Source organism: Hakea prostrata, chromosome 5 (assembly GCF_041222555.1).
Source record: "Hakea prostrata isolate BN-2017 chromosome 5, UWA_Hpros_2, whole genome shotgun sequence".
NCBI classification, from domain to species: domain Eukaryota; kingdom Viridiplantae; phylum Streptophyta; class Magnoliopsida; order Proteales; family Proteaceae; genus Hakea; species Hakea prostrata.
The window spans coordinates 8,429,919-8,712,401 of record NC_142604.1 but is presented as its reverse complement, the minus strand read 5'-3'; the positions used below and the strand labels follow the sequence as shown (position 1 = coordinate 8,712,401).

The following is a 282,483-nucleotide window of genomic DNA, read 5'->3' as shown; positions in this document are numbered from 1 at the left end:
CTAATGTGAGTTAGGGTTTTGGATTTCACAAGAGAGATATGGCGGACGGAATCTTATTAGGTGCCGTTGCCGGAGAGGTGCTGCGAATGGTACTAGAGTGGAAGGATCAGGCTGTTAATTTCAAGGAAGACTTTCAACGACTCCATGCTACTCTCCAACATGTTGTTCCTCTGTTTGAAGAAGCGAGAATAATGGATTTAGAGTTGAATGATCATAAGCGGAAGTCGGTCGAGAAATTGAAGGGTAGGTTGGTTAAAGGACGAGATCTCGTCGTCAGGTGCTCCAGAGTCCGGTCTTGGGATATTTACAGCAAGATCCGTCTCTCCAGTAAGATAATCAAACTGGATGAAGCGATTCTCAGTTTCTGTCAGCGAGAGTTGCAGGTTGAAATCTGGCGTGACAACAAACAGCTTCTTCGTGATGTTCAACAGCTGGGGAAGAAGATGGACGGGTTGAGTCTTCTAAACGGACAAACTAATAGCAGCAAGGGCTTCGATTCGGGTTTGTGTGCTGTTCCCCAGCTCCCAGATCGTGTTGTTGGATTCGGTATAGCTCTGAGAGAATTAAAGACTGAACTGTTCAAAGAAAGCGTATCTGTGCTTGGGCTATGTGCTCCTGGAGGATGTGGGAAGTCGACACTAGCTGCCATGCTTTGCCGAGACAAAGAGGTTATAGGTAAGAAACGAACTCCATTATACTCTTCCCCCTTCTCCCCCTTCCTTTTTCTTTCCCGTCCTCTCTTTCTTCTTCTTCTTCTGATTGACTTGTTTGTTGCCTAATTTCTTCACTTCTGTTTGTTCATAAAAATGGAATGGGTTTAATGCCATCTCACAGGGTTAGAACACCTTTCCTACTTGCCCAGAGCAAACTCTGTTTTTTTTCATCTTAGCTATTGTCACAGACCACAAAAACTAGTCCTGTAAACTTGCAACACATTAAAATTCAAATGATGCTTTTCCTAACCTCCATAGTTAGCAATATTTTTTCCCTTGAGAACCAAACCCATCTTAGAAGTAGGAAACTCATGTACCTGGACTTTAAGTTAAAATTATCCATAGATCCCATCTCTATTTCCAATCCTTAAAAAGAAAATTTTGTTTTCTCAAACTGAACGTGACTGTCGAAACTGAATTGTCTCAGGACTCTCTTGTCTACCTTTTTCTCTGATTTAATTAATAGATTTGGCTAAATCTTTTGAACCTTCTTATGTTGTGTTTGCTACAGGCGAATTCAATGGTAATATATTCTTCCTGACTGTTTCAAGGACGGCGATGTCCACACCCACCTATGCCTTGGACATACTACTGAGATTACTGGAAGAGATTAGTGGTGGGGTGCCTCCGTCCGGCCTTAGTGAAGAAAATGCAATAAAGCAGTTTCATCACATTCTGGAGGAGAGAAGGCCAAAGCCACTCTTATTGGTTCTAGATGATGTCTGGGAAGAATCTATTATTGAAAAGTTTTTCTCCAGAACAGAAGGATATAAGTTGCTGGTCACGTCAAGAACAGCATTCAATGTATATAATTCTGAATATCATTCCAAATATCTTTTGAAGACGTTAAGCCAAGAAGATTCCGTGACACTCTTTAAGCAAACGGTATTTTCTCAATACAAGCAGTATGAGCCAGATGAGGATCTTCAGAACGAGGTGCTTTGTCTATCACCCAACATTGCAACCACATGCTTATATAATGCATCCTTATTTAGATTAATATCACCATATGCACACATAATTATACCTTTTCTAAAACTATAACAGACCAAATTCAAAATCTATACTTGACTTTCTGGTATTATTTAGAGTGTATTCTCACATGAAGTTATAAAAAGTAATTGACATTAGGCAATTTATGATCCTATTGTAGGAAATTAAAGAAGTAGATAAAAGTGATAAAGGAATAACTCACATATCCTTTGATGGTCAAATGAGATCCATCTCTTAGCCTTATGGAGAAGGATCCTTAAGAAGCTGAAAAGTTTTGATCACATATACTTCTATTAGTGTAGGCTAATTGGTCGGCAGCTTGTCTTATGGAATATAAAAAACATCAAGAACATTGATTTTAATGTTTATATGTCAAACCCCCAATAATTGGAAGAGCTACAGGTCGGACAAGGTTGGTCATTTAAAAGTACGCACAAATCAAACATTTGTGTGATAATACAAGTCTTTGCTAATATGAGTATGAATCTATGTCTACCATTGGAAAAAAGCTAAATGTTTAAGGTTAGGATTTCAATGGATTTGGAAATTTTGGAAACCTAGTTCAATTTTATCTTATAGATGCAGATTAGTTAAGGAAATTGAGCATTTCAACTCATTCAGCTAAATTATTATGCTATCGTTCTTCTAGTCTCTCCTAAACTATAACTAGTTCTACTTGTTGATATTAATATGCAGATAGTAAGGTGCTGCGATGGTTTCCCACTTGCTATAACGGTGATTGCCAAATCATTGTCCCAACAGCCTGCAGTGAGATGGAGGATCATGGCTAAGAAACTGTCAAATGGTTTCTCCATTCTTGATTATGATGAGAAATTAAGGAAATGTCTTTCAATGAGTTTGGATTCTTTGGATGATATAGTTCGAGAGTGCTTTCTGGACTTGGGTTCTTTTCCTGAGGACAAAAGGATCCCTGCCTCTGCTTTGCTTGATATTTGGTGTGAGCATGACGGACTAGAAGATGAAGATGAGGCCTTTGTCATTCTTCTTGAACTTGAATCTCGAAATCTTGTTAATTTGGTTGGAAGCAGGTATATGTATTTCTTTGATCTTTCTTATAAAAAATTAATTCCATTGCATGTATTTGTTGTAGTTGAGAAAGAAATAGTGAAGGATGAAATGGTATGTCAAAAGAGATAGAGGTTCTTTATTACTTATAAAAATGGGATATGGTTTACAAGTATGATATGCTTAGCTAGGGCAGGGTCACAGTATGGCGAGTATCCTTCGTCTCTACATCCACTGAATGTAGAAAGGTAACCCGTATCCTTGACACTCTCCCTAAAGTTGGTTTATAGATTTATGGCACAACTTGGATATGATAGGATGTAATGACTTAGATGTCAATCCCTTAGTCAAATTCATCAGCAAATTGGTCCTCTGAAGTTATGAGTGCAATACAGGTCGTGTCTTCTTCAGGTTTTTCTTTGGTGGAGTATCTGTTATCTCAATTTGGTTGGTTCTATGCTGATTTGGATTGTATTATATACTGACTGCATCCTCTTGTCATTGCTTTGTACTTGGCTTGTGCATTTGATGTGGATACTATGGATGGTTTCTTACTTTGCCATGTAACCAGATAACCTCATACATGGTAAAAAGTTTGAGGAAAACTCAAGTTTCGACCGGGTGAAAATGGGAAACTTAGGTGGAAACTTGGGAAATTTCGAGAAAATTGAGGACTTTTCCGTACAAGTTTCGACATCAAGTTTCGACAATTTCTAGAGAGTATTTGGGGTGGGATCATGTATTTAAGCTAATTAGAGTATAAAGAATACATTTGTTGTATTTTGCTAAAAAATCAATGTAGAGTATGTCATTCAATGTACATAACATCAATGTAGAGTTGTCGAAAAAGTACATTATAAACTTAACTATTTAAGCATATAACATTCAATATATAATTTCTAACTTCAAAATAGTTGACAATAAAAAGGAAAATACATCTTAGTGTTAAGAGAAGTGCCAAGAGTGGATTCATCTTGTGATCTGAGTAGTACTACGCCTGTAACATCCTCTCCTACAACCAACGAACATAGACATCCCATGACATTTTATGCCTATGGTTGTCAAGTTAATCGACAACTGTAACTTTATGAGTCTGGTCATCAATATGCTTAAGATAACCAACCTGAGGGAATACTCACTTTGGATAGGGAAGTCCTGATGAAGGGGGTATTTGTCGTGGTATTTGGGGAAACATGAAATAAACAAAAAAATTGAAAATTTGGGAAAGCTACAAAATTTACAAGAAAAAGTCCCAAGTTTTCACGAAATTTCTCAGGTTTCCACGAAATTTCCCAAGTTTCCACGAAATTTGAGAATTTTTTTTCCACATGAACCAGCTAGTCCAACTGGGTTGAACTAAGTTTTGATAGGTTTCGAGGTTTCGCGACGAAATTTCGACAGTTTCGATCAAACTGAGGACTTTTTTTCGGTCCTTATGAGTTTCATTTCGCATTTTCCAAAATGGGAAATTTCGGTGGAAATTTCGCAAGTTTTGATGGAATTTTGTTCTATGACCTCAGATAACCTCAACGGAATATGCAATATTTTTAGGTTGAATGTTGGTTATTAGCAGAGCTTGCCGAAGATTCCAACTTTAGATTAAGATTTTTTGAGAATAGGCTGCTTATTGTTAGGGTTGACTTTAAATGCCTCTGAATCCGGTTTGCATCCCCAAGATGAGCTATTTTAGTGTCATCTAGAGCTCAGCTTACGGCTCTCGTAGCATAGACTAACATCTGGTTATGGAGATATATCAGTCTTCCTACAATACATTGATATTGTTTCTTATCCTTGGATGAACTCCCTGACCCCTCAGTTGATTACTGGCTTCGATAGGTGGATCCACAAGCTTTGACCCAAGCATCACTGTCTCTTCAAGAAGGTTTAGGACGTACTTTCTTTGGAAAATAAAAATGCTAGATCAGGCAAACTCAATTCCGAGGAAATATCTGAGAGATCTTAAGTCCTTGGTTTCTAATTCTGCTGGTAAGTTGGTCTTTGGTAAGTGATCTTTGTATCATCATTGCTGGTTATAATTATTTTGACAACATTAGCTATTGGAGTAGCAATCTGACCCACCTTTTGTTTAGTAAACACGGTGTAATTAGCATGACTTTGTTTGTACTCAAACTTCTGTGTGGCTTTTGGAACCTGCCAAACCAAGCCTGAGAAGAGTGCTTGAGGCCATAGATGGAGTTTCACTGTCACTATACATTCCCAGTAATTGATGATGACTCAAAGCTAGGAGGAATGGTATGCTTAGTTAGGGTAGAGTCATGATAGGTTTGCATCCTTGTCCTCTACACACAATGGATCTAAACAGGTTATCCATTAACAGTTCTAATTGAAGCTGCTTCTTTCTTCTTCCGGGGGGGGGGGTGTCTACGTCTAAGTTGATGACCATGATGGCGTGCTGTTTCCAATTTTCTATTCTTATTTCTAATCCTATTCTCCGTAGCAAAGTTTTATTGGGTACACTGAGGTATTACCAGACTTAATAGAAACGAAAACAAATATCTTTGGATGATCCTGGTTTAGCTTGAGGGCATAGTCAAGCACTGCTTACTCTATTGAGTGTTTGTATTGACACTTAACTTCTTTTCCTGGTCAACAATGAAATTTCAATTCACCAGTGAATCATTTGTCTTTGTTAACAGTCTGCAATTAATTAAATCTCAACCCCAATAAATGATTTGAGCCCCATAAATGAACAGTTTTTCTTTACTAGTTAGGTACATTTGTAATCTACTAGTAATAATGCATGTGCACAAGCACGTGTGATGTGTTTCGAATATAATTTTTTATTTTTATATAATTTATTTTTTAATTTGTATGTTTTTTTAGTTTATTTTTAGATCAATTAATGATAATTATTATACTATTATATTATTATATTAATTAATATTGTGTTTAGGAGTTATAATTACAATTTTGGACATTAATCTTAAATGATTTAAAAATCAAATGAATTGAATAAGCATGGGTATATTGGGAAAGAGAAATGTAACCATGTAATTTGAGTTCATACTCAACTATTGATGATTATTATATTATTCTATTAATTAAAATGATGTTTATAAATTATAGTTGCAATTTTGGACATCTTTCTTAAATAATTTTAAGATATAATGAATTGAATAGGCAAGGGTATTTTGGAAAAGAGAAATATAACCATGTCCTTTGAGTTCATGCTCATTTAATGATAATTATTGTATTATTTTATTAATTAATATTGTGTTTATGAATGATAATTACAATTTTGGACATCTTTCTTAAATTACTTAAAGATCTAATGAATTGAATAGGCAAGGGTATTTTGGGAAAGAAAAATGTAGCCATGTCTTTTCAGTTTGTGTTTTTATAATATTAGTAATTAGTAATAGTAATGATAATGATAGTATGATAGTATTTCTTCATACAACGGATTCAACAGTGTTTGCAAGACCTGCTGTCTACTTGTGTTTTAATATCTATCTGTAAGCGGTGCATTCATTTTCACCAGGAAAATTGCGACAGAGATTGATGCTAGCTACAATGAGCTGTTCGTTACCCAGCATGATCTACTCAGAGACCTGGCTATTTATGAGAACCGGCAACAGCAGGGTAAAAGACTTGTCATAAACACAAGAGAAAGAGGCCTTCCTGAGAGCTGGAGAAATGAGGAGAATCTCTGTCTCAATGCCCATCTTGTTTCTCTGTGCACAGGTTTCCTTATATTCATTTGAACATGCTAATAAACTGTTGAATTGTTTCTTAAGTTCTTTTTGGTTTTTCTCTGCATCACAAGTGATAGCCTGAATCTTGTAGGTGAAATGTGTCCAGAAAGCTTGTCGCACTTATCTCACTTACAATTTCCCAAAGCTGAGGTGATGATTCTGAATTCCGCCATGAAAAACTATGAATTACCCCCATTTATGGAGAAGATGAGGAATCTGAAAGCTCTTATCATTGTAAAACGAGGACGTACTCATGCCAACCTAAGCAGTTTGATGACAATTCATGGGTTGGCTAATCTAAAGACGATCAGGTTAGAGAAAGTTTCGATTCCTTCCCTTCATGAATTCATAATGCCATTTACGAATTTGCAGAAGATATCTTTAGTTATGTGTGATTTTGGCCAAACTTTTTTTGGCCAAACTTTGATGAAGTGCACCGTCGACCCATCTCACGTGTTACCTAATCTTGTTGAGATCAACATTGATTACTGCCATTATCTGGTAGAATTGCCTCCATGGATCTGTGATATCATCAGTTTACAGACACTTAGCATTACTAACTGTGATAGCTTATCTGCATTACCTGAGAGAATTGGATGTATAACGGATTTAGAGTTGTTAAGGCTACATGCATGTACTGCATTACTTAAGTTACCAGACTCAATTAAAGAACTCCAGAAGCTGAGATTCCTTGATATATCGGATTGCTGCAACTTAAGAATGCTGCCTTACGTGCTGGGAGAGTTACGTTGTTTGAAGAAGCTTGACATGAGAGGCTGCATAGATCTGAGTGAACTACCCCCTTCAGCCATGAATCTTGTTCATTTGAAGGAGGTGATATGTGATGAAGACACAGCTAGGCTCTGGGGACCTCTATCATCTGGTCTGAAAATAACTGTACTTAAAAAGGACAACAACTTGGATTGGCTTGGGGTTGATGTTTGATTACTAACTTGACTGAGTTCTGTTGGGGGGAGCTGTAAATGCTTGCATGGAACATCTCAACCAAGAAGAGGGACAAATATGGCCTTGTACTGTATTTTTTTTGGATATTTTAGATTTTTATCTATTGTCTTTTGAATTCTGTCTATGTTCTGTAATTTGTTTTCATATACTTGGTTTGCTAAACAGAATATAAACTCTGTGACTATCTTCAGTTGTGTGAAAAAAAGGGTTTGATTCCCAACCACAGGTTAAAAGGCTGTATGCTTCCCTACTTAAAATGATCTGTGGAGGGTTTGATGTATGAGTTGGGATTTTCTACCCTAACAGGTAGAGTTTTTGTTCTCCTCACACTCATTTATTATACATTAAGAGAAAGGTTTACTTCTGAATTCTAGCAAGAAAAATTAGGGGTGAGTTTCCAATGAAAATGGCATGTTTTTAAGTTACCCAAAAAAAGAGAAACCAAAGTAGAGGTGAGTTTCCTGTGAAAATGATTTGTTTTTAAGTTACCCAAAAAAAAAGGAACCAAATTGGCTCATTTTTTTGGAAAATTTGTAGCTTTTATTATGGGTGTGGACTATTATATATTTCATCGACTGGTGACCAAGATATGTTGGTCACAACAAACTTAGCAATTCTTTTTATGGGGATAAATGGATTCATTTTCCTCCTGCTGCAATCGTTCTATAAAAATCTGCTTGCTAGTTACCACAAATAATAAAACAAATTATAAAATGTTAGGGTTTAAGAACATCATTTTAGGTGGCTTGGCTAATAGGGAAGGAGGCCTAGGAGATGCTCTATTTTAAGGGTGTATTTTATTTAAATTGTGTCCCTGGAAAGACTTTTAAACGCCATACGAAAAGTGGTAAGAAATTATATACAAAAAGGTAAGGAAATATGGAGTTGCTATTCCCCAAATGGAGAAGAGATTTTTCAACTTATATTTAATCTAAAAACAAAACTTTCTTTGGAAAATTTAAAAAATGCAAGAGCCCATATCTTCTCTCTCCTTCATCAAGCAGAATTTTGTTTTTAGATTGACCACAGTATCATCAGTAGATTGAAAATTTTTCTCCCAATCTAGGTAGAGAATCAATACTCAGAATCCCCCTCCTTCATTCAAGCAGAATTTTATTTTTAGATTGACCACGGTGTCCCAAAGATTGATTTTCTCCCAAATTTTCTCCCGCTTTTGTTGTGCCACATGCCTTAGCCATAATCGTTGGTTGTTTGTTTTTTTTTTTCTTTTTGGGTTGCCAACCCCGGTTTATAAACCGGTGTTCGACTCACGTCGCCACACCTGGCTGTGAGGGGTGAATCTCCCAGCGGGATTTTTTGCATCCACAAGGATTCGATACTGAAACCTTGCTTAAGCGGACCAAGCTGCTTACCACTTGGACCAACCCCCGTTGGTAAAGTTTGATTTTAAATTTTAAAAGATCAAAATAGCTTTATAATATTTTTATTTTCTCAACCAATTATTTGGCATATATGTGCATTGCTTTGGACAGCAAATGATGTTTTTTATGTGGGAGATGTATTGTGGATTTAAGACTAAAATTTGGGAATGTTTAGTGATCTAATCCTGATCATTGTTTATCATGGATCTACCAGAGTTACCAAATCTCCCTTTGTATGAGACAATTTAAATGAAACTCCTTAGGCTCTTGCTGAATTCGAATATACCCAAAAGAATTTCAAATATTCCCCATTTGCATCTGACCTTCTTGCCAATAGAGAGTTTTTTATTAGTTTTTTGTAATTGATTTATAATATTGCTTCTTGTTTTTCATGGAGACAATATATCAAACAGCTTACAGGTTAATTGCCAAGAATGAGAACTCAAACCCCTCATCATCTTTGGTTCAATCTATGGCATCTTTCCATTCTACTGAGACTTGATTGATCAAATCTCAAGGTGGATCACATTTCATCTAAGAAAATCCAAAAGAGATTTGTTTTCTTTCCTTGCACCTGCTTACCTAGTGGATTATTCAGTCTTCCTTCAACAAAGCTACACATAGAAAATCATATAAAAAGACCTCTCAGGTCTGGTGGTTAGCTCAAACTTTGAACACAGAACGCCATAAATCATATTCTCCTCAAAAGAACAGAGAAGTCAAGATGACATCCATTGGTTGACCCTCCTCATTTTGTTATTAAGATTAATGTTTATGGGTCTGCAATTAAGAAATACCACAATATTAATCAAGCTAGATATGGAGAACTTGGAAGAGCTCTCCAACTTGCTGTATATTCTTGGAAGAGCTCATAAACAAAAAAGAGAGATTATTCTTGGAAGATCAAACATTTGATGGAAGACACACAAACACTGCTTCAAGAGTTTGATTACATTGAATTCAAGACACACAGCACACTCTAAGAGAAGGAAACAGTGTTGCTGATCTACTTTCTTCACATGCACCATCATATCAAACTTGTATCCTTTGATCACTTTATTTTGATGTTGTAGGTTGTAAATACCCTCGTGGTTTTTCTTTTAAATAAATTCACCTTTCTACCAAGAAAAATATGGAACCAAAATTGTGGTATAACCATATAAATAGGAAATTTTTCGGGTGTTGAGCAATTAATGCACAACACTTGCAGCAAACAGTCGAGATCGAGAACTTGATTGTTCGTTTTTTAAAAGTGTGTTCCCACACTATTGAGAAACGGACAGTTGAGATCGAAATCTCAGTTGATATCGACCGTTCGGAGCACAGTGCAGTGCATTAATTGCACAACACTGAAGTTGAGTTCATATAAGTAGGTGAGTTGTGATGATGTGCTTTTAGACTTTCAAATTCTTTTACATTGTTTATTTTTTTAATGTCGCAACCTACCAAATAAAATGATAGAGGAGGGCTCTTGGCTCTTTCTCTCCACACCCCCGGGCCCACACTCTAGGTTTTCCTTTTCCATGAAATAGTTTATTTTTATTTTTTTAATGGAAATGGTTTACTATAAAAGTAAAGGCAAATTACATATAGGTCATATGTGTTTGCAATCAATTACATCTACTACTTCTAAAAAAATTAATTACAAATGCTACTCTATTATTAAGAATTGAAAAGCTTTGCTGAAGCATTAAGGAAGTATTTGTAATTGATTTTTTTTTTTAAGAACAGTAGATATAATTGATTGCAAACATAGAGTATCTATATATAATTTGTCATAAAACAAACTTAATGTCCAAAGCCCAACATATATAATTTTTTTCTTTTTAGTACAAATAATATTTTAATAAAAAAATCAGTTCATTCCACATAAAAGATCCTTATCTTTTATTAAAAAAATATTGCTTGTTGTGTTCACATCTTTTGAATGAATCAAGATGGAACCTTGACTGATCAAATCAAAATCTGTCTACAATAAGAGATCTCTGAAAGGGGGTCAACTTGAGTGGTTGGACACCTATCTTTAAAGAGTAAGTCGATAATAAACAACAATTCTAACCCAAAATTAGAGTGCAAGAAGTTCTAAAGAAAGTTGTCAATAGAGTAGGAGAGGCCGAGAAGGGTTTATATATATTAATCTAATTGTTACGAGGCATCAAATGGTGGGTTGAACTTCAATGTAGTACTGAGTAGCGTATGACCATAATCTCCCCGAGTGGTTGAGGTCAAAATCTCTACCACTCATTTTACATTTTTTTTTTTATTACAAGTAAATATTACTTTCGACCATCCGTTCTATTCGGACCAAATGCAGCTCAGTGTTGCGCATTAAGTGCATGGCACAGACTTCCACTCACATTGATAAATTGGTTTCTTCCTATAGAAGTTTCAATTCAAACATATTGACTCCTAATATCATGTGACGAATTACAAATATAAATGATACATGGCTAGAGAACGATGTCTTACACATAATAAATATTTAATTAAATTTATAAATATATAAAATGTTACAAAAGAAATGTAAGACTTGTAATGAACAAATTGACTGTTTGTTATTTTTTATAACCCTCAAAATCTTATACATAATTTTTACCCAAAAAAATATTTATATATGAAAATATAAGTCTTCTTTTTCTGGTATGAAAATGATATAATCTTTAACTAACTTTCCTTGAAGCTTCCTTCTTTTACCAATCAATATTTTTTGGTGTATCCATTTGTTTCCAAAAGAAAACAAAAAGCAAAGATTCTGCTTTATATTATTAAAGTGAAGGATAGTGATGTGGATAAGGACTACGAACCACTTAGTCTGAAGACCCATGAAGTCCTTTGTTTTTCTTATTCAACAATTCTTTTCCTGCAAGAGAACTTATCATGTTGTGCAGCAATTTGCTAGTGGGTGTATAAAATGCATGTATGTAGGTTGAATGGCTGAGGTCTTTCAGTTCATTAGGGGTTCAATGGTAATTTTTTGTGATCATGTAATCGAATGCAAAAACTATAGCGTGTGGATCATTTTCTACGACGGCTTTACAACCACAAACTATGTGGGGTCTACAAGTAAAAAGTAATAAAAAATATATATTTTTTTAAATCATCACCACAATCTTGTGCGTCTCCCTGTAATTTGTGTTCAATAGCCATTGGAAAGCACAAAGTGTTCCCCGATGGCTATTGAGGGAAATGATCCAAACTCAGAATTGTATACCTAGTTAGCATTCTTTTATGGAGCCTTTGCTATTGAAAATATAATATCATTGGCAACCCATATAAAGCAAATAAAACAAAACAAGAAATACTAAGAACATGAACTTATCTGTTTGAAATGGCATCGAATGGTCTCTTTGTCGAAAAACATAATACACACATCCTTATAATAATAATGGACAGAGCTGAGATGTGATGTGGGCATTTTCTTTAAGATGTTTAAAAGTCCCAATTGAATCTGGGTGATGGTGAATTTTCACCTCTAAAATCAAGCAACTCTTTCATCGTTGTTGTGCACTCTAAAATGTAATGTAGCTAAATATCCAAAAGTTATATCGACCAATTTGGTTTTAACGATATGGTCAAAAGAAAAACAACGTTTTCAAACACATAAGAAAAACAATGTTTTCTTCCCTTAAGACTTGTTTGTTTGCAATTCAAATTAATCTTATAAAATACACTTATTGGCTATTTAGGTGTCTATTCATTGATGTTGTTTTATTTGCCATTAGCTAATTAAGGAGGTCTACATATCATTCTAAGGGAGTTTGTTTGATTACTTAATTCCATTGATAGCTTGATTAAGTTTGATTTTGAATGTAAATTTATAGAATCAACATATATAGAATCCTAGTTTATTTGGTATCCTAGTGTTGGCTAGTTAAGGTTGCCCAAGAGGTTATCTTCTTTCCTTTTCATACATTTCAAGAGATTTTGCTTGAAGAAGTAACATCGTTTTTCATCTTAAAGACAAAACGTTTGTCATCAAACATGGCCATACTTTTTTTTCCTCTTCACACGCAGTGGAGAATGACACAAGAAATCACTAATTAAAGTCAATAATTGTGTTCGGCAAGGTTTTTTTTGTCTCATGTATTGTTGTTTTATTTAAAGAAAAATCAGTTTTTCTTTCTTTCATGATGTGTAGTGTAGTAGTACGGCAACATAGATTTTTCCAACACCACCATGACCGTTGCCTTTGGTCCTTGCCTCTAACATGATATTTAATATAATGCCTTTGTTACCACTCAACTCATGTAAATTATTTCTAAAAACCCATCTTTTTCTCTCTCTTTCTTTTTATTCCCTTTTTGTTTTCCCTTTTTGTGAATTTCCCTATTTTTGGTCACACTACAATAGGATAATTCATTTGATTGTATTCAAGAATACCAAATTCTGGTGGTTACTTCTTTACTGATTTTTATAAATGGAGTTTCGTCTTTTGATTTTTAATTTAATGAAGGCAAAGTGGGCATTACATATTCAAAGGGGGCAATAAAAAATTGGAGGAGGTAGGGTTTTATAGTACTAAAATCAAAGTACAAGGTGCCCTATTTAATATAATGCCTTTGTTACCACTCAACTCATGTAAATTATTTCTACAATCTTTTCTCTTTTCTTTTTTGACACTACAATAGGATAATTCATTTGATTGTATTCAAGAATACCAAATTCTGGTGTTACTTCTTTACTTTAATGGAGTTTTCTCTTCTCAGAAAAAAAAAAATGGAGGAGGTAGGGTATACCCAAGGTGCGACATCTCGGCGAGATTTTGCCTTTTGCCGATTGTAAAAACCAGTGAATCGGCAAAATTTCGGTGAGATTTCACCGACATATCCAGTGAATTTTGTGCAAAATGTTTTGAAAAAAAAATGAAGATAATAAGACAAATATTATCACTCATTTATTATTTTGCCATGTGTGCGGCCAGAAAGGCTAAATGTCAAGTCAGTTTTTTTTCATTCCTCATTCCATAAATTTCAAGAAAATTTGAAGGCTAGAGCGTTGGTATTCCTCTACTTCGATCATGCAGTAGGAAACCCATGTCCCAAATTCTTCTTCTTCTTCAACTTGTTTTGCTATCGGGAAGACTTTAGCTCTCAATTCCCTGTCTTCAAGGCTTGTTTTTCATTTTGCCTTTGATGGTTCTCAATCCTTTGGGGTACTCAGGCTGCAGCATTAGACAACACTTCGCCGACTATTTGCAACGGTTTCTGAGTTTATTGGAGGTTGTTAAAGACTTGGGAGACAAGTGACTTCTACACCTTCTTCTTCATCTGCGACGGCTTCCTATAGTTGCAGGCACCTGTTGTCTTTCTGAGACATCTCCAATAGTGCAAAGATGGAGCCGTCACAAAGGATCGAGTAGAGGACTAGAGGCAGAGGAGAACTGAATTCGAAGATTCCGGCAAGTCTCCGACTAGTTTTAAGATTCAGTGAAGTTTTGCTTGAATCTCGCCTACAATTTGCTAGTTCTTCAAAAAATCACGTATTTTCAGATGACATATGGCACATATCGGTTTCGGTTATAAAAAAAAAAAAAAAATTCCAAATGCCGAAACGACCAAAATTCACCTAGATGCATTTGTTTTCCCATGGGTATTAGTCTGAAAATAATATCTTATATAAACACAAATAAACGAATAACAAATAAGTCGTTGTAGTATAGTGGTAAGTATTCCCGCCTGTCACGCGGGTGACCCGGGTTCGATCCCCGGCAACGGCGTAATGTTTTTGGTTTTACCTAAATATAAGCACTCAAACTCGTAATGCTTTTGGGTTTATTTAAATACGCACTCAAACGCCAGTGGGGCCCAGGCATTGACTTTAAAAGTGGACTCTTCGTTGACGACTGAAATGACCGTCTTACCCCAGGCTTTCCCCATCCACAGAATATAGTCTGTAAGCATTGCTAGTTCACTCTTGGCTTCCTCTCGTCCACACGGCCCACGGCGATGGCTGTAAATGATTTTTTCGCCGGAGAGATCGCAACAGAGCTTCTGAAACAACTGATAAGCATATGTAAGAAGGGTATTTACTGCAAAAACAGCGCAGAAAACTTGAGGAAGGACATCGAAGAAGTGCTTCCCATCATCGAAGAGATCAAGTATTCCGGAGTTGAATTGCCCCAGTTACGTCAGGCCCAACTCGACCGATTCTCTGCATTTCTTCGCCAGGGCTTGGAACTTACCACCAAGGTCTTGGCATCTAGCCGATGGAACGTCTACAAGAACCTACAACTAGCGAGGAAGATGGAGAAGCTCGAGAAGAACGTGTCCAGGTTTTTGGCTGGGCCAATTCAAGCTCATATATTGGCTGATGTTCATCATTCTAGGTTCGAATCCATCGAGAGGTTTGATCGCCTCGAGAAGCGGATTGAGAACCTCAGGTTGGGAACTATTGATGACGGCTGGTTGAAGGAGGAGGTGGAGTGGGTTGGAAGAGACCAGGAGATATTTGGGTTACCTGGTGTAGATTTGGGGATTGGAATGGCTATGGGGAAGAAGAAAGTTAAGGAGATGATTATGGGCGTGCAGGATTCCAGGGTCGTTGGGATTTGTGGGATTGGCGGAAGTGGTAAGACAACTTTAGCCAGAGAAATTTGCTGTGACAACCAAGTTCGGAGTAAGTGATTCTTTTCTTTGTGCTTTCTCTCAGTGATTGTTTCTAGGATTCTGATTCTGTTTTTTAATCAGCTTTACTGAATTACATATCTAAGACTGATCAATTCTATACAAGGAGCTCAAATTCTACTACCTTGCAATTTTTGACTCTGGTCATCGTCTTCTCTAGGTTATTTCAAGGACAGGGTATTTTTCGAAACAGTCTCCCAATCTCCAAACGTTGAGCTTTTGAAGCTAAAACTGTTGAAGCAGATAACGGGTAACGAGAACTATGGCACTAATATGACGATTCCCCAGTGGGATCTTCAATTCAGCTCGAGGTTCAGTGTTAAAGCCCTTATTGTTCTTGATGATGTGTGGTCACTCTCGGTTCTGGATCAACTAATTTTCAAAATACCGGGGTGTAAAACCATCGTAGTTTCAAGATTCAAGTACCCTACCGTGGTCGAGAGCACCTACGATCTGGAATTGCTCACAGAACATGAAGCTATGTCGCTCTTCTGTCACTCTGCTTTCAGACAAAAGACCATACCTTATACCGCTGACAAGAAAATGGTGGAGCAGGTATTCGTTCAAATGCACTAGTCACTTCTTCCTTTCATTTTCTACTTCTTTTTTTCCTGGTAAAACCTTTCATTTTCTACTTGAAAGTTAAGATGAAGTGTAAAATTCAAAGCTCATAGCTTTAATGGAAAACAGATTGTGGAGGAGTGTGGACGACTCCCGTTGGCCTTGAAAGTTATAGGAGCTTCATTAAGAGACCAGCCTCAACTGCTTTGGACAAGTGCCAAGAACAGACTATCACGAGGGGAACCCCTCTGCGAGTCCCATGAGGTTCATTTGCTTAATCGGATGGCATTGACCGTTGAGCACCTGTCAGAAAAGGTCAGGGAATGCTTCCTGGACTTGGGTTCCTTCCCAGAGGATAAGAGGATTCCTCTTGACCTGCTCATCAATATGTGGGTTGAGATTCATGATCTTGATGAACAAGAAGCCTTTGCTATAGTCATTGAGCTTTCCAATAAGAGTCTCCTCACCTTAGTCAAAGAGGCAAGGTATGAAATTTGAGTTTACTGTAAATCTAATTGGAGAATAGTTGCAGACTGACAGGCCACCTTCCTTTGAATTGGTTTTGTAACAATCCTGTGTGTTGCCTCTGTTGTTATTCACTTGGTAACAGAGCTGGAGATATTTGTAGCAGTTACCATGAGATCTCTGTTACCCAGCATGATGTATTGAGAGACTTGGCACTTCATTTCAGCAATCGTGGGAATGTGAACAGTAGAAGACGGTTACTCATGCCAAGAAGAGAGGACAGACTCCCCAAGGAATGGGAGAGGAATATGAACAAACCATTTGATGCTCAACTTGTTTCGGTACATACAGGTATTGCCCCTTTTGCTGCATTACTATTTGAAATGAAGCCCAAATTAGAATAACAAAAAAAGGAGACCAAGTAATCTATCTCTTAAATCCACACAATAATTGTTTTTCCTTGTTTCCACAATAGGCGAGATGAGGGAATCAGATTGGTTCTATATGGACTTCCCTAAGACGGAAGTTCTCATTCTGAATTTCTCCTCAGATGAGTACTTCTTACCTCCATTCATAGAGAGAATGCCAAATCTCAGGGCCTTGATACTGATTAACAATGGTACGATGAACACAGTCCTGTGCAATTTGTCAGTGTTTATCTCTATGAAGAACTTGAGGAGCCTCTGGATGGAAAAAGTTACTGTTCCTCCTCTGCTCAAGTCGAACTTTCCCCTTTATAATTTGCGTAAAGTTTCCGTGATCCTCTGCAAGATTAATGATGGGTTCAATGGATCTGCAAAAGATCTTTCATACGTGTTCCCTCAACTATCTGAACTCACAATGGACCATTGTGTTGATCTGATGGAGTTCCCTTCGAGCATCTGCAGAATTCGTTCGCTGAAAAGCCTCAGTATCACTAACTGTCATGGACTTCAGCAGTTGCCTGACGAGCTGGGAATGCTGAATTCCCTACTAGTACTGAGGCTTTATGCATGTCCGGCTCTAAAGAAGCTTCCTGCCGGCGTCTGTGAGTTAGATAGGTTAATTTATCTTGACATCTCTCAGTGTGTGAACCTGAGAAGCCTCCCTGATGGAATTGGAAGGTTGACTCGGTTGGAGAAGATCGATATGAGGGAATGCTTGCAGATCAGGAATTTGCCCAAGTCTCTGGTATCATTGCGGTCTCTGTGTCGTGTAATCTGCGATGAGGACTCTGCTTGGTTATGGAAAGAGATGATAAAAATGCCAGATGTTCAGGTGCAGGTACCGAAGGAATCCTTCAGTCTTGAATGGCTTGCAGAGTAGGAACAACCACATTACTGTAAGTGATTATGTAACTGAAATGAAGGGGAGTGCTGTGATTCTGCTCCCCTCATTTCAGTTCTCTGGCTTCAATGTGCTATTTGGAAACTGTTTAAAACCCAGTTTATGTACAATGTTCTTGTGTCTATGCTTTTGATATATCATTGTTTCTGGTTGCTGTTCTCCGCTTTTGATGTCTCATCTTTGATTATCTATATCTGACCATGACCAGGAACAATCCAAACATGCTTTGGAAATAAATCCCAGGCAGGTCAAGATAGAAAACTGTGTCACCTTCAATTTATAGAGCACTTTCGGCATTTTATAATCTTTCATTCTTATGTTATTCCATACAAGATAAGAAAAAACCATGCCCCCATGGGAATGGCAAACGAAAGCGTTTTCCAGGTCATATTTACCCAGTTCACAATTACAGCTTGAAATGATACCAGTAGTGCATGTTTCTTAATCATATACTTGGACCCATTACTCTAATTAAACTACAATGGTGAAGACCATGCTTTACTCCTGAAGAAGAACAACTACTCGATCTTCTTCTCTTTATCTTCAGCAATCTTGTTCTCCTCTTTATCTTCAGCAATCTTGTTCTTCGCTTTATCTTCAGCAATCTTGTTCTTCGCTTTATCTTCAGCAAACTTGTGTTCTGACTCTGTCTTTCTGTGGAGCTTGTCTCCTACTGTTCTGTACAATCTTCTCCCACGCATCTTCATGCTATTGCTGAATTCCCTTAGATTTTCCTCGTATGTCGAAAGAAGGTAAGGAACAGTCAAGCCTATCAATACACCTGCAATTCGGAAAATATTTCAAGATCTATTAAACCCTAGTCCAATTCAGAATTTTAAGAGGATTTCGAAATTAATAAGCATCTTAGGTGTTACCACAATATAAGAAAGAAAGGAAGCTTAAAGCGCCAGCGACCCTGGAGAGCAACCACAGGCCTGCAACTGTTCCAACTAGGACCAACCAGTTATCCTCTGCACCAACCCGTAACATCCACCTAGTCGCTTCTTCTGCAGATACCCGTATGGTGTTCTGGGAAGCCATCGCAGATTCCTCTGAAACTTCGCACGTAGACAACGCCGGCATCTCTCTGAGATAGAGCAAAGGTGGGCTTAGAATGATTTGAAAATGAAAAAAGGAACAAAAGGTGAAGAATACAAATTGGAACACTAAATTCTTCGTTGATTAATTACTTGTGGAAGAGTCTGGCCAGGTTTCCCCATAGAAATCCAAAAGTAACAAAGAACATGGCGGCCCAACATACTACTGGAATGAAGTTGAATCCATAGACTTCCAGCATTACCCAAGCAGCTGTTGAAATAACGAGGACTAATGCGCTCAGCTTCTTTTTCTCCCATAGGCATATATCTTTTATTAAATCTGCAATCAACCAAGAACACAACAAAGAATCACTAGCTGAAGGAAGGTGAAACTGCCCATATAATGGAATATGATTATATACTAGTAGAGCTTACTGAGGGATTCTTGACGTGGGGTTGAAGCAGTGTTAGCAGAATCATCATCAGTGAGCTGTGGAGCTGTGCTCATCTCAGTTTCAGTTTCAGCAAAAGCCATTGAATTGATTGCAAGAAGAAGAGATACTGAAGCTTTAAGCAGAAAAGGAAAGAAGGATCTTATATCTGCGATGCTTCATTGAAGAGCAACCGGTGCTGGTATGGTTTCTCTGTTTGCTGACACAACCAAAAACAGGAGACGTGTCAGTGAGGTAGTATACATGGCACAATTCTGAGCTTGAAGCTACAGAGTTGGCTCTTGTCCTCTTGACATGTATCTTACAATCATGGATAAATCTTAAGTCTATCGTTTTTAATGTGTTTCTAGAGTTCCAAGAGGATAGTTGACTCCTTATCTTACCTTGTCCTGTCGGTTTTGTTTTTCTTTCCTTGTTAACCAATTGGTCCTCTTGGTTGAGTTTTCAAAATTTTGATCGTCATCGGGTTCTTAAAAAAAAAAACCAATACATTCTAACCAGGTCCGAACCAAAAATCATCTAATCCAACAATTTATCTGTATTTTCTTTTTAATCCGTTATGTGTTATTAAGTGTGTTTTTATTTTTTATGCCAAAAAGGTGGTATGTTAAAGCGGTTAATTGGGTTCGCACCCACTTGGCGGCGTTAATATAAAAGCTCGCAAGCTAGGCCGGATGAACCTCAGTTCCAAAAGAAAAGAAAAAAAAAATTTATTACAGACCACCATGATTAAAATTAAGTGAAATTACAGAAGTGACCAAAACAGTGTTCGATTTTCTTTTTAATTATTTGAAGATTTTTGCATTTATTCTTTTCGACTTTTTTTTCAATCATCACACACGACTTTCTTGGTAAATCGGACCAAAACTGAAAATCCAGTATTACCCTGTTTTTCTCCTTAATTTGCATGTATTTTTCCTATTGCAATACCTTCGTCTTTATTTTCAATCCACCTTCTGTTTCTTCCTTTTTTTTTCCATGTATACAGCCTCTTGTAAGTCGGTCTTTTTCTCCGCAGACTATCATATTTCAAACAATATTAAATTTTGGTTTACAGGAATAGCAATTTGCAATGTCTATTCTTCCTTAGTTTTGACCAAATCAAATATTGAATTAATGTAATTGTTCACCTAACAAATCAAGAAATGGAGAATAAAAGAGAAATAAACATAGAGGAGGTCCCAAATTTTATCTAACTTCTCTGAAAGTTGGGCAAAGGCAATGACATCATGCTTAATGCCACCACTATAGCGATTGGACGATGTTGAAGGGGGAGGTAAAATAACCTTTATGATTGAAGTTAGTGGAATGGAAAGTAAAGAAACTCAATCGAATGAATGATCTAAATTTCTAATGCATTCCTAAAATTGATTCAAAGATAATTTTTCCCATGTTATTGTTTTCATTGTGGAATTTATGAAAAAATAACAGGGGACGGAGTCTCAGATCATGGTAAGAAAAACAATGAAATAGAAGGGAGCAGTTGGGGTTTATTTGTTGGGGGTGGGAACAAAAAAATGAAATGATCTTCATTTGAAAAGACAAGAATAAGGGACAACAATAATGGTCTCCAGCTAGTGGTGGTGGTGGTCTCCGATCAATGGAGATGCAAGAGGATTACCGAGACAAATCGTTGCTTGATGGAAGTAGGATTAGTCTTAGGGGTAACATTGTCCAAAAGGAGAAAATGATATTTTTTTGGCTAATTTTGAAAACCTAAAGCTGAATTTACTCACTTTTGTTCATTGAAACGATGGGTAGCTAGTTTTGTAAGAGAGAATCTAAAAGTGGCTGATGATCATGTAATTTTTCTATTTTTGTTCGTGAGGTGCTATAATAAATAAATTAGGGGTAGTCTGATAATTACTCCGTCGAGTTGAAAAGAAAAAGTTTTTAAATTTTAAAAATACCCCTAGTAACAATCGAATTCACAAAATGAAACCCTAAAACGTAACCAGAGATTTTGTAAATCAGAACACTCTAGCGACTGTCCAGATCGCCGGTTGCCCGATGTACCTTGAACGTCTAGGTTGCAGCAGTTACATCTAGTTCGAAAGGTATTCAAATCGTCTGATTTGTTCTCTTTGCCCCACCGTCCGCGCCATGTCTCAAGAGCTGAAGGACCAAGGTCAACCACTAATGCCTGTAGCTTACTTTGTTGCTACGATTTCTGCACTTGATCGATTTTCAAACGAATCCGGAGCTTCTGAGATCCTGTAATCACAGCTCTACTCGCCCTTCTATCAGTGATTCTTCCGAGCGTGTCAGGTGGGATTTTAAGAGAAAAGAGAAATCTTGCCCTAATGTAACTGATATCTTCTCGCTAACGGATCGCTGCCTCTTGAGAACGAAAGGTTCATCGTTGCAGGATTCACGTTCGGAGAAATCGGAGAGATCCTGTTGTACTGAAATGCCGGAGTTCCGGAGGTGTGAAATGACCGAAACAGCAAGGGAAGAGAAAGAATCAAGACCAGTTCGAATGCCCTCCGATCTAGATGTAACCGCTGCAACCTAGACGTTTAAGGTGGATTCGGTCACCGGCGATGAGGACAGTAGGCTAGCGTGTTCTGATTCACCAAATCTCTTGGTCAGGTTTTAAGGTTTCATTTTGTGAATTTGATTGCTATTGGGGGTGTCTTGTATAAATTTTAAAAACATTTTATTAAATATTAATAGCTAGACAGACTTAATTACCAAACTACCCCTTATTTGTTACCTTGGATTAGAATCTGAACAAAAAGCCCGTTGACGAGTTTTCTTCTATGTCTTCCCCGTTGCTTTGCTCTGTGAAAATTTAAAAATACAATCGGTGGACAAGAACAGAACCCTAATTTAACGCAAGAAATCTTTTCCCTCCAACTTCTTGCTGCCTTCATGTATATATTTTTTTCGATTTTTCCATCCTATCTGTTGATCAATCAGTTAGATTTTTGTTGTTTGATCAAGTTCATGTACTCTGGTTGTTGTTGAGGTTAAAGGGCGAATTTCTAGGGTTTCGTTACGGTGAAGAAGAGGCAGGAAACTCCATCGCACGGGTGGAGAAGTAAAGATGGAGACCCAATCCGATAGTAAAGATGACATTGCATCCCTTAAAGAGATGCGCCAACAACTCGAAGCTCGTATTGCAACCCGACGCCTCGCTCAGCGAGAACTCATTGCTTCTTTACAAACTATCGCTCCCGACATAGTTTCTTCTCTTGATCTCTCGCTGAAGGTTGTCCATGCCTTCAATGGCCGCCAGTACACTCCAACCCCAATTCCTAGACCCAGCAACGAGAAATCGAGGGTCTTGGTTCAGGATATTGACCGAAGCCGTCCTGTCAAGGAGTTGCCAGAAAGTTCTCAGCAACTGCAGCAACTGGAACTGAGTTCCAGTGATGGGAATCAAATTCAACCGCCGGTGACAGGTGGAGCTGATAGGAATGGTTCAGTTTTGGGGATGGGAGGAGCAATGCCTAGGCCAATGCCGGATATGTGGGTTGGACCTGCCGAACCCCATCTAACCGGAGTATCGCCTGTTTTTCCGGCTGCCGGACCTCCGTTTATGGGCCCCAGGGGCGGTCCTAGATTGGGGATGATGGGATTCCATAGAGGGATGGGTGTTCCTCCTCTTCACAGACCACCAATGGGGAGCCCAAATTCTGCTGCCCCTGTGAGGCCTAGAACCGAAGAGGAAGAAATGAAAGATCTTGAAGCGTTGTTGAATAGAAAGTCCTTCAAGGAGTTACAAAAGTCGAAGACGGGGGAGGAGCTTTTGGACCTCATTCACCGTCCCACTGCCAAGGAAACTGCAGTAGCCGCCAAGGTTTGGAATTCTGGCTTTCATGTTGTACTTCTCAATTGTTCAAGTTAATTCTCTACTAAAGTATTTAGCTAGTTCAATACTGGGCAGTCTGTGATGATGTTTTTTTTTTTTTTTTTTGATAAAATAAAATATTATATTATAGGAATTAAGAAAAACAGCTGCAAGTACTAACTATTGTTCTATTACAGTCATCTTGAGAAGTGGCTGCCATAGTGGCATACCCCTCAAAAAAGTTCTGGAGCACTGGGTTTTGGAAAGTTTTATATTCCATAAGTTTTGTTGATCTTGTTAATTCCATTAGCATAGATAATCCCTGAAGAGACCATTTTTGTCTAGATGGCCATGGTAGGATATATGCAATCTTTTGGCTATTTGTCCATATTTCATGTATCTTTAGCCCTTCTTCCTCCGCTTTTGCAATCCCCAGTTGTAGAATTCCGCAGTATGGCCTCTAGTGTTTCAACTTTATTTTCTCTTCCAAAATTGATAGATCTCAGATGTCCATCTGTGTACGCTCCAGTGCTCCATCCAGTAGCTCCTAGGTCCTGGTTTAATACTCCTGCACACATAAAAATATTTTTGTTAAGTTGAGATATTATTGTGCACAAAGTCATACTTATATTAGTATGATTTGCATTATTAATTTGTGTTGGTGGGGCTTTGTTATCTTCCCCTTTTTGAAGTTGTAAATCTTTTACCCATTTCTGAGTATTCCGTAGCACCGTTACGGGGTTGGGAGTTCTTTGGTTAAACACATTTTCATTCCTTTCTTTCCATATGAAATAGCAAGATATAATGAAAATAGACATAAACCATCTTAAATTATCCTTTGTTAATTGTAGACACATATTATGGCACCTCTTCCTTGCTGACTCATATAAAATAGAACAAAAATGGACTCCAACTCCTTGGCCATCCCAACTCGCCCAGCACACGCGCACACACAATAAGAAGAAGAAAAATTAATTGATTAAATAAAACCGCCCTCCCCCGTCCCCTTTTTATATCATTTTCACTTTCTTCTCCATCTCTTGTAAAATGACGGATTGGTGGTTGCTCCTTATATCCTTCTTTCAAAAGCTCAGGTCAATAAGGATTATCTTGATTAACTGGTGTTGGTGGAACAATGCACCATTCATTTAAAGCCATAGCAGTTATTAAGTTGCAATTGCCAATGTCCTTCCTTGCCACTACAACACGAGTCATCTTGGCTTTCTTTTACACTCTTTTCATGTTCAGCTTGCATCGTATCAGTCTTTTTCAGTGCTGCACCAGGAAGGAAATCGTCATGGAATTGCTTAATTCACTGATAAGAGCATCACTAGGTTATATTTTATTGTCCATCGTGATGTTTCTTTCTATGGTAACAGTAAAATCTATTATGTGAATTCTTTAGCTTCCATGTCCTTAATCTGGAAGAAGTCAATAATGTCATTTGTCATCTGTGAAAGTTTTGGTTATGTTGGTGCCATTTAAATCATTATGGAAGATTACATTTCATCACTCAATTTTCATCCATGCCTTAACATTTTTTTCTTCCTTCTCCATAGGATTATCTAATATTGTTGTTGTGCACTCTTGTTTAGTTCAAAACCAAAGGTGGTTCTCAACTGAAGGAGTACTGCTCTGCTTTGACCAAAGAAGATTGCCGGCGTCAGTCTGCATCTTACATGGCATGCGAGAAGGTTGGTGAGAGTAATCTTGCTAGTGTAGTTCATTGCACAGATCATTTGGTGGCATATATGTTTGCATTGCTATTACTAAAACTCCTTTTTTGTTATTGATATTCACACACACTCTCTCACTCAGAAAGAGGGGGGGGGGGAGCCTAATTATTCGTCCTAAGTTGGAACCTTTGCATTGTATGACCTAAATTTGATGTATCTTATGGTGTTTAGTTCACTCTAGGGTACCTTGCTGATTTAATTGGCTTAAAACAACTGTATTAGTAGGGACAACAGAATTGGGCGTGATGGCTTGGCATGCCCTGAAGTTTCTCCTGTCTTGTTTATGGATAATTTCATTTATCTTTGGATGTGATTATAGTTCTTTTCAACTCTTATGGTTTATGGGTGAGATTGTATTATATACAGATCATTTAATTTCTTGGATGTCATCTCTGTTTCAGTATTCCTTCTTACAGTATGATGTTTTTATTGAATTATTTGATTGTTCAGGTTCATTTCCGACGCATTATTGCTCTACATACTGATACCAATTTAGGGGATTGCTCATTTCTGGACACTTGCCGGCACATGAAGGTAGTGTACCAACACCATCAACTTTAACCTCCTTCCCCTGCAGAACAGGCGCTGCTCTTGCTTGTATTTCTGTTTATCAGGGGAAATGTGCTGATTTTTTATTCTGTGGACAGACATGTAAATATGTTCACTATGAGCTTGACCCAACACCAGATATGCCAGCTGTGATGATGGGTTCTGCTGCTCTCCCACCCTCCAAACAATTAAAACCTCAACGGGCTGAATATTGTTCAGAGGTAGAGCTTGGTGAGCCACAATGGATTAACTGTGATATCCGTACATTTAGAATGGACATTTTGGGGCAGTTTGGAGTTATCATGGCAGATCCCCCATGGGATATTCATATGGAGTTGCCCTATGGTACAATGGCTGATGATGAAATGCGCAATCTCAATGTTCCTGCCCTGCAGACAGATGGTTTAATTTTTCTCTGGGTAACCGGTCGTGCAATGGAGCTTGGACGAGATTGGTATTTGCTTAACTTTGACTGCCTCAGTATCTTGCAAGTAGCATATGAAATTATGGTTTGTTTCTATAGTTTTAATCAAACAATAAATTGTGTGTGCTTGGAGATTTAATTGTTCTACCAAAAAAGGTGCAATAAACCAATTGCTAATGTCATGTCAAGTTCGAATTACTTGCTTTTGCTATGTAAATAGGTCTGAAATTGGGTATGCTCATTACTTAGCTAAAGATTCTAAGAAGTTTGATATATCCAAGGTCTGGTGGCAGTCTCTACCCCATTTTATTGTACACACTTCTCTGTGACTCTAGGCGTAATTTTTTATTGACCAAAATTTTTTTTGCAAGTTCACTTGAAACACCCGCTCCTCCTTTCTCCACGCCCCCTCTTTTTTTCTGCGATTATAGTTTAAGCTGCTATACGTGTATTTTTTCGCTAATAAGGTCTGATTGAATTGTTTCATGCTCCTATTGGTCATACCACTTGATGATATTCCAGTGCTCATGAAAGGATCCTTTGGAATGTCTGTTCTGTCCTTTTCTCTCTCTTACTGCACCCCTCAAAGTTCTCTCTTCTCCTTTTCTTTTGCCAGTATAAGCTGTCATTGCAGATCCATCCACCTGTTTGCATCAAGGCTCTTCATAAACTAATCATCACAAAGCTGTCCCCAACCCAAAAAGAAGGAATGGTATTTGGTAGGATGGCCAGCAAGCAGAATGTTATATACAGTGTGATTTTTAAATGGCATTTTGATTATATAATATTTTACCATGGTCATAAAGTTCATCTAAGCTGATCCACATCTGATAGCCTTCTATCAGTTTGGAGCTTTGGGGATACAAGCGGGTGGAGGAGATCATTTGGGTGAAAACCAATCAACTTCAGCGCATTATCAGAACAGGGCGTACAGGACATTGGCTCAACCACAGTAAGGAACATTGCCTTGTCGGCATTAAGGGAGATCCAGAGGTAAACCGGAATATTGACACAGATGTCATTGTTGCAGAGGTTCGAGAGACCAGTCGTAAACCAGATGAGGTAGCTGGGTTTCTCATACCTTGTGGTTTCAATCATTACTTTCTTCCCTGCTGCCTTCAAGGCTTCAAGTGGTTCTCCACTCGTTTTCTACTGCTGCTAATGCAAATGTTAAAGCCATTACCTAATTATCATTGTTATCTGTTGATGGTTGTCCTTATTATGAACTTGCTTGACCCATTTGATGCAACTTACAAGCTGAAAATATATGCTTGGCGTATATGCAGATGTACCCTCTTCTTGAGAGGATAAGCCCAAGAACAAGAAAGCTGGAATTGTTTGCACGAATGCACAACACACATGCCGGGTATGTTAATGGTTTATGATTACTATTTTTAGAATTTCAGGTTTCTCAGTGTTCAGGATTACCCAGAATGAGTAGAACTGGCATGTGATTTCGTCAAATTGTAATGTTAAATCTGATTGAAACAGGTGGATGTCTCTTGGTAATCAGTTGAGTGGAGTTCGGTTGGTTGATGAAGGGCTCCGAGCAAGATTCAAGGCTGCTTACCCAGATATTGAGGTGCAACCAGCATCCCCTCCTAGGAGTTCCGCAATGGAACTAGACTTGAGCACTAGTCAATCAAGGAGCCCATTTACTGGAATGGAATCAAAGACCACGCTGCAGTATGTGGAGCCCCCTGGTCCAGAATCCTTTGCCTCCGGAGAGAAGCCAATATCCACGGATGTTAACATGGTTGATTTGTCTTAGTGGCTGGTGTTATGGTTGTGACAAGAAAATGTATCATTCCCCTGTGGTCTTTTTTCTTCACGGAATTGTAAATTAACGCTTTAGTTAGATCCTTTTTATTTAGGGGCTTTTTGGTATCAATTCTCGTTTTCAATTTTTTCATAATTTTTCATCTTTTTGTGTGGTTGGTATCTATTTTAGGACTTAATTTTGTTTTTGTTTCATTTCCGCAATCCTTGATTTATTCTTCCAAGTCTGCACTTGTATCCTCTTCTGCTTGCGGTACACCTCAGTTTGACAGATCTCTACAAGTTTCTTCAGGTACTTCTTTCCTTCTCTCAATCTCACGATTTTTTCCTTTTTCCTTCTTGAAGTTTCTCAAAATCTGCTCATGTTCCTCTTTTTCTAAACTATACCACAAAAGTCGATATAATGTATTGTTTTCTACTTTACTCAATCAATGCTGCTCTCTGGTTCTGTATCTGATTTTGATGTCAACACCATGTTATAGATAGATTTTGGCGATTTATTTTTCTTTATGTCCCCCAACATCTTTTTGATCGTTTGTTTGGTCATCGCTTTCTGGTTGTCTAGACATCTTACATTTCCGGTACTTCAATTGGGATTCAGTGAACCGTTCTTTCCTGTGGATACAACTTGGAGTTCTTCCTCTTAATGTCACTGGTCCTGCAGTCAAGCCTATTGCTGTATGGGTGACTTAGTTGGGAACTTCCACTTTATGCACTAGTGCAAAGGACCATCGGACATTTCCATTATTAAAAAAAAGAAGAAAAAAAATTCTATAAAACTATATCCTTGCATCTTAATATTATTAACTAAGAAGTTGTATCTACATTCTGGAATTTGGTAATGTTTCATTGTTGTGGAAGACTATTTCGAACTTAACTTGTAGTCATTGCTTCCCGCTCTTGTTATGTAATGCTATTGGCTGCTTTCTTCTCTGGTATTTATTTTACTTTTTCCTAATAATGATAAATCTGAGTTTCTTTGTAATGCAAAATATCTTGAATGCCTTCCTCACCAGTGCTGTTCTTATATCTACACTCTTCTATTGAGAAATGACTATTCACTGCTATAGGATATAGTAGAGTTTCTTCTTAAATATACCGTGTATGGTAATTGCTAACTGTCTCAACTGTCTGTGTACACCCACATATAGTTGCTGCCCAACCCCAGCCAGATGCCCTTGTTCGTTTTTTTTTTTAACACTTTTCTTATGCCAAACAGGTTTTGTGTTTTTCACTTTGATTGTTCTAAATATTGGGTTTTATTTGGACAACTTGAAAATGTGAATAGCTACAGGGTAGAGGAGATGAGGCTTATAAAATGACGGTGTTAGCCATGAGGCAGAATCAAGTCTCTCCATACATATATAATCACATTGTGCGTGTATTTGTTTGTGTGCTTACACTGATTAATGCTAATATATTTAGCTGTGATTGCTGTACATTCAGGCTGCAGTAAAAGAGGAGCAACGAGAGGCTCAGAGAGCAAAGAAAGGACTAAAGGAGCTTCACCAGTGTGGTGTGTGGAGCCCAATGTGCAGAGAGGGTTGCTGACTTGCTGTTTGTGACTTTGTGTTTGAGGCATCTTTCGGCCATGTTATGTAAGCATGGCTGAATTTCTGGAGGGGTTTGTTTTGGGTTAGCCATTCCAAAATAGGATTTTAGTATCTTCAATTTTTAAAATAATCTACGCATACAAAAGAAAATTTATCTGCATTTTCATTTGGGATGTGAAATTGCCTCTAATTATTTTTTCCCCTCAAAATCTATAACAGATCAATAGGCCTGAACTCCAAGCTCTGATCAAATGACCCTCTTGGGTGTTGCTTGAATGGCCTTTGTCGATGGGATAAATCTTGGAGCTGAGCCCCCAAGAAAAAAGATTACTTCATCTATTTTTCCTAATTTTTCTCTTCTAATGTGTGAAATATTGCCTTCAGTCCCTCCGAAAAGAAAAGAAAAGAAGAAAAAAAAAACCTATTGGAAAAAAAATTTAAAGGTAAAGATGATGGATATAAACGTCATCCTCAATAATTATTGATGGTTACGGTTGAACCCCTATTTTGAAGAATAAAAAGTTGTATAAATCTCTCCCTATTCATTCTCTCTAAAGGTAAAAATAAAAAACTAACTCATAATGTCAGGCCCTGTATATTTCCTCTTTTCATATTCATGTGGACCAATCGTACATATTGTTTGTGCTATTTATTTTCTGAAAAGCATGTTGGGAGTTGTTGGTTAGCTGGGATGTATTCATCAGACCAAACTACCCTGGGAATGCTGAGTTCCATTCTACACTTCTGACTTTACATCCCAAATGGTGTGTTTTCAACATTCACTGTGTGATGTAACGCAATAGAACGTCTGTTGTTTTTCATTCAAAACAAAGATTTCTGAAGATCTATTGCTGATTTGATAAACCCCAACCTGGATGACCATTAAGCAGAAGCTAACCTTGGCAATACTTAAAGCTGAAGTAAACAAAAGCAACACAAATTTGTATCTTGAGTAATAGAGACTACGATTTCAATCGAAACAAGATCTCCAAGGATGTGTCGGCACAAAGACAAATCTGGTGGGCAGGTACCCATGCGCTCTAAGAGGAAGACTGTAAAACTCTTCATTTCTGGGATCTCCCTTCTTGTACTGGAAGGGTACCCACCAAGGTAGTCCTCTGTCTCCAGCCGCACGCCTAGCATCAAGTGTATTATCGAGCAGTGTCCCGATGATCATTGCCACAGTTGGGGGGGAGGAAAAGATTGAATTCAGTATGTCATTGAACTGCAAAACACACAAATTAAACTGTATCAACTAAAGAGATCATGTTTTAATGGACTTCCTGAGTAGAGAAAGACTGGTTTGTGATTATGAAACATGATGAAACTCCTGTTGCTAGACATTTCTGCATTTTGGGTAGTTTAAAAATTAGTATAAGCCACCCTATCACTCACCCATCCACCACCAGACTTGACTGGTCCATGGCCACGCGAATTAGTGTACTGGTCGAAATAGTAAGGAATGGATATTCCCAGGAAGAGAGAGAGACCCAAGATATAGAGATTTCTCAATGAGTTATTGTTGGTGAACTGAATAAATGAGATTCCAACAGCAGCTACAAGCAAAACAACAGAATGTGCCATTAGAATGACAATAACAAGGATGAGAATTACAAATGGAAGAAGAAGAAAATGAGGTTGATGATCATGAGAGAACCAGAGCTTTTGTAATCTGAACTTACCAACAAGTCCAAATAAAACACAGTATGCAGCAGCAAATATTGCTAGTGGAATTGATGCAAACAAGGCCCCAAACTTCCCTGGGGAAAAAAACGAAAAGAAAAGAACAACCAAAATTGATAAGCCAGAGTAGAAAGTACATTTTACATTTTTTTTGGGCGTGGGAGTGCAGGAACTAACCAAATATTGAAAAGAAAAACATGAATGCAGATGATATCTGAATTACTCTTCGGCTCCCTACATGTGTCAATCCAAGAAGGCCAACATTTTCACTGCAAGAGAAAATGGACTTATTAGTACAATCAGAATCTCAGAGAGCATTCCACACAGAAGTTTGGAAGACAGAAACATTATCATATCTGCATATTAGTGGAATTTTACTCTTTTTAAAATAGGAAGTTCACTGCTTTAAAATGAAAAACTGATTGAATTTGTTTTGTGCCAGACTCCCTAAACAATATATCCATACAATAAATATATTACTAGTTAGCATTCATCCACAACTAGTTAAAATGTGCTTCACACAAGTTATGGAACTATAGCAGAATCCTCACAAACTACTAGTACTCCTTACTCCCAACTTCTCCTCTAGAATGTAAACTTAGTATTGTCCATAGATGGGGTAGAGAGAAGAGAGAGAGAGAGAGAGAGGGGGGGGGGGAAAGAAAGAAAGAAAGAGGGAACCGGATGCAGCATTGATAAAGTTAAACATCTCTGCCCCCAGACGAAGATGATGTATATAGTAGGACTATTCAGTTCCTAGATATCAAAAAATGTAGGAGCACAGCAGATGGATGGTAGAATTTCAGTAACAAAATAGGTTGTTTATTTACACAAAGGAACCAATAACAAATATATGCTCATCGGTGCCTTACACAGATGCAGTAGTTCCGGCAATTGAACCAAAGAACCCCTCAAGCAGTGTACCAATACCCTGCAGGGACAGATATACAGATTTAGCTAGGGAAATTCAGTGTGCGTAATTATTTGCAGTTAATGACAAATAAAATTTTACAGGACCAACTCCCATCCTGGAGAAATAAGACAGAGAAGTTGGAAAAAAATAAAATAAAGATGAAATGCAGGGGATTGCTCTGGAAAGTGACACAGAGGTAATACAAGAATTGAGAAATAAGGCAACCTGGCCCTTGTCTTGGTATTAATTGTTGATACAAGAATTGCAACCACGAAATGATTAAAAAGCAAAGGTGTCTCATTGGCATCCCCCCCCCCCCCCCCCAAAAAAAAAAAAAGAAAAAGGGTGCTTCATTGTATTCTAAGAATCAACTTAAAATTTATCTATGAATTGGTTGTCATGTTACACAGTTCCATAAGTAGATCTCATTTTTGACAAATGAAGGAAAAGAGATTCAAATAGGAAAAACCAAGTTATTGGACGAGTTACTATCTAAACGAACCTGCAGACCTATGCTTCGACTAAGAACATGTGCTGGAGGTGGTGTGGCTCCTGCAAAACGTGCAGCTGCAAAATATGTTCCAGTTGACTGCATTGAAGATCTGTTAGTGAACAAAAATGGACAGGAAATGGTCGATACTGTATACGACTAAGACCCCTCTTCTCAAGGGGGTAAACCAATCCCCCCCACCCCCCCCCCCCACCAACCAAAAAAAAAAAAAAAGAAAAAGAAAATTGACGACTGTGACCACACACCTCAGCTGTTGAAACAAGTACAGCACCCATCATGCCAAAGACATGACTGGCACGGAAGATAGGTGCACCCCACTGAAAAGGATATGGAATTCTAATCCTACAATCAAAGGAATGCAAACAAAGGCGTCAAGAGAAATTCCTTGATATATCTTAAACATAAATTATTATTTTAAATGGAAATTTGTAACTTGAACTATATACCAAGGAGCTGATGATATTAGGTGTGAATGGTCAGTGCGGCAGTTGGTCTTGGTCTGGTTACTGGAGCCGTTGTAAGCCCCACTAACAGTAAGGATAGCAGCAAAAGTCCAGATAATTGCAATGCAGATAAGCAAGCCAAACTTCTCAAGTAGGGTATGTGATAATTCATGAAGATGCTTCAAATACTGCAGGAATCAAAATTAGGGTTGAAACTTCTAATTTTTACTTTCTAAAGAAGAACACCATCGACAAATCTTAGCTCAATTAAGATACATTACTTGTTGGAGAATAATCAGTAGAATTAGCATGGGGAGACCAATCTCAATGCAGTTGGCTACCTGAAAATGCCACATTATAAGATGGTTTTCCTGAGGTCTATTATGATCCAACAGTCATGCATAAGGGTTAAGTGAAATGCCAATACCTCGGGAAAGCCCCTCTCAAACAGACCAAGACCCACAACACAGACCATTGGAACAATAACAACAGGACTGAAGAACCTGGAGGGGAGATCAAAGAGCATAATGTTAGTAAGCATCATAGGAGTCCCCTGAATAATTTTAACCAACTCTTCTATTCACCTTGTTAGAATATCTAGACGGTGAAAGGAAGACTGCTTTTACCTTGTAAACTTCCCCCATGCCCGACTGTACCCGATTATGATATTAAACAAGGAAGAGACAATCAGGGCCCCTTGAATAGCTCTCAGTGTATGGAGAAATCTCTGCAAAGACCCCATGGAAAGATGAATATTGAATTCCCTTACTGTTATTACAAGAAAATGCAGCATTGAAGGAATAAGCGAGCTACCTTAACCCCAAACTTAGAGCTGTTAATCATTCATAAATTAGTAATCTGGATTTTTTTTCCACCCCCCCCCCCCTCTCTTTCTTATCCACATTGTTGTAGCTGAGACCTACAGCAAGAACAAAGCTGCTCTGGCAAACTAGCAACAACGTGGAGTTGCTAATCTTTTGGAACAATAATTACCTTCTCATAAAAATTGTTCGAAAATGAAGTCTTCAGTTTTTTAAGAACCTGAAGAAATGGATGGAGGTTGAGAGGGTTAACCAACCCATTCTCATGCCAATTTAAAGCAAGGAAAATGATCAGTCAGACAACTAAATAGTGCTATGTCTAGAATCACCATGTAGTAACTTTTGAGAGACTTCCCCTACATGGATGGATTGTGAGATCCTCTTTCATATGGATCCACTCTTATGGACCCTAGTGGCAACGGTGAACTTCAACATAGCCCCACTTTAGGTGAAATTATTAAGTACATAACCATTCAATTTCGTTGAGTTTCCTGACTGTTGTTCTGCATACCTCATGCTCACTTTTGAAGATGCTATCAGAGATATCATCAATGATTGACATAACTGGTATCACATATGCATAAGATGGCCTCATCACTGTAGGAAGTCGACTCCCGATAAGTGTTTGAAGCAGTGTATTGATTGCCCCCATAAAGAGCAATGTCTGAATCATACGGGCTTTATCATTCTGTTTCATATCCACCAAACATGACCATCAAATGTTTGGAACAGAAATCTATAAAATTATCCAATTGTTTGTGTTTCAATGAGATGTAAGATGAAAAATAACTCACATTGTCTCCACCCATTTGGGGAACTACAAGGGAAGAAATCATGACAGTAGTTCCTAGCATCACGATAAAATGTTCAAAACCAAGTGCAACTGCTACCACTGCAAAAGTTTAGTTCACCATCACAATTAGTTACAGAATCAAAATTTTGTATTCAGCCCCATGAGCTGGACAAGCAAACCCAACATGAAAGATAATGTTTTACAGATAACTAAAAGAGGATGGATGAAGTGGAGAGGTCAATTCCCGACTTCTAGAGTAACATATGATCAACATATTCCTTTAGAAGTTAAAATCAAATTTTATTGGATCAGCATGCTATGATGTCTGATGTGGAATGTTGAGCGGTTAAGAAGCATCATATAGATAAACTTAACAACAAAGATGAGAATGTTGAGATGGATGAGTAGCAAAACTATGAAGAATAAAATAATGAATGATCATACTAGAACTTATTTGGAAGTCTTTGACATAAAACTACAAAAAAAGTTGATTGAAGTTGCATGACTATGGTCAAGGAGAGGCTTTTGGATGCTCTAGTCTGGATAAGTGATAATATTCAGATTGAAGGAACTTAAAAATCCAGAGGCAAACCTGAACGGAGCTAAGGACAAGTCTTGAGGAAAGACATGTATAAAAACCCTGTATCAAGAATTAAACCCAATAGAACTGAGTCGAGAGCAACCACCATGTAACAAGCTGACCTAGTTAGTTGGAATCAAGTAAAGTACTTGTATGGAAGTTGATTTGGAACAGGAAGAATTAAAAGCGGGGGGGTGTTGGGGAGGGAGAGGTGTGTGAAGGGGTTCGTTGTGGCAACTGAACTAAACTGAGACAACAAGGTAGAGATTGCCTCGGTTGAGCAGCGAAATCCATACCCTACCTTCTCCTTCACACACTCCACACACTCTACACACTCAAGTAGGGATCCGAGTTAACCAGAAGAGATAGAAATCAAGGTTCTCGAAGTTCCAGTTGTAGCCTTACAGAAAACGATAACACTAAAAAAACCTTCAATTCCTGCTACTCAGTATTTTTCATTTGAAATCCCAAAGTACAACAATAGTTTGACGAAATCTTGATGAACCCAGAAAAGCTCAAATCCAAAATAAATAAGTGGAGGGTAAGAAAGAAAAACTAAGCCAAAAATAAAGAAAGAAAGGAAATACTCACCCCATGAAGGATTGGAATGGATACAGAAGTTGAGCTGACGAAGCTGCTCTGTGGGATTAAACACAGCACCTCCTGGCACAGCAAGTGGAGGTGGCGCCCCCGGCTGTGGATGAGGATGAGGATGAGGATGATAATGATTATGATTCTGATGCTCAGTCTTTTCCATTGTTTGACACACTTCCTCTCCTTAGATTGAGAAACGAATGGTTTCCTTTCTTCTTCGCCTCTTACTATTTCTTTTCAGCTCTCACAGATTACGCAAAACAGAGACAAAATTATCAAGAGTCTTAATACTGGGTTTTAGTGGACAGAGGTGTTCTTCTCATTTGATCAAGATATGCAGATATTTAAGAAGTGGATTTTTCTTTTATCATTACAGCAAAGAAAAAAAATTAGCAAAAGACATACAGAGATTTAGTGGAGTCTTCTCACTTGATCAGGACATGCAGATAACTATTATTGGGTTTTCCTTTATTATTAGAACCAAATTAGTTTCAGGAAAAGTGAGAGAGAGAAAACCCATGTTATGGTTTTGTCAGTAACGATAAGCCCAAGCATAGATTATTCCAACCATGCCATTTGGGTCCTCTCTCAGCTGCGTTTATCCTTCATTCTCAGCCGCTGATAAGTTTGAAAATGCTTGTAAGGTGTGGAATTTCCAACCTTGAAGTTCCGGTCATGCCACCATTTCCCACTGGTAACTGGCAAATATCTTTCATGTTGTTCATGTCAATAAAACGTAATAACCTTCCCAATCAATTACCTACTCAACAGATAAAGTATTGCTTAAAGAGATGACTATTTGGAGTATTATTTTTCTTTTTCTGTGGGCCTGTCACGTCACTCTCCTAGAGGCACTCAGGCACCAACCGACCACACAAGAAACAAGAAAATGAAAGCTTTCGACGTTATCTCTAAACTGTAGAAGTTTGGTGGAAGAATCGTAGAAGATGGCACAAGAAGATTTCTTGCGATTCCAGCGTCGACATCATTCAGCTTCACTTCTACCATTCCATCCTCAAGAAATTTCCTTCTGACCAGAAACGAACCATCAAGATATTTCCTTGTAGTTCTTTCCCCCACCAGTGATTCTATAAAATCGGTCATAAATCAAATCAGTGTGAAAATTATGACTTTCTTTCTTGACTAACACGTCTACAGGTATCAGGTATGAGATGACCCTTAACATACCGTCGGTGGGGCTAGATTCATTGGATTTCAAATCTTGATTGATCCAGTTTTTCAATCCTTTTAAAATCTGAATTGTATTTAATTTCGAGTTAACCTGATTCTATGATTCTATCCAAGACAGACTCACATTGGCCAAAACTACACAATAAAGAAAAAAATGAAAAGAAGGCTCATAAGTTCCTTTCCTTGTCTTTCATGATGTTCAATTCAATTGCAAAACACAAACTGAAGTTTAGCTGGACAGGATTACTGATCCTGTTCCAGCCATTAATTAAAATCCATCCAAAGTCACAACTAGAAGAAAGGAATCGAATATTTAAAATCCTCCATTTGATTAGTAGCACTGAGGCAAATGGGGAAGTGAGGCATATCTAATTAGGCATTACATGATAACATCTTACAAGGCAATGGAACCATCTCTCACTAAGGCAGCAACCAGAAGTCAACTGTATTACATTTAGTCATACACATTCTACAGCTTGTTTGGCTGGCCTTAAGCAGCCTCCAGGGGATTCAAGACATGTCCCATGAATAGCACAACTCCAGTCATGTCTTCTCTGATCAGGTACATGAATGGGTGGTCAGCCACAAAGTCGATCTCATCAGGTAGAAACTGCATGGATCTTAGAGTTATCACACCAGCAGAAGCAGCAGCAGCTTCAGTACCTTCCTCGTTGACTTCAATAAAGGACTTGTGGAAGATACTGGACACATAAAGGCTCTTTCCCAGAGGTGAATCCACCATTTCAGTGAGACCCCCTTCACCAGAGAAAGGTAACACCAGACCTAAACCTTTTAAAACTTTGGATGCTTCAAATCCAAATGATATCTTGAACTTTGGAATCCTGAATTCACCCAGCTTAACTGCTTCAGATGGGAGGTAGCGATCTAAGAAGCCAGGTTCTGAGCCCACCTTCTCTACCAAAGCTGGAAGTCCATCCTTTGCATCAGGTAGAAAAAAGTACATGGAGAAACGCCTCTTATCGTCACCCCGTTTATAAGGAAGCCCGAGGACTTTGAAACCACCATGAGCACTGACGAGTTGCTTTTTCTTGCTGGTCATGAAAGGGACTGATACCGATTTTCCATCCATAAGGTAGAAGTCATTGTCTTTAGTTTTGGATGCATCAAATTTCTCATTCCAGGCTCCCTTAAAATAGAGTGCATTTGCAAAGACTAGTCGGGTTGTACTGTCAACTGATTCTGGAGGAAGAACCTCTTTGATAAGCCCACTTGTCTCTTTTTCAGCCCATGAATTTACTTCATTCACCACTTCAACAGCCTTCTCACCATCAGAAAGCACAATAAGCATCAGTTACAAAACAACAAAATAAAATGTAAACAATTCTTATTAGGGTAATTTTCATTTGGTATCCAAGCCATTTTTAGTCCAAAGAAAATGACATTTTACATTTGCCTCCCATGTCGTATCCCAAAAAAACAATTAAGGCCATATCGTCATTTTCATGACCAAAATACCTTTATAATTTTTGGGTTTCCTTTCTATAACTGGTAGCATATTCAGTTAGAAGCATACTCCAATACCAAATTATTGGTACGTCATACATGTGTTCATGAGTTGGGTAAGTTGAAGAACATAAGTCAAAAGGATGTAAAGGCATTTTGATCATAAAAATGATGGTGTCCTTAATTGACTTTTTTGGCTGCCAAGGGGGGGCACACGCAAAATGTCATTTTGTTTGGATTGGAAATGACTTGGATCAAACTTGAAGGGGTCCAAATGAAAATTACCCTTCTTATTAAGAGCAATAAATGAATGTAAAACCCGATACTCTTGTCATAAGATCGTCATCAAAGACAAGATGAATCAAGATAAGAGATCTAAATTTGGCAATAGCGGAGATGAGATACTGGTCCATTTTGTTTTAAGAGGTTTCTCAAGAGGACTTCCAAAGCAAGGGAGAAGAGAAAGGGGGAGACTTGACAGATGTCAACTTTGGAAGGGAAGAAACCAGCAAGGGAGCCATCAGAGAAGGCAAGGAAGTAGGTGCACACATCAATCCAGTGGACATTTGGGTAGGGACATCATAGATTAAGTCCCATCGCTGCAAGGGAGTGCGATTTGCGATCAAATCCCCAAACAATTTAAAGCACAAAGAAGAATTTTCCTAACTATGCTCCTATCAAGATATGAAAGCATACTGGCTTTGACCAGTGAGAGAATGATTGGCTTGAGGTGGTCGGCTAGAATTTATGTCAATTTAAGTTGTAATTGACTTTAATTCATGTTATATTAGTTTCCTAATCAGTTTTAAGTTCCCTAACAGGTTAAGGATAACGCCGGCTTTTTTTGCCCCCCCCCCCCCCCCCCCCCCCCCCCCCCCCCCCCCCCCCCCCCCCCCCCCCCCCCTCTCTTTTTTTTCCCCTCCCTTCCCCCCCCCCCCCCCCCCCCCCCGCCCCCCGGGGGGGGGGGGGGTTGGCTTTTCAAACAGTAGCCAAATAGGACCTTTCACTGGGATCAACTTTAGTTTGATAAGACTTAAGATAAATAAAATTCAGATATAAAGATAGGCTGAAAACCGGAGTGGTAGAACAAGGATATTGGTTTAAGAACAAGGACTAAATAGGTCTTCAAAACAGCAGTAGACTATAAAGAAGAAAAGGATGGAACAATATAAGAGAATTAAGAGAACAATAAGGACAACAAAGTAACACCCGGGCTTCACACCGCAAGGTGGATCGATTGGATCAAACACCAACCTACCTTGATCAAACACAAGGAGTCTCCATAGAGAAGGAATGCTAACAAAGCAATTTGATTTCAATAGATGAGTTGTGTCTTCACCACTTACATAAGTCTCTTTATATAGCATTCTAAAGAGACATAAACATTAATGGCAACATCCAACCACTAGTTAACACCACCTACCTATTAATGACTCAACTACTACCTAACTCTTGACAAAGGAGAACTCCTTTGACAATGAGTTCTCTTATTTTCAAACTAAAGCCCCTTTTATTGACTTTCTAAAAACTAGACTTAGGCTTAGGTCTAGACTATGAAGTTCAACAAATGTGGGCTAACTTTAACCCACTAAAACAGCCCTAGCCCATGAAAGCCATGGGCTGATTCAGGTGACAACTTTAGGCCTTTGATGGGCCTAACCCAATGGGCTTCTTCTTTCGTAAATATGTCTTCAATTCTGCATCAACTCTCCCCGGCTTGAAAACATTCGTCTCCGACGAATGAACGAAGGACATGTAACGCTCATACAAATCAGGATCGAGTTTCTTGAAATCATCAGCATGAATCCAAGTACTATCATGTCGTGGACGATTCTTCCATTTGACGAGGAAAGCATGGTATCCAGTGCCACGACGAGTGGTTTTGTAAGAGTCATCCAAAACCTCTTCAATGATGTCGTGATTGGTGGCTTGAGTTGGGGCAGCCTCAACATTTGTTCAGGTGTCTCCATCATCGAGTGGTGTCCTACATAAAGATGTAAGTCAGCCACGTTGAAGACATTGCTTATGTTCATTTCTTCCGGTAGCTCGAGTACATAGCATTTGGTCCAATGCGTTTCAGCACCTTGTATGGACCCATCTTCTTTGGATGGAGTTTGTTGTTGACCCCATGTTGGAACCTTTCGGGTTGACACGAACCATCACCATGTCTCCCGGTTGAAACTCCACATATCGTCGATGATGATCTCGTGTAGCCTTGTAGACATCATTGTTGAGAGCTATTCTTCGGCGAACATCAGCATGTACCTCTGTGATATGGCGCAAACTCGTCAGCCTCAATACTCACACGTGCTTGTGGTGGTAATGGAATGAGGTCTATAGGCCGTCGGGGTTGAACTCCAAGTAGAATCTCAAAAGGAGTACGACTGTGTACGATTAACCGAGCTGTTGTAAGCAAACTCAGCTATGTCGAGTATGGACGGCCATGTCTTCTCATAGTCACGAACCAAACACCTCGCAAGTTTCCCAAGCTTCTATTCACCACTTCGTCGTCCGCCGGTTGTGGATGGAATGCGGTTGAAAATCGGAACTTTGTGTTACTTTTCAGCCACAATGTCTTCCAAAAGTAGCTCGTGAACTTGACGTCACGATCTGAGACAATGCTACTTGGTAGTCCATGTAGTCGTACAACCTCCTTAAAGAATATCTTTGCAATATGAGATGCATCAAAGGTCTTTCGACATGGTATAAAATGAGCCATCTTTGAGAATCGGTCAACCACAACCATGATGGAGTCGGATCGCTCTTTTGTGGAGGGTAGCCCAAGTACGAAATCCATACTAATATCAATCCAAGGTGCATGAGGAACTGGTAATGGTGAGTACAAACCTGTATTTTGCTTGGTTCCCTTGGCTAGCTGACAGACTCTGCATCTTTTGATTACATGATCAACATCCTTTGCAATATGGGGCCAATAATACCGATCGGTAACTTGTATGATAGTCTTATCCTTGCCAAAGTGACCTCCCAAACCTCCGCCATGCAGCTCCCGTATGATGTGATGTCGTAGGGAAGAATTTGGAATGCATAACCGAGTTCCCAAAAACAAATACCCATCGTGAAGTGAGTATTTATGATGTTGCTTGCCTTGCTGTAACTCCTTGTATGGCATGTTGAAATCTTCATCAGATGCATACTCATCACGTATCTGATCAATGCTAATTGCATGTGCTGAGAATGTGCTAAGAGTAAGTACTTTTCGACTCAATGCATCAGCCACCGTATTCTCCTTTCCTGCCTTGTACTTCATTGCGAACACAAACTCTTGGAGATAAGCAACCCATTTAGCGTGCTTGTTGCTTATCGACTTTTGTGAATGTAGATACTTCAGCGCCTCATGATCGGTATAGAGAATGAACTCTTTGCCGATGAGATAATGTCTCCAATGGCGTAATACCTGGACAACAGCATAGAGCTCTAGATCATATGTCGAATAGCGTCGCTTGGCATCATTGAGTTTCTCGCTGTAGAAAGCGATAGGGTGCCCTCCTTGCATCAATACACCTCCTAGACCAATATGTGAGGCATCGCTTGCTACCTCAAATATACAACCAAAATCTGGCGGCGAAGTATTGAGCCTCTGTCATCTTTTGCTTGATAAGATGAAAGGCTTTGGTTGCCGCTGCTGTCCACTTGAACTCACCTTTGCCTTGCTTCAAACACTCGGTAATAGGTGCCATGACTGCACTAAAGTTCCGAATGAATCTCCTGTAAAACGATGCAAGTCCATGAAAACTACGAACCTCAGTGATTGTCTTTGGTGTAGCCCAATCTATTATACTTGTTATCTTCTCTGGATCAGCTTCAACCCCCTGTGATGAGACAATAAAACCAAGGAACACAACCTTTGGCAGCATAAAGGAGCATTTCTTGAGATTGATGTATAGCTTCTCATGGCGAAGCACTCTCAAGACTTGCTGTAGATGATCGATGTGATCATCTGGATGCTTGCTGTAGATCAATATATCATCAAAGTATACGACCAAAAATCGACCAATAAAAGGACGGAGTACCTGTGTCATCACCCTCATGAATGTACTAGGTGCATTCGTCAGACCAAAAGGCATGACTTTCCATTCGAATAGTCCATCCTTGGTCTTGAAGGCAGTCTTCCACTCATCTCCGTGCCGAATACGAATCGATGATAGCCACTTCTAAGATCCAATTTAGAAAAGATCTTAGCCCCGGATAGCATGTCCAACATGTCATCAAGCCGCGGTATAGGAAACCTATACTTAACTGTAATCTTGTTGATTGCTCTACTGTCCACACACATGCGCCATGAGCCATCCTTCTTTGGAGTCAGTAATGCTGGTACAGCACATGGACTTAAGCTCTCCTGAATGAATCCTTTATGTAGCAACTCATTCACCTGTCTTTTGAGTTCATTGTGCTCTGTTGGGCTAAGGCGATAAGCCGGTAGGTTTGGTAACACCGAACCCGGTACCAAATCAATGGCATGTTGAATATCGCGCATAGGCGGTAGCTCATTAGGCAACTCATCAGGAACCACATCAGAAAAATCAGAAAGTAACTCTTTGATGGGTGGAGGGAATGTCGCCTCAGGTGGAGGCGTGACTACCCTTGTAACAAGAGCCAATACCAGCCCTGTATCATGGCTAGTGTGAATGAACTCCTTGTGAGGAACAACCAGCAGCTTCTTTTGCGGTATGGACAACAACTTTTGTGCTTCATTGGTCCCCTTTTGGTTGGTCCTCAAGGACCTCCGTTGACGCATTTCAGCTGGGACATTAACTGGGTGGAGGACAGTGTGAAGTCCTTTGAACTTGAATACACATTGGTTTTTCTTCCCCCCGACCATAACATCATTATCATACATCCATGGTCGACCAAACAGAACATCAGTAAGATGCATAGGGATTACATCACACCATACCTCTTCCTCATATCGATGGAGCTTCAGTGGTACGGAACACCGCTGATTTACCTCCAAAGTATTCCCATTCAGCAAAGATACCCGATATGGTTGAGGGTGCTTCTCCACCTTCAAGTTTGCTTTCTTCGCAAAGGTGTCTGAAGTAACGTTGACACAACTCCCACTGTCAACTATCACCAAAGCGGTATTATCCCCGGACTTCATACGGCTGTAGAAGATACAATTGCCCCCGTCCTCTCCTTTGGTTTCAGCCACCAAGATGCGGCTTACTATATGAATGCCATAAGCATCACCTCTATTAGCATCATCCTCATCATATGCAGCTCCGTCATAGTCGCCATCATCGAGCGGGTATGGGAATAGATCAGATCTTCTTCCTCTCGCTGACTTTTCTATCTCAAAGAACAGCATTAATCTTTTGACGGTGTGGGCAATATTTAGCATAATGTCCAACCTCTTGACAGGAAAACATTGTGCTTGGCTGCCACTAGTCATAGGAGCCTTGCCCTTATCCCGTCGGGTAGGAAATGTGGTTGAGTAGGGTTGTTGTTGTGTTTTGGTGCTGGAAATTTCCCTAGCCTCCCGGCTTGGTATCCAAACCTTTTGTTGTTGGATGCCAATAATTCTTCCGCACGTAGGGCCTTTTCAAAACAATCCCGCACGTTCTCTACATCCACAACGCCAATGGCCCTATTGATTTCAGGCCGTAACCCAATCTGAAACGTGACAAGATTTGGATCTCCCTCTCTTGAATTCCCGTCGAGAAGAAAGAGAGTCAAATTGTTCCATATATTCTCAACCGACAAGTTCCCTTGGCGAAGAGAATTTAACTTGTCTTGTAGTCGCAATCGAAAGTAGATGACAAGTACTTTTCTCTCGCTTCTTCCTTCATTTCCTCCCACGTAGTAGAGCTCTACCACGATCTTCCAATTCATATTCCGAGTTCTCCACCATTCACGTCGCTCCAACTAGCTTGGTACGTGCTAGCTTCATCTTTCGTACCTCCGAGAGTTCATACCAATCAAAATAGTCATCCAACGCTGCCAACCAATCATAAAAGACTTGAGGATCATGCTTACCCAGTATTCTTTGAGTTCGCTTAACCCCGTGAGAGTCACCAACATGCTTATTGAATGTGGTTGTTCTCCAACAAAATAACTTCCGTGCTCCTCAAAAGTTGGTTGCCCCGAATCCTTTGGGGTCCTCTCCCCATATTTCTTCGAGCGAAAATTGGCTCATGGCGATGGATTCTTCACCAAGTGAGGGTGAGGAACATGAGTAGACACAACTCCCTCCATTTCTAAGAACCTCTCGTCCATTTGCTTCGTTCTGATTTGGTTGCTCCTTGTTACCATCTCCATCATTGCTGCCATAGGATTAGTTGCTATGTCCATTTTCACTCCCTGTCTGCTCGATCCAAATATGTGTCGTATTTAATGATCAAACTCCAATACCTTTCCAATCAACTTTAGATTTGATAAGACTTAGATAAATAAAATTCGATATAAAGATAGCTAACCTTAGACGATATTGGTTTAGAACAAGACTAAATAGGTCTTCAAAACAGCAGAGACTATAAAGAAGAAAAGGATGGAACAATATAAGAGAATTAAGAGAACAATAAGACAACAAAGTAACACCCCTTACCCCAGGTGGATCATTGGATCAAACACCAACCTACCTTGATCAAACACAGGAGTCTCCATGAGAGGAATGCTAACAAAGCAATTTGATTTCAATAGATGAGTTGTGTCTTCACCACTTACATAAGTCTCTTTATATAGCATTCTAAAGAGACATAAACATTAATGGCAACATCCAACCACTAGTTAACACCACCTACCTATTAATGACTCAACTACTACCTAACTCTTGACAAAGGAGAACTCCTTTGACAATGAGTTCTCTTATTTTCAAACTAAAGCCCCTTTTATTGACTTTCTAAAAACTAGACTTAGGCTTAGGTCTAGACTATGAAGTTCAACAAATGTGGCTAACTTTAACCCACTAACGCCCTAGCCCATGAAGCCTGGGCTGATTCGTGACAACTTTAGCCTTTGATGGGCCTAACCCAATGGGCTTCTTTTGAAAAAGTGTCTTCATTTCCGCGCCGGAAACCTCCCCTTTGGAGCAAACCCCCCCCACTTCCGTAAAATTCATTCGTAGTTGCAGCCTGTCTCCCACTTGAACCTGAATCCCATCTTTGGTTCTCCTTATGAAACCCTAAACTCATCAGCCATCAGTTTTGGTCCTCATTCATGCACTCCCCAAAAAGATGGAAACTAGAAATTTTGATGTCGGTCACCACACCACACCACCACACGAAGAGTCCCAAGGCCCAAAAGAAGAACCAAGCTTGCTGCCCTCCAGCATAGAAGTAAGATTCAGTAACAGGGTTATTTGGTAATTTTGGCAATCCTACTCAAAGCCAGCTGGCCTTCATTGTAATTAGGAGTTTGTAAGGAGTCCAAATCTGTTTTTAAATTGTTATCTAAGTTAATCTAAGATGAGAGAAGTAGAGGTCCTATTTGAGTTAGAGTCCTACTTAAATTCTGCTTTTGATGTTAAGTACTCTTAGGCATGAGTAATAAGGCTAAAAATAGACAGCCCATGCTTGTAACAACACAGATGTGATAAATAAAATTGTTGAAGAGAGTTGTTACAGCATAAATCAAGGATCCAGTGAGCTCCTAGGGTTTCAAGAAGAAGGAACTCTCCTTCGCAAGTACTCTTCTTCTGCCTACACTTACACCATACCTATCGCAAGCTATAGACTTGCTAAGTAACAAGCCTAGACTTATTCCCCTCTCTTTTCGCTACCCTAACCTACTGTTTCTTCTTCCCCTACGTTGCAGCAGCCTTCCTTTTCTTTCCCCTTAAAACCCTGATTTCCATATTTCCCTAACCCTCCACAAAAATTCCCCACCTTTCTAGATCCGTATTTCGCCCCGTTCCCCTCACCACTCTATCCCAACCCCAGTCCTGTTCCCCCCTCCAAACCCTTAAAATCTCGACCTCCTAGAATCACCAAATCATGACCCTAATCTGAAATCTGAAAATAAGAACAGAACAGTTCAGACTTCTTAAACCCTAGACCTAAACCCTAAATCAGACCTGAAACTTTATCCGAGAAGCCCTACAAACATTTGAAGGACAATAAAAACAATTGACGGACTGGCTAGCACTATAATGGACAATAAAGAGTCCAAAGATGTATTAACTCTAACAATGAACAATTGAGGGACTATCTAGCAGCGTCTGAACGATAAAGACCAACTTGGGCAAATAACTCTAGAACATTCTAGATTAATCATGATTCTTTCTAGATTTTTTTGGGATAAAGCACTGTTTTTGAAACGTTGGCCGAAATGAGAAATAATGAAAGTGAATAAGCAGGGTATGAATAGAGCAAATGGAAAAGTAAGCCAAACCTTCGTCTGGAAATCAACTTGCGACGATGGTGCCTTGTAAACGTTATCAACGATCTCTTTAAAAGAGGCTTTCATAGGGAGAGACTTGTCGATCCAGACGCCATTCGCAAAGCACAAACGCGGCCCGCCGCTCTGGCTACCGTCGGCAAAGACTAAACTGACGATCTCAGAAGCAAACGAGTTGAGATCGCCATTGCTTTTCGACTTGAGAAACGAGAGCGTCTGTTCTAGTGTTGGACCTTTGGAACCCGCAGCAATCAAACTCAAAACGACATGGATCGACAGAGGAGAGTATACAAGATTGGAGCCTTTCCCTTCCGTCAGCAATAGAGTCTTCGATAGTTCTAAAGAGAGATCGGTTTGGCTAGTAATCATCTTTCGGAGATCCATTTCGGAAGCACAACGCAAGCTCGAATCGAAAGTGTAAAAACCACTAGAGTTTCTAGCAAAACTGAAGGAACGCGGCTTCCGAGGGAAGAGAAAGAAAGTTAAAGAACGCGGTTTTGGAAGAATCCGAATCATCATCCCCGTCAGCAACACAGAGTGCTATTGACGGTTTTACCATCACAAAATCGATGGTCCTACAACTAAAAATATAAAATAAAAAAAAAAAAAAAAACCATGACTCACCCCTCCCCTGGCCCTCATAAGGGAACAGTCCTTAGATTTGCCACGTGGAATTGAGTCTGACACGTGTAGATCCGGAAACCAGTGCTTATTTGTCATTTTAATCACTGCGTTCAGCATTACCCACGTGGTAACACAAACCCGTTGGGTTTTTGGTGTTTTTCTTGTTTCTTATCTAGGCTTCTCAATCGTCTTGGAGTTGTTCTTCTCTGTTTCAGAGCCCTAGCAGATTTTCTGAATTTCTTCCAGGTACGCTTTCTTTCCATCTCTCTCTGTCTCTCTTTTTCTTAATAGGCGCGGTGAAACCGTGAAAGGAATCGAAAATTTCAGGTTCTGGATCCAATAAGGTAACGGGTATTTTATTTAATTACGCGGTTAGGGTTTAAGGAACTGCAAAATAGATTGGAGAAGGCTAAACATCTGATTTGGCCAAATAATAGTTGAAAATCTGATTCAAACAGGTGATTGTTCCCGCATATTCTGATGGTACTTGATTCTAGTTCAGGAAACGGTTCTAGATTTCGAAGGCATGATCTTTAGGATAATAGCCGAAGTTGAGATAGGAAATATACTTGAATCGAGTTAACGTAAAAGAGATGTTAAATTGTGAACTGAAATCCTTAAACCGGAAATCTAGGAAGTGTATTTGATGTAGGTTTTCTGAAACCAACAAGAAAAGTTAGGGTTTTAAACAGAAATCAAATCTGGAGCTTCATATAAGTATTCTAATGTAAAACCCGAAATCACAACAGCCTTCTGGATCCCTCCTGAACCATAGGCTGAAAGCAAATTTCATTCAGCAAAATCGTGCGGAGGCTGTAAGCTTGTAAATGCTTTTATAGACAACTATAAGGTTGACCCGGACTGGTTAAGAAAGCTAAATAAAATAAGAGTCTTTCACGGATATAATGGAAAACAAGCAAAGCGGACCAAAAAATAGTCTAAAAGGTCCTCCCAGTCACAGGCTCATAGGAGGATTTCTAGAAAGGGTTGTTATGAGAAGCAGTTACATATTGCTTAGGCTGATCGTATCTTATTCCTTTTGGATGATGTGCTCTATTTGAGGCTTATGAACCATTCGTCAAAGGGATATAATGCTACTTTAGAGGCACATTGGTTCTTTGCTCATTTTCAGTTGGACCATGTCTCTTTCATGACCATTTTTTGTGCCTTCTTTAGTGGAAGAAAATGAATATATGATTAGAAACTTTAGTCATATGCATGTGTTCTTTACTTCAAGGAGCCTGGTTTAGGTGTTTTAGTATAGAATGCAGTATTCCTTTTTACAGACCCTGCCTTGCAAACAGAGATGGTCTCTTAGAGATGAAACTTCTTTATTACCATCGTCCTGTCCTATTGTACTGTACTAAGTTTTCTAGCATAAAACTAGTTTCAAGTAGCTTGATATTCAAAGCGCTCTTTAACCAGAAAAATATGGTGACAGAAAGGGCTAGTGAGTAATGACTTCTTGATAAAGTCTAGTGAGAGGCATACGAATTAAGAAGTGAAGGATTCTCCCTATTGCTTGTCACATATGGAAAAATGGTCTTAGGGGCCACCTGCTTGTTCATTTTTGGCAGTGCCTATCAATTTTTGTTTTTAGCGGGCTTATTCAGGTGATATGATTCAACATTGTTTAGATTTTTATCTCTTCTTTTGGTGGAATATGTATGTAATCTTCTGCTGATGTTAATATTGGTTTTCCTGTGCACTTTTGGATGAAAGAAATGCAAAAGGTTTTAAGGGCCATTAATCCGATATCTTTCTTTCTCTTTTTTTTTCTTTTCCCTCTCTCTCTCTCTCTCTCTCTCTCCCCCAGACTTTTTGGGGCACCCCTTCCAGAATCAATTTGCTAATTCTGATCCTTAAGTCTTGATATTGTTCGTATTTATCATTTCAACAAGTCAAATTCAGTGTAACTCCATTTTGGAAGCTTCTGCTAACCTGGACTGTTGGAAGAGTAACAAAGGCTCCATTCTAGTTTCTTCGATGTCCAGAAGAGAAAGATTGCTGAAATCTTTGATTGTAAATGAAAGTAGTGCCCAACCAAAGCTTATATCTGAGCTTGTTTTAAGTGGGTTTGATTATGTGTGGGATACACTATGTTTAAGGACATGTTGTTTCATCAGTTTGGCGTACCACTTCTATTTCATTTACATGCAGGGAATAGATGTTGCTGGATGTGAACAACGAAGAAAACTTGTAGTGAAAGGTTTTTGGCTGACTACGATAGCTTGCATTTTTATCCTGTTGGATGACGGTGAAGATTATCGAAGACGAAGGTGAAGAATCAACACCTAGAAGTACTTAACTCAATGGACTTTTTTTAATGAGCAAAATACAACATGTTTTCACTCACTTCAGATGATCCTAGATTGCTTTAGTAGGTTTTCATGCGAAATTTTAAACAAGATAAAAGATCCTTGAAAAACGACTCTCTTCTAGTAAACCAGGGTTTCATGATAAACTAAGATCCTTGAAACTACTACTCGTAAAGTAGATATTGGTTATGCACTTAATCCAATATGAAATGTCATGGCACTTGGTCCCTTATGAACTATGAAGTTCTGGATTGATGCACAAGCTAATAACAATATTTTTCATTTCCCATGTCGAAAGAACAAAAACCAGCATCAACATGGTAATGATAATATAATTGTGTAAAAAATTAGCAAGTATGAAAGGTTAGTACTTAAAGGGGGGGGGGGCTTCCTGTGCACAAAGTATAGTTTCTCTCTCTTTTTATAGTTCTATTTGCCTTCTATGCTTTGATCTCTGTTGTATCTTCTTGATTCCATTGTTTGATTTGGGATTATGGTATCATTGGATCTACATTTAGGGTTTTGTTGTTTAAATTATGTTTCTCTCCATTTTAAGGTCCATCCAGTCTCTTAATTCAAGATCTCTGATGACTTTTTTTGTTCATGTCTATATCTAATGCGCTTTCTCTTTTTTCCCATTTCAGGTTGCTGAATCCTGATCTTTCAACAGGTTCTCTCTTTCTCCTTTCTTTTTGGTCATGGCAGCTTTGAAGGACCTGCTTCCTCCTGCGAAATCCTCAGCTGCATCATTTTATGATCACTCAAATGACCCTTGGTTCAAGCAACGATTCAATACCAGCGAGGCTGAGCGTTCAGCTGCTGCCAAAGACATTCCTGTTCCTCCTTACTTGAAGCGTCAGGGCTTTGTGCCCCGGAAGCCTGAAGATTTTGGGGATGGCGGTGCTTTTCCTGAGATTCATGTGGCTCAGTATCCTCTCGGCATGGGCAGAAAAGATGCAAAGCCTGGGTCAAAAACGCTCGCACTAACTGTGGACTCCCAGGGTAGTGTTGCCTTTGATGCAATTGTAAAACAAAAGGAGAATGCTTCAAAGATTGTATACTCGCAACATAAGGACCTTATCCCGAAGATTATAACGGCAGATGGAAAAGAGGAGGAGAAATCAGAGGAGATGGAAAAGGAGATTCAGGAAACAGCAGAACGCACAAAAGCTGCCCTTGAGAAAATTGTCAATGTTAGACTGAGTGCAGCACAGCCAAAAAATGTTCCACAGCAGTCCTCTGACTCCAAGTTCATCAAGTATAAACCGTCACAGCAGGCGGCAGCGTTCAACTCAGGGGCCAAGGAGAGGATTATACGGATGGTAGAGATGCCAGTGGACCCACTTGAGCCACCCAAGTTCAAGCACAAGCGTATCCCAAAGGCTTCTGGTTCGCCTCCTGTACCAGTTATGCATTCTCCCCCACGCCCTGTAACAGTGAAAGATCAACAAGATTGGAAAATACCTCCTTGTATCTCAAATTGGAAGAATCCAAAAGGGTATACAATCCCTCTTGATAAGCGTTTGGCAGCAGATGGAAGAGGTCTGCAAGAGGTTCAAATCAATGACAATTTTGCCAAGCTTTCAGAGTCATTGTATGTTGCAGAACAGAAAGCAAGAGAAGCTGTTGCAATGAGATCAAAGGTTCAAAAAGAAATGTTGCTGAAAGAGAAGGAAAGAAAGGAGCAAGAGCTGCGTGCATTAGCTCAGAAAGCTCGTTCTGAGAGGACTGGTGGTGCAGCTCCTGCTGCTGTTCCTATCCCTGCTGACAAGGGTATGATGGACAGTGAAATGAGGGTTGATTTTGAGCGAGTGAAGGAGAGAGATAGGGAGGCTCCGAGGGAGAGGGAGGAGGAGAGAGAGGAGCGCCTGCAACGAGAGAAGATACGTGAAGAACGTCGTCGGGAGAGGGAGCGCGAGAGACGGTTGGAGGCAAAAGATGCTGCAATGGGGAAGAAGAGTAAGATTACTAGGGATAGAGATCGTGATATCAGTGAGAAGGTTGCACTTGGTATGGCTAATACTGGAGCTGCACGTGGTGAGGTGATGTATGACCAAAGGCTGTTCAACCAGGAGAAAGGAATGGATTCTGGATTTGCTACAGATGATCAATACAACATATATGATAAAGGCCTCTTTACTGCTCAATCTACTCTGTCCAGCTTGTACAAACCCAAGAAGGATGGAGACGCTGATATGTATGGAGGTGCAGACGAGCAGCTGGAGAAGATTATGAAGACGGATCGATTTAAGGCTGACAAAGGATTTACTGGGGCCCCTGAGAAGGCAGGTCCGAGAACTGGGCCTGTTGATTTTGAGAAGGCTGCTGAGGAGCAAGATCCATTTGGATTGGATATGTTCTTAACTGAGGTGAAGAAGGGTAAGAAGGCAATGGAAAAAGTTGGTGCTGGGGGGACCATGAGTGCAAGTGCTGGGTCTTCAATGCGTGATGGCCATGATAAGGGATCTGGCAGAACTCGAATTGGATTCGAAAGGGGACACTAGAAATGGCAAAGTTTTAGTTCATTCTAGTGTTTGTAATGTATAGATGAGTTCCTGAAATACGTATTGCAAATGCGTCACATGTAGCCTAGATTCTGGGACAAGGATGCTTTGTTTATCAAAATATTTGGCATTTTCCACTAGGTACGGCTCTGTGAGCTTGATAGAATTTTCTGATACAACAACCACTTTGTTTAGATTGTATTATGGAAAGATATGCCTGTACAATATGCTTCCTACCCCCTAGTTTCAGTTGGATAAGCATGTGTTGCATGTATTACACAGCCTTGATTTGCATTCTCATTCGCCTTAGTGCCTACCTGTGCAGTAGTGTCTAAGATCCCTTGCAGGGGCTTATTCAGATAGTGGTGATGTGGTATGTAACAGCTAAACCTGAATGGGGTGATAAAATGGTGAACAGGTTCATTAGGGCGGAGGACATCCATAGAACAAATCTGACGAGCCAATGCTTATGACAAGATTGACATATAGAAGCTATACAGGGAAACGTCTTCTGAGTAATATACCATGTTTGGAAGTGGCACAGGTCCACTAAGACTTCGTATCAATATTCAAATCGAGTGCTTGCACAGAATTAAGTTGGCTTGCTCTAATCTGGGTGCTGGCTTTATGCCTAAGCCACTTTGGATTGTTCTTGGTTTCCCAGGCTGTGCTGTTTGCTTAGTCTTTGAGTTAACAAGCCTCCTGGGGTTGGGTGGCGTCAAGTTCAAAAGATAGTTCACCCTGAGGAGGCCAGCAAGGGAGCTTAAGGAAGAATAGAGATGGGGTTTGTGTTCCACATGTCTACTCGATCAGAGTCACTATGCCTTTCTTTTCGAAGTGCCTGATTGGTCTGATTCTGTATATTTTTGGTTGGGTTTTTTGAACAAATTGTCTGAACAGGTTGAAAAAACAATACTGCAATCTTCTGAAGCTTCGATTCCTTTAGTAAGTGCACCGTTAGTTGAGAATTAGTCCAGATCTTATATTTGTATTGAGTTCTCTCTCTCTTGCTTTCCAGCTTCTCCCTTGATGGGTTTCCCTTTTGCGTCACACGCCTTCACTGGAGCTGCTTGTTTATCCATTTAAAAAAAACAGGGTAAGTTCCATACTTGTGATTGTTTATTCACTAATGTCAGTGATGCAAATGGGATAAGAATCTCTGGCAGTTAATGGAATGGATTGAAGAACCACCTGCACTGGGAAAAGATTTTGATTTGGAATCTGATTGCAGCTAAGTTTAGGGTTGTTGGTCTTCTTTCAATAAGAAATCTTACCTGGTTTTGGTCCCCATCTAGAGATGCCTCTCACTAGACAGCTCATATGTTTGGGCCATAAGGATGATTACTTATGCTAGTTAATTTATTTTAAGGTTTCAAACTTGAAATCCTATCTTTACCCAAAAAAAAAGTTGAAGTCCTATGTGTCAAACAGCTATCTTGATTTCAACCCAAAAAAAAATACAGTTTATCTTGTCTTTTGTAATTCCAGCCACTGGAGAGGATAGAACTTTTTTTTTTTCCAACTATTCTGAAAAACAAGGATGATATATATCGAAAGAATTTGATGGATGAAAATGAAATTACATCATATCATAGAGGTGTATGTAAATTTTTTTAGAAGAAATAATGTAAGATGTCCAATAGGACAAGTAAAATACAATGTAGAACCCCCCATATGTCAAGTTTGTAGGTGTTATCGCCGTATTCCCGTTGGCTTAAAGAACCAGTTTCTGGGCCAGTCCAGGGCCTTTTGCAGGGCCTGGGCTCCCCCATTTTTTCAAGCGTCACCGCAAAAAGTCCCCTGCCAAGAAATGATCTGAGGGACCAAACCAGATCCATGTAGGACAAGAGTGTTCTACGTGATAAGGGTCATCTTATGTGGGCTCAATTATCCTGCAGCCAGCTATCTGTGATTGGAGCCTTACACGTTTGGAGATCTTCTCGAGCCCTAGGACGACAACATACCTGGCTCCTTTCTTGGGACCCTGACACATCAGACAGAAGAATGCAACTGAGATTCAACCTTCTGATGGGACCCTACTGACGGTTGAGGCGACTCTTTCAACCACGCCTGGAGCCCTTAAATCGCAGAGGCCATCTCCACCTTCTATCTCATCGAATCAACATCCAAAGGCTATGAAGCATATTATCTTTTAAGGTATGGCTGAATTATATAATCATTCACCATGCTTGAACGGGGTAAGTTCTACACACTCCAGCCATCCTTCATTATCTTTTTGATCCTTCAAGAGTATGATCTTCATCATCTCTCGGAGCTCTTTACTCCTTAATGGAGTCTCTAATTATTTGGTCTGGACTAACTCGATTGTCGGAGGTGGCTTCTCGTCCTCACAGGCAGCCCAGCCTTCACTTTCTTTTGGTCTCAATAATAGGGGCTGGATCAGGAGCAACCATGTGGTCAAGAACATATTTCTTGCACCAACAATAGGCGACATCAATCATTTGAAAATGCATTTTTTTGGGGTAAAATTTATCGCTTTCTTGATTACAGAGAAAAAAATATATCATTGTTTAACAATCCAACAGTTAGTGGTGTCATTTAACGTAGAAATGTGATTTCATTTAAAGTAGGACATGGGTCGATAAGTTTTGTGCTATTTTGATGGAAAATAAACTAATGAAAGTGAAGGAATGCTGTTCACATGGTCTTTATATTTTATCATACAACCAAAGACAATTGGTTCTCATCATGTATATGCATTAACATAATCATGTATTGAGTTATGCTCCTCCCTTTCTTTCCTAACATGGCTCTCACCATTAAAACAATCTCTCTTAAAATGATTTGAGAAGTATTTTAAAGACCTGTGAAGTCATTTGGCTTACAATTAGACACGTTACTAAGTGATGATAGAACCATTATAGAACCATTTTCATTAACACAAATCTGTTGTACATGTAATGTATGTTTTGTTATCAAATTAGACTACCTTAATGACCTGTTAATGATCCTTATAAATCAACCAACAGCCCCATGTGCCTAGAATCTAATACCTCATAAACCCAGAAAGGATTAGAAGATCTGCAATTACACAAGTTGATTAGTGCTGTTATTGCTTTGCAACTAAGGCACTAATCTCCCACATGACATCATTAACTGTATATAGGATTCTGGGTAGTGACACCCTTCCAAAGAATTTTAAAAGACAGAGAGAGAGAAGGTAGAGACACAGTCACACAGGTCAATGTTTCAACGTGTCAAAAGCTTCATAAGACATGAAAAAACAAGCTCTACTTTTCTATTTCCCATGTTTATGTTTCTGTGCACAACAAACCAGCAGAGAAGTAAACTATATGGTACTGTTCAGATGGCCTCTTATTCCATCTTCTTCAACTTGATTACTCAATTTTCTCAGGTTGGTACTTGGGCACGTCTGTATTTTATAAATAATCATCTTGGCCAATGGCCTTCACCTGTTGGTTTCTCTATTCTACAAGAATGATTAGACCTTTAAGCTTCCAGTTTCGTGCTAAATTAACTCACCAACAGAAATATACTCTACTCTGAAGTCTGGACAGATCAAGATCAAGAAGGCAACCTTACAATCGTGCGAGTGTTGGGTAGTGTTTTTACTTTAAACTTAAAAACCCAGTTGATTTGGTTAATTAATCTTATCCATTTTCCTGATTACTGGTTCAGTTTCAATCTTCAACCCAAACTGGGTTTGGGGTTTGTAACAATCAGTGGATTCCACTCGCCATTTCATGATAGAAGTTAGTATTGAAAACCATTACTTCATATATCTTATATAGAGGTTGTTAAGGCATCATTAGATTAAGAGTTTCTTGCATCAGAAACCCATTTGATTTATGAGTCCAAGTGATCTGCATTTGCTCCTGATTGAAACAAGCATATGGTCCATCTTCATAGAAGTACAATCATACCGTCAATCATTGAGATAACTACTACCAAAGTTTGAATATACATCGCACATACAAGAGAGAGAGCATATTTTTAAAATCATAGTTCAACCAAACTGAAAATTGATTCTAATTTCTAGCTTTTGAAATCAGCTCTAACTAATCTATCTTGGTTCAAGTGGGTTTGATTCTGGACGGCGAAGTTCAATTACAAATTGAATCCCTGACTGAAAAGAGAAAAGAAAAACATATAAGGACGGCGGAGTTCAATTACAAATTGAATCCCTGACTTAAAGAGAAAAGAAAACGATATTAAATGTTGATTTTTATTTTAAATCATTTTTTTCTATGTTAATGTCGGTTTACAATAAACATAAAAATAAATGTCTTTTCTGTTTCAATTCTCTCAATACATGAGAGAGGGAGAGAATCTCTATATAAGCTAAGACACCTGTAATGACTTTATCCTGAAAAGCTCCCACTTCTCTTCCTTCCAAGATCCAAGTCAGGATAGTTTCCAAACAATGGTAACCTCTCAATCCTTTGAACATGCTTCTTTTCTTCAAAAACTTCATTTCCATCTAGCTTTCTTAACACCACTCTTCTTGTTTGATCAGGGTATTTGCAGAGATGTCAAAACAGGGTCTCCTCTACAGACAAGGACAGGAGGAAGAAGGGCAGCGCTCTTCGTATATGGTGATCAATCTCTCTTCCTGTCTCTGTTTCTCTTGAGTTCTTGAATTGGGTTTCAGAGCATAACATAACATAGCTTCTTATTTGATATTCCATTAGCAATGGAAGGACTGGAGAACATGGCGTTTGTATCAAATGCTGTTAGCTTGGTGACTTATTTCTACAGCTACATGAACTACAGTCTAACCAAATCAGCTACAACACTTACCAACTTCATGGGCACTTCTTATATCTTGGCATTGTTTGGAGGATTGATCTCTGATACCTATTTGTCAAGATTCAAAACTTGTATTCTCTTTGCCTCAATAGAATTGCTGGTATTTCTCTCTCTTTCATTAACAGTTAGATTAAGAACTGGATGATTTGTGTTTCCATGACTAGGAACATAAGAACGTGCAATTGATTAAGCAAACCTGAATCATACAATTTTTTAACCGAAATTTTCATTTTCTCTTTGTTAGTGTCCTTGAGGAACACATGGTAGATAAAATATGCAGAAGTCAACGTTCTAACACCTATCGTTTACAACTTGTAGGGATATGTCATTCTAACAGTACAAGCACACTTTGATGTATTGAGACCTAGCCCTTGTAATTCTTTGTCAACAAGTGAGATGAATCAGTGTAAGGCTCCTGATGGTGACCAAGCAGCAATGCTTTTCTCTGGTTTGTATCTAATTGCATTGGGAACCAGTGGGGTTAAAGCAACACTGCCATCACTTGGAGCAGACCAATTTGATGAGAAGAACCCCAAAGAGGCAACCCTTCTTTCAAGTTTCTTCAACTGGTTCTTGTTCAGTCTTACAGTTGGAGGAATGGTTGGAGTAACTATTGTGGTGTGGATTAGCCAAAACCGAGGCTGGGATTGGGGGTTTGGTGTCTGTACAGTGGCTGTCCTCTCTGCAATCATGTTTCTGTTCATGGGCAAATCAATTTATCGAAATAATGTGCCTAGGGAAAGCTCCATTCTTCGCATTCTACAGGTATGTTTGATCTCATTTCTAATCAAAATCCTTCACAAGAATATATTTCTTTTGTTGTTTGGTTGATTTTTATTGTATCCTTATAACCAGGTGTTCGTGGTGGCAATCCGAAATCGAAAGCTTCCAGTACCGGGTAAGGAGGAGACATTACATGAGTTACATGATAAGGAAGCAGGGATGGACATTGAAATTCTTCAGAGAACTGATCAATTCAGGTATGAAATTTAATATGATTGGAGTTGTGTTTATCCCTCATTAATTATTACATTGCATGAACTCCCACAGATTCTTGGATCGAGCAGCAAATATGACTAGCACCCACTTCTCATCCACATCAAATCTACCAGGATCATGGAGATTATGTACAGTAACACAAGTTGAAGAAGCCAAGATCATCCTAAGAATGCTTCCAATCATACTTAGCACTGTGTTCATGAACACTTGCATGGCTCAACTGCAAACATTCTCAATCCAACAGAGCATTACCATGGACACAAACCTCCTTGGTTTCCATGTTCCAGGGCCATCACTTCCTGTCATCCCCCTTGTCTTCATGACCTTCCTTGTCCCAATGTATGATCGCATCTTTGTCCCTCTTGCCAGAAAGTTGACAGGAATTCCGACCGGAATCCGGCACCTCCAACGAATAGGAGTAGGGCTGGTACTTTCTGTAATCTCCATGGGAGTTGCAGGGATCATTGAAACTCGCCGGAAATCAGTAGCAATGGAGCACAACATGGTGGACTCAACAGACCCATTACCAATAAGTGTGTTTTGGCTGAGCTTCCAATATGCAATTTTTGGGTCAGCTGATGTGTTTACATTTGTGGGACTGTTGGAATTCTTCTATGCAGAGAGCCCTGTAGGGATGAAATCTTTGGGTACATCAATCTCATGGTGTTCTCTTGCATTTGGTTACTTTTTGAGTTCATTGGTTGTGGATCTTGTGAACAGTGTTAGTGATGGATGGCTGGCCAACAACAACTTGAACAGAGATCATCTGAATTACTTCTACTGGGTTTTATCAGGTTTGAGTGTAGTGAATTTTGGATTTTTTCTGGTTTGTGCATCTTGGTATAAATACAAGGAAGTGGATGTGAAGCCAGTGAAAAATGGTGGAGGAGGTAACAGTGATTGTCAAACTTTATAACTAGGCAAATTTGTACCTGGGGTGTCTTCTGTATCTTACTATAAAAGTATAGGATCCGGACTCATACATGCAGTGTATTTCTTCTTCTTTTATTTTTGGTTCACATATTATGTTCATTGCTTACAAATTTTTTTTTTCCTTGTGAGATTTGTGTTGAAATTATACCTACTCTTAATATGGTCATTGATGGCATTATTTTTTTTTTTTAATTGATGACAAATAACTTACTTATTTTTTATTGGGTAATTTTTATCTGAACCTCCTGAGGTTTGATCTATGTCATTTTTAGTTCAAATAAATGAACACTTTGCATCTACCTCCTTGAAGTATCCAATAAGATAAATTAAGGACAAATTATGATTTTTATGACTAAAATACCCTCATATCTATATCTACCTTAAGATTTTTGCATCTATGTCTTCACTATTAAATCCAACGGTGAAAATCAAAATAGTGGGGCATTTGCATCTTGTAAATTATGAATTATTAAACTTTTGAATATAAAATCAAATGGTGTGGATTCACTTGTAAAAGTTATTTTTTATTTCTACGTTTTAAGAATTTAAAGTTTCTTAATTTACAAAACCAACCCGTTATTCACCAGAACTCTCAAATCCCTCTTGTTTTAGGGTTTTTCCCATGTTTTGAAAAAGGGAAAAGATAAGACTCTGGGATTTTATTTGCTTAGAATGTAACCAAACTCAAATGGTTTTTCTAGAAGGGTAAGGGGAGTAATCGATCAGAATTAATATGACCATTAGTTTGGCTGGGTGAATTTGGATCATCCAATGAAGAGCCAAAGGTTGGCTTTTAGGGTTTGAGAAGGCATTAGTTGCAGGTCGCATCAAGTCCAGCCGTCCATGGCAGGGGCTGGGGATTATGTGTTCAAAACATGGAAGTTGTTTCATGGCAAGATTCAAAGTAGTTGCAGCATTATGGGTTTAGAAGATTAGCGATGAATTTGAGATTTCAGGGATTTTAGAAGATTAGAAGAATGGGGAGCCGTGGATTGCCAATGTCTTATTGTAGTTGCAGTAGATCCTTGGAGCATCTTGTTACTCTCCCTCAGATTAACCGGCTGTTATATTCATCAAATTTCTACCTGAAAACAAAGTTAGCTCCTTATATCTTTGAACGATTTGAACGACTGCCAAAACGAACTCAATTGAGCCAATTCTAGTTCAGGTTCTTCTTTGATTTGTCATTGGAAAAACAAACTCTTGAATTTATTATTTTATCAAGTTAAAAAAATTGCAGTTGAAGATTAGATAGAAAGCAATGCTGATTAGAGAAGATGGAAGGGAAACGAAATATTCCTAGGTTATCATGAAAGCAAACAAGGATCTGGGCAAGATTTGCCTCCCCAGTGCTCTGCAAGGACCTTTACTAGTATTTGGCAGGTCTCCCAGTGAATATCGTCAATTCCATCACTCTTAAAATCAAGAGGGATTCAAAGAAAACAAGAGGGATTTGAGAGTCCGATAAATAAGGGGTTGATTTTGTAATTAAGAAGCTTTAAATCCTTAAACTTAATTCATAAATTTACAAGATGCAAATATCCCCGTTCTTTTGATTTCACCGTTAGATTTAATTGTGAAGACATGATGCAAATCTTTCGGTAGAATAAATATTAGGGTGTTTTGGTCATAAAAATCATAATTTGTCCTTAATTGATCTTATTAAATACCTCAGGGGAGGCAAATGCAAAGTGTCTATTTATTTGGACTGAAAATGACATAGATCAACCTCAATGGGTCTAGATGAAAATTACCCTTTTTATTTTATTTCTCTTCTTTTCTAATTAAATTTTTTTTCTTTTTCTAGTCATCTCTTACCAACCAAATACAACATTATAGAACCCTTTTAATAACTCACCAATTGTTTCTACATGGAGAAATGCCAAAAACAATTTTGAGTGTTTCTGAAAACAGAAATACTTTTTGTAGGTGTTTGATAAAACTTGCTTTTGGAAATAGAAACAATACCTGTAGGTGTTTGTAAAATATTTTTTTTGAAGCAAATTTAGAAATTATAATCAAATTTACAAGAATTATCAATGTTATATTTAGAGTGTAAAATTTTTTATAAATTGTTTTACTTAAACCCAATCTACGCCTAATTTTTCCTTCGAGAAACAGACGCAACAACTATTTATTGTTGCATCGAAATTGTTTCTCGAAGCAAAAAATTTCATGAATTTCAATTTATGTTGCAAAATCATGCAATACAAAATAGTGTTTTCAACTAGCTTTTGGCCAATTTGTTATTTTCTCGAAACAAGAAACACCAGAAACTATTTTTCGGTGAGTTATCAAATGGGAGTGAGGAAATAGACAGATTCAAGATGACCACCCATCCCTATGACGATGAAGAATAGAAATGTTTGGAAAATATAGGAGAAAAAGAGAAAACAAGGTAAGCTGCACAAAATTTTTGAATATTTGATAACCCACCGAAAAATAGTTTTTGGTGTTTCTAGCTTCAAGAAGCAAAAAAAAAAATTGGCCAAAAATGGTTTTGTTTCTCATGATTTGTTGTTGTGTACATTCCATGAACCAAAAATTGCGTGCATGTGGGTTGGATTTCAAACAATTTTAGATTAGTGTATTTATTATAATTTTCAACAACTATTCCGTAAATTATATTATAATTTTCAAATTTGTTTCAAGAAATAGATTTATTAAATGCCTAGGGGTATTGTTTCTACTTCCAAAACAAATTTTATCAAACACCTAAAAAAATGTTTCCACTTCCAAAAACACTAAGAAATATTTCTAGTGTTCCTTGAGGCAAAAATACTCAGTGAGTGGGCCTCATATGTTTCTTATCTTTATGTAAAAAGACATTTATACCCCCTTCGTTATAAGGAGGAGACATAAATACATGGGAATAAATATATATTATGTACCTAAATTTGATGTATGGGCATTAAATATTGAACCAACTTAATATGAAATAGGTTAAAGGGTTTGATTCATTATATTTCATCGACTTCAAAACTTTTGACGCGTTAATCAATTATTTAACATTTTTCAACCAAACTAGTACCACGTTAAGGGTTTGAATCTTTTATAGGACAATGGATCATATAATTCTAGATTGCACAATGGCAAGAATGGTTTGGTTTGTTCCTCACTCTCCTTTATACCTCCTCAATCACCATCGATGATTGATTGGATTCAGAGTTGGTCACAGCAAACACACCTAGGGAAGCAAGAAAAATCAAGAATGATTTCATTATGCAGTTTTATGGCTTGGAACCTGTGGATGGCCAAAAACTACAATCAAAATTCTGCTAAAAATTTGTCCCCTGTTGAAGTTATTGCAGCAGCTGAGCACGAGTTTCATGAATACAACAATGTTGCCCAGAAAGGACACAATGCTTTCCCACAACGATCAATACCTCAAGGAAACAGTCAGTGGAAGCCTCCACCTATGGGACATTATAAACTAAACACTGACGCATCTCTCCACACCCATTCGCAGAAAAGTGGAATTGGTTTCATCATTCGCGACAGCTCTGGCAACCCACTAGCAGCAGCCTCTGATCCTCTCTTCTCTTCTGCTGAAATTGGAGAACCAATGGCAGTTTGTAACGGCATCATCCATGCGATTGGTGAAGGTTAAGAGCATCTACAGGTGGAAAGTGACTGCAATTCTGTAATTCAATACATTTTAGATCCTGAGAAGATGATCCCTTCTGACCTGATAGTGTTGATATCAGATATTAGAAGGCTAAAGAACTCGTTGGTCAATGTTTCTTTCTCTTACATTCCAAGAGGCATCAATTGTGTAGCTGATGCTCTTGCTCGAAGTGCCACGTCTATCCCGTGTAGGACGTTTTGGCCTTGCTCCTCTCCTTGGATTCAAGGAATTATGTTTCCCTGTTTCCTCGACTTTTTCACAGCCCCATTCTTCTATTTGAATGAAATTATTCTCGTACCAAAAAATATATATATCCTTTATAGGACCATAGCTACCTATTCAAGTGAAAGCAAAATTTATGTGTATCTCAAATTCTAAAAGCCTAACTTAAAAATCAAAGATCAAACAAAACCTGCCTCAGCTGTTCACCAAACGACCCCCAAGAAAAAGGAACTTGAAGAAATGGAGAAAAGAGAAGATGGTGTTCTCCTTATGGGAACTATGGGCCTAGGCAATGGACTTCCCTGAGAAAGATACTGATGTTCTTCTGAAACATTCCTAATATTTATAGTTTTATTTTCTTCTTAGAAGTGGTTTTTTGCAAGGTAGTGTTGATACCTGTTAGTCTGTTCCAACTAATAATTGAGCTTTAAATAATCAAATGGCTAATTGGGCTACTAAATTTTCTTTTTTAAGTGAGGGATTTTTTTGTGAAATTATTAACACAAAATCAACTTGCAAAGAGGTTGATTAAGAATCCTCGTTAGTATGTTTTTCTTTTTTGGCTAAAGGATAAGCTTGTTAAGGTGTTTAATCTTGGGTTATTTTGTACAAAAATAATTAATATTACTTTTACTTTTCAATGTAAGGTGTCGTGGTGTAGTTGGTTATCACGTCAGTCTAACACACTGAAGGTCTCCGGTTCAAGTCCGGGCGACGCCAATAATTTTTAATTTTGTGAGGTTTTTCTGATTCCCGTAATTTTAACTTTGAGAGGTTTTTCTGATTCCCGTTGTGTTTGATTCTATTTTAATTTGATATCAATAAACACCGACTGTTTATTCAAAACATCCCTATTGTGTTTTACGTCTCCCGAACGTTCTGCTTTTTCTTATCAATTTCCCTTGTTCCTTTTTTCTCCTGTTTCTTCCCCTTGGCTCCTCCTCCTGTGGCCGGATCTCTCTCTCTGCGGCTTGTTTCTCTTCCTTTTTTTCCTCCTTCGTTGTCCGCTGTGTTGGGTTCTTTTATTCGTTCCATCGGTCCGGCAACCCCCCATTTTGGGGTTAATTTAGGTTATTCTAAGTCCAAATTTGATGTCTATTTTATTTGTTCTTGCCTGTGTCTCGTGGTGCTCGTCTTTGTGTTTTGTTCCTTCCTTTTTGTCTTTCTTCGTTTTTTGCGCGGCTGTCCCTTTTCCCGGCCCCCCATTTTGGGGTTAATTTAGGTTATTCTAAGCCCAAATTTGATGTCTATTTTAATTTGATATCAATAAACACACTGAAATTACTGGTTTTATTCAAAACATCACCTAAATTAGTGTTTTTTATCAGTACATACTCGACTATATATAGGAAAAACTAGAATTCTAGAACATTATTTTAAACAATTAAATCAAAATAAATATGCACAAGCAAAATAAATATTATTATAACATATTTATATACAAATACAACTATGTATAATATACATGTGTTTCCACCACTTGTATCATGTCAATACCAAGTACCATTGCCTTGGTGGATCTATTTGCTGTGAGTATTGTGACTCATGTCTCATGCTAGATGGTCTGAAGGCTATAATTATGAGTTTCTCCTCCATAATATTTTTAAAGTCACTCTATGACATTTCATGTTAATGGTTATTGAGGCACAAAGAAACTAGAGCTATGTAATTGGCATCATCTATTTATGCAAAACTACTCTCATCAAAAGAGTAAAGAAAATAAATATATGGAAGAGAGTTAAGAGACCCTGTTGGATGTGTGGTGTTGGTGTTGGTTCATATAATGGAAAGTTTGGTCGCATACCATATTAGTATACCGCCTTCAACATACTAGTTGTCCCCGAGTTACTCGGAGGGATAATTGGGATACTCAATGTCCCACCCGGGCGCGCCTTTATTTTCCTCTCCCCTTATTTCTTTTTTCACCAGATGAATGCCAATAATAGCTTTGGTGTGATGTGTGGTGCTATACAGGTCCTTGGTATATCTCATATGTGAGAGTTACAAGTATATTTGTTGACCATACATTGGTTCACATGCTACAAACTCAGTGGTTGAGTCCCCGAGTTACTAGGAGGGATAATTGGGATACTCTAAAGATGATGACCTCAACCACTGAGTTTGTAGATTAACGTTGTGGTGGGTTGGTTCATTATAGGTATTAATTGTGTATTTTTATATTTCCCGCTTTATATACCGATCCTAACAACATTATTGGCATTCATTTTGAAAAAAAAAATTAAAAAAAATTGAAGAACAATGGTTACCTCTCAGATAAAAAAATAAACTTCCAGATCTATATGTAATTATGTTTGATCGTCGCAAACAATGTTATACCCTTCAAGAATGAAACAGGATTACTGCTATATGTCAAAAATCGAAAGAAAATATAGCAAAAATGCAATAAGTAAAAGAGAGAAGATTTGAAGAGAAGTAGGATTACTGCTTATATGTCACAAATTGAAAGAAAATATGGCAAAAATGCAATAAGTAAGAGAGAGAAGATTTGAAGAGAAATTTAGGAAAAATCGTGAAAATTGGACAAAATATTGGTTTTTGCTATTTTCAGCGATTTTTTTGTACGTTTCGGTTTTACTTTGAAAAAAAATCGGTAAACAGAATCGGCCGAAATTTGGCGAGTTTTGGCGGATATTCTACGAAATGTTTCTTTTATGAGCACAGGCCTACCAGCTGGAAATGACAAAATTTTCCTTCGGCCAGCCGCGGTGAGCTTTTGCTTACTCTCTCAGTCTTCCTCGATGGAAACTTGAAATAAGCCGTGTGAACACATAAAAGGAGATCAAATCACAAAACACCTTTTCTGCTGCACATAAACCAAAATGATAAAATCGAATATTAAATTAAAAAAAAGGAGAAAGATTTGAAAATTCGTGATTGACTCTACCAGCTCTTGCATGTGAAAGCCAGACATTCCAGTTGAGTAGGATCACAAGCAACTTCCTTTTTCCCCGCTGTCAATGCTCTTCACTCATTCCTCTCTCCTCTACCCAGTAATAAAAAAAGAAGAAAATCAATTATTCTCAAGCAGCTCAGCAGTTTACCATTTTTTTAATTCTCTTCATTGAGAAATGGCGTGATCAGTGGGTGCATATTGCAGCCAAGTTATTCGTTAAATTTTCTGATTGAACCTCTAATCTTGCCTAGATTACTGGGTTCCTTTCCCTTTCGTTCGTTAACGTAGACCCACTTCAATCATTACACGGAAACGCGTCTACCAATAATTCCTAGAGCCCAGTAACACAACAGCTGGAGAGAGAACGCGGGCATTCTGCGGCTAGTTATAAACCCAAGTGAACAACTAACTCCATTCATAGAGTTCTGAGAGTTCTAATCAGAGCTTGTCTTCTTCTCTTGTGAGTCACAATCTTCTTGAATTTAGAGTTTCTTCTGCTGCTCTGAAGAATTTTTGAAGATCACAGAGGCTTCTGGTGGTAAAATGAGGCAAGCCCTTTTGCTGTATTTGATTTGTGGTGTCGTTGCTTGTTTTAGCCTTTCACCAGTGAAAGCTGAAGACCCTTACAGATACTATACATGGACTGTAACTTATGGGACTATTTATCCTCTTGGTGTCCCTCAACAGGTAAGTAAACCAGTATATTAGTACATTTCTTGTTTATACATTTATCCTTTTCCATCATTCTATTCTAAGATTAATTGTTTGCTTTTGAAGGGTATTCTCATTAATGGACAATTTCCTGGTCCTAGACTTGATGTTGTGACCAACGATAACATAATTCTCAACCTCATTAATAAGCTGGACCAGCCTTTCTTATTGACATGGTATCACTTCCAGATCTTTCTATCTATTCTGTTTCTGAAATGTAACTGTAATGAAGTTTTAGACTTCTGTCATCAATTGTGTCCTTTTTTCAATGTCTTGAACATTCATGAACTGATTAGAGTATATGGATTCTGATGAACAGGAATGGTATAAAGCAGAGGAAGAACTCCTGGCAAGATGGAGTAATTGGGACCAACTGTCCCATTCCTGCAAACTCCAACTACACATACAAGTTCCAAACCAAGGATCAAATTGGATCCTACAATTATTTCCCATCAACTCTAATGCACAGAGCTGCAGGTGGCTTCGGAGGCTTAAATGTCTATGCAAGGCCACGGATTCCAGTTCCATACCCTTCCCCTGCTGGTGATTTCACTTTGCTTATTGGTGATTGGCACAAGACCAACCACAAGGTAACTAGCTTGTGTATCCAGATTCATAATATAGACCTTCCTCCTTTCATGTTACACATTAGCTTCTGCCTATCTCACCTTCCTTTTAATTCCATTTTGCAGGACTTACAAAAGTTGCTGGATACAGGGAAAACTCTTCCTTTCCCTGATGGCATTCTTATAAATGGCCAAGCTAAGTCTAGCTTCACTGGTGATCAAGGTACATAAACTATTTCATCCCATCTCTTTCTGAAGTTTCTAAATTAATCTTACATCCCCATATATCTGATCTAGGTTACTTTGGTGCTGCTTTCAGGTAAAACCTACATGTTCAGGATCTCCAATGTGGGCTTATCAACCTCCTTCAACTTTAGGATTCAGGGACACACAATGAAGCTGGTTGAGGTTGAAGGATCTCACACCTTGCAAAGCATTTATGATTCTCTTGATGTACACGTTGGCCAATCTCTATCTGTTCTAGTCACCTTGGATCAGGCTCCCAAGGATTATTACATTGTTGCCTCTACTCGATTCACAAAGCAAGTTCTCACTTCAGTTTCGGTGTTGCACTATTCAAACTCTCAAACTGCGGTTTCCGGTCCCCTACCTGTTGGCCCAACTTACCAAATTCACTGGTCTATGAAGCAAGCCAGAACCTTCAGGTATTGTTCTTCTAAAGACTGAAGCAATGGTCTGAAAAAACTTTGCATTAATATACATAGAATCAACTTATAATGCCTATGTTTTGATTCTGATCTTTCTTTTGTCTTTTATCCAAAAAGATGGAATTTGACAGCAAATGCAGCAAGACCTAATCCTCAAGGTTCATACCATTATGGTAAGATTACAACATCAAGGACAATCATGTTGGCCAATTCAGCACCTCTGATGGATGGGAAGCAGCGTTATGCTGTTAATAGTGTCTCCTACACTCCCCCTGACACCCCTCTAAAGCTCGCCGACTATTTCAATATTGCTGGTGTCTACAGTACAGAGACCATCCAAACAAATCCCACAGAGGGTTCTGCATACTATGGTACCTCTGTTATGAAAGCTAATCTTCATGAATTCGTTGAGGTTGTGTTTCAAAACAACGAGAACACAATTCAATCTTGGCATCTTGATGGTTATGATTTCTGGGTTGTTGGGTAAGCCTTTATACTTCAGTTGTATATGAATACTAAGCAACATCTTATAAGATCTTTTGAGAATGCTAATTTGAATGAAAATAACAGATTTGGACGTGGAACATGGACACAAGCCATTAGGAAGAAATACAATCTAGTGGATGCACACACCAGACATACTGTTCAGGTATTCAAGCCATACCAGGATGCATTAATTTGGTCATCAATGATTCTTCTTGAACAGGCTGAGTCTTGTGTTTGGTTCTTACCATACATGTATTTTGTTGCAGGTATATCCAAATTCATGGACGTCTATATTGGTTTCATTGGACAACCAAGGCATGTGGAATGTGAGGTCTGCAATGTGGGCAAGGCAGTATTTGGGTCAGCAATTCTATCTCAGGGTTTGGACCGCAACCAAAAGCTTTTCTGATGAGTATGACATCCCTGCTAATGCCCTCCTTTGTGGCAAAGCTGTTGGAAGGCATGCTTAGATTTTTTTTTCACCATCAATGTGTATGTCTTTTTCTGTCCCAAGGGTGTAAGAGAAGAGGGATTTGAAGAAAGGAGAAAGAATTGTATTGAACTAATTTCATTCATTATCTTTATATTTACAGTTACAGATGTAAATTTTTTGTAATTTTTTTTTTCCAAATTCAATCGAAGGATGTGCAGCCATATTGGTTACTTCAGTACAGCTAACTCTCCCTTATAATCTAATTTAAGGCCAAACAAACCCAGTCTGTGCCAGCAGGTGTAGTTGATGAGTCCACAAACTTACAAAAGAGAAGCGATTCTGATCCTTCAATCACACCATTATCTTCACCACTGCAATGAATGCTTCATGGCAAAGCACTCAATGGCTTCTGGGCATTCAAAAATTTAGGAAGATATCTTGCTCGTCCAGACGAATTGAACCATTTTGGTACTTAGTCTTGCCATCCATTTTTCTTTAACAAAGCAATTAATATTCACAACCCATGGTATAGGGTTTAGGGTTTTGGAGAATTACTAATAGACCTCTCTAGTTTACAAATGCTCAATGTACTTTTATTTTATTTTATCAGTAGTATGTGCAGTGATGAGCATGTTTTAACACAAATTGTTCAGCCAGGATTGTGTTGTGTCACATTTAAAAGGTTTAATATTGATATTTTCTAAGAGTGCTCCCAATTGTAAGAGTTCAATTGCTGTAATTATGGGCCATATTGTCTTGGTTATTGAGAATCAGTTCTCCAATTGCTGGTAGTTGCTCTAAATGGTTGTGAATTGTATTCCCTTTGTTTGTGCTGTCCTTATACCCTCTAATAATCCGACAACGATTCCTCTGGTTGCTTCCTCCTCATGGTTGAAGATTGTGGTTGCCCTTTCCTAGTGGATATCTATATTAATTAGGCCCAGAAACGTATCATGTCTGATTCTCAAGTTTTTTGCAATCCTACAAATATTATCCGAATGAGTATGAGTAAAAATGTACATCTTTATTGTTAGCCTACCTCTTAAGTAATGGTGTGGTTTGGAAGAATTTCTTAGGGCTTGTTTGGTTACTTGAATCCATAGATTTTGAAATCTTTGAATTCATAAATACGAGAATTATATTGTTTGGTGAAAATTCATGGATTTATTAAATCTAAATATTTATCTTTTTACACTAAAATGTGAATATATAGATTTATGGATATACGGCGAAACCCATAGATTTCACCCCTACAATAAAAACATTACACATTTACGCATTCACAAAAATCACGTCGACCAAACAATTTTTCATAATAAAATTTTCACAATCAGGTTAACTAAACAGTTAATTTTATAAATTATGACCTCATAGATTTGAAATGTCTGAACTCATGTAACCAAACATGCCCTTAAATCCTGAAGTTAAACCTATTTGTTTTGTATAAATATATCCTATAACCCTCAAAATTATTAGGAATTCTCGTATTATGGTGTATCAGTTTTCTGGTCCGATTTACACCTCTCAGTCCTGGACCCATTCAAGTCGTCTTGGCTTCTTTGGTTTTGGTTCCTACTCGAAGGTTTCTGTTTCTTCATTTTTGAGTTTCGTTTCTAGGGTTCGGTTTCCTTTTTTTTTTTTGCTTTCTTTGTTGAAACTCTTTTTCTTGTTCGCGAGTAAGGTTTCTTGCTTTTGAGTTTTTCCTCTGCGATCTGTGATTAGCAATCTGCAAGTTCCGAACCTTGATTCTGGTTTTAACTGTAAGTTTCTTGAATCTCTTCTGCAGTTTTTCATTCTGCAATTTCGATTAACTCTGCGATCTGCGATTTTGAGTTTTCAATGGCGTCTCCTTCAGCTTCTCCTCCTGTTTCAGTTCTTGTTACTCTCAATGTTCATCCATATCTTCCTGTGAAGTTGAACTCTTCAAACTACTTGATTTGGCGTACGCAATTTGTTCCTCTGTTGGCAGGACACGATCTGCTAGGTTTTGTTGATGGAATGATTCCAAGGCCGGATGGATCGTCTGATGTCCATTGTTCTGATGGATCGATTTCTTCTTCAACTTCTGTTTTTACTACCGATATGTGGGATAGACAGGATCAACTAATCCTCGGTTGGATCGTGTCTTCCCTGTCTGAGAGCTCTCTGCCTCATGTGGTTTCTGCTCGCACTTCCAAAGAAGCGTGGGAAACCTTAGCCAATGTTTATGCCCCTGCAACACGATCTCGCATACTTGATCTCAAGGATAAACTCTTCCACATTCAGCAAGGAAGCTCTTCAATTTTAGAATATTTGCGTGACATCCGTACAATTGCATATGCCTTGGATGCAATCAATAATCCAGTAACTGATGAGGACTTGATTCTTGCCACATTGCGAGGTTTAGGAGACCATTTTCGGGACTTTTCTAATTCAATTCGTCTTAGAGCTGATTCGTTAACCTTTGGATCTCTTTCTGGTTTGTTGTTTAATCATGAAATGCATATTCGGTCCTCTGCTTCTTTCTCTGCTTCCTCCATCATTACAGAAAATGTTGCTGAATACCGTAGATCTCGTCGAAGAGGAGGAAATTTTCGGGGGGATCGCAATGGACGACAGAATTATCGTGGTCGTTCTGATAATTTTGTGTCTTCTTCTGATAACGACAGAAATGGAGCTTTAGGACAGAATTTCAATTCAGGTTCCACTAATAATCATGGAACTACTGGTTCTACTCCTTCCTTCTTAAACGAGCCAAGCATATTGTGTCAAATCTGTGATCAGGAGGGACACTCTGCTGTAATTTGCCCTCAGAGGTTTAACCATGCCTATTAGGGTAAGATTCTTTGTTCTACTGCTGTCATTGGCTCTTCTCTCCTTGATTCTACAGTTTGGATTTTAGAATTTTTTTTTTTGGTAAAACAGTTTGAATTTTATACACTGGGTCTAATTCTCATCTTTCTACCGATCTCAGCAACTTAGCATTGTGTGAACCATAGAGTGGCACTGAAAATATTATTGTAGGTAATGGTACTAGAGTTCTGTTTGTTCCTGGACTACATTTTAATCTCTTATCCGTGTCCAGATTCTCTGATGATATTCATCTTTATTTTGTTTTTGATGGTAGCTGTTTTGTGGTTGAGGATGTTCAGATATTTCAGGTGCTGTTCCACGGCCAGAGTAATCATGGCCTTTGTAACTTCATCCGATCTATCTCTCTTCACATTGCTGCTGCCATATTTCTCATTGGCGTCATCGCTTAGGCCACCCTGCTGTTGTAAGAACAAAGCAGACATTAAAATGGGGAAATATTTTGTTTCTATAGTTTCTTCTGCTTGTGATTCGTGTAATAAATCACATAGTCATCATCTACAGTTTTTCCCTTCTGTTTCACATAGTTGTGGGCTTCTAGATCTCATTCATAGTGACCTTTGGGGCCCCTCCCCTGTACCCTCTTTTGATGGATTTTTTTGTACTATGTGATTTGTATAAGAGTTCACGAAATATTGCTGGTTATACCCTTAAAAAACACAAATCCAATATGCTGGCTGTTTTTACTCAGTTTAAGAAGTTAGTTGAAGTGTGTGTGTGTGTGTGTGTGTTTTTTTTTTATTTATTGCTTCTTTTCAATCTGATTTTTTTTTGGGGTGGGGGGGAGTATCAGATGTCGGATTCTATGCTGCATGATTCTGGAATTTCTCATCGGCATTCTTGTCCATACACAGGTTCAATATGGTATGGCTGAACGTAAACATTGCCACATCATTGAATCAAGATTGTCATTATTGTTTCAAGCTGACGTGCCTAAGATTTTTTGGACTAACTTTTCAAACGACTGTATACTTATCCAAACGATTATCCTTGGATGTTCTACATGGCATTTCCTCTCTTCAAGTACTGTTTCGTACACCACCAGAATTGTCATCATTATGAGTTTTTGGTTGTTTATGTTATCCTTGGCTCTAGCCATACTCCAAACACAAGCTTGAGCCTTGGTCTCACTTGTGTGTATTTCTTGGCTATCCTTTGGCTTCCAAATGGTATAATTGCTAATGTCCATCTACTGGCAAAACTTTTGTTTCTCGGCATGTGGTTTTTGATGAGAATATATTTCAAATACTCTAAAGCATCATGTATTAGTCAACCCTAGTATTCTGTCTACCCATCCCTCCCCCCACTGCACCTTGATATTCCCTCTATCATTGCATTCGGCTCTGATAACATTCTGGTTATCATGCAATTATTGAATTTAAACATGGAATCTGGCCCCATTTCTACCTTCCAGGTCCATGACCATCTTAGATCCAACGTATGCATATGCTTGCTTTTGATCCCTTCGAATAGGACTTGGAAGAACCATCGTAAATCGGGGGGGGGGGGTGATTGGTGCTCTGTGCAGTTATGTGACCTATATGATAGTGACTTCATCTTTGATAAATTCAAGTGCTAAGTGGAGATGGTCTCATGTTTCCTCAGGTTCTTACAGGTTTGCTTTTGCTCTGTATTCCATCACTTTTCCACTTTGATCACCTGATCATTGGACTTGTTTATGAAAATAATTTACCACTGCAGCGATCTTTTTCTGGCTTTTGGCTGTATTTCTGTCGGTAATGAGGCAACAACACTGGAAGGCAGCAAAAATTCTGTGAGGTACTAAATATTTAGAATATGTTTAGTTCAGTGCTATTTCCTAAGGCTGCATGTCACATTGACATTGTCACAGACTTGTCCTCTTTTTGCTCAAAGTCAGTGGAGTTTTGGGGCCATCTGGTGATGCAAAGTTGGTCAAATGGAAACAGAATTTGGAAAAAGCATTTGTTGCATTAACTGGGATTTGGTGGGCCGAAATCCTCCACTGGCTGTGGCAACTTTCAAACCCATATGCTTATTAACATTTCAAGCAGCAATTGAAATTTGTTTGATGCCCCCCCACCCCCCCCCCCCAAAAAAAAAAAATCTAGAAGCACTATATTGGTCCGTGAATGCAAACTCACCCCCAATCTTGCATGATGAAAATTTATTGTCCTATTTGCTGATCTTCGTCACTCGTTTCTTCTTCTGTTACAGCAGTCAGACCAAACACCTTTGAAACCGGTAAGTCACTTACCCGTCTATCTCAATCTCATAGGCGAGGATAGTGTTGGCAATCATTGGGTTGCTTCCCTAATAGTTAGGCTCATTAATTCTCATGTGTATTAGAGTGCATCACTATTTGGCCCTAGTTTGACTGGTGAGCTCAATACAATTTGGCTCTATGACCTCTGATGTTTCAAAGTTGCACTTCTTCTCTGTAAATTGAATAGACATCCACATGGCATTTGCAGTTGGTCATAAGTTCATCAACCACTTACTTATTCACCTGCATTAAAGTAGAGAGTATTGTATATCTGCAACTAGGATGTCATTGACCTTTGAAGTCCGACTTTTCCATCACCTTTTTATCTTTTTAAAAAATTATTAGAAGTAGAGCAAAAAGGTGGGTACAATACACCATAGAATACAACGGCAATAACAAGAAGGCCTACATGCCAAGCATCCTTGAGTAATCAAATTGTCAGATAAGCACTGAAAGCAAAGATTTTCTATCCAGACCATCCCTTGCTAATCGATCTTCCAAAGAGTTAGCAGACTTCATCTTCCAAAATTTTTGCAGCAAATGACAGTTGATATAATCCAATTCAGTCATGGATAACCAGATTACAACTGGGTTGAAGTTGGTTTTTGAACAGGGGTACTGGCTGTGCCAAGAGGTGAGAAGTGAGTATATATTTTTCTGGAATTCACCCCCACTTGAGCTAAACAATTTTCTATGATAGCTGGGCGAAGGTCGGATTTGAGTTGATGATGGAAGTCTTCTGGTTTGTTACAGTATAAATTTTCTTGGGAGGATGCCCATTTTCAGGTATTCCAAGTTCAGAGAGAATTCAAATGCTTATTCACGTATATGTGTATCAGTGTATGCTTTTATAGATAATTTGGTTTGTTTATGTGATTCATTTCTGTTGCCTATAACTTGTGACCCTTAATTAACCCTGGGTGTGACTTTGGGCAAAGCAAAATGATGAGCTGAAATGTTCTGAATGTTAATGTGGAAGAGCATAAAACAATGGTCTTCAAAGTTCTCTGATTGCTTTGCATGCTGGTGTCGAGATTGTCTTGATAACACAATTAGATTTTCATAATGAGAGGATGTGTCACAGGTTCTTGTGACCCTTAATTAACCCTGGGTGTGACTTTGGGCAAAGCAAAATGATGAGCTGAAATGTTCTGAATTTTAATGTGGAAGAACATAAAACAATGGTCTTCAAAGTTCTCTGATTGCTTTGCATGCTGGTGTCGAGATTGTCTTGATAACACAAGTAGATTTTCATAATGAGAGGATGTGTCACAGGTTCTTGTGACCCTTAATTAACCCTGGGTGTGACTTTGGGCAAAGCAAAATGATGAGCTGAAATGTTCTGAATTTTAATGTGGAAGAACATAAAACAATGGTCTTCAAAGTTCTCTGATTGCTTTGCATGCTGGTGTCGAGATTGTCTTGATAACACAAGTAGATTTTCATAATGAGAGGATGTGTCACAGGTTCTTGTGACCCTTAATTAACCCTGGGTGTGACTTTGGGCAAAGCAAAATGATGAGCTGAAATGTTCTGAATTTTAATGTGGAAGAACATAAAACAATGGTCTTCAAAGTTCTCTGATTGCTTTGCATGCTGGTGTCGAGGTTGTCTTGATAACACAATTAGATTTTCATAATGAGAGGATGTGTCACAGGTTCTTGTGACCCTTAATTAACCCTGGGTGTGACTTTGGGCAAAGCAAAATGATGAGCTGAAATGTTCTGAATTTTAATGTGGAATTACATAAAACAATGGTCTTCAAAGTTCTCTGATTGCTTTGCATGCACACAATTAGATTTTCATGAATAGAGGATGTGTCAGGTTCTTGTGACCAGATAGATGGCACCAATACAGTCTTATCCGCATCTGGGACTTTTAACACCTTTGTTTTTTCCTATCCTAACTTGGAATGTCAGATGACTGCAGGGGTGATGTGCAACAGAATTATCATTCCTATATTCCACTATGCAAAATTGATAATTTATTATTCTTATATGATTTTCAAAAAAGGTTATTTTGTGATGGTAAAGTAAAATGCTGAGTCTGGATCCAAATTTTATTTGGATGCACGCTTTCTAATTGACTCTAATTTGTGGTTGCTCTGGTATGGAGAATGCCCAATTTCAGGTCTTTTGAGAAAAATTTCAAATGCTTTTTATCATTTGTATTTGCTTTCACGAATAGTTTGCTTGTGAGAAGGACCTCAGCACAGTGGTAAATTTGCTCCATTACAACCTATTGGTCACACTCTCAAGTGGAGAAACACCCTCTCCGCAAAGCAGGGCAAGGGTAAAGCTACATACATTATGACCTTTACTCATAACCTTGCTGTGGCAGGATCATTGTGCAATGGTACATGTGTAATGCATCAGACAGACTTCTCCAATGGGAGGTCACATACAATTCAGAACATGGATCTCTACTACTGAAGACTAAGGTGTCAGTTTACCAAGTTATAAACACAAGGATTTAATATTAACAGTTTTTGGTATTGAGTCTTGGCATAATGATTGTTTGTGGGATTGCAACCTGTTAGTTGCAGGTTTGAAACTTGGAAACTGCCTCTCTAGTGAAGCAGGGGTGTAAACCTGTGTACATTTTCCCCTCTTGGACCCTGGCAGCAGCAAGAGCGACGTGCAATGGTGATGGCATGGAGCTCTGGGGGACGAGGAGCTTGCCACAATGTGGCCCCCTCCAAGGCTACCACATACGTTAGAATTAATCTCCTTTGGTTGTGATTCACAGGTGCGAGTCTCTTTTAGGCTGTTAAATTGTGTTGCTGACTCTCATTTAAACCATATAGGGATCTTTTAGCACTGGTAGCATAAACACTGCAGAGGATGCCTTCCCAAACTGATGATGCTCCTATTCCAACCATGAGAAGGTGTGTTTAATTTCTACGGGAAAAAGAAAGAGCTGTTTTTAATGTTGGCCATAGTGCTACAAATGAGACCAAGTTCCATTGGCACATTCAACCTGTATTATGTTATGCAGAAGGCCAGTTTAATTCTAGAAAAGGATGGAATTCTTTGCCTATTTTCTTTTATCATTTCTAGGAGAGAGTGAGGAATTGGGTTAGAATTTTTAAGGGAAAATTGGCACAAGCATTGTTTCTTCTGTGGAGGACACTGGAGAGCATGTTGTGGAAATAGAGACTTCTCAAGGAATCAAAACCTGGAACTAACTCTTTTTTTTGGGTTTTTTACATGGTGTTTAGGGTTATGAGGGTGAAACTAGTGATTACTCACTATTATGTTTACATAGTTTTCACTTGAAACATTACGAGTTATCTAAAGTTATTTTTTCCTTTTTCTTGTTAAGTGGGGTAAAATGGCATAATGCTCGTATCCCCATTAATTCGTTTAACATTTAAAATATAAATTACCTAATGTCCTTTAATACTTTACCTTACCCAATCCTTAGGTGTCTCTTTTAACCCGTTGTCTACTTAAAACATTGCCGTAAACTGCCTAACTTGCTGGAAACATTTCTCTGGCGCCATTTTTGAAGTTCCATTAGACTCAGTGATTCCAACCAGTAAACTTTGCAATGTACTCGAATGGTACTGATTCCGTGAAGGAAGCATGATAGCCTATGAATACCCTGCACAACCACTATTCAACACTAAGAGAAATAAAAATATCTTGCAAAAGGTGTTCACTGAGAAAATTATGGCAACCCATTAAGCACCAAGAAGATCCATTGTTTGAAAAAAAAAAATTGGAAGGTGTTCGCTTTATTATTATTATTATTTTTTTTTTGATAATACACTTTATTATTCTAAATGATGGAATGTTAACGTTCAGATCCTCTACACTCTGGTGCATGGTGTGCTGGATTTTTTTCTCAGCCCACCTGACAAACGTAGACCTGAGGTGGCCTTTGTCAGATGGGTTGTAAAACGAGAAAGTTGGTTGCACCATGCACATTGGTAAAGGAAATCCAAATTCAGAATTTTCACTTTAAATGCGTAGCTAATAAGAAAACTAAAGTATATATTTAATTGAGATCTTTTACATGCATGAAGGACTATACTTCTCTCCCATCTCTTTATCAAATATTTAAGTGGGTCTCACCTTTGGTCCTTAGATCTAGAGGATAAGCAAGTTCAACGATGGAGGGAGAGATCTCGTACCATTCAAATTTTATTGGGTGCTTAAGAAGGTGAAATAACTTGTGACCTACACTGCGTTTGGAAGTCAAGGAAAAGATAAAGTTCTTACTCTGAAAGAATTTTAGACATTGAAATGAAAAGAAAGAATACAAATTGGTGATTTTCGCAATAGAAAAATCTTGATATTTAGTTGAACTGGAAATAACAAGAAATTGAGTTTTGTTTTCAAGATGCCCATTGAGTGAGAGAACAATTTAGTTATTAATATGTACAAGAGTATTTTAGTCACTTGACTAACAAATTTAATAGTTAAACCTTTGGGAATAATTTGAAATTATGTAAAAACTAAAATATGAATACTATAGAATTTTATCCACTTAAGTCAAAAATTATGACTTAGTAAGGTGGGAACACCAAAAAAATTTCTGAAAAATTAGATTTTTCAAACTTCAAGTCAAACAGTCAAAAGGTACGAAGGTAAGCTAGTTTGACTTTTCAATAGAAAATAAAAGTGTAATGATGATATATATGTATAGGTTTTTTGTTTTTCTTCTTCTTAATCTTAGAATGTAATGATGATTTGGGAGCTAGATTGAAGGCCACTTTGCTTGTAGTGAAGGGATTTCCATTGCTGAAGAAAAAGCTTTCTACTTTTTTTTTCTTCTTAAATTTTATTTTGAATATGCTTTTTTCCTTGCATTTTTCTACTTTCATTCTAGAGGAATACTCTAAAATCTTAAAGTTTAAAATTAGTAAGTGAAAAAATGGAGGGAGCGTTGGATTGGCACACCATCATTTGGATTGCAAATGGACAAAACAAAGCATATATAGAAGGAAATTAGGGATTATTGCTGGATGTTTTGAATATGAATTTTTTTAACCTGATTTATGTATAAAATCGGTTTAAAAAAATTGATGTTTTACAATCAATTACATTATTTCTTAACTAATTAAATGCCAATTTTTTGTGGGTAAAAAATTACAAATCCTGATGATTTATGCATTAAGATGAGGAGAGAAGTTTTCCTTCCGTTACGTAATTGAGATTCACTGAACTTGCATAGTTTGTACGTTTTACAAACTATGTTAAATTATAGTGTAAAATCAAAGTAACCTCGTGAAACACTCTTGGCCTCTTGCTTCCTTTTCTTCAATGAACAATTGGTGTTTTCTCATATTATCATGACTGAAGAAAAACTGCAATTGAAGTCTTCTTATTTACAATGACTAAAGGAGAACTTAGTCCCAAGAAAACAGACAAGGAAAAATAAAGTTTGGCTTTTCATTTTGGAGATTGAATGATTTTCTTAGCCATGGGAGAAGATCAATAACCATCTTTGGTTCACCCAAACCCTCCTAGTCCCCACTCATGCTGTCCTTCACCAGTGATGAACAAAGTCACCATGACTGAAGGAAAACTCTTCATTTTCCATCATGACAAAGAGAGAAGTTTGGCAAGGTATCAATTTTTTCCCCAAAACTATTTACTAACACAGCTCACAAAACTCGGATTACTGTAATACCCCTATAAAATGTTGAATATGTCTCCCTATTTTTATGATTTCTCATAACCCTCTTACTTCAAGAGTCCGGAACGCTTGTCGACCATGAATACAGGAGGCCAAAGGTACCACTAAGGGTCCCAATCCTCTTAAATCTTTTTCATTTATGGGCTCCACCTGATTTAGTTATTAAAAAATCTAAGGAGAGCACAGTGCTCCGTCGCAAGAGATGATTCGAACTCTTACTCCAAGACATGAACCTCCCTGCCTATGTTGCTAAACTTCTCCTAGATAAAAAGTAGCACAGTAATTTGTAGCTAGCTCGATTGTGAACTGTGATGAGTTTTCTAGTCTCTCTTCAATTATGACAATAACACTTAGAGTTCAGAAAATATGAAGTAAGCCCCTGTGAAAGTGAGAGGGTTGGATCCTAGAGTATTCCTTTAATTAAGAAGCAAAGAAAGGAATATATAGACATGGTGGTAATCCCAAGTAAAAAACTGAAATCAGTGGATAATCATGGCCAATGAGCTTCTTTAGGCGAGGCCTGGAATTGAATCCCTTCACCCATCCCCTCTCCATTGTTTCCAGTAAATGGTATTCAATTACAAAAACCCAAAGCAAAGGAGAAAAAACTATTCTTTTTTCAGGCCATATATGGATTAAGCTCATGGAGTTAGTTTTCTTAATCAAGTGCACTGTACACAAGAGTTAGATTTCTGATAAGTAAATGAAAAACATGAATGTTAACCAAAGAATACATGTTAATAGAGAAGGTTGGAGGAATGAGATAACAAGACATTTTAATGGGTTACAGAAAGCATACAAATTAAATGCTTTCAGAATGCTAAAATATGTTGCAGGATGAAATCTGTATCCACCAGTCTTTCCCCTTACTTAAAAGAGCTTTCTTAATTAATTTGAAGGAGGAAAAAAAAAGGGAAGAAGTTATTTCCTATGACAGCCCACTTATTTGCAAGGGCTGGAGCTGATTAAAATCAATATATTAAAACCAAAGAAAGTAGTGTTTATTCTCCAGAGAAACAATATAGTCAAGTTTGCAATACAAGATTTTTCTTCTGAATGTCAAAACTGGCAGATAGATATGGAAATTTATGAATAAAATTTGCAAGAATCATGGCATATAATATGGAAGACCAAACCCAGTTGTCAACTTTATATTCTTACATATTTAACCCCCCATTACAATCACAGAGAGAGAGAGAGAGAGTTCAGGTTATAATAAATATGCTTTAAATCAAATTACCTGAGAGGAGTAGAGTTCAGATTGTCTCGATAGTCGAGCTCGAGCGTCTTGACACAAATATAATGCACATAAATTGCTTTCGTTTCAGAACTGATAGGATTAGAACTCCAAGTTTCAATGGAAGCAGGCAAAAGCAGATTCAAACCTCTAATATTAAAGGCATAAAGCTGCAACAGAACTCTTCCAACTGTAAAAATCGAATCAAATTCCTGTTGTTGGCAGTGCTCACTAATAAAGGCTGCTTTATTAATTCATTCACCATTTTATTCATATAACATGTTGGAGGAATCTCCCCCTTCAGTACTACAGCTACCATACCATCATCTTTATCTCTTCTTCTATGTTAAACAAAATCCAAAAAACCCCAGAGAGAGGAAAACCCAACTCCTCCTCTTATCATGTATATCTAAACAAAGCTCAGAGAATGAAACATAAGAACGTTTTTTTGAATAAAAATGGAGAACACTCAACAAGACCTACTTTTCTTTTCTACTTTTACTTCCTTTTTCAGCTTGATGCATTCTCAGAAGCTAATCACACATACACACAACAAAACAAAAAAGCAAAAGCATAAAAGATACCACACCCATATGATATACCATAAACCCCAGACAAAGAAAAAGTTACAGTAACAAGTAACAACATTAGTTTGTAAAGGAAGAAGGAAGAAATTAAGAAACAGTTTTTCAAGGGAATGCACCATGAGTAGTTGGCAGATCAGACCATGAGAATGCAGGACTCCAGTAACCCAATTCCCCTCCAGTAACAGGAGCTGAAGGCTCTAAGATGGAAGAAGTTGAAGTGGAAGCCACATTGGTGAGGCTTGGTGTCTGAGAATGATCAGTGTAGTAATTTGCAGATGATCTTAGCCTTTGATAAAGCTCCTGAATTCCAGAGTTTTGAACCTCACCGAGTAACAAACCATGCTGCTGCTGTTGTTGCATCTGTTGATGTTGATGCTGATGTTGTTGTGGTTGGTGATGTTGATTGTTTCTCCAGAAAGAGCTGCAGAGACCGATTGGAATCTGGGTCAGAGGATCTAAGCTCAGTGTTCTAGCATTTAATGCACCTGTGGATCCCAAAGACGCCCCTTCATCTTTCACAGTAACGGAGCTATACATCGAATTAGGGTTAGGGTTAGCATTCTGAGAGGCTCTCAGTAAGGCCAACAGTTGTGAATTCTGTGGAGAAGCCCAGAGGATCGGATTCGAGTTGGGTTCGTGATCGAAAGAACTACCCAGGTTCGCCGTTATGATTTCAGAGGCTGTTTTCACTTTACAGCTGCTAGATTTTCCGGCTGAGTTTGACATGTTAGTGTTCTTGTTTTTCCGGCAGCCACCGCCGATGGGTACATTCCGGAGAGCACCACCTTTGGTCCAATACCTACGGCAGGTCTTGCAGAAGTGACGAGGCTGAGTGAGGTTGTAATTATTGTAGTAACAGAATTTGGTGTTGGAAGAATCACATCTTGGGCATCTCAGACTTTGTTGATCTGAAGACTGTGAAGTTGCTGATGATGACGAAGTAGCAGCAGTGGTTGCTGCAGCAGCAGTGGCTACTGTATTTGCAGAAGAAGAAGGAGATGGAGAAGGAGAAGGTGAAGGTGAAGGTGAGCCTTCCAAAATTCCACCTATGGAGATTTTCCTCTCTGCTCCAACAAGTGCTGCACTTCCTCCCAAGAGTTCTTGAATCATCTTACTCTTCTTTGTAAAATCTACAACAATCAGAACAAGAAAAGCAAAGATTGTAAGACTTTTGAGTTGTGACCTGAGGCTGGAGGCTTACAGAAAGGGGGAAAGAAAGAAAGTTTTGTTGTTGTGCATGTAGTTTATATGGCATGAAAGAAATCTACTCTTCCTTGCCTTTGGGAGTGGAGTTTGGTATTTGAAACTTTGGAAGGATTCTTTTGGCTAAATTTTTTCTTGGGTGGAAAAGAATTGAAGGATTTGAAGCTTGGAGGTTTAATATAGAGATATGGAAGAAGAGAGAAACCACTTTTCTGTCCCTAAAAGTGGTTTTGAAGTGTTTTGGCTGTAAGTGGTTTTGAAGTAGAAACTTGACTGCTGTGCAAGTCATATAACAAACCCAGTATTCCTGTTTCCCAATCTACCCTCTTGGGTACACTTTCTCTCTCTTATATATGTTAAAAAATGAAGAGCCAGGGTGTGTTTGGTTGAGCTGAATCAGTTTTATTGTGAAATAGGCAGAATTTTTTTGAAATATGGGTATTGATCCATTTGAATTCAATTTACTCAAGCTTCCTTTTATTGGTTTGAAAATTGGCTTTGGGTTCCATCCTATCCCCCAAAACCCTAGTGTGAATCCAAATCAATAAGGATTTGGTTCAGTTCTTCTTAGATTTTTTTTTCTAAATTATTGGTCTAGCCTACATTTGACCATCCTAGTAGGGATTCACATATAGCCAATTTAAGCTAGAGGGTGAGAGAGACAGAGAGAGAGAATGCAACAGAAGAAAATACATTCCCATGATTTCAAATGACAGCACTTGGAAATTCTAGGTTTTAACAAATTAGTCATTAAAAACACTTCTTTCCCATTATTGGGTAAAATACATAGGAACAAAACAATCTTTTTTAGATATATATACTAAGTATCATTTTCTCTTTTTATTCTTTCAAAGGAGGATAAGGGGCTCTTTAGGCATTTTGAGAAAGGGCCAGGCCAAGGGTGTTTTTGTCAATGTGCTCCAAATCTTGGGTTTTAGGTTTAATATTAAAGATGATTATCTCAGTGCTGCACTGCTGCTGCATCTAATCCAAAGACGATTTGGTTAAGAATTTTATAGAATTTCTAGGCTAGAACTTAGTAGTGGGTGGGGGAGAGATGAGGTAGTCAGAGAAATTATTTATAAAAATAATTAAAAATTGAAATATGTTTTTGTTTGTAAAAAAGGTAAATTTATGTTTAGGGTTTTGGTCCTTTGGGTGAAAAGGGTTATTCAAACACAATGATTACCAGTTCAAAGAGAAGAGCTTATCACGTGGAAATACGTGTAAAGTTGATATCCAAAATAGTAAAAGCACAAAGCGAAACTTATGGCTTGAATTTAGCCCTTCATGTACATCATAAGCAAAGATTACAATTATATGATTGCTTCCTCGTGTGGTGGTGGTTTTTGGTACAATTAATTGTGTCCTTCAATCCTAAAAGCTTAATTAATCACACGTGTGTTGTGTTATTCATTCATAGCTCATGATGATATTTTCCACGGGCTTATGGTCAATTTGTTAATTTTATTTCAATTGCCAAAATTTTGGCCGAAATTTTAGTGATTAGAGTGATTCATGCATCAATCTTCTTGCATATGGTCATGTTGTTCATCATAAATGACTTAAGTTATAAAATAATGTTGCATGTGTTACACGTTCAATTATAGCGTGTCATCGATGATAAAACAACCTTTAAAACAACAATAATAACAATGAACATTCTAGAGTGACTAAGTTGTAAAGAACGTTGCATAGATTGACATACATCTTGATTTTGACTCTTCTTATCTGTAAATCACGTAGCTTCTAGGAAGATCGTTTTATCTTGAATTTATATGAATGCTCCTTCATGTAAAAATGGTAATATGATTCAAATCAATATTTCTAATTAAAGAATTATGAGCAAAAGTAAAATAACCAAAGGCAGAGCTTCTCCAAGTCGGGGGCATGGCTCCCTATAGTATTTTTAAATTCCTTCCCTCCCCACTTGATTTTTTTGAAAAGTATACAAAGAAACCCCTGAAATGCCAATACTTGATCCCCTCCTAATTCGTCTGGAGATTTTGTGTTATCACCATTCGGCCTTCTTAATGTTAGATTTTGGTTTCGTCCTTAACAATGATATAAAGGAATACTGTGAGAAAAGGTAATCAGTCTTGGTCTTATAGTACCGTTAGGAAGAGTTGAATCCATGATCTCTTCAATAAGAACACGTTAGCCATTGTCAAATGAACAACCTTACGATCAAAAACCTCTCTGTCAAACAAACCCAGCAAATAAACATTAAGAGAAATAAAACAAAAAGAAGTTTTTTTCCCTTCCTTAAACTACTGAAGCTAGAAGCCTAGGGTAGACATTCCTCTATGAGACCACCAGCAAGGACGACATGTAGTGTGTTGTACAGCTTTTTTTTTTTTGGTTCAAGGGTTGGACATGGTAATCACAAACAACTTCACTCAGAAATTTGAAGTCTAATTAAAGAACGACCATTCAAAACAAGGTACGGGTAAATGAACAGTGTTTGAAAGGAAGGGTCAAGGACTCAAGGGTAGTCAAGAGTAGTCCATGAAGAGATGATAAATGGGTCCACATGTCGTTCCTACATTAAGCCACTTGTCTATCACTATCACTCACTTCTCTCTAGAGAGAGAGGGAGATGGAGAGAAGGAATAGGAAAGAAGAGTATAGCTACGTAAGGAAAACGAAGATGGAGATAGCTTGAACGATAGATGTTGTGTTTGATCAGAAATAGAGTGGGTAGAGAATCTCTATTTTGAAAGTTTTCATTTTCTCCGTCTTACTGTCTTATCCGTTTTTGGCCCTAGAAGAAGAAGACGACGAGGACGACGACTACAGTCTACAGTACTGGAGGGAACAGGGAAGCCTGGGACCGCGCGTGCCGTCCGGAACGAGAGACACGTTCAGACCTTTTTTTTTCTTCTCAACGATCCGACACGATATTTAACTTTATTCGTTACTGACCCGACATCCGATAACGACTGGAGAGAGATTTATCCAGTCCATGCTACGGACTCTCTTTGTCGTTCTCCTCTAGTCCCCTCTTTCTCTCTCTGTGTAAGTATTCCTCAGAGGGGGCGAAGCGAAGGTTAGTCCCTCGATTCACGGTTCAGATGGATCAGACCAGAAAGAACGGACCAGACCGCTCCTTTGGTCAGTCGCTTTCAGCCGCTTTCTCTTCCACCGCTTCCGTTTAACATTTATTTCTTAAAGATAAGATTCGTTCCCGCCCATCAAAGTGAAAGCAATGTCACTATTAACTGTGACAGTAACATCTTCGATCTTAAGATTCTTAACTACACATGACATGCATGTATGATGTATCTCATGCATCTCCAATCTCCATCTCCCCATGCCCATGGCTTGACATTACATGACATTGATATTGACATAACCCCATAACCTCTCATGCTTGTGTCTGGGTGCATGGATGTAAATGTAATAGCTTCGTACATCTCACATTCTCCTCTGGGCCCTCATCCATGCCCATGTCCCCTCTTTCGCGGCATTCCAGCTTTTCTAGGGTTTCCCACTTCTTTTTCCACCCTTTCAGAGTCTCCAACTGCGATGGGGGTTATGGTACGATTTCTTTTTCACTTCTCACTTCTCACAACCAAGTAAAACTGAACAGTTTCTGGTAAACTTAAACGAAGTGTCCAGATTCCTTGTCAAGTTCTCACATGAATTCGCATTTACATTTTCTCTCTCCTTAAACAAAACATGAATAGAATATTTGCGTGTGTTCTTGGAATAGTAGTGGGAATCTTTATATAAGGGCGAAGCTAGAACTTCATAATGAAATCGCATGAAAAGAGGGTTAAATCGAGATGAAGAAGAATCAAGTACCAATATTTCACACATAGAAAGATGGCCAGCGAGATCTCTCCATGCAAAATTCAAAAAATGGAAGAGAGAGCTCCTTCCATGCTACTGTATAAAGATAGTAAGATCAAGAATAGCTTGAATTTGAAACTTCTGTGCTCCACAAAAGTCTAGGGAAGGGAAGCATTGAAGAAAACAAATTTGCTTGGTTATATTTTGTCAAAAACTCAAGATAACACAGTTTTAAAAACACTGATAGTGAACAAATTCAGAAGCCACCACAAAAAGTCCAGTCGTCCTAGATAATTATTGACGATGAGAATATCTAGGGGTCCAGTTCCTTGGCAAGTGGAGTTCAGCTTTTATGTATTAAAAACACTTAAGAGCTCTTTCAAATATATATCCTTTTATCTTCTGGTCTCTATCACTGATGGCTCTTCTGGTCTCTATCACTGATGGCAACATCTATGCTGGTCATTGTCTCCTTGTTTGTAGATTTTCTTTCTTGGGATCATAACAAAGAAAGAATGAAAGGAATAACAAGAATACTAGAATATGCTTCAAGAGTTTGAAATGGGTAGCTGCCAAGAAGGAGGAGGAGAGAGTGTAGTAGCTCATGTTTCCATGGAGCCCACCTCGAAGGTTTCACCTTTCAATAACAAAAACCATGAACAGGTTGAACAGGTTATTCAGATCTATTACGAGAACTCCAATAAGGTGAGAAGGAGAGATCATCGAGTTAATCACCCTGACAAAAGTGAAGGATCGATGGACAAGATCCCATTGCAGGAATCCCATAGATCATGTCTCCAGCGAAATTTCTCATGTGGGTAGTCCTCCATTGGAGAAAGAGATAGAGAGCTCATATAATAAGGGTGAAACTCAAGCTTTTTGCAGAGAGAATTTCTCACTGACAGTATTCTAAGGACCCCATCCATTGATGTCCCCAATGTAACCTTGATTGATCCATCAGTTTCTCTTACCAAGAATAGATTTGGGTCCCGTCGGTCTTATACTTTTTTATTCCTGCACTAACTAATAAATTAAACAACTAACACAAAGCATTCTCTTTCTTTCTGGGTCTGTTTCTTCAAGGTGAAGCCTCCAGCTCCATGTGTGAAGATCCCCCATTCTTACACTGGGAATCTAGTTTCCATAGTTAAATGAGGGAAAAGTGTCTATAGTACCTGTGCTCAATCCATGGTCTTAGGCTCTTAGCTTAATAAGAAACAAGCTAGAGTTTTATATTCTTGGATCTCTGAAGCTTTATAGTATTCTCTCCTTTACTGAATCTTTCATGCTTCAAGGTGAAAGTCTCGAAGCCCATCATGTAAAAACCCCTCCTAGCTTCTTAGAACCGTATGTGAGGTTTTCAGACCAACTTACGCGTACCTTGACCAAAGAAAAACCCTAATTTTAAAGAAGATTCGAACATTTAACTTTTACTTATGCGGTATTGATCTTTGTCACCTAAGCAAACCCCTTATGTACTCACATTGCTTTCTAGAGTAAGACAAATTAATTCATGACAAATTCGCATTAACGTGAAAAATAAGAGATTAGTTAGAATATCGGCTCGTCTGTTCACATTGATGGGGGACATTGTCCATTGTCTCATTGTCATATTCAAACAACCATATAATAAATCAAACGACAACTAAAATTGGGATTTGGTTCTTTGTTTGACCACGTCATGCATTTTAGAATACAAGCAATTATATGCCTTACGTAGCTAGTTAATCATGAATTATCTTTATCTCTCTTTTCTGCTCTTCAATGGCATAGTAATAATCGGTTTGACAATTTTCTCGAGTCATGATCTAAAGGTGTAAAAAGAAATTTAACTACTTTGTAAGTATATCTTGCAAGAACATAATAAAATAGAATAATTTAATTCTTCTTTATATCCACCTAACAACAAAATTTCATTAGCAGACAAGTGAGATAACAAGAACATTAAAATTTCATTGCATGATACTTGCATCATAGCCATCATTAATTTTCCCCAAGTTCTCTAACCATAGTTAGTTCTAAAACCTCTTTGATTTCTCTACATGAGATTTGACAGGAAAAAAAATAAAAATTATGAAAGGGTCATATCAAATCTGTTCTCTTCACCATCTTGGTAGGGACATAAAAGCTTTATTAATCAATAGAGGAAGACAGTAACAAGATCACGATGGACACGTGTCGTTATCCAACAGGACAAGACAAAGCTTGTGGTTGTTGGGTTACAGTCCAAGGAATGAACTGTAGGCCCCACTTGATTTTGACAAGAAAATGACTATGACCAAAAAGAATCCCATGTAGTGAAGACTTGTACAGTTTCTTTCTTTCTTACCCTTCCCATATGAATCCCTTGGAAAAAAGAACAACTTACGTGTTTATCTTTACTAATCCAACTTAAGGTGGAAATTAATTAACTAATTAATATTATTATATTATGTGGTTTACATAATCATTCTAATCCAGTTTACTAATATATATATTGTGGGGAACAAGGTGATCTCACTATAATTACTATGTTTTCTCTTCTTTAGAATTTGATTGGTTGAGTAAACCATACGTCTGGTTTGAATAAGAGATAAATGAAAAACATCTGATTTTGATTGATGTGAATTACGAGTTTTGTTTAAGCATAAAACACTGAGATTCGTGGCACAGACTTGAGAGTCGTCACAAGACCCACCATTAATCTCGTTCAATCTAATCAATCAACAACCAACATTTTAAAGAGAGGAATCGGAATCTGGATTGTTCTCATTCTATTTCAATCTAGATACCCAAAATTGATTGAAGATTTCGATAAGATTTATGAAAATTATCAAGCTCATAGTTGTAGTTTGAGGTTAAATTCTCAAAATAATATATTAACTTGAAACTTTTAAGGTTAAGATGCCTAGAAAAATTATTAGAATATGATCTAGTTCTCAAGCTTAGAGATGGGAATACATAACATACCCATATCATGTATTCCATATAATCCTGAATGATTAGATTTAGGGGTTAGACAACCTTGGGGAACAAAGAGTAGAACATGAATTATTGTTATCCTTTGAAGTTGAAACCTAATCAGTTTTGTGTTAAATATGAACAAAACCATACACCAACAAGAAGTCCACAAACCTAGTTAATGTTAAATCTGAACAAGACCAAGCACCAGTAGGACCACCCATCCACTCAATCCTTTTTTATTTTTTTTCTCCAAAAAACAGGAATGATGGCCCATAGACTATGGAGAGGGGTTTAGGAAGCCATCATTAGAGGAAAGTAACCATGATATCATTGAGGAGAGGTAGGTCCTCCTTTGTCTAAAGACTAAAAACATGTGTTTTCATCGGATAAGATGATAAGATATAATTGACCATTTTCCAATTGTAGACTAGTGGCTTAATTGGAGAGAGAAAGAGGGAGATTGCCATCTGCATAAGTAAACTAAAAGTAGAAAAATTAATTAGGGTTTTCAATTTTGTTATGTTGTGAACTCAAAATTATTATTTTTTGAAGAAGTAGCTGATAATATTAATAAAAAAAGAGACTATACATGAAATTACAGACGGTAATAAGTTTTGCCAGTGGCGTCACTATAAACAAGCTCAGCCAACCTAGGCGGAAGAAGGTTACAATCAAAGACCACCTCTCCTAGCATGAAAAGAAATCCAGCCAAAAAATCAGCACAAATATTGACCTCCTAAAAATTATGCTTGAATAAACATCCTTGAAATTGCGTTGCCATCCCTCTGATGTCTTCCACAATGTCTACCGCCTTCCATGGAACTGAGGACTTCCTCAACACCATCGCCACTGCTATGGCGAGTCTTAAACAGATAATCACACGGGAAATGTGTAGCTGGATAGCTTGAAGAAGCCCCTTTCTAATGGCCAACAGCTCCATCAGAAGAATATTGCCCTCCATCAAGCAACCGGAAATAGCAAAAATACATCGACCTTGCGAATCCATGCCTATAGTACCATAGCCGTCCATCTCATTCTTCACGAAACCATCACAACAAATTGATGACCACCCAAGAGGTGGCTTCTTCCAAAACATTGCAAGAGTCCTTTTAAAAGAAAAATAACCTTGATTTTCCATCGATGGAAGAAGCTTCTAGAGATGGCATTGTCAATGAACTCAATTTTTGTATTCGAGCTGGAAGATGGATTTGTATCAACATATTTCAAATTAACTAATTTAAGAAATTTGTATTGGAAGTAGAGGGCTTTGCATTAGTACAACTTGTCCTAATGGACTGATCCTTCACCGTATTAAAATTTAATTTGAAAAATCTCTATTTTCGCTTATGAGGTTATTGTAAGATTTGAGATTTTTGTCTTAAAAGTTTAGTATGAGAGTTCTTATAATCCGTTATAGCGACTGGTTGAGAGATCCTTGTTCTTTTTTTCTTTTATATAGTGTAAAGTTTTTTTTCCGCTATGAACGTACCACACCATATTGATGTGTGAACCACATTAAATTTTTATGTTATTTCATTTTGTTTTTGTTTCAGTTTGCAATTTATTGGTATTCATTATAACAAATTCTATTTTAATGTACTGGGATAGTAGTTAGTCAATGTGAAATTGTATCATACCTGTTATGGGCAAATCACCCAACCATCGCTTCAAACAGGCTCACCTAGTGGTCTGAGTGCTAAACCATTGTGACATGATGATCAATCAAAAGAGGGCAATCGAAACTGCACGATGAAAGAAAAGATCCAACGACATGGATGAAGCATGTGAATAGATGAGACAGTATAAATAGAGTAAATGCATAACATTTTGTAACTCAAAGCTAGGGTTTTGTGCTACTCTAGTATTTCTTCATCAATCACAACTGACTTGATCATCAAAGGTGGATTGCAAATCACATTGATTGGCCAGCGTCTAACGTTCTTGTTGAATGATTGCAGGTAGCAGATTCACTTGAAGGAAGATCCAGAAGCAGATCCAGTTTGATCGAATGAATGAGTGTTGGATCGGCTGATTTGACCTCTGAGGGTGTTTTGGCACTAACAATACCAAATCATTTCAGAAAATGAAACTGTGTTAGTCTCTGAAAGCAAACAATATCCCAAAAGATGACACGATATTGGAACACAAAAAAACACTTCTTGATCGTTGCTTTCTTATTTTAGAGGAGATTAAGAGAACCGTTTTATGGTAAATTCCATTTCTTCTGGGCATGACAGATTAGTGCTCCATGAATTGTAATGAACTCATGCCAACAGTAGACTCTGAGGGTTCCTGTGTTACGGATTTGAGTTACAGTAACTGTAGTACAAGACGCGCAGTGCAGTTGGTGACTTGGTGGTGCAGAGTAGCTTGTCATTTTAGGCATGAATTCAGTATCTGGGCCGAGAAACGCTTTCACCATCACCAGTTCTGTGTCTCAATAGTGAGACCTCGTACCCATAAATAGTTTCTCTTTTCACATGAATTTGAGGCTCTTGTTCAATCTCTTGTCATCTGATTTAGAACTCTCAATATGCCATCTTTAATGGTGACACAACATTGAAAATCTTTTGTCTTACTGATCGTACAATATAACAAAATAACAGAAACTACTGCAACTATGTCCTTAAAAGTATATGATCAGATTTAGATAGGTTCACATGATTCTTCCCTTATAGAAAGCCATTGAAGCCAGCTTCCTCTTCTGTTTTTCGGGTAAATCGACGATGCCTCACCGAAATTGCTTCAGTCACGCGCATTGATGGTCAAAAATAATTTTGATCTGTGAAATCACCATGACTTGATCTAATCCTCTACTAAGGAGGAGAAATTGTTTGCAATGTTTGATTTTAACGGCTGAGATTATCTAGATCTTAGCTGGCACAATCCTAGCACGAAGACCAAACAAGGTTGTTCATTTTCTCGAAATCTAAGTATGCATTTGAACCAACTTTATCACTTTCGTTTCTGTTTTTCGGTAAAAATGTCTTTTTTGACCAGTCCGTTCTTAAAGAACAAACCGTTTTATCGAACGCCTCTAACCCATTCTTCTGTTCCCAAAGAACAAAAGAACGCCAAAAACGTTTTTTAAGAACGTTATCAAACGTGCCCAAAGGGACATGCTCTGCTCAGTGGGCCTGTTTGTTAACTGGGCCTACGTCAGGGGAATTATTATGATGGATATGAATTATAATAAGGGACTGTTAAGTGGGCTTGTCAGCTCTACCCCGTTATGATTCTGTTTTTTTAAAAAGAGAAGTGCCACTGGGCCAGGACCCCATGTGCATTATTGTCAATTATGCTCTGCCATAGGACCCATTCGGGACTTCCCAGGTCCAACCCATATTCTGAAATAGCCTCCAAATCTAACCTAAGCCCAGATGGATCTTGTGGGCCGGCAGGTCTGGCCCATGCAATTCTTCCCTACCAAGTCTTTTGGTTCTTAAGCATGAACGAAAACCAAAACAAATTAAAATAGCTTAGCACTCAATCATGGATTTATGTCTCTACTTCTTTAGTACGAGACACCATCTTAGCAGAGATGCAACCTTGTGGTTTTTCTTTGTGTTTATAATTACTTGTTTTTTCTTATGGTTCGAAATAAAGCAAGTACTTTTGACATAGGAGTGAATGAAAGCTATGCTGCAAGCGATTCATGAAGGATTCAATCATACAAAATCGTCAAGAATACCCATGTAGATGAAGTTTGGTGCAATATCGATGGAGTGTCAACCAACGGAGCAGCCTCTTTCCCCGTCCTACATTGCTTTTGGGGCCTTACATCCTCAAGGGAGCTTTTATATAATTAATATAGAAAATGGATTCGCCCTTGGCCCCGAGGGATTCAAACTCTGACTTCCTATGTGAAAGCGTTTGTTTTATGCTCAAGCAGCTAATTTTTTTTTTTTTTGCAAATTTAATTCCTCCACTTTACTTCAATATTGTATTAACCTAATTACATATTGTTGTTTGGCCTATTGATAGTAGGAATGAACTATGCGAGTTATGTAATTGTATTTTGTTTCAATAATGAAGTTGTGCTTTTTGCCAATGTAGGGTGGGTTGAATGGTAAGATCCATACTTCTACTGAAAAAAATAAAATAAAATTAAAATAGCCTATCTGAAAATCGCACTCCTTTGATTCTTTTGTTTTTTGCCTCTTGCCCTTCAATATTATTCGCGGTTTAAAAAAGAGGTAATATAAAATTTCATTTTATATAAATTTAAATCTTAATTTAAATCATCCTTTTCCCTACTTCCCCTCCTTTTTTCGCCTCTTCTCTTTCCCCCCCCTCCCCCTTCTCTTTCTCCGCTTTCTGCGCCCTCTCAAAAGGTTCGCCTTTTTTCTGGGTCCTCCTCCGTCGTGTTCTTGGTCTTGGTGTTCCTTTGGTCGTCTCCTGTCTTTTTTTATTTCTCCTTGTGTTCTTTCCTTGTGGGGCTCGAGCCTCTTGTGGATTCTCTTTGTGATTTTTCATCTCTATATTTCATCGTTCCCGTTCGCCCCGGCTCTTCCCTCTTGGTTGTTTCTTTTTTCTTTTCTCTTTTTTTTTTTCTTCTTCCTTTGCTCACGTGTTTCGCTTTTGTGTGTTCGAATGATGCTTATCAAGCCATGGGTTGTTCAACCTGCTCTAGCTTTATTCAGATCAACAGTCAAATAGTAATGGGTGCAAGCATCTTTCTCGTATGTGGCTACCATGACTCCCAATATGGCATCGGTATTCTTCTCTGTTTGTATTGCACCGAAACTCCCAATCACGAGATATTTTTTTTAAGGAGGATTCAATCTACTGGGAAAAAAAATACGAGAATTGGGGGCACTGTTAAAAAGGCATTTGATAAAGCGGTGGCGGTGGTGGTGGCGGTGGTGGACGATGATGAGGGGAGGGAACCACAAAGGGTTTGGGAATTGGGTCAGTTTCAGGGATTGATTTTGTAAATTTCAAAATTTTTAAACTTTTAGATAAAATAATAACTTATTATATTTACATATATACCTCTCCTATCTCTTTTACAACCGTCCGATATAATCTTGATTATGTGGCTCAATCTGAGCCGTCGGCGGCAGCAGGCTGCTGCCGCAAATAAAAATCCGATTCTTATTTGGGTTAGAATGGATTTCGGTCCAAAATCCAAAGTGGCGTTGTTTTCACGGTGCACCTTATTGGTGGGTTATTATAGGGTGTGACTCCGCTCCATACTATTTCCGTACAGAATGTTCGACCCGAAACGAAAACAATCGAATAAGACTCAAAAAATTTCGAAGATCTAGTCCAGAAACTGCAGCATTTGGAACCTGGAGAGCATTCACCTCTCTTACTCTGTAGCTACTGCTAGCAGTGCTGCGGACTGTTAATCAGAGTTCAGGATAAGGTTTTGCTTATTGAAAAAGCTCAAAAGCATAGTTCTTATTCAAAAGGTAATCAATCACAAGCAACTATGCTGCTCTTTTGATCGTCGCATCGTATTCTTCAATTTTATTCCAATTCCAAAGCATATTAATACCCTAAACACCTACGGTTCCCTGTGTTACAGAAAACGCATTTTATCTTGGAAGTTTCAGCTTTTTTAACTTGCAAATGAGCTCCGCAGCATTCAGTTCGATTTCTCCCGACAGAGGATGCTTTTGGAAGGTCGGTATGCATTTTATTGGTGAAGAAAGTTAAGATTTTATTGTTCCCTGTGGTGGTGCTGGTTAGTTCTTCAAATGCACATGTCCATGCAAGAGTTTCAAGTTTTTGTCCTTGATGAATTCATTCTAATTGTAGGGTGAAGCAACGATTAGAAAGCGACATGGAAGGATGTTTTGTATCAGAGGTTCTGTGGCTTCATCCCCTCAAAGCTTGCAGTTTGCAAAGACGAAGACGCACAAGTCTGAGGAGAAGGTTCGCATTGCAGTTCTTGGTGCCAGTGGGTATACTGGCTCTGAGGTAACGTCCTCCTGTTGTCCTCCTAAGTAGAAATGGCAACTCACCGGCCTTCCCAACACCTTTTTCCCCCCCCCCCCCGCCATATTTTATTTTTTAGGATCCAGCTAAAAATAATGAAAAGAATGATCATGTTTAATTTATTTATTTCTACAAGGGCAAGATATAACTGTTCTTAGAATAGTCAAAATCTTCCCTTGTTATTCTATTCAATCAATGAGCTAAAACGCAATATCAGTGTTAGTGTGAGTGGATATTATGTTTACATTAGTTTCTGGTATTGTTCAAGGTGCGCTCCACCACCAATGTGGCTGAAGCTCTAATAACGTTACTTACAATTCACCGTACTGCTAACTGATTGCTAGATGAGCATGGTAATCAAGGGGTTGGGAGATCTGGGTTCTTATTTCTTAGCATATACCAATGTGATTGCACTTGTGCCGTTTTGCTCAGTGTTGTTGGCAAAGCCATTTCTTTCTCTATATGATTAGTAGATAAAATATCATATCTACTTGGGAGGAGGGAAAACCATTATTATGTTGCAGTGGCATTTGAAGAAAATATCATATCCCATAATTGTTTCTATTAGCATGTGAAAATCATGCTGCAATGGAAATTCTAGTATATTCCATGGTATGATGGAGGTTGTTTACTGAGGTAGTGAGTTTGTTTTATTTATTTATTTTGGGTTACCTATTGGATTCTTGTATGATAATCCTTTTTACTCTTCTCCTTCGTCTCTCTTTTTTTATTTTATTTTTTATTTATGAAATCTATTAGACCTTCTTAAGCTTTTGTTTAAAATCAGGGGAGTTTAGGAAGCACACCATAGCTTGACTTGTTTGTGCGCTACCTAATTACTGTCACTAGGCATCTGTGTAGCATGCTTTTATTTGGTACCTGCAGTATTGGTGTGTGTTTTAATTTGTAAAGTAACTGCTCCTCTGATTCTGAAGCACTGATTATATTGATATGAAAGTTCTCAGTTATGAGGGATTTCAAATCTTTGAGCCACATACTTCATCCATTAATTGCATTTGATGTCATCACTCTTAGCTTGGCCAGAAAATGAAGTGTATGGTACTGACATATAGGATGTTATGGCATTAGGGTTCTAGACTTGGCTTTAGAAGTCCAAAAGTTATCTTAGATTCATTTCTGCCAATCTGGCTTAGAAACTTTGAGGTTTGGACTTCTTAATTGGATATTTTCTTCTTACCACATTCTTCTCATCATGGTCCAATTGGGGATGGAGTTCTTTGTTCTTGAGAAAGTGCTGGGGTTTCACAAAGGTTGCACAAAATGATGTTCTGCGAGCTTATATAGCTGGAGGTTTTTGGGGGGGGGGGGAGCCAATGTATTTTCCTGTAGCCCCTTACTATGTCAAGCCTATCCTTCAAGTGTCTTCAGATAGAAATCATTAGTTGTTCGAGCATAATAGGTGGAGCTGGGATTCTTATATTGGACTAGGGTCTACGATTCCTATGGGCTTTCTCAAGATTCATTCTGACATATACAGCTTGGCATTCCTTTAATGCCTTGATCTATGTGCATTTTTTTTTCAAATGAAATAGAGCCCTTGACCTTTCTCCTCGTCCTTTGATAAGTAGAAAAAGATTTGTATTGGAAGGTTATACGACTTGGTAGTTGTCTACTGTTGTGACAGACTGCCTTAATTGTTGAAAAGATCAGTTTCTAGAAATGTACCGATACTATTACATGACTTTAGTCATGAAGATGTTTGGTCGTGGTGACCACTAAAAATGTGTGGTGTTGTTTAGTATTTGTGATGACATCTAACTGAGTTATAGTGCTGCGGTTTTTGTCTCTTTGAGTTGTATATTTATATTGAATTATTCATTACATAATATACTGTCTTCCTTGCTCATAATATACACCAACTGTGAATTAGGTTCTCTCTATTGTTCTTTCTCTTCTTCTCTTCTTTTTTGCTTTTCATTCTTCTATACTGAAGGACTGTCAGTCAGTGACTGCATGATGCATAATGTTCTCTTTCTAGTCATTTGCAATTTATTTTCATGACATATGTGTTGATGTCTTATTTGGCAGATTATAAGACTCCTGGCAAATCATCCAAACTTTGGTATCACACTGATGACTGCTGATAGAAAAGCTGGTCAATCAATAGGATCAGTATTTCCTCACTTAGTCACACAAGTATGATTCTTTAATATGTAGGCATTCCTTTATGGTTTGAGTTTGAAATTGGACTTTTTTTTCTTGGAAGTTTTTGTGAAAAATTTAGACTGGTTCTATGTGTGACTCGCATATCTTATTCCCTGGCATAACTCATGTCTTTCTTTCTGACTTCTATGTTTTAGTATGATAAATATTGTATAATATTTACGAAATATGATAGATTCACTGACAACCCAAAAAGAGAGCCAAAGTTCTCAGTGCTCAAATCTTTGGGGCAGGCTTTTTTTTAATCTATGTGAAGGGTCCTTCACAATTCAAGTCTCTCTTCAAAAGTAGAAGCTACTCTAGAACATTACCAGATCGAAACTACCTACCTGATCCTTTATATGACTTGAATCCACAATATTTGGTTCTTATAGGATTGGCCCATTACAGCAGAAAACTAAAACTACTACGCTAGTGGCCTGTGCTCTATGCAACCCATTGGGCAGTCAAATTAAACACATTGGGCCACTCTTGACCCATTACTATGGCCTGAAATTTCTGCTGTCCATCTTGCTCTTTTGAATTGGATTATAAAGCATAATATAGGGCAAAGGTTAATGGCCGTGGGTCTGTGAATAGACTGAAGAAACAATGGGAATGTATGTGCCAAGAGCTAGTTGTTAGGACCTGGAAAGAGGCAATGTTATTTACATGCCTTGATAAATATGAGGAATTGGATTTTGAAGGATAACTGGTGTTGGAATGAGATAACTAACTGCGTTAAGACAGTTGTTAATGAGGTTCTTGGAGAACTAAAAGGAAAGAGGAATCATCTGTCCCTACTCTACTTTCTTGACTTGTATTGGTTTAATTTACCATGTAATTTTGAGAAAGCATTGTGTTGTAAATGGGTTCAAAGGTTTTTCTGGCCTTGGCTTATCATCATCTGTATACCCACTGGAATGTTCTCTTGTCTTGTATAGATAGAAAGGGCTGCGATAAATTGATCAGTGTCCGTTACTTCTGATTTCCACATATTGTCAGTTACTTCCTGATTTGCAAGTCTGTGTGGTTGGGAAGCAACTTTTGTTTTGTATTAGCAATTTTTTTGAAATTTAATGTAAAATCTGATTCTTGAATCTTTGTTGGTTTATAGAACTTGCCAGATATGGTTGCTATCAAAGATGCAGACTTTTCTAATGTAGATGCTGTGTTTTGCTGTTTGCCACATGGAACAACACAGGTTCTTCTTCTTCTTCCCTATCCATTGTTTACTCAGTCTTGTAGCATTTAATCTCTGCATTGGTGGATAACACATACCCTGGTACCTATTTGAAATTTTCAATCATATCTACTTCTGAGTTCCTGACATGAATGACTGCTGGTTTCTTGTTGCAGGATATAATCAAATCCCTTCCCAGGCAGTTGAAGATTGTTGATCTTTCTGCAGTATGCTCTGAGTGCACCCTTTTAGTAAATTGTTAAATTTCATGGCTATGATTCATTTTTTTTGCGGTAAATTTGAAGTGCTGGGAAAAGAGATTAATATGTCGATGAATCCACAGGACTTCCGGCTTCGGAATATCAACGAGTATGAAGAATGGTATGGTCAGCCTCACAGAGCACCTGAGTTGCAGGTGAATTGATTTGTTCTGGTCCTACATTCTTTTTTGGACTTGTTAATTTTCTGATTTTCCTGGTTGCCTTCCTCACGTTGTTCCACAACCACCCCCTGAAGTAAGTAGAACTGGTATTGTGTATGTGACAGAGAAAATCATATAGTAAAAATGCAAAATGCTCTAGGCAAAATGTCCATTAAATTGTCAATGTGGACCATATGGTTATCTCATCCCTGATTCCAAGTTTCAAATTCTTGATAATAAAAAGAATGCAGGATCAACGAGAACAAAATGCTTTCAGAACCCATGACCAGTCGGGTAAGAGAAGCTTAAAATGATGAATCCCTAATGAAAATCCAGTGTGGCTCAAATTATTTAAGGGACCCCTGAACAATGTTGCAAAAGGATCTTTCTACAGAGCAGCTATTCACCTCATTAACCAAAGCTGCTTAAGTTCTTCTCTTCAAACCAAAAACCCTTTAAATTTAACATTAATGAATAGCAAACTACTTAGATCTTACAGTTATTCCCCAACTTCAGTTACTAGCAAAACACGACCACTGAATTATTCTCCCTCCTTAAGTTTACTAAAAGAAGAATAAACCATTCTAGCAGTAGTAGATCTCTCCTTTTCTGCCATCTGTTGTTGAATCACTTCTCAAGGGTCCGCTGGTCTACCTCTTTGGGCATATGAATAGGTAGCAAAATCCTTATTATTGCAAGGATACCTACAAGGCCTAAAAGCTAGGAATTAGGTAAGGGATTGATCTCCATCAATCATGTTCGGATTGGCCTGGAACCGGTTGGCATTTCAGTTGGACTCATTACACTAAGGTCCAGAGAGGTGAACCCTTCTTTTTTTATTTTATTTAATTTTATATTTAAGGCTTGGCAATCACTTATTTGAGATTTATTGATGTCTCGTGGTCTTTGTTATTTGATCCAGGAAGAAGCCATTTATGGTCTGACAGAGGTTTTAAGGGAAGAGATTCAGAATGCACGGCTTGTTGCTAACCCTGGTTGTTATCCAACATCCGTACAACTTCCTCTTGTTCCCTTGATAAAGGTTTATATCGGAACTGTTTTCATTAGTATTTTTTTCTATTTTTGCTTCTAATTGGTAAACATTATTTAATTAAATCCTCAATGCTTCTACATGTTATTCTGTGTTTCTGATGAAGAAAAAGTTTCCTTCTCTTGAATTTTTCTGTGGAATTTCTGGGTGCTTAATATGTTTTTTTTCCTACAATTTTATGTGCTACAGCTCTGGACATTAGTTATACCATACAAATAGTATACTAGGGTGCATGTTTATGGAGAACATTGGCAACCAATGGTATGTCTAGTTGCTATTCACCATTTTTATTTTCAGTTCAATCAAGTCAGTTCTTAGTCACACATTTCTAATGAAGAAAGGAAAGATTTGTCAGACTGTTGTACAACAGTCTACAGTGCATGGGGCACAGTGTTGTGTAGTTAAAAAGTATCATGTTGAGAAACTATGAATAGTAGACATGGGGATGTTAAGATGGATGTGCAAAATAACTACAAAGAATAAAGTACATAATGAATGTGTTAGAGATGACTTCAGAGTTGTCTGCTCATTGGCAAGCTCCATAAGAGTCGTTTGAGGTGGTTTGGTCATCTGTAACGATGGCTTATGGGTACCTTCAATAAGGAGGAGTTATATAATTATAAGCTAAAATGGCCAGGGACAAGCCTAAAATGATCATAGGAGAAGACGTGATGAGGACATACATGGTCTAGGTCTTGTATCAAGGATGATCTTGGATAGAGCCTGTTGGAGTGCTAGGATCCATGTAACAGATTCCATCCTGTGTGATGAACCTGATTTGCTGAGATGTGCCTCTTTCCTTGTATTCTCATATTTTTTTTGTGTCTTTCTTTTATTTACCATCTTTGATTTGTCACCTTTCATTTCTCATCTCCTTCCCCTACCTATCTTTTCCCCTACTTTGTTTTGTTTGGATCCATGTTGCTGACTTTTATGAGTTTGGATAACACTGAGTTTGTTGTTGTGTCCTCCTCCCACTTTTCTATTTTCATAATTTAAGGATTTTATTGGTAAAGAAGGGGCCTTCAATTTGTTTTACATGGTCTGAAGACAGTAACTACAGAGAAAGGATGAAAACTACTGTATGAAGTGCTTCACTCTCTTCTAAATCCTCCCCCCTCCCCCCCCCCAAAAAAAAAAAAAAAAGGAGAAGAAGAAAAGAAGAAGAAGTTTTGCATGAAGACCTACATCACCATTCTCTATTAAGCTTAGCTGGCAACCCAGTGTGCTGGTTCCACTTGATTACATAAGTCTGTTGTTCTTTCCAACCAGTTGACTCCAAGAAACACCTGCTGGCTTTAAAACATTTATTCTTCTACTGAAATATTGGTTCTTGTAGCTCCAGAATTGTTGTTAAAGGAATTAAGCATAACCAACTCATTCCTATCGCTCAAAAAGAGCTACTCTTGAGGGTTTACATGGGCTTCAAAATTTTGTTTTTGTTTTCCCCTTGTTAGCAGTGGGGGGTCATTAGAGGTTATGGGTAATTGTTTGTAAACATAGAGGTGCATGAGAGCAAAGCTTTCTCCATTGCTTGTGGAAACCATGGTCATAGGCATCTTGCACCTTGCTGAATCATTCGTATCCTTGAATTGTGGTCGCTTGATTGTTTTCCATTTTGTTTTCTTCATCAAGAATAGGTTTCAGTTTCTACAAAAGCGCCATAGGCAGAAATTAGTAGAGGCCTCTCAAAATCAAGTAGGCAATGGTAACCTGTCACTTCTTTTTGCATACAACGTTGATCCTTGGTACAGTCATCATCCTACCAGACTGCATGAAGGGTCACTTGCCTTACAAAGCATTTGACATAGACTTTATTACTTTGTTAAAAAACACAATTACTGAAAAATATAAGGCATCCAGTCCTAGGCCTTTCCCTGCCCTGTTATCCTTTATTTATAACTCCAGTTTCCTGTAGTCGCAGCAACTAAAACATCTTTCAGTCATTCAGGTTACAGGACAATGATGAAAATTTGGCTATCCCTTGGAAAATACTAATAAAAAAATAAAATAAAAATATATCTAAGTTCCAAACAACACCTTGGACTTGATGGGACCTAGACCTAATTGTCACAAATTTGGACACAATTACCAAAATACCCCTGGATGGAAGTAGGGGTCCTAGGGTTTGGGGAATCAACCCTTGGCCCTGTGGAACCCCTGGAAATGCATCACTTCTTATCAAACAGCTATGGCCGACCAAGAAGGTTATTGTACACTGTTAGAAGGACTTTGCATTGTGCTGTATCAATAAACCTATTGACGGAATAATAACCATGAGATTAGTGGTGTTCAGTCAATGGTGCAAGGAGTTGGATGTGGCTCTGCCTGCAAGCCCTGTGTACAAATCACATCTTCAGAGACAACATTAGAACTATTACTGCTATCAATCACCATGTTTTAGGTCATTGCATTTCACATGGTTATGAAAGATTCTGCATTGTACTAACCAAGAAGGTCAATGGTTTCTGAGTTCTTGGTGGAAGAATCCAACAGAGTGTTGGCCAAACTAGAGAATAGGTGGTATATTGGGATGAAAAGAACCCTGGACCATAAACTATGTAGAAAATTTTAGTTCCGTTTACTTTTCAGTCCAATTTCTTTTTCAATTTGAATGTCAGTCCCTTTAGTAAGACTTCGGTAATAACATGGTTTTAACTATTGAACTGCAATTCTTTGGTTTGGAATCATTGAGGGTACGGAATATGGACCTTGAATTGTTAATTGCCAGTCCCTAGAAGAAATTCTAGTTCAGTGCATTATTGTATGATCAAGGTTATGGAAGATGCTGTCGTTCTCATTGTATACATTTTAATGTCTCCTAGAAGTGATTTGCCCTTGGATGCAGGCTAATCTTATAAAGCTGAATGACATCATTATTGATGCGAAATCTGGGGTGAGTGGAGCAGGTCAGGATGGTTCTATATCATCTCTCCTTGCAATTTCAGTTTTAGCATTTCTTGATAGGTTTTAAGTTCCATATAATCCTGCAGGGCGTGGAGCAAAAGAATCCAATCTGTACACTGAAATAGCTGAAGGCATTCACTCATATGGAATTACAAGACATCGTCATGGTAAGCATTTGTACTTCCACGAATTAATCATTTTACTTGGGAATTATGATTACTTGATTCCCCCAAGTACCAACTCAACTCAAGTCTTATCAACCACAAATATGGTACAAGAAGGATGAAGAATGAAACATACGAATTGCTCCCACACTCTGCCTAACCATCAGTGACTTTTAGCAACCCATCCAGAGCTTCTGCTGCTCCCTCCAGTAACTTCACAGGTTGCTCGAAGCATCTCCTAGAAAGCTCCAATCATGTGATTATTAGCAAGAAGTTAACAGTGTTTCGGAAGTATAATGCTGCAATCAAGGGAGAAACTGCAATGTAGACTGTCATTCTGCAATCAATGTTTTCTGTGTCCTTTCACCACTGGGTTCTGCATCATTAGAAAACTAGCGCCTGACTACAGGAAAAGATCAATTTGTGGTTCCATTTCATTAATTATCTTATTTTCAACATAGCTGATAACAATGGTAATCAATTTCTGGCTCCATTCAATTAGTTCTTCTAGTTTTCTTGATGGAGATATTAGAGTGTCTTTTTTTTTTGGGGGGGGGGGGGGGGGACTCTTTTGTACACTAGGGTTGTAAAAGATTATTACAAGGTTTTGGAACCAGAAATGGTCTCTGTTGGTTCTGAACTGATTCCAATTCAAATAGGGTGATCTTTCTACCACTCCTCAGCCAATAAATCGGTCCAAAAAGTTATTTCTAGTGTTGCCCGCAAAAAGAATATAGCAAAAAAAGTCTAACCATGGATCTAGCATACTTGCACCACATACATCAAAGCCATACCAAATCAACAAAAAATGGAAGGGGGAAATTGAGTTTTACCTTTGGTTGCATTTAGTGTCTCTCAAAACCAGAAGATTCCTCTTTAGGTATCTTAAATGTGGTGTTTCTCTCAATATGAAGTCTTGAGTGCATAAATCTTCCCCAAGTTTGAAGCTCTGGCATGGATAAACGAATTGGAATATCAAAAAATGAGGTCTTGGGTTCATTTTGCCAGGATCGAATCCGGGTTGAGGAAGCAGGACTGGTCAATCCTGTATACTGCTTTAGTTTTGAATTCTTGTAAACCATATGTGGATGGTGATTTCTACTTTTATGGGTGGGCTCCTAGGGAGCTGCACTCATGATTCTTAATTGTGAGGCAAGGTTGTGAGCTAGCCCCTTTGGTTTTAATTTCTGCTATGTCATTTGCAATTCTAACAATCACTGGAGAGAATGCTAAAGTGGGGGCACTGGTCATGGATAGAATGGGTCCAAATAAAATCCATGGTTTAGGTTATAGGTTGTTCTGGGGAAGAATAATTGAAGAAAGCCATCATTTTCCAAAATGCTGTATGTGTTGAGACAAAATGCTCAACCTAAATGAGAACAACTCCAGGTCCAGAAAATGTTGGTCATTGCCAAGCTAATGCAACTGGTGAGTGATTTTTTCTCACATCTCTAAATATGCTTAACTAGGATGTATTTATTGAAATACAGTATGCATATGAATCATTTATGAATAATATGTGAAAAAATTGACTGTAATCTGCAATCCAAATGTTGGAAGTCACTCACTGTTGTCCATTTAAAGGTTTTTTGTGGATCTTTTCAATTGCTCAAATTCATTGTTGTCAAAATAGTAAAAGAACCTTTTATGTTATTTTGCATTACACTGACTGCTGCTCTTTTCTTCATTTTCAGTTCCAGAAATCGAGCAGGGGCTTTCTGATGCTTCACATTCCAAAGTAACTGTGAGCTTCACTCCTCATCTAATGCCAATGGTGAAGATTCTACTCTACTTTGTGTAGTACTTGTATTGTTATAGTCATTGATTATCTTCCTTAAGTAAGCAACCACAATGTTTCAACTTCGGGATGTTCCTCAGAGCCGTGGTATGCAATCAACCATATATGTTGGAATGGCTCCTGGTGTGTCAGTGGATGATCTTTACCAACAACTGAAGATCTCTTATGAGGTATATCTTCCTCACTTACAAAATAAAAAATGCCGCCGGAGAGTCTAGAATGTCGTTCCTATTTATTTTGAGAAATTGTCCCTTGTGGAATTCATTTCTTTCCTCATGGTTTTCTTCCTGTGTCAACTTTGATGTGTTAGCCTCCCTGTTATTGTTGTACACTTGTGCTATTGTAATCCACTTTGAATCAAACCTTTTATGCACCCATCCTCCCACAACCTCCCCCCCCCCCCCCACACACACAAAAAAAAAAAAAAAAAGAGAGAGAGAGAGAGAGAGAGAGAGAGAGAGAGGAAAAAGAGGAATTTAAATGGATTTTCTGTCACAATATGTGGACTGAAAAAAGCTACACCTACTACTGTACAGATGAGATGCAGGCTACAGCCGAGTTCTGTTTCTTCTTCATTCCCTTGTGGTTGTGGGTTTCTTTGCCTTAGGCCCCCTATTATTGTATTCTTGTTTATCAAACCTCCCCTCCCCTCCCCTCCCCCCCCCCCCCCAAAAAAAAAAAAAAAAAAAACCAACCCCCTAGAAAATAGACAGTGCAATTGGATTGTCTTTGCCACAATGTGTGGACTGAAAGAAGCTATGGGTACTTTCCTGCACAACTGAGATAGAAGCTATACCTGAGCCCCCTTTTTTTCTGTCAGGCAGGGTGGTCGAGCTGTGGGTTAGCCAAGGTCATCCCTTGTTTGGGAATGGATGCTTGGTGCTTGTGGCTGCTTGCCACCGCTGCAGAAGATCTAGGTCCCATTTTTTCTCAGCCAAGAATTTTCTTCTTCAACCATTTACTCCATTGTCCAGAAGATATTGCCTCTCTTTTATTTATCATTCCAAATCTATCTCATGGGTAATCTCTGGCTGAGTTGCTTCTGTGGTCTGTTCTTCTTTTAAGATAGTAGACCTACCGCTCATTTTGCTTCTTTTATTGCTTTTGAACACTGAATATCTGTTAAGGCATCCAGGTTCCATGGACTTCAAGGTCCTTGCTTCTAGGCCCCCTCCAATGCCTTGGATTGCCTAGTGACTGTGACAAAGATAGTGCACACTGCACAGATATACTTCTTGGTCCCCTGCTTCTAGGCCCCCTCCAGTGCCTTGGATGGCCTAGTGACCGTGGCAAAGATGGTGCACACTGCACAGATATAACAAGGATGGGTTCTTACGTTCCCAACTCCACGAATTTCCTTTGTATAAAAAATGTCTTTTGGCTTTCCATTGTGTTCAAGAGGGGTACACATGATAGCTACAATGAATTGCAATGCCAAACTGAGTAATTTAATGGGTTTTAATTTGAATTTTAAATGTGACTGATATTTACTTTTGGATATGTAAATGCTGATATTTTTTGTTAAAATCTTGAAAGCTGGCTTGCTAAGCAAATTTTTTTTATGCTAATTTGGGGTATCTTTCTCTAGTGGTTGGTTGTAATATATGTTTTCCTATGGCAGGATGAAGAGTTTGTTGTTCTGTTGGATCAAGGAGCCACTCCTCATACTCGAAATGTTCGAGGGTCTAACTACTGCTTCATGAATGTATTTCCAGATCGAATTCCTGGAAGAGCAATAATTATATCTGTTGTATGTTGAGCTCCTGCATATTTCTGGTTGAATTTCTTTCAAGGACATGGGAAAGGATATGTTAAGTTGATGGCTTTCTGGGTTTTAAGTTTTAACTAAGACTAACAACATGACTGCAGATCGATAATCTAGTGAAGGGAGCTTCTGGTCAAGCGGTACAGAACCTGAATTTAATGATGGGGCTTCCTGAGAATGCTGGACTCCTGTACCAACCTTTGTTTCCCTAGTGTATCCTTCTGCAATGTTTTAAATAAGGTAATCATCCTGCATGTGTCATTCTCAACCCTTTTTATCACCGTTCAAATTTTCTTTGTGGGATAAATGCTGATCAAATTCTTATAAATGTGCCATATACTGTGATGAATGAACAGCATCTTGGGGATACTCACATGGGGGTGTTCTGTTCTAGTTCTATTTATGCTGTTTTCAGGCAAGGGGTGATTGCTTAAGACAACATGAGTTTCTAAGTTCAACTCATACCCTTGGGGCCACCCACACCACAAAGGAAGGGGGGGGGGGGGGGTTGCTGTGGAGTGCTTTTAACTGCTTTTGAAGAAAGTTTAATGGTTCTCATTCACCTTGGCATGACTCATCCATGCTGTTGTTGGGTCGGTATGGTCCGACAGGAATAGTTGGGCCAAAGGGCCTGTACGAATGAACATATTGATATGAAATATAGGACTCCATCTGCTGCCACTATTTAATCGGTGGCATCATGTACAAAATGTCCTGTGATATCCCTGTGAATATCATTCTATAGTTTTGCACTTGATGATGCCCTGTAAGCATTAGAATTGAAATGCCTCCACGTAGATGTTGTTCCATATATTTGATTAAATGATCTTTCTACTGAAGTTGCAGGTAAGGAAAATGCCAGATTTGCTGCGGAGAAAGATCAACTATAGCACAGATTTTCAATGTGTTCTTTTCTGTTACTATTTGTGTTGGACTCGTAGGTGAGACAGCGAAGGGTGGCTTAATAAATGCATCGGTTAGCTCTAGACATCTTTTATGTAAACTTCCAAATGCGCTGTAATTTTACATACATAGTCCATTTAAATTTCCAGTCCATGTTCCTAGTGGATTTTCCCCAAGTTTGTTCATGGAAGCGTCTAATTGATATTTAGTGTTGCTTTCACCCCAAAAAGATAAATAAATGATATTTAGCCTTTGCTTGTCTGGTAATATTCCTCGAAATAGAGATAGCAAAACTAACCAGAATCAAAAGCAAAGGTGATACATCTACATAAATCAAAATCAACTCAAAACCAAATTGATGATATATAATATATCATTCACCCAATTAAACAAGACCTTTTATTTTTATTTTTATATTTTTTTTTCTTGTTTGGTCATTCGGGTAAAAAGTAGGGTTAAGGTCAAGTTTAGGGTTTTAAAAAAACCTGGTCCAACACGATTCGATTGCTGCCCTAGACAAATAAGTAGTAATTTTTATATTGATAATTAAGCTCTCAACTTCATGATATAAAAACAAAGATAAGCATGAGTAAACTGATATAAATATATCAGTACAAAAAACAATGATATGCATAAAGCAATCGAGGAGTTCATGAGTTTTATTGTCAAGTGGTTCAACCTTGTATGGATGTGTATTTTGAAGGTTAAGTGAATGGCCTAACTGTTAATTATATATTATTTTTAGAGTAAATTGTACTGATAATTCAAAATGGAAGCTTTAAAGCACTGACAACCAACTTTATGTTTGAAAAATAAAGACACCTCATTTATTAAACACAATAGTCTATTTTGTTAGTGAACCCATTAACTCATTGGTTTTTTTTTTTAATTTCATAAATGCCATTACCAAATTTGAGGAGAGAAAAATGGACCATTAGATGGTTGACACATGTTTTATTCTAATCCTATGTTTATTATTCTTCCAACGCTTAAGCCATGCTTCATCCCCCAATCTATTCTCTCTCCTCTACTTCACCATCTCCACCTTTAGCTCCGGTAGTGCCAGCGATGCCGCCACTACCATTTCCGCCTCCTTCCTCTTCACAAAACACAACAAACGACTACCCTTATCACTTATTCTATCTGTGTTTTTTAAACATAAAGTGGAGTGTTAATGCTTTAAATCCTCAATTTTGGGGTGCTAGTGCAATTTGCTCTTTTTTTTATAACGAATTCAAGTTGGTTATTAAAAAATAGAGTTTTTTTTTTCGGCGCCTCCTCAAGGAGGGCTAAATTCTTGACTACCCCTTAAATACAAAAAGTATCACGATCCCCCCCCCCCCCCCCCCCCCCCCCCCCCAATGGCATAATGCAATATCAAGTTACCCCTCCTGAGGGTTAAGCCTTTGACCGTCAAAGGAGGATTAAAAAAGACAAAAATATTCTCCGCAAAATTACTCTCTAAACCCAATCCTAGGGGGTGGGTGAAGGATGACTTCTCCCATCTTATTCCCTTACATTGCCGGCAATCACCGTCGCCCCTCCCTTGCGGGTATCCTCCCTTTGTCAATTGTGATTTCAATACTAATTAAATGCATAAGTTACGATAGGGGTGTCAACGGTGAGGTCTGTGGCAGTTTCGGGCTGGGCCTAATGGTTTTGGGTTGAAAAACACCTAGCCCAAACACGATTCATTAGCAAAATAACAGTTTCGGACTGGTTTCGGTTTGGTGCGGTTTGGGTTCGGGCTAACTAACGGTTTGGCTAACAGTTTAGATTCGGGTTGACTAACGGTTTATGGTGTGTAAGAAAAAAAAAAAAAAGAAGAAACAATTGAGCATCCTACAACAAAAGTAAAAATTATATGGGAAGCAAAGTTGCTATTGGTCAATTTCCATTAAAAACAATCCACCCATTCTATAGAAATCAAGAATCTAGATATTAAATAGTAAAATGACAATTTGATCTTTGAATTCATGTTAATTTTTTTAATTGTCTATACCAACTATTTAATGGTAATATAATGATTCAAATACTATTTAATGTAAAATTACAAAATAGGTTGTAAACGGGTTGCGGTTTGGTGCGGGTTCCACAATCCTCAGCCCAATTATGGTCCATTAAAGTTCGGTTTGGGCCGGTTCAGTCTATAACAGACCGGTGCGGTTCGAACTATAAATTTACACCTCTAGGCTAAAAGGAAAGTAGTTAATAAAGGTCAATTAAATATCTGAATCTTTTTGTCCTTTTTTTTTCATTTATATAAATAGAAATAAACTGTTTTCTTCTTCATTCAGTCAACTATCAGAGTGGCATGGATTGACTTGTCAGCAAAACATTAATTTAAATCTCTTGTTTTTATAAAACAGGTATACCTCACTTCACTACCTTCTGATCTCCAAATGTAACACTTAACATCCCTTCGAAGTTGCCTTTCCTTGTTTATAAATGAAAATACATTAAAACCCACAGCAACTACTCTATGTTCTTCCTGTTGAGACACCTTGCTAACCTACCTCTGAAACCACCGCCCAAGCTCCACCCACAGTTTTTGTAATTTCTTTATAGGAAAGCTTGAGCTTTTACCAACCTGAGCTTATCATAATGGGCGGTTGCAACTTTTATATATAAAGTGAAATTATTAAAAGACGCAAAGGCGTTAATTACCTGCATAGACTAAGAGGTGACTCATGAAGGTGATGTATCCGGACTAGGAACCACACTGGACAGAGACATCCCCACAAAACACCTCTCTGTTTTCTCTGTTTTTCTTTTCTGGGTTTGCAGGTTATGGGTTGGTGGGTAAGGGAGTAGATATATATAAATAGATGAAGAAAGCTTAATGAAGCTTAACTCACCAACAATTCAGGATAGAAAGCCCAAAACAGAGCATCACCAAGACAAGCAGCAGCAGGGCAAGTGAGGAACAAAGACAACCAAGAATTAGGGCCAACACCACCAACCCACCACGAAGGTAGCAGCAGAAGCAGAACCAGGAGCAGGAATAGATAATGGTGATACATAGGTTGGAGATGTGCAGGGAATTAGTGAAGCTGGGCATAGATTTCATCTTTGGTTTTGGCAAAATGTTAGAGCTTCTTTTTCGCAATAATGCTTATGACTCCTTATTGATAGGCCTTCCCCACTACGATGACCCAGTTGCCGCAGCCCCTCTCGCCGTCCGGCGCTCTCATTGCCGTCGATCTGTCAGATGATCACTTTCTTAATGTGGCCTCAGCTCCCTGCAGTTGTGCTCATCTGGGTTTGAGTAGAAGAGAGAGACAGTACTTTCTTGATAGGAGAAATATTTCTTTTGTTCTATTCTGAATTGTACAAATTTTGCTTGTAATAACTGAATCTCTGACGATTCATTCATGGTTGAATTGTACAGTTTACAAGCCCATATTGAAAAGCTTTACCAAAGCATATATATATTAATCTATAACCCTTGGTGATCTTGTTTAAGTATATTGTATATCTGATTTGCCTTCCCTGATGATATTCATGCTTCCTCTTGCAATTAGTATTAGAAAAACTTGTGAATCAGAACTGTTTTAACAAGATCCCATTAATTCATGCTTAAACCTGATGATATTCATGCTTCCACTTGCCCTTAGTACTAGAAAAAATTGTGAATCAGAACTGTTTTAACAAGATCCCGTTAATTCATGCTTAAACCTGATGATATTCATGCTTCCACTTGCAATTAGTACTAGAAAAAAATTGTGAATCAGAACTGTTTTAACAAGATCCCATTAATTCATGCTTAAACCTGATGATATTCATGCTTCCACTTGCAATTAGTACTAGAAAAAATTGTGAATCAGAACTGTTTTAACAAGATCCCATTAATTAACAAGCCTTAAAATACAGTTAGGTACATAAAATCTGTTGCAAGTCAAACTGATTTTGTTAACTTGTTTTTTAATATTCTTTTCTTATAGGTAAAAGTTCAGTTGTATTAGAAGACATTTAAAAAAAAAAAAGAAAAAATGTACAATAGATATCAATTCTTCTACAGACAGTGAGTTATATTGATCTAGTTGGAGAATCTGAATCAAAGTCGACTCATTGCATCCTTCTGTACTGACAAAAATGTAAATGGGTTATTGCCAGGTTCATAGATTAGTGAGCTTGCAAAAACATTCTAATTCTGAATGGTCCAATGTCTAGATATGGGGACCATATGTGCAGCAGATTTTTCTTTATGTTTTATTTAAAGGATTAGGTGTTAAGTCTTTTTCCTTAAAACGAATAACTGTAAGCATGTTATGTGCCTAAACAGGCCAGAATGCTTCATGCCTACATAGTTGAAGAGCACTGTGCTATGCAAGTGTGATTATTATAGTCAATTAATTGTACAAATAGTTTGTTAAAGTGGCAAAGTAATAGCTACTCTGTTGAGTATACTAGTAAGAAAAAGCTTGATTAGTGGCGGTTTTTTCTGCGCGTAACATTCAAGTTTGTCCCACCTAAACCAAATGGACCCAAGCCTTGCCTTCTACCAAAAGAAAACAAAAACTCTTCTGGGTTTATTGATTTTGGAACGTAAACCATTCATTGTTGCGTAGCTCATCTGCTACATACCAAGTTCATTATCCCTAGCTAGTAGGTCATCTCTTTTAGATGTCTCTTTCAAATGGGTCAAGGAGGCAAACAGACAATGTTGAGAAGCTCATAAGGAGAGGAGTGGGTACAACCTGGTCCACCTTTGGTGCTGGAAATCTGCAATTTGAGCTATAATTTAATCAAACACTTGATTCTTTGATGCCCAACTTGCCTTAAAGATCTTCACTGGAAGATTAATAATCTCCAGCTAACTGTTTATGTTGTTGCTGATTTGCCAATCCAAACCACAATACGTATGTGATGACCCTGTGGGGACTACCATGTCTTTGCTTATATCTTTTAAGATAAGGCAAGACGTATAGTCAAGTCCAACAAATATTTATATCTAATTTTAAGAGAAAGACAGAAATAAAAGAGAGCAAAACCCAGGTGGAGAACAAAGAGAGAACAACATAGAAACACCATCATCACCTTCAAGACCAAACAGAGCAAACCCAGGAAGCAGAGAAGCAGGAAACTTGAAGGAAGAAGTGATGGTGTTGCAAAGGTTGGTAACATGCGGGGAACTAACGAAGTTGGCAATAGATTTCGTCTTTGGTTTTGCTCAACAATTGGAGAGTGTTTTTCGTGATGAAGCTCACAGCTCCCTATTAACAGTAGTTGTTCCCAGCTTAGATGGGAACGGTTTCCCCCTTGTCAACATTCTTACATGATATTCCCTTCCATGATATGCTTGTGTCTTCCTTTTCTCATTCTCCACTAGGAGAGATTTTGCCATTTCTTCCAACATCAAGGGATGAGAGAGAAACACAGAGAGAGAGAGAGAGAGAGAGAGTTTCTTGTATATAATAAGTTCTTTTATCTCTGTTCTGCAGAAAACTTATTATCTTGATCTTGATCTGGCCTGAATTGTCAGCTACTTCCCTTAATGCTTTCTATTTCGAATGTGATTGTGTAAAATGGAGTGGAAGAAAGAAGACACTATTTTTAGCTATTTTGGGAAAATTTTAAAATTACATGTTCTCTCTGCCAAGTTATTATTATTACTATTTTTTTTTTGTGAGTCTGCCAAGTTATTATTGCGTAAGTACAAAAAGAGTCTTCAATGGTGAAAAATCATGTTTGTCTCCCTAAGACCCCAAAAAGGTATGCGCCCATACCGTTAACTTAGGAGATGAGACGTTAGAATGAAATTTATTTTTCTGAAATTACCCTTCTTGTTGAGGTTTTATTTTAAAAAACAAATAATTAAAAAAATCAGATAAAGAAATATTCTCTGTTTTAGGGGTTTATTAAAATAGGGTGGTTGGCGATGACTCACTGTTGAACCTTATTCAGGTGGAAAAACTAGTACACCTACTTCGAAAATCACAACTATGATTTTTTTTACTTGAAAGGAAAATTTCTTCGCCCATCTAAGAGTTGGGTATAAAAGAATACTAAATAAGGATGATTAGGTCATTTTACTGTTTAAAGAACATTAGGATCAATTTACTTATCACTTAATAGAATCTTAAAAACCTAACTTGGGTAATTTGTACTTTTTAAAGTGCGACGACATGTAATTTAAGTCATAATAATGAAAAAAACCCCTAATTTCACTCCAATAATAGTGGATGACATGTAAAACACCCTAAAGTAATTAATTTGATGATTAAGGTATTTCGATCATAAAAAGCCTAAAACATCACTAACCTCTATAATTAACATAAAAGGTTACACGGTGGATGCATGTGTCTTGGGACCTCAAGGGTGGCATGTGTAAATTTTCAGATTAAATGGTTTTTAATGTAATTATGTGATACCTCAAGGAGCTGTGTTTGTTTGCAAAGGTAGGGTAGGAAAAAAAAAAAATGTGGGTTCCATGTGTAGTGCGGTGAGGGAGAAGAAAATGAAAAGAAAGGATTTTGTGGAAAAATGATAGGGATGGGTCCCACTTTTTACTTTTCCCAACTTTCCCACAAAGTCCCACCAAATATGTGGGGTTTTAAAATAGCATGGAGTGAGAAAATTGGGCTCCCACTTTCCCACCCCAAGCAACCAAACAATGTACTATTTTGGGTTTTAAAAGAAAAGTAATAAATCTACATTTTTTTCCAAGAATTTTCCCATTCTACCTTTATTCCAGCAAACAAACAAATGCAGCCATATATGTGTTTCTTGAACCATTTTTGTAAATATTTTAATAGCTATTTTTTAATCTTTAACCCAAGTTTATTTATTTTATAAACTGAAAAGATTAACTATGAGTATCCCATAATTCTCAAGAGATAGATTCAACAACTATGAAAATCTGGCATTTCCAAATGGTTTTATTATTTTAAAGAAGAGAATGAATGTTATGCCTCAATCACGGAGAGAGATGTTTTTCAAGATCTTCTGGTTCCAAACTTTCTTTTGCAAAAGATCTGCTTTTGCCATTTTCTAGGGTTTTATGATCCTTCTGGATTTGTTTATTAGTCAAAGAATCCCATGCCAGCATGCTACGATAGTCATGAAAATGGCCTTTTAAAAGTTATCTTCCATCAATTAACTGCCTTAGACGCAACTCCTTAAAAAGTATCAGACCTAGAGAAAGGTGGTTTTGAGGATGAATGAAATATTGTATCTGGGTTTCTGAAACATCACAATGGGTATGTGGTTTTGTCATGGACCACTTTTGATTTCTTTCGCTTTGCTTGCAAGGCATAAACAGTGATTTGAATGCAACATTGCAGTTTGCAACTCTTAGTTTTAAGCTTCTAGACAAGACTCTTCTAGCACTGTAGTGTGATAGCTTCCTCAAATTGAACTCTTAGCTTGCAAGGCATAATTGAACTTTCACCAATGTTTCTTAGGAGTCCGGAGAGCACAGAGTGCTCCCCAACGGCTTTCCGACCACACAAACATGTGGGGCCCGCAGGTAAAAATTTGAAGTTTTTTAAAATTTTTTTCAAAAAGTGTTTTTCACCTGTGGGCCCCACATTTTTGTGTAGTCGGGAAGCCATGGGGTGAGGATCCAGATTCATTTTTTAGATGCTTTTTTTTACAACTGCTAGTTCTAATTTTGTCTACAACATATCATGTCGGTATGTGATCTTATTATATAAGATGGAAGCCACTGCTTGGTTCAATTCATTGCTGCATCTTTGACTTTGCTTCAGTCATGCGCTTTAAATGTGCAAGACGATCATGCTTTTCATATCTGCAGTCGGATTGAGATTTTGACCGAAATCTCGATCTCGGTCGAAATCTAAACTAGATCCTAATCTAACGACCGGCAGTACATTCCTACGACATTATGGCACAGGTCTAAGACTCCAAAAAGGTATGCACTCACACCGTTAAAACTTAGGAGAGAAGACGTTAGAATGAAATTTATTTTTTTGAGATTGCCCTTCTTGAGAGGTTTTCTTTTAAAAAAAATCAGATAAAGAAATATTCTTTGTTTTAGGGTTTAAAATCCGATGCGACGTCCGATTATTAAAAGTAGGGTGGTTGGCAACGACGAAACCATTCAAACTCACCGTTGAACCTTATCTAGGTTGAAAAACTGGTACACCTACTATAAGAAATCCAATTCCAGAAGAGGCTATTGGATCTTCTTTGAAAATCACAACTATGGTTATTCTAGCTTAAAAGGAGAATTCCTTCACCTACCTAAGAATTAGGTATAAGAGGATATTAAATGAGGATAATTAGATAATTTTATTGTCCAAAGAGCATTATGGTCAATTTATTTATCACTTAATAGAATCTTAAAAACTTAACTTGGGTAACTTATACTTTTTAAAGTGCGCGACATGTAATTTAAGCTATAATAATGAAAGAAAAAAAAAATCCTTGATTCACTCCAATAATAGTGTGTGAGATGTAAAAAACCCTAAGGGCATGTTTGGTTACATGAATCCAAAGATTTAAAATCTCTAGATTCATAGATTCATGAATGCGAAATTTATACCTGTTTGGGTGTGAAAATCTCTGGATTCGTGAAATCTAGAGATTCATCTTTTTACATTAAAAACGTGAATCTGTAGATTTATGGGGATGTGGTGAAATCCAAATATTTCACCTCTGCTATAAAAGTGCTAAACATTTGCACCATTCACAAAAATCACAAATGAATCCATAGATTTCATTCCATAGATTCAGATTAACCAAACAGTTAATTTATGAATTATGACTCTATAGATTTGAAATCTCCAGACTCGATGTAATCAAACAGACCGTAAGTATTTCGATCATAAAAAGCCAAAAACATCACTACCCTCTATAATTAACATAAAAGGTTAGATGGTGAATGCATGTGTCTTGGGACCTCAATGGTGGTATGTGTAAATTTTCAAATCTAAATGGTTTTTAATGTAATTATGTGATACCTCAGGGAAACTATGTGTTTCTTGAACCATTTTTGTAAATATTTTAATAGCTATTTTTTAGATCTTTAACCCAATTTTATTTATTTTATAAAATGAAATAATATGTGATCACATTTTATAATATAATTTTGTCCAATCTTCAAAATAAAAAATATATATATAATATCTAATGCACAGCTCTTAGGTTTAACTATGAGTATCCCATAATTCTCAAAAGACAATTAATATACTATAAGAGATAGATTCTCCAAATGGTTTTATTATTTTACAGAAGAGAATGAATGTTATGCCTGAATCACGGTGAGAGATGTTTTTAAGATCTTCTGGTTCCAAACTTTCTTTTGCAAAAATCTGCTTTTGCCATTTTCTAGGGTTGATCCTTCTGGATTTGTTTACCAGTCAAAGAATTCCAGTATGCTACGATAATCATGAAAATGGCCTTTTAAAAGTTATCTTCTATCAAACTGCCTTCCACGCAAGTCACGCAGTTTTAAGCTTCCAGACAAAACTCTTCTAGCACTGGACAGTGATAGCTTCCTCAAACCTCATGAGATAATTGAACTTTCACTGTGCATGTTTCTTTGATGCCTTTTTTACAACTGTTCGTTCTAATTTTCTGTACAACATATTATGTCGGTATTGGACATGTCGGAAGGCCTATTCAGTTCAGGACCCGAGTTATTAGCCATGTTCCTCGGACTGGATTCTGAGTTTACGTTCAGCTTCCAATCCTGCTCTTGTCTCTTAATGAAAGCTTGATTACCAAAAAAATAAAAAGATGGAAACCACTGCTTGGCTCAATTCATTGCTGCATCTTTAGAGTGACCTTGCTTTAGTCCTGCTTTTCATATCGGCCTTCGAATCGAATTTCAATCTCAGTGGAAATCTCGACTAGGTCTCGATTTGACGGCCGGAAATACTGTCCTATGCCATTATGACGCAGGTCTGAAGCATTTTCAGTCTTTAGAGCTGCTATCTTTAGTTGTGGTATTTGAACTAGACAATATGGAGATTATTTCAAAATTTTCTGGCGAGCAATGCAGCTCTTTTCTTTTATCTCTTGTTCTCTTCTTTAGTCTTCTGCTTCTAGTGTTTGGTGACATCCTTGCTTGTCAGCTTATTTTATTTAATTAAAAAGGGTCATGGAGTGGATAAGGATAAGTTTGTAATCAAATGAAGAAAGAAAAAAAAATTAGGTGATTTTTTTCTTTTTTCGTTTTTAAGGAACCGTACGGCCATCATACAGCCATACAGGTGAATTAGTCTCACACAAGCAACGTGGCAATCTTTGTTAGAGTCCGGATCCTCGCCCCGTCGGGGGAGCACAGAACTGCTCCTCGACAGCTTCCCAACCACAAAAATATGTGGGGCCCACAGGTGAAAAATACATTTTTTGAAAAAAAAAAATAAAAAAATTCAAATTTTCACCTGTGGGCCCCACGTGTTTGTGTGGTTGGGAAGCCGTCGGGGAGCAGTCTGTGCTCCCCCGACGGGGTGAGGATCCGGACTCACTCTCTTTGTTAGGGAGTCAGTCATGGATTGTTATTTGTTGTCGCGATTGCTTACAATCATTAAAAATTTTCTTTAATTCCCATTTGTAGAAAGAGAAAATAATAAATAGAAAGAAAAAGAGGAGGGGAGGTTGGATTTTTGTTTTTAAAATAAATATATAAAATAATATTATATAGTATAATATATTATTTATATAAGTTTCAAAATATTAAAACTCTATCTCCCTAGTTTTGTTTTAGTATTCTTGTTTAATTCGGCATATATATAAGGTAATTTTATTTACCATATGTGTTTAGTCTCACATTGGATGGAGCTAATGATTATATCGTTTATATATACATTTATAGCTCTGAAGTAGGGTGTATACCGGTAGAGAGTTAAATGTGAATCACGCACATGCACCGAGTTGGATTGAGTCGGGCATCGTTGCGATTGTGGTCCGTGGACCCTAGTCTAACCAGGCCATGGGGGCATTATAATATTATATAAATAATATTAAATGTCTATGATGGGACTTGGGACTTTGATCATATGACTCTTCCTTTCAGATGTAACTCTTTGAAGGTGTCCATGCAAGCTTATAAATAGATGAGAAGTTGTTGTATCTTGATATGGTAATATGGAGTATACAAAGAAATACAATATAAGATAATCTTAATATGTAATGATAGATTGTTGCCCAAGATAGAAGGTGCATAGAATGTAAATATTCCATATTGATTGCCAACATTGTGTAATGAGACATCCATAAATAAATATTATTTATAACAATAAGTTCTTATTTTTTTATTCTTTTTGTAAATTTGTTTGGTAGGTGGAATGAAAGTAAGAACCCTTACCAAAAAATAAGGATAAAGATAAAATAAAAGAAATAAGAACGAAAAAAGATGTGATTTTGTTTAGTTTGGAAAAAAAAATATCCTCGTATTTATTTTGGTAGGTTAAAAAAAGAAGGTTTCGTACATGTGGGTTCCCTTAGTGGAACACAAACTAGTGTTGGGTCCCCATAGCGTAATACATTACGTGTGGGTCCCAACTAGACTAACATTGTTAGCCTCCGTTAAGTATATTCAAATTTCAAACGGAAAATGACCAAAATGCCCTCATATTATTCAATACATTGTGTTATTATATATATTAAGGTTTAATGACCAATTATCTCTTTTTAAAACCATATATTAATTTTCTACAAAAAAAAAAAAAACATATATTAACAAAATGTATTAAATAACCTAAGGGGCATTTTGGTCCCTTCACGTTTGAAATTTGAATATACTTAATAACGACAAATATTGTTAGTCTGACTGGGACCCACACATAATATATTACATTAAGGGGACCCAACATTAGTAAAGAAATAAATGAAATTCAAAATGACACAAAGGTATTTTCATCATAAAATTTTATTGAATTAACTGTTAACCAACTGAGTGTTCTTAGTTGGTTATACAAAGGGAAATTGGGAGATGGAGATATTACATATGCCGCCGGCAGGGTTGAACCCATGACCTCTCACTTTCGAGAAGTTAGGTTCCCAGCCATCCTACTAACCCTCCATTGGCTAAGGGGGCATAGATTAAAATTATGGTAAAATATAATTTTATCGAAGTCCTTGAATCAGTATATTCCACCTAGCAAGATGTTAGATTTCAGTGGGCCCTCCGGGGGAGATATTCACCCTCTGGAGAGGAGTTGAACCCTATGTTTATAGGGTGGATTTACATGCTGGAGGAATTTGGGTTCCAATATATTTGGCATTGACATGCTGACACGTTGACGTAGTTGCGGTTCCTCCCGTTGCAGGTTTCAATTGAATATCTTCAAGATTCACATTCTTACATGGCACCCCTTGGCTACACTCCAATGTCACCGCCACTTGAGAAGATGAAGTTCCTGTAATGTTCTTGAAGAAAACGTCACTCAATGCAACTTTTGATGGTGCCTGCAATATTAATCCATTTGTCATGTTCCAAAGTGTTTGTTAAAACGCCTCAATGAAGCAAAAAAGTTGCAGCAATGAACGAATTTGGTGGTTTCTAGCTACTAACCTTGGAATCACATTTGGCGTAAGGACAATATGTTTGGTCGATGATGATTGGATTAGTAACACTTTTCATTTCAATGTGTTCAAAGGTCATGTTAGAAGCTGCACGCGGCATCGGTGAGTTTTGCCATGTCTTGATCCTAATTCCGTTCGTTGTTCCACTTAATGTACAATATTCAACATTAAGCCCTCTCACATCACCTTCCTTCGCGTATTTCCCCAAGCTTCCAACACTACAAGAAGCAATCAAATATAAAAAATTCGTGAATGAATTTGAGGTTTTGTAGCAGGATTTAAGATCAAGATGGATTCATGCACCAACCTGATGCCATGACCAGGTCCACAGGTGACATGACTGATGTGGACATTGGAATTGGCTTGTCCGATGGAGATGCAATCATCGCCGGTACCAATTACAGAATTAGAGATGCTAACTCCACTGCTTCGTTCTATGTGGATTCCATCTCGTGTTAGGGCTGTCTCTCTGGTGCGATGATTGTGATATCACTCCCTTGGAAGTCTGTGGCAGTGAGCAAAGCAATGTGGAAGAACTTGCTATTTAAAGACTTTATCCCTTTCACTATTGTTTTGGTCATGCTAACAAACTTCACACTCTGCAACAAAATAAGTTACATTTGTTGATGAAACCCTAACGATAGATTACACAAAACCAGCAAGTAAAATAGTTGAATCCATATCCACTTACTGTTGGAAGAACTTTACAATTGGCGAGACTTTTAGGGCATTTATTGGCAGGCCATGATACAACGCCTTGGCCATCAAAAGTCCCACCTCCGGTCAATATCAATCCGGTCACCCATCCAAACTCGATCCAATCATCCGAATCATACTTGCTCAAATCTGTGATTGCCTTCAAGTCACCCTGTATACAGATAATCGAAAACCTCGTGTTAGAGGACAATCCAATATGTTTTGAGAAGAAATAAATGATTTTTTTGCTATAGAAATACACCTGCATCTGTATAGTAAGGGAACCAGGTGTTTTGCAAGGCCCCTTGAATTTAAGGGGACCAACTAAGAAGCTTCCTTTTGGTATGGAAAGTGTCGCTGAACCTGAAGATTGACATGTTGCTTTCCAAGCCTCCATGAAAGCCTGCAAAATTTAGGGTTCATAATCTCTCTCTGCCAACCGGCAAAAAAAAAAAAAAAAAAAAAAAAAAAAAAAGAAGAAGATTGATTACGTTGCTATCGTCGTTTCGTCCATCTCCTTTAGCCCCATAACGCATAACATCGAAAGTGGTGCCGGAGCCACCTGGTGCAGCTGCTGTTTCTTCAACCGTCGGTGCAATTGCTGTTTCTTCAAGGATTCTTCCTCCATTAACAATCCAGGTAAAAGAAGTTAAGAAAAGCCAGAAGAGAATAGCACCTCCCATAGTTCTTCCCTTTTTTATTTGGCTTTTCTTTTTCTTTTTCCTGGATGGAATTTAATTAGTTTTTAGGTTGATCTTTCCCATTTTCCTCTCAGCAGGAGATTCAAATTTATATGAAATTCAACATTGTGATACTTGGGTTAGATACCAACGGCCATAACTAACTTCTTCCAAGAATATCTACTTATTTTTGTAGCCACAATCGTTAGCTAAAATATCCACCAGAAATCGGGAATGAACTACCTATTATCCCTCTCTTCCTCCCTTCCATCTACTTCTGCGGATGTAAGCACTCTACCTTGGTGACATCTTCACAAAGCGAATCAAATGCATACATTTTTATTTTTAATATTAAAAAGAATCCTTAAATCGCTAAATCAAACAACATATATTTCCTGCATGATTATTGCATGCATCTTTTACTTTAGCAACCTTCTAATGCATGGTTTTTGCTCCAATTAGTCGACTGAAACCTTTTGGTTCTGTTCCATGTGATTTCTTTTGCGTTGGTTTGATTTCTCGAAATCTCTTAGAGCAATGGTTTCAAACTGGAGAGTCAACCTCTTTAAAGATTGAGCTGGAAGAACAACTTCACTACTCTCAGTGCTCTCTCTCCTGAAAGAAAAAAAAATGGAGAGAATTTCCATTATGCTCTTCTTCTTATTCATATCGACAGTAGTTGTTTAGTTACCAGATGATTCAACGGAGATAATCTCCAGGTTCCAACAATACCTTGCCCTGAATATTATGCTGCTGCAGATTTCATTCACTCTCAAGCCAAATCCATCGGCCTTGAATCGCAAACCCTTGATTTGAAACTATGTAGGGACTGCATCACCCAATGAAAATTATCGTGTTTTCTTTGTGGATAGATGTCCATGGTGGTTAATTATCAAAACCACTGAGGTCAAAACTTTACGACAACGGTGCCATGGAGAACTTATTGAAGAGCATAGAGATTGTGAGGAGGTTCCGAGCTGCCCAACTGGACATGGTGAAGGCAAGTTTGAAGGAAGAAGGCAAGGTCATTTTAGTGAACATAGACTTCTTGAAGGCTGGGGCACCATCTCCAACTGTAAGCTAAAGTCTAAAAAAGTAGAGAATTCTTAAAGGTTGAATGGATATATTGATTCCAGACCTAAAACTCATTTGAAGTTTCAAACATAAACTAATAATTCAAATTTGAGCAAAGCAAGGGAGCATAGAATGTCCAATTACCCAAAAAAAACAACAAAAGAGAAGAATAAGGGGAGGAGAAAATTGTATGTAAACAATAGGAAGGGAGAATGATAGGCCCCAGGATCATGCCAAGTGGTAGAGAAAGAGAGAGGGAGAGGGGGGGGGGGGGATTAAGGTTGATTATGGGTTATAAATATCGATAAAATGTGAGTAGTTAGGGATTATTTATATGAGTGCTAACGGTGTGCTTTGAGGGTGATTGGCACAATTATAACCAATTTATCATTATTTTATCAATTAAATAACATTAGTTTTTGTTGAGTATGGCTCATGCTTCTGATTGTGCTGCCAACAAGCATGGGTCCTGCTACCCGGTGAGCGGGCGGAGGTGTGGAGGCAATGCCTCCATAGCCTGTAGAGGGTCCATGTTTTTGTGGGCCTCAAAGTTTCTTTTAGTTTAGGCTTGGGCCCATGCATAGTTGTGGCTTAGGGTTTCTAAGCTCCTATATATTTATTCTCTTGTAATAGAGCATTGTATGTAGTTATTTTCATGAATAATATAGTGAAAAACGTAATGTTGGACATAGCTTCACATTGAGGTGAACCAGGGTAAAATCCGTGTCTCCTTCTTCCTTGTTTTTTAATCGATTATGTGTGATTTATCGCTCTAATCTTAACAATTTTGCATTCAATTCGTGGGTTCCTAACAGAGAAAAAGAGTTACAGCTTTATTAGTTGGTCACTGTCTTATCAGTTCAAAATAACTAGACAATGAGCCCAGTCATCTTTTGTTCAAAATAAGATAAAAGTAATTTTCATCTGGACATTTGGTACAATTTCTCTCTCTCGCATAGGTAATTTGGACCTCTTGATTAGGGTACAAGGAAAGAAAATAAGATAAAAAGTATTTTCATCTGGACATTTTGAAGTTTGTTCCAGTCACCTTTTTTCAAAATAGATTTTTTCTGCATTTGGTTCCCGGTAGTTTTCAGAAATGACCAACTATATACAACTTTACAAAAACCATTGATTTACAATTTTTTGTGACCAAAATACCCTTGTGTTCTTTCGAGTTTCTTTCTTTTATTTAACCCAATCATCAAACTAATTCACTGCAAAAAATGGTGGAGTTTGAAAACAATGGTGAAAAACAAACCGTTCCTTTACAACTTCTCAAACCAAAGAGGAAGACCAACTGTTGTTGTATCTTGGAGGTGAGAACATCAAGGTCAAACCTAGTTTGCACTAAAGGGGGTGTTCAAATACCTTAAGGAAAAATATTGTACGTACACCTCAACTCACCCTGTTCAAGTTCGTACTAGTTTGTTTTGCTTATTCTACTACATTCCAGTAAGTGGTTCTGACATAAGGTATATTTTATATTCTGTTTCTCTTAATCTGATATTGGTCTGTCTATATTGTGCCTCTGGTCTTCTGATTCTAATAGGGGAGAGAAGAGAATAAATAGAATAATTAATTACGCAGCATCTAGCAAAATCTTGATATTTCATGGAGAAAAATTAAAGAAAACTAATTAACATTTAAAAAAAAGAGAGGGGAGCATGGCCCCCTCTGGCTCCAACGGAGGTCCGTTCTTATGTACCACTAAGGAGAATTGAACTCATAACCTGCTATTAGTCATTGCCACCTGAACAAGCTTTTGAAGATTTTTTCAAAAAACAATAAGCAATAAACAAAAGACTTAGCTGGATATGTTAATTTTGAAACTTATTCATTGGATTGATCCTTTAGATGTTTCTTTCAACGGGACAAGGAGGCAAATAGACGGCGTTGAGAACCTTGAGAGAAGATAAGCACGTACCACATGATGGTCCACCACCATGGGTCTTGGAAATTTGCAACCTGAGTCATAATTTAATCAAAAACTTGGTGCTTTGATGCCCACCTTGTCATAATGCTTTCTAGTGGAAAGTTTTTAATAATCCCCAGGAAACTGTTATATGTTGTTTCTGATCTACTGAAGGATGCCACGTCTTTGACTATATCGTCTTAGCAAAACCCGATAAGATAAGGCAACAACTAGTATTACTCAACTCCAACACATTTTTATATCTAAGCTACTCAGTTCTCTTTTCTGTATATTTCATGTCCAACTTTTGAGAGAAAGAGAGAAATAAAAGAGGCCAAAACCCAAGAGGAGAAGAAAGAGAGAGAACAACATAGAAACAAACAACTGATCTTAATCGCCATCACCAGCTTCAAGAACAGGACAAGCAGGGAAAACCCAGGAAGCAGCAGAGCAGCAGGAAATTAAATTGCAGGAAGAGAGAGGATGATGCTGTTGCAAAGGTTGGTAATGTGCAGGGAGCTAACGAAGTTGGCTATAGATTTCATCTTTGGTTTTGCTCGACTATTGGAGATTGTTTTTCGTCATGAAGCCTACAGCTTCTTATTAACAGTTCCCAGCTTTGGTGGCAATGGCTTCCCTCTTGTCAACGTTCTTACATGATTTTTCTTCATGATGATATGCTAGCTAGCTATGTATATACTATTTTGTATTCCTTTTCTTGAGTTTCTCCCTCTCCAGGAGAAGAGATTTTGCCGTTTCTTCTAACAGACACAGAGAGTTTCTTGTAAATTTGTAATACGGCAAGCTCATCTCTCCTGAATTGTCTTCTACTTGCTTTATTGTTTTCTATTTTGGGTGTGATTGTCTAAAATGGAGAGAAAGAGGTTTAGCTATTTTGGGGAATTTACACGTTTATTCTCTTCCGAGGTGTTGCGTAAATACAAAAGTAGTCTTCAATTGTGAAAAATTATGTTTGTCTCCCTAAGTTCCGAAAACTATAACGCATGCACCCACACCGTTAACTTTGGAGAGAAGACATTAGAATGAAATTTATTTTTCTGAAATTGCCCTTTTTTATTTTTGCAATTAATTAGAAAAATATTTTCAATATCTTTGTTAGGATTATAGCGATCAATCACACACAATTGAATAGAAAATAAAGAAGAAAGAGATGAATTTTACTATGGTTCACTTCAATGTGAGGTTACGTTGATCATTAGGTTTTTCACTATATTCACTGTTCAAGTACATGAGAATGTATATAAGCGCTTAAAAAGCCTAAGTCACACCTATTTATGAGCGCAAGCTTAAACTGTAAAGAAACTTCGAGTCCAACAGAAACATGGACTCTCTATAGGGTATGGGGGTGTTGCCCTCACCCTCACACTTTGGCCAGGGCGGCCTCCTTGGACTCCCGTCCAAAGGAGTGGGATCCCATGTCCGTTAATAACACAATGTAAAGCATGAGCCATACTCAATAATCTTCCTTCCCCCTATTGCGCTCAAACTGTAAAGAAACTTTGAGTCCAACAGAAACATGGACTCTCTATAGGGTATGGGGGCGTTGCCCTCACACTTCGGCTTGGGCAGCCTCCTCGAACTCCCGTTGTAAAGAAACTTCGAGTCCAACAGAAACATGGACTCTCTATAGGGTATGGGGGCATTGCCCTCACACTTTGGCCAGGGCAGCCTCCTCGGACTCCCGTCCAGAGGAGCGGACCCATGTTCGTCAGCAACACAATGTAAAACATGAGTCCATACTCAATAATCTTGGTTTCCCCTCGCAATTTGCAAATCAGAAATTTCTCTATATTGATATATGTAATGCTTTTGGGACCTCAAGAGCGGCATATGTAATTTAAAATCTAAAATGTTCTCTTTGTAATTATGTTATACTTCAAAGAAGGTATGTTTTTAACCCAAAAAAAAAAACACTGATCTGGTGGATGGATCGAGTGGGCTGGGCTTCATCTTTCATGAGCATCATGGGAAGCCCATATGTGTTATTTTGTGCCCCATTTCATGACCATCACGGCATTGAATGAAGCCCATGCCTTCCATCATGCACATATGGGCTTGTAATGATGGGGTCATGAAAGATGAGGCCCAGCCCACCAGATCCATCCAGGAGCGAGGCATGGGCTTTGTTCAATGCCGTGTTTGTGTGGGATTGTTCTTCCTTCTTCGGGGACTTCATCAACTGCTTTTGGGTCGATTGAGACAACCTCGGCGGCGCAGCTTTCAGCCATAATCAATACTTGTGTAAATTGATGGACGGCACAATAGTTCTTGAGTCCCTCTTGTTAGGTGCAAGGCTTCCCTCATCATTTGAGTGGACGACAAAAAAAAAAAAAAAGGCAGGCTTTGAATAGACCTGTAAACAGATTGAATTCGGCTCAGATACACTCGTATGTAAACCCGAATATGTTTAGCAAAACTACTATTTGAATCCGAATCCGCCAATAATTCTAATCCGGAACTTTATCGGATATCCAATCAAATTCTTTTATTTTTTTCGGTTGGGGGTTTCACCTTCAAGTCCAAGACAACTCTATTTGGGATCAAAACAAGTCACGATCACCAAGGCCAAACTTGCCCCCTTAAAAGAAAATCTGCAATACAACTTCACAAGCAATGCTAGTTTATCTTACACTAATATTTTAAATAATTTATCACCTATTGGGTAATGGTGTTGACATCGTGAGTGTCGATTACTCAAGAAATGGGGGAAAAATTATTAATTTTTATTCACCCAGCTCTTTCAATGATTAAATTAAATGTGAGATAACTAACAAATTAATCCTCACAAACCAACAATAGCGAATCATTTTCTATATACTCACAATGCAGAGATGTACAATGAATGCAAAATTACACACTTGAATAGAAGACCACGGATTTTGCTTGGCAGCAGTGCCTACATGTCACTACTCAAAGCAGCGAAATGTCAAGATTAAAAGTTGATAAACATGAAAAAGCATATACATTGTATTTTGTTTGTAAACTAAATAGTGAAAATGACTTTAACTTTATAAGGTGGAACAAAAGACCATTCGTACATGATATATCTAGAGAAAATTAGCAACTAGCTGATCATTCAATATGTCTCACCAACCATCACTTTTGAGCTAAAAAATAAAATCAACACAAGAAAGTCCTTGGACTCCTAACTCAAATTTGCTTTTACTCTATTTGGGCTCAGAACAAGTCACAACCACCAGAGCCAAACATGCCCTCCTAAAATAAAATATACAATACAACTTCACACGAACAATGCTAGTTTATCTTACACACTAACATTTTAAATAGTTCATCACCTATTGGATAATGGTCTTGACTTGGGAGTGTTAATTACTAAAGGAATGAGAAATAAAATCATTAATTTTTATTCATCCAGCTCTTTCAATGATTAAATTAAATGTGAGATAACTAAACAAATTAATCCTTACAAACCAATAATGGCGAATCATTTTCTATATGCTCACAATGCACGTTGAGGTGTACGATGAATGCGTAACTCACACGCTTGAATAGAAGACCACACACCTAACAAGGAAAAGCATGTACATTGTACTTTGTCTGTAAACTAAGTAATGAAAATGATTTTAACTTTAAAGAGACAGAACATTTTTTGGGATAGAATCATAGAATTCAACACATCTCATTAATCACCACTTCTGAATAAAAACAAAATCAACACAAGAAAAGTGAAATGGAAGACTATTTATACGTTATATATCCAGAGAAAACTACAAACTAGCTGCTCATTCAACATATCTCACCATCCATCACTTCTGAGCTACAAAAAAAATCAACACAAGAAAGTTCTTTGGACTTCTAACTTTGAATGTCCTAAACAAGACTATAAGAATAAATTTATCTTTTCTGCAACATGGTTATCTACGTGAAACTGCTAAAACTGATGGTTGCACACCGATCTCAGACTTGTGTTCTTTCCAAAAGAGGGAAAAGATTGCAAAAGAAAACTCAAATCAATCCATGGAACTTCAAAATGAAATTTATAACCAAACGACTTCCATGCTTTTTTTTCTTTTCTAGAAAGAACTTCCATGCGTTTTGATGAACACATAAAAAAAACAAACTCCATGGAAGTCATGAAGTTAATCAGAAATTTCCAATAAAAAACTTAATTAAAGAATTTTCCAATCCATCGCATGATTCATAATTATAAATGATTGCTAAAATCAAAAATCTGGATTGTCAGTTGGCATAATCCAAAACAGTTTCCACTAAGATCTTCTCGCCCAGGCTGCGCAAAGACAAAGTCCAAAGGTATTATTAATGTGATAGAGACGGGGCACAGTCACACCATGTAAATCACGTGGATGAATTGCATTTTGCCGACCATTAGATTGAATCTTTTCGAGATTTTAACCGAAATTTTGATCTCAATCGTTGATTTTCAAACGTCAAGATGAAGATTTCGGTCAAAATATAAATCCGACGACCGACGATGTTGCTAAACGTGTGTTGAACATGTACACAAGAAAAGTCTGGATGAATTGAATACAGCTCTGAATTGTTTTTCAAGCTTGGGGGAGAAAACTTCATGTTGTGTTTCTGGTCACAACCCTTTTGGGCTTGAAAGCTTTTTCTAACTCTATATATGAGAACAGCAGTTCCAGCTCCAACTCCACAGAGAAAGAGAGAGAGAGAAAAGAGAATTATGGTGCACTTTGTGTTGGTACATGGTGCAAGCCATGGAGCATGGAGTTGGTACAAAGTGAAGGCAATATTGGAGAAAGAAGGACAAAGAGTGACAGCAATTGAGCTAGCTGCTGCAGGGATCAACACAAAGAAAATAACTGAGGTTGGTGGCATGTTGGACTACACAGAGCCTCTAATGGAGTTTATGGCTTCACTTCCTCCAGGTGAGAAGGTAATACTGGTGGGTCACAGCTTGGGTGGCTTCAACCTTGCTTTTGCCATGGATAGCTTCCCTCAGAAGATATCTGCAGCTGTGTTTCTCACTGCTTTCATGCCTGATACTTCTCATTCCCCCTCTTATATCTTGGATCAGGTATGTCCATGTCTCTTTCTTATTCATTTAGTTTCCTTCATTATTTATGCAGATATCAATCGATCCAAAGATATATAACACATCTATCAAATGCTTTTGCTTCACAAGATTTCAGCTATTTTTGTCATTGATTACCTCTTTGATCATCTTTTAGCACCTGCAAATAATCTAGACCTCTCACAAGGTAATGACAGAATTCAAGGGTAGTATTTTTTAAATGTTAGATTTAATTGTGTTGTTAGAGAGGCCAATGATGTTGGCTGATAGACTAGTTAGGAAGGCCTTGTCACTCTCCCATGGTTTGTGGAGCTTTGTACTCTATCCATGAGTTTCGCTCCTGAATAATTTCGTTTTGCACCCAAAAAAATAGAAAAGAGCAGTTTTCTCCTATCCATATAGAATGTATTGGAATAATTTTCAGAGTAGTGTATAACACCACCCTTCACCTCTCTAAAGCCTGATAAAGGAATTCCCCTAAATGTATGGTGGACATACTGGTTTACATCCTTTACTTCTTGATCTTGTAATTCTTGGTTTTGTGATTGTACTGCCTCAGTAAAATGTTGATCTAATGACTGATAGTCGATTTCAAGTTCAAAATTTTTAGATCGACTCTCAATTATTAGATCTACACATTTGTCTATGTAGTATAATCCAGTCTGGAGAGGGGATCGAGAAGAGCCAGCTATAATGTGGATAATCTCTTAGTCGTCACCAAAAGCACAATTGATGATTAATTAAACATCCTCTATTTGACAAAAAATATCATCCTCTATCACTATCGATGAAGATATAAGATGCGAAAAAAATTCATAAAAAATTGATGAGTAGTTGGATCAAGCAAAAATTAGGTATGATGTGAATAGAATAGAAATAGTAATGACAAAAGAGGGGGAAAAATATTTGGCAAAAGTGGAAAGGAGGAAAAAAAACTGTTGAAAAAGATGCTTTTAATTATAAATAATGTTTCCAGACACATAAAGGTGAACCCAAAATTCAGCAATGATCTCACATTGTTGCTCTTGATGAACAGAGGCCCATTTGAGGAAAATATACAATATATTAGCTGCAAATGGATTGTGTAATCTTATCCAAAGCCAGAAAATATTGATTGTATCATCAAAAAGAATTTATGAAATTTAAGTAGATTATAATTTTTTTTCTTCTTTTGGTAAGAATTCAGTTTCAGTCACCAATAATGGAGATAGAATCCCTTCAACAAATAAGACATTAGCACGTAGTTCGAGGATTCATTCTCACTTTGTATTATCAGCGATATTTTCAACTTTAAACAAATTTCTTATAGCTTATCATGCGTTGAAGTTACTCTTAAACCAACTCTCATATGATCATTTCTTACTTTATCCGACCTAGTTTTATCATATATCCATCTCATTATCTGTCTCCATCACATTGAGCTTATTTATGTGATGCCTTGATTCTAATCAAGAATACATGCTGACATAATTAGTCATATGATAATCTTATATAAAAAATATATTTTTCTTCTAAGTCAACCAATTATCACGAAAAAGCTTGACAAACTTCTCCACTTAGTATATCTTATTTTGTTTTTTTGTGAAACATCATTTTCTTTATTTAAAACTAAGCCACATGATACCTAATTAATTATTTTGCATTAACCTCTTGACTCCAAGTTTGGTCTCATGACTGTAACTTAGCATTAATTAATCTATATTTTTGTTTCATGTAACAAAAAAATTATATCGGTTAAAAGCATACAAAAGAATATTCTTTTAAAATTCTTTAATGAAATCATATAATATATAAGTGCTTGATGGCCTAAATTGGCCATCATCAGTCTCGTGCTCATGCTCGAATAGGATCTAGACTCAAGATTCTAGCCGTGAAGGCAAGTTAGGGCATTTAACTAGGGCTAGGCAACCTAACCCTATATATACAGCTTCATAACTTATACATATAACTTCTCAAGTGTAATTTCATGATTTGCAATTTGTTTTCATCTTTGTTGACAACAGTTCTCGAAGTGGAATCCACCAGAATATTGGTCAGATACACAGTTCTCAACCATTGAGAACTCTTCGAGCCCAATGACTACAATGTTTTTTGGCCCAAAGTTCACTGCCTCCAAGCTTTACCAACTCTCTTCACCAGAGGTTTCTCTCCATATCTCAACTTCTACTGTTCTTTTTAAATGATACAATTAACTTTAATGGACTAAATTCTTTTCTCTTATAAACACAGTTTGTTAACATTTATGTTTCGTTTGATAACTGAAAGGATTTGGCACTGGCAAGTATGCTAATGAGGCCTGGATCGTTATTTCAAGAAGATCTATCAAAGAAGAAGCCATTTTCTGAGGTGGGATTTGGTTCTGTTAATCGAGTTTTCATCGTATGCAAAGAAGACTTAGGAATCTCAAAGGATTTCCAGAAATGGATGATTGAAAATAATCCAGTTAAAGAGGTGATAGAGTTGGAAGATGCTGATCATATGCCTATGCTATCAAAGCCCAACGAACTATGTTGCCTTCTCTTGGAAATTGGCAACAAATATACAGCTGATAGATAATAGTCTCTCCACTCTTGCAAGCCCAGCGCCACCTTCCCTCTTGAGATATTGGCATCCAACTCTAGTGATCTTGTCTTATATATATGTTGTTTCAATTCACGAAGACTGTTTTATGCACATAACATACCACTATGCTTCCAGAGTCATTGTATGTCCTCAATGGCTTTTACTCCGGTATTGCAAGCAGCCCTCTCCAAGTAAACTCTATCCGTTATATTTTGTTCTTTTATTAGGACCGTGTAGGTTGATTTTTCTTGATAGATTAACTTTAAAGCAGGTAGTTTTGTCTGAGATTCAAACCTTCGATGCTAAATATTAAGTACGTACTTAACAAATAGTCAAAAACTCTAAAGTTTTATGGAATGGGTTAACTCAAACCCTTCAGATATCTAGCATTCAAATACCAAGAATAGACCCATTAGGCACATAACATTTTGTTACCAAAGCTATGTGATTTTTATTTTTATTTTCAATTCAACTGCAAGAAAAAGCAAAATATACTAAATCTATATCACTTTTAATTAAACAATTGAAGCTAAAACAATATAAAATCACACTTAATGCCATAGTACATCCAAGTGGTTTACTACCACTCGGTTTTGCAATCTATATGTTGGTGGGTCCTGTCGGTGACAATTACCCAATCTTTCACCATCCACGGAGACCACACATCTCATACATGGTGAGATCGACTTTGATAAATTTGTTTTTCTTTCTTTTTTTTTTTTGTGGTATAAATCGATTGCTGTGATAGTTTTTTTTTTTTGTATAAATCGACTGTGATAGTTACATATCACCATAAAGAGATCGGGTCCAGGTACAAAGATTCTGCCTAAGAGTAACGTTCAGCGATGTCCAGGAGACAGGTACGAAGCTCCATGGGTTTAGAAAGCATGACCATATGGCCGGAAGCCGGCAAGACCTTGACTTCCGTCACCGGATTATTCTGTATCATCCACCGCTGGTAATCCTCGTCCAGCGCTTTATTATCCTGACACACAATGAATATCCGACTCACTGATCCGTATTTCTGCATGGACACCGCCGTTTCCTGCAACAAATCTGGATCATGGTGGAGCTTAACGGGTCTCACCAACATCGTCGCTAGTGTCACATCCTGTTACCAAATAGTGTCAAAGATTTCTATTATTATTTCCAAAATGGATATCCATATATATAACTCCATGATAGTTAGTTAGTTAGTTAGTTAGTTACCTCCGGAGAGCAGAGATGATAGAGCTTGGAAGACAAAAACTCCGGCCCAAACAAGATCGCAGGTGGTGGGTTATGTTGCCCTTCAGTTGACAAATACTGGCAGTCCACCATTGAATCCACCCTTCTGTGAAACTAACCACCAAAAATGGTGGAGAACAGACCACACGTCATTACAGAGAAGCCTTAAGGGTAAGATTGTAACAAAAAAGAAGTTAAAGCTTAATTACCTCTTGATTGAGGGTGGGAAGGGTGAAGTTTGGACCAGGCATGAGAGCAGAAACGAAGACAGCAGCAGAGACCTTGTGAGGGAACTTCTCCATGGCAACTGAGATGGCAACCCCACCTTTGCCATGGCCCACCAGTATGACCTTCTCATCCGGAGCTAGGGAGGCCATGACCTCCATCAATGGCTGGAAGTAGTCGGAGATGGAATTTATCTCATGGAGTCGATTTGGGTGGGTACCTGCACCAGCTAAGTCAGGAGCAGTGACCTTGTGACCAGCCAACCTGAGCAACGTAACAAGCTTATACCAACACCAACTTCCATGACAAGCTCCATGCACCAGCACGAAATGGTGCTTCTTCTGCTCCTCCTCGCCCCTCATTTCCATCTCTTTCTCTTCCTGCTTCTGCTGTTTCTGTTTCTGTTTCTTCTTGCTCTTCATGCACACACAGAGCATCTCTCTTTATAGTCTCTTCTTCTCTGCCTCTCTCCTCTCATATCCTTATCGCCCTTCCGCGTTAGAGGAGATGCCACGTGTCCGATGCCAAAATTTCAATTTTTTTTTAAGGAAGTCAAGTCATGTATTAAACTGAAACCGCGAATAGGAAGCTGGCTGATGTACGCAAGTTATCGTGACCGTTAGATGAACAGGATAAGAATGTGACACGTGTACAGTTGACATTGTTGAGAACCAAACAAACGAACAGCGTAAGCAGGGGCGCGTCTATCGGAATTCTTGTCTAGCAAATATATATTTTCTGAACTCTTAGGTTTTTCATTCTCATTTTTCAAATATTTTTTGAAATGTGAATGGAAAGTCAAGGAGGAATTTCATCAAGTTCACGGCACAGATCTTATTAAATTAAGACTACGGCGGAGTCCGGGACTTCCGGGTTCCCACAGCATTATTTAGAGCAGCCATTAATCTCAGAAATTAGGCATCATATGGATTATCGAGAGTACAGAAAGAACATGCAAAGAAACGAAATTCATTACGTTTCAGTAAAATCATCAGAATTTCTCTCCCACCCATGTAGAATGTATTGAAATCATCAACTCCAGTAGTGTATAACACCACCTTTCACCTATCTGAAACCTGATAAGATAGAATTTTTCTAAATGTATAATAGAGGTACGGATTCACATTCATTTTCTGCTTTTGTGGGTAAATCATAATTCATTCAACAAAACAACAGAGAAACATTCGAGTTACAAATCCTCGTAATTCAAGTAGTGAAAATAGGCCAGTCAAACCTCCCCAATAAGGAGATAGTCTTTTGAGCTAAAGAGTCAACTATGCTGTTAATCTCTCTTGGAGAAAAAAGAAATTTGCACCCTACAAGTATTTCAGCCAAGTGTTTAATATCCCAAACCATAGTCCACACAAAAAGGGATTTGAGCCCTATTTTCGATAACATTGTAGAGCTGTAAACAATCTATCTCAGATTCAACCACCTCAAACTCCTCTGCCAAACACTGAAGTGAGCCTTCCCTCAAAGCTAACACTTCTCCTTCAAGCACCTTGGTGAAGCTACTTGGAATAGACACTGTCACTAGGGGCATTCTCTTTAGAATCTCTAACAAATTTTGTTTAAGCGCAATACCTTGAGGTTTGGTCCACTTCACTTCCTTACCTTTTCCTCTCCATTCACCCAAAAGAGGCATAACCGTGTCCAAGTTAGGTCAGATTCCCAGGCTGCTATGGCAATGTTATGGGGTAGGTATAATATTCCTTGGTTTGCTCAGGAGTTAGTCGCGGACATTCGCGACCTCTCGCAACAGTTTGACTATTGTGTTTTTTATCACCACATTCGGGAGTTAAATACTGGTGCTAACCTTTTGGCAAGTTTTTGTCACTTTGTAAATGAAGTTATTTTCTTCCCTCCTAACATTCCTAATGACCTTGCTCGGTTAATAAGATATGATGTGGATGGGATGCTCTAATATCGTATGTAATTTTGTTTTTGTTTTTAATACAAAGCTACCTTTCTCCAAAAAAAAGAAAAATCGTGAAAAGATGGGATTTGCAAAGATCTTCAAACTCACGGAGAGCCTTCTTAAACACCTGGATGGCATCGAATGTACCCTTTAAAGATTAAGTCATTGCGAAAAAGCCACAAATTCCAGCATTTAGTGCTGCTAAGGATTCACATTCATTACTTCTTGATCTTGTGTTTCTTAATATATTGATTGTGCCACTTTATTAGTAAAATGTAATCCATTTTGAAGTTAATGTTGAGATCAGCTTTCAATTAATAGATCAAATGTTTGTTGATGTGATGTAATCAGAGCCCCTGAAAATACATAAAAAATATAAAAAGATGAAGTAAATGATGTGTGTACATAATTTGCGAAAAAGCTTGTATCCTGCGCATTAAATGCGCAGGATCATCAAGCCGAAAATTTGGTCGAGATCTAAATTCCGCCCCACCGCCGAAAGTACGTGGTTTGATGGTCCTGCGCATTTATGGTGTAGGACCCAAGCAAGGTCCATTTGCGAAAAAGCTTGTATTCTCAACGGTAGAAGAATCGATCATGTGGATATCCTTTCTCCTTTCTCAGACATTTATTGATGAGAGATTTCAATCATCTAGTATCTGAAAAAAAAATTACGAGTAGCATAGCATGTGAAGAAAATTTATGAAGAATTAATGAGTAGCATAGCATGTGAAGAAAAATTATGAAGAATTAATGAGTAGCTGAATCAAGCCAAGGTCAGCTTCCATATGAATAGTACCTTCGCAGGTAATGGCCAAATATATATAAAAAAATTAAATAATGAAGGAAATGTGGACTAAGAGAGAAGCACCCTAATTCTTTGTATTTGAAGGAAATGTGGACTAAGAGAGAAGCATTCTTAATAATTGTTGCTGCAAATGGATTTTGTACATCCAAAGGCTAAAATATATTGGGATATGAAAGTACAATCACGAAGAAGGATGCAAAACAAAACATATATGAAGAATTCAACGTGATTCAACAAAATTTTACCTACATCCATCAGAGAGAAAAAAGATTCTACTATTTCCAAGAAGTCTCACACTACTCTCACACTTTACAAAGTGCTACCCGTTTGCTTATCCCCAATTCCTATTCTTAGGATGAGATTTTCAATCTCTCCTTCAGGGATTGATTCACATAAGTTATTCCACATAAATTCTATATTAAAAAACTTAAAACCCTTAGTACAATTTTAATCCAGTACTAATAATTGATCAAAAATCTATTTTAATTATAAGTATAATTATAATTATAATTACATGAACTCACAAAATACAAGACACCCAAACCCAACTGGATTGTGTACATCAAAATTGATATTTATCGCATCATTAAAGTGAAATTCGGACCCAATTTCAGTCACCTATAGCGAAGAGAGAATATCTCCACGAAAAAGAAGACTCGGCATTATCAAAGACATTGCAATTTTAATTAGAATCCAGATCATCAACCCGTCAGTCTGTGTTCTTCGACGGCTTTACCACCACAAATCTGATGGGACCCACAGATAAAAAATTAAAAAAAAAAAAAAAAAAACCCATCACCCAACCCCTGGGTCCCCTTATATTTATGGTGGTAAAACTGACGGGTAGTTGTTCCATACTCTTTTAATTATATTAAAAGTACTAGAGCTATTGCGTCATTGAATACATCATCAATGATGAGACTCGATACTGGGAGAGGACTAGATTCACGTCATAGGTATGGTGGGGATTTCACCTGTAAGCCATGGGTCCCACATCTAATAAATGTGACTGGTATCACTCATGGAGGTGCATTCTTTTTTTTTTTTGTTTTTTCAAATGGAGGTGTAAGTGCGTGTATACCCCCTCTTTCTTGCGGATAGCATATTCAAACTCACGGGGTCAATTGCGAGTCAAAATCACCTCTCTTTCAGGGAGAACGGCTCCTCGATATTTTCCAATCGTACAATAAAGTGGGGTCCATGTATGATCCATTAGAATTCTCACATTTCCTCTTTTTTGATACCTCAATACTATACTCTGTGGTGACAAAACATTGGGAACACATAGTGCCCCCCTCTAATGGAGGGGTGATTCAGATGCTATTCTAACTTCATTATCAGTTAAGTAGTCTAAAGATGGCTTGACATCTTCTACAATTCTCACCCTTGACAATTTCTTGTAATTCCTATTTAACATTGAGATATGGGACAATTAATTATTCATGGGGTAAAGATTATAACCCAATTAGGAACTGAACTTAATAAATCCCTAAAATTAAACCTCAATAAAAGAGGAGAGACAAAATTGAGAGAACATTTAGGATGAAGAAAACTCTGGTTTTTTATCGAGGAAAGCCATCTCATGGCTCTAGAATTGATTGGATCATTCATGAATACCAACTTACTTCTGAGACAGAAATCCAAGTGATGTTCGACAACAGTTCTCGGGTTTAAAAAAACATAGAATTACTAGGGTTGTCACTGGATTGATTATAGTCAATTCTGATCTAAATTCTAGGCTCTCTTGAAGAAGGTTTTATAGTACATAAAATTTTGACTGAATTATCGAAACCCTAACCATATGCATATTTAACTAGCGCTCTCCTCGGATATACATAAATTCTTACAGGGGGAGGGGATGGAGGTTGCTAGTGGTGGTCGCCGGCAAGGGGAGGGAGTGTAATGGTTGCCCGCAATGATAGGGTTTCTAGAGAGATGTGGGAAGAAGATTGGCAAAGGAAGAACCCTGTGTACCACTGGTACAAATTGAGTGAGAGGGCATTTGTTAATTTATGTATATGAGAGATATTTTGGCCCTTTTACAATTTAAATTTTTGAAAAGGTAACTGTCAAGGAGTCAAAAACTAACCATGGGTAACTTAATATTGCAAAATGACAAGCGTGAGGAGTCTAAAAGTTTCTCCACTTTAAGTGAAGAATCAAGAATTTTGACCCAACTTAAGAGTATTTTCCAATAAAATTTATATTATCTCACGATACAATAAGATACTACACAATACATATCCATACATCTCTCTAGTGGATTACACTAAAATATATAACCAGCACAATACAATACTCAGATATGAGACTATACGTCTCTTAAAATCATCAAACCAACATACTACTAATACATTAAACCTTGCCTTCCACTTTCCATGGCAACCACACATCTCATAATCTATTACATGACACTACACAAGAGAGATTCAGGTTCAGTAGACTAAACAGGACTACTCTGCCTAAGAGTAACGCTCGGCGATGTCCAGGAGACAGGTACGAAGCTCCATCGGTTTAGAAAGCATGACCATGTGGCCGGAAGCCGGCAAGACCTTGACCTCCGTCACCGGATTATTCTTTATCATCCACTGCTGATAATCCTCGTCCAGCGCTTTATTATCCTGACACACGATGAATATCCGACTAACTGATCCGTATTTCTGCATGGACACTGCCGTTTCCTTCAACAAATCTGGATCATGGTGGAGCTTAATGGGTCTCACCAACATAGTCGCTAGTGTCACATCCTGTTACCAAATATTGTCAAACATTTCTATTATTATTTCCAAAATGGATATCTATATACTCCATGATAGTTAGTTAGTTAGTTAGTTACCTCCGGAGAGCAGAGATGATAGAGCTTGGAAGACAAAAACTCCGGCCCAAACAAGATCGCAGGAGGTGGGTTGTGTTGCCCTTCAGTTGACAAGTGCTGGCAGTCCACCATTGAATCCATCCTTCTGTGAAACTATATTGACCATAAAGGGTAGAAAACAAACCAAGCGTCATTACAGAGAAGAGAAGCCTTAAGGGTAAAATTGTAACAAAAAAGAAGTTAAAGCTTAGTTACCTCTTGATTGAGGGTGGGAAGGGTAAAGTTTGGACCAGGCATGAGAGCAGAGACGAAAACAGCAGCAGAGATCTTGTGAGGGAACTTCTCCATGGCAACTGAGATGGCAACCCCACCTTTGCCATGAGCCACAAGTATGACCTTCTCATCCGGAGCTAGGGAGGCCATGACCTCCATCAACGGCTGGAAGTAGTCGGAGATGGAATTTATCTCATGGAGTCGATTTGAGTGGGTACCTGCACCAGCTAAGTCAGGAGCAGTGACCTTGTGACCAGCCAACCTAAGCAACGTAACAAGCTTATACCAACACCAACTTCCATGACAAGCTCCATGCACCAGCACGAAATGGTGCTTCTTCTCCTCCTTTTCCTCGCCCCTCATTTCCATTGATCTCTTGTTTTCAACACTACTACCTACTCTACTACTCTCTTTCTTCCTGTTTCTGTTTCTGTTTGCTCTCCGTGCATGCACCCTGAAGCTTCTCTTATAGCCTCTACTTCCCTTACCCTTTGATGCCACGTGTCCTTATCAAGTTTTTTTTTTTTTTTTTGTGGAAAAGTCAAGCCGTATATCTAAACAGAAAAAAAAAAGGGGTCCGTCCAGAGTCCAGTCCTATACAAAATTATTGAAATACGGAATAGACAGATGGGTGATGTGATGTCATTGTAACTGTTGGATGAACATGATATGAACGTGATAGTTGACGAATTTGAGAAACGGACAAATGGACAGCTAAGCATCGCCACGTCTGTCGGAACTCTTGCAGCAAAACAGAAGAGATTTTGGGTTTTCCTTTTTCGTGGGTCTTTCAATTTGGAAAATTAAATTTCCAGCTTTGCTTAATCTACTTTACGCTTTACTTTTTCTTTTTAACTAAGTTGAGCCCAGTCAACATGACCGGCTGGTGGCCATAGGTCTTTTCGGATAGGAGGAGAGGATATAGACGAAACTATAACCACAAATCACTTTATGCCTTTAACAAGCCACTTTACTTTGCTTGGGTTGGGTCTGTGCATTATATAAATGAAACAAGAATCACAAATCTCTTAAAATTTCTCTTATAAAAAAAAAAATTTCTTAAAACTTTATGGCTCTAACAAAGGAGTTTTCTTGAATCTGCGTATTAAGCCAAACACAATATTCGTCAAATAAGAATTTCGGTCAAAATTTTGATCTTGACCATTAAAATTCAACAGTTGAGATTTAATTTCGACTGAGATTTCGTATCGTCATGAGATTTTGGATCTGACCGTCCGAAATCTCGAGTTGACAGTCATGACAAGCAATTTCGTCTAACAAGAGGGTACCTCTCGAAGTGTTAGATGTACACCTACAAACTTCTTACTTTAATCATCTCTGAAATTTTTATCCCTTAATTTGTCCTCAATTTTTTTTTTTCTTTTGGAGCCACTCTCACCTTATTTTTCATCTTACATTTTGCTCTTGTTAAAAAAAAAAATCTTGTTCTCCATTCACTTTGTCTATTAATTTTTTATTTCTTTTTATAAGTAAGTTATATGTTATTATCGAAAGTAAAATTATTGGGACCTCACCAGACTGTGTTGAGATTGTCCTAGGTTCGCCTAAATATAGGCTCGAATTAAGGTACTTGTTGGTTATGTATAAGAAAATATTAGTGGCACCGTATCCACAAGTCTGAATTTTTTAAACGACTGACACTTGGTCCTACAAAAGTAATGGAAGACACAAATATAAAAGTAAGAATTTATTAAAGGTCCTACAAAAGTAATGGAAGACACAAATATAAAAGTAAGAATTTATTAAACAAATAAAAATTTATTTATCAACAATTATTCAATCATTGCGATATAATCCACTAAATGAATGGTTGAGTTTCATGAAAGTACTAGGTACCAGTACCACCAACGAATTCTACTAATCTTATTATTTTTCTGAACTTTTCAATTATTTTATAAGAGTCTAATCGGAAGTAAGGGAGGAATTTTATCGATAGACAAATAAGAACGGCGAGGATTTTTTTTTCTCCAGTAAAATGCACTTTATATTATAATAATAGATATATCTAATACATTATAGATTTTAGTACGGTAATAAATATGACCATTTCAGTCCGCATCAGTGATCTTATTAAATGAAGGCAACGGTAGAGTCTCGGTCATCCATAGAATTTTATAAGGTCCATTTTCTTATCAAAAATGAACTATCCATTTCCCTCTGAATGAAGGACATTTGTCTATCAATCACATTCAAATGTTGAGATAAGATTTAAAAGATAATTTTATTTAATTTCAACCTTTGGATGGGAATAATGGACAGGTGTCCTTCATCCATACGGAAATGGATAGTCCATTTCATGGACCTGATAAAATTCCGGTCATCCATAGCATTGTTTACAGTAGCCATAAAGCTAAGATATTAAGTACCACGAGGGTCTACCGAAAGAATATATAAGGAATGGAAATCCATCCCGTTCTACAAATATTTCTTCTTGAATATACGATCAAAAGTGCATATATCTTACAAGTGAAATTAATATATATATATATATATATATATATATATATATATATATATATATATATATATATATATATATATATATATATATATATATATATATATATATATATATATATATACGCGTTGGTGGGTGGTGGTAGATAACACTTATAGCCAATGGAAAGATAATCGAGTGGTTGAGAACCTCACCTCTCGAGAGACTGTGCGTTCAATCCTATGGGGTAAATCTCCATCCCCAATTTCTTTTTATTTTTTTTTTTTTTTTAAAAAAAAAGAAAAAAGAAAAAAAAAAAAGAAAATAAATTAATCGCACTCACAAAATATAAACATTACTAACAAAATGGTCTTACAATGCCGCAAAATACGTGACACTTCCCTTAATAATCTAACGATCAAAATTAGAACCCAATTAGAAATCGAATATAATAAATCCCTGAAATTTAACTAACATGTGTCACAATCCTAGATACGAAATTTAACTACCGTGTGTCACAATCCTACATACAAATTACAAGAAATTGCAGTAGGTAGGAATTGTAGAGGATGTAGATCTTATTGACAAACATTTTTGTTTCTTTAAATACCCTTATTGATTCAATCAATTATACCTTTGCGTCACTAACAAATGATGTGTGAAATTGTAATTTTCATTCATGAGCACAACAATAATTATTATAAATGAATAATTAATTGAAATTAAAATAAAATAAAATTCAACTTTTCTCATTCCCCTTCCATTAAATTTTTTTTCTTTTCCCAACAACCAATCACTAGTAGAGCGGTTAAAAGCGCACCCTCCCACGGGGAGGTTTTGGGTTCGTGCCCATCCGGCAGCACCTATATTAGTAATATTCCCTCCCCCTGATATATAAACTCTTCGGCATAATCATTAATTTCTAACGAATCATCATAACCCCAGTCAATTTCATCATTCTCTGTTCTCTATTGGGGCCTTTAAAGCCCTAGGCTTTGATGGGTATCAAGCCTTTTTATTTTTCAGCATTTCTAAGATTTAATTAAATCTGATATTGTACAGTTTGTTGCTAACTTTTCAATGATATTTTCTTAACCCTTGGGACTAATCACACCCTACTTTGTTTTATCCCTGATGCGTCCAAAATCTGCTCAGCCCTTAGATCTCCTCGTGATGACCTGCAAAACGAAAGCGTCAGATGTGGCCCGACCGCTGGGGTCGGGAGTCCACCTCCAAAGGCTAAGTTAGTTGATGAACTTAATCACAAACGGCTCTGCTAGAAACACAGAGCTAAAGAACGAAGAACGCTGATAGTTTAAGTCTATCAGAATGTATCTGAACCTGAGTCTCAGATTGTGTGTTTTTCGATCCCCTCACCTCGTATGGTAGTGAGGTTTATATAGAGTATACCTTCAAATCTCCTTCGTTGGATGTACTTGAGCCTTCTTCGGGTAGTCGTTGGATCTTAATAGTTAGATCCGTTGAGCAATAGACTTCTACTAGTTTGGACTAGTAGAGGACTCTTGAGATAACCTTTAGGTTATGTGATGATTATCCCTTCGATAATGATTATCCGCAGCCGTCAATTCGAGTCTGCCATCATTAGGGTAATTACCCTTATCCATAAGTAGGATTAGGGCACGCTTGTAGCCGAATAAGCTTTCTCCTTCAGCAAGCCATCTTCCCGATCCGGTTCGCTCGGGAGCGAGTCGGTTCCCTCCGTCTCAACCGGGGTCGAGGGTCGGACTAGGTATGAACCCGGTTTGATCATAATTTCTCCGTATCAATCCTTAAAACAGAGAATGCTTGCCAGGTCTAAGATTTTAGACCCACTTGCCTGTGTAATGTTTCATACAAAATCATTGCTAAATTACAAGTTGTGAGATTAAAACCTATCCTTCATGATATTCTGTCCCAAATGCAAGGTGCCTTTGTGCCTGGTAAACAAATATTTAACAATATAATGTTTGCTCATGAAATTTTTCATTTTATGGAAAAATTCAGGGAATGAAAATTTTCAGGGTTAAACAGGGTTTTGTGACCTTGAAACTTGATATGTCAAAAGCGTATGACAGAGTGGAATGGCGTGTTTTGTTAAAAGTTTTTAAGTGCCTTGGTTTTGATTCCATTTTGTGCTCCGATTGAATGTCTTATTTCTTTGGCTTCCTTATTAGTCAAGCTCAATGGCTCCCCTTACTCCTGGTTCTTTAGCACTAGAGGTTTAAGACAAGGATGCTGTCACGACCCCAGTTTTCATAGGCTTGGTGGGGCCCACATCATGTACATTCCACTAGGGCACGTGACAGTTCATTCCGTAAAAGAAACCTGTTTTTAACTAATAAAATCAGACTAAACATTCTTTAGCACAAACAAACAACCTGTCTGATAATTTGCCTCATAAACATATATATGTACACAGTCTAAAGTCCGGTTATATTTACATTTGACCTTTCAACAGTGTCTAGATCAATACATGCAGTCTCAAAGAAATATATACATTCACTGTCCAGTTATACAAACATCAAACGTAACGAAATGAATGAGATTACATTTTCAACTTTAAAAGCATTGACAAATGGCAACACCTTGCCTTTATCATGAATTTGAGTACCTGTCAACATTTACAATAATGAGCTTTGCGGCCCAGTAATCAATAAAGACAACCATGTAAGTAAGTCAGGCAATTTATCATGTATCAATCATCACATCACCTGTCATCAAAATCATATAACATCATACATTCCAAACTTTCCTTTCTTTTTCCTTTTCCTGTTCATTTTTCTTTTTCTTTTCTTTTCTTTTTCCTTTTTCCTTTTCCCTTTTCTTTTACTTGCATTTCAGCTTATCGACATTATAGTCTTGAGCCTAGGCAAATCCAGAGGATGCACATATCTCTTCACCACCGGTGGCTGGCTTCGTCTCTTCACCACCGAAGTGGCTTCGTCTCTTCACCACCGAAGTGGCTTCGTCTCTTCACCACCGAAGTGGCTTCGGTCTCTTCACCACCGAAGTGGCTTCAGTCTCTTCACCACCGAAGTGGCTTCGTCTCTTCACCACCGAAGTGGCTTCTAGGCACAAGGCCTTGTACACCTCGTGGATTGCCATCGGCACGGACTCAATATTTTCACTTTTCGCCTTGCTTCATGCCTTCCCATTTGGGTACATAAGTACCGGGACTTACAAAGCCATTACATTTTATTCCTTTTTCTTTTACTCTTTTCATCTTCAATTCCAAGTATTGCATTACCATACTCGCCAATTTCAAGATACATTTTTCATTTCAATCATCATTCAGTCTCATATGAGTAAAGCTGGACACAATTCCATACAATTCAATCATTTAAACATGAGAGCATGATATCATTCAATCTCATCTGAACACAGTTCATGTAGTTCCATCATTTAAATATGAGAGCATGATAATTTACATTTAACATGCATAATCATTCTTTCAAATGCATAATTAACAGTTCAAGAATGCTATCAACATTCCATTTCAAGCAGTTCAATCAAGTCATTGAGCTGTCATCCAATCCATGCATTTTCGCACAATACACATAAACATATATCATGCACTTTCCATAAATTGCATCAATGAATACATAAAATAGCTTTTATGTTATCATATGCATGCTACATATCTATTAAAGGAAAACACCCACTTATCATACATAGGTTGGTCAATATTACTTACCTGTTCTGTGCGTGTCCTGACCTTGGTTCCATCATAATCCGCTCTCCCTGCATCTCGATCGATCAACGGCAATTACGAAAACGCAGGAGCCAACAGGAAAATTTTTCCCTTTTTATATTATTTTCTCTCTCCTCTTCATTTTCTCTCTCCTCCTTTCTTGTCTTTTTCCTCTCATTTCTCTCTCCTCTTTCTTTCCTCTCTCCTCTTTTATTTCTCTCTCCTCCCCACGGTTTGTCTCTCTCCTCTCTTGTCTTTTCTTCTCATTTTCTACTTTTCCTCCACTCCTTCTCTCTCCACTGCCTCTCCACTCCTTCTCTCTCCTTTATCCTATTCATCTTCTACCTCTGCACTTCTCTATTTCGTCTCTCACCTTTCCTCTCCTCTTACTCCTCCTCTTTCCTCTTCTCCTTAACCTTCTAACCGTTTCTCCAAAATCTGAAATCCATTTCTCTTCTCTCTCTTCTCTTTCCCCTGTACGCTTCTCTTCTTCCCCACTTTCTTCACTCAACTTACCTCTATTTTCCTGCAACTTTTCTTATTCTCCACTTCAATCTTCTCTCTCCTCACTTCTCTAATCGCTTCTTCTCCCTCTATTAAACCTCCACCTCTCTCCTCCTTAATCCTCTTCTCTTTCCTCTCCTCTCTGCTATGCTATCCCTCTTCTCTCTCATGCTGCAACGCAGTCTTCATTCCAGTTTCCTCTTCTCTTTCTTCTCCTTTACTCCTTTATTAAAATCACAAAGGGCGGTGGGAAAGTGGGAGGTGTCACCTCCTCCCTCTTTCCCTCCACTCACCTCCATTGCCTTTTTCATACGGGTACACCTCACCCCCTTATTTCTCACATTTTACAAAAATAATAATATATATATTAATAATAATCTATTACATATATGATATATATATATATATCCTTATTTCATGGGCTTCTTTATGGACTTGTGAGCCCACTCTTTTACTTACACATGACCCACTATGGGGTGCGAAAATTCATACCTCCGGGTTCAGAAATTTATGCTGATCATTTCGTCGTTTTCAGTTCAGTCTAATTCCACTGTTATGGGACCCACAAACGATGTCTGACCTCGATCACAATGACACGTTTGCTCACAATAATAAAATAATAGTAGAAAAAGATGCGGGGCATTACATCCTCCCCTCCTTACAATAAATTTCGTCCTCGAAATTTGCATACCTGATCCATCGAATAACTGGGGACATTGAGTATTTATATTGGATTCAAACTCCCATGAGGCTTCTTGACCCAAGTGACAGTTACACCGCACTTTCAACTGGTTTCTCTTCATAGGAAAGATCGTCTTTCAATCCCAACGGTTTGAATCGTAGCACATGAACAGGATTTGCTACATACTTCTTTAGCATCATACATAAAACACATCATATATACTGGATAAATTTGGAGGTATGGCAAGTCTATATGCTATTCCTCCAATTCTTTTCAGAATCTCAAATGACCTTATGTATCTTGGACTTAGCTTCCCTTTTTGCCAAATCTCACCACACCTTTCATTAGTGTTGTCTTTAGGAAAACTTTATCGCCCACCTCGAATTCAAAGGGCTTTCTTTTAACATCTGTCTACTTCGAGCAGTCTTCAACCTCTTATGTATTACCTTTATTTTCTCACAAGTCCGTTGCACTAGGTCTGGCTCCAATACTTGCTTTTCACCAATTTCACTCTAACATATTGGAGATCTAAATTTCCTTCCATACAGTGCTTCATAGGGCGCCATCTCTATGATGGATTAGTAGCTGTTGTTATAGGCAAATTCCACTAAACATAAGTGGTCACTCCAGCTACCCTTGAAGTCAATTACACAAGCCTTAAGCATGTCTTCCATACAGGCTATCTCTCTCTTCATATTGGTCCATCAAAAATTCTCCTCCAAATCTTGGTACATCCTTGTCCCACCAAGATGCGTTGACTATGGGCTGTTATGTACTTCCTTTATCAGTTCTCGTTTCAACTCCTCATCTTGAGGCACACACAACCTGGAGTTACATCTAATGATTCCAACTGAATCAACATTAAAATCTACTAACTCTTTATCCTTCATTCTTCCTTTAACTTTCTGTAGAAAAATGTCATTCCTTTTGTTTTTCATTAATCTGATCAAGAATGGAAGGTTTCACAATCAAGTTCACAATCAAGTTTGCAGCCAATGTTGTAACTTTACCTCCAAGGATAACCTCAATTTCCATCTTCCTTGCATCTTCTATAAGATGAGGCTGACTCGTTATTAGGGCTGCAGAGTATCCTTGAGACTTCCTACTTAAAGCATCAGCCACCACATTTGATTTGCCAGGATGGTAGTTAATATTGCAATCATAATATTTCAATAATTCTAACCATCTTCTCTGTTTCAAATTCAATTCTTTTTGGGTGAAGATGTACTTGAGACTCTTGTAGTCAGTGTATATCTCACACTTTTCTCCTAACAAGTAGTGTCTCCATATCTTCAATGCAAAGATGACTCAGACCAACTCTAAATCCCGAGTTGGGTAGTTCTTTCATGGGGTTTCAATTGTCTTGATGCATATGCGATGACCTTTCCATGTTGCACAAGCACACAAATCAATTCATTTCTTGATGCACGCTATATATAACAAATCCTCCAGTTCCATATGGCAACTTAAGACAGTATAGTTACTCATCTTCGCCTCAGCTCTTTGCAACTTGCTCACGTTCATCTACCCAACAAAGCTGACTCCTTTTCTAGTGTGTCGAATCAATGGCATTGCAATTTTAGAGAATCCTTCAATGAAGCTCCTGTAATAACCAGTTAGTCCCAGAAAACTCCTTATTCCAGTCACATTAGTTGGTCTGGCCCAATCCATGATAGTTTGGACTTTACTGGAATCCATCATAATACCTTCAGCAGAGATCATATGTCCTAAGACATAACCCGTCAAGCTAAAATTCACACTTCTTCAATTTTAGCATAAAACTTTTCATTTCTTAGAGTTTGTTAAACTTCTCTCAAATGCTCCTCATGTTCTTCATTACACTTTGAGGATAGCAACATATCATCAATTCTAGGCAATGAGTACTTGTTCTTGATAGTAACTATAATCCATGCACATTCTCAATGTCCCATCCTTTTCCTTCACAATTATGTTTGGGGCTCCCCAAGGAGATACACTAGGACGTATGAATCCCTTATCCAACAATTCTTGCAGTTGTTCTTTCAATTCTTTCAGTTCTTTTGGGGCCATTCTATATGATCTTTAGATTTTGGGGCTGTACAAGGGATAAGTTCAATAGCAAATTCCACTTCTCTTTTTATGGTGGTGCCCTAACAAGTATTCGGGAAAGACATCGGAAATTCTTTCAACCGGTACTTTAGGTAAAGCCACCCCAATTACCTCTAAATCTTGCATAGAAGCTAAATACCCTTAGCATCCTTGCCTGAGCAATCTCTTGACTTGGATCGTTGAGATCATTCTTGTTGGAGAAGACTTTCTTTTCAATCCTGAGAATTGGATTTTAGGTTCCCCGACAAGTCTTAGTATCATCATCCCCTCATAACATAAAACACTGGCATGATCTACAAGTAGCCAGTCCATTCCAAGAATCACATCAAAATCTTTCACATTTAAAAGACTTCTAATCATCACCTTTCTTTTCTCTTTTTTTTTTTTTTTTTTTTTTTTTTTTTTTTTTGATCCCTCTACCTTCTCAATGCTTTCATATATTTGAGATCGATGCACCACATCGATATATGTTCTTAATTGATGAACATTCATAACTCTCTGTATCTTAGACCTAAGCCCTCGCTCAAACTGTTGAGCCTTCATTTCTTTAGTGCTTCTCATATGAGGTGCATATTTAGAGAGTTCCTCCAATTTGTCTTTCATAATTGATAACTGACATGAATTCAGATATCTTTCATAAAATACATTATTCATTCATCTTGAGAATGTACACTATTAAAGATACTCATTTTCAAATCCTGTCAATTTCGTTTCAGTTTTCGTCATAAGCCTAAGCGAATCATAGAGAATGTACACCTGTCCATACCACCAAAGTGGTTTCAGTCATACCACAGAAGTGGTTTCAGTCTCAAGGCACAAAGCCATGTACATCTCATAGATTGCTATTATTGGCTTAGACTCAGTCTTTCCACTTTACAGTCTAACCACAAGGGTTGTGCTTGTCAGCACGATGCCTTTTCATCCATGTCAGTCCAACATGTACACAGTTCTTCATATGAGAAATCATTCGTCATTATGTTTGCAACAAATATACATTTCAAACCAAAATGTAATCATGCATAGACAAAGTAATGTAAACTATTACTCAGCATGCAATCATAAGCTTAAATACAGAGTTCTTAAACTCATTCAGTTCCGTCATACAATCATTCATATCATCATCTCAGTCATTGAAGAATCATTCATCTATAAGATATAATATCTTAATACATTACTATCATCCATGCAAGTCACACTCCTTACATCATACACTACAGTCATATATATCTATTAGTGAAGATACAAACCTCATATCATACACTACACTCGTATATATGCACGAGTTCAGTCATAATATTCACAATTCGCCTCGGTGTTTCCAGAAATGTCATCACATCACAATTTAATATGACAAACATTCATCCTTCCTAATCACCATACCTTAACTCAACATTTACAAACATCCATTCTTTCCAATTTAGCCATCACAATCTATGACATTATATAGTCAATCCTTTCACCGGTTTTTTCATCTTTCTTTCACTAGTCAAATCCCACTCTTTCTCATTTCCACCTCCCCCCCCCCCCCCCCCCCCCCCTTCCTTATTTTCACTCTCCCCCCCCCCCCCCCCCCCCCTCCCCTTCCTTCTTCACCTCCCCCCTCCCTCCCCCCCCCCCCCCCCCCCCCCCCCCCCCCCCCCCCCCCCCCCCCCCCTTCCATAGGCTTGGTGGGGCCCACATCATGTACATTCCACTAGGGCACGTGACCCATTCCGTAAAAGAAACCCGCTTTTAACTAATAAAATCAGACTAAACATTCTTTAGCACAAACAAACAACCTGTCTGATAATTTGCCTCATAAACATATATATGTACACAGCCTAAAGTCCGGTTATATTTACATTTGACCTTTCAACGTGTCTAGATCAATACATGCAGTCTCAAAGAAATATATACATTCACCGTCCAGTTATACAAACATCAAACGTAACGAAATGAATGAGATTACATTTTCAACTTTAAAAGCATTGACAAATGGCAACACCTTGCCTTTATCATGAATTTGAGTACCACAACATTTACAATAATGAGCTTTGCGCCCAAGAATCAATAAAGACAACCATGTAAGTAAGTCGGGCAATTTATCATGTATCAATCATCACATCACCGTCATCAAAATCATATAACATCATACATTCCAAACTTTCCTTTCTTTTTCCTTTTCCCGTTCATTTTTCTTTTCTTTTCTTTTCTTTTTCCTTTTTCCTTTTCCCTTTTCTTTTACTTGCATTTCAGTTATCCGCATTATAGTCTTGAGCCTAGGCAAATCCAGAGGATGCACATATCTCTTCACCACCGAAGTGGCTTCGTCTCTTCACCACCAGAGTGGCTTCGTCTCTTCACCACCGAGTGGCTTCCTCTTCACCACCGGTGGCTTCGCTCTTCACCACCAAGTGGCTTCAGTCTCTTCACCACCGAGTGGCTTCTTCACCCCGGTGGCTTGTCTCTTCACCACCGAAGTGGCTTCTAGGCACAAGGCCTTGTACACCTCGTGGATTGCCATCGGCACAGACTCAATATTTTCACTTTTCAGTCTTGCTTCATGCCTTCCCATTTGGGTACATAAGTACCAGGACTTACAGAAGCCATTACATTTTATTCCTTTTTCTTTTACTCTTTTCATCTTCAATTCCAGATTGCATTACCATACTCGCCAATTTCAAGATACATTTTTCATTTCAATCATCATTCGGTCTCATATGAGTAAAGTGGACACAATTCCATACAATTCAATCATTTAAACATGAGAGCATGATATCATTCAATCTCATCTCAACACGTCATGTAGTTCCATCATTTAAATATGAGAGCATGATAATTTACATTTAACATGCATAATCATTCTTTCAAATGCATAATTAACAGTTCAAGAATGCTATCAACATTCCATTTCAAGCAGTTCAATCAAGTCATTGAGCTGTCATCCAATCCATGCATTTTCGCACAATACACATAAACATATATCATGCACTTTCCATAAATTGCATCAATGAATACATAAAATAGCTTTTATGTTATCATATGCATGCTACATATCTATTAAAGGAAAACACCCACTTATCATACATAGGTTGGTCAATATTACTTACCTGTTTCGTGCGTGTCCTGACCTTGGTTCCATCATAATCCGCTCTCCTGCATCTCGATCGATCAACGGCAATTACGAAACGCAGGAGCCAACAGGAAAATTTTTCCTTTTTATATTATTTTCTCTCTCTCTTCATTTTCTCTCTCCTCCTTTCTTGTCTTTTTCCTCTCATTTCTCTCTCCTCTTTCTTTCCTCTCTCCTCTTTTATTTCTCTCTCCTCCCCACGGTTTGTCTCTCTCCTCTCTTGTCTTTTCTTCTCATTTTCTACTTTTCCTCCACTCCTTCTCTCTCCACTGCCTCTCCACTCCTTCTCTCTCCTTTATCCTATTCATCTTCTACCTCTGCACTTCTCTATTTCGTCTCTCACCTTTCCTCTCCTCTTACTCCTCCTCTTTCCTCTTCTCCTTAACCTTCTAACCGTTTCTCCAAAATCTGAAATCCATTTCTCTTCTCTCTCTTCTCTTTCCCCTGTACGCTTCTCTTCTTCCCCCACTTTCTTCACTCAACTTACCTCTATTTTCCTGCAACTTTTCTTATTCTCCACTTCAATCTTCTCTCTCCTCACTTCTCTAATCGCTTCTTCTCCCTCTATTAAACCTCCACCTCTCTCCTCCTTAATCCTCTTCTCTTTCCTCTCCTCTCTGCTATGCTATCCCTCTTCTCTCTCATGCTGCAACGCAGTCTTCATTCCAGTTTCCTCTTCTCTTTCTTCTCCTTTACTCCTTTATTAAAATCACAAAGGGCGGTGGGAAAGTGGGAGGTGTCACCTCCTCCCTCTTTCCCTCCACTCACCTCCATTGCCTTTTTCATACGGGTACACCTCACCCCCTTATTTCTCACATTTTACAAAAATAATAATATATATATTAATAATAATCTATTACATATATGATATATATATATATACCTTATTTCATGGGCTTCTTTATGGACTTGTGAGCCCACTCTTTTACTTACACATGACCCACTATGGGGTGCGAAAATTCATACCTCCGGGTTCAGAAATTTATGCTGATCATTTCGTCGTTTTCAGTTCAGTCTAATTCCACTGTTATGGGACCCACAAACGATGTCTGACCTCGATCACAATGACACGTTTGCTCACAATAATAAAATAATAGTAGAAAAAGATGCGGGGCATTACATCCTCCCCTCCTTACAATAAATTTCGTCCTCGAAATTTGCATACCTGATCCATCGAATAACTGGGGACATTGAGTATTTATATTGGATTCAAACTCCGCACTTTCAACTGGTTTCTCTTCATAGGAAAGATCGTCTTTCAATCCCAACGGTTTGAATCGTAGCACATGAACAGGATTTGCTACATACTTCTTTAGCATCATACATAAAACACATCATATATACTGGATAAATTTGGAGGTATGGCAAGTCTATATGCTATTCCTCCAATTCTTTTCAGAATCTCAAATGACCTTATGTATCTTGGACTTAGCTTCCCTTTTTGCCAAATCTCACCACACCTTTCATTAGTGTTGTCTTTAGGAAAACTTTATCGCCCACCTCGAATTCAAAGGGCTTTCTTTTAACATCTGTCTACTTCGAGCAGTCTTCAACCTCTTATGTATTACCTTTATTTTCTCACAAGTCCGTTGCACTAGGTCTGGCTCCAATACTTGCTTTTCACCAATTTCACTCTAACATATTGGAGATCTAAATTTCCTTCCATACAGTGCTTCATAGGGCGCCATCTCTATGATGGATTAGTAGCTGTTGTTATAGGCAAATTCCACTAAACATAAGTGGTCACTCCAGCTACCCTTGAAGTCAATTACACAAGCCTTAAGCATGTCTTCCATACAGTGCTATCTCTCTCTTCATATTGGTCCATCAAAAATTCTCCTCCAAATCTTGGTACATCCTTGTCCCACCAAGATGCGTTGACTATGGGCTGTTATGTACTTCCTTTATCAGTTCTCGTTTCAACTCCTCATCTTGAGGCACACACAACCTGGAGTTACATCTAATGATTCCAACTGAATCAACATTAAAATCTACTAACTCTTTATCCTTCATTCTTCCTTTAACTTTCTGTAGAAAAATGTCATTCCTTTTGTTTTTCATTAATCTGATCAAGAATGGAAGGTTTCACAATCAAGTTCACAATCAAGTTTGCAGCCAATGTTGTAACTTTACCTCCAAGGATAACCTCAATTTCCATCTTCCTTGCATCTTCTATAAGATGAGGCTGACTCGTTATTAGGGCTGCAGAGTATCCTTGAGACTTCCTACTTAAAGCATCAGCCACCACATTTGATTTGCCAGGATGGTAGTTAATATTGCAATCATAATATTTCAATAATTCTAACCATCTTCTCTGTTTCAAATTCAATTCTTTTTGGGTGAAGATGTACTTGAGACTCTTGTAGTCAGTGTATATCTCACACTTTTCTCCTAACAAGTAGTGTCTCCATATCTTCAATGCAAAGATGACTGCAGCCAACTCTAAATCCTGAGTTGGGTAGTTCTGTTCATGGGGTTTCAATTGTCTTGATGCATATGCGATGACCTTTCCATGTTGCACAAGCACACAAATCAATTCATTTCTTGATGCACCGCTATATATAACAAATCCTCCAGTTCCATATGGCAACTTAAGACAGGTATAGTTACTCATCTTCGCCTCAGCTCTTTGCAACTTGCTCACGTTCATCTACCCAACAAAGCTGACTCCTTTTCTAGTGTGTCGAATCAATGGCATTGCAATTTTAGAGAATCCTTCAATGAAGCTCCTGTAATAACCAGTTAGTCCCAGAAAACTCCTTATTCCAGTCACATTAGTTGGTCTGGCCCAATCCATGATAGTTTGGACTTTACTGGAATCCATCATAATACCTTCAGCAGAGATCATATGTCCTAAGACATAACCCTGTCAAGCTAAAATTCACACTTCTTCAATTTTAGCATAAAACTTTTCATTTCTTAGAGTTTGTTAAACTTCTCTCAAATGCTCCTCATGTTCTTCATTACACTTTGAGGATAGCAACATATCATCAATTCTAGGCAATGAGTACTTGTTCTTGATAGTAACTATAATCCATGCACATTCTCAATGTCCCATCCTTTTCCTTCACAATTATGTTTGGGGCTCCCCAAGGAGATACACTTATCCAACAATTCTTGCAGTTGTTCTTTCAATTCTTTCAGTTCTTTTGGGGCCATTCTATATGATCTTTAGATTTTGGGGCTGTACAAGGGATAAGTTCAATAGCAAATTCCACTTCTCTTTTTATGGTGGTGCCCTAACAAGTATTCTGGAAAGACATCAGGAAATTCTTTCAACTGGTACTTTAGGTAAAGCCACCCCAATTACCTCTAAATCTTGCATAGAAGCTAAATACCCTTAGCATCCTTGCCTGAGCAATCTCTTGACTTGGATCGTTGAGATCATTCTTGTTGGAGAAGACTTTCTTTTCAATCCTGAGAATTGGATTTTAGGTTCCCCGACAAGTCTTAGTATCATCATCCCCTCATAACATAAAACACTGGCATGATCTACAAGTAGCCAGTCCATTCCAAGAATCACATCAAAATCTTTCACATTTAAAAGACTTCTAATCATCACCTTTCTTTTCTCTTTTTTTTTTTTTTTTTTGATCCCTCTACCTTCTCAATGCTTTCATATATTTGAGATCGATGCACCACATCGATATATGTTCTTAATTGATGAACATTCATAACTCTCTGTATCTTAGACCTAAGCCCTCGCTCAAACTGTTGAGCCTTCATTTCTTTAGTGCTTCTCATATGAGGTGCATATTTAGAGAGTTCCTCCAATTTGTCTTTCATAATTGATAACTGACATGAATTCAGATATCTTTCATAAAATACATTATTCATTCATCTTGAGAATGTACACTATTAAAGATACTCATTTTCAAATCTCGTCAATTTCGTTTCAGTTTTCGTCATAAGCCTAAGCGAATCATAGAGAATGTACACCTGTCCATACCACCAAAGTGGTTTCAGTCATACCACAGAAGTGGTTTCAGTCTCAAGGCACAAAGCCATGTACATCTCATAGATTGCTATTATTGGCTTAGACTCAGTCTTTCCACTTTACAGTCTAACCACAAGGGTTGTGCTTGTCAGCACGATGCCTTTTCATCCATGTCAGTCCAACATGTACACAGTTCTTCATATGAGAAATCATTCGTCATTATGTTTGCAACAAATATACATTTCAAACCAAAATGTAATCATGCATAGACAAAGTAATGTAAACTATTACTCAGCATGCAATCATAAGCTTAAATACAGAGTTCTTAAACTCATTCAGTTCCGTCATACAATCATTCATATCATCATCTCAGTCATTGAAGAATCATTCATCTATAAGATATAATATCTTAATACATTACTATCATCCATGCAAGTCACACTCCTTACATCATACACTACAGTCATATATATCTATTAGTGAAGATACAAACCTCATATCATACACTACACTCGTATATATGCACGAGTTCAGTCATAATATTCACAATTCGCCTCGGTGTTTCCAGAAATGTCATCACATCACAATTTAATATGACAAACATTCATCCTTCCTAATCACCATACCTTAACTCAACATTTACAAACATCCATTCTTTCCAATTTAGCCATCACAATCTATGACATTATATAGTCAATCCTTTCACTGGTTTTTTCATCTTTCTTTCACTAGTCAAATCCTCAATATTATCAGTCAAACAATTGGTCCTCCGATCAGTCCATTCACTTAATCAAAATTAACTTTCCCCAACTATAAGCCTTCTTCTCTTCATTTCTTATATCATCAGTCTTTCTAGTCTACAGAATCTACTGCTCTGATACCACCTCTGTCACGACCCCAGTTTTCATAGGCTTGGTGGGGCCCACATCATGTACATTCCACTAGGGCACGTGACAGTTCATTCCGTAAAAGAAACCTGTTTTTAACTAATAAAATCAGACTAAACATTCTTTAGCACAAACAAACAACCTGTCTGATAATTTGCCTCATAAACATATATATGTACACAGTCTAAAGTCCGGTTATATTTACATTTGACCTTTCAACAGTGTCTAGATCAATACATGCAGTCTCAAAGAAATATATACATTCACTGTCCAGTTATACAAACATCAAACGTAACGAAATGAATGAGATTACATTTTCAACTTTAAAAGCATTGACAAATGGCAACACCTTGCCTTTATCATGAATTTGAGTACCTGTCAACATTTACAATAATGAGCTTTGCGGCCCAGTAATCAATAAAGACAACCATGTAAGTAAGTCAGGCAATTTATCATGTATCAATCATCACATCACTGTCATCAAAATCATATAACATCATACATTCCAAACTTTCCTTTCTTTTTCCTTTTCCTGTTCATTTTTCTTTTTCTTTTCTTTTTCTTTTTTCCTTTTTCCTTTTCCCTTTTCTTTTACTTGCATTTCAGTTATCTGACATTATAGTCTTGAGCCTAGGCAAATCCAGAGGATGCACATATCTCTTCACCACCGAAGTGGCTTCTGTCTCTTCACCACCGAAGTGGCTTCGTCTCTTCACCACCGAAGTGGCTTCAGTCTCTTCACCACCGAAGTGGCTTCAGTCTCTTCACCACCGAAGTGGCTTCTGTCTCTTCACCACCGAAGTGGCTTCTAGGCACAAGGCCTTGTACACCTCGTGGATTGCCATCGGCACAGACTCAATATTTTCACTTTTCAGTCTTGCTTCATGCCTTCCCATTTGGGTACATAAGTACCAGGACTTACAGAAGCCATTACATTTTATTCCTTTTTCTTTTACTCTTTTCATCTTCAATTCCAGTATTGCATTACCATACTCTGCCAATTTCAAGATACATTTTTCATTTCAATCATCATTCAGTCTCATATGAGTAAAGCTGGACACAATTCCATACAATTCAATCATTTAAACATGAGAGCATGATATCATTCAATCTCATCTGAACACAGTTCATGTAGTTCCATCATTTAAATATGAGAGCATGATAATTTACATTTAACATGCATAATCATTCTTTCAAATGCATAATTAACAGTTCAAGAATGCTATCAACATTCCATTTCAAGCAGTTCAATCAAGTCATTGAGCTGTCATCCAATCCATGCATTTTCGCACAATACACATAAACATATATCATGCACTTTCCATAAATTGCATCAATGAATACATAAAATAGCTTTTATGTTATCATGTGCATGCTACATATCTATTAAAGGAAAACACCCACTTATCATACATAGGTTGGTCAATATTACTTACCTGTTTCGTGCGTGTCCTGACCTTGGTTCCATCATAATCCGCTCTCCCTGCATCTCGATCGATCAACGGCAATTACGAAAACGCAGGAGCCAACAGGAAAATTTTTCCCTTTTTATATTATTTTCTCTCTCCTCTTCATTTTCTCTCTCCTCCTTTCTTGTCTTTTTCCTCTCATTTCTCTCTCCTCTTTCTTTCCTCTCTCCTCTTTTATTTCTCTCTCCTCCCCACGGTTTGTCTCTCTCCTCTCTTGTCTTTTCTTCTCATTTTCTACTTTTCCTCCACTCCTTCTCTCTCCACTGCCTCTCCACTCCTCCTCTCTCCTTTCTCCTATTCATCTTCTACCTCTGCACTTCTCTATTTCGTCTCTCACCTTTCCTCTCCTCTTACTCCTCCTCTTTCCTCTTCTCCTTAACCTTCTAACCGTTTCTCCAAAATCTGAAATCCATTTCTCTTCTCTCTCTTCTCTTTCCCCTGTACGCTTCTCTTCTTCCCCACTTTCTTCACTCAACTTACCTCTATTTTCCTGCAACTTTTCTTATTCTCCACTTCAATCTTCTCTCTCCTCACTTCTCTAATCGCTTCTTCTCCCTCTATTAAACCTCCACCTCTCTCCTCCTTAATCCTCTTCTCTTTCCTCTCCTCTCTGCTATGCTATCCCTCTTCTCTCTCATGCTGCAACGCAGTCTTCATTCCAGTTTCCTCTTCTCTTTCTTCTCCTTTACTCCTTTATTAAAATCACAAAGGGCGGTGGGAAAGTGGGAGGTGTCACCTCCTCCCTCTTTCCCTCCACTCACCTCCATTGCCTTTTTCATACGGGTACACCTCACCCCCTTATTTCTCACATTTTACAAAAATAATAATATATATATTAATAATAATCTATTACATATATGATATATATATATATCCTTATTTCATGGGCTTCTTTATGGACTTGTGAGCCCACTCTTTTACTTACACATGACCCACTATGGGGTGCGAAAATTCATACCTCCGGGTTCAGAAATTTATGCTGATCATTTCGTCGTTTTCAGTTCAGTCTAATTCCACTGTTATGGGACCCACAAACGATGTCTGACCTCGATCACAATGACACGTTTGCTCACAATAATAAAATAATAGTAGAAAAAGATGCGGGGCATTACAGATGCCGCTTAAGTCCATACCTGTTTTTACTCATCATGGAGATTTTGTCTAGACTCCTAGGAGCCTTTAAGTCTGAAAAGGCTTTTCAAGGAATGAGAATTGCCAAGACAACTCTTGACATCTACATGTTTCATATGATGCTACTAGGACTTATAAATCACATACGATTGCCACATGTCTATTGAATTTTGGATCTAAATGTCCAATTAAGTACATGGATAGGGATTAGGCACTGCTCCAAGTAGCGAACGGCTTGATTTTAATATTGAAGCTTGAATTTAATCTTGACCGACATTTTTTGCATATGCAACAAATGCTCTTTAAGTGGCATTGACTCGGTTTGCTCTAGCTTTAAGTCGGACCATAGAATTGGTTCATTTTTAACCAAATAAACCATAACCATATAAAACGGCATGGTGCCATTATGTGCACTTGCAAAACGGCATTATGTCGTCTCACTTCTATGGTCACAGTAATGAAACGACATGGTGCTTTTTTATACACTTGCAAAACGGCACCATGCTGTTTCAGTTTTTTTCATTTTGGTTTGCATGGTTGAAAACAAACTGGTTTACGATTCAAGTTTAAGCTAGTAAACTGGCAATGCTCACTTAAAATCTGAATTTTTGCACATGCATGAAATCTATGGCCATAATTTAATCTAACACCTAACTTTAAATCTTGGTTGTTTGCTACTTGGAGCAGGGCCACGTAGGCATTGCTCTCAAGCAAAATCCCATGGATGGATGTGAAACATCCCCACGAAATCAATACTCAACAGGGTGGCGGCTCAGCATCCACCCTCTAGTGTTGGGCCCCATGGTCATTCTAATGCTATACTTGACCATGTACTAAAGATCATCCATGTGAGACTTGAATTCATATCATTTGCAACTCCAACCACAATAGTAGCAAGTCTGGATCGTCTCCCCTGACAGCTGTTGACTAGTATTTACAAGGGGTTCACTAGTTAGGTGATGAATTTTTTTTTTATAATATTTTATTACTTTTTACTTACAGGCCCCATGTAATTTGTGGTTGTAAAGCCGTTAGGGAGAGTTCCCCCTCCGGGATGATGATCCATACTCACTGGTAGCAGCCATCCTTCACCAACCTAAGGACGGCGTGTCAAATGGCTATTCTCATCTTCATCTGATGGATTTCATATGGAGTTGTTCTCTAATTTCACGTAAAGGAGGTGGTGATGAATGTGAATGGCATTGCAAAAATCAAAATCTGTCCAGAAACAGACCTTTTTTTATTTATTTTATAGAATATACAGACCTTTTAGAGCTTGTAAATCTTCTTTCTTCTCTGGTACAGCCTACATATCTATTTGCGAAGGTCAACGATGCAAGACCAACTGATTTCTGAGCTTGCTGTGTAGAAAATAATGATAACAGAGATGGATCAAATTGATCCAGCTTACATCCAAGACATCGATCATCGTCCTAAGCTCATGGGTTTGCAGGACGAAGGGATTCCACTGATCGATCTCTCACTCTTATTAGCTTCTCACTCTTTGGAAGCTTATTGCGTAGACAATCCACATTACATATCAGATCTGGTGGAGGAGATAAGTAGTGCATCCAAAAACTGGGGTTTTTTCCAGGTGATCAACCATGGCGTACCGTCCGATCTACGCCGGCGGATTGAGAAGGGAGCGAAGGAGTTCTTCGATTCGCCTCCCGAAGAGAAACGTAAGGTGAGGAGAGACGAACTTAATCCATTGGGTTATTACGAGAGCGAGCACACAAAGAATGTTAGAGACTGGAAAGAGGTCTTCGACTTCACCGTCGATGATCCTACCCTTATCCCACTTACTCCTGAACCCAACGATCGGCGACTTCGGCAGATCAAGAATCAGTGGCCAGATTATCCTCCAGATTTTAGGTATACATCTTTTCCTGTTTTGGTTGCCAATAACACCAAGCTGAAAATTGAATTGTGTGTGTAAAACGCAGGAATGTCTGTGAGGAATATTGTCGAGCAGTTGAGATGCTATCCTTTAAGCTACTGGAAATCATCTCACTGAGCTTAGGCTTACCTCCAAAACGGTTTAATGACTTCTTCAAAGACCAAACCAGCTTTGTCCGTCTCAATCATTACCCTCCTTGTCCTTCACCTCATCTGGCTCTCGGCGTTACCAGACACAAGGATGCGGTTGCCCTCACAGTTCTTGCACAAGACGCTGTAGGAGGCCTTGAAGTGAAGCGCAAGACTGATGGTGAGTGGATCAGAGTCAAGCCCATCCCAGATTCTTTTGTCATCAATATTGGCGACATCATTCAGGTAATTACATGAATAACAGATCATCATCTTTCTCTCCCCCCTGCCTTCAATAGCTAAATAGGATCTGGGTTTCATCCTTCAATAACAGGTCTGGAGCAATGACAGATATGAGAGTGTAGAGCATAGGGTAGTGGTAAACTCAGAGAGGGAGAGGTTTTCCATTCCATTCTTCTTCAACCCTTCACATTATGTGATGATAAAACCCTTGGAGGAACTGGTGGCTGAAGAGAAGCACTCTGCCATGTATAAGGAATACAACTGGGGAAAGTTCTTTGCTACAAAGAAGCTTAGCAATTTCATGAAGCTTGATGTGGAAAACATACAAGTTACTCACTTCAAGGTATCTGAATAAATTGAGTTTGGATCTTCTACCACCCTCACCCTAGGGATTCAAGATCCATGCTTCTTTCACTTCTCTTCATTACATATTAGGAGAAGGGGTCACTAGAATTTTATTTTTTATTTATTTGATCAGAACTCAGAAGTAAGCTCCACTCACCCTTAGTGTGTGATGAAGATGTATGACTGCAACAGAGACTTCTACCGTAATGGGTAGAAGACCGAAACTTAAATAAGTCTTAATATTCTTTTATTTTGTATCATGCAATCATTTATTTTCTAATGTCTCCAACAAGAGAAGGTGATATATTATTATTAGGCATAAATGAGAGGGTCGAGGTACAATGTTACACATTAAATGTGCAGCACTGTGCTGTTGACGGTCGAGATCAAATCTTAACTGAGATTTCGATCTCGACTGTCCATTTCAGCTTATGACACCTACTAAATGGACGGTTGATATTCAAATCTGGACCGTTGACAGCACATGTTACACATTAAATGCACAACATTCAAATTCAAGCATAAATGAGAATAGAGCACGCAATTGTCCAATAAACTTTTCTAAGCCACGGAATAGGGTTCTGCCCCATTCTGAAAACACTGTTTTCAATTATATATTGATCCATTAATATGATATATCATAAATCATAGAAAGAAAGATTAATTTATTCAATGAAGAAGCTTGTAGGGCCGAGTATAAATTCAACTTCAACAAAACTCCATCCATATTCAACTAAATTTTTTTACAAAATCTCTTGGCTTCTCAGCACAAATAAAGTGGAAGAAAAATGAAAACACGAAGTATTAGATAACTATCAAATCCCTAATTTTGTGATAATTTTTTTTGTTTAATTAATTTTCTATCATAAACTACTCAAATTAACCTCAAATCTTTTATATAAAAACTTATGAGAGACTTATAAATTCTTTGTAGCTCTCAATCTTCATATAATTCGTTAATTTTAATATTTGCAATGAAAGGCTTAAGAGTAATTTAGATAGTTCATGGTAGAATATTAGTTAGGCGAAAAAAATTATCATAAAAATTATAAAATTATAACTATTTTTTAAACCTAATCTATTCGAATAAACAAATTTAAAAATATCTTATCAAGTTTTTTTTTTTTTTAAATCTGACTAACTAGAAAATTTTCTCTTTTTTCAAATTGGCCATCATGCAGCTTCTTCTTTTATCAATCTCATGAGTGTCACATAAGTATCTTTAGTGGAGTTTTTGGAGAATGATATGTGTTTTTCTAAGATTCAACGATCGTATTCTTTCTAAGGGCCTGTTTGGTTACATGAGTTTGGAGATTTCAAATATCTAGAGATTTGAAATCTATAGATTTGAAATCTATAGAGTTATAATTTATAAAATTAGATGTTTGGTTGTGGAATGAAATATGTGGATTCATCCTAAAAAATTATTTTATCAACATGATTTTTGTGAATGTGCAAATGTATAGCTTTTTTGAAATCTCTTGATTTCACCCCTTACCCATAAATCTACAGATTCACGTTTTTAGTGTAAAAATGTGAATCTCTAGATTCATGAAATCTAGAGATTTTTACAACCAAACAGGTATAATTCTCAGATTCATGAATCCAGAGATTTGAAATCTCTGGATTCATGTAACCAAACATGCCCTAAAGGATTCGAGTGTCACCTTCCAAAAATAATAGAAAAGCACTCATCTTGCTACAAACAAAGATTCATAAATCTCATAAATCAATGGTAGTTTTGGGATGACAATTGTTGATGATTCATTGGGCTATGCTGAGGTACGTTGTCTAAGATCTTCTCTAGGAGTCCGGATCAGAGACCCCGAAGCTTCCTGACCACAAAAACCAGTGGGCCCCACAGTAAAAAACACATTTTGAAAAAATAAAAAAATAAAAAACTTTTTTCCAGTGGGACCCACTGGTTTTTTGTGGTAAAAAAGCGATGGGGGAGCACTCTGTGCTTCCCTGACGGGGAGATGATCTTGATTCCTTTTCTAGATCAAAGTTCAAACTAGTGTGCTTGTAGGCTAAGTAATTTAACTTGAGTACTGCGCATTTAATTCGCAATATTGAGTTGTGTATGGACATGATTGAAACCTCGACCAACCATTTTGCATTTTTATTTGTTCAAAAAAAAATAAAAAATAAAAAAAAGGGAATGAGTGGTCCATCCTCATTCAATAATTGCGCTGGACTGAAACTGCATTACATCATTGATATATTGTCACTTTTATCTTACCAAAAGAAAATTTTATTGCCATTTTGGGACTTTTGAAACTGAAAAGCTTTTCTTAAAGTAGAAATTTAAGAATAACGGTCAGCCATGTCAAGAAGACAGTTGCAGAGCTCAAGCGGTTTACAAAGCATGACCATGTGGTCGGAACCGGGGAAGACCTTGACCTCCGTCACCGGGTTATCATGAATTATCCTCCGCTGAGAATCCTCGTCCAGCACCTTATCTTCCTGGCACACTATGTATACGCGGCAGACCGATCCGTATTTCTCCATGGACAGCGTCGCTTCCTTGAGAGTTTCTCGATGATCGCCAAACAAACTCATGGGTCTCACCAGCATCTTTGCTAGTGTCAGATCCTGATACCCACAAAGCAGATTAACTGTTAAATCCTAAACATTCTGCAAATCATCATGCTTTAATTGCATCAGTGGTTACCTCTGGAGGGCAGAGCTGATAGAGCTTGGTGGCCAAGAACTCCGGTCCAAACAAGATTGCAGTTGGTGCTTTGTGGGTTCCTTCATCAACCGAATTCTGTGTATCCATTGAATTTGAACCCACTCTTTTTTGGTACTGTAAATCGAAAAATAATAATAAGAAAAATCACCTCTTATCTCTGTCTCAATTAGCTACATACTGCCTACATCTGCTTGACGAAATGATTACTTTCGTGAGAGTGTAAGTGGTGGATTTACCTCTTCACTAATATTGGGAAAAGAGAAGTTTGAACTGGGCATCAGAGCAGAGGTGAAAACAGAGACGGAAATCTTGTGAGGGAACTTCTCCATGGCTGCTGAGATGCTTAGTCCACCAAAGCTGTGACCCACAAGTATTACCTTATCGTTTGGAGGAAGGGAAGCCATTACTTCCATCAGTGGCTGGAAGTAGTCTAAGATGGAATGGATCTCCTCATTTGGCTTTGAATTGATCCCTGAAGCAGCTAGATCAGGAGCAGTGACTCTGTGACCTGCTGACCGCAGCAGCGTCGCAAGCTTGTACCAACACCAAGCTCCATGACAAGCTCCATGCACTAGCACGAAATGATACTTCCTTCCTCCCTTGCTTTCCATCATGAAATCTTGTTTCTGTGGATGTCCTTGTGGTACAATAGTTGCAGCCTCATATATAGGTGTTTGGCTACAGCAGCAATGAACTGCCTACGATCAAGATCTAAGGTGATAGTTGAGATTGAATCTTGACCGCCCATTTTGTTTGTTTTTCTTTTTTTTTTTAATTTCAGTGATATAATTCAAAAAGTGGAAGAAAAAAAAAAAAAATTTGATCAGAGACATGACTTCTTGGTTTGGAATTGTCGCTTCACATCTTGTCTCTTTAATTTGGTTAAAGATATCTTCTATTTGAATTCAAATTGTTCATTCAGAGATGTTGAGGAGTCCATGTGTAATTGATATTGTAAACACCCACAATGACTCCATTAACATGAATTCATGTCATTCAACCAAACATGAGATCAATAAGGGAGTTAGCTTCTGTTAGGATTGAAATGACATGATAGAAAGAAGAAAATTGTAAAATACAAAAAAAAAATTATGTGAGAAACCTTCAAGGGGAAGAAAACCCACTGCCAATCAATTCACTAATTTTTGCAAAGTAGAAAAAACCAAGTACAATGGAGGAACGTAACATATTTATAAATAAAAAAAACTCTAAATTGAGATATAATCAACACCGTCTATATCTTGGGGTTATCTGGGCCGTTGGATGACCACATACATATAGCTTCCTCAAAATGTTGACCTTATACAATAAGATGAGAAAATAATTGAAATGTGTAGGGAAGGAAGAGGGAGAAGAGAGATATTATTGGATAAGTGTTTCTTATTGGTAAACTTTATTCTATAAGTATTGTATTATGAACTTGAAGTGGATGCTTTTTTGGCATAGTATGGCAATCATAGGCCTAATAAGTACAAAAAAAGTTTTAAGTTCGAATCTTTGACTTTCCACACCTCGGCCTGCTTATGAGTCCCTAATCACAAAAAATCAAAAAAAGTCAACAAAATTCTCTTTTACATGGTTATATCACCCAATCTAAAAGAAAGAGGAGAAAAAATGAGTGTAGCAAAATACAACCTCACAAGTTTGTGTATCTATTTAGTGGTTGCTATAGCCTCTAGTTAGCTAGGATTAATAAAAAATTAAAATTTTTGTCAATGCAGGGTTGGTAGAGTAGTAAGATCCATATTTTTCAATGGAGATGTCTGGGGTTCGACCCTTGCCAAAAAATAAGATCCCTCTGAAGATGTAATCGAGGTGTGTGCAAGCTGACTCGGATGAACCTCGAAACCCAAAAAAAAAAAAAAAAACACATAACCTTTTGAAATACCATTGTATTTTAAATCTTTTCTAACTAAATATTATAGTGGATTATCTCTCTTGACGGAGAGAGCGTTACAATTACAAATTATGTCTCAACTGAGGTCAACTACTGTTGGAGGAGACATTATGCGGAGTTTACAAGTAAAAAAATAATAAAATATTTTAAAAAATAAATCCCATCATCTAATCTTGTCTGACCCCCTAAACTTCGTGGTCAACTATTGTCTAAATCCCATCACCTAATCCTGTTGACCCCCTATAATTCATGGTCAACTACTGTTGGAGGAAGATCCGGACTCACCAAACATGACACCATGAGAATAGTATTGGTTTTATACAATAAAAGATTAACAGAAAATGATGCTGGGTTTCTACCATTATCATTTGGGCATTCTCTTCCTGCTGGAGGAGATCTCTGTGCTTCAAGCATTGAATTCAAAAGAAGATCTTTGGGCTTCAAGTATGAGTTCAAATTTATTTATATTTATTTTGATAAAAGGTTCAGATTTATTATAAACTCACCAAACTAGCATATGCAGCCAACTCCAGAGAAATATATGAATAACGTCTAATGTGGTGTGGCGTTTATTCAGGTAACTTTGAAGTGAGTAACTTGGATGTTTTCGATTTCAAGCTTCTTGAAATCGCTTAGTTTTCTTCTACTGAAGAACTTTCCCCAGTTGTATTCTTGATACTTGGAGATGCCATCCTTTTCGACCAGCTCATCCAGAGGTTTGACTGTCACATAATGTGAAGGGTTGAAGAAGAACGGCATGGAGAATCTCTCCTTCTCAGTATTCACCACTACTCTGTGCTCTACACTCTCATACCTGTCGTTGCTCCAAACCTGCAAATTAAGATCCCAACTTCCCCATTAGCTATTTTACCATTAAAATCTTCAGCAAGGAAAGGAGGAGCTAGAGAACCTTAATACCTGCATGATGTCTCCAACATTGATAATGTAAGAATCAGGGATGGGTTTAACACCGACCCACTTGCCGTCTGCCTTTCGCCGGACCTCAAGACCTCCAACATTGTCCTGGGCAAGGACTGTAAGGGCACCTGAATCTTTGTGACGACCAACGCCAAGAGCAAGTTCAGGTGAAGGGCAAGGAGGGTAATGATTGATACGAGCAAAGCTGGTTTGGTCTTTGAAATAACCATTCAATCTTTTTGCAGGAAAGCCTAAGCTCAGTGACATGACTTCTAGCAGCTTATATGATAGTTTCTCCATGGCTTGGCAGTATTCTTCAAAAGCTTCCCTGTGTTAATTAAGGGCCTGTTTGGTTACACGAGTTTAGAGATTTCAAATCTATAGATTTCAAATCTATGGAGTTATAATTTATAAAATTAGATGTTTGGTTGTGGAATGAAATCTGTGGATCCATCTTAAAAAAACTATTTGATCGACGTAATTTTTGTGAATGTGCAAATGTATAGCTTTTTTGAAATCTCTGGATTTCATCATTTACCCATAAATCTAGAGATTCACGTTTTTAGTGTAAAAAGGTGAATCTTTAGATTTCATGAATCTAGAGATTTTTACAACCAAACGGGTATAATTCTTAGATTCATGAATCCAGAAATTTCAAATCTCTGGATTCATGTAACCAAACAGCCCTAAATGAATCTAGCGAATTCCATTAGGAAAATCTACTTCAGCTAGCAAATAGAAATCCTCAAGCTGATAATAGTTATTTCAAATGGAAAAATCAGTAGTTGCGTAGAGTAGAGATTCCGTCCTGATAGAAGACTGAAGTGATAATTCTCATAGTTGGATATCTAAGAAAAGGTCTACATCAACCAATAGTAATTTCAACCTCAAATTCAATCATTTATATGTTTTTATGATTTACTTCAATGTACCCAATGGTAATTTTGAATTTTTCGTATAATATTACTCTATGACAAACTCCAATTGTGCTGAAACTTGACATGTTAGTAAAAGACCTTAGGATTTGGTCATCCATAAAATTTCAAGAAGTTTCCCGTAGTGTAGAACTAGACAATCAACCACCGATCTTATTGTAATCGAAATGAATTCACTGGTAGTTGTTACTAAATGATTTGTACAGTTGTTATAGTTTGTTATATATTTTAAATTCTACTCTTGCAAATATCATACAACAAATGCATAGAAGAAGAATTGAATAAATAAGAAACTCTCATAGTTGTACAAATCACTAAGTAATAATAGATGGCAAGAAGCTCATCTCCATTCCACTTACTGCTTAGGTGCATCAAAATGAATCGATACTTTATATATTCATTCTACCACGTGAAAATTCAATATATGATGAAATTTTAAGGAGATATTGATCCCAAAGTCTCCTACTCACATGTCAAGTTTCAGTCCACTTAAAGTTAATCAATTAAAGCTAATCATATGATAAAATAAAATCATAAAAAAACTTCAAAAATACAAAATAAGGGTACATCCATTACATAAGATTGAATGAATTCTTGTTAATTAAAAATAATTAAAAATAATTAAAAAAAATGAAGAAGAAGAAGGAACATAAAATTCATGAACAAACATGAGAAGATATTGATATAATATATATAAAAGATAAATTACTAAACTTGAGGTTAAAACTTTAGACATGATATGAGATAAAAAAAAAATTGCAACTTTCTATTTTATTTATTTTTTATTTATTTTTAACATGACAGTGGAAGAGAGAATCTCTTCATCCATATGTGACCCTTGGGTTTTCGCAGCTAACTCTTAAATTATTGAAAACACACTTTTCAGGTTGAGTTCGTGGTCAAGCTTTTATAAAGAAAAATATCCTAACTTGAATGAAGATCAGAATCGGCCATATTAGAATAGACCGATCCAGACGAATGGAAGAACCACAAATTCTTCCAACTTTTGAAACCCTGATCCACTTATCTCAATCGGAAAACTAGGTTTCAAAAATCTTGAGTGATTCTGTGTTGAAAATGTTGAAAATACCTGAAATCCGAAGGGTAATCAGGCCACTGATTGTTCATCTTCCTCAGGCGATGATCATCAGGTTCATCAGTTAGCGGGATCACCATTGGATCATCGACGGTGAAATCGAAAACCTCCTTCCAGTCTCTCACATTCTTGGTGTGTTCAGAGTCGTAATAACCCAATGGATTCACCTCATCTCTCTTCACTCTGCGTTTCTCTTCCAGAGGCAGATCGAAGAACAATTTCGCCGCCGCTTCAACTCTCCTGCGCACTTCCACCGGCACGCCATGGTTGATCACTTGAAAGAAGCCCCAGTTCTTGCATGCACTCCCTATTTCCTTCACCAGATCAGAGATGGCCAAAAGTTCATCGGTGGATCCTTCAGGAGAGTGACAACAGTTCAAGATGGAAAGATCGATCAATGGAATCTCTCCGGCCTCGATCGCAGCGAGCTTTGGCCTCTGCTCTGCAGCTTGAATGAACTCTGGATCAATCTCACCCATTTCTCTACTAATCTCTATCTCTGCTTCACTCCAATTCTTAACAGATCTAGAAAGTGGGTCTTGGCTTGTTAGTCGTCACAATACAGTATGCGCTATGATGCTTTTCCTGCGTGGAGATTAGTCGTCGTTATCGTATACGATGAAACCTCCACTCAGTTCAGGCTCCACGTGTTAGAAATGGAATCTCATGATTCTCATCCAACGCCGATTCCACTAGAATCAACTCAAAGTGATTCATTCCGATTCTCAGATTTTTTTTTTTCTTTCTTTTTTCTTTCTTCCACTAGAATACATGTATACTAGAATACATATATACATTTACCCTTTACAAGTAAAGGATCCAAACAGTGGATTTCAAGGTTTGGGCGTTCGTTTAGAAGAAAAACACACAAAAATATCAATGACGTTGTGTGAATTCTAAGCATTCCACTTGTCAGGATAGAGCCTTCCTAGTTAGATAATCGGCTAAACAATTAGCCCATCTAGTAATAGAGCGAATCGATCATATAACATGTATTTTAAATGACTAGAATTTAATGAAATCCATGTAACATATATCTATCAGTGAGCACTACAAACACCACTAATCCATGCACACCACTGAAACAAAGCATAATTTGAGTTTATCTAAAGAAAAACTGAATTTTCACTTCAAGTTGGTTAGATGCACATATGGCATCTTGATCCATTGACAAATTAATGAAAACTAAGTGGCGAGCGACCATCTCCCAAAAAAAGAAAAATCCACATTCTATTTTATAGAAAATGACTAATGCAGATTCTCTTCAACACCGAAAGACACCCATGAATCTGGATGGCAGATTCTATACGATTGGTGAAACACTGAAAAACACTATAAAATTACACACTTCTTTGTTTATTTGATAATTAACCAGCCTCATCTTTTTTTTATTTAGTTACAGCAGATGGTTTGATAGATCTCCCTCTCATTCAGACACCTTGAAGTGAGTAATCTGGATATTTTCCGTACCAAGCTTCTTGAAATTGCTGAGCTTCCTCGTACTGAAGAACTTTCCCCAATTATAAGGCTTATACTTTGCAGGATTTTTGTCATCCACCAGTTCCTCCAAAGGCTTTACCATCATATAATGTGAAGGATTGAAGAAGAATGGAATGGAGAACCTCTCCTTCTCTGAGTTCACCACTACCCTGTGTTCCACGCTCTCATACCTGTCATTGCTCCAGACCTGCTTTGTTGAAATGCAAAAACCAAGTCATCTTTCAGCTTCAAATTAGAAATTTAAAATTTTGGAATCTGGGTTTTACCTGAATGATGTCTCCGACATTGATGATATAAGAATCTGGAATGGGTTTGACTCTAACCCACTCCCCATCACTCTTGCGCTTCACTTCCAGACCACCTACTTCGTCCTGTGCAAGGACGGTCAGAGCACCTGCATCCTTGTGCCGGCCAACACCGAGAGCGAGTTCAGGCGAAGGGCAAGCTGGGTAGTGATTCAGACGCAAGAAGCTTGTTTGGTCTTTAAAGAAGTCATGAAATCGTTTTGGAGACAAGCCTAAGCTCGATGAGATGAGTTCCATAAGCTTATAAGCAAGCTGCTCAGTTGCTCGACTGTATTCCTCACAGGCATCCCTGCATTACAAAGTTACAACCCAATTCAAAATTTCAATTGTTGGTATTGTTGGCTCAATCTGTCAAGCAAGAACAGCGCTAGATGATCAATTAAAATTGTAGATTAACAGTACCTTAAATCAGGAGGAAACTCAGGCCATTGATTGTTCATCTCCCGCACGCGATGATCGTCGGGCTCGTGCGAAACCGGAATCACGGTTGGATCAACGACGTTGAAATCAAAAACCTCCTTCCAGTCCCTGACATTCTTGGTGTGCTCCGTATCGTAATAACCCAATGGATTGATCTCGTCTCTCCTCACCTTGCGTTTCTCTTCCAAAGGCAAATCAAAGAACTCCTTCGCCGCTCTCAGAAGCCTCTTTCGCAGATCAGAAGAGACGCCATGGTTGATCACTTGGAAGAACCCCCAGTCCTTGCAGGCATTTCCAATCTCCTTCACCAAACCCGATAGAACCTGTGAATTGTCATTGGAGAGAGAGAAATCCTCCAAAGAGTGAGAGCTCAACAGGGAGAGATCGATCAGTGGAACCCCTCCGGCCTCCAACCCAGTTAAGAATTTCGGCCGGTGCTCGATTTCTTGAATGAAAGCTGAATCGACTTCACCCATTTTTAATTATCTCTCTTTCTTTACTGGAATTGATACTCAGAAGTGGTAGAAACCACAGATTTATAGGTGAAGGGTGTAAAAGGCACCTGAGAGATTAAATCGGTGATCTCTCGCTGTTGTTACATTGAACCTAGACAGAATTTGATGTATAGTAGGATCCACATATTCAAATTGTCGTTATCTTTGGCGCTATACCTCGACAGAGTTCATGCCCTTCTTGAGTCACAATCAATACGATGTAATCACAAACGCCACTGCATTGACGGAAGTGAAGAAGATACAGTTTTTCCTATCCTCTGTCGGCGGCTTCGCTACTGTTCTTCGCCTTGTAAGACTACCGAGGATTTCAATTTGGAACCTAAACCCAATTGTGTCACTAATTCGTATCAGTATTCGTATTGGTATCCAATTGAATTTTTAAAATCAATGATTGACACCCTAGATAATATTTCATATAATTTTCAATTTCATAATTAACCGGGAAAGATCTTACCTGACGTAATCTGAATCCACGATAATCTGAATCCACGATCAACCAAAGCTCCACGATAGTAAGAAGATCTAAAACAAACAAAGAACTATTTTCCTGAGAGAGAGAGGAAGAGACGGAGAAATGTGAGCAGCCTTACAAATATATAACCTATATTTTGTAACAGCCCTCTAAAATGTAATTTTTCAAATTTACCCTTAGACCTTTAATTTATTAATATAATTAATAAATCCCAACGACACCTTTTATCTGGAGGAAATAGCCAGAAAGATTGATACCTACACCTGGAACCAATCACCAAAAGGAAAACGCCGTTTTCTCACCTACTCTTCAATTAATACTTGAAATCTGGAAGATTCTTCCTTGTATGGTTAGCAAATTTAACCCGAAAAGCTAGGTTGATTAGTGAGGAACAACTCGATTTCGTCTATAATAATTTCAGATGAAATGGGTTAAATCAGACTGTGTCTCAGCGATGACGCCTTCAAGAAGAAAATCAATTCAACTCATTATCAAATGCATTTTGTTTTAAAAATTTTTTTTCCTTTTTCCTGTAGATTTTGTATCTAACTTAGTGGGCACTGTCAATTTTGGACTTTGAGGGAATTTTGGAAATAATGATAAACGATATGGATCTCCCAATGGTTACAGAATCAAAACTTGGACCGGACTCGATTTGAACCCTTAGGACCTGTTGCAAATAAAATATTACTGAACCGGGTCCATCTTTGGTTCAGTCTTTGACCCCGGATTGAAGATGGCCTGACCTCACAATCGGTTAGGCCATTCTGGTCAAGTTCGGCCATCATGGTAGCGTAATGAGGAAAGAACCTTATGGTTCCAAAGATAAACACAATCCTAAGAAATTCGGGATATGTGATTGAGTTATATACGGTTACAAACTACCTTGAGGAGTGGGCAATCGTGTTGATCATGGAAAAAAACCCTAAAATCGGACGGCCACCAAAAAGGATCATGAATTAATTTGACGGCCAAGGAAGGAGGTTAATCCTATATAAACTAAAGCTTTATGCCCAACAGAGGTAACTCAATCGTTCCTCTTCCATTCTATTTCTCATTTAAGCTCTACAACTCGCCTTCGGAGGTGGCCTCCCCGACCCCGATCCAAGGGCTGAACAATGGTCAAGGACAGGGGGGGGGGGGACCCCCCCCACCCCCCCCCGCCCCCCCCCCGGCCCCCCCCCTCCCCCCCCCCTCCCCTTTCCCGCGCCCCCCCCCCCCCCCCCCCCCCCCCGCGGCGCCCCCCCCCCCGCCTCCCTGGGCCGGCCACGTCTAACTTTATTTTGCAGGTCATTCATCAACGATCCGAAGACTGAACAATTTTTGGATGCATCAGGACCATAATTAATTATAAGCCAAATGGGTTTATCCCTTTATTTTATTTTTTTTTTTTGGGTAAGAATTTATCCCCTTAATATCCAAATGCACGTAACTGTAGTCCAACACGCCTTAGATCATGAGATTAGAATGCTTCAAGGCCCTTAAAGGCCGAGACTGGGATGGAATGAATGGAAGGAAACACACTTATTTCAGGTCTAATAATTTGTGAGATCTTCTCAGGTTATACCTCACAATATTTGGTTCAGCTTTTCATCCTTGTGTCAAAGGCTCCTACACAATCAAAGTCTGTAAGCAATTTTTTACACAATCTTACCTCAAGCTACGTCTGTAAATTCCCTTGCATCGAGGCCTTATGTAAAATTAATTTAATCCTAAGTCAAAGAAATGCTCAATTCTTTTTTCCTTTCAACAATTTAGAGATATTGTAGAAAAAAATAATAGTGAGGAGGTTTCAGACACCCAGTAAACACAATATTTAGGAGTGTTATGGGTAAACCATTTATTGGTTCATATTGAGTCAACAGGTGGTTCAAGTATAACATAAGGTTGAACCGTCAATTAATTGGGATCTTAATCATAACCATCAATCTAAAGGCGTGCATCCGACGGTCCAAATAAGACTTGATCAATAAGAAAAATCTATAAAAAGGGAGTAAGCATAAGAAAATTGTATGACACTTCATTTTCACTAGACCCTGCAACTTTCCCGCTCTTAGCTCTTTCAAATCTAGGTTTCTCTTAAGCTCTAGTTCGATCTCGTCCAACTCCCTATTGACTTGATCATTAGAGATGGATCGCCAATAAAGATGATCGGCTCTATTTCTAATAAGCTCTCTCAATGAATTCGCAGGTGAACGTAAATTTGATCAGTTTGAGCTAGAACTGAATCATTTGGTGTGATCCGCGATCTGTAACCACGATAGATCCGACATCAAGGAGCACTACATCTTTCCACTTGCAATTAATAGTTCAAAGTTTTTCATTGTTAATCTGATAAATATCGTTGATCAAGTGGAAGTGAACAATCGAGATATGAGATTTTATAGCTAAAAAAAATTGATTCATAATTAATTGAAGAATTTTTCACATGTAACTCAACATAAATTACATGGCACTCACTAGCTAAATTACAAATTACACACTATTAGGTTTTCATTAAAGATTCGGTAACTTCTATGTGACAAATGACCATATTGCCCTCAATAAGTAAAATAACATAACTATACCCATTTAATACCTTTTGAGTTTTGATAATCAACCTTTAGGTGGGTGAAGGGATTCACCAATCTTCTACCTACAACTCGTCGAAGCCGTCCACCACTGAGCCAGAACCAGCCCACCCCCTCCCCTGCTGGTGATCCCTGCCCCCACCTTCCTATGAGTAAACTAGACAAGATTTTCAATAGATCTAGTCTACATGAGAGGAAAAAACATACGGATTTCGAATAGAACATGCCCATAAAATTGATAAGAAGACTTCATCGAATAATTTCCAGAATGAGAAGTAACCGATTCCATCCAAAGCATTTCACCAGAAACTAACGAGTCTAAAACCAGCACTGGATATCCGTTCCCGTCAAATTTTTGCACAAATCCAACAACTCCCGATCACTCCAAACACAACTACCACCGTATCTCCCTCTCAAATCCTAAAAATTCATTTGCAGAAAAACCCATGAACCAAAATCAGAAAATAGAAAGACCCAGAATGACAAATTTTGATTTAGAACTCATCACTGTCGAAATCCGTGGGAGGATTTTGCTTGTAGTTTTTCCACTTTATTCTCTTCAGACTTTACAGGGAGGAAGATTACTCGTAGGGCGTGGCTCCGGGCAGGGAAGGTAGGGGCGGCTGTGGCCGACAAGGAGTGGGGTGGTTTCCTGTGGTGGTGGTGGGCACCGGTGAGGAGTAGGTAAGATGGGTGAAGAATCTCTTCACCTAGGAGTTGGGTATGAGAAGTATTAAATGAGAGTACTTATGTCTTATTTCACTGAGGGCAATATGGTCATTTGTCATGTCACTTAACTTTATCTAGGATTTTTTTTTTTTGGTAAGAAATTTCCATTAACTGAAAGAAAAAGCAACCCGCGAAACAGCCTAGGCAACTGGAGAGCATAACTCAGCCAGGACGAAATAGGCCAACCGTCCCGCAGGCCCGCCCGCACCGCCGCGTTTCGCTCTTGGAACAAAATCTAGGATGAACCCTAGCAATGTGGAACTTTCAATCTAGCAAATGGATGCCATGTAATTCAGACTACTATAGTTAAGATATCTAGAGTTTCACCCTCATTATAGCAGGTGACATTTAAAAAACTCGACATTTAAAAAACTCTTTAACTTAACATGAGTGCCAAGAGCTAGAAGATCAAGTAATAATACAGTTGAATTTCTATCTTAAAAATAAAATTTTATTTCTGGATTGGCTCAGTTGGGAAACCCTAATGCAATTTAAGAATTCGAAATTCCTTCAGCAAAAGCAAGTAAATTTAAATTACATACAAAAAAACTATAACCTGTGTAGACTTCCTTAGGCAGAGTATAATCTTTTTTATGGTAAGACTGCCGCAGATTTGGATGAGAAACCAACTACAGTAGTCAGTGATGACTTACTGAATATTCTGTACATTCATTCAATCAACTTCCAAGACGATTTCTACCAAAAAATCCTTCCAAATAAGGAAATATATTCAACATTTTCATTTTTGGCTGAATTGGAGTATTGAAACAAGAGAATACATCATCACACAAAAGAATTCACAAGAAGGAATTCATTATGGGCCTTCGCTGGGCAATTTGAAAACATGTTTTTGTCTCAAATGGAGATAACTTGTATCCCATCAAACCGTAATTCAAACCATGAGGCACAAGTTATCGAACATCAAATATGTACAGATGTCCAAAAGAATGACTGAATCATTCTTGAAAGAAGCGATTGAAGACAACCTTCTTTTGCATTTACAGGGCAGCAATCCATCTACCATTACTGAACACGAGATGGGATGACTCAAGAAACTGCCACAACATTTTGCCCTGCAAGTGGTTCATATATCGTGTTGGATATTTTTGGAGGAGGCCAATATCGAAGTACTGATCTGCCCACAATGTTTTCGATAGGAAGAGGTCCCCTGAAAGTAAATAGCAACACGCAGTAGTCAGAATTGCAGACCAACCAACAACTGAGAATTCATTCTCCATTCAATAACTAGACATTATGTGATCCATAAAGGTATTTGGATGTTATTCTTCTAGAGCAAAAAGTTGGGGAATTCAAAATACCCAAGAAGAGATCCACCAAAAAGGGAAAAGGTACTTACCAATTATGGGAGTCAAAGCTGTTGTTACGATTGTCACCCAAAACAAACACATAACCTTCAGGAACGACCTGCACGAAACAGAGGATTATTAGCACCCTTCAACATCCATTACATTTCAATGAAACCTTTAAGTTTAATCAAGAAGGAACTTTTATAAAGAAACAGTACCTCTGGTTCCATTTCATAAGCGAGTGGTTCTAATATGAAATCTTCCTCTTGAACGATGTTATTGACCACCAATTTTCCATCACGGACCTGTTAAAGAGCAATGCAATGTAAACATTATGGCTATGCAATCAGCAAAAGGAAATCAACAAATCACCAGCATGGGTGGGGTGGGGGCAGGGTGTTGGGACGGCGGGCAGAAAGTTCACCTCAACACAGTCTCCAGCCGTGGCTACAACTCTTTTGATAAAAACATCCCCTGAACTAAAACCAAATTTCTGGAGAAAAGCAATAAACAAATAAGTGATTTAGAGAACCCAGCTCGAACATATCAATGAAAAGACCAATCCACGGTTCCCTTACTAAATCATAATGTTAGTTCAAAACGTACCTCGAGGATGGATGGAACTTTGAAAATCACAATGTCTGAAATATCTGGCTTTCTGAAAAGATACGAAACCTGAAACATCGATAACAAGGAGAACTGAGTAACTTACACTAATCTCACTACTCATTATATTTTACAAAGGAAGTGAAGTGCTATTACCTTCTCGGCTAATATTCGGTCCCCAACATCGAGAGTTGGATACATTGAACGAGATGGAATCGATCTTGGTTCAGCCATAGAAGAACGGAACAGAAACGAAACAGTCAACGCTGTAAAGACAGCTTTTGCATCATCAGAACAAGAATTCACCAACCGAGAAACCCAGGTACTACCTCCGCTCATGTCTCCAACACCACTCGCAGATTTTTCAGAGTCCATAGTATCTACACCATCACAAGATTCACAACGATGCGTTCCACCTTTATCCACATCGTTGCTAGAAGGAACCTGGAAGTGTTCATTACAGGGGAGCCATTTGGACCCCTGAATAAAGGAGAGGAACGAAGACGGTTTAAATCTAAGCATTGACGAAGAAGAAATCCCCAAAATCCCAGCATTAGAAGCTCCCGAAACGCCGGCTGCCGATTTCATCACCGTAATCAAACCCTCAACTAGCGGAGAATTACAATTTCCGTCGAGTATTTCACCGGAATACTTCAACGCCGACGACTGAGACCAGCATCTTGCCTTAGGCCTAATGAAATCGGCCTTGTAATTTCTCTCAGCAGAGGAAGAATCTACTCCCAGCTTCTGACTGGGGAATAAGAACCGTGATCTTCCAGCACACTCATGGAATATCCGACAATTTCCAACCCTAACTCCGGCAGATGAAGAAAAGCTTTGGACCAGGTAGCCGGAGTAGGTGACAGTCATACGAATCGCCATAACCGCAAATTTGAGTAACCTAAGAAAGATTAGGTACAGAGTGCTTGTGAAGATGAGATATGTAACAAAACGAACGCAGGGATTTAAAGAATGGCCATTTCGGCAGAAAAACTCAGTAAATCGGAGACGAAAGGGGTGAATTGAGCTGTCTAAGGCTACCTAATTAGGCGATCGAGAACCGATGATCAACAAAAGAATCGAATAGTTAGGGTTTTAAGAATCAAAGATTAAGACGGGAAGGTACAAAAATTAGGGCTCCTGAGCTTCTCTCTGCAGAGAGACGCTCAGGGGAACGGAGGAATGAAGAACACAAAAATTTCAGAACTCCAAAAGCAAGAGAAGTTGCGACGAAGTCTCAAGGGTTGGTTTTGTAGTGAAGCAGGCCGCCTTGACTACCAAAATGGCGTTACCTCTTCTGATATTTACAGGATAGCCATCTTATTTGACCTTTTGGACCTCCCTTTACAAACATGCTGAATGGCTAAAATAACCCGCAGATATCGTCATGCCTCGCTTGTGGAAACTGGATACTAAGAATGAGGTATCAGAGAAAGGGTATTTATGTCACTAATGTTTCTCTCTGACTGCCTTGGTCTGTGTGTTGTGAAAGTAAATATGGAAGAAAGCAGGGGTATTTATATTAGTGTTTGTTTATCTGCTCTGCTGCCTTTCCTTTCAATTATTAGTTTGGTTGACTTTGACCCCTAAAGGTGGGCACATATCATTTCTCCCTTCTTTCGCATTTGCTACGTGCTACTTGCTAGGCTGCTACGCGTATGGAATTGAAAAGACTTTATTAACCTCGTATTTCCTCTGCTAGTGTTAATCTGATTCCCGAATAAAAATTGAGCCAAGAAAAATTGGTTCGGTTTCAATTTTACCTCATAACTCCCGAGTTGAACCAAAACAAAAATTATTCTAGATCCCATCCTCATTTATGTTTTTGTGGGTTATATCCAAAGTCCGAAATGTTGAACAGTGTCGCCGTGTTGGTCACTGGTGACACCACCAACACAGCGACATTTCACCAACATGTCGGCGACTTTTAGCAGGGGTATCAATAAAAATTCGACCCCTAGTTTAAAGAGGTATTTAGGATTGTTTTGGCTTGAATTTTATTGTGTAACTTAATATAAGGTCAATAAACACACTAAGAGCATTATTTTTGTCTAAAATATCACTTGCTCTAAATTTTTTGAATAGCACATATCAGGCTATATATGGGAAAAAAACTGAAAATTTGAAAAACTCATATAAACTAATGTAAACATGTAAAGAGAATAAAAACACACAACTGATGAAGATAAGTATTAAAGTCTACAATTCATTATACAATTATGTTGAGTATGATTCATGCTTCACATTTTGTTGTCGACGAACATAGGGTTGAAAAAATGAATGAAATTTTGTTAAATACAGTGAATTTTATGATTTATTATCGAAAAATCAATTTTATGATATATCACGATTTCCGGCGAAAAATGCAACTTTTCGCGTATATATCACAAAATTTCCGTGCCATGATGTGACGTGTCATGACACTTTAGGTGATATCATCTGTGAAATATCTAAATTGTGTTTGGTTTTAAGATATGGAAATTTGACATTATTTTGATTTTACTCTCATGAGTTAATACAATTTCTTTTCGAATATAGTACCTTTGTTGATGATCGGGACATGTCATTGACACTTTGCGCCGTTGTTATATTATCTGTGAAATATCTAAATTGTGTTTCAAATTGAGGCCAAACCAGAAAACCTCTGGACCGGTTGAGCCACATGCCTCCGTAGCCTTCTTCCAATTTGACTGTTAAACCACTAAATTTTGATTTATAAATATTCTGTCTTGCTTGGGCCACCAGAAAACCTCGGCCGGCCGCCTCCGTAGCCTTCCTTCCCTCCAAGGATATTTTGGCCAATAAAAGAGAGGAAGCGGCGAGAGTAAGAATGGAAGCAGTCAATGAGAGTGACGTAAGCACATACGTTGTGAAAAATAATGGATAATTGGAGCCGTCAGCCACCTTCCCTATACAAATCCATTAATCTTTTTATTTTTGGGCAAAAATAAAAAGTTGTTATTTAGGGGTATCCGTGTAATATTGGGAGTTAATACTTAATAGTTAATAGTACATTTTTCGGGAGAATTTCATGAAAGTCTCCAAATAATTGACGCATAAGTACAAGCTACAAACGAGTCAGAATCAGCTACATGTCGGGAGAGACGCACAGGCGCTTACTCCAACACACCCTGTCAAATCGAAGGTCCCGTGTCGCGCCCGAGGGTTGCCGATGATGGATTCTTTCTTAAAAGAATCCTCTTCATGGGGGGGGGGCGGGGGGGGGGGGGGGGGGGGGGGCGGCCGGGGGGGGGGGGGGGCCGTTTTTTTTATTTTTTACCTGTGGGTCCCACCGAATTTATAGTGGTAAAGCCGTCGGGAGCACTCTGACGAGGTGATGATCCGAATACACTACAGACATATCTCAAAATTATGTCAAATCAACAATGACACTTCAAAATATTTTATTAGATTTATACAATTATACTTTTTGTGGATGTTTTTTCAAGAACAATATAATCAAACTCCTGTCTATAAGTAAAAAGTTTAACGAAGTTATAAATTCAAACTTTCGTTCCTCCCCACATTTTCGTTTTTTCTGTGTCAGTGAAAAATTAGGGGTTTCACTATGCTAGGACTCGCTATTTTCCACGTGCTTATTTTCTTTATATTTTTTTCTACAACGATTGATATTTCTATAAAGAGCAAAGCCCAAAAAGGGCTGACAAGGCCCAAAGAAACAAAAATTGAGCACTAAAGGCCGTTTACAAAAAACCAAGGCAACCCAAGGCTTAAGATTTCATATTCTTATTTTCCTTTTCTGTTTCAAAGAATAAGGGAGCTCAGCAACAGAAAGATGGCCTCTGGAGGTTTGAAAACTTTGCCTTCGATCCAGAAGTGGCAGGGAAGGGGTCTCAGAATCAAAAGAAACCAGCCTGCATCACTAACAAACCAGCAAGGTAGAGTCAAGATTTGGCTCCATGGATAGGCCCAGAATTAGAGCTGGGCCAAGAAGAGGTCGGGGAGATAGGGGTGTCAATTTTCAATCCGAACCGGCCCGTTATTGTCCACACTGAACCTTAATAGGCCATGGTTGGGCTGAGGGTCTTCAGCCTGAATGGTTTTTTGCTGGGCCGGGCGAGCCCGTGTGCAGCCTGCTAAGCCCAAACCAATAGGCCCGAATTAGAGCTTCCCGTTAAATTAAATTTTTTAATGAACCGTTGAATTTGAACAATAACCCTTATGGTTCAGTGTTTCACACGGTTTCAATTTTCAACTTTCAAATTTCATTTAATTTTAACTCGTTAAGGTTTTATTACCAAATGTATCTGATAAGACGTTGGAGATGAGACCTGTGATGTGGTTAGCATTTAGCAAGGTTTTGCTTCTAAGGATTTTCAAAAATCCATTGATGTTTTCTCAGTGGGTCTTATATTTTTTGGCATGTTTGTGTGTTATGTGTTCAAATTCAAAAGCCCATCTATGATATATACTTATGTCTTCTCATTGTTCCTTGTAAGGTCAAACTCTCCTCCCTACGCCCTCTAATTCCTCTTCCACTCCTTTCATTTTCAAAAGATTCATGAGACTGTATTGGATTCTCAAGAGATCTCCATAATGAAGTGGAGAAAATAATTAAAAAAAAAATTCAAGAGCTCAACTTGGAAACTTGGATGAGACATGAAATCGCACTATGTGGGTCCTAACCAAATCTAGCGCATTTGTCCAACTAACGATTAATCTAATGATGCAACATAGAAACAACTTTGAAGATTTCCTCTACAAGGTTGTTTGTATCTTCTTCCATGTAATAAGGGTTATTTGGTTCAACCAATTAGAATGTTTATTGAATCCTTTCCAACCCAAAACCTAGTGTGAGTCGCTTGATTTGGGTTGATAAGCTTTCACCATGTTAAACAAAACAAAATTTAAATGTCCACTTTTAATTTAGTCCAAACCGTTAATAAACCCAATTTTAAACCGTTAAGCCTACTGTTAGTCAGCTCAAACCCGAACCGCATCAAATTGAAACCAGCCCGAAACCGTTATTTAAGTGAATCATCAGGCCATCTGGAAAAACCAACTAGTTTTTTTTTGTTGAACCAAGTATAGTTTGTTCGATCAACCAAATATATAAGAACCGTTAAAGAGAGATTGAACATTTAAATAATCAACGGTTGAGGTTCTATTGTGTGCCCTGTGCTCATTTAGAGTGGCCGCTGTATGGCCACTAGAATGAGCGCTACCGAGGATGTAAACCCTTGTTCATCCATGCCAGCTTACGTGTACCTCGACTATATCTTTAGTAGAATTTTTATATAATTAAAATAGTAGGACTTGGCCTCAAGTGGTACATTGTGTCGGCGATATATCGCCGACACAGGGCGATATATCACCAACACAGGGCAATATATTGTCGAGTCGGTGGGGGGGGGAAACACAACTCCCCCTAGCGACACGAATTCTGCAAAAAGTCGGCGAAATATCGCCGAAATGTCGACATTTCGGCGATATATCTCCCAATTCACATATTTAATAAAGATTTATTCGGGTTTTCACCGATTTTTCGTTCAATTTTTGCCAAAGTGATGTAGGACCTCTACAAGGCTCCGGGGCGTTGCCCCCACACCCCCGTGTCTGTCGACAACAAAATGTGAAGCATGAACCATACTCAACATAATTGTATAATGAATTGTAAACTTTAGTACATCTATTCACTAGTTGCGCATTGTGTTCTCTTTGCATTGTTTACATTAGTTTATACGAATTTTCCAAACTTCCAGTTTTGCCCGCATATAGCCAAATATGTGCCAATCAAAAACTTTAGATTAAGTGATTTTTCAGGCTAAAAATAATGTTCCCAATGTGTTTATTGGCGTCAAATTAGGCTACACGTCAAATTTCAGGTCAAAATGACTTGAAATACCCTTCGAAACAGGGGTTCGATGAAACCAAAAGTTGCCCGACTTTTGGCAACATGTCGCCCGAGTCGCCATGTCGCCAAGGTCCGACATAGCGACACGTGCTGACATGTCGAACCTTGGCCTCAACCCCCAAAAGATTCAAACTCTAACCTCAATCAAAGCATTGCTCTTTTGCCAAAATCAACTAGAGAGCTAAAAGTACAGATTTACTGTCTTGTTTTTCAAAATACCTCCTTCATCCTCTTGTGTTTTTTACAGACTTTCTGTTTCATCCAGAAGTTTCTGGGCTTCCAGTTGATCATTTCATCGTAATTGTTCATTGTTAATTCCTCATCTTAATTGATTTATCACGGCAACCAACAAGGTCTTTATTAATCCAAAACTGTGAGCAATCATTAAACAAAAACTCTACTGATTATTAATGATTCAAATTTAAATTTTAAATGAAGTGTTTCAGTTCGAATTAATGATTCTAATCCAGGTTCATACTTTACATTTAGACCTTCTCCATACATTTACAAACTGCTTTTCCCTTGTAATTGTAAAATATGAAGTACCTTTGCAGCATTTTCTAAATACAACATAAAGAGGAGAAAGCCAAAGCAGTGCAGTTGAAGAAGCAGAGAAGAGAAAAGAGTTCCTATCACTGAATGTTTGAGTTGACAAGTGGTATGAGTATAAAATCTCATCTCATATTCCAAAGGCTAGGTTTGATTGAGACCTTTTCTGAAGAATCTCTAGGGTGGAATGGTGAATCAGCTTCCACTATTTGTCATGGTGCACTGTCCCATTCTTCCCTGTCAGGTATGGTGTGCACTGGAACTCCAAAATGCCTACTTTCACCGACCCAACCCACCAGTTTAATTTAGAATTAAGACCATAACCATTCATTTCATGCCAATTCAACGATTCAACAATTAATTTAATCTCAACCCAATACAATATATCAATGAAGAAAGATAAGATTGAAGAAATCTCAATGATGTAACTACCATTACCAAGTAAAATGGAAGGCAAAGACTTGACGAAACCAGCAGAAAAAAAACAGGTTTTCTATTTGGAGAATCCTTAGAGAGAGAATGGTTAGAACCATCAAAGCTGTTGATATCTGATTGTAAATCCTAAACCCAGAAAGAAAGAGAAGGAAAAAACACACAGGAATATCAAATCCTATTACATACACACAATTTTTTCATTTCTCAATTGTTATGGCGTATACCCAAGCACCAGAGACCCAAAAAGGGAAGAACACTAATCTGACACTGTTTCTACTGAGATCGAAAAAGCCCTAAACCAACCTCACCTAGGAAAATAAAAGTAGTAGAGGGATCACTTCAGAGCTTGTCCAGGCGTAGAAATGGCAAGTTCTGGCCAGGAAAAGCAATCTGCATCGGAGAAAGCTGTTTCACTGCTCCCAAGCTGCCATGTACTCCCACCATTACTACCAACACCGCTGCCACTGCCAATGGTTCCAAAATCGCCAACATCAGTGAAAGGCCAAACTCCCCTGCCGATGCCACAACCAAGGTCATCAAATCCTGAATTTAAGCCCAAGTTGAACCCTCCCAGTGCCATCAATCCAGAACCCTGAGAGTTAAGCAAAGATGTGAAAGACCCAGCTCCAGAAATGTTGGGTTCAAGATTGAGATCACCGCACAAAGGAAAAGACAAGTCAGGATGGTCAGCAGAGCGATGGAGAGAGACAGAAACAGGGTTAGTCGAGATGGGTTCTTGAGAGGAAGAAGAAGAAGTGGAGGAGGAAGAGGAGGAAGTTGAAGCTGTGCGGGAGCGCTTGGAGTTCTTGCGGGTTCCTCCACCAACAGGGATGTTACGGAGAGTGCCGCCCTGAGTCCAGTACCGGCGGCAGGACTTGCAGAAGTGTCGTGGTTGAGAGAGATTATAGTTGTTGTAGTAGCAGAACTTGGTGTTGGTAGAATCACAACGAGGGCAATGAAGGTTTTCATGATCAGACGGAGGTGGGTTTCCCAGGTGCGGTGGCTTTGCTTCTCGCCCCTGCTCGCTGCTTTCCGATGGCATGTCTTCCAAAACCCACCACCACGCTTTCCCTGTTTTACGATTTCGTGTTGGAGAAGAAAAACTGGAGAAGTGTATGTTAAGTAGAGAAGAAAGGGTGAGAAGAAGACAGACTACATGTGGAGAGAGAGAGAGAGAGAATGAGAATGGGAATAAGAATGAGAATCAGAATGAAGAGAGAGATGTTTGGTAGTAACGAGGTGTTTTGTTTCTAGGGGTGGGTTGGGTTGTGATTGGCTTAATCTCTAAGCAGGGTTTTAATATTAAAGTTTTAAAATTGGATTAGACTAATCAACAGATTAATTAAGAACATGGGTGGGATTAATGACTCTATAGTCTAGCCATAAGTTCATATAAGTTACCCCATCTAGATTACTAAAATTAGCAACCAGAAAACCTCTTAGCTGTGAATTCAAAAGGACAGATGCACATTAATGATACTTAATGTCTCAAAATTCAAAATTGTCAGGAGGGAAGAATTCATTAGACTATGAGGCATTCTTGGTGGGTTGTGGGTCTCAACAAAAACCCCAAAGAAAATAGAATCATGGGTCCATTTATTGATTGAAATTCAAATTTAAAAATAGTTTAAATGTGAAGTCTTTGATGAAATATTTACATCCATTAATGCATCCCATGGGGTTTATGCAGATGAACCCTAGCATGGTATGATGGAGTTTTCACCCAGAAAAAGAAATTTTTAAGATAAAAAGAAGAGGATGAGACCCTTACGAGTTACGAGGAACGGAGGAAGCGTGGTTTGTGTTGGTTCTAGGGATTCGATTTACAAACGGCATTGACACAGATGCCAATACCAATAAAGACCAGATCCAATGATTTTAACCGTCAAGATTCCAAATGTTCAAAATTGCTCATTGCTGCCGAGATTGGAGACACGGAAGAACTGGTGAAAACGAACCAATCGAGAGACATGTTGGGAGAGTAGTTGGAGAGAGTAGAGCTCTAGAGTGGCATAATGATGATGTCGAGCCAAAACCAGAGTGTAGAGAAGCAATGATTCGTAGGGGCAGACCTTGTGGGTTGCTGAGATGGCGCGGAGTGGTGGAGGCGAGAGGAGCGGCGCCGCCTACCCCAGTCATGCAGCCGGCGGACCCGGCGTGAGTGCATTACCAAATTTTAATAATTCAATTTGTCTCTGCCGGATTTCTCGGTTATTAACTTATTACATCTTGGAGATTCTGGGTTTCTTGATTTCTTTCTTCCTCCACTGGCTCCACAGACCCCACAGAGACACAGGGACCATAATGGGTTTTGGGGAGACAGGTTAGAGAAAGATAGAAGGGTTGTCAAGTCACCATGGATTCTCTCAGCTTGTGCCTGCTCAGCAGCTCAGGTACTAAAAATGAAAAAAAAAAAAAAAAAAAAAGCAGGATTCGATGGGTAGAGAGAGAGAGACACGGCGGTGAAGGTTGTTTGATTTGTTTTCTTTGTCATTACGCAGAAGTGTGCTTTGGGATATGAGCAGAAGAGGATTCTGAGACGACAATCCCAGAGCACAGAACAGGCGGCAGAGGCAGCATGCCGCAGGCTTGATAGACTATTTCAGAGACGCGTGTCGTCTCTGAAGAGTTTTCAAAGCTATGGCTTCGTGGGTTCCTTCCATGACCCCACAGGTGACAGAGCAGAGCAGCAGTAGGTACCAGACCCATCGTTAAGCTTTCAAATAATGAAATTCCAATCTCCTGCACTTGGCGACTTTTACAACCTCAATCTTTCTCTTTCCTGCTCTGCTCTCCTGGCAATGTTTGAAATAGATGAGCTCCTGCCTCCTGCTAAACACTTCTCTGACCCAAAATTTCACTTCTGTTCCACCGCCTCCACCAGCCATGACCCAAACCTGCTGGGCCTTCTCTTTTTCCATTCACAAGTCACTATCACACAACTAACTACAGAACAAACCCATCTGTTCCATTCACTTCTTCCAACGGTCGTATAATTTTGAATTCCTAATATTGAAGAAAGAAAAAACACGACTAAGTCCACATTCATCAATTACAGGTGGTGACTATAATGATGGTGGATCCCATTTCACTGGTTTCTAATCCACCTTAACTTCGCTTTAAGAAATTCTCTTCTTTTTCAAACTCAGGGCTCCCCACTTCGCTTCTTGGTTTAGTTTTCTTGTTGGGCAGTTGAGGATTTGCATCATTTCAAAGCATTTTATATAAAGCAAGTACTATTAAACTGTACAAGACTTGTAATTCCCTCTGCCCACCTACTCTCTGCTCTCTGCTACTAGATGGCTCAAGTCAACAACTGATCTGCTCTTTTACAAGACCCAGATAAATATACATTGGAAGCAAAACAAGGCCTTTATCCACCCATCAGAATCTAGTTGTTAAAGCAACCTTGTTAGTTGTTTTACTTAGTTATGAGTTGCTAACTAGCTAGAGTCCATTCAAGATTCCCCCACCTTGTTTCAACTATGGTCCTTTGGCTTGGGATTAAGGAGTTCTTCCTTTTTCCAAAACATAAAGTCTTCAAAGGTGAAGATTTTCGACTTTTCTTATCCAATTTAAGGAAGTTCCAATCGTAAACAAGTAATTTACTCCTCATGTGTTCCTCAATCTGGATTGTGTTCTTGATCATCTGAGCATCTAAGAATTCTCCTCTTTATCACTTCGGTTCACCTTGGCTATTCCCTCAATCAGCCCCCTTTTCTTCTTACCTTGCTCTTTTTTCACATCACTCCTCTGAGGGGGAGTCAAGAGAGCTCTTCAGGCTCCGCATGTTTGAGGAAAATCTTGCTTTCGAGATGATAATCGACTGCTCTCTGAGTGATGGGAGTCCAGCCTATTTTATAGAATTCATTCCAGTGTTTGTACGTTACAAAGGTGGTCTCCAATTAGAATTGACTGGAGATAATACAGGGAATTTCAAAAGTCTAAATAAAAAGATAAGAAATTTAGATTTCAAGAGACAGCAACGTATTTGAGTTGGTCTTCATTCCGATCAAACAACTATATATACTCTACAACGATTACCACTTCGATTCAAATACCAATAACCTATGTTGACTCAATTAACAATAACTAACCCGCTACAATTCAAATAACAATAACCAGAACAAAATAGAACTCCTACCCATAGTAACTGACCCACCATAAATCAATAACCACAGCTGAATCAAAGAACCACAACAATATAAGTATAACCACTAAACAACCCTATTCCCACTCATGCAGGTAACATGTTTCTCCCTCTTGAGTTTGACCTTGTCTTCAAGGTCAATTTCTGAAAGTTGCATAACATGGTTATTTTGTCTTCTTCGTGTTCAACTTTGTAAGAGTTCCTTGCACCTATGGCTTGGGACAAATTGTTCACTACAATTGTAACAAAGCCCTTAGGCTCTCCTTTCTTGCATTTCATTAGCTGTCATCTCTCGGATGTAATGTCGCCCCTTCATCTGGTGGTTACTTGTTGGTTGCAGGCAGTTCACGTGATGCGCTCTTGGCTTCATATTATAGTGCTAGCCCAATTGCATCTGAAAGAGTCGTTGGACGTGTAGCCAAAACATCCGCCTTGATCTGATCACACAACCCACTCATTAAGCAACTGATTTGCCTATTGGGTGGTAACTGACCCACTTTTGATATAAATTCTTTCAAATTTTGTTTGGTATCATGGGCTGAATCAGTTTGCTTCAACTAATTCTCCAAAAAATTCTTTCAAGGATAGGTCCAAACCTTGCATGTAGGCCCTCACAAAACTCACACCAACCCCCACCTCTTTCACATTGTTTGTGAAGTTGACACTAGAGTGGAGCCTCTCAACAAGACCATCTATTATTGTTTCATAAATTAAGTGGCATCCACATGTAAATTACAAATGACCCACATTTCAGTTTGCTATAAAAATAGATTATAAAATTACCTAAATGCCCTTTGATACCATACCTAACCCCTCATGAAGGGATTTCTCCATTCATCCATCTTCTTCCTATGCTGGAAACTGTCCACTACCTGCAGACGACCTACCCCCTCTCTCTCTATATATATATAACATCTCTCAAACTAATCGGCGAGTCCGGACTCCGGAGTTGAAGAAGCATAGGATTTAGAAATAGAATGAATGGAATAGGATACAAACTGAACGCTTGGTCTTGTGCTTCTTCTTCAGCATTTCTTTATATTTCTTCTTTAGTATTTCATTGTATTAGATCTGACAAAGGCAAATCATCTATTGCTTTGGAGATGAGAGAGTTGAGGCAGATCCGAAACTGATTTGAATCGCTAGATGTATTGAGCAAACTATGTTGGAGAAGGAAGATAGGTTGCAGAGAGAGAGAGAGAGAGAGTCGGTGGTTTAGTGAAGAAGTATGGAAAAGGGGTTGAATACCGGTCAAAGAAGATAGGTCACTTTCAAGTAGATACGAGCTGCATTCAATGTGGACAGAAGATGGAAAATTTCAACCACATTATGTTGGGCTGCTCTTTTGCCCGGGCTGCTTGGGGTGCAAGTGGGTTGTTGTACAGGCCACCGGAGGATCCAAAAGTTTGGCTGTGGCTGAAGGAGGTTCTTTCGCTTCCTATCAGAAGCAAGGTCGACAAGGTTGGGTAAGACCATGGAGCTCCAGGAAGGAGGCAAGCCTTCCTCCAGCACACCCCCGTAGCAAACCTCCAGCACACTAAAACTCTAATGGAGCCGCCGATAGTCCGAGAGGTGTTATAGTTTGAGAGTGGGGGGTGGGCTGTGGTTGCACTTACCTGCATCTTAAACGCTTGGCCCAAAGACTAAAAAACAAAGAATGAAAAAAATATTGCAAAACACAACGTGAACCAGCACCAGAGAGGAAAGTGAACATGTCAATTGATCGCATTTTCAATAACTTCCATTATTGGATATGTTCGTACACAAGAAACAGACAATTTTTAAGACTTGTTGCCATCATTTCCTGAATCTTACGACTACACCAATATTGCAGTTCATCTGATCCAAATTCAATACAAAGTCCCCGCTCAACAGTCAATAAAAAATAACAAACGGAGAATTCACATCACAAACTGAACCTCTGCTGTCGATGTCTCTATTTGGTGCCTTTCACCACTTTTCAGTTTCACCTTCACAATTCAAGAAAAATAGCAGTAGGTTCATGAACCGCACTATTGTTTTTAGTTGATGACACGAGAATTAGTTCACTTCTTTTGGTGCATAAGTCCTGGACTTATACCTGCTTCCTCCTGGGTAGCAACCCAGAGAGAGGCCAAGGCTCAACATGAAGGAGAGTGGGACACTATTTACAAATATTACTGACAAAACGTTCTATAGATCTAACCATGGAGGAAGATCCCCAAGATTCAAGCAGTGGGCATTGAGGTTGAGAGAATTACAAATGCCAAATACTGGAGACCATCCTGAATTTTGTTGAAGGCCATGGTCTGGTCAGCACGAAGATGATTGGATATGGCATTGGCTTTTTCCTGGACAGTAATCTGTTGAGTACCCTCACGAGCATCTCCACTGGCCCCCTTTATGGCTGCCAGATAGGCTTCAATAACATCTGAGACACCTACGTAATGAACCAACATTTGTAATGCTCAACAAAGAACAGAATCAATCAATCAATCAATAATAAAAATGTATGAACTAGACATATAACTGACAGGTTTAGGAGTTTCTAGCTTGAGTGGAACAACCATTGACATTGATAAAAATACCCACCCCACCAACTATGCATTTGCATGTAGGTAAGAAATCATTGTAATTTGACCAAAGTTGCAAATGATTTTTCACATCAAGAAGTACAAAACTTTGTGAGAAATGAAATAATAGTATCAGTGACATCACCACACACCAAGAAAAATATAAAATATCAAAAGACAGGATTTTCAAGTATACCTGTAGTGAAACTGTCACAAACTGCTTCTATATCTCCAGTCATTGACAGTGCACGGAGTCTAATGATCTTTGCCTTTGCAAGGGAATCGTCAGGCCAGCTGATTTTTACAGTATCTGGATCCTCATCTTCACTCTGTGTTTTGCTTGAATTGGAGATGACAGATTTTCCAAGCATTAGAAGTTGAGACACAGCAAAGCAGCACAGCTCTGAGAGTCTCTGTGAGAATCAAGAAGTCAAGTACCATACAAAGAAAAATCCTAGTTAACAGAAAATTTAATAGATGCAGCTTCTCAAGATATCTTCATACATGGATCCCCTCTGAATGAATGGTTTCAAGTCTGCCAGTAGTTCGTTGAACAATGTCATTTGCAGCAAGGCCCACTAGAGAACTTGCAAACCTGAAAATGTAGAGACAATGTACAAACACTGAGCATGCATAATATGCACAAGGACATCTTAATATTCTTCTTCTTCATTTTATATTTATAGGGGAAAGGGGGGTGGGAGGGGTGTTTATGCATGACTTAAAACAGCCTTGAGATGACAAGGAAGAGGCTTTATCAGTGTAACCAGACAACAACTTCTCTACAAATCTTAATCTTCCATTCTTGAAAATTTAATTTAAAGTTTCAATTTCTTGTAAACTTGGCCAATAGGCCCTTTCATTGCAATTGAAAATTAGACTTCTAGAATTTGCAGGCAACGCTGCCATTGCTTATGAAGTAATTCAACCATGTTCCACAGCTGAGATAGCGCCCCCCCCCCCCAAACAACCACCAGAAAAAAAAAAAAAAAAAAACAAACAAACAAACCCACTTTTTTCTTCTATATCCTCTTATCCCTTTCCCTTTGCAATCAAACCCCTTTGTGATTGAGACTGTCGCTACATCTAGAAATCTAATTGATGATCAACAATGCTCTGCCATTGAACCTCAATTGATTGCTGATCCCTGAAGCTGCCACAACCCCTGTGAAGAAGCTTGAATCGAAGGCTATTGTTGAAGCTGTGAAGACACATAAACCACCCTCTTTGCTGCCACTGGACTGAACCACATACAATTTTCCTTTCTCTTCTTTTGTTGAACCCTGATAGGTTATTAGAACATCCATCCCATCTCCATCTCTCCATTTCACATCTCAATTACCTCACCATCACCCTTCATTTTATCATCTTGAGACACCACCATAGTTTCTAAACAAACCATCAGGGTTTTCCAAGCTATCTAATTTCGACTCAGTTCCTTATCGCAACAACCCTTGGTCAGAATTGACTGAGATTTGGAGGACAAACTGATGTTGGACCTTCATTAGGTCCCAGTTTGAGCAGGGTTGCTCTACAGCACTTCTCCCTAATTTGAGTCCTATCCTCTATTCTCATGATTTGGTTGTCTAGACCTAAACCTGGATTCTCCAACTGGGGTTATTTCGAGCTTGACATCATACCTGTGACTGTTACCATTGGGTTTACCATGCTACATTATTTATTTTTTTGGGTCCATAAAAAAGGCTACTCTGCTAGATTTCTTTTCCATAAAAAGAACAAGTTTCTTAGTTACTAACAGCTTTTAATCAAACAGAAAGCCCTTCCCACCTCATGAAATCAACTGCATCATTAGAGTTATATTGATCTGAAAAAGACTAAAATCGATAAATTTACTCGGCACCAGTTATAGTATAAACTGCTATGAGCAATGAAAAGAAAGAAAAACTAAAAACCTTAAAGCATATGCACCAGATGATGGATGGCAGCAAGTAACTTTATAGGTATCACAGTGTTGGAAAACCAAATCATGATGATCCAGTACAAGCAAGCTTGAAAATAGAAGATACAAACATGTTGCTCCCAATTATAAAGGAGAAAGTGTCTTACCCTGCAGCCATGTCAGCAGCCTTGCTGACACTTGAATCACGTAAATTTCTCATCTCATCAGCAGTTCCCTCTTCAATTGTCTCAATTTTTTTTCCTTTGTCAGAGTCCACATTGCTTCCATCAATTTCAGTACTCAAATTTAAAATTTGCTGAACTTGTCTAAGTTTTCCATCATAGACAGACTTTTGTTCTGATGATAATTTTGTCTTCCTCCGGTTGAACAATAATGCATAATGGCTTGACAAGGCCTCCAGTTCCTGATGTCCATCAGATTTTTAACTACCATTTCAATGTCATAGTTACAAGCATTGAAACATTAAAGGAGGTCCATCCTCAAAAACAAAAAGGAACTAACCTCCAGGTGTTCTGGACCTCCATAAATATAGAAGCATCGGTCAAATGTAACCTCCTCAAAAAGTTGTCCATCATCAGCCGTTTGCTCAGATTCTGTGGGGTTCTTATCAACTTCAATACCAGACTCTGTAATGAGTAGATCCATGGTGTCCTTGCCCACACGTTCAAGAACTTCTACTCCCCTTGATGTAAAAGCTTTTCCAGTCTGCAGTAATAAAATTGGAGCAGATTAGCAACTCTGATACTAAAATGAACAAATATCACAGCATAAGTACAAACCTCTATTAGAGATGGAGCTGCTGTAACAGCAGACTGCTCAAGCCTGCAAAGATGCATCACAAGCACAAGGAGTAATCTAATTAGTAGGACCACCAGCACTGTATTGTTACAAGTTCATCATAAAGCAACATAGCCCTGAGAACAAGTGACTGGAATACATAAAACACTTCTGTGGAATTCTCCCAGAAAAGGCCTTAAATGAATCAATTTATGGGGTAAGCACAAGAGAGTACAAAGAAATTTTCTAGTCTAGGCATGTAATACTAGTCCATAATAAATAATTTTGCTGCAAACAAGGAATGTATGTAATGCGCCGGACCGATACCATTATTTTAATAAAGGTTTACCCATGTTATAATTAGGTCCTAGTGTGTGTGATCGAGTCAAGGCATTGGAGGCTACAAGAAATAAGGAATTTTTTTAAAAAAAACACTCATTTCATTGAAAACAACAGGAACAATTGAGAAGGGAAAAGAGGAATAGGAGAGGGATTGATTGCTGTCATGGGGATCTAAAAGATGATTATATATTGTGGCTGTTAACTTTCAATCTTGAGCTGATTTTGGGCAAGGAAGATAAGAAAGCTTGGAGATCTACTTCTTGAGGGCTTTTGGATTGTTAAACTGAGATAAGTTTCTTGTTTCTGAAACTCAAAACATGTAGATTATCTTTGAGGTTTCTTCTAATTGTGGTTGCATGTTTTACTTTGTTAAGAAAAGACTTCACCTAGAAAGTTATGCAAGGTTGCAGTCCAGGTGTTTGTTAAAATGCCTGAGAGGCAAAGTTATACCTAGGTTGCCTCTCCATAATGTGGGCTGCAACCCATGCTGGTCCTTGATGGTTCTAGGCAACTCCTTGACCCAAAGTAAATGTAATACATCTCAAGATGGTACTCATACCTGAATGTTAATGTAAAATCTGAAGTTTAATTGTCATGTATGTGTCTTATAGAATAGATTCATTCTATTGGTGAAGGTTCTATGCATAATATCTTTGTTCAACCTTGTTAACAGAGCAAAGCTTTAGCGGAAAACCTTTCCCTAATTTCTTCTAGCCAATGCATTATTTTGGTTGTTGGAGGGTGGTTATTTTTTATGTGAAAGAAAAAGAAAAATAGAGCAAGAAGTAGTTGTGAATTTAGTCTTACCAGAGGTTATCTAAGGGAAAGGAAAAAGAGAAGGAAAAAAAGAAAAAAAAAAAGAGGAATTGTTACCCATTGAGAAGTCTGAAGGGAAGAGGACACAAGGAAATTGTTTGACAACCATTTTATTGCCCAATGAGAAATCTGAAGGGAAGAGGACCCAGGGAAATTGTTTGACAATCATTTATCTAGTTTTCTCAAGAACTACTGCATACTACTTGAATAATTATTAGTTTTTAGGAAGGTTACAAAGCTGAAATTAGTAGAAGTAGGTTTATAAACCCAGGTGAAACCAATAGGCTTAAAGTTTTTTATGAATGCAATAATATAAGTTTTATAAATGAAATATATGTTTTGATCTAATAGGAGAAATTGTGGGCTCTAACTGATACTGGATCAACAGATGTGTCCAGAACAAGAACAAGAACAAGTAAGTGATATCGACCAATACACATTTGTTGGAAGTGAATGGTGCCATCCATAAGAGGGTAATATCTACTTGTGGGTTATGAGTTCTTATTTCTTCCACTTGTGCAATTCATAGGAGTGCATTACGTGTTGTTTTATGAGCTAAATCTAGCATAGTTATGAATGGTTTATTGAATGATGACTGCAATACTTGAATGAAAATGTTGATAATATTTCTCAATTGTTAAACTAGAAATGAGAAACAATGCTCATTGTGAATACTTGGTAAATTTAGAATTTGCAAGCTTTGATTATTTAAATGATGGGATTATCATGAATTGGGTCAAGCCCTATTAAAACCAAGCTATGTGATAATTGAAATGAAAGAGATCCACCGAAATGGAAGAGGTATTATAATGCAACTTTGAAATTGAACATAAAAAGGAGGAAAAAATAATAAGAATAAAAAATAAATAAAATGTTAAAGTGCTTACGAGCACGACTTCCGTAAGTCATGGTACCTAGTGTACCCAAATGGGAAGGCATGAAAAGAGATTGAAAAGTGAAACGATAGACTAGACCAATGATAGCTGCCTATGGAGAACACCTAGCCCGATGCCAAGAGATTTAAAAAGGAATCTCCTCGTGAGAACCTCTAAGACTGAAAATGAGGCTGATGCCACTTGTGTGGTTTAGATTGAGGGTTCTCCACAAGTAGAGCTTAGGTCTGCGGTTAATAAAGAAAAAGACAAGAAAACTGAAATGTGTATCAAGAAGTAAAGAAAGTATTTTTATGTTATGGTACTTTGGTGTGGTAATGGATGCATGATGATTTATCTTGTTTGCTTACATGGTTGACTATATTGCTTATTGGGCTCGTAAAGCTTATCATTGTAAATGTTGACAGGTCCCCAAATACATGATAAGAGCAAGGGTGTTGCTACCCAAGCACAAAGTTAAAGAAGAGGACAGGAACTTTTTTTTGCAACTAACGTTTTGTTAAACTAAATTGTGAGATGTATATATATTTCTTTTGAGGTTGTACGTATTTAATTAGGTATTGGGTGAAAACTCAAATGTAAGTAAAATAGGATTGTGGACTGCATGCATATGTATATAAGTCAAACTGTCAAACAGATTATCTATCTTGGTCCTTTGATATGCTTAGTTTAGGATTGTTTATTGTGACTCTTTAACAGGTTGATACTGAGAGGAACTGTCACGTGCCCCGGTTGGGTACTTGTAATGTGGGCCTCACCAAGTCTTAAGAATGGGGTTGTGACAATGTATCCAAGTGAAACATTTAAAAAAAAATTTGTTTAACATTTCAGTACTTTTGGCCAGACTAGGTTGTTTCAGCCTCTGATTGAGCAATTTCAACCAAAACTGACAAGTTATGGACTTAGAAAAACCTTTCGATTTAAATATAATGCATTTGAATGGTTCTTCTAGCCTAAACACAAACAGGAAAGGGGTGGAACATGGGGGGAAACAGATGACCATAGGGCAGAAAATTCAAAAGAAATTGTAATCTGCAAAAACTCATCAAGGCAATCAATCCTAGGAGTAAAACAGGAAGTTCTACCCAGGGTAATTTCAAATGATGAGGAGAGAGACAGAAGGGAGGAGGGGTGCCAGTGAAGGGTACACTACCCACAGAGAATATTATCCCTCTTTATAGGACATCAGAAAAGATAGGAGTGATAACACAAATTATCAAAGCATCCTTACTTCTGGACAAAGTCAGAGCCCCCTCTCCAAGCACTGCCTAATGCTTGCCATGCTCCGGAAGCGAGATTTTCGACAGATTTATCAAAAACCTTAAGACCCTGCAAACCACAAGAAAGAAAGGATAAGATTCAAACTCCAAAAAACAAAAAGCTCTTGGAATTGAATTCACCACAAGAATTAATGGAGTTCAATAGTACCATAACTCAAAAGACTTGGAGTAAGTATGATGGGCTTGTATATGCAAATATAAATCTCTCCAATTTATAAAACGACAAGTCCCTAGAAACAGTACTAGCATATGGCAAACAAAAAACCCTAACAAACAGAACTTGCATTAGTGTGCAGGACTACTTAGATGAAAAGCAATGAGTTTGTAAGCAAAAAATAGGCCTCATGCACATACATGCATAAGCATATGAGGGGGGGGGAAAACTTTTACCATAAATAAACTATAAAACATGCATCAGGATGCCAGTCAGACACGCAAACAGACTACAGAAGTTTACCTGACCAAGAACAGAATCATCGCTAGCTTTCTCCAATTTGTCTAGGGCCGACTTCCGCAGTATGTCTTTGTCATCTTCATGATCGTGTTCACTTTCTAATTCCTCCGACTCCCCCTCCTTTGGAGATTCCAAGCCAGGTTCTATATAATTCTTAGCAACTGCAGCAGCCTGGGTTCACAACATACAGTATTACATAAGCAACAATTAAATTTTTACAACATCCCAATAGACCAGAAGACTGAATTTAAGGGCAACATGATTCCCAGGAAGGCAGTGTACCATCACAACATGGGTTAGTTTTCTCCTTCCCTCCTTCACCTTGGGAACCCCATGCAAATGATACCAATCAATCTCCCATGACCACTATAATGTGCAAGATTTCCCCCTCCCCTCCCACCACCACACATGTTATCCTTTTTGGTTTCAAACACAAGAAAATGTCAGGCTAAGAAACATTGCTAGGACCAAGTCTGAAGAGTGAATGGAAGTGATACTAGGAAAATGAAGTAGGATACAATAAGAAGAGAGAAAGGTGATGCACATATTCTGATAAATGTGCAGGTTTTCCCAAGACATAACAAACAAACTGATGGAGTGCTACATATTTCATATAGAACAAATAGCACATGAGCAAATATCACAACAGGAAAATCTAATTGGTTTAGGGATTCCCTAGCTCCAATTCCAGTCTAGGTGCCCAAGCAAGTGCCAGGTTAGTAGTGTTTCGATTGCATTAAGGTTGGGAAAGTTGTTAAATCATCCCGTCAAAAATTAAAATTTCAAAATTAGGGAAAACTAGATATAACATATTACTCTAACAACAATCAAATGTTTTGGTCCAAATGTTCAGAATACACATTCCTCAAATTTCAAAATGCCAGATTCGAGTTTTTTACATCATTAAGACCAATAGTTGCAGATATGGGGATGTTTGAATAGAATTTGAGGATTGTAATCATGATATTATTAAGAACAACAGATGCTGCAGATTAGGAGTGGTTTGAAGAGAATTTAGGGTGTGAGGTCATACATACTTGGCCCTTGCCTAGCCCTCCATTGACTTTCTGGTTCCCAAATCCCAAGGCAAACCCTAAGCCATGCATGACAACAACATATGCAATGCACCACGAAGAGCTAAAAAGAAACATGTAACATTCACTAATAATTAACTTCAGAAGATCGTTGATTTATCTGATGCTTATTTTCGATCCACTACTATGTCCAAACTGAATTGATGACAAGACCTCCTAATTAAGTAAACAAAAGAACAAAACAGAAAACATAGCTTCATAATTTTCTATTAATATCCTGAACACAAGCATCTTAATAATAAAAAGTAAGATAAAACAAGCCCAAAATACCAAACCTAGCCTTAGCAGCATCCGTATGAGCTGATTCCATACAACTCTTGGGGGGAAAAAATAGCATTCCTTTGCTTTCAAAATAAAACACCATACAATGAAGTAGCCAAATTTTGTATCCATAGAGCCATTTCTTATACTATGAGTTTAATACCTTCTCATAAGTATTGTGTCTTCCATCCCAACCTAACACTGTCCATCAAGACATCTCATACTTCTGATGAATACTGGAGCTATTCAAATTCATGTAAATATTGCTACATATGGCAACAAGCATTTTCATCACAATTGTGTAATGTCATCTACCATGCATGTATTTTCCCAGATTTCTCTAATTGGATTCAATTGATTAAATTTTCTCCAAAATTATCTAAAAAGATAGTCACTTACAGACACAATGAAGAAATGGGATCAACTTTTGGGGCCAAAACATACGATCAACTGAGAGGTTTTACCTTTAAATATATGATGTAATACACATTTTTTAAAATTTGGGATGTAGACAAATCATCAACCCCTCCCAAAATACAAGGGACTCAAGTTCTTTTTTCCATTTCCACAAGAACCATGGCGTCATGGTGAGGTGACAAGTCCCTATTTATTCATTCACATAACTATATTTTACCATTTCACATGGGGTGCATATAATCCACGTTGTTGGAAATTGCTAGCTAAGCCAATTGAATAGCCATATAATATTGTCAAAGTGTCCGTCGCTAACATCTCGTGTTTAAACGTCTGCACTGTGCTCAACCAGAAACACTGAAACCACGATACCATGAGCAATGAAGACACAATCAGCATGAAATGAAGCCACATAAATTGGCTCCCAATGGTTCCGAGTGACACTACTTTGGCATTATGCATTAAATGACCTCAATGAGCCCTCCACCCATAACTCAGAATCCCCCCCCCCCCCCCCCCCCCCAAAAAAAAAAAAAAAAAAAAAGAGCATCATTAAATCATCAAAATTCTCCGCCGGAAGGATCACGAACTACTTTTGAGATAAATTATCCAAATAGAAGAAAAGTTAGGAATACAAATTAAACAAAATTAGTCGACGCATGAATTATCACATATACTTCCACCTACAAAAAACAGGAGTATCAAAAAATAATTCAACTCGAATAGCTAACATTTCAACAGCTTCACGACTCCTTAACCAAGTAATCGACCAGAAGTTAATGTATTTTCAAATTTAATTTGAAGAAACAAAAACGAAAAACTAAGATTAGCGTCGGTCAACCCTAATTTTATCATATAGAAAGAAGAAAAAAATCGAGTGACACTGAGAAAGTTGAGAACGAAATACATTTCGAGAAATCTCCTCGGCTGCAACAGCAGCAGCTTTCTGAAGATCTGACAAAACAGAGAATGGAGAAATTCCCCAACCTCCCCAACCACCTTTGGCTGGTGGTGGTGCAGGTGCAGGTGCTGGTTCAATTTCTTCCTTTGCTGGTGGTTGCGTGTCTTCCTCCATTAAGCTTCCTTAAAACTGGTGCTTGTTCTTCGATCTCTTGAGTGGTAACTCGATCCAAAATCACATAAATAGCTGTTCAAAGTTCATACTTCTAACTAAACTTGTGATATTTCTGAGTTCGGATTAATCTAAAATCTAAACCGAAATGGAAGGGTTTTCTTTCTTTTAGGTCAGGAAACTGACTAACGTCGTTTAACTAAATCCGAAACGTGTCGTGGGGGCTGGGTCAGGATTTTCAAACTCAAGCCCAGCCCAGGCAGGGCCCACTTTGCTAAGTCCATTCTGTCTTGACCGTGACTCGGGGTCTAAATTTTTTTTTAAGTATAATTAAATTTTTATTCGTAATCCTGAATTTTAATGGGCCAAGCCAAGTCCACTCACACCGTATCCCTAATTGAATCAGGTTCGGATAAAATCCGTCTTGTCTCTGTCTCTATCTATGAGGGGTTGTATGGCAATATTTCTATTTTGTCCCCACATTTTTCTTTTATTATTATTTTTTTAATTCAATTCGATAGCAAATTGCACATGCACCCCAAAATGGAGGCCTTAAAGCACTAACACCTCAAAATGGAGATCGTAAAGCACTTGAGTCTTTGTTTGCTATCATATGGAATCATGCGGCATGGCTCTTAAAAGACGATGCATCATTTTCAATACTCAATAGCTGAAATTCGAAAGATGGGAAGATCACAGTTGCTTATTTCTCCAACTTGAAGGGAGATTATTTTCCCTTGTTGAAAACTTTTCCTCTTCTACAACTGGATGCCGTACTAGTGATGGAGTTGAGGATAATTGAATAGAATACAATGTAAGGCGTATTTCAATCATTTTAACCATTTTTATAGAAGACCTAACCAATGAGGTTTGCTTCTGCCTATTGACGGCTTGACTTCAGTGTTGCACAACACTATGCTGCGAACAATCGAAATCGATTTCAATCTCAATCGTCTCTTTGTCAAAAGTACACATGCACTTTTCTAAAATGGACGGTCAAGATCTCAATCTCTACATTTTACTGCAAGTGTTGCGCATTAATTACGCAGCACCCAAGCAATTTCCACTTACTAGAGCATTCATGGCAAAGCAAAACACGCCAAATGTCATTCCTATAGTTAGATAGGCTAATTTACCTACAAAACCACCGCTTAGTCGAAGGTTTGAGCTAAGAAAAGAAATGATGTTAGGTCAACTAAATTCTAATGGAAAATAAATTGTGGAATGCTCCAATTCCACTTATTAAAAAATAATTCTGTATTGAACCCTCTTAACAAAATCAGGCTAAGAGATTGGGAAGGATTAAACCTGCTACATCAATCTTGCTCTCTGATATTTTTAGCATAAGATTTTACCTGGATATTTTTTTCCTTTTAAAGACAAATCAGAGTTGCACCCACCTGTGTTTGCTTGGTATATTGCAATTCAAAACCATTTATTCACCTCGGTTTGCATAGTACATTCCTAAAAAAACTCCATTAGAAGACATCAAACCTACACTGGGATGAGACACAGCATATATAGCTAGATCACAGTACTGAGAGAGAGAAAACTGATGATAAAGAAAACAAACACAAGGGATGTTTTCAAATATTAACCATTTGGTTTTGGCATTTGCATTCCTTCACAAGTGTTCAGAGACCAAGTAGGAAACTGATGAAAAGCAGCAACCGCAAAGAAGGAAACAAGAAGATACTCAGGTTCTGAAGTTCAACAAACACAAACACAAACACAGGAGAAAGAAGATCAAAGGCCGCTAAGCTGTCGAAGATTCATGGGTGTTATGTATCGAGCGTCTCCATCTACCAGTTGCTTCGCCACAATCACGTTGGCAGCCTCACTTGGATGGTAAGGATCCCAAAACACATGCTTGAAACGATCTGTGCATAAAGTTGATTGAGGCCCGCATGGAATGATCCCTTGATACTGACCTCCATTGCCACAACAAGCCACACTTGCTGTTTCAAACCCTGCATTATCCCCACAATTCAGATCATATCCTTTCAATGGAAAAAAAAATGGCAATAACAATGAGCAATAGGCTGGAATTACCATATTTCTTGTAATTTGTGATCACTTCCATCACTAATGAATACACATTTGCTAAGACAATTGTGGATCCAGGGAGATTATTATTCAGTTCTTTGATCAGAACCTTTAATCGGTCATTATATTGGACTGCAAGCTTGTTGGCTAAGTCGACGCATTCATCTTCATTTAGCTGATTTATTGTCTTTTGATAGGGAATGCAGCCTATAGGACCTACATTCCCGACGACGAATTTTCGAGCATCTAAGGCATAGAGTCTCTGCAATGAACAAACATATATTGAGCTTGGATAAGAAGAAAAAAAATGGACTCAGAAAAAGCCTTATGAGCACCAAATGGTTTGTCATTGGATGATTAAACCCACTTACAGTAAGCTGAGCCCTCATATGGGTTATGAGGTCATTGACAAAAGCTTCAGGAGTCTCAGATATTCTTTGTCCAATGGAGAGAACTGGGAGAAGATAGTTGTTGAGGAAATCATTTGATCCAACTGTGATTGAGAAGATAGACTTCTTTCTTATATACTGTTTTGCTTTTGAGGGACCTAATAGTTTGTCCACTTGCTTCCTGGTGATATTGAAGTAATCAATCTGGATATCCATGGAGAGCCTATTAACCTATAAGACAGATACATCCCATAAGTTTTCCTGGAAAACGTAACATGAGTTAGCAAAAACCCAGAAACAAGATGGTTGGAAAGGTTACAAATATCCTCCCAGTTTGGTTCAATATTCCTCCACCACCAGATGCATAATTCACTCCATTCAGTATGACTTTGCCAGTAGTATTTGGGGCCAAAAATGGAGGAGCATAGTTGGGTAGTCCCAACATTTCCCCTGTCAAAAAGAAAAACACACCATCATGCAACCATGTCCATAGTTCTTAATGGTTGAACTCAAGAGAAAGGGATAGAGGGATTACCTACAAGGTCTCCGATGGTCCTTCCGTTGGTGTACCGGCCAGTCGGGTTTCCGCCGGAAGCCTTAAAATCCATGCCATTGGGTTTCAAATTTGCCTTAGACAAGGTTGCGAAATAGTTATTGTTTCCAGCATCCACTAGAGAATCCCCAAAAATGAAAGAAGCTCCTAAAGTACTAGAACCAGCTCCTCTAACTGAGGGCAAGGTAATCAAGAGGAGCAAGATCAAACTCAGTATAGAAGAGTTGGGAATATTCATGGCCATGGGTGTCTACCTTCTCAAATGGAAGAAGTGTAGAAAACCATGGTAGAAGCTTAAGACTTCAACAAATTTATAGGCGATCCTTTTAGGGAAAAGATGAAACTTGTAAAATTGGTATCAATGGAGCAATAAAATTTGGTTTGACACTTTCTTGCAGCAATAAAGTTTGGAAGATGATTAATTTTCCAGGTGGTAGTTCATCGACTGTACATGTCATATGGATTCTTGTCGGCTATCTACTGTCAAGGATGTCCTTAATTCAAAGTCCAAACGAGGGTGTGACGCCTCATTTTGTCACATTTAACAAGTAAACTAAGCACACTTAGGTAGGAACTTAGGTGTTGATGGTTGAGAAATTGCACCACAAAATTAACTCTCAAACTTTGTGTAGTCTTCTCGATGTTAACAGGTAAGAACTAAGAAGCCAAGTTAATCCCTTATATAAAATTACGTTTTAACTTTACCCAAGAAAAACAAACTTTTATGTTGTAACATACTCCAACAAATTAATCCTCTTGATAATATATTATGCATCAATCCCCAGTTGTATCTCAAGGTCATCTGATCTACGATTCTGTTGTTATATAGTGTATTTTTTTTTCTTTTCATAAAAGAATAAAAAGATAAAAGCGAAGAGAACCCTGCGAGTTTAGTCTGCAGATCCTCTCCACCCAACTGCCGGTTCTTTCATCCTTCCACGTTTACATATGGGCTTGCCTGCCCATGTACAACGGACAGGCTTGTCTCAGACCTATTGTGAGACTAGAATGATTAGAGTTCAGCCCGCCATCGAGAGATCGTATTGGAATCATGTGATTTTCACCAAACGTTCATCTTGGAGTATTGATCTACTCTCTTATGGTATCTATTTAGCGTAATTCAACTGCACAGACGTACAAAATGTATCGTATTGGTTGGATCAAATGTGGGGTAGGAAAAAAATATGTGAGTCCCATAGTATCGTGGGATACTTTAAACCTTGATTGTGAGACTAGAATGATGAGGTTCAGCCCGCCTCCGGGTGGAGTCCATTTGGAATTTTTCCAACTTTCATCACCAAATTCCATCTTGGAGATATAGGGATCTACTCAGAAATCTGTATCTTACCACAACTTTCAACCTCACCGCCATACAATAAGAGGTTCCCTCGAATAGTAAAGTGAAGGCTATGGGAGATTTCATAGGGATTCCGCAATTTCTTGAAATTTCTTCATAGATATTATTCTAACCTTCTTTCCATATGTAAAATACCAAAAGTTGACTCCATTCCTCCCGGTTTTTGAGATCCCCGGAGAAAAACCCCTCGAACCCTCTTTCCATGTGTCAAATACCAAACCCTCTTGCCAAATAAAACCAAGACATTAATTCACCACTATTCTGCCCCCAAGATGTTAAATCTTGACTCAACCCATGATGTTCATGGAAAAATGTTCCTACTCCCCCCACTCAAAAGAGCCTGCACTACCTCTATTATTGTTTTCATGAATCATCCATTTCTTACCTTGAAAATATCTGTTTTCTCAGTCACTTGTTTGGCATATAAATGCATTATTGTTTATTGTACACAGTAAAGAGATGTGCACAGCAAATAATGTTTTTCCAAACATACATACCAAATGCAGCATAAGAGTCTTAACAACATGCACTGTTATTTTTTTCCTTCATTGTTCTTTTACGTTAAGTAGCTACCTTTCTTTCAAAACCGACATTCTCTGATCCACGACCAATTCCTAAAACCATGCACCACAAGTTACTACATAAGGATGATCTTCAATCGCAAGTTTAGTTTTTCAATCTATAAATCTTAGAAGAAAATCTTTAAACACACAATATTCATCTCCTATTATTTCAAAGAAACCATAGCAGGCTGGTTGCATCACCTATTTTTCTCTAGGTTTGATGAAAACATGCAATGGGTTAAGTTTGATGGAGGTGAGCCCAAATGTGTCGACATCATCTTTCTCTGATTCTTTGACTCTCCACTCAAACTCCTGCACAAACCTACCAATGGCTGTGCAAGCAATCAGCATTGCCTGTAAAGCACCAGCACAAACTCTCTTTCCTCCTCCAAATGCCATTGTCTTGTGTAAATCTGTTGGATCATACTTGCTATCAAGAAACCTCTCAGGCTTCCACTTTTCAGGCTCCTCCCACTGTACCCTATCCATGTTGCATCCATAGAGATTGATAGCAATCTGTTCATGTTTCAAGATTAAGATCTGCAGCGATGAAACCACAAGAAAGTTTACAAGCAACAAGTTACCATGCAGAGAGAATATCACCTGAGATCCAGCAGCGATGAAATACCCTCCAAGTCGGGTGTCTTTATGGACATATCGGACAGGCACAATAGGAGCTGGACTGTACTTCCTCAGAGTTTCATGGAAAACAGCATTCAAGAATGGTAGCTGCGACAAATGTTCCTCGGTAACTTCTTTAGTTCCACAAATTTCTTGGATCTCACGATAGAGACGATCCTGTACAATCAAAGAAGGATTCAGATGTACTGCAACCGTGAAAAAGTTGAAATAAGACTTCAATAAGAAAATCCCACCTGACTCTCTACATCTTTGGCAAGTTCGTAGGTGGCCCATTCTGCTGCAACCATGGTAGTATCTGATGACTCAATAATCACTTCCCATAACAACATCATCAGTTGTTTCTCTGTAAGGTTTTTAGCTTCTGCTAAAAGGTAGTCAAGATAGCAGTTCATTTCCTGTTTAAAACCCAAGCCAGTTACAATTGACAATTAAGCCAACGAATTTCGAATATCTATGGTTTATAACAAGATTCATATACTGCCCATCCAGATTAAGTATAGAAGAAAAAACGGCTACCTGTCCCTGAGCAATCCGTTTCTTCTGCTCCTCAATAAGGGCTTTCATCACTGCAAATCTACGTGCATCCATTCTCTGGATCTTTGCTTCCACACTCTTATTAGGAACCCATCTAAGATGTGGAAAGAAGTCCCTCCAATCCACCTCAATCGCACCCATCATTGGGTCGTGCACCAATACCTGAAAGACCACCACTGTGAATATATAAAGCCTAGATTCTTTCACTCCATATTAAATAAATATGAGCTTACACCCAAAATATTAAAAGGAAGAGGAGGAAGAGAAAAAGGGGGGGGGTGGGACCTCAAAAATCTCATCTCGTGACAGTCTCATTCCAAGATCATCAACATAAATGGAGGATTCCACATCTTTACCCAGAGCCTGAAAAAAACATTACCATGACACCCGAGTCAAAAACTTTGTTTTCAATATAATAAATCTGAAAGAAAGAAGAAAAAAAAATCTAGCCAAATCCTTTTCATGGATTCGACCTTATTGGAAGGCAAGAATCTATTAGCTGACCCCATTTAGTTGGGACGAGACTTGATGATGATGACATCTGAAAGGTTCCATAAGAATGAAGCACTCACTTCTTTCAATGATAATCCAAAGAGTTCATCTCGGAATATATTTCTAAAGTTCACAGCTTGAGCAGGATTGTTGTTGGCATGAGCACGGAAATGGTTCAATGCATTGTTGATCAAAATGTCTCTGTGCAGACGGTGTCGCTTCTGAGCAAATAAATTAAACACTAGCATCAATAAAACCCCCAAATCATGGGCACTAGTAGAGGTGGGAGGAATTGAGAGAGCTTTCACTTAATAGAACGTACGCTAAATTTTATTGAAGTAAAGAAGTATGAACTAGCAAACCTGAGCATTTGCTCCCAAGACACTTGTGAGTAAATGCCGTTTCACCATCTTGTGGAAGTCATCATAGTCACTTGTGGCAACCATACATTTATTATGGGTGAGTATTGTCAACGCATTTGAAAGCTTCCTTGTGCAGATGGATGAATAACTTGTCACCATCGCCTGCAAAATCCATACTGGGCAGACCATGTTAGATCACTATAATCAGATTTACATTATTACCTCAAAGATTCAACAAAGAAATCATACTATAATTCCAGAAGACATGGAGGGTCTAGAGAATAATACAAGAAATCTGGTACACAGCCAATAAAATTTGGCTATAAATACGGTATATGGTGAAGACTGAAGATGGTAAAAAGTTAGGCTCTGCCAATGCAAGGGATGAATATTAGGCAATGGATAACAGGTTACAACTTTACTACCCTGACCCTGTTTAATTTGACTTATCCCTAGCCAGCACAACATAATTATGAAACATGGGTGACCAGAAGAGACACACGGCTTTTATAAAACCACCTCCAGGATGCTGCAAGGGCTGGATTAGTCCTCAATTTTGAACCAAATTGAGTCAGGTTGAATGGGGTCAGGCTCACTGAGTTTCAAAATTCACTAATCTCCAACACAAGCCGGCCCAACCTGCACCTGGCCACCAAGCAAGGTCCTGTTATTCAAGCACCATAATGGCCCGTAACCAACCATTTATATCTATATATTAAAAGGCAGTGGAGCAATACTCTATCTTAACCTTTTCTACCATCTTTGATCAATTTTAAATCCAAACACCACCATAGTAACAATTCAAGTTCCTTAATAATTTTCAGGGTAGCTAATGTCGGGTCCTCATGAATCTTGAGGCAAGATGGTAAGAGTTGGACTTAACAAATTCAAAACGGTACTAATGATCATATAAAAACCCTAACCCAAAAAATTAGTAGTTCCATTTGTTGCCAACACCAATCAACTGAAATGGATCAAAAAATTCAGCATGCGAGTTCTAGATGAACTTCAATCTGATTGGTTTATTAACCCTTGTCACTCATCAGTACCCTCCCCCCCCCCCCCCCACTCCACCCACCAAGAAATAAACATGCACACATGAAAACATTTGAAAATCACACCACAAATTTTTATTTGTTTTTTACATCAGATGTACCATTAGTTCTTAAGGTTCAAATATTTTGTCTTCAGTTTTGCCATTAATAATCAAATATACTCAATAAGTGATATTTAATGAAGATTGAGGTGTTAAAGAAAAGTGATCCTGATTCTCTCTCATCCAGCTCAGGTCAATCCGGTACCATATCTATATGCCTCAAATATGCCAATCCCAGGGCCAATCCAGCAGAATTTGAATCTGATTCAAATCCTAATCCCAGAATTTTAAGTCTCTAATTGTGGTTGGTGAAATGATTACATCTAAGTAGGAGACTCGCATGGTTAGAGAAGAAAGAAAGAAAGAGTCCAAGACACGAAGGGACATGGAAAAAGCATCTCCACACTATCGTGTGGGAATATCTTGCCAACAGACAAAAGCATAGTAAAGGGTGTAGGACACATCTTTATTGTAGGCCAGCCACTTACACAGAAAGGTGAATTCTTTTTCGGAAAGAAAAAAATAAAGAAGAGTTAAAACGATTACCATGCCACAGTGCTACCATGATTCACCATTACAACTCAAGCATTAGAACCCCAGAATCGAAAGTTTTACCCGAGTGCTCAAATGTTCAGAGAAGGTATTCTGGGGGCCTCCAGAACCTGAATAGGTGAAGAAACTCACAGAATAACAACTCTCCTAACAGTAGAGACTCAGTAAAATCCTCAGTCATAAAATGGCATTCATTGCAATTCATCTAAAGAGTCAAGGAAGCAGAGAGATTTTCATTAGTAGACAAGAAAAATCATTAAAATGGTTCAAGTTCTAAATTCCTAAGAAATCTGGAAGCTGACACCCCTGATAAGCCGCTATGAAAACTACCAGAGTTCAAACCCATTCACAAATTTTGCCAATCCTAGAAAGAAAAAATATATAAGTTAAAACCAACAGTAAAGTCAGGACATCATCATCGGGACCAGAAGAAGCATAGCTTGTACTAAGGCTGTGAGTCTTGAGTTTTGATCTATTCAGGACCTCTGTGATCAATTGTGAAAACCCAAGTAAACATTTCCACTTTCCAGCGATTCTGATCCCTACCCAAATGAGATAAACCAAAAGAAACCCCAATTCAGAAGAACCTCAACTGTAGAACTCCCCTCCACGGAAGTTCTTGCGATATCACCAAACCAGAGTATGGGTCCTGAAATCGTCGGGTTCTGTACAATCAATTTTTGGATTCAAGCACAAAACAAGGAGATAAGGACAAAACCGACACAAGAAAACAGAAATACGACCAGACATCGCTGGGGTCACCGTCGATCCTCGGCACTGAAAAAATAAAAAAGGGTCCCACGCACTCTCGGCGTCAGTTCAGTCCCTGATCCACCACCACCATTTCTTGTTTCTTCCAGAATCAGAAAATCATCGAAGTAGCAGGATAAAGCATAAGAAGCAGCCATGGAATTCGTAAAAGGTAAAGAGAAAAACCAACCTCCACACAGTAGATACAAAGAGCACTGAAAAACAGATAATCAGGGAGAGAAGTAATTGGGTACCTCTTTGGCAATCTCTGCAGAATTGATAACAACCAACTTCGAATATCCGACCTGAATCGAGTAAATCGCTCCATAAATGTCAGCCCACTTAGCGAATGTCTGGTGTGGCTTCTTCTCCTTCAACTGCAACAAGTTCCCAATCAAAGGTAGCCCTGGAACCACTGCATGCAATGATTCCCAGAACCCATGTATCAGTACAAACAATAATAGGTGAATGAAAGAGAAAGTCTTCAAAAGAAAAAACCCAGTACCAGGAGGAGGAGGGTTTATGGGAGATGGGCAGTTCCTATGGAGGAAAAACCTTGTGACTTGATACAGAATGGTTAACAAACCCACTGCAAGAGTCGAATATATCATCGCTGAAGAGAAGGAGATCGGCTCTGAAGCTGCCATGCCTGAACACTCTGAATCCCTCAACTCTGTGGTGCTCTGCTCTTTCCTCTTTTTCTTCCGGTAGAATGCTCTGCACTTTTCTTTACTAATGCCATCATTATATATCTGGGATTCTGTGAATAGGTATAACAGGAAATTCCAGGGCAATGAAATGAAAAGTAAATAATCTGAAATCAAAAGATTTCAATCTTTATCAATTCCAGACAATGGACTGCTGTCAGAGTACAGAGAAATAGATAGAGAGGTGGTACTTGGTATTTCTTCTTAGGCAGTTAACGCCTGATATTCCTATTTTCCATATCTGTTCAAAAGCAACCGATAAGGGAATGGTTGGAACTTGGAAAACCAGCCAAACCCATTTACAGATGTACGTATCAATGATTTATTTCCAACAATTGGATATCTTTCCCACAATTCCACAACCGTTTTCCCTTTTTTTTTTCCTTTCCTTTCCTTTTTTTTCTCCTGAGCGAGGGCTAGGCTAGGTGATATCAAAAAGGCTTTTTCTTTTTGGGTAGAAGTATCAGAAGGCTTATTGAGGCAGTGTTTTTTCTAGTCCAGTCTCCATCATACATGCATGCACATACAGGTTGTCTACTTTCTTTCATATATATATGTATCCATTAATGGGTGTAACCAATAATGTGTTTTATAGTCATTTACAATAATCAAAGTGAGAAAAAAATTATTTGAAAAAAACTTTGAAAGCAGATATTCTTTGAAAAGTTAGAATTGCTAAGGATCAGGAAAATTGATAATTGATAGGTGCAAGTCTTTGGTTTGGAACAGAAAGCTTATTGGTCTGATTATAGCCGAATGTCATGAAATCAAAATGGCTAAAAAACTGCACTAGTAGCTCAGAGTTCAACCAAATTGACACTCCCGTATACGAAGATACGAAGATACAAAGATCAAATAACCTAAGAGTAAAGATTAACTAATTCTATCATCAACGTGGAGAAGAAGAAAAAAAAATCTCTGGATGAGTGACTAATGATGTTAATTTTGCATGAGTTTTACGTCGCATATGATGAAAAGAGCACATGAAGAAATTCGTGGGGAGGTATTCAATAATTAGTTTGATGGTTCCAAAAACTAATTTCTAATCTTATTTAATATAATAATAGAACAATCCTTTTGGATTATAGAACAATCCTTTCATTATAGAACTCTTCAATAATAAATCTAAAATTTATTAAAAAATCCAGATAGTTTATCAACAATACGTACTAGTCATTACTAATTGGGCAATTCTTCTATAGTTCAAAAACAAAATTGATGTTAGAACTATAAATTCATGGTCTTACATCCAACGTTATTATTTTTATTTTTCACATAATTAGAAAAATATCTAAATACACTATTGGCAATAGCACTTAATTATATTCAAATCATTCGATTTCTCACCCTGTGTACCTATCAGTGGAAGGCTTGAGTGCATCATAATAACTCGGGGAAGCAACAATTTAAATTCATGAATGTATACAAATAATCATAAGAAAGGACATTAAATACATTCCTTCCCACTCAAGTGCATAACTCGAGGGAACATTTAAATTCATGAATTTATACCAATGATAAAATATAAAGACATTAAATACATTCCTTCTTGCATTGGATCAAATCTTTTTCCATATATTTCTTTTAACAACAAACATACAAAAAGTCTTTTACCATATTTCCCCTTTCTCTCCTTGTATTTTCCCCCTTTCTCCCTTCAAATACTATTACTTAGGCTAGGAAGGTTGAGACTCAACCCCAACCTAAACTTTTAAAAGAGGGGATGCAGTAAAGGCAACCTAGCGCCCCCCGTTGCGGAATGTTCAGACTTTTTATTGAGTGCGAGCCCCCCCGCTATGCAATGTTTTGACTTTTTATCGAGTGCGACCTATGCAAGCATTAGCCCTATGCACTACCAGTGCAAAGCACTGCCCTATCAGCGAAGCCCCACTGGAGGCTTAGTATAGTCCATAGAAGTCAGTATGACTCATGCCTAGACAAAGATCACACAACTGTCCAATACAATAAACAGAAGAAGCAGGACATGAGGTTTACCAAACCACTTGGGAGGGAGCTTGGGACCACTAGACCACCACCCCCGATGGTAACCCTAGTTTAAACTTATGTTATCTTAATTGCCTAGTTATTCAAATGGTCTCCACCAACTTGAGTTGTGGTTTGGTTGTCTCACCACCTTTTTATTAGTGTTCTCTAGAGGCCATCTGATCCTAATTCTCTAGCCAACTAAAGTTCATTAAAATACTTGAATGAATGATAAAAAAATTTATAAAGTGGTCTACCAAGGCTAAAGGGCTAAGGAAAAATATTTTTTAAATTTTTATGTATGATGTTGGTTAATGTGAGTTAATCATTTCAAGAGTGGATGTACTTGTTACCTAGTGCTTGACAGGCTGACAGCTTCCTATAATAGGAATTCTTAGATTTGAACTTTCATTCTCTCTAAACTCAAAAGAAAAAGAACTAATCATTCTAAGGAACATATTTATTAAAAAATAATAAAATAATAAATAAATAATTGTTTCTTTTACCACCATTTATTTGATTTTACTTTTGCGAGATGAAGTTGGAAATTGGAGTGATGATACTTTTCAACTTTTTTTTTTTTTTTCGAGTTACTACAATATTATGTTTGAGTCACTTATGGGTTGAAACTTGTGTTGACTACTCAAGTGCCCAAAATTATGTTTTGGTATTTAACGGTTGGGGTTAATGACCGTTTATAGAATTCAAATTTTGAATTTAATAGGATGAAATTACTCATTGAACCATGTAATGACCAAAATAACTCTCATGGCCAAAATACCCCAAGGTGTTTAATAAATGTAATTTTGACTACAATAAACTTTCCTAACCCAACCTTTCATTAAGTGGGTGAAGGGATTTTCTCATTCACCCATCATTTTCCTTCACCTCGCCAGAAAAGATCCTCCGCCCCTGCCTTCTCTTGTCAGAAATCACCCACCACCGTCCCCTTTGGCCGAAAACCCTAAAAAAAATTGTCTCTTTGACTAACAGTCTGTCATATAAGAGAATTTCTCCGTGTAATTTCTTGTATTAGGATTTTCCAACAAGGCGATGGGTGATTTCTAGGGGTGTCAAATTGCAGCCCGAACCGTTAAAATTGAACCGCACTGGCCCGTTATAGCCCAAACCGGCCCGGACCGAACTTTAATGGGCCGTGTTTGGGATGAGGGTGATAGAGCTCGCACCAAACCGAACCCAAACTGCAACCCGTTATAAACTGTTTTACAACTCGTTTTATAGTTTACATTAAATATTGTTTGAATCATCGTATTACTTTTTTTAATTTAAGACTATAAAAAAAATCGAGTATGAATTCAAAGATCAAATAGTCTTCTACTATTTGTAAAGGACAATTAGAAAGATTAAATATGAATGTTCAATTTGTTTAAATTAAGTAAATATTTATCCAATCCAATGGTATGTCTTTGCATATCAAGTTAAATTAAGTAATGTAGAATGACTTTTCATTTTTTAATGGAAATTTATCAATAACAATTTTGCTTTCAATAGAATTTTGGTTTATGTTGCAAGATGCTTAACTATTTTTTTTTCATTATTATTTTTCTTGCATATCATAAATTGTTAGCCCAAACCCAAACCGCATCGTTGACATCCCTAGTGATTTATATCAAAATTGAAACACAAACCAAACACTCCCCTAAATGAAAACTACTTATCAAAGCAAGAACACAAGAAACCCACATGATTTCCATTACACTATATGAACAGTGAAGGTCGACGGACTGAACTTAACGGCGTTAGTTTAATTTGTGAGCCGGACGTAATTTTGAAGAGCGGCTCATAGACAACTTTTATTTATTTTTGGGTAAAACCTTTCCAACTTTAATTACAAACTACTAATGATTAGGTCAAACGCTAGAGAATTCAAAAATTTCAGAAAATATTGACCCCATACATACAATATAGAGTATTTTATGTTGGACTATCTGGAAATCAAGAAATGATTAGTAATCGCTGAAATTCCTAACCTTCACAGCTCAATGATTCATATTAATAATTTATTAGGTGAATTAGATGTGATTAAGGGTTTTGGAGGCGACTGAAATGCGGTAAACTGAAGAAATTCAGCAAGAGGGGTAAGATTTTACTAAAAACCTCAAACATCAAGTTTGTTCCAAATTTATACGGATGGTTCATGGGAGGACGGAGAGGGTTGGGGAGGTAGAGCTAGTATCATTTGGCAACCTAATGGCAGATTCTTAGTGGCAAAAAAAGTTAGGTCGAACTTTATTAGCAGCTCAGGTTGAATTGGAGGCTATCAAGGATATTGTTCAAATAATATGGACGATTGGGATTAAGAACATTCGAATGAATTCTGATTGTCTTTCGACAATCTTAAGTCTCTTGGGAAAGGAGAACTCCTTAGATTGAGTTTGTCTTTCTATCTTTGAGAGCATTAGATCCTTAATGGTTTTGTTTGACTTTGTGGATGTATGTTTTATTCTTAGATCAACTAATATTGTAATGTTGATTTATTGGCTAAAGGATCTAGATTGTTAGGTATTTCTAAAGTTTGGTGGTTACAACCACCTTTTTGTATGTTAAACAATGTATCTTGTTCTGGTGGATACTTCAACCTAGCTTGGCTAATCTAATGTCATAATTTGAGCAAAAAAACACATTCTCCTGCTTTAGTCAAGACATTAGCGTTTGCAATTTTTTTATTGGATTTGTTTTCCCATATGGAATTTATAAGAACTATTTTTTTGTTCTGAAGTCACGAAAATGTCACTGTCACAATCGGACTTTTGCAAATAAAATTAGGGACCCATGAGTCATTTGATTGACTTGCATCCATAATTCAACTGCATGGCCAATGGAAGGTTACTCGAGTAGTAAAGACCAACACCTCTTAGTGAAAAAGTCGTAGATTCAACACCTGCTTATGGCATTATTTAATATTCTCATCACCTATTTTCCTCTATATAAAAATTGTCTTTGTACTGAAAAAATAATTAATTTACATGACAATTTGGAACAGAGAAATTGTTGGATTAATGGGCAAGGAAGCAAGTTTAGCTTTATAAACCTGAGCCAAAATAAGTCTTGGGCTGAATTTTCCGCCCTATTGATTTTATAAGCAAATATTTTTGAGTATTTAAGGTTTTCTTAAGAATTTTTTTCTTCTTCTAAAGCTTATAAGAGATGCACATTTTTTAAATTGCATAGGTTTTTTAATGATATGAATTATGGTAATATGTCTCACTTATTTGAATACCATCATTTTATTTGGATAAGATTATATTCATTCCCAAATTTTATAGGACTGTTGTTTGTCCAGCTATGATGTATGATAGAGATTGTTGGACAGTTAAAAAAAATTATATATATAGATAAACTCAGTGTATAAGAAATCATGATACTAAGATAGATGAGTGACAAAATTAAAAAGGATAATTAATAGAGTTGGTCCGGAAGTAGCTCCAATAAGTGATAAATTATAAGAAAATTGTTTGAAATGACACGACCACATTCAACGGAAGCAAGTTCATTGCCGCTGTTGAATCCCAGTGTTGTCTTTGGGCAAAATGCGTGTAGCTATAAATGGGAAAAAGGGAGGCCTTTTTTATAATATACATTCACGAGGACGAATAGAATCGTGTCAATTAGATGTAAACATGTAGGGCTTTTTTGTTTTCAATAAAGAACAATACAAATATATAAGAAAAAAGGAATGAAATGAAAAAAGACAATGGAAACTATATTTCTCAAAATTACATAGTCCCGCCTTGTGTGCCTTTTTACATTAAATAAATGAGAGTAACAATTCTTCTCTTGATTGAAACAACGTAGAAAATTAATTGTTTACATTGTTTGGAAGCTTGGTTTTAAACAAATGAAAAAAAAAAGTAAAAATATTGAAGAGGCACTATGACTTAGTACCCTGGAAACATTGGTGGAGGTGGTGATGAATACTGGAACCCAATATTTGGAGGCAAGACAAAGTCGTCGGATGGGGTTGGAGGAGGAGAGGATATTGGAGCTGGTGGAGGAGAGGAGACTGGTGTGGGCGGTGGAGGGGACTTCACTTGTGGTGGGGGAGAGGAGACTGGTGTAGGCGGTGGAGGGGATTTCACTGGGTGGTGGGGGAGAGGAGACTGGTGTGGGCGGTGGAGGGGACTTCACTGGTGGTGGGGGAGAGGAGACTGGTGCGGGCGGTGGAGGGGATTTCACTGGTGGTGGGGGAGAGGAGACTGGTGTGGGCGGTGGAGGGGACTTCACTGGTGGTGGGGGAGAGGAGATTGGTGCGGGCGGTGGAGGGGATTTCACTGGTGGTGGGGGAGAGGAGACTGGTGCGGGCGGTGGAGGGGACTTCACTGGTGGTGGGGGAGAGGAGACTGGTGCGGGCGGTGGAGGGGACTTCACGGTGGTGGTGGGGAGAGGAGACGGGTGTGGGCGGTGGAGGGGACTTCACTGGTGGTGGGGGAGAGGATATTGGTGCAGGCGGTGGAGGGGATTTTACTGGAGGTGGAGGAGAGGAGACTGGTGCTGGTGGTGGAGGGGACTTCACTGGTGGTGGTGGCGAGTGGACTGGTGGAGGAGGAGAGCGCACTGGTGGTGGTGGTGGTGGGGAGTGGACGGGTGGTGGAGGAGAGTGCAATGGTGGTGGTGGGGAGTGGACGGGTGGTGGAGGAGAGTGCACTGGTGGAGGTGGGGAGTGGATTGGTGGTGGAGGAGAGTGGACTGGTGGTGGTGGGGAGTGGACTGGTGGGGGTGGGGAGTGCACCGGTGGAGGTGGGGAGTGGACTGGTGGTGGGGGAGAGTGCACCAGTGGAGGTGGGGGAGAGGGTTTTGGTGTTGGCAATGGTGGTGGAGTAACAGAATGTGGAGGACGTTCTGGTTCTCTTGGACCTACCATTGTAGGGACTGGTGCCTCAGATGGTTCCGGTGTATGAGCCACCACTGGTGTAGGCGTGGGAGCCACAATTGGTGCAGGCGTGGGAGCCACAACAGGTGTAGGTGTGGGAGTCACAACTGGTGGTGGAGTACTTGAGATTGGTGTTGGTGTTGGTGTTGGTTGTGGTTTTGGGGTGGATGGTGTGGGTTGTGTAGGTGTGGGAGTCACAACTGGTGGTGGAGGACTTGAGATTGGTGTTGGTGTTGGTGTTGGTTGTGGTTTTGGGGTGGGTGGTGTGGGTTTCGGAGATGGTAGGGGTTGTGGCCTAGGAACAATGGGAGTGGGAGTTGGTGTAGGTTTTGATGGTGTTGCTGGGTGTCCACACTTGACCTTTGTGCAATCCACCGGTTTGCTCACAACAGGAAAACATTGGCTTGCTGTTTTTTGTTCTGGTCTGTCAGCCAAGCAGTTGTTCTTGTCGTCAAAAATCACCTCTGATTCCTTTCTTGGTGCACACTCAGGTGCCTTTCCCTTGAAGTAGTTGTAAGAGAATGTGAAGTTCTGCAAATTAGGTAATTCGCAAAGGTTCTTGGGCACAAAGCCACTCAATTTATTGTTAGAAATATCCAAGACCTCCACCTTCTTCAACTCAGAGAAACTGCTTGGCAAAGAACCAACCAAGTTGTTCCCTGCCAAGTCAAGCACTGTCAAGTTCTCAATCTGGCTAAATTCCGGGGGCATGCAACCAGACAAATCATTATTCACGAAGACAACCTCTTCCAATACCAGCTTCTTTATAATGCTTCTTGGAATGCAACCGTTAAACTTGTTATTGGCGAAAACTATAACAGATGCTGATGAATTGCCTAGAGTGTCGGGGATTTTGCCAGTGAATCTATTGTCGTTCACGAAAATTGCGTCCAAACCTTTGTTAAAGAGCTCTGGTGGGAGTTCTCCTTCAAAGTCATTGAAACGAATATCTAAATACTTGAGCCCAGGAATGTCGATGACCGTTTTAGGGAAGTGTCCAACAAAGCGGTTGTTGCTAAGGTCCAGTTCGTAGAGTAGCCCTAGATTAGCGAAGCTTGATGGAATAATTCCACAAAACCTGTTTGAGTTAATGTGGAACAGAGCCAGATCTGTGAGGAGCCCCAGCTCAGGTGGCAAGTACCCAGCGATGTCATCATCGTTGAGATCGATACCAGCCACGACGTTTATGTTTGGATCATCAAGTGCTGGGGCACAAAAAACGCCTCTATAAGCGCAGACATCAGCACCATCCCAGTTGCTGGTTACGTCATGAGGGTCAGAGAATATAGCCTTCTTCCAAGCTTGAAGGGCAATGTAGGCCTTACGAAGCCTTGGGCTGGGGAAGGTAAAGGTGAGGTCAACCTTAGACTCATAATCATCAGGGAGATCACTACCCTCGCTAAGGGTCAAGAGCTGACGATGGGCAATCCAGGAGGCCTGAGCATCTGTTAAAGCCAAGGAAGAGGTAATGAATAAGGATAAAGAAAGTGCAAGAAAAGGGAGAAAGCAGCCTGAGGCCTTCATGTTGGATGCGGAGCTATGCCACACCATCTTGTTATTTGGGAGGCCTAAGGCTGCTTATAGGCCACAATGAAGAAGGATTTGACGGAGGTGTTATATTGAGGGCTCAACAACCATATCTCTCCTTTTTTTGGCATGTTTCAACGACATTTCAGTTCATCCCTTGACGCTCTGTCTCTCCTCCATCAATCAAGGTTGTCCATCCTTGCTCCGAAAATGTCGAAAGCTTCACAATTTGCTTGCTCTCCATAGAATAGCAAGTAGTTGACCAAGTCTCCCTGCATGAGTTGTTTGTAAATCTAACAATAAGAATTTTGAATTGCTTTAATTTTGATCCCATAACACACACATTCAGAATGTATGGTTTTAGTTTCCCAATAATCTCTCCTCCTTGAGCGGTTTAAAAAGAAAGTTCTTTGAATTTAGTTCTTATCTATCTTCATGTTTAAAACTTTTTCCTATAACCTAGCTATAATTTTTTGTGCTTTTTAAAATCATTTTCTAAATTTACTCCTAAAAAAGGTTGTGTGTATATATATATATATATATATATATATATATATATATATATATATATATATATATAATATATATATATATATATATATATATATATATATATATATATATATATATATATATATCATTCATAGGATTATTATAACCTTCTCACTTAGAATTGATCGGACATTGTTGGAACCTAATAAGCCAAGCGTCTGATGTCATTTGTCATATGTAGGTAACTTGTGATGTATTGCCTTCCATGCAAAGTGGAGAATGCGTGATTGCAAAGGTAATCTCCAGAGTTGATTCCACGTAAATGATGAAAGATGTTATATAAGAGAGTGATGAGTCTTTGTATGGCATGCTAAATGGAGATTGTAAACTAATTTGGCCGTGAACATGCCCGAAGAAGTGAACTGCCAAATAATCTTGTCGTTGACTGGAGTAGAAGGAAGCAGAATATGAACAGTGAGGTTTTCTATATCTGGTGACCACCACTGAAAGATTAGATCTCTGTTCCAAGTGTTTGTAGATTGATCAATAAAACCTGAGACCTTAGAGGGAGCCATGGTTGCAAAAGGATAACATCCTCTATCTGGGCATGTATTCGGGATCCAAGGATTTGTCCATGGGTTAGTGGTAGATCCATCGTCAATCTGTCTATGTAACCCATGAAGTATTAGAGTTTTGGCTAGCTTGTTGTTGCAATGGTTTCCAGCATCAGGAAGTAGTTGAAGGAGTATTTGCTTCCAAGGAGGTATCTTTGAATTACTTATGTTGTATCTTAATGCATGTCTACCTAGATAGAGACTTGCATTGGTTAGAGTATAGAAGTATTATCTCATTGAAGTGCATATCATATCATGTGATCATATTTTAGCTCATGTCTTGAATGGTGAAAATATGTATTTGAATTATTCGCACTCATCCCTCGTGAAATGTTGTTTTAGATTTTATTGCAGGGTAAGATGCTTCAACGTTTCAAGATCACAAGACGTCGACGTCCGGTGCGTACGATGTACCAGATCACTGGAGTGAAGACGTGCATGGTGACACATGTGTATGTCTTGACTGTGCATACAGAGATTAGTCCTACGCTTAGGAAGATGGAGACTATTCGAGAAATTGAGACATTTGAGTTTAATATTTATCATTTGATTAAAGACACATACTTGATGTAGACCTTAGAAGATTTAACTTCTTTTGTTTCTAGTTTCACTTTCCATTTTTGGGACAAATGTTATACCAGTTTTGACTTCGCTTCCACTTTATTTCAGTTCCTTTGGTTATCCTTGACACTTATTATTATTTCATAATATGATTCTTTTATTGATTCTTGCTCAAAATTATGTTATTATGTGATGTGGTGTGTGATTTAACATGAAACCTAATCTTGTGATTGTGGATCACTCCCTCGAGTATTTAGGTGATTTGAATACTGGCTAGGTGGATGTGACAATTAGAGACTTGCATTGGTTAGAGTTTAAGTGCATCATTGTATTGCATTGCACTTAAATATCTATTAAAGCAACCTAAAGGGGGGTTGAATAGGTTGCAACTAGTGGATTTGCCTAATTTTTCTGCTTAATTACAAATGCAAGATATATTGTAACTTCAAATGAAATTAATATATTGCAATCAACCACAAGACAAAAGATTTTATAGTTGTTTGACTTTACAAGTCTATGTCCACTCCTCTCTTGGTCTTAAGAGAAAAATGATTATCTTTCAATACAATGAATAAAGATTAAACCCTTATAATCTATGTTCAATAGGGCAAGAGCACCTTTTATAATCTTTGTTCTATATAGGGCAAGAATACCCTTTACAATTTTTGTTCTTCTTAGGGCAAGAGCACCCTTAATCAATTCTAATTAACCTATACTAGAATTGAACAACCACAATATAAGAGATGAAAGATGTTACCTAACAAGGTGTGTGACACTTTAACCCCTTGTGTGAGCGTGATGCTATGAGAATTAAAGCTTGGATGAAAATGGATGCACCACAAATGAGACACCAATAGCCTTCAATCACCTCAAGCTTGGCTCCAATGAGCTTGCTTAGACACCTTGGTATGTTCTTCAAGGTTGAGTGAGGATGGAAGGCAAGTAATAAATGATTCTGCACAATTTGAGAGCTTGAGAGTTGCCAAGAAGTTATTGCTCTATATGCAAGGTAGAAGCTCTCAAATGGGGTTGGTTGGGCTTGTAGATGGCATTTAATTGCTTGGCCCAACCTCCCAACGGATAAAAATTTTAGTCAAATCTCAGTCAAACGGATGTCTGTCTGATTCAGACGAACATCCATCTAATTCAAATGGAGTTTCGTCAGAAAAGTAACCATTGAAAAATAGTCGTTAGGCTTATTTTTAATCAGACGGACATCCATCTAGCTAGATGGAATTTCCGTTTGAGCTACTGGAAACCAGAAAAATTCTATCGGCATTTTGTGACCGGATGGTCGTCTGTCTACGGCATAGAATGCCCAATAAGCCCAGTCATAGGGACTTGGGGAGGGTTTTAGGGATTTCTAGCCAACCCTAAGCTTCATACACTCTCCTAACATGTCCTAGGTCAGTCTAATGACATGATAAATGTGCAATTGAGTGCAATTACATGTGGGTGTGCATGAGAGTGTCCTAAGTCTTCTTGCTTGAGCTTAAGTTGATATTCTTGAGTCTTCCTATGCTTTTGTCTTCTTGCTCATTTTGACTTAGACTTCTTGTTCAAGCTTGGCTTGTCTTGACTTTGGCTTCTAATATCCTGTGAGTTGGGTCCAGTAAGTTGGATTATGTCCACTTGCTCTCATATTGAACTATACAACCATAACTCTGTATAGACATTAGTACTTCATGTTTGCTTTCCTAACAATATCAGTTTATCATCATTCATTATCTTATGTTATAAATATATGGATACATGTTGTTGATTGTCTCGCTGAGTTCTGTGGAACTCATCCCTCGTGGAATATTTGTTTTAAGATTTTGTTGCAGATTACAATACTTCGGTGCTTCAAGCTTAGAGACGTCGCTGACTAATGCCTACAAGATATTGGATTACGATAGTGGCAATGTTCATGGTTATGTGTGTGCATGTCTAGATTGTCATATAGAACTCAGCCCTTCACTTAGGAATACTGAGACCTTTAGAGAGACAAAAACCTTTGAATTCCATATTCATCATTTAGTTAAGAACGCATAGATGATGTAAACTCTTTTCAGTTTGACATTTCCTTTCAGTTTGGTATTATTCCCAGATCTGATAGTCTTTTGGGGATATTCCTTGATACTTGATATTATTTAATTATTGGATATATTAATTTTTTTGCTCATGATTGTGTTATTATGCTAAATGGTTTGTGATTGTGCAGTAAACCTGATGTTATGATTGTGGATCACTCCCTTTGGTATTTGGGTGGATCCGATACCGCCTGGGCAGATGTGACACATATAGTACAACATAGGCACTCCATGTCCATTGTCCCCTAACAGCTCTCAATTGTCTTTTGGGCACCCATGAGCCCAACCCATACCATATACAACCCTACCATGAATGATATGCTAGTAGGACTAGTGTGTCTCCTTACAGCTCTCAACTATTTTTTGGATGCCCACCAACTACCTACCGTTACTACGAGTCACTCAGCTTCAATGGCCATGTCGGAAGGGTAGTAACATGTAATCGGGTTCCAAGCCATGTATCTAAACAATCATAATATGCACACACAACCCCTAATATATTTCTAACTATGAATGCAACTATGTTAATTCACATCACAACATGCTTTTAGACATGAGATAAGTAAATAATTAAAGAAACAACATAATAACTCTGCTCCCATGATGCACCCCCAGTATGCATGTCCTAAGTAGCATGTATAAGCATGACAACACATCACAAGTATGCATTTGAAAGCATATGAAAAACTCAAGGATAAATCTAAGCGTATGTGAATTGTTTCCCTCACCTGAATGATAGTCTAAAACCCTCAAAAAATTAATAAACTTCGTGAACAACTACACTAGTAAGTCCCTGGAATCTTCATAAACATGTTCATGCAAGTGGAATAAGGGTTAGGAATCATTAAGGCCAAAACAGACTCCTAACACCAAGACAATAGACCAAGCGGTCGGTAGGCCTGGTAGAGGCTAGTTGACCGCTCTCAATCAAGCGTCAAGTGCTCAAACTGCTGCCTAGATCCAAAATTCACGCTTTAAATCCCCGATCCATGGAGGGTTCTTAGCAGATCTTAGGCATGGATTTCATCTCCGTTGCGTGTCTAAACACCCTCGAACAACAAACAACAACAAAGCCTAAAGATCAAAAAAACTGAAGTTGAGGATCCTATTTTGGGAGAATGTGTCATTGAGAAAGATGTAGATCTCATCCCTTATGCTTGATGTGATTAGGATTTATGGAAAACAATGGTTTCTCAATCAAATCTAATCCCCCAATATAGTTTCCTTACATCCATATCTCAAAATTTAATGAATACCAGAAAGGAGACATAAGAGATAGATGATATACCTTTAAGATTGAAATCACATGAAGATCCAAGATTCCCGCCACGAATACCTCTTCCTTTCACTCAGGAATGCACCCATTGACTGGCTCTAGAGTTTTCGGTCATCTAAGAATAGAATAATCTTGAATTCAGGGTTTAGAGCTGAAAACTAGGAGTTTTAGAGTGCAAGAACCCAAAATTCCTATAGTGTCCCAACTAACCATCTATAAGGGACTACAGGTTGGAGACCAACCACCCCCAACCGACCACCCCTAGCTATCACTTGACAACAGCATGGTGGTTACTCGATCTAAGGTTGGCCTAAACATAAGTACAACATCAGGGACATGCCAAGGGCTCATAACTGGACTTGGGCATCTCCCAACTCTGACACTCGATAGTTAATAATCTATCTTCCCAATCAATTTGAATTCAAGTCCAATCTTCATCCAAAATCCAACAAACCGCTGAACCTTGATATCCACCTTCCAAGTCCATGAATTTACATGCTAATCCAATGGTCTCAAGTTGGATGGCTCACAGCTTCCTTCTACTGGATTCATGGGTCGTTGCACGCAATTAGGGTTTCAGGTTACGATCTTAGGGGTATCACATAAATTACATAGGTTTTTGAAAATTTGCACTATGAAAAATTCTCTCACTTGTTTGAATACTATCATTGTATTTGGATAAGATTAAATTAAGTCTCAACCTCAGATAAAAGATGATTCACACTACAACTCATGTAATTTGGATTCACTCACTCACACCTCGACGTAGGCAGGCAGGCATGTAGCTATAAATAAACTGAAAATAGGAGCTATCTTTTTTATAAACACATTAAGATATAAACATATATGATTTTTTTTCTTATATTTTTTAAATAAAGGAACATATAGATAGGAAATGAGGAATGAAATGGAAAAGACAATGGTCTTTCCGGTATATGAAAACTGTATGTCTTTGAATTACATACTCCCGGCTTGCATGCCTTTTTCTTAATAGATAAAGAAGAGTAACAATGCTTCTCTTGATTGAAACAACAAAGAAAATTAATTGTTTACATTGTTTAGAAGCTTGGTTTTAAACAAATGAAAAGGAATAAAAATATTGAAGAGGCACTACTACTTAGTACCCTGGGAACATTGGTGGAGGTGGTGATGAATACTGGAACCCAATACTTGGAGGCAAGACGAAGTCGTCGGATGGGGTTGGAGGAGGAGAGGATATTGGAGCCGGTGGTGGAGGAGAGGAGACTGGTGTGGGTGGTGGAGGGGACTTCACTAGTGGTGGGGGAGAGGAGACTGGTGCAGGCGGTGGAGGGGATTTCACTGGTGGTGGGGGAGAGGAGACCGGTGCGAGGCGGTGGAGGGGATTTCACCGGTGGTGGGGGAGAGGAGGCCGGGTGCGGGGTGGTGGAGGGGATTTCACTGGTGGTGGGGGAGAGGAGACTGGCGCGGGTGGTGGAGGGGACTTCACTGGTGGTGGGGGAGAGGAGACTGGTGCGGGCGGTGGAGGGGACTCCTGGTGGGGGGAGGCGTGGAGGGGACTTCACTGGTGGTGGGGGAGAGGAGACTGGTGCGGGCGGTGGAGGGGACTTCACTGGTGGTGGGGGAGAGGAGACTGGTGCGGGCGGTGGAGGGGATTTCACTGGAGGTGGAGGAGAGGAGACTGGTGCGGGCGGTGGAGGGGACTTCACTGGAGGTGGAGGAGAGGAGACTGGTGTGGGCGGTGGAGGGGATTTCACTGGAGGCGGAGGAGAGGAGACTGGTGCGGGTGGTGGAGGGGACTTCACTGGTGGTGGGGGAGAATACACCGGTGATGGAGGTGGAGATTGGACTGGTGGAGGAGACTGCATCGGTGGTGGTGGGGAGTGAACTGGTGGTGGAGGAGAGTGCACTGGTGGTGGTGGGGAGTGAACTGGTGGTGGAGGAGAGTGCACTGGTGGTGGAGGAGAATGCACTGGTGGTGGTGGGGAGTGGACTGGTGGTGGAGGAGAGTGCACTTGTGGTGGTGGGGAGTGGACTGGTGGTGGAGGAGAGTGTACTGGTGGGGGTGGGGAGTGGACTGGTGGTGGAGGAGAGTGCACCGGTGGAGGTGGGGATTGGACTAGTGGTGGTGGGGGAGAGTGTACCAGTGGTGGAGGTGATTGGACTGGTGGTGGGAGAGAGGGTACTGGAGTTGGCAATGGTGGTGGAGTAGCTGATTGTGGAGGACGTTCTGGTTCTCTTGGTCCTACCATTGTAGGGCTTGGTGCCTCAGATGGTTCTGGTGTAGGAGTCACAATTGGTGCAGGTGTGGGAGCCACAATTGGTGCCGGTGTGGGAGCCAAAATTGGTATAGGCGTGGGAGCAACAATTGGTGCAGGCGTGGGAGCAACAATTGGTGCAGGCGTGGGAGTCACAACTGGTGGTGGAGGACTTGAGATTGGTGCTGGTGTGGGTTGTGGTTTTGGGGTGGGTGGTGTGGGTGTTGGAGATGGTTGGGGTTGTGGCTTAGGAACAATGGGAGTGGGAGTTGGTGTAGGTTTTGATGGCGTTGCTGAGTGTCCACACTTGACCTTTGTGCAATCCACCGGTTTGCTCACAACAGGCAAACATTGGCTTGCTGTCTTTTGTTGTGGTCTATCAACCAAGCAGTTGTTCTTGTCGTCAAAAATCACCTCTGATTCCTTTGCTGCTGCACACTCAGGTGCCTCTCCCTTGAAGTAGTTGTAAGAGAATGTGAAGTTTTGCAAATAAGGTAATTTGCAAAGGTTCTTGGGCACAAAGCCAGTCAATTTGTTGTGAGAAATATCCAAGACCTCCACCTTCTTCATCTCAGAGAAACTGCTTGGCAAAGAACCAACCAAATTGTTCCCTGCCAAGTCAAGCACGGTCAAGTTCTCAATCTTGCTAAATTCCGGGGGCATGCAACCAGACAAATCATTATTCACGAAGATAATCTCTTCCAATGCCAGCTTCTTTATTATGCTTCCTGGAATGCAACCGCTAAACTTGTTATTGGCGAAAACTATAACAGATGCTGATGAATTGCCTAGAGTGTCGGGGATTTTGCCAGTGAATCTGTTGTTGTTCACGAAAATTGCGTCCAACTCTTTGTTAAAGAGCTCTGGTGGGAGTTCTCCTTCAAAGTCGTTGAAACGAATATCTAAATACTTGAGCCCAGGAATGTCGATCACCGTTTTAGGGAAGTGTCCAACAAAGCGGTTGTTGCTAAGGTCCAACTCGTAGAGTTGCCCTAGCTTAGTGAAGCTTAATGGAACAATTCCACAAAACCTATTTGAGTTAATGTGGAACACAGCCAGATCCGTGAGAAGCCCCATCTCAGGTGGCAAGTACCCAGCAATGTCATCACCGTTGAGGTCGATACTAGCTACGACGTTTATGCTTGGATCATCAGGTGCTGGAAAACAAAAAACGCCATTATAAGCACATACATCAGCACCAACCCAATTACCGGTTCTGTCATGAGGGTCAGAGAATATAGCCTTCTTCCAAGCTTGAAGGGCAATATAGGCCCTACGAAGCCTTGGGTTGGGAAAGGTAAGGCCGGCGAGGTCAACCTTAGACTCATAATCATCAGGGAGATCACTGCCCTCACGAAGGGTCAAGAGCTGGCGATGGGCAATCCAGGAGGCCTGAGCATCTGTTAAAGCCAAGGAAGAAGTAATGCATAAGGATAAAGAAAGTGCAAGAAAAAGCAGAAAGCAGCCTGAGGCCTGCATGTTGGATGGGGAGCTATGCCGCACCATCTTGTTATTCGGGAGGCCTAAGGCTGCTTATAGGCCACAATGAAGAAGGAAAGAGGAAGAAGGAATGTTATATTGAGGGCTCAACAACCTTTTTTTTGCTCTTTTTGGCATGCTTACCGATGTTTCAGCTCATCCATTGTCTCTCTCTCTGGCTGTCCAACAATCATTTTTGTTCATTCTTAGCCCCGAAAATGTCCAAAGCTTTGCAGTTCGCTTGCTTTCCACAGAACAGCAAGTAAAAATGACCGAGTCTCTTTGCATGAGTTGTTTGTAAATCTAAAATAAGAATTTAAATTGCTTTAATTTTGATCTCTTAAGTCTTAACCCACACATTCAACTAGTTTTCCGATTATCTCTCCTCTTCCACGTTTCCCAGAAACTTTTTTTTTTCTTCTAATTTAGTTATCAAAATTAGTTATCAATCCTCATTTTTGAAACTTATTCCTTAAAGCTAGTTATCATTTTTTTGTGCTTTTTGAAATCTTTTTCTAAATTTACTAATAAAAAAATGACTCTACTAATTAGAATTTTTTTTAATTATATGCAGGATTATAATTTTTTTTTATAATTATTTATTTATACATTGTAGCTATCCTCAATCTTCACTACTTTAATAAAATTTCAATAATTAAATCATATAGTTCTGCCAATTCAATAATTTGGTTTCAAGAATCAAGAGATTTATATCCGTTTGATTGTGAAAATTCTTGGATTCATGAAATCTAGAGATTCATCTTTTTACATTAAAAACATGAATCGTAGATTTATGTGTATGAAATCGAGAGATTTCACCCCTACTATAAAAGAGCTAAATATTTGCGTATTCACAAAAATCACGTTGACCAGACAATTTTTTAGGATGAATTCACAGATTTCATTCCGCCAATTTAGGTTAACCAAACACTTAAGGTTTGGTCTCAAGATTGACACCCAAATGTGCAACCCACGTCAATCAAGTTGTCATCAATAACTACTTAAAATTATGTGGGTTTTACTCATATGTAGTTGGGAGTCCGGATCATCTCCCGTTGGAGGAGCACAAAGACAGCTTTACAACCATAGAATAAGAATATAGTGTGGCCCACAGTAAAAAATAATAAAACATTTAAAAATTAAAAATAAAAAAAAAAAAAAAAAAAAAAAAAAAACTCATCACCTTTACCTGTGGGCCCCTGTATTTTGTGGTTGCAAAGCCCCTCGATGGGGAGATGATCCGGACTCATGTAGTTGCTAGATAACATTGAAATATCATGATAGACTGGGATATCTTAGGGCTGGTTACAGAACCGAGACGACACCTGGAGCGCACTCTAAACGTGAGGGCCCATTTCTTTTTTGTTTTTTTTTTTTTCTTGTTTGGTAGTTTTTTCAGATTTTTTATCTGCGGCCCGCAAGCACCCAACCGGGCCCTTGGGGTTTACAACGGCTTTTCATAGACTAGGTATGATTGCTGAAATCTTGTATTGCAATGGGCATGGTCCAAAATGTAAGGGTTGCCATTATAGTAGTCAAAGTGTGGTGAAGATGAATGATATTTTTTTTCTTGGGTAAGATTGAATGATATTTTCTTAATGAGTTTTTTCTATGGTGCCACCTTTAAGTGGGGTTCAAATTAATCATGTTCCCTTAAGTGCAACAAATTTCATGGCGCCTCCCTTGCTTAAAGACTAATATTCCAAGTTACACTTCTTAACGGTCAAGCATTTTGACCCTTAAGTTTGGATTGTAAAATGTCCAATATATCCTAGTCATGTATAAAGACGAAAGTGCTCTCAATTAATTTCTCTTCATTTTGCTGCCAAGATGGATGCAGGGACCCATCATCTTCCTTTATCTAGCTGGAAACCTCACCACGGTCCCTCCCCTTCCAGAAACCTCTAGAAACTGTTTCTCTCAGATCTTTGTTTTCTAAACAGGGTATGAATGTTAGTTTATTGAATTTGCCTCCTTGTTATACTCTATAAATTATCATCTTGCTTGAAAAAACTGTGCATTTGTGTGGTTTTGGGAAGACATTCATTGATTTTGATTTTAAGCGTAGAAATTAATCGGAGTCTGACTTTGATTTCATAAAAAGAAAACTGATCTGAGCTCAAAATGAAATTGATCAGAGTTTCTTACTTTGATTTTTGGGAAGACATTCATTGGTTATATGTTTGATCGGTTTAGACTTTAGTTCGATTTATGTCTTTTGTTGCAAAGAGGGGAAAAGAAAAACCAAGGCGCAAACAGGGGACTCTTAATTTGTTGGGGGTAATTGTATTACAAATTCTACAAAACACAAAAAATGAAATTGCAATACAATTAAAAGATGAAGATCCTTAACCAATCCGGAGAGCTTGATGTTGCAATTGAACAAACCATCGATGAATGAGGTTGAGTCACACCTTGAGTGTTGTCTTTAAGGTAATTGATGCACCCTACTACCAAGGGTTCTTCGCACCACTACCTCTAAGATAAATCAACCTCCAACTAGAAGATGAAATAGTTCTTCTAGTTCAAAGAGCCAAAAGCTAGAGCACAACATTTAGACAAACTCAAAGGAAGAAACTTTTAAAATAAGTAACAAATAATGTAAATGTGAGGAGTGTCTCTATAATACACCATATGCAAGGAAGGATTAGGTTTATATAGACCCAAACCACACCACACCTTACACCCCTTGAAATTCTCAAAACATTGGGTTATTGAATCACAATGACTCACCTCCTCAGAAGGTGGAGAGTCAATTAATTACTAATGGAGAATCAATGGGCTGGTCCCTTCTCCACTAATGAGAATAAACCACCTTGACCTTACCTCCCCACTACTTGGAGAATTAACTCTTATATTCACCTCTTTGTATGAATTGGATTAATCCATTCAATAACTTAATCCCACTCATGGTAATGGCCGTGAATGGTCATAAAGTTGAATAATAATTAAAGGTCAAGAGTTAGAATTTAAGCAAATTCCACCCTTCAAATAAACCCACCTCATCACTATGATCAAGACCTTTAAGACCCATGATCAATGTCATGAAGAGCCTCATAATCAAGGTTATGAAGGGTCATTTATTCATGGGTGCCTCATTACCACCCTTACTTCATGAGTCCCACACACTAACAAAACAATTAAAATAAAAGAAATGCAAAAACTAATTTTGAAACTTAACATAAATTTTAGAACAAATTGCACTGGCACCCCAAAATGGATGCCTTAAAGCACTGATACCCCAATTTATGTTTAAAAAGCACAGAGACCCCAAAATTGAAATTTTATTGGATATATTTGTCAAATTTATCACTGAAAACAGTTAAATCATTGTTTATTCTAAAAAATATTCCTATATTAAACAGTGTCTGAAATGCTTTCAGTGAAAAATTGAACAAATATATCCAATGAAAATCTAATTTTGGGTCTCTGTGCTTTTTAAACATAAAGTGGGGTGTCAGTGCTTTAAGGCCTCCATTTTGAATACCAGTACAATTTGCTTTAGATTTTAATAAAAAAACCTACAACTCTTTGAAAGCAGCAAATAGAAGAGGGCTTATTTGAAGCGGCAAAATCCAGCTCCAATCTTGATTTTGTTAGGGTTCGTAAGTTCCTAAATCGTTTCTCATTCTTGGTGGGCTTCGTTGATGCTTTACATGTGAATCTTTTTCTCAAATATGTTTTAGTTGATCTACTTGGAGTCATGTTGAAGGGATTACCAAGTCGTATAAATGCAAGGATTGCTCTTACTAGATCAGTCGATGATGAAGAGAACCATGTTGTGCACCTTTTTTGTCATTATCTTGCCGTTTTGTTGGTGAACTTGTTACAATATTACTCATTGCCAGTTGATTAAAAAAAGAACCTTGTATGTATTTGATATCGAAACATAATTCTTTTGGTCATCCTTGCGAGGTATTAAGCTAGAAGATGCTAGCGCGAGTTGCAGAGTTTGGGGAGATGATACAAGCAATACTACTACTTAAGATTAGGCTCCTTAGCTCTAGCTTCACGTTGGGTTCATTCAACTATCTAGTCATCTTACCTGTTAATATATGACTGCATTTTCAACAACAGAAAGCTTATATGTAATTTTTTTTCAGGGCCTAAACCCTCGGATGGTCATTTTTGGACGTTAGAAACGACAACAATTCGTGTTTAGAATTTTGAGTTCTTCGAAATGATTAATTGTGAATTAGAGCATTAAAAAAGGCAATGGGTCATGCTCAGAATTTTGAGTTCTTCGACATGACTAGTTGTGAGCCTCTAATTGCTTGGAGGTAATGTATTTCTAGTGGGCATTCTTAGGTTAAGAGTCATTTTAGTCTTTTTCTTTTAAGTAAGGTTTTTTAGTTGTAACTATTTATAGTTTCTTAAAAGGGTTGAGAGGGGTAGAAAAATAGCTAGATTGCTAACCTGTTCATCTTCTTCTTTATAGTGAAAACACTAGATCTAGTCAGTCGTGGACATAGCCTTAAGGTGATGAACCACATAAAATCTGGTCTGGTGTGCTTGTCTTTGCTCTGTTTTTCTAACAAAAGAGAACAAATATTCTCTATCAATGGCCTTCTTTTGTTTCAAAAGTTTCATGTAAATCCAAAAAAAGGTATTGGTTTTGAACTTTTGCCTCCTCACACATCCCCCACCCACTCCCCTTCAAGTATGGAATCTCCTAATTGTCATAGGAGAGGTATGTATTCCTCAGACGTTTCTTATCACGGAAAAGGTTTTTATTCCTCATAGGTTTTTCCACCACACAATAGAGGTGGAGCTTACCTTTGTATACTGACAAAATAAATCAGATAAGTGGCTCTCACATACGTCTTACCCCCTACTATATGGGAAAGAAGCATAAGGGAGCCCATATCTATACCCTGATGGGAAGATGATCTGGACTCTTCTCCATTCCTTGGCAACATCCACCCCAAAAAAAAGAAGGGTATTACTGTGTTCTCTCATACGCAGCTAAAAAAGAGCTCCTCATCTACTAAGCCCATTTGTAAAGCTGATTGTAATAAGCCCACCTGAAGGCCCAACAACTTAATCATCATGATTTTTTTTTTTTGGGGTAAGATAATCATCTTGATTCTCGAGCATATTCGTCAATCAGTCGATGCTGCGAACGGTTCGTTGCTAAACATATTCGAGAATCATATGTTATTCGATTTGATACGGTTTACAGTTAAGTAGCAGTTGACGAAAGGATGTGAGATTATCTAGTGACGTGTGCCATGTGACGAGGTAATCCTGTAACTAAATGGAAGAGGATATTTTCGTCATTTTCTTTTCTGTTTCCAAAGAATCCAAACAGGTTACGAACGTGGAACCGTGGAAGGGTGGAACATCCGTGCAAAAACAAACTCAGATGCTTCAAATCATTTTTCTTCCTCTCCAACGTTCCGAAACTCGAGTCGAATAGCCCTCTCCAGGGCTTCTGGATGCTGCAGGTACTTGGTTTTCTGCAGGAAGAGCTGGCCAGAAAGGTGTATTTCCATTTAGAATTTGAGGTAGATTCTCTTTTCATACCAATTCTAAAGATAATGATCAGAGGTTCTATTCAAACTTGATCTTCACACACATATTATCAGGATTCCACTCAAACTCAAAAAGCCTAACAGCAATCTATCTTAATTCGTGTAACCCTAGTTTCAATCTGTCTTTTGTTGTATTATTCATGCTCTAACTCTTGTAATACCACCGCCGCTCCAGCTCACATAGAGCTCACGATCAATACAATTTTTTTTTTCTTTCTCTTTCATGTTATCAAAGTCCAATTTATTATTTTTTAACTTCACAACTCAGGTGAGCCAATCTCGAATTTGTTCGCTGGTCATCTCTGTTGGAGATCGTCGTGGTGTACGTTCAATCGAAGATAAATTCAGGCAAAAAAATTTATCTAGGGTTTCCGGACAATGAAGCCGATGGAGACCTTGCAGGATCTGATCGAGGAAGTTAAGGTTCGAACTGTATGGTGGGCGGTGGTCATTTTTGCTGTTTCCTACTTCTTGTCCCGTAAGTAATTCGAACTCGATTTCGACTTTCAGCTCCAAAATCTCCTTAATTTAGATAAAGGACTGTAAAATTAACGAATTTGACTATCGTCCAAATACAAGAAATAACGTTTTCGTGGAATGACCTTTTAGCCTCCTTTATTTCCACTCTTTTCGTGGCAGAAAGGTAGAGAAAAAGTTTTTCAGTATTTAGACTTAGCTTCTGTGCTTTTAATCACTCAACTCTGCCAGCATCAGTTTGGTCATACACTTATCTATTAGCTCTAGTAGTCACTCCATTTTGAGATGAGTATTGCCAGAATTTTTATCACTTGTTATAATTTTCGTTCCTTTTTGGTACATTCTTCCATCTAATCTATTTTCTCGCATCCATGTTTCTGGTCTTACATTTTCGTTGCAGATACTAGTAAATCGATGTTGATGAATGTTCCTATATCTATTCTGTTGGTCTATGCATTACGGATTCTTAGTCGTGAGGTGGAGATCCACTGGCGGGTTCCACCAGTTCGTCGGCGGACATACCTTTCTCACTTGGCGAAGAAGCAGTTGCCTGTGGATGATCCTCGCCTTTCCAACCTGCCAGCATCACCAAAGTGGAAGAGGAAAATTGATTCTCCACTTGTGGAAGCTGCGATTGACAACCTCATTCGCAAGATTTTACAGGAATTTGTAGTAGACTTGTGGTATTCTGCCATCACTCCTGACAGAGAGGTCCCTGAGCAGATACGTCTTTTAATTATTGATGTTCTTGCTGAAATATCAAGGAGGATGAAAGAGATTAACCTTGTCGACTTGTTAACAAGGTGCTTTTGTGTTACTTTTGTAAGTCATCCATAAGCTTTTTAAGTTTTATGGATATCTTAGTTTGGGTACCATTAGAACCAAATGACTTTCGAATGTTTCAGGGAACTGGTTGACATGATAGGGGACCACATAGACCTTTATAGAAGAAATCAGTTGGCTATTGGTGTTGATGTCATGGTAACACTATCTTCTGAAGAAAGAGATGAAAGGTTGAAACATCATCTTATGGCTTCTAAGGAGCTCCACCCAGCGCTGGTATCTGCTGAGTGTGAGTACAAGGTGTGAGTGGAGAGTTCTGATGATTTCCTCCATCTATTATCGTTGATGTTCTGCTTTAGTTTTGTCTTCTCATACTCATATCTTTTAGTTTGTTTTCAGGTTCTTCAGCGTCTTATGGGAGGTGTCTTGGCTGTGGTATTAAGACCTCGAGATGCTCAGTGTCCCCTTGTCCGTTCTATTGCTAGAGAGCTTTTAACTTGCCTGGTTATGCAACCCATCATGAGTTTTGCAAGCCCAGGGTAAATATCTATCTATCTATATATGTTAGGGGGATGGGTATCTTAGTAGCATACAGTGTGCTAGCATCTTATTTGTCTTATCTCTCTCTTTCTATGTATTCCATTCGTATTTACATGTACAGAATGAGAAACATATGCATATAGGGGGAAATTACAATTTGTTGAATAATGTTACTATGGTTTATTGACTCATAATGGGCACAGGGAAGTTGAGAAGTGATTAACCATCCAGAGCTGTGAACAATGTGAAAATTTTCTTATTAGGAATAAAAGAATTATATAACAGAACTATGGATATTCATGGTTTTCATCCAATAAATTGTTAGAAAGGTGAAAAGCATTACTTCCTAGAGACATGGATATGGTGGAATTAATAATGATTGTTCTAGATCATATGGCTGTAATAGTGATTTGCAGTCCAAGTCCATCAATTGGAATATTTGCCCATCTTTTGGGTTAGATTCTACCCAGTAATTTCCATTCAGTTTCTGCCTTATCTTGGTCCATATTGCCACATCAAGCCAGCAGCTGAAGGAGTACTTTCAGAATTCAAGTGGACCCCAATACAGCTGGTGGAGATTGAAGTGCTGACCAAAACACTGTTCATGTGAACAATGTCACAGCCTATTTTGCTTTCTATGGGGAATGCTTATAGGAGATCGTATGGGGCCCAGGCTGTTGGTGTAGAGAAGGCATGGTATACTTTCTGTTTTTTGTCCTAATTCATGCAATAACAGAAAGTTACTATTTTGAAACCTTGGCTGAGTCAGAAGTTTTTATTTTTGTTTCAGTTCTTTGAATAATACGAGATCTTGTAAAAGTTTTGTTCTCATGAAGTCTCAATATGAGACAGTAGGTGATGCATGATTTGACCAAGGTCTTGTGCCTCATTGAGGTCTTAAGTTATATCTTGTTCTCGGGTCGACTTGGTTCTAGTTGAAGGCATTCTCTTAGGGAGACCTCAACCTCAACCTGAAATCTTGCATCTGTCTTGCCTCTCTTTCTCCTATGAAGGGAAAACACCTCTAAGTGAGGGTTTTGGAGCTCCTTTTTTTTTGGGCGGCGGCGGCGGGGGGAGTGATGTAGGAGAAACCCTAGAAACTAGGGGACCTACAAAGTGGGCTACTAGACTTTTAGAATTGAACACCTATTCTTGACAGATAGTAAAGAAAGGAATTTGCAGCACTTGAAATCTGATTAATCATGCATGTAAGACAGCGAAAGTAGAGAAATAAATACAATAAGTCTTACTGGTAAGCACAATTAAACAAGAATCAATAGGGAAATAAGGGGATGAGAATCTTGGCACCATAACACTAAATTGAATGCAAGGGTATTAAGAAACTTAAAGAAAATAGAGCTATCCTAATCAATATCAGATTTCTAACAAGGAATTCAACAATTAACAATGTAAAAGGAAGTCTTGGGAAGTTTTTATTTTAAACAAAACTACTTCCAAAGACTAAATGAGAAATATTTAGGGAGAGATAATGTTACCTGCTGATCCTAGCTACAAAAACAGGAGTTAGAAAGTATTTAGGAACAAAAATAAGAGAAAGAAAATTTTTTTGAAGTAGTGGTGAATCCTAGGAAAGGAGATTAAAATATTTTGAAGTAATGGTGTATCCTAGGAAAGAGAGTAGGTGATAAGAGAGAGGGAGAGAAAGAAAAGAAACAAAGAGAAGGGAAAGGAGACTAACAAAAGAAAACTAGACTGCCGTATAAGGGAACAACCGTGGGGTTTGGGGAAGAAGAAGAAGATTTCCAGGAAAGAAACTAGGTATTTTTTGAAAAAAAAAGAGGAGATCTTTGTAGAGGAGAGCAAGGGGGAATTTTTTCTAGTGGGAAACAAGGGTGAAAGGAGGAGAGAGAGCTTACCTGGAGAGAAGGGGAAGAACTAGTACCGCCAGAGAGAGAGAGAGAGAGAGAGAGAGAGAGAGAGAGAGAGAGCAGCTTAAACTTCTTTTCTAATTCTTTTTTTCATTCATTGCTTCCAAAAACGAATTTCATACAAGGTTTAAATAAAAAAATTGATCCCTCACAACCCTACATGTTTAATTCCCAAAATAACCCCAACTTAAGTTGTAAATATAACTCAAACTCAAAATAATTCAAAATTGGGCAAAAATAGACTCTAGGCCCAGCCCATAAAGACTCAAACATGAAATTAAAATATTTCAATAGTAAACTATTACCCAACCCACTAAGACTTAAGGAAAATAACATGATAAACTGCCTATGAGCAGTGTTTCTCATCGAACCATAAGATCCTAGCAATCTGATAACCTTCGAACTCATCATCGATCCACATAGATGCTGTCGTGGGATGATCTCTACGTCGGCGTCGCCAGTAAACTCGGAACTGCTCATTGATGTCCTCATCAGGGAGCGAATCACCCATCGACTTAAGATTGAAGCTTGGGCTTTTGGAGATCCTAGCATCAAGAGAGGGAGCTGTATCGCATCTCAAGAATATCAAACTTCAACATAGCAAGTGTAATCAAACCGTTGAACCCTCGCCATTTATTATGGATATTGTAAGTAGAGACTGTTTAGTTTTTTGTTCTAGTCTAGGGTAGTTTTGGTCTAGTGTTTTGTTTTCTTGTTTATTATTTCTTTGTTGTGTCACTTAAGTCATGTATGTGTATATTGAATGATTTGGGAGCTCTAACACTGAGTGGGAAACCCCCAATGTCAAGCAAACACATAGATTCTTGTTGTTCTTTGTTTCTCGTTTGTTATCTTACATGGTATCATAACAAGATCTCTAGGGGCTACCACAACTTCTGTAGTATATCGTCTCCTATTCAACCAACTTTGAGTGGGAAAGTCCAACATCACACAAAACACATTGATTCTCATTGTTCTTCATTTCTAGTTTGTTATCTTACATGTTATCATAACAAGATCTTTGGGGACTACAACGACTTCTGTAGTATCTTGTCCTCTATTCAACCAACACTGAGTGGGAAAACTCCCAATATTATACAAACACATAGATTCTCATTGACCTTCTTCGTTTCTTGTTTGTTATCTTACATGGTATCATTACAAGCTCTTTGGGGACTAGCACAACTTCCATGGTATCTCATTTCTTTCCAAGGTCTCAACCATTATTGATTGATTCATTCCTGTTCTTTAAGTTTTTGGTTTCTGTTTGAAAATACACGCTATGCTGCAAATATGTCTTGAGACTGATTCATTTTGAAGATCAAGATCTAGGTTTCTTTTGCTGCTGTTGATTGCTTATGGAGTAAAGGATGTATTCAAGAGCTTAGAAATCAAGTTCTGTCAAACTTTTATCAAATTTAGGGGTAGAAATTGAGACCGACATAATCAGGGCTTTGACAGCAAAAGTGACTTGAAATAAATTTCTTATGATAGCTTAGAATGATTCTCAGTGAGCTAGAAGTTGACAATCTAGCTTCCTTCGGGGTCTTGAAATTGAGCATAAGGGTTTCAAAAATCGTTTTTTCAGAAGAGTTGCTTCTGATGTTGATACTTTTAGGGTTTTTGATCTTTCTTTGAATCATTGGGACATCGTTCCATTTTGTGCTTTTGTTGCAACATGTGAAGATGTTCACATTTCAAGTCATTTGTGTTATTGTTTGATGCTTGTAATTCAGAAAACCTTCGGTAAATAGGTCCAAATAGAAGGCGATATGAAGAAAAAGGAAAGTTGGGCTTCGCACTGCTTGAGTATCAACCAAGTGGAAGTGAAACATTTCCTTAACCTTAACCAAAAATATGCTGATTACAATGCTTTACTTTTTAACTCTTACTGCAGCTCCTACTTTGTCTACTCTTGGCAACTCCAGTGAGTGCTTCATCCCATTCCTTGATAAATGAATAAAAATTAATGTAAGAAATAAAGTCAAAATAACACTAATCTAATTAGACTTTCTAATATCAATATTCCTTTGACTGTTTGACGGCGAAGGAAATTGACTTAAATATTCTATTTTCCATAGTCCAGTGGTCTGTGCAAGTTCAATGGACCCAAAAAAACTCTTCTTGGGAATGCTCCTATGTTGCTGCATTGTTTATATATGGTTTCTATGTTTGGGAATGCCTTACCTTCCTTTTATTCCATAATGCAATTCATAGATGTTAATATAAACTTACATTTTCCCCCAAAACAGAAAGCAAGTAGTCTGTGGTGAAGGTTATTGCCCTGCCCCCCTCTCTTGTCTATATTTAGAACTTGTTATTTTGTGTACTGTATGCATATTATCTTGTCACTTCAATATACACTCCAATGGCTTTTTAGTTTGGGATGGTTATGGGAGGCTGGGAGCATTTAAATTGGATATTGAGAAACGAAATGATCACCCAAAGCAATAGATTGACAATTACTTTTTCTTTAAAGAGGGCAAATCCAGTGTCTAAGGTTTCCACACAAGCAGAGTCTGGGGTGCAATTTTCCGGGGCAGCCTTACCCCAGCAATTTTTGCTGAGAGGCTGTCTCAGTGCCTTGACCTCAGGCTACAACTATTCTCCACCGACCATTATGCACAGGCCCAGACCTGATTACTTCCTTGAATTCTGTAATTTTTAATTAACAAATTCTTCAATTTAAGTGCCAGCTCATTTTTTTTCTTTTAGTGACTTCCTTCTGATGCTTGAAACTGTTGGTTTTGTCATCTCTGTGGTCAAATGACTACTTAAGGTTAGTTTATAGGTTTGAGTATGGTGGAAAAAAAAAAGGGAGAATTTCCCAGATGGTAAGATTTAAAAAAAGATTTACTCAATAAGATATTTAAAAAAAGTTTTACTCAAATGGATTCTATTTTTTTAAATAATTAACAAATCCCAAATTTTGTCATAACTTTTCCCGCCTAACTAATTTTCTCCTATGAACTACCCAAATTACCCTCTAAGCCTTTAATGTATATATTTAGTTACATTTTTTAACCTCTTTAAATAAATTATTTTTTCATACTAGAGGGTTCCCACCCCCTAATATAAAGCTCTTGATTCCCCCCCCCCAAAAAAAAAAAAAGTTAACAACTAGAGCCTAAAAGGGGGAAAAAAAATGAATGAGGAATTAGTGAGAATTATAGACGAATTTTCAAGAGTACATTATTAAAAAAAAAAGTAATAATTTTGAATGCTAATAACTAACGTGAGAGATTGTGTACCTATTTTTAGGAATTGAATTATGAAAAAAATTATTTAAAAAGGCAAAAAAATATAACTAAATATATGTATAAAAGGCTTGAGGGTAATTTCGGTAGTTCATAAGAGAAAATTAGTTGGGCGGGAAAAATTATCACAAAATTTGGAATTTGGTAATTATTTAAAAAAAATATAATTTATTTGAGTAAAACTTTTCTAAAGATATCTTATTGGGTAACTCTTTTTTAAAATCTGACCATCTGGGAAATTATCTCAAAAAAAAGGTTACCTAAAAATTTTTAGTGACTCTACATGTGACTGTTGATTATTATGACTTAAGAGTTCCTAGCTTTGACAGGTTCTGCATGTAATTAATTTCATCAAAAGACCTATATGGTTCATATGCAATTGTTCTTTTCCAGGTACATAAACGAGTTAATTGAGTACCTTTTCCTGACTACCAAAGAGGAGGACACAAAAGAGGTTGGGAATGATCGGTCAAATGTTGCCACTACTCATCATCATGATAATTCTGGTGCATTTGGAAATGTACAAAGTGGTGAACCTGCCACGTTAGGGAAAAGTGCTGCAACTTTTAGGGAAGAAAGTGACGTGGTATTGGCAAAATCCAGCAATCAGGGAATGGTTCCCTTGGCATTGGGTACATCTGGGCACAGTCAGAGCCTCAATTATGATGAAGGTCCTGCACAGCCTCAGGCTGCTGATTGGGCAAGGATGTTAGATGTCACAACACAAAGAAGAACAGAAGTTCTTGCTCCAGAAAATCTTGAGAACCTATGGACTAAAGGAAGAAACTATAAAAAAAAAGCTGAAAAGTTTGCTCAAGCAGGGAATCGACAGAAGCCTGTTATGGGTACTTCACAATCCAGTGGTAACACGTCTGTGAAAAACTCTGAGGAAATATTACCCAAAGTACCTGTAGGTTCAACTGGAATGGATGCCAAATTTGTGGTTAGGTTAACTGATGGAGCAAATGTTGAGACTCCAGCAAATGATAGAGTAGACGATGAAACACGACCGCCTGTGGATGAGGGAGTGTCATCTGGGTTGGAAGCTAATACAATTCCTCATTTCAAAGGCAGTAAAACTCAGCTTAAAAGATCAAGTAGCACTTCTGCTCTGCAAGCTCAACATGATTCTGAGAAAACACTCACAGGAGGGTTGATCATTTCTGAGGAGTTCTACAGCCCAAATTTTGGATTGCACAAAGAAGAACATAATGTTATGAGTACTTCTGATATACTGATCTGGAAAGAAGGGCGCCTGCATGCCCCTAAGCTGAGGTGTCGGGTAAGAGTTGTAAGACTTTCCTTTTTATTCTTAATAAAATGCTATAAGGATTATAAGACTCTATAAAATTAACTGGAAGCTCATTAAAAATGTGGGACTGAATTCAAAGCTGCTCTGTGGTAGTCTTAGTTATTATCTTTGTAAATTTATTAGGGAGCTGGAAACGGCTCTCTGCAAATGCTGGGCAAGCTGTGTACATTAACCCTCCCCAAGTCCTGCAATGGCGAGTACCTTGTGCATTGTATACATCCTTTTTCATTTCTTTACTAGAGTGAGAGGTCTACAGGCTACCCACTTATAGTCGCAACTTACTTGCATTCCAATAGTAGTTAGTGAAACTGTTTATTTAATGAGAGAGAAGGAACCCTACATTTTAAACAAGGAGATAGAGTGAGAAGAGAGAAACTGTGGGAGGGAAGCACACATTGACAGTGTGTACTTCCTTTCCCTATATATTATTATTACAAATGGTTACCTTTTTTTTTTTCTGTAACTTATTAATCTCTTTCCTCGTTTCCACATTTTTGTGCGAATGATGTTCTGCAGGTTGTGGGAGCATACTTCGAAAAGATTGGGTCAAAATCCTTTGCTGTTTATTCAATTGCTGTGAGAGACGCAGAGAAAAGAACATGGTTTGTCAAAAGAAGGTTGGTTTTTGTTGCTTTAATCAATTATTCAGTTCCTTAATTTACTGTATCTAGCATTTTGTTTGATACTTGGTTGTCTGCGATACAGATATAGTAACTTTGAGAGACTCCATCGATACCTGAAGGATATACCCAATTATAATTTACATTTGCCTCCTAAGAGGTTTCTTTCCTCGAGTACTGATGATTCTTTTGTTCATCAACGCTGCATTCAGCTTGACAAATATTTGCAAGTATGATTTTTTCTCCATATCTTTGTTGTATTGTGTTTGTCCCCTTTCCCTATTGTTTCTCTAATGCTTCCATTCTCTAGGATCTTTTGTCAATTGCCAATGTTGCTGAACAGCATGAGGTGTGGGATTTCTTGAGTGTTTCATCGAAGGTGTGCATGTCCACATCTTGAATGCGCAGTTTTTCCCTCCCCCCCCCTCCAATTATGATTTATTACCTCTTTTGAAGCTCTTTTATATTGACAAGTCTGATCATTTGCCTCTTCGTGTTTGAAGAATTACTCATTTGGGAAATCATCTTCAGTAATGAGAACACTAGCGGGTGAGTTTCTTGCTTTGTACTTGATTCTGGAAGATAATAATTTTTCTGTTCATCAGTTCAAAACTTATCACTTGGGTGTTTCTATCTGCTATGCTGTTTGGCCAGTATTCTCTACTTAAGAATTAATAATTGAAATCAAACTACTTTACCAGTTTACCAAAAGATAAGTACTTCACTGTGGTTACTTTCTTTGTCAACCAAACTACTTCCATTCACTGCCCCCAGAAGGATTATTGAGACTTCGTTCATATATGACATTTAAAGTCACACATATTCATTATTACCATATAGCACTGAAAAAGAATCAGTGCTACAATTTTCCGTACAAAAATCACAACATTCATCAATCATGGAAAACAATCAGAAGGAAATGACTTTCTGGGGCACCTTTAAGTTGGTTGCATTCCAGCACCCAGTAAATTAAAGCCAGTATGAGCACACACTGTAGGGGATGGTTTTTGTGGCTTTCAAGAGCCTTCCTTTTCTTTTCTTCCACAGAAGAGTAAGCCAACACATGAACATATGCTTCGCAATCCTTGGTCATGTACACCATCCTGAACTTACTGCTAATAGTTTGCCATGCTCTTTTAGCTAAATCACAGTTCAGAAAATGTGAGGCAATTTCTCTTCCTTGAAACTAAAATAACATCTGAGCCAAAGTGCCAAAGGCCATCCAATTTGCTGATTATCCACAAAAGCACCTTATCTAATGCCGGTACTGAAGCTAAAATTACTACTTTTTGAGGAGCATAGATATATAAATCTTCCAAACCTTTTTTACTTGAATTTAAGAAATCTCTTCCTCTTCTGGTTAACTACTAGATAGATATTTATAGGATGTAGATATCAGAACCAGCTCCAGTGGTTGGTGGTTGGGGGCACCATTCTCAAATTCTGTGATCTTCATCCTCCTGCTTGATATTGATGTTATCTAGAAGGGCGAGCAATGAATTTTTTATCATTTAAGGTGTTGGGTTAGAGAAATCCAAACTGGAATTTGGAGTAATTTAATTCCAGAAAATCAAAGAACCAGAATGGTCTCAAAAGCCACAAATGTGGGTCAAGGGTGTAGGTGTTAGAGGTGAACAACTCCTCAAAGTTTTGGCCCAGATCTGACAAATTTGGACAAACCTACTAGGGTAAGATTTTTAGAAAGCCGGGATCAAAACAGTGATCAAAACCAGAAAATTTCGAGAACTTTAAGTAGTACTGTTAATGATTTGAATTGATAGATAAATAGTGATATGAAACTGTGAATGCTGGCGGAAATCAGAACTTGGATCAAATTCTGAGTTGAAATTTTAGAAAAATCCTATTGAGGCAGATTCCTGGAAATCATGCAAAAGCAGGATTTTGAAACTGAATCTGAAAATAGATCACAGAATCGAGTACTGAAATCTGAAGTTTAAAGATCTCAACCACACCCATTACAATGATAATCAATTGACAAGATAAATAGAAAGAAAAAGCATGTGCAGGAATGGGAAAGGTTGTGTTTGACCTAAATAACTCAATGGATGAAGAACGAACAAGATCATAAGAGAATGTTAATTAAGGTACCTGCTTGATCCTTGACTGGAAAACTACCAGCCTGCATTTGGTGTCCCATCAAAGAGTTTTACTGCATTTCATAGCAATTAATTTCTGAATATCACGGATATTTGAAGGAAAAAAATCTATCTTCTTCATCAATAAAATCATGGGGAAGGTCTTAGCCCCTTACGTCATGATATAGATTGGACATTATGGTCTCAGATTCTAAAAAGGAAAGTAAAATCAAGATTAATATTGGAATTAATTCCTCTTAGTGCAAAACTACGTTGAAGTATCTTAACTCAAATAAAATACTGGAAAAAAGTAAAGAACTGTAATGGAAACAGGGCTGGAATTATTACGTCTTAATTCAGCCTGACTACATACATTAAATAAGGTAAGAACAATGACATTGAAGAGATCCAAAAGAACCAGATTAAACCCAAGCTGCAAAGCTTGGCTGAACCAAAGTACTCATGCTGCTTTATGGTATTATTCCACACACAATGCCCAAATGCATGTTCTATAATTTCTCCCAACCACCATTACTGTGGACTGAAGTAAATAACTCTGCAGCTATTTCCTATCACATTGCATTGATGTGAAGCCAAACTTATTTAATTCTTTGGCCTACAATAATTTGTATGCTTCAGCAGTGATGCTTCTTACTTCTCTCTTTACCACTCAATTTTATATAATCTACAAAGAAGCAGTGAGGCACAAATAAATCACACACACCTGGTTCCATGCCCCTCAAAATTGGTTTACACCCAGTTAAATGGGCTTAATCTCATGGCTCTTATAAGTCATCCAAGGTTATGAGAAAGCAGAAAAGAGTAGGCAGCTGTTGAGCTGCAATCCTGTTCAGTTAGTGTTCAGTGAGATACTAAGAGATGATTAAGGTGGGTTTTGGTTTCTTCTTCATTGGTACAAGGCAAGTGCTCCCAACTCTACACCCTGCCATCTCTCCTCTCTCCTTTCGTGGCCAAACCCAGTCCAATAGAGTGATAATTGCTCTGAGTTATACTCCATACAGATCTTCTCTCTGGCATGTTGCACTTATCTAAGGAATTGAGTCATGGCTTGATAAGCATTCTCATGGCAAAGAAGGATTCTTGATCACTGTAACATACAAAGCCCAAGGTTTGGGATATGCGGTATGTCAACAGAAGATCAAGAATCATGGCATACCTGGCCTTGTCTTCATATATGCATCAGTCCTGTTTAGATTGAGAATCACCCCTATTTGATTCTCTTTCTCTTTCTCTTGGCTTCTTTAATAATAGAAATATTCTTTTGTCATCTACTCTCTATATGTTAAAGCTGCACATTGTGTTAGATTATTCTCACTTAGGCCAGAGATTGCTTTTCGTATCTTTACGGAGATCAAATGGTGTAATCATGTAAGTTACCCTGTAGTCTATATTATGCAGGAACAGTTGTTCTTTTTTGGGAATGTGATTCCTAAACCTGTGCAAGACCTCCCTTTGATCCAATCAATAGGGCCAGAGAGGTCATTTTCAGGAAGGATGAGGGAAACAGACTCAAAGAGTGCAAGCATGGGAAGCACACACCAGTATAGGATACTTCTTTTTTGAGATGAATAAATAATTATATTAAAAGAAAGAAGGAAAACAAGGTCTTTAAGTAGAAGACCGGAGAGAAGAACTAAGACCCCAGGAGACAACAATAAGCCTGTTCCTTGGGGCATCATTGACAGGGGGATGGGGGATAGCTACCAATCTAGAGGAAAGTCAAAATAGATGGCATTCCAAATCTGATCTATAGAGCGAGATTTGGAAGTCCATCTCCTGAGATTGCGCTCCCACCGAAGGTGATGGACACCAGTACAGGATACTTTTTCCACTGTTAAATAATGCATACTTCTAACCTTATGCTTTAAAAACTACTTTTAACTAAATTGAGCACATTAAGTTCCATCTAGCTCGATCTCTGACTAGCCTGTCCTTTTGCAGCCCCTTAAAGGTGATTCATGCCTCCATACAGTAGCAACTTACAGCTATGTTTTGTTTACTTGTTCATTTTGCTTTCTCTTATGGAAAATTTTTAGTGCTAGTTAGCCCAAAAAATTAGACACTGCAGCAGGAGAGTGATTCCTGATGAGCAGAAAATTTGAAGAAAAGATCAATCACAGCATAACTGCATTAGTGTAGAATAACATTTTACCGATGAGAAGAAATTTTAAAGAAAAGATTAGTGAAACATTGTGGCACTAGAGCTTTAACTAGCTATTTTTTCTTGGTTGACTGGTTCCTGCTTCTTTTTTTTGCTTAACAGTAATTCACGTTCTTGCTCAACAATTCTCTTTTCCTTTTCTGTGTCCTGTGTACAACAGTTAATGTGGATGATGCCATGGATGATATTATGCGCCAGTTCAAAGGGGTTTCAGATGGTTTAATGCGTAAGGTCTCCGTTCCATCTTCGTCATCAGCAATAGAAACATCTCCTTCCATTTTGGGCAAGAATTCCTGGAATGCAGAGGACGTAAACACAAATTTTTCTGGCGGAACTTATTTAAGCTATGATAACATGGACGCGTCAAATTACTTATCTGAATATGAGGAAGGTGTCAAAGATGGAGACAGTGGCCATGAAGAATTAGATTCTGGTGCAAAAGCTAATGGATGGCATTCAGACAATGAATTGAACTCAAAAGATTTTTTACCTCGGATTGTCAAACATGGTGAAGATCTTAGAAGCTTAGAATCTGATAGAAGACATAATCGTAGAGTAAAACCTCGAAAGATTGGACCAGATGGAAATCCAGTTGCCAGTTTGTGTAGAATTTCTGATGTTGTGGATGATTCTGAAGGAGTGCCTCCTGAGGTATGCTGTATCTATCAATTTATTTAGATAATTTATTTTCAATCAACAGTAAAGCATCTTTTTATCTCCTTAAAGCATCTAGCAATCCATTGAATATTGAGGAAATAGAAACTAGGAATTGGTAAGAGTGTAAGATAATTGATAGAAAAACCATTTAAACTTCTGATTTCATTGATAAATATTCAATCACCGAAAGAATCTCAAGTTTCTTTTAAATGCTTGTTTTTCAGCATGACTACCATCACTGATTGATCGTGTGTTGAAAATCAGCTTTTATGTATTTCTTTTAAATTCTTTTAATACCTTGATTTTTTTTATCACTGATTGATGGTGTGTTAAAAATGAGCTTTTATGTATTTCTTTTAAATTCTTTTAATACCTTGATTTTTCAGACTATTCTGTAAACCTTTTACATGCGCCCCCCTTTATTGGTTTTTTGTTTTTTGTTTTTTCTCGGGTGGGTGGGGGTGTGTGTGTTTGAGAATGTGGTAATTCCATTCGGTGACTACATTTAATTGATTGGGTGATAGAATTGGTTTATAGGATAAGGGATATCCAATAACAGCCTTGACAAACACTGAAAGGTTTTGTGCATGGTGTTGGGACATACATAAATCAATTGGATGGGACAAAAGGCCCCGTCAAATTCCCAGTCTTTTCTTATTTCACAAATTGTCGTTAGGAGAATCACTTCTCCATGAATTTCCTTCTCTTTCACATACATGCAGATGGGGTGGGGTGGGGGGGAATATTCCTACAGAAGAGAAGTCATACATATACAAAAACGATCCTTTGGATAGTAGTTTTTCACAGTGTACATCCTTCAATTCCTGAAGACAAAAAGTTAGTCGTAGAAGGTGATCTTCACAGAATACAGATGCACATAAAAGGTGTGGATTTCCCAGCATGACTATTTTATGTCTTTCCATGCAATTAGCAAAGACACCCACACATGCCAATTGCACCTCATGCCATGGGACTTTTCTATTAACTGGAAACATGTATGGAGGACAGGAAGCATAAATACACCAATTTCAGAAGGAAGTATGTGTCTAAGTCCCTTGAGTAAACATAAATACACCTATGCCATGGGTCTTTTCTATGGTGTAGCCTCAGACAAATGAGGGTCAATAACCAAGATCTTTGTAACGGAACAAGGTTTCTTGGAAATTTTGGTGAGCGGGTACCCAAAGATCTCAAATGGGTTCTTGGATGTCTTGGTTGGGATGCAAGTGGGTTCAGGGGTTGTAATGGATTCAATATTTCAATTATGGGATTTCTAAAGTTTACAAAGACAGGGATTCTTTATTTAGAAACGAGGAGTTTTTGTCAAATGGGGTGAAATCATTGAGATGCAGAAGGTTCATTTTTACTAACGGGATGGGCTTGTAATTTGGGTCGAACCTAGGAGAATAGGTGTAGGTGTAGTCCTAGTTTGGTGGCACTTAAATGGAAAGATTGGAAGGGAATTCTAGTTCTTGACTTGAAGAACTCAATTTTCAAGAAGATGAGGGTTTTGGGTTTTAAGAGGTGGTATTGTCTGCAAACCAAATTGAATTTAGGGCTAGTGGAGGTAAAGGTTTGAGTGAAGTCTTAGCAACTAATGAAGGTGCGATCCTAGGAACTGATAGCTTTCTGTTCAGTGAGAGGATTAGGGTTTGTTGGTTCAAGAAAATGAAAAAAAGGGGGAAAGAAAGGGGTGGGGAGGAGATGATTCTCCTGATTCTCCTCACCGGTTGCAGTGCCTCAATGGCAGCAGCTGTGGGCATGATTGATGTGACCAAGTTGACCCCCCCCCCACTATAATTGGGCCTAATAGCTAGGCCCGAAAGGCCCAATCCAGAGCTTGACGAATACCCCAAAGGTGTTTTGGTCATTTTTCTAGCCCTTTAGGGTTCAAAATGGGTCTGGTTGGAACCCCCTCAATCCAAGTGTTATGGTTCTAACTTTATTTATTTGGGTTAGTATTTTGTGAGTTATGAAATAGTCCCAGTTTAGTTTAAATTCTCAAATTGAGTTGTGTTTGAATAGGTCATAGGAGTTGTGTTTTGATTAAAGTTTGTCTTGTTGAGTGCTTGGTTATCTTAATTTTGCTTATGTGCTTAAGAGTTTTCATTAAAAGGGAATTCAGCATGTGCTTATTTAACTTAACTTAAAGTCTAATTATTAGCCCATCTTTTAATAGATTCCAAATCAAGAGTTAATGTCCTTAGGGCCTGTTTGGTTACATGAATCCAGAGATTTGAAATCTCTGGATTCACAAATGGGAGATTTATACCCGTTTGGTTGTGTGAATCTCTGGATTCATGAAATCTAGAGATTCACCTTTTTACACTAAAAACATGAATCTGTAGATTTATGGGTATAAGGTGAAATTCAGAGATTTCATCTCTACTATAAAAGTGTTAAACATTTGAACCATGACTTCATAAATGTCTTTTAAGGATGAATCTATAGATTTCATTCTAACGATTCAAGCTTACCAAACAGTTAAATTTATGAACCATGACTCCATAGATTTGAAATTTATAGATTTGAAATCTTTAGATTTTGAAATCTTCAGACTCAAGTAACCAAACAGGCCCTTAAGTAATTAGATTTCAATTCAAGAGTTTTGGTCTAGTGGTTGGATCTTTGTCCATCAAGGATTCCCACCCAAGTTAAGAGTCTTTTGAAATTCGAAGGCTATAATAGTTAAGTATTCTATGAAATTTTCTGTCTTGATTATTGAATAAAGTTATTTTTAAGGGTCATGGTTTCCTAAATTGAGGGGGCCATGGTTGAGTAAGTGAGATCAAGCAATCCCCATCAATTGCAACCTTTCTTCTTCATTCCAGCAAGCTAGTAGCAATCAACAAGCACCCATAGTTGAATCACAGCAGCACCAAGTAAGTAAACAAAGATCCCCTTCCCTCCCCTGCCTTCCCTCTCAATCGAACCCCCTCCCTGTTGTGTGCATAGCAGAACATCCCTCCTAGACCCCCGCAGGCCCTAGATCCCCATCCTCTTGCTGTTTCAGACCCTTAAACCCCATCCCCCCCCCCCTTTCCGTGACCCTCCTAGTCCAGTCCCCCTTCAATCCCAGGCCCCACGAGCCCCCTAACCCTCCCCCTCTCCCCTGTCCTCTTTTTCTGGGGGAAATCAGAGAACCAGGGGGGGGGGGGGGAATACAAAAAACAGAAGAAAATAAAATTAAAAAAATATATATATATATATATATATATAAGAAGAAAGAAAAATAGAAAGGTGAAAAAGAAAAAGAAGGAAAGAAAGAAGAGGAAGAACAAGAAGAAAATCTTTGAAGAACCGATCCATATTTTGATCCTTATCTTGGTTTTTTATTTCCCATCTATTTTTGTTACATCCTATGGAGATTGAAATAATCTAATTTTACCTTCCATCTCAATTACCCTACCCATGTAGACTTTTTGTCAAAACCCTGTCTTTCCCTTTTTCCCAAAGGACTCCCCATATAATTTTAGGTTGATCCTTTCCATCCCATAATAGTTTTAAAATCACCTTTGGTTCTTAGATCTTCCCTTAATTTGCTGGAAGATTCTGGGCAACTCCCTAATTCTAGGGAGATCCTCTTAGAAACCCTAACCCTAGAATTGGATTTACATCAATGATGCAGACTGATTCCAAAGTCAAAAGAGGCCCTCAACATTATTACTCACCAAGAACCCCAACAGCAACTTTGCCATAATACGCCAGGAAGCTCTAACATGGACGTTCTCACCGAGTCTCAGGCTTGATATGAATATATGATCAAGAGAATCAGTCTCTCAGATGATAGAAGAAACTACAGCAGCAGGTCTTGGCAATCAGCAATAAAATTCTTAATTCAAGTCTGTCCTTGGATCTTCTCGATGGGGCATTTAAAGGGGCTATAACAGCCTTACAATTTTTTTAGTTAAAAAAGGAAAAAAGGAAACCTAACTCAAGCAAAGTACAACAACTTAACTTGCACTGTAAGGTGTGAGTCCTAATTACAATCTAATTAATTTAAAGAGCTGAGTATGACATAAAAGGACATATCTGCCTTAACTTAAATTGACCCAACATTCTACCATAATTAACCAATTCAGACACTTGAAATAGTCCTTATAGAAGACTTAAAATAGATTAATTATATAACCTATCTTCCTATTTTCATTTGATGCCTCCATTATAGGTCCATTAAGAGGCACAATTCACTTTAAAACCAAAGGATCAAAGACCCATGGCCTAGGTAGCCCAACCATAGGCTCAGTTTTGGGGCTGCATCACTTTCTGACCTTGAATCTGGATGAAGGACTAGAAGCATAAATGCACCAAATGCAGAAGATCCATATGTCTAGAGCTCGAGTTAACAAACTTTATGAACGCTGTAGTAGTTGACTTAGCTGGTAAAAGCTACGGTGTTCAGAAACTTGGTGCAATCCCATGCCTTCGACCAAAGAGTCAGGCCACTGTACTGAAGAAACTTTAGCTGAAAATTGGAATTAATTTCAACCATGAGCACGTCCACCATCAGCATGTGAGATGAACGCATCAGAATTTTTAACCATTATTTATGACTTTGTGTGTTACACAGAGCTAGTACCTCATTGTGTTTCATATGTAGTAACTTGCTTGATGCTAGCTTGCTATTAGCATTTGTTTCAATGCATTATTACAACTAGAGCTTGACTGTAGATAGAGCTCTGAACTCATGAGAAAGTTGAGAAGCTTATAAGTGCTTCAACATTTAATGGCATGTGTGTTTCAACTTTCAAGTGCATGGTTTCTGTTTATTTTGGCAGCGGTCACAGCACTTTATTTTGGGATTGCATTTCTTACTCTTTCTCTTAGTTGCATTTATTGTTGTTGTATGACTTGGTTACCTTTAATTTCCTTGCAGTGGACGCCGCCCAATGTTAGTGTTCCTCTTTTGAATTTAGTTGATAAGATATTTCAACTTAACAGAAGAGGTTGGCTAAGGTGAGTACTTCTGAAGCATCATTAATTTGTATCACCTCATCAGTCAGTGTCAGCATCATGTAATTACAGACTTGCAGTAAATAATTTGGTCCATTCTATTCGATATTGTTTATAGTTTGTAAGAACATTATCACATATTGTTCATAATTTCTAGGATCCAATGGTATGCACCTCATAATATCTTATGCTGGAAATTCCTAGTTGTTGTGAGTGTCTCTGTGAAGGTTTTTGTTTGCGAAAAGGTTTTCTTCTTTGTTCTTCTTCAAGTTAACATTGGTTAGAGGTATGCGCCATGTAGAAACACATAGCATTTTTCTTTACTGAACAGCAAACAGATAGTTGCTTCTTGATGGTGTGTGTGAAAATAGCTCCTTTAGAAAGTTCTAATGGTTTTTGGTCCCTTGGAATGGTAGTAGGGTTACTGTAGATATGTTGTGTTAGTAGGATAAGTTCAAGTGGTACCCATGAAAGCTGTTTGTTCTTGACTGGAATTTGGTACTTCTTTTGTAATATTATTGTCTATTTTTTAAAGTTAATTTCTTTTAGTGAGTAAACTATGCACCTTGAATATCATACTTGCAAGTACTTTAGGCATTAGATATCTAATTATGATTGTAATCAGATTATTCTGAGTCTCTAGTACGGCTGTAAATGGATAACCGAAATCTGCTCCCGAATTCGGATCCACATCCGTTTAGGGGTATCCGAATCCGTCTAATTACTAATAGGATGCGGATACAGTATATACTCCTTTCTAACCGGTTATTATCCGTCCGATAAAATTATCCAACTAAGTTACTTATTTGGATTTGTTTTTCTTATTTTTATATTTTTTTACTTATGTGAATATTTTTCTTGATTTTCTACTAAAATAATTACCAAAGTTGCTAAATTCTTAAAATTTCAAACCTAACCCTTACAAATAAAGTGGTAAAGATGTTACTAGGTAGATGAAAACTTGTATTCAATTTGTATTCATTCCCATTTAGAAGAATCTATTAAATAAAATAACTATCCGATTATCATCCGAATCCGACTGAATTCGTCCGAAATCAGATATGATATTATCCGAACTTCGTCCGAATATAATAGGATGCGGATATGGTATTACCACTATCCAATCCGAATCCAATCCTTTTACAGCCCTAGTCTCTAGAGCATATCACTCGTCTGATCGGACCAGTGTGATAGAGCTTTGGAAACCAAACTCAGATAGAGCTGGTTCAATGGTTTTTGGTCCAAAAAACTGACAAAGTGGGGGAAAAACTGGTATTATAAAAAAATGTGAGAGAGAGAGAATAATTGAGGGAAATAACTGGTATTATAAAAAAACATGAGAGAGAGAGAGAATAAGGGAGGGGGGGGAAATGGTATTATAAAAAAACGTGGAGAAGAAAGATTGAAAAAAATCTATTTTTAAGAAAAGAATGACTTAGTGTGAAAAGAGAAGGAAAAAAATAGAAAGTGGTGGGGAGAGAGGAAAATAATGTAGGAAGTAAAATCTAATAAAATAAAATATTCTAGAAAATTTATGAATAAATTGAAAAAATTAGAATATCCTAGTTTTTAACTACTTGTGGGTCCCATATATACACTAATATTTTTTTCTTTTTCAATAACAATAAAGTAAAATAAAATCCTAACTAATCTTAGCCGTCGATCAAAATTGGCTTCTTTATTTCTAAGATATTCTTGAGTTGGCCCATAATCGCATCGCGATCGACTCCTAGCCCATCATGTGTAGAATTGAGCCCTTTTCGCACTTGAGAAATTAAATTGGACCTCTTTACGTGTATCGTACTCGAAAACTTCAAATATCCACTGAAGTCATCAAAAATCTGCAAAAACAGCATAAAACCCAAGGTAGCTCCACTCTAAGTGTGTAAAATGCATGCTTTATGCCCTAAGATTTCACACATAAATGTGCTCATCACAATTAGTAAGTTTGAACCACATTATATGAACTGACTCAACTTGAAAGAGAGAAACTAACTGGATTAGAGAAATATAGGGGTAACTTGGGTATTTAAAAATGTTATGGGAGAGGTAAGGGTTTGGTTCTTGAGGGAATCAAATGTGAAAGTTTGAGTGGGAGACTTTTAGTGAAGTCCAAATATAAGGGAGTGATAGAAGTTTGCTCTTATTTATTTAGTTGTTTATTAGTTTAAGTTGCAAGTTATTTCAGTTTCATAGTTTTACTAGGAGTCTTGTTCTTTTTCCCTTCAAATACTTGCATATACCCCAACATTGGGACAGTGAATTCAATTCAGCAGAAGCTTGTTGAGTATACCTTTAAAGTCTGTGATTATGGGATCTCTTTCTGCTTTTCCAGCCCTGTTTTCCCTCGTCTCACCAATACATGTACAATGGGTTTCTTGTGTCAAAGGTTTTCTGGTTTAAACTATCCTACTGTTCATGGCAAGTGGTTGCTTGATCTCCCTGAAGAAGTTTGTTGCAGATAACATGCAAGCAGTACACATAATTACAAAGTTTTGAATGCAGAAACATTAAATACATCTTCATCTGCGCTTTTACATTCATATATTTTCGCCTTTGAATCTGATGCCAACATTTATTAATTTAATGGAGCTCTTGTGAAGAATTGGGGAAGAGTGTTTCAGTTTTGCTCTTCTCTATTTCCTTTAGTCAACGGTTATTGGATGAATGCTAGTTTCATTTTGCCTGAAAAGGAGGTAGAAGAATTTTCATACTCATGATCAAGCAACATCTTCCTAAAGGCTTAAACAGGCATGAGCAATCTTTAATTTCCAAATCATTTCGTTGGCTTATGTTGGCATCAGCTTTAGTTTCAGGTTTCTCATAGCATCTTCGAATTTTAATTTCTGTCCATCATAAAGTGTAATCTCTTGCGTTTCTCAACTTAAAATTTGATATCAGGTTTATCTTTGAATGTTTACTAAATGCTATTTATCTTCCTTTCATATAATACCTGCAGCACCCCAGAATCTAGAGTCATCTAAAATAAGACTGCCATTCTGTTCGAACGGCTCTGGTCAATTCTAGGCTTTGATGTCTTAGATGTGCTAGGCAGCTATAGGGGAAGCTGTTTGTAAAGGTTTGGGTTTTGCAGACAAGAATATTGCTGCAATTGAAGTTTCTGCAATTTAGGCATTTGGGTTTCAGTTTCTGGAAAGTGGATAATGAGTAAATCTAGGGTAACTAGTTGAAATTTGGGGATGGGATGTGAACTGAGTTTCCACCTAAGGCAGGGGAAGAATCAATCCATATATGCGCCAACAGTGATGGTTGAATTGGTTGGGTGAGTTTTAGGGTTTCTAGGGTTTGAATATGGGGAGTGGGCTGTGAACTGGATGGAGTTCTCAGTAGGGGCAGGGGTTGATTTCAGTGAAAGATGGAAGGTTATATTATGACTGGGACGAAACCTAGGGTTAGAGAATTAGAAAAACAATTATTGGGTTGAGGATTTTGTAAACATATTTTCAGTGAAAGATGGAAGGTTATATTATGATTGGGAAGAAACCTAGGGTTAGAGAATTAGAAAAACAATTATTGGGTTAAAGATTTTGTAAACATATTCTTGCGGCAGTCGAACCTTGGCAGCAGCTTGCTAGCGGTGGAACTTGAACAAAAACCATAACTTGGAAGATAACTTGAAGGAGATCCTGAAACTAGTTGAAAGGGTTCTTTAAGTTGAACCTCTCGGGCTTTACATGACTCCTTGCAAATGCTAACAAAATCTTGTTGAAGAAGATGAGGCAGCACCTAACAGATTGTGAAGGCCATGAATTTCAAGATTTCTCGAGTGAGGGCAACACCCCCCCCCCCCCAAAAAAAAAAAAAAAAAAGAAAAGAAGAGAATATTAGAACATGGCCTAAAGGCATTTGTCCTACTTGGATTAGGAAAACAAAGTAAAGCGTGCCTTGGAAATTTGTTAGCAGGTGTGGAGAAGAGTAAACAGTCTAAAGTAATGACATCTAAAAAGGAATATTCCCTAATCCAAAAAGTGGATATCCTACAATGACTTAAATTGGATCACTGGTTCAAGCTAGTGAATCTGGTTCACTCTAGAACAGCAAACACATGAAAGTGGGGAAGCCCAACTACCTAATTACCCCTTTGTATATTACCTAATTACCCCTACTTTTGGCCCTTGAAAGTGAATTATTTCATATGAAACCGTAAAACAAGCCTAATTCGGTGATGGATCTGCATAACCTGAACTTTGTTGAAAATGTTTGCAATTGATAATGCTATATTTTCATGTCATACTACCAATCAACCTGAGATATATGTCATTATCTTTCCTTTTGCAGAAGACAAGTTTTCTGGATCTCAAAGCAAATTTTACAGCTGGTTATGGAAGATGCCATTGATGACTGGCTCTTAAGGCAAATCCAATGGCTTCGACGAGATGACATTATTGCTCAAGGAATCCATTGGGTTCAGGATGTAAGCCAAAAGCTTCTTTCATTACCATCCATCTTAAATTTCTGGACCATGTTACCATCTGAAACTTGAAATATGGTATGCAACACAAATGGACATTTTCTTTTCTTCTTAGATGAACAGTGAGGTCCGTCTGACTCCTCTTATGGGAAACTTCCTTTGAGGAGGGAATTGATGCGGGCCTGGAAACCTTCATCTGCAAGAGGAACCCCAAATAGGGCTCTAGAGGCTGCTACCCATCAGTATCAGTAGCACCAGAAGACACTTTTTTCTGTCTCTTTCAATTTCAGTTTGGCTGTTATTTTTTGTAAATCTGCCCAAGTTAAGCATTAGGGCAGAACAGTCTTTCACTTTTGTTTATTAGCTTCTAAAGGCCACGGTTTTGATTTCTATTTCTGTACTAGGTTCCAAGTTCTATCGCAAGTAGGATTCCTATGTCCAGCAATTTCCCGAGTCCTGTTCTGAGGAATCCTGAATCCCATTGTAAGATTGATTAGCCATCTATTTACTAAAAAAAAAAGAAGTAGAAAAGAAAAGGAAGACACTACTTGGTTATTGACTTTTGCTGGTTCTTTCTGAGATTTGTCTGATCTAAGCCTAAAATTGGAATCATTGCTTGGTGTTTAAAGTCCAAGAGGCTTGGGATCCTTGGTGCTTAAAGTCCAAGGTGATTTGGTAGGTTCTTAGTGGTTAACGTCCAAGATCCCATTTGGGGCCTTTGGATTCAGACTGCATCCTCATCAAATCCACATCCACTACTCGGATTCAGGTTTAACGGCTGGTAAGCTTGAAGGCCAGACCTTCCCCAACCATCTTTCCCTTCTTTTGCCTTTCCTTGAATTCTTGACCGATTCCAGCGAACCACCCTAACCACCAAAATCAAGAAGCTCTAACCGAACTTCATGCACGTACTTTCCGGAATCCCAGTGACCTTTGATCCAAATCCCACCATCCTAACCCTAGAAACCAGCAAGTTATGGGAGTTTCAAAATTGTTAGATTCTAAAATCAAGGAGCTCTAGAACTTTCAATCTAAACCCAACCAAGTTTGGAGGATATTTCGTGTACTCTTAACACCTAGACTTTATCCAAGTTTCTTTCCAATTCTATGGGTGAAAGCCCTACTTGCCCATGTCAGGGGTTTCATCCATATCACCATGTCTCAAGGAACCACTCTTTAAACCTTTTGTTTTGATTACTTTCTAGCCTCTTATCAACCCATTTGACTCCATCTTCAATTACTACGTCATTCCATCAAATATTATTATTGTTTCAGTCTAATCCCTTACACCCTATAAGGTCATCCCATACACTTTAGCCCAATAACCCCAAGTCTTTCTTTTCTATCCCATTGAGTTGCTTCTGTTTCTTGGTTATTGGCCCCCATTCATTTGAACTTAGATCAGGAATCTAAGCCAAGAATTTGAAGATCTTCGGTATATTAGTAATTTTGAATGTGAATGTGTCTGAGTTCATTCTAAACTGAGACTAATTTTCGAGTGTCAAGTCTTGCTTTGAGTCATTGCGTTTGAAATGTTTTTCCTGTAGGCAAATGTGTTTTGCTTCATATCTTTGGCAGTATTTTTGAAGTTTAGTACTATGATGTGACATGTTCGCTAGTTGCAAGTCTTGCTTTGAGTCATTGCATTTGAAATGCATATCCTTTTCCCTAGAGAAGAGTCTTACTTGCAAAACGTGACCTCTGATGCACACAAATTATTTAGTTTGAAAAAAAGACTGAAATTTTCGGAGTTGGTGTTGAAATTAGCTTGTGTCAAATATTTAGGTTGCAAACAAGAGAAGCCACCTCCCAACGTCCCTCAGTTCTTTCCCATCCTGATACAAACTGCAGTCCCCATTGCACCGACTCTGTATCGACACTTCTACAAGAAAGAGAAAATGCTTCAAATCTCCTTAATTATTATCCATAAATATTTATATTGCAAAAATGCAGAATATATTTCACAATAAAACCACAAATTTTCTCATTGCAAAAATGCAGAATATATTTCACAATAAAACCACAAATTTTCTAAGTATTTGGCTAGAGAGTCTTCTTTACACAGACCTGCTGCCATGTGAGATCCCCCAATATTGTGGTTTTGGTAGACACTAAAGTCTCCTGTCAAATGTCAACTTTCAGCCGAAACAGAATTTGCCTTGTGGAAGGATGAAGCATTATTCAGGACTATGCAGAGAGGGTGCATGGACTACTAAGTGTGCATGGGCATACATGGAAGAATATATGGTTGAATGTGAGTTTGAAATTTCATGTGACCTTGTCAATACTCTCCCATTTCTGGCCAACAGTCAGAAGCCACTACAACATCATCATTCTTTGTGTCAAAACTGAGGCTGACCATGGAGGCAAACTTGCTATTTGCACTTTGTAATGAAACTGACACTTGGTTCCAGCCCTTTTTTATTTCTTATCACACCTTTCTGTTTTGAATAACTAGGACCTTTTACTAATTGAAGAAGTCATTCCAGATGCTTGTGTTTTCTTGCATTCCAAGTTTTTTGTTTATATATTGCAAGGACTTTCTTGGGATTGTCTCAGTTCAGCAGAAGTTAATGATTTTCCTTGTGCAACCGATTTCATGCACATCTTTTAGTATAACAGATATTTCAAAGCAAGGCAAACTTGAAGCCATCTGAAAACCCAGAAATAAATATACCGTGGAAAAAAGCTGAGGTTCATCAAGTGGTGAATTCTTTATTCAACCACATATATCTTGTGTTTTCTGTCATTTTTCTATCATTATCTTATTTTCAATAGATTTCGTCTTACTTGACCTTGTGACTTAATTATTTGAGAAATAGAACATTCAATTCTAAAGTTCACATGCTTATTTTGAGGAACTTGTCACATTTTAGAAATTATGGGTTGCTGTGGAGGAAGTGTTGTAATGTCCAAGTTAACATGGGAGTCACTTGGTCGATGGAAATTGAATCTAAAGCTGAGATCAGTTTCGATCCTAAATTTTGGGTTTCTCTCTTTTCACAGGTTCTCTGGCCTAATGGCACATTCTTTTTGAAACTGGACAATATTCAAGGTGATGTAGGTGATTCTTGTTTCGGCCAGAAACCAACACAAACTGAAAACCACTTAACTGGCAATAGGATCTCTAGACCAGGGTCTTTTGAGTCACAGCTAGAGGCAGCTCGTAGAGCCAGTGACGTCAAAAAAATGATCCTTGGTGAGAATAATGTTGTCTTATGATTTTTTTATGCTGTTTACATAATTGTTGTCCAGCCCCAGCCCCTGTGCACCCCCACCCCTCTTTATTTTCCTCTGCTTTTGTTAGAAGTCGTAGAACAAATCTGTTTTTTGCTTATGCTTTTCTTCTTTTCTCTTTGACCTTAGTTTTTCCTTCTTCTTGTCTGGATTCATGTAGCCAACCCTGTTAAGTTGGGTTGAGGACATGTTTTTATGTTGTAGCGGTACACTTTCTCCCCCCCCCCCCCTTTTCTTTTAAAAAATATATAATTTGTGGGTTTTAGTGCTACAGACCTTGGTTCTAGTTCTGGAAAGGTGGCTTTATCACTTCGTTCTTGCATTACAAAGTGCAGGGAGGGCTGCAGGATAGTTGTACTTACTAAACATACACAATTGATGAGAAATCTGTTTCTTTCAGGTGGAGCTCCTAGTGCCTTAGTTAGCTTGATTGGGCCTAAACAGTACAAGCGTTGTGCCAGAGACATTTATTATTTCCTTCAGGTATATTCAATTAAATTTTTGCCCCTTGCACTGTCCCAAGTTATATTCCTTCTTTCACTTATTTTTGTTAGTTCTGTTGGATCCTATTTTGACAATGTTGGTTTTTGCACACTGCAGTCATCTATTTGTATCAAACAACTTGCATATGCAATGTTGGAACTAATACTAGTAACAGTCTTCCCTGAGTTGCATGATCTTATTGTGGATGTACACAAAAAAATGGAAGTTCAACCAGCATAGGAATCTTGGCCATCCACTTCCGGTAGAATGTATATTCCTCTCTAACTGATGGTTGAAAAGCTTCTGAGTGACAATGTCTGTTAGTTTGCCTCTATCCAGTTCTTTGTTTGCAAGGTGCTGTCACATTTAGCCAATTTGTCTCTATTGGTTGCCTTTTAGAGAACCAGGAATCAACACACTGAGGAACACCGTTTTCTTATGTAACACATGATAATTCTTTTTTTTTTATTATTTTTTATTTGGGGTGGGGGGGGGTCAGAGAGCCATATATCTCTATCCCATTCTAACTGTACAGATTGTACATTTTGAGTGTACAGAAAAGCAATGGTAAATGTTTTCCTACAAACTGTAGTGACACTAATCAGTAAAGATATGCAACTCTGTGAAGTGCGCAGTTAACTTGGATTTTCTGTCTGTATTTCTTAGTGATTATTCGCAGTCTTAACCAATGCATATTGTGGTTATCTATAATCCCATGATTTGTGATTTTCTGGCTACCTACTTAATATTTTTCAACATTTTGATATTATTTCAGTTCATGAAAAGTTATGTTAAGAATTTTTGTTTTCCCATTGATTGGTTGTACTAGTGTATGCACACCATGCATGTAAAGAACCAGTTGCTTGTTGATATTGCTTCACTAGTAGTTGTATCAGGGCAGGTACTAAATAGAACCTGAAAGGAAAATGGGATCATATACAAAATAATAGTATCATTCTGTTGCATTACAGTTCTTACCATTCTGGGTCACGTCTGTTCACTGGATGGTGCATATCTATACTGGTCTTTAACATCACTTGATTGTGTTCTTCCTTTTGAAAGATTGCAAAAAATAGACCTGAGCCCATATAGTCATATGTCTGAATCAAGCGATTTGTGGTGTGGAGTGAGGGACATTGTTAGGCTGGTGCATCTAATGTGGTGGTGCTTATAGTGTCTAGTGTTGGATGGACACTGAGGATTCTAGTTAATCTCAGCAAACAACAGAGCATGTGTATATTGTACCAACTAAAGTGAAATAAACCAGTTCTTTTTTTAAATTTGAACTGACCTGTTCATTTATGTGACTAAGATTTAATGAAATATATGCGGTGCTCATGGAACGTTGGGCACCAGACACACCAACCTAGATTTTATGTGCAAGATTTTGGCGTGAGGGGGTGCAGTTCAGACTTTCAAAAAGAAAGGTCTCGGATTCTTGCTGCCTTACTCACCTTTCAGCTCTCACATCCGTAAGGCTGCGTTTGTTTGCTGGAATAAAGGTGGTGTGGGAAAAAAGGGGTGGAAAAATTCTTGAAAAAATTGTAGATTTTTCACTTTTCCTTTAAATCCCAAAATGGTAAATTGTTTGGTTGCTTGGGATGGGAAAGTGGGAGAAACTTGATTGGTGATGTGGCAGCCCAACTTTTCCACCCCATGCCATTTTAAAACTCCACATATTTGGTGGGACTTTGTGGAAAATTTGAGAAAAGTAAAAAGTGAGACCCACCACTATCACATTTCCACAAAATCCTTTCCTTTCTTTTTTTATCCTCAACCCATTATATATGGGACCCATGTTTTTTTTTTTTTTTTCCACTCTACCTTTGCAAACAAACGCAGCCTAAGAGAACCTTTTCTAGTCAAGACAGAGATCTGGATTTCTCTACCAAAAGAAACAAAAGAAAAAACAGGACTGGACTCACGACCATCAAATCAATGGAGGAAAAAAAGAAGAAATTATAGGAAGAAAACAACCAGAGCTGGACCATTACGACAGCACTCCAATTCATAATGGGTGAAGGTGTTATTATTTGCTTACGAAATTCTCTGCTAGCAGACAAGCAAGAAGAATAGAGCTGGTATATCCTTGCATTCTGGTGGGGGATTGTGTTGGTTTTTTTATTCCTTTCTCCACCTTCAATTTGTTAAACAAGTAAAAGTGAAAAAAACAAAGAGAGCTGGTAGGTCAAGATCTCTTCAATCACCATTGCTCAACAATCCAACCCAAAATCTGATCTTTTGCAATCAATATCCACTCATCTTCCTTCCTTTATTTAGGATGGATAAGGCTCTATACAACCTAATAAAGTAAATGTTCATGTTGTCTGAGGTAGTGGGATGGAGATTGCAAATAGCTTACGTTACTGGGCTTAGAGAGCTTTTTCTAAAATCTATGATGAAGATCTTTTAGGCGTCATAATGGTTAATGATATATGATTTTTTTTACTACTTTTTTCTCTCCGACAATCAGCTTATAAAACTTCACATACATATAATTTGTGAAGTCTTAGGTCGTTTAAGTGTTCATGTGTGGAGAAGTAAGTTAATTCAAGAATTAGAAGAAAGGATATACAACCAACGGGGATTGGTCCAAGTGGTAAGTAGTTTGGTCCTCTTAAGCAAGGTTCCGGTATTAAAACTTTGCAGATGGAAAAAATCTCTGCTGGGAGACTCACCCACCACAGCCAGGTGTGCAACCCGGGTCAAACACCGGATTAGTCATGGCAAAGCCTTGGAAACTAGGGTTGGCAAACAAAAAAAAAAAAAAAAAGAAGAAAGGATATACATAGTTTAGATCTTATATTATCATCATAGAAGACCACCTCCCCCCCCCCCCCCCCAATCCATGTGCCTGGGCGCCCTAGTCCTTGTGACTGGTTGAAATGACAAAAAAAAATTATATTAGTGTGATGTCTAGCCCCTTTCACAAATATTAACATATGTATTGTCAATTTTATTTTATAATTGTTCAAATACATAAAATTGTCTTGTCTGAGCTTGGGTTCAAATCGGGACCTCATGTGTGAGACTAGCGTGATGACCATTGACCAATTACACCACTCAGACCATGTACCATCAGTTGACGAATATTGATCCTTTTTTTTCTATCTTATATTTTTCTCTGATAATAATAGATAGAGAAAGTAATATGAATATCATTTCGAAAGATGGAGGAAATAGATGTGGAACACAGTGATGCCAATATCTAATAGAAAGATAATATGCTCAAGCTTATTCTTTATTTAAAATGTAGTGGTTTCTGTTGTCACCAATATGGTATATTTATAATTAATGAACTTTTCTTCCCTCAAGTTTTATCTATTAGAATCTTCAAATCAAATTTTAAAAAAGATTTGCAATCACAATATCATCATCAAGAATTGTCATTTTGTAGCATGGTCTTCAAATTAGTATAACGAAAGACAAATTTTTCTATTGGATATTGTGATCTTGATAGTGATTAATGTAATTTTCAATTTCACAACTTTATTCAATTAAATATCCTGATCTTGATAGTGATTAATGTTATTTTCAATTTCACAACTTTATTCAATCAAATATCCTCTTATGTATCAATATATATCTGAATTTTTTTTCACATATTTCTACTATCACTCAAACAGCTACCTTGGACTTGAATTTTCAAAATAAATACTTATGTTTGACCAATTATTTATATTTATGAACAAAGATTCTTTTCCAATAGATGCTCACCCAGATTTGCATCAGTGCACATCTAGCCAGTCTAACCATTCGATGTTTGCTGAGCACTCACAGAGTGTTGGGCTTGGTGGAGAAGACTTTGCCACCTTAAAAATGAATTGTCAATTAAAAATACAAATTTTTTGTCTTTGCTGAGAATTAAAAATATGAATCAAGAAGAGAGGAAAGAATCCATGTAACACGTGATTCAGACAAGACAAGCTTGGGGTTTGTAAAATGACAAAAAGGATTTGAAAAATATTAGTTTCTGTGTTCAGCAATAGGTAAGTGAATTTACAAAACCATAAACAAAAACAAAATTAAGGTAACCGAGGAAAGCCAAGAAGACTTTGGTTGTATTTTTTTTGGTATGGTATATAAGACTTTGGTTGTGTTAGCAGGCATAAAACCAATATAAAAAACAGAAGTTGAAAAAGCTAAAAAGGTTGCCTAGTTTTCTGAAATGACATAAACAAGACTGACAGATACCAACTGGGTAATTAATGGAGAAAACAGAGAGCAGCACCAACTTAGGCGATTTAGTGAAGACCAGCATTTTATGGGTTTGAAGATTCCAACTTTAGAAATTTGTAGTTTTGCACAGAACAAACGAAACAGAGATGATTTAGGGGATTTTTCTTCAGTTCAGTGCATTGCTATTAACAGATACAACTTGGACTGTTAGAATGAGATCTCCAATTCTGTTGAGATTTTGTCGAGACTAAAATCTTGTTTGAGATCTTGATCTGACGGCTAAAACTAATGCTTAACGATTTGGTGCCATTAATGGCACTGAACCGAAGCAAAATTGAATATCAATTGTTTCTATTTTGAGAAACATCAAAAGTATTAATAGATATTCCTTCTTTTGTAATACTAGAGATAAGATAAAGAATCGAACATTTTTCACGAAGATAGAGACTAGGGTTTCATCGGAGAAAGAGAAACTTTAGTGAAGAAAGAACTAAACAATCCCTATTGTTATTTAAAAAGCAATGAATGAAGCAATTCTAGTGTAATATGAACAGAGTTTTTTTTGTTTAGATATTAGTATACCAAGTTCCATGAACAACCCTTTTTTAAAATTATCTTACTTAAATCCCATCTTTGCTTACATCTTAGTTTCTTAGATGGACAGAACAACAATTTGTCACTATTGCCATCAAAGGTTGCTCAGTAAATAATGATCAACAATTTGTCACTATTGCCATCAAAGGTTGCTCAGTAAATAATGATCAACATTTTTTAGTAAAGAAGTCAAGAGTTAAACTTTCCTTAGTCCCCCACTCTTAACAATTTGTCATTATTGCCATCAAAGGTTGTAAATAATGATCAACATTTTTTTTACTGAAATTTTCATAAGTTCCAACCCAAGCAGTTCTTTTCGATTCTCTTTTCACCTATGGGAGAGACGAGTCCGTATCATTTCCCTTGACGATGAGCAGTCTATGCTCCCTGACGACTATTGACAATAAATTATAAGAAAACCCATAAGATTATGATGATGAGTTTTTTTAATTCTTCTAAAACAATACTTTAATATTTTTTACTTGTGAATTCCACATAATTTGTGATTGTAAAACCGTCGAGAGTACAACGTCACGGAAGATGATCCACACTCGGGAGAGAAAGCACCAACTGCACATCCACTGTGTGTAAAACTGTGAAAACACAAAAACATTTTTTTACTGAGAGCCATTACTCTTCACCGGCAAAACCCCACCACCAGTGTACGTGAAGTGAGTGATTACGTGGTTGCCCATCTACCAAATTTAATGGGGTCGTAGCTGTCTAACGTCCAACGGCAGGGTGGGTAACCTCATTTTGAGTTATTTCCTTGGGACCCACAGAATCTACCCCTACCTCTCCCTTTCTGATCGTCGGATTAGAATCTACCTTAGATGCCATAGCGGATCACCATCCGTATTAAGGGCAGTGAAGTTAGGACATAAGACAGATAATGGCTTTATATCGTGGGCTAATTTGACTTTTTAATCCACAGGAAGAAATGGCCAAATGGGAAAAAGAGTCTGTGGGTCCCCCAGAAGAAACATATTAACATTGATTAATGAATTAAATAATCAGTATCGGATTTATTCTTGTATTAATTATTTGTTGCAGAGAAAATGAAATAAGTCAATGCTTCTGCTGAGGTTTCAGGGGAGAGATGAAAAGATGATTTGAATATTACGTGGCAGTTATGATGAGGTTCTGTAAATTTTGGTAAAAGGGTTTCATTAGTGATGGTAGAAATGAAAATAGAAAAAAAAAAGAGTTATTTTTTTGGAGTACAGGAAGTAATAATGAGAAGTAAAAGAGCAGAGTTACAATCAATGCAGACATGTTTGGAATTGAATTGATTGACTCGAGAAGTAATGAGAAGTTGATGCGAAGAAAGGTTGGGTTTTTAATTTTGTTGCAGAGGTAAACGAAGAGAAAACTCGAGAGGGGTTTTGGGCGCTAGAGAGGTGGAGGTGGGAGTTGACCACAGTGTTTCGGTTTCTATTTCTGTTTCTGTCTTTTTTCTGGGTTTAGTCTCAAGGGTTTTAATAGGGTTTTTTGAGGGAATCCTAGGCTGACTTTTTAAGGAGAAGGATTTTTCAAGTTTTGGGTTCTCAGGGATTTCTTTTTGGATCTGGGATTTCTTGGACTGGATTTTGCGTTAGTCTTGTTCTGGTTTTGCAGTACAGTTCAATTTTAAGTTTGAGTGGAAATAATTTGTTGGGTTGGGTTCTTGGGAATTTGTGAACTATTTCTGGGGTTTGAGGTTCCTTTACGTTATGGTGGAGTGGGTTGCTGGATTTGTTGATTCCAGGTTCCCTGGTTTTCTGGGGGTTTTGTTTGGTTGTCTGAAAATGTAAGTTTTCATTCTTTTACGGAATGGAAACCTGGAAATTTGTCATTTGGGATTTTTTGCTCGCTCATTTTCTGGGAAGTTGATTTGGTAAACATTTTCTGGTTTGAATCTTCCTGGGTTTGAGTTTCAGTAGTCAGACTCGGAATAAAAGTAAGATTTGACTGAACTAAGGTAAAAGGTCAGAGGTGAGAACGGGATCTTCATTTGATGGTTGTTTTTGTTCCTTTTCACCCTTTTCCCTTCTTTAGGACCGTGACTTGGAGATCTAGTTAAAGTTCTGGGTTTTAGCGGAAGAATTTCTGATTCGGAGTGTTTGAATGTTTTCAATAAAGTAAAGCTTCCGGGGTCCAGCCAAAGTTTGGAATGTCGTTGATTCTATACGGGTTTTCCCTCCTCGCATTAGGGTTTTGATTTTCGAAAGCAGAGGTTTGATTTTTTTTCGGAAAGCTTGGATTCCTTTTGCTTTCTGTGAACCTGCTACTGCTAGGGTTTGAAAATTTGGAACACTGAATCTGTTTTTATTGTGGTTTTTCAGATGGGCTAACACCTGCAATTCAAGTTCGAGTTCGAGTTCGGGTTCGGGTTGCGCTGTGACTGGTTTTTGTTTCTGGGTTTCTCACGCCGAAGATTGATCTTGTGAGGAGAGTTTCAATCAATGCATCTTTCACTATGGAAGCCTATATCCCACTGTGCTGCCCTAATCCTTGACAAGAAGAGTAGAAGGAGAGGTGGATTGGATTTGACGGAGGAAAGCAGCAAGGGAAAACCTTCGATCCTCCGGCAGTTACAGGAGAACAAGCTTAGAGAGGCTCTTGAGGAAGCTTCAGAAGATGGGTCTCTCTTTAAATCTCAAGATGTGGATTCTGAATCCTTCTCCAATCAAGATGGGAGCTTCGGCAGGTCGAGATCACTCGCCAGACTCCACGCTCAACGAGAGTTCCTTCGTGCCACTTCCCTTGCTGCTGAACGAACATTCGAGACTGAAGACTCCATTCCTGACCTCAGTGAAGCCTTCTCCAAATTCCTCACTATGTATCCCAAGTTTCAATGCTCCGAGATGATCGACAAGCTGAGGTCGGATGAGTATGATCACCTTTCTGATTTGGTTGCCAAGGTATGTCTTGATTACTGTGGCTTTGGGCTCTTTTCTTATCGTCAGACCCTTCAGTATTGGGATTCCTGTGCTTTTAGCCTTTCTGAGATAACTGCAAACTTGAGCAACCATGCTCTCTATGGTGGAGCCGATAAAGGCACTGCAGAACATGATATAAAGGCTAGGATAATGGATTATTTGAACATCCCTGAGAATGAATATGGCCTTGTATTCACTGTCAGTAGAGGTTCTGCTTTTAAATTGTTAGCAGAATCATACCCTTTCCAGACGAATAAGAAGTTGCTGACAATGTTTGACCACGAGAGCCAGTCTGTGAATTGGATGTCTCAGAGTGCGAAAGAGAAAGGTGCGAAGGTTTACAGTGCTTGGTTTAAGTGGCCTACATTGAAACTCTGCACCACTGAGTTGAAAAAACAAATCTCTAACAAAAAAAGGAGGAAGAAGGATTCTGCAGCTGGGCTTTTCGTGTTCCCTGTACAGTCCAGGGTCACTGGAGCCAAATATTCTTACCAATGGATGGCGCTGGCTCAACAAAACAATTGGCATGTCTTGCTTGATGCTGGGTCCTTGGGCCCCAAGGACATGGATTCACTGGGTTTGTCTCTCTTCCGGCCAGATTTTATCATTACATCGTTTTACAGGGTATTTGGTTCTGATCCTACTGGCTTTGGTTGTCTCCTGATTAAGAAATCTGTCATGGGAAGCCTGCATAGTCAGTGTGTTAACACTGGTTCTGGGATGGTTAAGATTGTGCCTGTTTACCCTCAGTACCTGAGTGATTCAGTGGATGATCTGGATGGATTGACTGGAATTAAAGATGACGGGATGGATGTTAATGAAGAAACACCTGAAACTCGCGGTGGTTCACAATTGCCTGCTTTTTCTGGTGTGTTCAGTTCTGCACAGGTGAGGGATGTGTTTGAGACCGAGATGGAGCAAGATAACAGTTCCGATAGGGATGGTGCAAGCACAATATTTGAAGAAACTGAGAGCATTTCGGTTGGCGAAGTTATGAGGAGCCCTGTTTTCAGTGAAGATGACTCATCAGAGAACCTATTTTGGATCGATTTGGGTCAGAGCCCATTTGGATCTGACCATTCTGGCCAGTTGAACAAAACAAAGCTGGGCTCTCCATTACCTCCCTCATGGTTTACTGGGAGGAAAAACCATAATAGGATGTCTCCTAAACCAGCATCAATGATGTCTAGGAGTCCAATCTATGATGATAGTCGAGTAAATCTCAGACCACGTGAAGAGCATGTTCTGTCATTTGATGCAGCTGTATTATCGGTGTCACAGGAACTAGATCGTGTTAAGGAAGTTCCAGATGAGGAACAATTTTCTGAAACAGATCCAACTTCACAGAATGGTGGAAAAGTCTGTGGATTTTCATCATGTTGGTGAGATTGAGGAAGAATCAACTCTATCTGGTTCAAGGTTTTATTGTACTGCAAATGGATCTGCATTTGAAGATTCTTCAGGTACTAAGCGTAGTAGCCAACAGAATGGCCCTCAGATATGCAAGGACACGAAGGAAAGTGCAATAAGGAGAGAGACAGAGGGCGATTTCAGGTTGCTAGGAAGGAGGGAAGGTACCAGATTTGGTGGACCCAGATTCTTTGGGGTGGAGGAGAATGAAAGAGCTTTAAGCATGGGTCGGAGGGTATCCTTCAGCATGGAGGATAACCATAAAGATGATCAAAGTCATATCCTAGACCCTGGAGAAGTTTCTGCAACAACACTTGGTGATGACGAATTGTTGAGTGATGGGGAAGATGAAGATGGCCTAGAATGGGATAGAAGAGAACCTGAGATAATATGCCAGCATCTTGACCATATTAACATGTTGGGCCTCAACAAAACCACCCTTAGATTGCGCTACCTGGTTAATTGGCTTGTGACCTCATTACTGCAACTTCGGTTTTCCAGTTCAGATGGTAGCATGGGAAAGCATCTGGTTCACATATATGGTCCAAAGATCAAATATGAAAGGGGTGCAGCTGTAGCTTTCAATGTGAGACACTGTAGTGGGGGTTTAATTAGTCCCGAACTTGTTCAGAGACTAGCGGATAAACATGGTATATCTCTGGGCATCGGTTTCCTTAGTCATATACGGGTTGTGGACAGCCTGAAAGCTCATTGTGGGTCCTTGGACCTTGATGACACTGCCTTGTGCAGACCAATGATGAATGGCTCCCAAGACAACAAAAATGCATTCCATCGGGTTGAGGTTGTTACGGCATCCCTTGGCTTTTTAACCAATTTTCAAGATGTGTATAAGATGTGGGCATTTGTGGCCAAGTTTCTTAACCCTTCATTTGTTGAAGGGGACAGACTACCAACTGTCCCTGAGGGTTCAGAAACATAACTTTTCCTGTTGGTATAGATCTTTTGTTTCATGTTAAAGTGAGATAGACCCCCACTGCTGGGAAACCCTTACCTTTTTATGAGTACAGAGGTGATGACCACTCTTTGTGGTGCACTTTCTGGGTGTACCAGGCGGTTGGATATGCAGAACTGAGTTTGCTTATATTTCTGAAAAGGTCTTCCATGAGTGGGTGGATTTGTTTATTCTTGGCTTCTTCCCCCCTTCTTATTTGCTTTGTATTTTTCTTGGGTTCATGTAGAGCTTGCTTTAGAAATGTATTACATTTCAAGCAGATATTTGGATGTGGAACCATAATGAAATGGGCACCAACCAAGTTCAGTATTTTGATCTCTCTCTTCCCCCCCCCCCCCCCCTCTCAAAAAAAAAAAAAACCAGGGGGTTGTTTGTTTATTTGCTCTGTTTCCTGTGTACATGATCCTCAGTGGGATGTTATGATTATGGAGGCTTAATACCATTTCATTGAATTGTTTGTTGATGTGAACAAGAATTTCTGCGTTATTGTTGATATTGCATTTCTGAGCCAGTATTTCATGATGAAGAAAATGACGAAGTTTTGCCCATGGATGTAGGTATTGATGATTGTCATTGGATGCCTTCTGCATTTCTTTTTAGTATTTTCCTTTAGAGTTGCAAGTTGCAACACAGAGTTGATAAGAAAAGGGTTGGTTTCATGTGGTAATATATCAGAGCAGAAGAAACCAAGAAATAGATGCACTAATTGAGGTAGAATGGAAAAATAAGAGGGTGCTATTTGATTAGATTAAACGAGTTTTGGTAATGCTGTTCTATGTTGTGCTTTGTTTTGTTAATCGAAATTTTGTCTAGATGACCACCAACAATTTTTTTTGGCATCTTGGATTTTGAATCTGGCTAGGGTTTCTCCCCCCATTCCCTCCCTCCCTAATGCTTCATTGGCCTGAGATTTGTACCTCCCTGCTCTTTGCACCCGATTTAACATCTTTGAATTCATTCAGTTTATCTTCCTGTGGGTTGATGATAATTTGGGTTTCATTACCCACACCATGGAAGATCACAATTTTTCTGCAGTTGATTTATGGGATTGCAGCGCAGTATTGCGGTTGCTGCAGGTAGGTGACATTTGCTTTCTTTTGGGTGATGGTTTTTATTGTTCTTGTTTTTCTGGTTAATGTTGATCTGTTATTTCCTTAGAAGCCTATAGATTCAATTCCCATTTCTAAAGTTTTGCTTTAGATTTGACCTTGGATCCCCTAGAAGTGAAATCTAGAAAACTGGTTTTCGGTCATACATTAAAAAAAAATCTGGAACTATCTAGTCTAATTTTGTATTCTTATTTTGTTCTGACTCAGAAGGTCAGGCTCATGGACGACCTGTTCTTGATTTTTATTTTCTTGAATGCAAAGGTCAGCTTCAAGAATCCGGTTTCTTCAGAATATTTAAATGGAGTTGCTTATCATAAAGACAGGCTTCATTCTTACATACATGTTGAAAACTGGGGGATGGAAACAAGGGACAAAGTCGTTTTCATCATGCATTTGAATTTTATCCCAAGTCAGTCAACTTGATCTAAACACGGAATTAACGTGTTGATGTTTTGTTTGTTCTAATCTATCCAATTACAGATGATTTTGAAATTCTGGGTCGTTGAAGATTCAAAACTTGGATTGGTTGAATGGGTTAATTTGGATCGGATGTTTTTGAGGTTTTCTTTATTGAATTGGTGGGATTTCAATCATTTCATATATCTGGAGCTTATTTTAAGACTTTTAAGATCAATTTCAATCAATTTTGATCTAGTTGGGATTCAAATTAGCATTAAACTAATGTGCTTCCAGAGGTATCTGGGTAGAATCCTGACCTTGAAAGTGACATATATTTCACCTGAAAAAAATAAATTTCTTCTGAGTGATGGACTTATATTTTTAGGTATTAATTAATTTCCTTAAGGTGGTTAATTAATTAATGAGCCATGCCTATTAGAGTATTAGGTTCTGTTTGCCATGCAAATAAATTGATTCTGAAATTCGATTTTCTGGAATTTGAAAAAAGTTGTTTGGGGCTGGACATTTCAGTGGTAATGATGATAACTAAAGAAAATTTCAAGTAGGTCCCATGATTATGGTGCACCTTAAAAGTCCACCATTGGATCAGGTAGATCCTTAAAAAAACCATTTAATCATCTACCATTGATCCATATGGTCCACCATGGTCAAGGGACCAAACCTTGCTTTTCTCATGTGGAACAAGAACAAAGCTACAAAAAGCATTATCTGGTTCTCTTTGTGCTGTGATTCAAAACATACTTGGCCATAAAAATTATATAAAAATGGCTTTAAAGTACCTCAAGATATTATCAGCATCATCATCATCATGATAGCTAAAGAAAAGCAATTCTGTAGCTTCTCCAGATCCTAAACCAAATAATATCATGTGAAGAGGTTCTAGAATGAATGGCTAAAGATCACTTCAAAGCTATCAATGGCTCATATGATAAAGCATGTCCACATGAGTAGATAAAACCAGTTTACCTAACAATGGACCCCAGAGAATTACTAAAAGAAGAGAAGCACCCAGAAACCATAAGATTATTGGTCTTCAGCCATTTTAATTTTGAAGGCTGAAGCTTCTATCTTTATCTCCTTTGCTGCTTTAGTGTCCAAAAGTGGACCCTTCAATTATAGAACAAACCCTTTTTAGAATGAGTCATGGCCGATTCAGTATGAAAACTAGGGCTAGGGTGTCTTCAAGCTGATCCACCAATTCTGGGTTTCAAACACTGGTTCTGGAGAAGGAACTTCAGGACCCAGTGAGAACCCATCATCATATTGACATCATAATAACTAAACCATTTGAAAAGAGAGCACAAGCCCAGGCAGGGGAACATTCTCATCATCCACCAGCACATAAATACTAATTAAAATTCAAAACTTGATAGCTTATCAGGAACCTCAACAAGAATTATGGAGCACTTAAGGTATAATGATATCAATAATGTGTGTCGGTAGATGAAGTGGGGGATTGGCTTTCAAGAAGCTATTACCTGTTCAAACCAGCTATAACTATCTACCTATATTTGGTAGCCATAGCATTTATAAAGCTCCACCTCAAAAAAAAAAGGGTGACCCAGAAGAAAATAAATTTCTCTGACCATATGATGGTCCAGGTTCTATGCTTTAAATGTCAATTTTGGATGGACCACACTAGAACCAGGAGTACCCAAAAATGTGGAACTTAATAGAAAATTTAGAATGTCTTGATGTGGAATCAATTGCTATTTTCCCCTTTTAGACTTCTTATCAAGAAGCTCATTGTCCTATATATTCAAGAAAGTTTTACTGAATTTATCAATCTTATCTACCCTGGGTGTTTCTTCTGCAGCTATGATCATATTTTCCCTGAGAGTGTTTTCACCATGTAAATACTTCATGAAGTTTGTTGTCAATAAATTGCAGAGGATCCCACCAAACCTTGTGGGGCACATTTCTGCAGAAGCATATGCAAATGCCACGACCTTATTTACAAGATTCTAATGGTAATCTTTGGCGCATTAAATTGTGGTGGACCATATGGATCAAAGGTAGACCATTAATGGGTTTTTAAGGATCCACCGGATCAAATGGTGGGTTTTTAAGGTGCACCATGATCATGGGACCAACTTGTGGTTTTCTTTAGTCACCATTAGATCATAAAAGGAAGAGGGTCCACTGAAATTTCCAGACCCAAACAACTTTTTTGAAATTGGTCGAATTTCAGAATGAATGTTTTTTCCATGGCAAACAGAACCTAATGGGCATGGACCTTTTTTTTGGGGTAGCAATGGCCTATTTATTAGTAACCCTGCAATCTTGGGTATAGTCTTCCCCATGTCCCTGACCTAATTTCACTTTTATCTCTATTGTCAAGATTTGACCCCACTGTAACAACCCAAATCCCAGACCCTGGCCTGACTCAAACTAACCAGTTAATCCTAACCTGGTCAACCCAAAAATAACTAGAGTCCGAATCGTCTCGCCCGACAGTTGTTGACCACGAATTATAGAGAGATCCACAAGGTTAAGGTGATGGAGTTTTTTTTTTTATATATTTTATTATTTTTTTTACTTGTAGGCCCCACTTAAGTTGTAGTTGTAACTTGTAACGTTGTTGGGGGGAGCGCTCCCTGTCAAGGGAGATGATCCACACTTCAATACCCAACACCCACCCTTCCTCAAAACCTATACTCTCTAAGGCCCATTTAATTGATAGCTTAACTATGTTGCCCGGTCCAAATACTAAATCAACCCTTCTTATACTTAAACCTTCCCAAGCCCAAAATCATGACTTTGTCTCTAAGGCCATTGATGATGAAGGAGACAGAAGCATGGATTGAAGTGTCGGCAATATATTGCCATGTCGAAGTGGGGCGACACGACACCCCCATCCGATTCGAAGTTGATGATATTATCGCCGATATGTCATCAATATCGTCGATGTCCCCAATGTCGCTTCTCTCTCATGTTTTTTGCATTTTAACCATATTTTGCTTCAATCTTCAACGTTTACAAGTACATCTTGCTTCATTGTCGCTGAATATTACATTGTTTGTGTCGATCAAACGAGATTTCATATAAATCTATGAGTTTTCTAGACTTCCAATTTAGCTCATATACAACCGGGCATGTGTTGTTTAGGACCATTAATTTAGGTGATATTTTAGGTCAAAATAACGCTCCCATTGTGTTTATTGTAAAGTGTCAATTGTGTATCGAAACCATTTAACATACCGATCCACATCGTTCAAAATTCGGTATGGTTACGTACCAAAACCAAATTTCTTCGGTATGGATCTGGTTTTAGGTACTCATACCTTCAGTATGTACCGAAACCGTATCGCACCAAATTAAGTAATATAAATGTAATTTTACAATTAAAATACTTTACCTTTACCTTATCCCTAATTCCCTGTTTCAATTTTTCGTTTCATCCTTTACTCCTCTTCTTAGATTTATTTGTTTTGTCTCTGTTAATATTATATTTTATCGATTGTTTGATCGCAATTTCATTAGGATCTTAATGAACTAATAACAAAAGTGGCATTTGTTTATTTTAAAATTGTACCACAAGACACCTTGTTTAAACCGTTTTCTTCACCGATTTAATACCAAAACTATACCACATTCTGTAAATTTTATACGGTATAGTTATGGTTTTCGGTATTTAAAATTAGTACTATACCGATATCACGAAACCGTTTTGATTGACACCCTTAGTTTATTAGCCCCAATGTTTCTATACATCAATTCTTATTAAAATTACCCCAAATACGTTTGGATCGATTTTTCAATCAAACCCTCCTACTGCAGACACGGCGATTTTTCGAACATTGAAGTGCCTCTCCTACTCATAACCTGCAAAACATCAGCAAAGAACGGTGATGAGAACATCGAAAATGGAGCATGATTTTCAAATTGAGTACGGTCATTTTTTATTGCAGAGGCGGGCAGAGGAGAGAGAAAGAGAGAGGGGAAGACGCTGAGGTTGCTTGCAATGGGGGCAGGACCGCCATGGCCAGCTGGGTTTCTAAATCGGTGAAAGGTCTCAAAGCGACAGAGATCAAAGTACTGGGCACAGGAGCCAAAGAGGGAAAGGATGCAGCAGAAGCAGCGCCGACGGGGAGGACTGAGCAGGCAGGGAGAGAAGAGAAGCTGGGGACGGAATCCTCTGTTACCAGAGCGGAGAACCGATTCTGGCCAATGAGAGAGAGGATGCTTGCTAGAGCAGACTGTCTCTGAAAAAGTAAGTAGAAGTAATTTGATTTTGAGAGTTGTGTTTTGAGAAGTCTTTTTGTTCTGACCGAACTTTTCTTCAAATCTCATTCTTCCCTGTCTCTCTTTTGAGTTTTTCCCTTGTTCTCGACAACCCGCGGCTCCCAAAACCTGAAAAACCAGAAATGGAGAAAAACTTCTGTAAAATTATGTTTCCTGGATTTTCAACGACAAAACTGGTACCTGTTGCCTCTAACCTCTACCAATTAGTTGATGTTAGTCGTGGTAGTATTTGTGGTTTAAATTTTGATATTTTTCAATTAACCAAATTCTACGTTCTTACCATCTACAGTAGAGTATGTGATGCTTTTTTTTTTTTTTTGGGTGGTGGGAACACAATGGAAACTTCCCCTGATCATGAAACCTAGGAAAGAAGTTAAGCTCTCTCACACTATTAGCTTTCTTAGAGTAATAACAGAGAGTGGTAACAACATCTGAAATCAAGAAACTAGTTATGTCAACAAATTCATATGATTGTTTGTTGGTGGTTGCTAGGAATCAAATATTCGTGGGTAGAGGAATGGTTTTTCTTTTTTTAAATCTTGTTTGCTGAACTAGTTCGTTTTTTTCACTCTACTTGAACTTTCATAAAACACCAGGTATTTTGGCCGTATCCAACTGAGTAAATCATGTTTTATCTTTTTAATTATTTTTTTAGTTTTTATTAAGTCAAATTTGAATGTTATTCCATCTTAAGCTATATGTGGTGACATACTGTTGAACTGCTCCATATATTCAAGAAAGTGTAACTAAATATATCCATCTTATCCACCCGGGGTGTTTCTTCTGCAGCTATGCATATCTTCCCTGAGTGTGTTTTCACCTTGTAAATACTTCATTTTTTTGTAAATGTCAATAAATTGCAGAGGATTCCACCACACTTTGTGGAGCACATTTCTGCAGAAGCATATGGAAATGCTACGATCCTACAGGATTTGAATGGTAATCACTGGCGCATTAAATTATGTAGAACTGCAGATGGTGTATTTCTTAGGGATGGCTGGCAGGATTTTGTAAAGGACCATTCCATCTATGACCATAATTTTCTCTTATTTGGATATGATGGAAAAACATGCTTTGATGTGAAAATCTTTGATAAGAGTGCATGCGAAAGAGAATATGAATTTAATGTTGAACCAAATCAAGAACCTGCTTTCTTTGGTGGAATTAAGAGTGAACCATCAATGACTTCTACTGAATCTGATCAAGAAGCCAGCAGAGATGATCCAGGTATGAAAGTGAACAGTTACTTTGACCTCTTGAATTTCTATCCATATCTTTTTACTGAACTGTTGATGAAACTGTGCCTCATGCATTTGAATGCACATGAAGATATTTTCTCGGGGGTAAAGAAAGAAATGAAGAAGTTACTTTTTTTATTTTAATCAATGGAACTGTTTAAGAGAAACTTTTTGTTCATGGAGCTCTATGTAAGTCAAAAGACTTGGTTTCGAAATGAAAAAACTTCTGTTCATATTCAATAGGTTCATATTTCTTATGGGTATTACCATATTACTTCATCCAACAAGTGAGAACTAGTATAGAAACATTTATCTTTTGCTTCTAGGTATCATATAAATGCATTTACGGCATTGTTTTGTATGCTACAGGGCATTTCCTTCCAACTTATAAACCGAAGGGGCGGCCTAAAAAGGCTAGAAGAGTAAATGTCAAGCTGAACCATAAACCATTGTCAAAACCTATGTGTACCTCGTCAAGAAGGCGGCCTGTAACTGAAGAAGAAAGGAAAATAGTTCTTGAAAAAGCAGGGTCTTTTACATCAGAGTTTCCTTATTTCTCAAGGTGTTTAAGTGCTGCAGACGTGTACATGGGATCTTCTCTCGTGAGTTATTGTGCAACTTGTTTGCTTCTTATTACAATCTTGTTGTGAACCGTTCTAAATATTCTAAACCTATGCATAACTAGACAAATAATTTCAGTAGTAAAAATTTCCCAGGTGCTATCACCACACATAAGAGAGCTGAATGCAGCTACAAACTGGGCTGTGATATAGAAAGTTTAAGTCAAATTAACCTTAAAGAAGTGAATATACATTACAACTCAATCTCTTTTAAGTTCCACCACTTTTTTTTAATGCACTTAGGGAATCCTTTGTGTCTATTTTTTCAAGGTTCTAGATTTCTTCTTTGAGTTAAATGCCATATTGGCCTCTTTGTTGCAAAAGCAGGACTTGAATGTGTCTTGGCAATGTGTGATTTGTCAAAAGCAGGGCTCTGAAATGTTCAACTTCACAATCTATCATCCCTCCCAAAGCATGTTATTATTTCAATGATTATGATTTGGATTGGGTAAAAGATGCCCACATGAATTAAATAAAGCATACATTGATAAGTTAGTCACAGAGAAATTGATCACTAGTCTTCAGTATCCATATGAGACAGAACAACATGATATTATTATATGAAACTATGAAAGAACGCTAAAGAGTCCAGAGATGGATCTGCTGCTGTGTGTAAGAGAGATATATCTAAGTGTATATAAGAGAAGATGGGGCCCATTTAAAACTTTGATAGCAAATATCGTGAATGTCTATTATTTCAAGCTATTCTTTTATTAGCAGTAATTTTTTGTCATTATTATTGATTTTTATTTTACTAATCAAACATTATTCTCGCAGTATATCTCATTAGAGTTTGCTACAAGATACATTCATATTGGAAGGAAAACACAGATCACCCTTAAGAACAGAGAAGGCCAAGCTTGGAAGGTAAACTGCTTGAAGACTACCAGGGGATGGACTAGCCTATCCAGAGGTTGGAAGAAATTTGCACATGATAACAAACTTGAAGAAGCAGATATCTGCATTTTTGAGCTTGTGGGTGAGTTTGAAATGCTAGTCCATATTTTCCAAGCAGTTCAAGACAGTTAACTTTGCAGTGAGAAGCAAATTTGAAATATGCTATCAGCATAGGGAGAAGAAAACAGGTAGATGTTTTAGGAAATGCTACTTCAGTCTTTTAAATTTTGCATTGAGGAAAAACAATGTTTCCCTGGCTTGGTTAATTAGATTTTTCAGCATTAAAATATTGTAGTATTTATTAGTAAAGTCTTTTATCTCTAATGTGTGGATTCCCCCCCCCCCCCCCCCCCTTCTTCTTATTTGGTATGTATTTTCCTTGGGTTCATGTAGAGTTTGCTTCAGAAATGTATATCATTTCAAGCTGATATTTGGAAGTGGAACCATAATGAAATGGATTCCAACCATGTTCCAGTATTTTGGTATTCCCTCCCCCCACCTTCTCTCTTCTGTTTATTTGCTCTGTTCCTGTGTACATGATCCTCACTCCTCAGTGGGGTGTTATGATTTAAATGGAGGCTTAATACCATTTTCGGGAATTGTTTGTTGATGTTAACTAGGCTTTCTGCTTTGTGGTTGATATTGCTCTACCGAAACAATATATCATGATGAAGAAAATGATGAAGTTGCAAGTTGATGTGGGTAGTAATGATTCTGTCATTTAATACACTCTGCTTTCTTTATAGTATTTTCGTTTAGAGTTGCAAGTTGCAACAGAGTTGATAAGAAAGGGATTGATTCCATGTAATAATAAAATTAGAGCAGATGAAGCAAAGAAACTGATGCACTATTTGAAATAGAGTGGAAGAATTAGAGTATGCAATTTGATTCGATTAAATGAGTTTTGGTAATGCTGTTCTTCATTTTGCTTTGTTTTCTCTTGAAGGAATGGAATTTTTATCAAGACTTCTACCAAAAAAAAGAAAATTTATCTAGATGACCTCTAACTTTTATTTTTTGGCATGTTGAATTTTGAATCTGGCCAGGGTTTCTCTTTCATGAAAATATTGTTTTGCAGGGTCGGCTGGGCGGTTTCAGTTCCTATCTCTCCCCTGTCCCCCTTTTCCCTCCCTCTCTAGTGCTTCATTGGCCTGAGATTTGTATCTCCTGCTCTTTGCACTAATTTAACATCTTTGAATTCGGTCATTTATCTTGCTGTGAGTTGATGACAGTGTGGGTTTCACTGTCCACACCATGAAAGTTCACAATTTTTCTGTTTTTTTATTTTTATTTTGTCTTGATTGATTCCAAAGGTCAGGTTCAGGAATCTGGTTTCCTCGGAGGGTTCCAATCCTCCTCAGAATAATTTAATGGAGTTGCTTACCCTGAAGACACGCTCCATTCTTACATTAAATGCTGAAAACTGAGGGGATGGAAAGAAAGGGACACAGTCGTTCATATCATGCATTTGAATTTTTTCAAAAGTCAGCAACCTTGATCTAAATACTGAATTAACGTGTTGATGTTTTATTTGTTCTAATCCTATCCAATTACAGAATTTGCAGAAATTTTGGGTTGTTGAAGAATCAATACTTGGATTGGGATTTTGAGTTCTTCTTCATTAAATCGTCATTAAATCGTTGGGATTTCATATATATGGGGCTGATTGAAAGAATTTTAAGATCAATTTCAGTCGATTTTGATCTAGTTGGGATTTAAATTAGTATTAATCAACCTGATTTTTAAGTTCCCTGTGTTACTCTTATTTTTGAAGTTCTAAATACCAGAGATATCTGGGTAGGATTCTGACCTGGATATAAACATATCTTTCACCTGAAAAATAAAATATTCTGAGTGATGGATTTATAAATGTACTAGTTAATTTCCTTAATGTGATTAATAAATAATGGGCCATACGCATTAGGTTCTCTTTGCCATGCAAATAAATAGATTCTGAAATTCTACTTTCTGGAATTTGAAAAAAAGTTGTTTGGGGCTTAACATTTCAGTGGACACTCTTCCTTCTATGACCTGATGATGATGGTGCCTAAGAAAACTACAAGTAGATCCCATGATCATCATGGTGCACCATAAAAGTCCACCATTGGATCAGGTAGACCCTTAAGAACACCATAATGGTCTACCTTTGATCCAGGTGTTCCACCATGATCAAGATTCAAGAGACCAAACCTTGCTTTTCCTATGTGAAACAAAACAAAGCTCCAAAAAGCATTATCTGCTTCTCTTTTGTGCTGTAATTCAAAACATACTTGCCATAAAAAATTATATAAAAATGGCTTTAAAGTACCCTAAGATATTATCAACATCATCATCATGATAGCTAAAGAAAAGAAACTCTTTAGCTTCTCCAAATCCTAACCAAATAATATCATGTGAAGAGGTTCTAGAATGAATTAACAGTTAAAGATCACTTTAAAGCTATCAATGGCTCATAATGATAAAGCATGTTCACATGAGCAGATAAACAAGTTACCTAACAATCACCCCCATAGAATGACTCAAAGAAGAGAAACACCCACAAACCAGAAGATGATTGGTCTTCAGCAATTTTAATTTTAAAGCTTCTCTCTTTATCCCCCAGCTGACTTTTCAATTATAGATTGGCTTTGTCGCAGCTTGATGTAGAAAATACTGAAGTATACTTCCTCTTTTGAGTCCTGAGTCTTTGTTTTTGTCAGTAGAGAGTTTAATAGGCATGCTGATTAAATTGCTAAGAAGTTCAGGTTATGTTATTACTTGGTGGCAGTCTCTACCCCAGTTTATTTCAAGCCTATTCATCTGATTCTGGGTTTCAAACACTGGTTCTGGAGAAAGAACTTCAGGACCCAATAAGAACCCACCATCAAATTGAAATCATAATAACTAAACCACTTGAAAAGAGAAAGCAAGACAAGGCAGGGGAACATTCTCATCATCCAAAAACACATAAATACCTATTAATTCAAATTCTGATAGCTTACCAGGAATCTAACCAAGATCTTGGAGCAGTTAAGTTATAATGATATCAATAATGTGTGTTGGTAGATGAAGTTGGGGAATGGCTTTTAAAAAGCTATACCTGTATTTGGTGCCTGTAGCATTCAAGGCTCCAGAGAAGGAAAATGGCTACCCAGGAGAAAGCAAATATCTCTGACCATATGCGCTCCAGGTTTTGCATTTTAAATATCAATTTGGATGGACCACACTGCACAGTACAACCAGGAATACCCAAAAATATGGTACTTACTAGCATAATTCAGATTTTCTTGATGTGGAATCAATTGCTACATTCCCCTTTTCCCTTGTGATGATTTTGACAACTTTGATGAATCAATTGATGGAAGATTAAAAAAAAATTGAATTTTCAAGAAGCTCAATGCTCATATTAGCAGTAGAATAAACCTATAGCAGAAAAAATGATTTTACAAAAGAAGCCCATTGCCCCCACATTAGCAGGCTCGTTGCTCACACTGGTAGTCGAATAAGGAAGCTCATAACCCATTAATAGTCTGTAAGTATTTGTTCATACGGTGTACATCTGTCTGCCCATCTTTATAGAAATGGCAATTTGATATAGGCTGCTGGCAGCTGTTGAGAGCTTTTTCTCTCTCTCCCTTGTTTGTTTCTACCTCCTATTACTGCTGCTTTGCAACCTACAGCTCTGAAAGATTGAAAAACATAAAATGGTGAAGAAGAAGAACATCATTTCTCTAAACAAAGGGCCTTACTTCTATACTTCTAAAGGACCTTTTTCCAGATGTCCCTCGGATTTACTTCTGATATATTATTTCACTCCATTATAATAAGATCCAGAACCTCCACTCGGAATGTTGATTATAAAAGTAGTTCTTCATTTACAACAAAAGAGTACAAAAAATTCAGGGAAGGACGAGGGTGATCAGACTTTACATTTGTTATTCTCACAGTTATCAATGACCCTTGCAAGAACAGACTTTTTCTCTGGAAAAGTAAGTAGAGGTGATTTGTATCTCTCAATGCATGTTCTCTCAGGGAAGTTCTCTTCCAATGCAAAGAAAGCATCTGGACTTC

The 282,483-nt window shown here is 38.1% G+C and overlaps 27 protein-coding genes, 7 non-coding genes and 3 pseudogenes across 41 annotated transcripts in view; 20 read left to right on the top strand and 17 right to left on the bottom strand.

Annotated features, from left to right (window-relative positions):
• Nucleotides 1–8,024, top strand: part of LOC149014909 (putative disease resistance protein At5g66900) — an 8,220-nt gene extending 196 nt beyond the window's left edge. Inside the window, exons 1-5 of the mRNA XM_089154939.1 lie at nt 1–675; nt 1,225–1,649; nt 2,403–2,755; nt 6,235–6,437; nt 6,540–8,024. The exon at nt 1–675 is cut by the window's left edge and continues 196 nt beyond it. Coding sequence (XP_089011065.1) covers nt 39–675; nt 1,225–1,649; nt 2,403–2,755; nt 6,235–6,437; nt 6,540–7,393 — 2,472 coding nt within the window. The 5' untranslated portion in view covers nt 1–38 and the 3' untranslated portion in view covers nt 7,394–8,024. The remainder of the gene's footprint in view (nt 676–1,224; nt 1,650–2,402; nt 2,756–6,234; nt 6,438–6,539) is intronic.
• A 6,416-nt stretch (nt 8,025–14,440) lies between these two features.
• Nucleotides 14,441–14,512, top strand: TRNAD-GUC (transfer RNA aspartic acid (anticodon GUC)). Its single transcript has one exon. It is a non-coding gene; the product is annotated as a tRNA-Asp (tRNA).
• A 190-nt stretch (nt 14,513–14,702) lies between these two features.
• Nucleotides 14,703–17,930, top strand: LOC149014907 (putative disease resistance protein At5g04720). The gene is made up of 5 exons (XM_089156972.1): nt 14,703–15,411; nt 15,580–15,974; nt 16,110–16,465; nt 16,591–16,796; nt 16,921–17,930. The coding sequence occupies exons 1-5, from the start codon at nt 14,742–14,744 to the stop codon at nt 17,748–17,750; spliced, it is 2,457 nt and encodes an 818-aa protein (XP_089013098.1). The 5' UTR covers nt 14,703–14,741; the 3' UTR covers nt 17,751–17,930.
• A 359-nt stretch (nt 17,931–18,289) lies between these two features.
• RTNLB13 (Reticulan like protein B13) lies at nt 18,290–19,343 on the bottom strand. Its single transcript, XM_089155376.1, has 4 exons — nt 19,244–19,343; nt 18,962–19,148; nt 18,647–18,858; nt 18,290–18,552 (listed from the first exon to the last, which is right to left on the bottom strand). The coding sequence occupies exons 1-4, from the start codon at nt 19,341–19,343 to the stop codon at nt 18,290–18,292; spliced, it is 762 nt and encodes a 253-aa protein (XP_089011502.1).
• A 2,667-nt stretch (nt 19,344–22,010) lies between these two features.
• On the top strand, nt 22,011–29,475 carry LOC149014905 (putative N(6)-adenosine-methyltransferase MT-A70-like). Of its 2 annotated transcripts, XR_016173614.1 has the most exons (8): nt 22,011–23,065; nt 24,652–24,750; nt 25,243–25,326; nt 25,440–25,795; nt 26,611–26,827; nt 27,052–27,131; nt 27,257–27,836; nt 28,991–29,466. XR_016173614.1 is itself a non-coding variant. In XM_089156973.1 (7 exons), the coding sequence occupies exons 1-7, from the start codon at nt 22,310–22,312 to the stop codon at nt 27,534–27,536; spliced, it is 1,872 nt and encodes a 623-aa protein (XP_089013099.1). In that variant the 5' UTR covers nt 22,011–22,309; the 3' UTR covers nt 27,537–29,475. The 2 variants fall into 2 exon arrangements, 1 of the variants encoding a protein (XP_089013099.1); XM_089156973.1 differs by having other exon boundaries at nt 27,257–29,475.
• A 414-nt stretch (nt 29,476–29,889) lies between these two features.
• LOC149014904 (nucleobase-ascorbate transporter 3-like) lies at nt 29,890–36,131 on the bottom strand. Its single transcript, XM_089156975.1, has 14 exons — nt 35,433–36,131; nt 34,263–34,360; nt 33,980–34,156; nt 33,274–33,374; nt 33,075–33,150; nt 32,929–32,988; nt 32,651–32,835; nt 32,450–32,546; nt 32,196–32,282; nt 31,653–31,711; nt 30,958–31,049; nt 30,780–30,857; nt 30,493–30,653; nt 29,890–30,322 (listed from the first exon to the last, which is right to left on the bottom strand). The coding sequence occupies exons 1-14, from the start codon at nt 35,596–35,598 to the stop codon at nt 30,068–30,070; spliced, it is 1,692 nt and encodes a 563-aa protein (XP_089013101.1). The 5' UTR covers nt 35,599–36,131; the 3' UTR covers nt 29,890–30,067.
• A 923-nt stretch (nt 36,132–37,054) lies between these two features.
• On the bottom strand, nt 37,055–46,937 carry LOC149014903 (serpin-ZX-like). The gene is made up of 2 exons (XM_089155348.1): nt 46,437–46,937; nt 37,055–37,905 (listed from the first exon to the last, which is right to left on the bottom strand). The coding sequence occupies exons 1-2, from the start codon at nt 46,824–46,826 to the stop codon at nt 37,117–37,119; spliced, it is 1,179 nt and encodes a 392-aa protein (XP_089011474.1). The 5' UTR covers nt 46,827–46,937; the 3' UTR covers nt 37,055–37,116.
• A 241-nt stretch (nt 46,938–47,178) lies between these two features.
• LOC149014902 (SNW/SKI-interacting protein A pseudogene) lies at nt 47,179–51,939 on the top strand (annotated as a pseudogene). 2 transcript variants are annotated; one of them, XR_016173541.1, is made up of 3 exons: nt 47,179–47,312; nt 49,227–49,345; nt 50,029–51,939. The product of XR_016173541.1 is annotated as an SNW/SKI-interacting protein A pseudogene, transcript variant X2 (transcript). The 2 variants fall into 2 exon arrangements; XR_016173540.1 differs by lacking the exon at nt 49,227–49,345.
• Nucleotides 51,940–56,250: 4,311 nt separating this feature from the next.
• On the top strand, nt 56,251–58,768 carry LOC149014901 (protein NRT1/ PTR FAMILY 4.5-like). The gene is made up of 6 exons (XM_089156810.1): nt 56,251–56,296; nt 56,387–56,465; nt 56,562–56,779; nt 56,998–57,444; nt 57,535–57,659; nt 57,730–58,768. Exons 1-6 carry the CDS (start codon nt 56,294–56,296, stop codon nt 58,592–58,594), a joined length of 1,737 nt encoding a protein of 578 aa, XP_089012936.1. The 5' UTR covers nt 56,251–56,293; the 3' UTR covers nt 58,595–58,768.
• A 3,075-nt stretch (nt 58,769–61,843) lies between these two features.
• Nucleotides 61,844–62,221, top strand: LOC149014900 (uncharacterized). Its single transcript, XM_089155375.1, has one exon. It carries the CDS (start codon nt 61,844–61,846, stop codon nt 62,219–62,221), a length of 378 nt encoding a protein of 125 aa, XP_089011501.1.
• Nucleotides 62,222–63,107: 886 nt separating this feature from the next.
• Nucleotides 63,108–63,181, top strand: TRNAV-AAC (transfer RNA valine (anticodon AAC)). The gene has a single exon. It is a non-coding gene; the product is annotated as a tRNA-Val (tRNA).
• Nucleotides 63,182–65,764: 2,583 nt separating this feature from the next.
• On the top strand, nt 65,765–68,978 carry LOC149014898 (L-ascorbate oxidase homolog). Its single transcript, XM_089156124.1, has 8 exons — nt 65,765–66,062; nt 66,153–66,262; nt 66,406–66,676; nt 66,779–66,875; nt 66,972–67,317; nt 67,438–67,803; nt 67,891–67,969; nt 68,073–68,978. The coding sequence occupies exons 1-8, from the start codon at nt 65,919–65,921 to the stop codon at nt 68,274–68,276; spliced, it is 1,617 nt and encodes a 538-aa protein (XP_089012250.1). The 5' UTR covers nt 65,765–65,918; the 3' UTR covers nt 68,277–68,978.
• Nucleotides 68,979–74,270: 5,292 nt separating this feature from the next.
• Nucleotides 74,271–74,350, top strand: LOC149014897 (small nucleolar RNA R160). Its single transcript, XR_016173814.1, has one exon. It is a non-coding gene; the product is annotated as a small nucleolar RNA R160 (small nucleolar RNA).
• A 111-nt stretch (nt 74,351–74,461) lies between these two features.
• LOC149014896 (small nucleolar RNA R160) lies at nt 74,462–74,541 on the top strand. Its single transcript, XR_016173813.1, has one exon. It is a non-coding gene; the product is annotated as a small nucleolar RNA R160 (small nucleolar RNA).
• A 111-nt stretch (nt 74,542–74,652) lies between these two features.
• Nucleotides 74,653–74,732, top strand: LOC149014895 (small nucleolar RNA R160). The gene has a single exon (XR_016173812.1). It is a non-coding gene; the product is annotated as a small nucleolar RNA R160 (small nucleolar RNA).
• Nucleotides 74,733–74,843: 111 nt separating this feature from the next.
• On the top strand, nt 74,844–74,923 carry LOC149014894 (small nucleolar RNA R160). Its single transcript, XR_016173811.1, has one exon. It is a non-coding gene; the product is annotated as a small nucleolar RNA R160 (small nucleolar RNA).
• A 111-nt stretch (nt 74,924–75,034) lies between these two features.
• LOC149014893 (small nucleolar RNA R160) lies at nt 75,035–75,114 on the top strand. The gene has a single exon (XR_016173810.1). It is a non-coding gene; the product is annotated as a small nucleolar RNA R160 (small nucleolar RNA).
• Nucleotides 75,115–79,629: 4,515 nt separating this feature from the next.
• LOC149014892 (uncharacterized) lies at nt 79,630–82,276 on the bottom strand. Its single transcript, XM_089155711.1, has one exon. It carries the CDS (start codon nt 81,912–81,914, stop codon nt 80,907–80,909), a length of 1,008 nt encoding a protein of 335 aa, XP_089011837.1. The 5' UTR covers nt 81,915–82,276; the 3' UTR covers nt 79,630–80,906.
• An 11,712-nt stretch (nt 82,277–93,988) lies between these two features.
• Nucleotides 93,989–107,428, top strand: LOC149014891 (Putative N-acetyl-gamma-glutamyl-phosphate reductase). 2 transcript variants are annotated; one of them, XM_089155531.1, is made up of 15 exons: nt 93,989–94,162; nt 94,279–94,376; nt 94,512–94,673; nt 96,741–96,848; nt 97,972–98,058; nt 98,214–98,264; nt 98,381–98,452; nt 99,381–99,500; nt 102,358–102,418; nt 102,503–102,583; nt 104,275–104,354; nt 104,459–104,548; nt 106,000–106,128; nt 106,248–106,383; nt 106,990–107,428. In XM_089155531.1, exons 2-14 carry the CDS (start codon nt 94,323–94,325, stop codon nt 106,353–106,355), a joined length of 1,203 nt encoding a protein of 400 aa, XP_089011657.1. In that variant the 5' UTR covers nt 93,989–94,162; nt 94,279–94,322; the 3' UTR covers nt 106,356–106,383; nt 106,990–107,428. The 2 variants fall into 2 exon arrangements, with proteins under 2 accessions (XP_089011657.1, XP_089011656.1); XM_089155530.1 differs by having other exon boundaries at nt 93,990–94,162; nt 106,984–107,426.
• An 11,169-nt stretch (nt 107,429–118,597) lies between these two features.
• On the bottom strand, nt 118,598–120,923 carry LOC149014890 (exopolygalacturonase-like; annotated as a pseudogene).
• A 7,556-nt stretch (nt 120,924–128,479) lies between these two features.
• Nucleotides 128,480–131,966, top strand: LOC149014889 (salicylic acid-binding protein 2-like). Its single transcript, XM_089156330.1, has 3 exons — nt 128,480–128,950; nt 130,951–131,088; nt 131,213–131,966. Exons 1-3 carry the CDS (start codon nt 128,537–128,539, stop codon nt 131,501–131,503), a joined length of 843 nt encoding a protein of 280 aa, XP_089012456.1. The 5' UTR covers nt 128,480–128,536; the 3' UTR covers nt 131,504–131,966.
• Nucleotides 131,967–131,999: 33 nt separating this feature from the next.
• Nucleotides 132,000–133,383, bottom strand: LOC149014888 (methyl jasmonate esterase 1 pseudogene; annotated as a pseudogene). The gene is made up of 3 exons (XR_016173423.1): nt 132,946–133,383; nt 132,719–132,850; nt 132,000–132,620 (listed from the first exon to the last, which is right to left on the bottom strand). The product of XR_016173423.1 is annotated as a methyl jasmonate esterase 1 pseudogene (transcript).
• Nucleotides 133,384–137,862: 4,479 nt separating this feature from the next.
• On the bottom strand, nt 137,863–139,209 carry LOC149014887 (methyl jasmonate esterase 1-like). Its single transcript, XM_089156273.1, has 3 exons — nt 138,758–139,209; nt 138,524–138,655; nt 137,863–138,434 (listed from the first exon to the last, which is right to left on the bottom strand). Exons 1-3 carry the CDS (start codon nt 139,142–139,144, stop codon nt 138,150–138,152), a joined length of 804 nt encoding a protein of 267 aa, XP_089012399.1. The 5' UTR covers nt 139,145–139,209; the 3' UTR covers nt 137,863–138,149.
• A 20,789-nt stretch (nt 139,210–159,998) lies between these two features.
• Nucleotides 159,999–161,680, top strand: LOC149014886 (protein DMR6-LIKE OXYGENASE 2-like). Its single transcript, XM_089155649.1, has 3 exons — nt 159,999–160,609; nt 160,681–161,008; nt 161,097–161,680. The coding sequence occupies exons 1-3, from the start codon at nt 160,110–160,112 to the stop codon at nt 161,358–161,360; spliced, it is 1,092 nt and encodes a 363-aa protein (XP_089011775.1). The 5' UTR covers nt 159,999–160,109; the 3' UTR covers nt 161,361–161,680.
• Nucleotides 161,681–163,517: 1,837 nt separating this feature from the next.
• Nucleotides 163,518–164,668, bottom strand: LOC149014885 (methyl jasmonate esterase 1-like). The gene is made up of 3 exons (XM_089156244.1): nt 164,282–164,668; nt 164,025–164,159; nt 163,518–163,945 (listed from the first exon to the last, which is right to left on the bottom strand). Exons 1-3 carry the CDS (start codon nt 164,657–164,659, stop codon nt 163,658–163,660), a joined length of 801 nt encoding a protein of 266 aa, XP_089012370.1. The 5' UTR covers nt 164,660–164,668; the 3' UTR covers nt 163,518–163,657.
• A 1,353-nt stretch (nt 164,669–166,021) lies between these two features.
• LOC149014884 (protein DMR6-LIKE OXYGENASE 1-like) lies at nt 166,022–169,552 on the bottom strand. The gene is made up of 3 exons (XM_089157019.1): nt 168,886–169,552; nt 166,861–167,188; nt 166,022–166,773 (listed from the first exon to the last, which is right to left on the bottom strand). The coding sequence occupies exons 1-3, from the start codon at nt 169,368–169,370 to the stop codon at nt 166,516–166,518; spliced, it is 1,071 nt and encodes a 356-aa protein (XP_089013145.1). The 5' UTR covers nt 169,371–169,552; the 3' UTR covers nt 166,022–166,515.
• A 428-nt stretch (nt 169,553–169,980) lies between these two features.
• On the bottom strand, nt 169,981–171,945 carry LOC149014883 (protein LATERAL BRANCHING OXIDOREDUCTASE 1-like). The gene is made up of 3 exons (XM_089155697.1): nt 171,099–171,945; nt 170,658–170,985; nt 169,981–170,578 (listed from the first exon to the last, which is right to left on the bottom strand). The coding sequence occupies exons 1-3, from the start codon at nt 171,590–171,592 to the stop codon at nt 170,318–170,320; spliced, it is 1,083 nt and encodes a 360-aa protein (XP_089011823.1). The 5' UTR covers nt 171,593–171,945; the 3' UTR covers nt 169,981–170,317.
• Nucleotides 171,946–175,789: 3,844 nt separating this feature from the next.
• Nucleotides 175,790–178,555, bottom strand: LOC149014882 (thylakoidal processing peptidase 1, chloroplastic-like). Its single transcript, XM_089156995.1, has 6 exons — nt 177,472–178,555; nt 177,316–177,384; nt 177,134–177,202; nt 176,928–177,014; nt 176,760–176,827; nt 175,790–176,570 (listed from the first exon to the last, which is right to left on the bottom strand). The coding sequence occupies exons 1-6, from the start codon at nt 178,195–178,197 to the stop codon at nt 176,450–176,452; spliced, it is 1,140 nt and encodes a 379-aa protein (XP_089013121.1). The 5' UTR covers nt 178,198–178,555; the 3' UTR covers nt 175,790–176,449.
• Nucleotides 178,556–183,373: 4,818 nt separating this feature from the next.
• On the bottom strand, nt 183,374–185,664 carry LOC149014881 (dof zinc finger protein DOF3.4-like). Its single transcript, XM_089157464.1, has one exon. The coding sequence runs from the start codon at nt 185,214–185,216 to the stop codon at nt 184,509–184,511; it is 708 nt and encodes a 235-aa protein (XP_089013590.1). The 5' UTR covers nt 185,217–185,664; the 3' UTR covers nt 183,374–184,508.
• A 4,367-nt stretch (nt 185,665–190,031) lies between these two features.
• LOC149014880 (uncharacterized) lies at nt 190,032–200,384 on the bottom strand. The gene is made up of 9 exons (XM_089157463.1): nt 200,036–200,384; nt 197,363–197,530; nt 196,857–196,954; nt 193,577–193,619; nt 193,299–193,502; nt 192,944–193,200; nt 191,381–191,471; nt 191,073–191,289; nt 190,032–190,743 (listed from the first exon to the last, which is right to left on the bottom strand). The coding sequence occupies exons 1-9, from the start codon at nt 200,201–200,203 to the stop codon at nt 190,532–190,534; spliced, it is 1,458 nt and encodes a 485-aa protein (XP_089013589.1). The 5' UTR covers nt 200,204–200,384; the 3' UTR covers nt 190,032–190,531.
• Nucleotides 200,385–201,621: 1,237 nt separating this feature from the next.
• Nucleotides 201,622–203,461, bottom strand: LOC149014879 (GDSL-like Lipase/Acylhydrolase superfamily protein). Its single transcript, XM_089157462.1, has 5 exons — nt 203,171–203,461; nt 202,955–203,085; nt 202,618–202,866; nt 202,253–202,508; nt 201,622–202,170 (listed from the first exon to the last, which is right to left on the bottom strand). The coding sequence occupies exons 1-5, from the start codon at nt 203,430–203,432 to the stop codon at nt 201,947–201,949; spliced, it is 1,122 nt and encodes a 373-aa protein (XP_089013588.1). The 5' UTR covers nt 203,433–203,461; the 3' UTR covers nt 201,622–201,946.
• Nucleotides 203,462–204,958: 1,497 nt separating this feature from the next.
• On the bottom strand, nt 204,959–210,623 carry GA3 (GA requiring 3). Of its 2 annotated transcripts, XM_089157460.1 has the most exons (9): nt 210,042–210,623; nt 209,791–209,951; nt 207,139–207,300; nt 206,857–206,997; nt 206,570–206,647; nt 206,267–206,446; nt 205,984–206,145; nt 205,712–205,906; nt 204,961–205,624 (listed from the first exon to the last, which is right to left on the bottom strand). In XM_089157460.1, exons 1-9 carry the CDS (start codon nt 210,181–210,183, stop codon nt 205,310–205,312), a joined length of 1,536 nt encoding a protein of 511 aa, XP_089013586.1. In that variant the 5' UTR covers nt 210,184–210,623; the 3' UTR covers nt 204,961–205,309. The 2 variants fall into 2 exon arrangements, with proteins under 2 accessions (XP_089013587.1, XP_089013586.1); XM_089157461.1 differs by lacking the exons at nt 209,791–209,951; nt 210,042–210,623 and adding an exon at nt 208,781–208,943 and having other exon boundaries at nt 204,959–205,624.
• Nucleotides 210,624–216,125: 5,502 nt separating this feature from the next.
• Nucleotides 216,126–218,641, bottom strand: LOC149014877 (pollen-specific leucine-rich repeat extensin-like protein 4). The gene is made up of 4 exons (XM_089157473.1): nt 217,240–218,641; nt 216,638–217,101; nt 216,349–216,561; nt 216,126–216,272 (listed from the first exon to the last, which is right to left on the bottom strand). Exons 1-4 carry the CDS (start codon nt 218,639–218,641, stop codon nt 216,126–216,128), a joined length of 2,226 nt encoding a protein of 741 aa, XP_089013599.1.
• Nucleotides 218,642–224,776: 6,135 nt separating this feature from the next.
• On the bottom strand, nt 224,777–227,375 carry LOC149014876 (pollen-specific leucine-rich repeat extensin-like protein 4). The gene is made up of 3 exons (XM_089154626.1): nt 226,070–227,375; nt 225,171–225,916; nt 224,777–224,926 (listed from the first exon to the last, which is right to left on the bottom strand). The coding sequence occupies exons 1-3, from the start codon at nt 227,373–227,375 to the stop codon at nt 224,777–224,779; spliced, it is 2,202 nt and encodes a 733-aa protein (XP_089010752.1).
• Nucleotides 227,376–232,645: 5,270 nt separating this feature from the next.
• On the top strand, nt 232,646–261,191 carry LOC149014875 (uncharacterized). Of its 2 annotated transcripts, XM_089156285.1 has the most exons (16): nt 232,646–232,882; nt 233,178–233,387; nt 233,787–234,189; nt 234,292–234,469; nt 234,569–234,708; nt 240,249–241,137; nt 241,684–241,784; nt 241,873–242,017; nt 242,098–242,166; nt 242,291–242,336; nt 246,226–246,716; nt 251,599–251,678; nt 255,975–256,110; nt 259,114–259,306; nt 259,745–259,827; nt 259,945–261,191. In XM_089156285.1, the coding sequence occupies exons 2-16, from the start codon at nt 233,288–233,290 to the stop codon at nt 260,065–260,067; spliced, it is 3,177 nt and encodes a 1,058-aa protein (XP_089012411.1). In that variant the 5' UTR covers nt 232,646–232,882; nt 233,178–233,287; the 3' UTR covers nt 260,068–261,191. The 2 variants fall into 2 exon arrangements, with proteins under 2 accessions (XP_089012411.1, XP_089012412.1); XM_089156286.1 differs by lacking the exons at nt 232,646–232,882; nt 233,178–233,387 and having other exon boundaries at nt 234,122–234,208.
• A 4,551-nt stretch (nt 261,192–265,742) lies between these two features.
• Nucleotides 265,743–270,239, top strand: LOC149014874 (uncharacterized). The gene is given in 3 exon segments (XM_089156088.1): nt 265,743–266,815; nt 266,925–268,886; nt 268,888–270,239. Coding segments are annotated over 2 exon segments (2,826 nt in total). The 5' UTR covers nt 265,743–266,815; nt 266,925–267,044; the 3' UTR covers nt 269,872–270,239.
• Nucleotides 270,240–276,505: 6,266 nt separating this feature from the next.
• LOC149014873 (B3 domain-containing protein Os01g0723500-like) lies at nt 276,506–278,770 on the top strand (the record flags this gene model as incomplete). Its single annotated transcript, XM_089155368.1, has 3 exons — nt 276,506–276,905; nt 277,286–277,518; nt 278,314–278,770. Coding segments are annotated over 3 exons (885 nt in total), but the record flags the coding sequence as incomplete, so codon positions are not given.
• Nucleotides 278,771–282,483: the final 3,713 nt, after the last annotated feature.

Coding starts and splice junctions, on each gene's coding strand:
- LOC149014900 (XM_089155375.1), top strand. CDS start 61,844: ATGGCTTGGAACCTGTGGATGGCCAAAAACTACAATCAAAATTCTGCT.
- LOC149014905 (XM_089156973.1), top strand. CDS start 22,310: ATGGAGACCCAATCCGATAGTAAAGATGACATTGCATCCCTTAAAGAG. Junction 26,828..27,051: donor CCAGTCGTAAACCAGATGAG/GTAGCTGGGTTT, acceptor GCGTATATGCAG/ATGTACCCTCTTCTTGAGAG. Junction 27,132..27,256: donor ATGCACAACACACATGCCGG/GTATGTTAATGG, acceptor TGATTGAAACAG/GTGGATGTCTCTTGGTAATC.
- LOC149014883 (XM_089155697.1), bottom strand. CDS start 171,592: ATGGGTGAAGTCGATTCAGCTTTCATTCAAGAAATCGAGCACCGGCCG. Junction 170,986..171,098: donor GAGTTTCCTCCTGATTTAAG/GTACTGTTAATC, acceptor TTTGTAATGCAG/GGATGCCTGTGAGGAATACA. Junction 170,579..170,657: donor ATGTCGGAGACATCATTCAG/GTAAAACCCAGA, acceptor TCAACAAAGCAG/GTCTGGAGCAATGACAGGTA.
- LOC149014886 (XM_089155649.1), top strand. CDS start 160,110: ATGATAACAGAGATGGATCAAATTGATCCAGCTTACATCCAAGACATC. Junction 160,610..160,680: donor GATTATCCTCCAGATTTTAG/GTATACATCTTT, acceptor TGTAAAACGCAG/GAATGTCTGTGAGGAATATT. Junction 161,009..161,096: donor ATATTGGCGACATCATTCAG/GTAATTACATGA, acceptor CTTCAATAACAG/GTCTGGAGCAATGACAGATA.
- LOC149014889 (XM_089156330.1), top strand. CDS start 128,537: ATGAGAACAGCAGTTCCAGCTCCAACTCCACAGAGAAAGAGAGAGAGA. Junction 128,951..130,950: donor CCTCTTATATCTTGGATCAG/GTATGTCCATGT, acceptor TGTTGACAACAG/TTCTCGAAGTGGAATCCACC. Junction 131,089..131,212: donor ACCAACTCTCTTCACCAGAG/GTTTCTCTCCAT, acceptor GATAACTGAAAG/GATTTGGCACTGGCAAGTAT.
- GA3 (XM_089157460.1), bottom strand. CDS start 210,183: ATGGCAGCTTCAGAGCCGATCTCCTTCTCTTCAGCGATGATATATTCG. Junction 206,648..206,856: donor TTGGATTATCATTGAAAGAA/GTGAGTGCTTCA, acceptor TGTTTTTTTCAG/GCTCTGGGTAAAGATGTGGA. Junction 205,625..205,711: donor TCATCGCTGCTGGATCTCAG/GTGATATTCTCT, acceptor AAACATGAACAG/ATTGCTATCAATCTCTATGG.
- LOC149014875 (XM_089156285.1), top strand. CDS start 233,288: ATGAAGCCGATGGAGACCTTGCAGGATCTGATCGAGGAAGTTAAGGTT. Junction 242,167..242,290: donor TCTTGAGTGTTTCATCGAAG/GTGTGCATGTCC, acceptor TCGTGTTTGAAG/AATTACTCATTTGGGAAATC. Junction 246,717..251,598: donor CTGAAGGAGTGCCTCCTGAG/GTATGCTGTATC, acceptor ATTTCCTTGCAG/TGGACGCCGCCCAATGTTAG.
- LOC149014876 (XM_089154626.1), bottom strand. CDS start 227,375: ATGCAGGCCTCAGGCTGCTTTCTGCTTTTTCTTGCACTTTCTTTATCC. Junction 225,917..226,069: donor CACACCAGCACCAATCTCAA/GTCCTCCACCAC, acceptor CTCCTACACCAG/AACCATCTGAGGCACCAAGC. Junction 224,927..225,170: donor CACGCCTCCCCCCACCAGGA/GTCCCCTCCACC, acceptor CCACTAGTGAAG/TCCCCTCCACCACCCACACC.
- RTNLB13 (XM_089155376.1), bottom strand. CDS start 19,343: ATGGCTTTTGCTGAAACTGAAACTGAGATGAGCACAGCTCCACAGCTC. Junction 19,149..19,243: donor CCCACGTCAAGAATCCCTCA/GTAAGCTCTACT, acceptor GGTTGATTGCAG/ATTTAATAAAAGATATATGC. Junction 18,859..18,961: donor CTGGCCAGACTCTTCCACAA/GTAATTAATCAA, acceptor GCTCTATCTCAG/AGAGATGCCGGCGTTGTCTA.
- LOC149014903 (XM_089155348.1), bottom strand. CDS start 46,826: ATGGATCTCCGAAAGATGATTACTAGCCAAACCGATCTCTCTTTAGAA. Junction 37,906..46,436: donor AAGTTGATTTCCAGACGAAG/GTTTGGCTTACT, acceptor GATGGTGAGAAG/GCTGTTGAAGTGGTGAATGA.
- LOC149014907 (XM_089156972.1), top strand. CDS start 14,742: ATGGCTGTAAATGATTTTTTCGCCGGAGAGATCGCAACAGAGCTTCTG. Junction 15,412..15,579: donor CTGTGACAACCAAGTTCGGA/GTAAGTGATTCT, acceptor CGTCTTCTCTAG/GTTATTTCAAGGACAGGGTA. Junction 16,797..16,920: donor ACTTGTTTCGGTACATACAG/GTATTGCCCCTT, acceptor TTTCCACAATAG/GCGAGATGAGGGAATCAGAT.
- LOC149014880 (XM_089157463.1), bottom strand. CDS start 200,203: ATGGAGGAAGACACGCAACCACCAGCAAAGGAAGAAATTGAACCAGCA. Junction 197,531..200,035: donor CCGAGGAGATTTCTCGAAAT/GTATTTCGTTCT, acceptor TTGTGAACCCAG/GCTGCTGCAGTTGCTAAGAA. Junction 193,503..193,576: donor CAGCTCCATCTCTAATAGAG/GTTTGTACTTAT, acceptor TTATTACTGCAG/ACTGGAAAAGCTTTTACATC.
- LOC149014887 (XM_089156273.1), bottom strand. CDS start 139,144: ATGGAAATGAGGGGCGAGGAAAAGGAGGAGAAGAAGCACCATTTCGTG. Junction 138,656..138,757: donor TTCCCACCCTCAATCAAGAG/GTAACTAAGCTT, acceptor TGGTCAATATAG/TTTCACAGAAGGATGGATTC. Junction 138,435..138,523: donor ATCATCTCTGCTCTCCGGAG/GTAACTAACTAA, acceptor ATTTGGTAACAG/GATGTGACACTAGCGACTAT.
- LOC149014898 (XM_089156124.1), top strand. CDS start 65,919: ATGAGGCAAGCCCTTTTGCTGTATTTGATTTGTGGTGTCGTTGCTTGT. Junction 66,876..66,971: donor TAGCTTCACTGGTGATCAAG/GTACATAAACTA, acceptor TGCTGCTTTCAG/GTAAAACCTACATGTTCAGG. Junction 67,318..67,437: donor AAGCAAGCCAGAACCTTCAG/GTATTGTTCTTC, acceptor TTATCCAAAAAG/ATGGAATTTGACAGCAAATG.
- LOC149014892 (XM_089155711.1), bottom strand. CDS start 81,914: ATGATTCAAGAACTCTTGGGAGGAAGTGCAGCACTTGTTGGAGCAGAG.
- LOC149014877 (XM_089157473.1), bottom strand. CDS start 218,641: ATGAAGGCCTCAGGCTGCTTTCTCCCTTTTCTTGCACTTTCTTTATCC. Junction 217,102..217,239: donor AACACCAACACCAATCTCAA/GTACTCCACCAC, acceptor CTACAATGGTAG/GTCCAAGAGAACCAGAACGT. Junction 216,562..216,637: donor CCCCTCCACCGCCCACACCC/GTCTCCTCTCCC, acceptor CCACCAGTGAAG/TCCCCTCCACCGCCCGCACC.
- LOC149014879 (XM_089157462.1), bottom strand. CDS start 203,432: ATGGCCATGAATATTCCCAACTCTTCTATACTGAGTTTGATCTTGCTC. Junction 202,867..202,954: donor ACCAAACTGGGAGGATATTT/GTAACCTTTCCA, acceptor TCTGTCTTATAG/GTTAATAGGCTCTCCATGGA. Junction 202,171..202,252: donor CACAAATTACAAGAAATATG/GTAATTCCAGCC, acceptor GGGATAATGCAG/GGTTTGAAACAGCAAGTGTG.
- LOC149014891 (XM_089155531.1), top strand. CDS start 94,323: ATGAGCTCCGCAGCATTCAGTTCGATTTCTCCCGACAGAGGATGCTTT. Junction 96,849..97,971: donor TTCCTCACTTAGTCACACAA/GTATGATTCTTT, acceptor GTTGGTTTATAG/AACTTGCCAGATATGGTTGC. Junction 99,501..102,357: donor CTCTTGTTCCCTTGATAAAG/GTTTATATCGGA, acceptor CCTTGGATGCAG/GCTAATCTTATAAAGCTGAA.
- LOC149014901 (XM_089156810.1), top strand. Junction 56,466..56,561: donor GGCAGCGCTCTTCGTATATG/GTGATCAATCTC, acceptor ATATTCCATTAG/CAATGGAAGGACTGGAGAAC. Junction 56,780..56,997: donor TTGCCTCAATAGAATTGCTG/GTATTTCTCTCT, acceptor TACAACTTGTAG/GGATATGTCATTCTAACAGT.
- LOC149014881 (XM_089157464.1), bottom strand. CDS start 185,216: ATGCCATCGGAAAGCAGCGAGCAGGGGCGAGAAGCAAAGCCACCGCAC.
- LOC149014904 (XM_089156975.1), bottom strand. CDS start 35,598: ATGGAAAAGACTGAGCATCAGAATCATAATCATTATCATCCTCATCCT. Junction 34,361..35,432: donor CCATTCCAATCCTTCATGGG/GTGAGTATTTCC, acceptor AAACTTTTGCAG/TGGTAGCAGTTGCACTTGGT. Junction 34,157..34,262: donor CCCAAATGGGTGGAGACAAT/GTGAGTTATTTT, acceptor GATATGAAACAG/AATGATAAAGCCCGTATGAT.
- LOC149014885 (XM_089156244.1), bottom strand. CDS start 164,659: ATGATGGAAAGCAAGGGAGGAAGGAAGTATCATTTCGTGCTAGTGCAT. Junction 164,160..164,281: donor TTCCCAATATTAGTGAAGAG/GTAAATCCACCA, acceptor TTCGATTTACAG/TACCAAAAAAGAGTGGGTTC. Junction 163,946..164,024: donor ATCAGCTCTGCCCTCCAGAG/GTAACCACTGAT, acceptor TGTGGGTATCAG/GATCTGACACTAGCAAAGAT.
- LOC149014884 (XM_089157019.1), bottom strand. CDS start 169,370: ATGGGTGAGATTGATCCAGAGTTCATTCAAGCTGCAGAGCAGAGGCCA. Junction 167,189..168,885: donor GATTACCCTTCGGATTTCAG/GTATTTTCAACA, acceptor TAATTAACACAG/GGAAGCTTTTGAAGAATACT. Junction 166,774..166,860: donor ATGTTGGAGACATCATGCAG/GTATTAAGGTTC, acceptor CTTAATTTGCAG/GTTTGGAGCAACGACAGGTA.
- LOC149014882 (XM_089156995.1), bottom strand. CDS start 178,197: ATGGCGATTCGTATGACTGTCACCTACTCCGGCTACCTGGTCCAAAGC. Junction 177,385..177,471: donor ACCGAATATTAGCCGAGAAG/GTAATAGCACTT, acceptor TCGATGTTTCAG/GTTTCGTATCTTTTCAGAAA. Junction 176,828..176,927: donor CTTATGAAATGGAACCAGAG/GTACTGTTTCTT, acceptor TGTTTCGTGCAG/GTCGTTCCTGAAGGTTATGT.